Here is a 288358-nt window from a genome sequence, read left to right as displayed (position 1 = left end):
TGCACGAGGGAAAAAAAAATTTTGAGCGATTTTCAAAAAATATACGCGGAGGTTTGTGTAGGGGAGGAAAAAAAGCACCCAACGGGTTTTAGCTGTTTACGCTTTGCGAAGCTCAAAGTGTGCAGATTTAAACGAGCATTTCGGAAGGACAGAGAGGGACCTTTTTGCGCACAGTGGTTGTTTTCAAAACGTTACCACCTTTGAGTAAAAAAAACTCTTTGCCGCAAGGGTGTAGAGTTGCAAATGAGGAAAAATATAATCCTGTTTATCAAGTTTTCTCAAAAATATTATAACGGACAAGTGTTATGGCCTACCCATGACACTAAATGAACTTTAAGTAGAATGTAACCTTGATGCACCATTTGGCCGGTTTAGGTTTAAACTTAAGATGAGGAACTGATTTCTTTTTTTTTACTTTGCATGACCTGTCCTTCATATAGTGGAACCCATTTAAAAACAACATGTACGCGCCTACCCAAGGAAACTTTAGCGTGATGCATGTTGTGCACCAATTCCTTTTTCAATTTTTTTGGGGGGGGGGGGGGTGGTGCTTCTTCTGGGCTGCGTAGTGCCGTCCATTGGTTCCAAACCTATCCGTGTATGTCTCTACGCCTCTCCTCAAAATACAAACTTCGTGATGTTTTAGTCTTTCCTTGGCAATTGCGCATCTTAAAAGTAAATCGTAGGTGAGCAAAATGGGTGGGTGACGCCCGAGTGCGAACCTAATCTCCAGCAATGTTGTATAACGTCGCAAAGTAGAGCTTTGCTGCTTGTTGCTCACACCATGACTTCTGCATTTCTTGCGTCCAGACCTGTAGCCGATTACGGGGGTCGGGAGGGGGTAGTGGGGGGATGGGGGGAGGCGCACCACGTTACCATTTGAACCTTTACAAATTAAAGTACATCATGCGGTTAATTAAGCAGGATCCATTAGGTGGAAAGCTGACTGTGTCAATTTTACGTTCTGATGGTTTAAAGCTCCCCCCCTCCTCCCCGCTCCTGGCTTATGCATGGTCAGCACTGTGCAGCAGTTTCATGGCAGCCCTTTGAAGCCAGGTCCGTCGGGCGTGCACTGTGCATTTGCTAACGATGGGTACACACACACACGAGTGCATGCGTGCGCGAGAGACCCAGTCTCATTTTTCCAGTCTGACGCTTCGATAACCTTTAGAACAAATTAATTCAATTTTTGAAAGGAAAAAAAAACACTTTTCCCTGCTGTATAAATTTTTTTTGCCACCCCCCCACCCTCAATCCCCACCCTTTAAACGTAGATTCGTATCCCACATAGATGATGATGATGATGCAACCTCCAGTGATTTTACCATTTTGGATAGAAAATTATGAAAGCAACACCTGTTTTAAGTTCCAGACAACGGGAGAGTGCTTCACGGTCCATATACTTGTGGGCCTAAACGGGGTGCCAGCTTGTTTTGTGGTGGTGACACAACGCCGTGATAGTGACACAGCGCGCGGTGATGGTGACAATGAAGTCGGCTGGGCTTGTCCCGTGCGTGCCCGGGATTTTTGCCATTTCAGCAGCCCAACCCACTTCGTGTGTGCGTCCGTGGCTTGTGCTCGCTCGCGCTCAGGGTTTGGACTTCCTGGCCGTGCCGTTAGGGAGTTCCTGCCTCCTCGGTTCACAGCGGCTATCGCGTGACTCCGGTTTTTCCTGAAGAAAAAAAAATGATAATGACGTTAACAGCTAGAACAAAGCTAATGGCTTTTTTTTACTTTTTTTAAAATCCACATTCGGTTATTTATTTCAGGTTTTTTTTTGTTGAGCTTGTGTGAAAGTTTACTTTGTTGCTTCTTTATCTCGGATGGCTCGTATAGGGTTCATTTTGAAATCCACTGTTTAGTACCGTAAGCGTCTTCCACATCTTGAGGTTAGGTGCAAGCGACATTGTCCAGTTTTCCCCGGTTGGCTTTTCGAGGTTATTAGAAATTAAAAGTGTTTGCTTTTACAAAAATTGACAGCAAAAGTTTGCGATCGCAAGTGGCTCTATTGGGGTAGCTTTCAAGCTCACCGCTGAACAAAGTTGGCATTTTCTGCTTTTAAAAAATATGTACAAGCACCAGTGACTAGATTTTTTGAGTTGGATCGCAGGTCATCAACACAACTAAAACCCATGTTTCGCCGTTTAAAATGGACGGCAAAACTATTAATGATAAAGGTTTTTTTTGGTTGTATCGTGTAAAATATAACCGTCGTTAAACCCACCGCCACCAACCCGACGCAGCTAAATCAGTAAGGTTTGTCACGTAAACTAAGCGTGCCAATTAGTTACAACTTCAGCTTGTGTGTTGGAGAGTAAATTTTGAGTTCGACGTATACGCTGGTCATTACAACATCCAGCTTCATTGGGCAATTTTTCCAGAATTGTGTAAAAAGTATTTAAAAAAAACCTAAACTCAATACAAATAGAAAAGCACGTTGTTGTGGTGGTGGTGGTGGTGGTGCAGCTTCACGCGGCTGCTCACTGTACCGCACTGTGGCCGGGCCCTGTGCCCCGCAACACGTGAGCCAATCACGGAGGAGATGTCTGGTCGCGTTAACGCAGCAGCAGCACCCGTGGGCCCCGTCGTGGTGTGTTGGCGTTGGATGCCTACCAAGTTTTTTTGTTGTTGTAACAAGCAGGGGGGGTGAGGCGGGCGGGTGGGTGGGGGGGCTACGCGGGCGGGTGGGGGGGCGAGGCGGTTGAGGGGGGGGGGGCGAGGCGGGCGGGTGGGTTGGGGGGCGAGGCGGTTGAGGGGGTGGGTGAGGCGGTTGAGGGTGGGGTGCGAGACGGTTGGGGGGGGGGGGCGAGGCGGTTGAGGGGGGGGGGCGAGGCAGTTGAGGGGGGGGGGCGAGGCGGTTGAAGGAGGGGGGCGAGGCGGTTGAGGGGGGGGGGCGAGGCAGTTGAGGGGGGGGGGGCGAGGCAGTTGAGGGGGGGGGCGAGGCGGTTGAAGGAGGGGGGCGAGGCAGTTGAGGGGGGGGGGCGAGGCAGTTGAGGGGGGGGCGAGGCGGTTGAAGGAGGGGGGCGAGGCGGTTGAGGGGGGGGGCGAGGCAGTTGAGGGGGGGGGGGCGAGGCGGTTGAGGGGGGGCGATCTGTCCGAGTGGCTTTGCAGATCTCGCAAAGATTGATTACGGATTGGCTGCTCGTTAAAAGTCAGAGGCCGTGTTTTGTTAATTTGAACCTGAAAGTAACTTAGTCTTCCAATGAACAGCAGTTTTGTGTCTTCGCTTTTACATTTACAGCTTGATAATCTCCCTGTCACTAGCTTGCGAGCGGTGTTTGTTTTACATAAGCGATTGCCAACAGTTTAACGCAGGCTTATGGATTGCCAACAATTTGAGTATTTAATACATACCAAATGTTCGTGGTGTGTAGTTCTACTCTGTGTTAGAGATCTATTTTTTCTTTCATATCCAGTGGCTTTCTTTCCTGTACACTAAAAAAAATATTGAGAATGCAGCAATACCTTTTTTCAGCACAGTGGATGGATAACTACTTGGCTATCCCATAGATGTAATATAAATGTATCTGTAGGCATTAAGTGTTAACTCAAGTATGAACAGTGCATGATTCATGAGGCATATCACTTTCTCCACATTTTCATATTTGCACAGCTCTTCAGGAAAGCGAACAATAGCACGGCGACTTTAGCTCACGTTGACATTTGATAACCTTAGAATTATACGAATGCGTGAAATTGTCTAGAGTGTCTTTAAGAGGTATCTGAATTATTTTTTGCTGCGTATTGGAAATCATTGGCGAAGTCAAGCTTACGCGACGTAGTAACCGTGTTTGGTCGGGCAAAGTACATTCACGGCCATTTTTTTGTCAATCCACTGCTGGATGAGGGCCACCACCCCGTGCCATTTGGAAGGATGAGTGTTATTTGGCCATACTTCACCACAGCGGTCAGTGCAGGTCAGTGGCGCAGTGGTTAGTAGACCTAACCCCACCGCACCTCCGATTAGCACAGTTGGCTACGTACGGTGCGAAAGAAGTTCAACGTGCATCGTGCAATGCGCTTTCAACCCGGCAACCAGTTATGGATTCCCGGCCAAGGCCAACTTCGGCGCAGAGCGATATCTGAACCAGTCCTGAGCACGACGATCCCTTTCCCCAATCCGCTCTGTCTGGCGTGGTGAAGTATGGTTCAAACAACCCCAACGACAGATGCATCCATGATGGGGGGGGGGGAGGCCTTCGACCAGAATGATTAGATTTATAAATCTCTATACGTAATTTTTTTTGTCATTCTTTAATGCAATGCCTCGTCCCCTTTCTGTGTGTGTTTGTGCTGTGTAGGTACCAGAGGAGGATATCCAAAGCGTGGTATCCATGCTGCAGCTGACGCCGGCGGACAATAGATAGCGTTACAGCTGTCGTTATCCATTTGGGAGGTGTGGGGCAGCCCCCCTTTAGTTATGGGTGGGGGGGGGGCCCTTGGGTGGGATGTCTGACAATGTGTGTTTCTTGTGGGTGGGGGGTAAAGAGGTGGGGGTTGGGGGGGTGTGGGGAGAAAGAGGAGTTGTTAGAAAAGCAATGGAAAGGTCAACCAAGCCATATTGGCTTCATGGAGACACTAAAGGAAATGTAGGAAATTATGTTTTCCTTTCCAATGTGCCAACACGATAATTCTCCCGTAGGACTGGTTTTGGTGCCGTGTTATTCGTCAATGGGAAGCGTCGAGGGGCTGAGGGCAAGCGGCAGGGGGGAGCGGGAGCGGGTTGAAGAGGGGGGGGTGAGAGAGTAGGGAGGGTTTTGACCCATTGTGTGTAGCGTGCGTGTGTGTGCGCCACGGGGCATTTGCGCGTACACGTGATTGTCCCGTATGGAACGTATATAGAAGTTTTGAAGTACCTAAGCTACTAGGACATTGATGGCCTGCATTGAAGGTTTATTTATGAGACAGGTGCTCTGAAACACGTGGCGTCTTTATTCCCTCATCAAGGGAACGCGTAAGTATATCGTCAGGCCGTTGTACGAAGACCTTCAATACATTTCCAGGATGGTGAAAACTGTCAGCCCAATACGGTGGCCACATTCATCTATTTAGTTCCATCGGGATTGGATGGAGGGCATTCGATGAACGTATCCAGTACCGCGGTGGCGATTGAGAAAATATCAACCTCTGCTAACTAACTATAATTTTCTAGCGGCCTTGGTGTTATAATATCTCTTGAATGTCGATTCCGTACAGATTTAGAACCGCTTCCTTGTCACCAGTGCGCTTGCGGGGCTGCTCTTATCGCGTCGTCGAGTTGGGTTTATACGGTCATTGTGACAACGACAACAACAGCAGCAGCAGCAAACTAAACCATCCTATCTTAACACCGTACGCCCGTCCGTCGTGGAATCATCATTTTTTTGTTAACATCTCTACGAACGGTTAGGCGGTTGCTTTTTTTGTTTGGGGGACAGCCTTCCAAATAAAAATTGGCCTAAATGTTGCCGAGGGCTCTTTGCAGTTGGTGGAAGGGGGCGGTGGAGGCGGGAGGGGCAGTCTTTGTAGACTCTGATTAGCTAGCTGGGGTGGGGGGGGCTGGTGAGGCAGCTTTACGTCTGGACAACAAGCTGGGGAAGATGTTATTTTCCACTTTTTAGTTTGTATAAGCAAGCAAAAAATATTGAAGGGTACAAAGTGCAGAGAGAGGAGGGGGGGGGGCGCTGCTCGATTGTAGCATTTAACGCAAAGTCCCACGACTGTCGTTTAATTTTTTTTACTCTTGCCATTGTTCCCTAAGCACAAGAGAGCGCTGCTGCCACCGTCATCGGAGATGATGATGATGATGGAGCTTGAACTCTCTCCTCCTTTATTCAAAATGTGAGCAGCCCCAAGGGGGGGGGCGGTGGCTGGGCGGGCGGGCAGGTGACCAAAGTGGGGCAGTTGCTTCGTGAGTTTACGCGATGATTCTTGCTGCGTTTTTTTTCCCCGCATCTCATCGCCGGATGTGAGACAGCCATTCAGGCAGGTAGTGATCCGCTACGTTTACCGTGCTAGTTTACACTTTTTTTTCCATTTTGACGACGACGACAACAACAACAAACAACAAGAAAAAAAATCAAAAAAAGCCAACACTGTACATTTTGCTTATTGCTGTGATCAAAATTGACAGTTTTTAGTAGAAATGTTTAGAATTATATAAGGTCAACACGCAACATACATTTAAAGTATTACATGGCAAATAATGTGTACGTTTCATTTTCAATGGACGGGGGCGGGGGGGGGTAGGAATATTGTAAGCTTCTTGGTAAAGTGATGCTGCACTTTTTTAGTTTTTTCCCCAATGATTTTTCGAGCTATGCTGGCCACCAGATGCATAACGTACATGACAGTGACCGTTGTTGATGAGCGTTGATGGAACGGGGAGGAGCCCCACGTCGTGGCTGATGGGTTGTGTAATTGTGGCGGTGCAGGCCTTTTAAAACGGCTATTGCCGTGCGTAGTACAAAAGTAGCAGATGTGTTTCTGTGTGTGTGTGATGGCTACTCGTCAAAAGCCTAAGGCCAGCAACTGGACTTTCTCACCTAATGTCATTTAAACTGATAGCTTGTTTTACGTGTGTGTGTGCGCGCGCGCGATTATATAATACTGTATATGATGTGTTCCACTCTTTAAGGAACAGTTAGAGTTAAGAAAGTGCCATACAGGTTAGATCGACTTTCTCGTAAGGCGTAGTTGTAGTCGTTACATTTGGGTGTTTGAGCCATCGTGTGTGTGATTTGGCAGCGGGATGTTTTTTTTGGCTGGAAGTTGTGTCAAGCGGTTTAGACCAGGGGCTGAGAGTGCAGGGGGGGGGGGTGAACGATTACAACTTTAAGATACTGTACTATGAAGAAAATTGCACTGTTTCATCCAGATGATAACCATCTGGACTTTTTTCAGCCGAATGTATTACCAGTAAAGGTACACTATTGTCTAAATAGTTTCTCTTTATTTGTTTAGAGTCTAAACGCCCTGTTTATTTAATTTCCAAAGAACTGCAAATTGCTGGTAGTAGTGTGATTTCTCATCGTAATGGTGTGCTTTATGAGAGCGAGCGAGAGAGAGAGGCGCGGTGGCTTTGTTGAAATTGCGTTTGCAATTTTATAAGACACGATGCAGGGCAATGTGATTTGACAAAGTCGCAAAGCAACGTAGTAACGTCATCAGTCCACCCGGAATGTTTCGCATGAACGCGTGAACCGTTGGGCCACATCTGCCTCGTGCACTGTTTTCTCACCCCAAAAATGGCGTCTGTGTGCTGAACTAGCTTCTGTAATGCATACAAAAAAATAATCAATGTGTGTAAAAGTTTAGCATTAACTTTGCACTATGAACAATATATTGTTATTCACACGAGGCTTGTGTACATGTAATACATGTATATTTAAGCACATTTAACTAGAACCATCGTGGAACATATTTTGGCAGCTTTGGGGCAAACATTTTTGTGCTTTTCTTAAAAAGTAGGATAATGACTTTGCCTTGTAAAAAAATAAAGTATCGCGTCTGTAGGACATGCATAAAAGCGTTTCGTAGCGCGTTGATAACAAGATGCTTTTCAAGAGGTTTTTCTTTCTTATTCTCGTAAAAACTATATAATCGTGTAAAAAAAATCCTCACGAAATTCTTACCGCAATTGTGGTTTGCACAGTAGCACAGCCTATATAATACGTGCATCTCTGTGACCAAGTTTTGGTGACATCATTCTGAGAACGTGAGGTTCATGAAGCCTTGCACGCCCGCTATATTATTACCACACGCTCCTCCGTGTGTCGCTAACACGACTTTTTTTTTTGTCATCGAGTACGTTTTTTACCGAGACCCACAATTATGATGCTGGACCCACGGCTTTCCAACTCTCACCGGGCTGATGTGTGACCAAATTGTTGATGACCGTTGCTTTTGGTTTCACGTCGCGTTTTTTTGTGTTTGCTTGTGGCAGGGTTAAGATGCCCTATGGCTTGTGAACTGTGCACACAAAAGCTGACTTGGCCTTGCAGAAGGGAAACCTGGATGTTTCTAAAAAAAAATTATGTCGAGCGGAGCTCTCTTTAACCCCCCACAGCTGTAGGCATAAATCATCGGTGCCGGGAAAGGGAGAAAAAGGGGGGGCAGTGGTGGGGGTGGGAAGGCGGCAGCCTCAAGAGTTGAAAATATCGTGATCGTGGCCAATTACGCATCCACTAGCTCTCCGCAAGGTAACCGTGCACTCTTGGTTTCCTTTGCGGTGCACTCTGTTCGGAGAGTCCAGTGGTCAGAGGCTACCTGTGCCACCTCAACCCATCTCCCTCACCACCACTGCTGCTTGCAGCCTGGTGGGGTTCTGTCTTTAGCTGTTAAGTGAGCCGCCATCAACTCCCGACGCGTAATTCTAAAATGTCGCCGAAATCCAACGGTGGCTTGTTTGGTGGGAATGGGTAGCCACGGGGCGAGAGCGATGGTTAAAAAAAAAAATCGCTGCTGCGAGGAGAGTCATTTTCCGTACGCGATATAAAAAAAAATCCAGCGATCCCGAATTCCCACCATTTGTCGTTTTTGGCAAGCTACGCTTTGCGTTTCTCGGAGTCGGCATGCCTGTTGATTTCTAGTTGTGCGAGTGAGCATCGCTGACTTTTTGATTCGCCGCCGATTTTCCCATCCAAAAGTCCTTTGGATCGCGCGATTAGTAATTTCACGTACTAATTTAAATCGACGATCGCCTGCCGTCGTCTGACTCATGGAGGGATGAGATCAATTACGGCCGCGTTGCACTCCGACTATTCCATCCAGTCGCAACTAATGCATGCACCGCCTTCGTCTACTTTTAAACGTGTGAATTTATTTTCACTTGGCCACGTTCATTTTTGTTGTGTCCCTTGAGAATTTCACTTTGGGGGTCACATTTCCACACTTTTTTTTTAGCGTATCATCACCCTTATTCAGTACAATTGTCTTCGATGGGTGCTCTAAGTACTGTACACTACAAACAAACACTGGCTTCAGTTGCAATTTGCCCCTTTAAAAAAAATCAATTTGCATTAAACGGGGGGGGGGGGGGAGGAAAGAGACAATTCTGGGGATGCAATAGAAACTCTTCTTCGGTGCCGGCCACAGTTTGCTCGGCCGAACACGGTGCGCGCGATTCCCCAGGCCGACGAGGCTGGACACTTGCCCACGGCGTGCGCGGGGTGTAACCAGCCGGACGGGGCATTCGATTTTGGTGCTATTTAGTTTTGTTTTGTGTGTTGTGGAGCTCCTCCAAAACGGTTGTGGCCGAGTGACCGCGCGTCGTTTGTGCCGTTTTTCGTTACGACCTCGAACTGCCCCATCCGGACTTGAAATTACAGCTCCCCCCCCCATCCCCTCATCTGTACATCCTAGAACCCAAACCTTAAAAGCGTTTCAGAGTTGGGGGACGGGGGGAGGGGCAAAATGTGTCATCTTTTTTTCCTATCCCCCCCCCACCCCCCTTTTACATCCACTTTGTGTTTTTGGCCAGGCAATCCCTCTTTTACATCCACTTTGTGTTTTTGGCCAGGCAATCCACGCACAGCGGCGTTGCTGCACCTCGCCCAGTGCCCCAGTTACAAAATCGCTCGCGCGCGTGGCTTTTGTGCAACCCCTCCCGCCCTCTGGAATTGCGCTCGGCATCCTGGACGCGATGTCTTTGGCGAACGCCAATGGTTCTATTTCTTTTTTTTTTAGGACGTTCCCACAGCCCAACTCCGTTCGTGCGGGGACAATTGCCAGAGCCATCAGAACCCGACACTTTTTTTTCTGTGTGTCGGGGGAGGGCAAGCGAAGCATTGTTACACTCGTGTTCCCTTTTTACATGCGGGTGTCACGGTTTCATGGACATTGGGAACGTCTAAATATTTGATGCGCGGCGCAAGTCCTGGTTTGGTTCGGCGGGGAGTTGGCAGGGAGAGGTGGATGGATACTTCCCCTTCCTTAACCTGCAAGCCCGCTGTGTCTGGTTGCACAAAAAAACCACACGAAGCCAGTCTTTGTTGCATTTTTTTTGTTCTTTTTTTTTTGCGAAGCGGCACAAAGCCAATTGTTTGAAACACACGTGGCACACGTAACACGCGGGTGTTTGCTTCGAGGCGTTTTGTCACGTTCAGTGCGACGGCTGGCTGGTGAAGACTCGACTGAAACGTTGTAAAACCTATTCTGAAAGTGTTTTTTTTGGGGGGGGGGGGTGGATGAGGTGTGGGAAGTGAGAGCAGTCAGGACGTCGTTGAGGGGGGGGAGGATTTTGCAATACGATTTATATGAGGAAAAAACGTGGCTGATTTGTTTTTGAGTTCAACGTCGTCGGTTAAGAAGAAGATTTAAAAAAGGTACCGTGTGGGTTTACTGTGGCTGCACGCTGACTCTTTTGCTATAGCAGTAGTGGCATCACGGCTTTTTGTGTGTTAACATCGTTCAAACGAAAAGTTTATATTTTGTACCTATTATGTAGAGCTAAATGTTTAAAGAGAAAAATGAAAAGAAGTTTTAAAAAATATGGAAAAAAAAACCGTGTGATTTTTTTTTGACGTACACTGTGAAATTTCATCTTTGCTTATTAAGAGCCTGGTTCGTGTTTTCAATAAAGCTGTTAGGTTCAATAACACATTCTCGCCTCATGTGATTGAGTCCTGTAGCTTTCCGTTGATCAACATGTGTTGGGGTGCATGAACAGATATCAAATGTTAATATTTGTTTTTAATTTATCCATGGAAATGCCTTTTCAGGCTGGCCATTCCTTTTCAAATAAAATGTAAAAACAAGAATAGGCTTTATACTCTTTCCGGCAATAATGCAGCTGTCAAGATGTTTAGAAAAACAGACACCCCTATTGCAAGTGTGCATTAACAATATCCTCATGGTAAAACATGCTAACACGTGCTTTGATAATGTAATGCATTGTCTTTAAAACGTATTGGCCTACACCAGAGACGGATCTGTCCTCGTCTCTGCGCCAGTGTTAGACCAGAGGACGATGGCCAAAGGGCGAACGGCGCAAAGGGAATGCAAATATCAAAGCTTCAATAGCTCTGGTTGAGCCGTTCGGAAATATAATATTTACACTGGAGGAATCCGATGAGCTGTAAAGCTCTTCTTCAGATGTCCAGTCGGGGTGGGTAAGAACGTTTCAACAACAAACATTACAAAACACGATCTGGGTGCAAAGTGGAGATGTTCATAGATATGTTTAGATTATGTAGCTGCTGTGCACTGACACATGAACCACATCGTTCAGCATTGATTTGTGGCCAGGCCGCTTCTGATAAGAGCCATATGAACAAGTATCTTCTTGGTTCTTTCGGTAAAGTCACGTAGAAGGAAAATAATAAAATAATAAAAATAAAACAATAAATTAATTGTATTATGTTTTATTTTTGTTTATTTTATTATTTTCCTTCTACGTGACTTTTCCTGAAAGAACCAAGAAGATGAATCCCTGCAGTCACGAAAGCTTTAAATCGAAATATTAACAAGTAGTTAGTGTAAAAGTTCTCTCGTTTTCCCCGTGGTAGAAAAAAATAGTACGGGCAACTCCAAAGTTGTTTTCGTTTTGGAGACACTTTCACAGAAACACGACAACACACGCATCCCAAAAGCTCAATGGTGGCGATGTCCCTGGGACATGCCTGGGCATGTTCTCCACATCAGCAATTCTCATCTGACTGGGACATTGTTTTAAAATAAATAATTAACAACCTCGCCACACACACGGGTATTTAAAAGGTGGACCCCCCCCCACCCCTGTTTAAACAGGAAACATCTTATTCATAATAGCGGGGTTTTTTTGGGTTTGATAGCGTAAGTATAAATGTGTCCATATTTTTGGTTCTTTCGGTAAAGTCGAAACGTGAGATTTTTTTAAATATTTATATTATTTTATTATTTCCCTTCTACGTGACTTTACCGAAAGAACCAAGACTATGAATCCCTGCAGTCACGAAAGCTTTACATCAAAATTTATAAATGTGTCGTTAACCCGCCACCACCCGACACAGCCAACCAGTGAGGTTTGTCACGTGAACAAAAAACGTGGCAACGACTTCGGCCCACCGGTGTGTTGGAGAGTAAACCCACAACGTTTACAATTGGAGTGCGCTGACGTGTTTCGCTGGTTATTACAACCACCATCATCGGGATATTTGGCTGGAAGCGTCTCCCAAGCGGTCTCTCACCTGTGTTCCCAACCTTGTTCGGCTCATTCAATGCAATTTTTTAAAGATGACTGATGTAAAAGATGACTGACGTACAAACCCCCCTCCCACCCTTTGTTCCAGCAACGCGCTTTTTGTTGTCTTGGCCAAATTCATTTCTTTTTAAAAGTGTCCGTGAGTTTTTTTGTTACAGTCGTTATGACGTTCAGGAGAGTGGGAGTCGTGAGTTGAGTTGCTGTGGGTTTTTTTATTTGACCGTGTCCATTATAACGTCAACGCACTCGAGTAATGTTTTGCAATCGCCGAACTCGCAAAGTCGTTTTGCGTCTCGTCATTCCACGGGGGAGACAAATGGGCTTGGCGCCTGAAGAAGAATAAATCCCACACGCAAAGGGCAAAAACGAATGTTTGGGGATTTTTTATTTATTTAATTACATTTTAAAAGACCGTTCGTTGCCAGCAAAACCATATTGAGGACGTGGAATAATCACGGACCTCCACCCCCCAACTCCCATAGTCGATGTCTGTATTCCTTCGGCCCGATTTCAGCACTGGAGCATCTTGGGCTCGAAGCTCAGAGACAAGGAAGAAGAATACAGCACGTGCATGGACGGGGTCCATTCCCAAACCTTAGACCAGTCGAAAACCTCCACCCCATCCCGCAAATAAAATCCCTCCCCGTCTGCTCTGACGGGTCCACTGTTGCCTGATATTGTCGATGCCCCAGGTAATGCCGTGCAGAACGTGATGATGTTGCGAGGTATGATGCGAGGGAGGATGTGGAATACAGTTTGTTTTATGTACATATTTAATTTAGAACAAGTATAACCCGTAAAAACAACGTTTTTCACTATAAATCCTTTATATGCGTGGCGGCTAGAGTCCTCTCGTCCTCTGGCTTGAGATGGCTGCCACCTATGGGTCAGATGATTGCATGGCACCATTAAGCAATTGGTAATAAAATATAATATTTTTGTCCTAAAAAGTGTAAAATTTAGGTAACATTTTTTCACGAACATTAATTGTCACGCACAACGAGTCTGTGTGTAAAATGTCAGCTCGATTGGATCACGGGAAGTGGGTTAAAAAAACGACCGAAAGATTTGCACGGTTGTAAGCAAGCAAGCAAGCGCGCAAGTGAACTTAATATGAAGGATTAAAAAAAAAGGCCGTTGCCAACCATAGGGCCACGAAAACGCCAAGTTGCCAGCAACAAACCGCACCGTCAGAGACGTGTGTACGAGATTTAAGAAGAAAACAAAATACCGGTTTCCACGTTTCGTTGAGTCGAGCAAGGATATTTATTGCCACAAGAGCTTGGGGACAAGGAAGATTGTTTATTTGGCAGGGAATTCCAAAATTCGATGAGTGCGGTGTGGTGAGTGGGTGGGTGAGTAGTGGGTGAGTGGTGTCACCTGCGGTGTGGTGAGTGGGTGGGTGAGTGGGTGGGTGAGTAGTGTCACCTGCGGTGTGGTGAGTGGGTGGGTGAGTAGTGGGTGAGTGGTGTCACCTGCGGTGTGGTGAGTGGGTGGCTGAGTGGCATTACCTGCGATGTGGTGAGTGGGTGGGTGAGTAGTGGGTGAGTGGTGTCACCTGCGGTGTGGTGAGTGGGTGGCTGAGTGGTGTCACCTGCGGTGTGGTGAGTGGGTGGGTGAGGAGTGGGTGAGTGGTGTCACCTGCGGTGTGGTGAGTGGGTGGGTGAGTGGCATTACCTGCGATGTGGTGAGTGGCATTACCTGCGATGTGGTGAGTGGGTGGGTGAGTAGTGGGTGAGTGGTGTCACCTGCGGTGTGGTGAGTGGGTGGGTGAGTGGCATTACCTGCGATGTGGTGAGTGGGTGGGTGAGTAGTGGGTGAGTGGTGTCACCTGCGGTGTGGTGAGTGGGTGGCTGAGTGGCATTACCTGCGATGTGGTGAGTGGGTGGGTGAGTAGTGGGTGAGTGGTGTCACCTGCGGTGTGGTGAGTGGGTGGGTGAGTGGTGTGACTTGTATGTGGAGCGGTCGTGCAGTGCTTCGTGCACTGCGCTACAGAATATCAACCATAGACTCACACAGACTCATAGACTCGCACATAGATCCATAGACTCACACAGAGACCCATAGACTCACACAGAGACCCGTAGACACAAACAGAGACCCATCGTTGTCCTTCCCCCGCACATCCGATGAACACGATTTGGCTCCGTACGGTGCGAAAGAATTTCAACGTACTGTACATACACGCGGCGTGTCGGCTGACGAAGAGCTGTGAGGAGGTAAGACATTCTGAACGTGCATGGTGACGACGCCGGGTGATGTCGCTCATCACCGGCGGAGGGCATTTCCGAGGACTTCCAGGGGGGTCTGGTGTGACCCCCACGTGATAAAGGGGGACCTTCTGTCGGAGCTCACAGCGGTGTCATCTGATACCCAGAGGTGGCAGGGACAACACGGCGAGCTGACTGTGTGTGTGTGTTGGGGGGGGGGGTGCACGAGGTTTCTGTGTGGGGGGGTCCTGCTGAGTGTTGTTCGTGTGATGTAATGACGAGTGACGTGGCGTGTGATGCGAGTCGGCGGGTGATGGACGTGTGTGTGCGTGTGTGTGAATGCTGAACTTAAGTAACATGTAAAAACTCACCTTTTTAAAACTTGCTGTTACTCAAGATTATTTTATAGTGTTGTTTTTTTTACATGCCTTCGATAGTCATTTATTATCACGCAATTGTTTTGGAAGGAATTTGCTTTTATTCTTGTTGTGATTTTGTCTATTAACAATGTTTTTGTTTAATCTGTACAGCACTTTGAATGGCATCCTTTGCACGAAATAGTGATATAGAAATAGAGCCTTGATTGATTGAACTTCTTTCGCACCGTACGTAGCCAACTGTGGTAATCGGAGGTGTTGGGGGAAGGACAACAAACTATGGGTCTCTGTGTGAGTCTATGGGTCTCTGTGTGAGTCTATGGGTCTCTGTGTGAGACTACGTGTCTCTGTGTGAGTCTATGGGTCTCTGTGTGAGTCTCTGGGTCTCTGTGTGAGTCTATGGGTCTCTGTGTGAGTCTATGGGTCTCTGTGTGAGTCTATGGGTCTCTGTGTGAGTCTATGGGTCACTATGTGAGTCTATGGGTCTCTGTGTGAGTCTACGGGTCGTTATGTGAGTCTATGGGTCTCTGTGTGAGTCTACGGGTCTCTGTGTGAGTTTATGGGACACTATGTGAGTCTATGGGTCTCTGTGTGAGTCTATACGTCTGTGTGAGTCTACGGGTCTCTGTGTGAGTCTATGGGTCACTATGTGAGTCTATGGGTCTCTGTGTGAGTCTACGGGTCTCTGTGTGAGTCTACGGGTCTCTGTGTGAGTCTGTGGGTCTCTGTGTGAGTCTATGGGTCTCTGTGTGAGTCTACGGGTCTCTGTGTGAGTCTCTGGGTCTCTGTGTGAGTCTCTGGGTCTCTGTGTGAGTCTACGGGTCTCTGTGTGAGTCTCTGGGTCTCTGTGTGAGTCTCTGGGTCTCTGTTAGAGTCTATGTGTGTATGCATGTATGTTGACCTTCTTTCGCGCCGTACGTAGGCCTACCGTGCTGCGGGAAGTATCAGTGGTGTGTGTCTGCGTGTGTGTAGTGTTAGTTGGGGGGAGCGGTGGTGCAGCGGTTAGCGCATTGCGCTACGAACCTGGCCACCCGGGTTCCATTCCCGTTCACGGCCAACACCGGTGACGATTATCTGAACCGGTCCTGGACCTCCCCTAGGTCGACTCAGCCTCAAATGAGTACCTGGTGTGGTGAGACAAAGGCGGCCGGACATGGGGTGCTGGCCACCCACCCCCTCGTGTGCCGTACCCGCCTTCATAGGTGCTCTTCATCAAGCACTTGCCCCGACAGTCCGTGTAGGCTACACGGGGCATCTTTGCCTATATTTGTGTGACTCTGGTTGGGGGTGAACAGTTCGTGAGTCTATTCTGAGATTCGCAGCTGCAGCTCGTTGTTCAACACGCGCAGACAGCAGTGCGTGTGCGTGTGTACACGCGTGTGTCTGTATGTGCAGTGCAGTGTGTGACCGCTACAGTCCCTGTAAATCATTGGCTCGTTCTCAACTCCGTGCGCGTATCTACTTTTCTGTGTGTGTAGGGATAGAGTTTAGGGGTGTTAATGGCTTGCAACACACTGTGTGACGAACCCGGCGACCTGAATTCGATTCCCTGACCAGGGATAACAGGCATCAGTTGGCGAGCAATGTCCCCTAGGTCGACTCAGCCCTAAACGGGTCCCTGGCGCCCAATGTAAACAGCAGCGCGAGGGAAGAGGAACCCGCCCTGTGACCGACGCAGCGTGCGGAAAGGTCTTCATCCAGCAGTGGATTGAGCAAAGCGGCTGTAAAATGAAATGGGTGTGTGTGGCAGATACAACTGGGACACATGCGCCTAATCTGACCTTTTATTTCTTCTCATCTCGAGACTCGCACGAAAACTCGACGAGTGAGCACTGCACGTAGGCAGTGCCATCTTAATTAAGACACTGGGCGGAAGGCGGAGGGGAGGGGGTATGTGGGGTGGTGGTGGGGGGGAACGCGCGCGTTATAACGCAGGTTTTTTTTTGGTCGACGATGAACTACTTTCTTGGGCTGCGCGGCTAAACGTAGTGATTCCGATGTACACTCAGTTCTTTGCCCCGGCATCTCGCTGCGCGCGTGCCGCGGTTGTGCATCGCGTCTCGCCAAACTTTACCGCGGCATCATCGACGGGTGAGAATTTTTTTTTCGCTCGACGCGGCACTCTTCGGGAACGCGTCCGCCGCGAGCGCGTCAAAAGGAGGAATCGCCGCAAACAGACCGACGTTGGGCAATCAACGGTCGTCGCTCGAAACGAGTGACCTCTTTTGTTGCTTCAAAAGAGTGGAAGCGACTTGGGGGGGGCTCTTTTCCGAAAATTTGGTTGGGCTGCGTCCGCCACCCCCCCACCCCCCCCCCCCGGTGCGTGCACAGACACGCGGGTGTCGGTGCCACGGTGTGGGTCGCCAGTGTCTGCTTTGCGTCATGTGGCATCAATTTGATTGCGACCGCTTTCCAGAAATACGAATGAAAATATATCGAATGAAACACACACACAAAACGACAAAACTAACCCGCCACTCGCTCAACAACGCTTCTGGCGGCTTTCATTTAGGAAGGAGATTTGCGCATTGCCGGCCCATGAGATGTTCCGATGCGGTTGAATGCGTCGCAAAACCTCACCTCCACCCAACACGGCCAGTTAGTAAGGTTTCTGAACGAAACGTGCCAACCGGTGACCACTGCAGCACCGCGCCGGTTGTGTGTTGGGGAGAGCAAAACCCACAGCAACGTTTACAATTTGAGATCGCGTGCGACGTTTCGCTGGCGACTACAACAACCGGCATAGTCAGGCAATTGCCAGAATTGTGTCCTTATTCAGTTGTCACGCACCACGTGTCTTGATAAGTGAATTGTCCAGTTGCGGATTGTTGTGTTTCTTTTTTTGGTGTGTGTGTGTCAGAGGTCGCAACCGGGTACCCGATACCCGTACCCTACCTGATACCCGGCTACCCGTACCCGGTCGGGTACGGGTACCCGTTTGCGACCCTGGTGCGGCCGGGTACGGGTACGGGTAGGCCGTGAGTCACTGGTGAGTAACCGTTTGTCACTCATTTCCCAACGTCTTGTCTCTTCTCACAATTCAAGTTCCTAGAATCAACCCACCCGCACCTGCAACATGGCTTCATCCCAGAGGTCGCAATCTGGTACCCGATACCCGTACCCTACCCGTACCGGGCCGGGTACGGGTAGGGTACGGGTACGGCCGGGTACGGGTACCCGTTTGCGACCCTGGTGCGGCCGGGTACGGGTACGGGTAAGGAATCAAAACCCGTTTGATACCTCTGGTGTGTGTGTGTGTTGGTCGTGATTGTGCGTGGGATTTCACGAAGTGCGCTTGGCAAGGATGGAAGAGGTCCGGTTTGAGTTTTTGGACATTTCGAGGGAATCTCCGGCTCCGTGGCTCCCGACTCGATCATCTCGGTTGGGAGGGGGGGTGGTGGGAGGTTTCTCGTTGCTGCTGTTGTTGCTGGGCCATCCAAGTTCTTGGATTTCATCGCGTCCCGACTATTGATATCATCTGCGGTTGTCGGAATCGCCGCCAGTTCCAGGAACGGCCGGGATTGGGTGCATGTAACGGTAATAATAATTGTAATAAATATATAGCCGGGCACGACGATAAATACATAAACAAAATGCAGACTTCGACATACGGTCGGTGTTACAAAATGTGTTCTGGTTGAACGAAATAAAAAGGGCAAGCATTGTTAAACTCGTAAGTCGAGAAGACATTCTGGGCGTTTGCACGTACTGCTACTGTTTGGTGAATGAAACATGAAATAAAGTGACGTGGAAAGAAATAAAAGTTGCACTTTCACTGAGTCGAATGGTTCACTGTTGTCGCGCATCGAGCAGGATGCCCGGACTCGTCACATCTCGCGGACGATTCACTCCCCCGAACAAAGTAGTTCCGCGGCTCAGTTCGTAAGTGCGACCGATAACGTTCATAAGTCGGGTTTTCGTAAGTGGAGTGTTCGTAAATCGGGGACGTCTATTTTTGAGATCGGCGGAAGATGTTGTTATCTGTCGATACATTGATGCCTATTACACTTTAGCGTGCTATCTATACATGGATCGCCCTGTGTGTTTATAATCTATTAAGTGGGGTATCTATAAATTGATCACCCTGTGTGTATATCTTTCTCTTTTGTGTGGCATCTATAAATGAATCATCCTGTGTATCTCCTTAATGGGCCGTCTATAAATGGATCATCCTGTGTATACTGTATCTAAATCGGGATAAGTTTCCTGTAAATATTTGAAGTTCTTATCAAATGTTGCTTTTGGAGTTTAACCATGAACAAAAAACAATGTTGGGGTTCAGTCCAACAAAGCTCTAATCACATGCCTAACTACCCCTACCCCTAACACAATCTCTACCCCTAACACTACCCCTACACATAACACTACCCATACCCTAGCACTATCCCTACCCCTAACACTATCCCTACACATAACACTATCCCTACCCCTAGCATTACCCCTACCCCTAACACAATCTCCACCCATAACACTACCCCTACCCCTAACACAATCTCTACCCCTAACACAATCTCTACCCATAACACTACCCCTACCCCTAACACAATCTCTACCCCTAACACAATCTCTACCCATAACACTACCCCTAACACAATCTCTACCCCTAACACAATCTCTACCCATAACACTACCCCTACCCCTAACACAATATCTACCTATAACACTACCCCTACCCATAACACTACCCCTAACACTACCCCTACCTCTAACACAATCTCTACCCCTAACACAATCTCTACCCATAACACTACCCCTACCCTAACACTATCCCTACCCCTAACACTATCCCTACACATAACGCTATCCCTACCCCTAGCAATATCCATACCTCAAATACTATCCCTCATCCCTACCTAACACTCAAACCCTTCAATCTTAATTTTAGAACTTTTGTGACTGCAGGAATTATTATTTGGTTCTTTCGGTTAAGTCACGTCTAAAGATAAAATAATAAATTAAATTAAATAATAGAATACGACGTTTCGATTGCAACACAAGCAATCATCATCAGGTATAATGAAATAGCGACATAAAATCTAACCAGAAAACTATAGACAGACATATTAGCAGACAGATATCACCAAGATACATAGCGGGAGCAACACAGGTAACAGAGAGGGGTGATCGTCTCTGTGGGGTGGCCTTAAATCGACAGAGGGGGGGGGCGGAGGCAGAGAGAGGGAGGGGGGTTAGAGAAAAAATTAGCATATCAATGAGTGGTCAACAGACGTGGTGCTGCACGGCAAGCAAGCCTGAAAATCAGGAGGACACACTAAAATTAAATAACCTAGTAAAATATCGAAATGTAATGTAATACAACACAGAGGGTCGGTCAACACACAATTAACGCATAGCCTGGTTGATTACGTATTTCAAAGATTGCTAAGTTAGAATTTAAGTGTGAACCTGATGATGATTGCTTGTGTTGCAATCGAAACGTCGTATTTTATTATTTAATTTATTATTTTATCTTTAGACCTGACTTAACCGATAGAACCAAATAATAACTCAAACCCTTTTAACCGAACTATAATGTTGTTGCAGCCAGCCACGCTGTGAAACTCATTATGTATGAATCTCACTCATAGACTTTTGCGACCGTCCATAAATGACGTCACGCACCTAGGAGTGGGGGGGGGGGTCAGACCTTTGTGACGATGTGTAAATACAGATAGACAACACGTTCTACTTAATTAAATAGACTTTTTAATCAATGTTTTCTCCTACAACATCAGAGTGCAGCGCCACATTAAATACGCACTACAATGACAATAGTTTAAAGCGATTTGAAGCATGTTTTTTTTGTGAGGGGGTGGCGGGCAGAGCTTTGTGACGTCATATTTGAGGGGGGGGTCTGACTTTTTGTGACGCCGTGTGACTAAGGAAGGGAGGGGGGGGTCGAAAATCGTCCAAAATCGCGTGACGTCATTTATGGACGGCCCCTTATGTATGAATCTCACTCATGGACTTTTGAGGCTGAACTTTCTTTATTTACATATTCGACTCAAGAGCCGCGATTATTAATTACATAAGTTGAGGCTCCGCTAACTACGCACCGTTTAAAGGCACCACCGTGTCGCATGCTACCATGAAAAAGGGCAATTGCTCGGAACGTTGCCTCGTATTTATCCCCCCTCCCTCTCCATCTTCAAGACGATGTTGTTGACGATCGTGTTGAAATTTTGCAATTTCTGCTTAAACGTAAACCGGTCGAGGCCCAGTGTGGAAATGTATAATCTTACACTATCCACGCACGATTCCATCTCCCGCTGACTTCAGCCAATCCCTGGCGGGTTCTCTCTGAGTGCGTGACGTGAGGCTGCATTCGATGTGACTTGCATCGAAATCGGCTGCAAGTTGTTTTGCTGCTGGCAGCAATAAAAGTGGTTTCAAAAGTCAAAGTCTCTTGAGTTTGTGACTCTCGTCCACTCAGACAGCTCCATTGTCCTTAAAGTCTACAGTCCGCAAGCCGAGCACAGGCCTGGTTATTGAGTTACGTCTTCTAGGTCAGCTCTGGGGTAAAAATACCCGTAAAATTACCCGTAAAATCTGAACCACCCTGGAATCCATGATGAAGGTTTTTTTTTTGGGTAAGATCGCGTAAATATAAATGTGTCGTCAAACCCGCCACCACACGACACGGCCAATTAGTAAGGTTTGTCACGTAAACGAAACGTGCCAATTAGTTACTGGTACAGCACTAACCGGTTGCGTGTTGGAAAGTAAAACCCACAACAAGCCTACGTGTTCAACTGGGGTATCAGATTATTCCGTGATGATGCTGCTGCTGCTGCTAGGTTGGCAGTTGTGCCCAAGCACGGCCAACACAGAAACTGAACAACACATTCGTCAATAACACCGTGGCCTTAAAACAAGATAATAGGTGACATTTGGGGAAATGGCCCTTCTTCAGAGAGATGAGGTCAACAATAGGGCGCATGGGGTGGCAGCGGCAGTGCTGCCACCGCTCTTGGCTCACGACAATCAATATTCCATCAAGGTCCTGAATATCTTCTGAGCTCCAAATGCCAGAAAGGGTAAAACCTAGTACTTGTTTTATCATACAGATACATTGAAGTCTGCTTTGAAAACCCAACTCTTTAAAGTGGCCTTCCCTCTTTAGTTTGGCCGGTTGCCCCCTATTTCTGTTTTTGTTTCCTGATTTTCGTGCATTGCACATCGTGATCCTAGGATGGAATGCGCATTACACATTTGAATTATTATTAAGGGCCCTGGGTTCGATTCCCGACTTGGGTGCGTTCTGTGTGGAGTTTGCACGCTCTCCTCCTGTTGCTCATTGGATTTCCTCCGTGGTTTTGTCAATTTTCAATTCAGAGGTTAAAAAAATATAACAACCTGCAAAGTTACTGGTTTCGGCCAAATCACCCAAATTCTGAACCTGTTAACTACCTCGCTGGGTATACAGGAGGTCGTGGGTTCAATCCCGACCCTTGACGCCTGCTGCTGTATATTTGGAGTTTGCGTGTCTCTCTCATAATCATCACGGTGGCTGGGAGATGTTAACTACCTCGCTGGGTATACAGGAGGTCGTGGGTTCAATCCCGACCCTTGACGACTGCTGCTGTATATTTGGAGTTTGCGTGTCTCTCTCATAATCATCACGATGGCTAGGAGATGTTAACTACCTCGCTTGGTATACAGGAGGTCGTGGGTTCAATCCCGACCCTTGACGATTGCTGCTGTATATTTGGAGTTTGCGTGTCTCTCTCATAATCATCACGGTGGCTAGGAGATGTTAACTACCTCGCTTGGTATACAGGAGGTCGTGGGTTCAATCCCGACCCTTGACGATTGCTGCTGTATATTTGGAGTTTGCGTGTCTCTCTCCTGGTGGTCGCGTATATTTTTCTCCCGGTCGTCCGGTTTTTCCCTCCACATTTAGAATCAACGTCATGCGTTTAGAGTATTTGGCTGCTATGAATCTCCACGTGACGATAAGCCACTTCGTTGAGCTATAATTGTGGCCAGGTCGCTTCTGAAAAAGAGGGATTTAGCAGTTTAGTGGGGCCTTACCTGGTAAAAATAAAATAAAATAATTGTTTATTTATACTTGCAAATTACTCGATTGGGATTGCACGCTGCAGCATTAGCAACATCGCCCCTCCCGCAAAGAAAAAAACTTGGCAGGACCCTCTTGCACAATTGTCTTGAGACTCAGCGAGGCCCTTTCTGGGTAAAGAAGCGTAATACAAATACAAGTCGTTAGAGACTACACTACATAACGTCGGACATTGATATTTAAAAAAAAAATCCGTTGGTCAGGTTAGTTGATGGGAAGCAGTGGGAATATTTCACATGACCGTAAGATGGGGAACGCTAAATGCCAACGCATTGTCTTGAGCGGTGGATTATCATCATCGTTGTTGTTATTGTTACCGAACTGACAAAAGCCGGTGATTTTAAGGTTACGGGAAGACTAGACACGTTTCCCAGAAGCCCACCTGAACCGAGGGGAAACCTGGTGGGGAAAAAACAACCTGGGGTAGGTGTGGCAGTAACTCTAGAGCAGTGGTTCTCAAAAAATGTGCTTGCCTACTGTCGTTGAATGTTGTTTCAACCCGAGCACCCCCTTCATCCCTGAGAAATAAGTGTACGAAGATTGAACGTCAATATTGTAACCAATTGTCCCATTTTGTGAGGTAACCCTGAACTGGCTTGCCAGTAACTGCAAGCGGAAATGAGTAATATTTTGTAAAAACTTTAAAAAAAACAAGCTTTTATGAAATGTACCAGTAATGGCAGAACTGCACGACTCCAGGAAGTGGCCCCGAAGCTTGCCACAACGTAAGGGGACCGTGGTCAATTACAGCCAACGTCAGTTTACCGTGGACAATTAGACCCAAGCTGAAACATAACATATAAAAAAGAATGTTTAAAAATATTTATTTTTTATTTTTTATGATATAATATAGTATTGTCATCAGTATGACATAAGTATACCAAGTTTGCAGTCGAAACCACATTGGGAAGTGGGTTAAAATTGAGTTACAAGATTTGAGGATACAACAACAACAGACAGAGTGAGTTAAATGACAGCGTGTTATAACAATAATTAAAACGATTAAACGGACGTTCTGAGTGCGTAACGTAGTTTGTTTCGCGCTCTCCGTTTACTACTCCTGGAAACCCACAACTGGCTACGATGACATTCTTGGTTCTTTCGGTAAAGTCACGTAGAAGGGAAATAATAAAATGATATAAATATAAAACAATAAAAATTCTCACGACGTTTCGACTGCAACACAAGCAATCGTCATCAGGTGTGAAATCAAGTCAGGGAGAAGGGAAATAATAAAATATTAAAAATTAAAAACAATAAAAATTCTCACTACGTTTCGACTGCAACACAAGCAATCGTCTTCAGGTGTGAAATCAAGTCACGTAGAAGGGAAATAATAAAATAATAAAAATATAAAAAATACAATTTTCTCACGACGTTTCGACTGCAACACAAACAATCATCATCAGGTGTGAAATCCACAGCTTTAAATAAAAATTTGGCTACGATGAGTTTAGTAGAAAGCTCTTCCATCTCGTTCTGGGTCACCATATGGATTGCTTTTTTGGCAATTGCATCGCAGTCATTTTACATTGGCAGATTCATATCAGTGACTCTCACGTGCGGTCTAATTTCACGCACGTTTATAAACCACCTCACGTCCCCCCCCCCGCCCCCCCCTGGGACATTGCCCTCGTAAACCCCCTTAGGGAGTTTAGCGAACCCCTCCTGATTAAGAACTCACCGCTCCGGACACCCCCACGCCCTGCCCCGTGGCTCAAGACTCCATGAGAGAGAGAGATGCTATCGGTGAGGATGCCAACATCAGAGATGAAGGGGAGCCTTTGATGGCTAACGCCGCGGCCGATAGTAACCAAGGCGGTTTAATGACTTGGCCCAACGATTCGAGAGTTTTGCCGGTTGAAGGGACAATAAGAAAATGCCCTCCCGCCGCGGTTGGCCCCAGAATGTGATTTTGATTGCGGGGGATTGAATACACACGAGAGAGATTGTACCACGACGCCTCCTCCTCCACGTGTTTAGCTTTCCACGTACATAAAACATTTGTTTATGATGTTTTACACATCGTATTTGCCTTGTGGGAGGGCACACACCGAATGCTGTTGAATGATGGACTCACAGAAGGCCGTGGGATGTGTACAGAAACAACAACTAGTATGTGGAGGGACACTCACGGGAATGGTTGGCGTACTTTGTTATTTAAATTCTCCACTGCGATGCGAATTATTTTTGTTGTTGTTTTGCATTGGGAGTGATGACGGGCGGTGATGTACGCAGCATAAACAAATTGGTGATTTTTTCTGGAAGATTGTATTGCTTTTGTAGGGGATGTTTCAATTTGCGTACGGTACATTTTAAATGTATCTTGTAGTTGTATTGTTTGTTGCGGTTGCACCCGAATCAAGAGCCGAATGACTCACAGGGTTATTCCGAATAAATGAAACTGAAACTGTCGGTGCAGAAAATCGCTCGCCACCGATGTGGGCCGTGCCGCTGGGGATCGACAGACCTCGCGGGGTGCCAATTGCAGCGCCACCGCTCCCCCCCTGGTCTGACACGTGGTGGAGGTGCGTGCGTGCGTGCGATTCGTGAAAATAGAGATTTCTCGCGCTGTGCGAATTCTATTGAAACGATGGCATCAATTATGCATCTAGGCTAATCCGAGCGAACAAAAACAATTGTGGTGTTGCCAACGAGACGCACAACAATAACAGCAACGCAAATGTGGACAATGAGAAACGACACAGAGGGAGACGGGTGAGAAACAGCACAAACATTGAGCGTCGATCTTGATTTGAAGCTTTCGTGACTGCAGGAAAGTTTCAAAGCAATGGATTCACACCTGAGGACGATTGCTTCTGTGGCGATCGAAACGTCGTGATCTAACTTTTTTTCTACGTGACTTTACCGAAAGAACCAAAGATTATTTAAGCGTCGACTTTTGGATCAAATCACGGACACCAAGTGGCCGCAATGACGGCATTTTCCGGATTCTAAGACGCTCCCCAAATCTATGCCCCTTTGTTAGTGGGATTTTACGAATCTGGTCACCGACCTCGATTGTAAGACTCTTGATGCAGCCTCTTGGTGCCATCTCAGAAAATTACAGATATGTATCCACTTAGGCAGCTGGAACTAAACTGAACTGGTGGGCTTAAGGCCCCTGTATTTATACTGCTATCTATCTTACTGGAATGAGTTTCACGAAGGCATTGCGTGCATTGCGGTTCCGTGCACGTTTGCACGTTTTTCTACAAAGCACGTGTGGTTAATGCTGCCACACGATGGCTTGCAATAGGTGTGTGTGTGTGTCTATTTGGTGTTTGAACATCTTGACACCGCCTGTATTCTTGTCGGAAAGGGTGAATCATATTATTATTATTATTGTGTAAAAAAACACATTTTGATACCGGAAACAAGTGGGTCCCGCACAGATACCCTAAATGTTACTTTAAGCAATACAAGAGGATGGAAATGGTGGCGGGGTGGTGGGTAGATTCCCTCTCATAACCAGAGAGGGTAGAATAGGACAAATAAAATCGCCGACAGTGGCATTTAGGCGAGCGGTGTGTGTGTGGGGGGGGGGGGCGCTGCACTTGTTGAACTCATAGGGGGGGAGTGGGGGTATCATTGGGGACCTTAAAGCCCCCTCCCTGCCCCCACCCCGAGGAATGTGTTGTTGTGACGGATAGAGTTCCATCGCCACCGCGTGGCCACGCGCCCGCCACGTGGCGCTTAAAAAAGCCCCACGACTCTGCCCGCAAACCCCGCACGGCCGCATAAATGGTGAAGGGGTGGGGGGTGATTCCTCCTCCTCCTTCGCTCTAAGTGGAATGTCCTCGATGGGCTTGGGCGGCTTATAGAGCGGCACAGAGGTGGGGCAAAAACAAATTTTATTCCCCATCAAAAATGATGCGAACGATGCGGTGTCACCAGTGGTGTGGCTAGCAGCGAGGGGGGTGCCTTGACTCCCCCCCCCTCGTTCCCTCCCTTCCCCCCCTCCACCTGGTGGCCGAAGCTACGAGTTGGGGCCCCCCTTGACAATCACCGCGAGAGACAAATTTTTATTCAATATTTGGGGCCCCACCTTAACGATTGCCGGGAGCCCCCCCCCCCCCCCGCTTGAACTTAGAACGTCCTTGCTATGCGCACTGAGTGTAATGTACAGAGTGGTCCAGATGTCTTGTGACCCCCGCACCCCACCCCATTTAATTCTCTGAAACGTAATATATCGGGTTTTTTCTTCTTCAAAAGTAACGTTTATTTAAAAATAGAAACGAATATATAAAGGGGGGGGGGGGGGGAAATGTTAAAGGTCAAATAATTGGGGGGGAGAGGGGGGGAGTCACAAGAGATCTGGACCCAGGAGCGGAACGAGCGCGTGGGGCAGGGGGTGCCTTGCCCCCCCCCCCCCCGCCGCCTCGCCCCGGTGGCCAAAGCAACAAGTTGTTTTGGGAGGGAGGGTCCCTTGACAGCCACCATGAGATTTGTTTTCAACAACAGCGTAAAAGAAGAACAAGACGCATGCATGGTCTAGTTTTCGTGACTGCAAGGATTCATACTCTTTGGGTTGTTTCGGTAAAGTCACGTGGGTAGAAAGGTCGTGATTTAATTTTGTTGTTTTTCATTCATTTATTTTTTTTACCTACGTGACTTTACCGAAAAAAACAAAGAGCAAGACGCATGCAGCGAAGTGATGTGGGCAAAAGAGGAGCCGCGACATGCCTCCATGTGCGACCGTGCAAGACAAATCACAATATTGGGGGGGGGGCGGGCCCCCCGCTACCTGACCGATTGGCGCACCTCCCGGCGCCGACAATGTGGTGATTTGACTTGTCGGAGATGCAAATTGACCCATTAACACCCCCCCCACACCAATGTGGCTCTAACGCAGCATCAATGGGATCTGAGCTCGGAGCGAATCGATACGCCAGGCAGGGCTGGGCAAAACAACACTTTACAGCAGCACACTGACATGTATTCACGTGGGTATAAATGTAATAGATAACAAAATAGGGGCAATAATGACACTCGCATCAATTGTGTCGGCGTCCGCGCTGGGAGATCGGATCGAACGGACGAGCCCCCCCTCCCCCCCCTCTGGATTGCCAAGACCCAACTGGACATCTGTGGAAAGGAGCATTGTAGCTCATCGGATTCCTCCAGTAAAAATACAGATTCTCATGCTGATGCCACTAATCGTTACAAAAAGTTAGGCGAGCACGTAGTTGTAAAGTCCTCATGGTTCAGGAACGCATCTGCCGCCTTAAACGAGCGCTTACCGCATTGTTACACATTACTGCTATGTTTTCCAAACCGGTAACCGGTGTTTTTATGTGGTTACCGGTAATGTTAAAGCCCCCCGAGTGGTTTGTAACGACTCAGACTCATAGAGCAGTGCGCGACTGGGGTGCCATGTGGTTGGGCGGTTGTTGAGTAGTCGTGTGGTTGTGTGGTTGGTTTGTTTCAGTGGTTGAGTGAGTGGTTGTCTATGTGAGTAGTTGTGTATTTGAGTGGTTGTGTCGTTGTGTACGTGGGTGGTTGTGTGGTTGGTTTGTTTCAGTGGTTGAGTGAGTGGTTGTCTATGTGAGTAGTTGTGTATTTGAGTGGTTGTGTCGTTGTGTACGTGGGTGGTTGTGTGGTTGAGTGTTTGTTTATGTAAGTGGTTGTGTATGTGAGTGGTTGAGTGGTTTGATTCAGTGGTTGAGTGAGTGGTTGTGTATGTGAGTGATTGTGTATGTAAGTGGTTGTGTATGTGAGTGATTGTGTGGTTGAGTGTTTGTGTATGTAAGTGGTTGTGTATGTGAGTGGTTGAGTGGTTTGATTCAGTGGTTGAGTGAGTGGTTGTGTATGTGAGTGATTGTGTGGTTGAGTGTTTGTGTATGTAAGTGGTTGTGTATGTGGGTGGTTGTGTGTGTAAGTGGTTGTGTGGTTGAGTGTTTGTGTATGTAAGTGGTTGTGTGTGTAAGTGGTTGTGTGTGTAAGTGGTTGTGTATGTGGGTGGTTGTGTGGTTGAGTGGAGGCTATGGGAACGTGTAGCAGCAGCAGTATTATTATTACGAGATGAGTTCTTGGAAATGCCGGTTGCATGTTTCTATGCGTAAGGGCTCTCAACACGAGAATAGATCCGATGAAATGGGGGGGCGAGGGGGTGGGGACATGGGTGTGGGGAGTGGATGTGTCTACCATCGCAGCAAGATGCATCAGTGCACTTGGATGGCTGTGAGTCTGTATGTCCCTTGCGGGGAGCGGTGGCGCAGCGGTTAGCGCTACGCTGCGCTACGAACCTGGCGACCCGGGTTCGATTCCCGCTCACGGCCAACACCGGTGACGATTATATTGATCTGAACCGGTCCTGGGCCTCCCCTGTGTGTCTCTGTCTGTGTCTGTGTCTTTCTGTCTCTCTCTATGTGTGTGTCTCTGTGTGTGTCTCTGTGTGTGTCTCTGTGTGTGTCTCTGTGTGTGTCTCTCTGTGTCTCTGTCTGTCTGTCTCTGTCTCTCTGTCTTTGTCTCTCTGTCTTTGTCTCTCTGTCTTTGTCTCTCTGTGTCTCTGTCTGTGTCTCTGTCGGTGTCTCTGTCTCTCTCTGTCTCTCTGTCTTTGTCTCTCTCTGTGTCTCTCTCTGTGTCTATCTGCGCGTCTCTCTCTCTGTGTCTCTCTCTGTGTGTGCGTCTCTCTCTGTCTCTCTCTGTGTCTCTGCTGAAGCCCCCTCGTGGTGGCGAGCGGTAGTTCGCGACGTTGGGGTCTGGGGGGCGGAGGCGACGTTAAAGCCCCACCACACACTCCCGGCAGCTGTCAAACCCCTTGTCAGTGCCCTACCTTGTCTCAGACCTTGTTGATCACCCCATGCCCCTTATGAATCTCAACGTTCATCCTACAAAGTCCCATCGCAAGGGAGAAACACAAACAAATGGACATTTATTTGTATTTTATTCCTGTATTGAAACGGCTATACGCCGTATGGACCTGCAAGCTCAATTTCCCTGCACAAGTCTACGGGGTGAACCGTACGGGGTGAACCGTGTGGGTTGACAGCTCTCAGCTCCCTTAGCTGCTGCTGCTGCTGCTGTCCACGTGGCGGAACTCTCTCTGACGCCCCGCGGTGGCGGAGGTGCAACTCGCCGCGAGGTGGCGCAGTGGTCCGGGCGATGATTTTCTTTTGAGGGGGAGGGAGCTCCCTTTAATGTCGCTCAGAAATTCCTTCCCCCCCCCCCACGTTCGTCATGGGACCTCCCGTGCCAGTGTATCATCATGGGGCCTCACGTGCCAGAATCATCATGGGGCCTCACGTGCCAGAATCATCATGGGGCCTCACGTGCCAGAATCATCATGGGGCCTCACGTGCCAGTGTATCATCATGGGGCCTCACGTGCCAGTGTATCATCATGGGGCCTCCCGTGCCAGTGTATCATCATGGGGCCTCACGTGCCAGTGTATCATCATGGGGCCTCACGTGCCAGTGTATCATCATGGGGCCTCACGTGCCAGTGTATCATCATGGGGCCTCACGTGCCAGTGTATCATCATGGGGCCTCACGTGCCAGTGTATCATCATGGGGCCTCACGTGCCAGTGTATCATCATGGGGCCTCACGTGCCAGAATCATCATGGGGCCTCACGTGCCAGTGTATCATCATGGGGCCTCACGTGCCAGTGTATCATCATGGGGCCTCACGTGCCAGTGTATCATCATGGGGCCTCACGTGCCAGAATCATCATGGGGCCTGCCTTGACAGAATCATCATGGCGCATACAGTACCGGAGTATGTCTTTGTTTGCATGTTCACTGCAAGTGCGTGTGGTTAATGCAGACGTGATTCCTTGCAAACGGTTTCTGCTTGGTGCTTTTTTAAACATGTTAACACAACTGTTTTATTGCCAGAAAGGGTTAAAACCTCTTCTGAGATCACTCAAACTTTCCTCGGGCGCGTTGTCGACTGGGGAATCTCAGCGGCGCGCGTCTCGCTGGATAGCAATCATGATCACGGTGGAAACATAAAATTATGAGGTGGTTAATCCCTTTCTTGGCAATGAAACAGGAGTTGCGTCAAGATGTTCAAACCCTTTTGGCGAGGCATCGAGTCTGCACTAACCACTCGTACTCGCGGCGAAAAAATTCAAACAAACATTGTCCAACGCCAATCAGTTTTAAGTACGATCCCTCTGATTGTAATCGTCGTCGTATTTGACATCATCAATATCGTCGCCCTAGATTGACAGCTCATTTCTCGACCGACAAATTCATTTCTCTAGAACTTTAGTTTGGCCTCATTTTATCGCGCACCTCCGATTCGCGTGGTTGGCTACGTACGGTGCGAAAGAAGTCCAACATGCATGCAGCGAAATGACCAGCAGGAGCGTGAGCAAGCACGGGTTATTGTTCGTCTTCAAAGGCGCTATCATCAGCGGGAAGAGCAGTATTGACTACACTATGTAACACGATTTTTGTTCCTGGGTAGTACGTGTTATGTTCTAATTGCTTATGCCTCAAAAGTATAGAATACGGTTATTTCCCCCCACAAACTTTGCTTTTGTGACCAGGACTCTATGTGAAGGAATGACACAAATGCACACGTTTTCTAATTGAAAATCGGTAAAATTCAAAATATCGCTGTCCTCGTCACAAAAACAAAGTTTGTGGGGAATAATAGCCATTTTCTGCACTTTTGAGCCATAAGCAATGAGGAAATAACACTTGCTACCCAGGAACAAAATGTTTGTGTTTGTTACACAGTGTTATCATCGGCAGGGGTGACAGACACAATCGTCATCATCAGCTATAGAAGCATCAGCATTGGCATCAGCAGCAGCATTGGTAGGGCTAGTGAGATCACGGTCATCATCAGCAGCGTCAGCAGTAGCACCATCACCTGTGACATCATCATCGTCACTCATCTTTATTCGTAACAATGAGGGCCTTCGACGCGAATCGAGTTTGACCACTTGGTGATTGTTCTGTGTACAGACCGGTTCCGCAACAGGAATGTGGAATTTCCAACGAGCACGGCTCAACGTTCGTTAGAGTATAAATAATGATCAGCATGATAGTGATGTATTTACATTAACAAGGAACGCCTCAACGAGTCTCAAGACCCTTCTGCAGGAGGGTCTTGGGACTCGTTGAGATATTTGACCGTCAATTAAATTCGTGAGAGTTTGGCTTTGTGTGGCAGGAAACCGGAGAAAACTACGGTGACTATGAGATGGTAACTACCTCGCCTGTCATACAGGAGGTCGTGGGCTCGATGCCGACCCTGACGCCTGCTGCTGTATATTTGGAGTCTGCGTGTCTCCCTCTCTCTCATCATCATCACGGTGGCTAGGAGATGTTAACTACCTCGCCCGCTATACAGGAGGTCGTGTGTTCGATCCCGACCCTCCAAACTCCACACAGACGGATTTAAGAATCGTCTTGCTCTACTGCCGCCCACCTGACCACCTCGAAGTTCGAGATGTAAAACAAAATACACCTCGGATTCCTCGACCGTCTACATCCAAATACAAGACCAGGCTCGGACCGGCTTAGCTTGCGAGAGGTGATTTGGGGAAGGGAGAATGCTGCTGCTGCTGATGATGTTGCTGCTGATGGTGTGGATGTTGCTGATGCTGCTGCTTCTGATAATCACGATGTTGTTGATGCTCATGCTGCTCCTGATGATGCTTCGAATGATGCTTCGGATAATCATTATGCTGCTGCTAGCGATGATGACGCTGATGCTGCTGATAATCACAATGTTTCTGATGCTTCTGCTGCTGCTGCTGCTGTTGATGCTCATTGTGCCGGATGACGGTGTTTTTTGCCTGCACGGGCATAGCAACGTGTGCGCTTTCGGCGCTATGGGAACTCTTCTGTGGAGGAGCAGAGGTCTCCTCCGTGAGGTGTTGATGAAGAGCATTTCATTAGCGGGCTATGAATAGGCGCTCTGTGCTCTGCACTCTGCCAGCCAGAGTGGGGGCGGCGGCGGCGGCGGTGGTGGGGGGGGCAGCGGTGGTGGTGACTGTGGGGTGGATGGTGATGGGGAGGGAGGGTAGAGTGGTTGTGGATGGATGAGTGTGGGGGGTGGTGGGATGGATCGGGTGGTGATGGTGAGTACGGGGTGGAGGTGGCTTGTGGGGTGGATGGTGATGGGGAGAAGGGGGTGATGGTGGGGTAGAGTGGTTGTGGATTGTCGTTGTTGATGGATGGATTGGGTGGTGATTACGTGGTGGAGGTGATGATGATGGTGGTGGTGGTTGCTGTGGTGCAGAGCGGTCGTGGAGAGATTATGGCGCTGCACGACGGCAGCAGCAACAGTGACGATTGTCTGAACCGATCCTGGGCCTCTCCTAGGTCGACTCAGCGCCAAATGAGCACCTGGTGCGCTGTGTAAACATCGTCACTGAGGGCAGACGAAGGCAGCCGGGCGTGGTGCTGGCCACCCACCCCCTCGTGTGCCGTGCCGGCCTTCATAGGCGCTCGCTAACAGCACTTGCCACGACAGTCTGTCCAGGCTATAGGGGTGGTGGTGGTGGCTGTGGGGTGGATGGTGATGGCGGGGGATGGTGATGGGGGCGGGGGATGGTGATGGCGGGGGATGGTGATGGGGGGGGGTAGATGGTGATGGGGGGGTAGATGGTGATGGGGGGGATGGGGGGAGGGTGATGGTGGGGTAGCTTGGTTATGGGTGGTGGTTGTTGTTGTTGGTGATGGATTGATGAGTGTGGGGTGTGGGATGCAGTGGGTTTGTGATGGTGAGTACGGATTTCGGGGTGGAGGTGGTAATGGTGATGGGTGAAGGCAAATCGAATTGGTGGTGGGGGGTGGGTGATGCGTGCCAGATTCGGTGATGGAGAAATCGTGCCACGGTTTGTTTCCACTGCTTGGGGCGATGGAAAGGTGGGTGGGTGGGGGGTGGAGGGATTTACCTGGCCTCGTGCCTAAGATGATGATTACTGCATTTCCCGGATTATAAGACGCACTTTCCCCACTCCCCTGGAGTTTAAAAGTTGAAGTTGGGGACGTCCAGCCGGAACGCTGCTGTGCAGTCCACACCCCCTCGCCTGGACCTGTCCAAAGGAGCGCAGGAATATCGGGTCGATAATAGAGGCATTGTTGTGGATAGGCGGCACATTGTACTCTAGTGTTAGTGCCTTACGCCGGATAATCCCTACTCCAAGACAACCCGTTCACCTCCCACCCCCCTCGCGTTCAGCTCGAATGGTCTCGATGTGGCTAACCGATGCGGGGACCACGTACCAAAGCTGACGCTCAGAGCATAACATCATCACCGTCATCAGCAGCAGCAGCCACGATCTATCCACTGCTGGACGAATGCCTCCCAAATTCGACGCCCAATTCACCCAGGGCGCCGCGGTGGCGAGGAGATGTTGATTACCTCGCCTGGTGTGCAGGAGGTCGTGGGTTCGATCCCGACCCTGACGCCTGCTGCTGTATATTTGGAGTTTCCGTGTCTCTCTCTCATCATCATCACGGTGGCTAGGAGATGTTAACTACCTCGCCTGGTATACAGGAGGTCGTGGGTTCGATCCCGACCCTGACGCCTGCTGCTGTATATTTGGAGTTTGCGGTGTCTCTCTCTCTCTCTCCCCGTGGTGGCGTGGATTTTTCTCCGGGTCCTCCGGGTTTTTCCTCCACGTTTAGAATCAACATCACGCGTTCAGAGTATGTGGCTGCTATTCACCTCCACGTGACGATGACAAGCCACTTCGTTGTGCTGTCGTTTGTGGTCAGGTCGCTTCTGAAAAAGAGCTATAAAGCAGCTCAGTGGGCCTTACCTGGTTAAATAAAATAAAAATCCCTGATTTCATGGCCCCGTCTCGGCATTGGATGTCCTCTCTCGGGCGCGTTCTCTCCCTTCTACCCCCACTGTGGCTGCCATTCCGTAGCCAGTCTCGTCCTTCACCATCATCACCACCACCACCGCTGCTGATGTTGGCCGTCGGAGGGAATTGAGCTCGAATCGTAACCACAACACACACACAAAGATCCCCCGTGTAGCCTTAACAAACAGTTGGGGGCAAGTGCTGTTAGCGAGCACCTATGAAGGCCGGCACGACAGACACATACATAAAGATAAAAATCCCCCGTATAGCCTTAACAGACTGTAGGGGCAAGTGCTGTTAGCGAGCATCTATGAAGGCCGGAACGGTACACGAGGGGGTGGGTGGCCAGCACTACGCCCGACCGCCTTTGCCTCCCCAGTGGCGATGTTTACACACCGCACCAGGTACTCATTTAAGGCTGAGTCGACCTAGGGGAGGCCCAGGACCGGTTCAGATAATCGTCACTGGTATTAGCCGTGAGCGGGAATCGAACCCGGGTCGCCAGGTTCATAGCGCGGCGCGCTAACCGCTACACTACCGCTCCCCACAGACACATACATACACACAGACACACGCGCACACAGTCGAAACCAAGCACTTCACGTGTACGTCTATTGCACACCCCCCACACGCGGAGCCAGGAGTGAGCAGTCTCCCTCCCCCATCGACTCCCACCCAGTAGGGGGGGAGGGCAGCGTGGCAGCGAGTGAAGGACGAGGGAGTGATGGGGGGGGGATGCGGGGGGTTAGGGGACATGGGGTGGGGGGATGGGGGGGGGATGAGAGACGTGTCGGAAGGATGGGGGGTGGGTATGAGGGATGGGAGGAGGAGGAGGGATGCGTGGGGGAGGGACGGGGGAGTGGGGGAGGGACGGGGGGGGGTCGCGCAGTGGTAACGATCGTGGCCTCGCAGCCCGGGGACCTGGGTTCGATACCCGACTCGGGCGCCTTTCTGTGCGTACGTGTTGAACTTCTTTCGCACCGTACGTAGCCACACCGTGCTAATCGGAGGTGGGGTGCGGGGGGAGGATAACGTGGGGTTTTTTCGATGATTTTCCTCCTAAAACTTTAAATAAATAAATAAACTACGTAAGTGGTATTTGGCTAAAGCATCACCTGAAAATTACTCAGAGTGGAGTATGCACAGGGCAGCGACATCGATGCACAGGGCAGCGACATCGATGCACAGGGCAGCGAGATCGCCCCCCTTACTGCCAGAACTTGGCAGGACCTTCCCGAAATCCTTGGCAGGACCCTCCTGATTTCAGAACCCTCCTGAAATCGAGTCACGATGCTCAGCGGAGGCTTTCCGGAACACATTGCAATCACACGCCAGAAAATCGAATTGCTACCAATTCCACAATCATCGTCATCATCATCAACTCATCATCGCGCATTCGGCATGAGAGCACACCACAGTCATCATCATCACCACCCCATCATTATCATCGTCATAATCACGGCCACTCCATCATCATCATCACCACCACCCCTTCATTATCACCATCATCATCGTAATAATAACAATCAACACCATGCCATCATCATAATAATAATTTACACCATCCCATCATCAGCATCAATATCACCCCATCATTACCATGAAACTATTAACATAATTTTTGTTCCTGGGTAGTAAGTGTTATTTCGTAATTGCTTATGCCTAAAAAGTATAGAAAATGACTTTTATTCCCCACAAACTTTTATTTAGTGACCAGACCAGTGATATTTAGAAATTGACCTATTTTAAATGAGAAAACGGGAGAATTTGTATATTTTCGTTCACATAAAGTCAGAAAAAACAACATTTATACTAAAGTAATACAGAAATGACTACAAACATTTTACAAGTGAGTCGTTTTTCGAGATTTACGATTATACCGTAAATTACTTTCACGAATCAGTCCCCAAATGTAGTCTCCCATCATGTTCTCGTTATAGTGTCCTTGGTAGCGGCGTGCAAAGTCCAGTATTCCCTGGTGGAAGCGCTCGCCTTGCTCCTCCGAGTACGCTCCACGTTCTCCTTGAATTTATCAAGATGAGCATCAAAGATATGGACTTTGAAGGACATCCCACAGCCCATTATGCCGCGGTTCTTCACCAGTCTCAACCAACTCCACATCGTTTTCGACCTTGTGATTGCCCAGGAAGCCACAAACCACTGCGACAAAGCTGTTCCAAGCCGCTTTCTCCATACTCGTGAGCTTCTTGGGGAATTCTCTGTGGTCTGACGAAGACACCGGCTTTGACCTTTGCCTCAGACAGCTTAGGGAAGAAGTCTTGAAGGTACTTGAAGGCTGCCGACTCCTTACCTACAACTCTGACAAATTGTTTCATAAGGCCCAATTTGATGTGCAGTGGTGGCATCAGCACCTTCCGGGGGTCCACTAGTGGCTCCCACTTGACGTTGTTCCTCCGCACAGAGAACTCGGTCCGCTGTGGCCAGTCCCGCCTGTGGTAATGCTCCTTGGTGTCTACATCTTTTGGAGTAATTTTTGTATTACTTTAGTATAAATACATGGCAATTTTTATTCATATGTTGTTTTTTTCTGACTTTATGTGAACGAAAAGACACTAAATTCGCCCATTTTCTCATTGCAAATAGGTACATTTCAGAATATCACTGTCCTGGTCACAAAAGCAGAGTTCGTGGGGAACAATAGCCATTTTTTGTACTTCTGAGGCATAAGCAATTAGAAAATAACACTTACTATTCATATTGTTTGGGCCTTTCTGTAAAGCCACGTAGATGGCGGTCAAGATGTTCATGATGGGGTAGTAGTGACACTTACTACCCATGAACAAAAAAACAATTGGTACACAGTGTAATCATAATCACCACCACTCAGACATCATCATCATCATACTAATCACCCCCCACCGCATGATTATTATCATCACTACCCCATCATAAACATCATGACCGCCATCGCATCATCATGATGATCATCATCACCCCATCACCATGATCACGATCATCACGTAACATCTCTTTTGCCGTCCTCTCGGTTATTGGTTAATCGGCGATGGAGACAAAATCTCCGAGGTTTCCTCTTCACCAATCACGTTGCCCCTCCACCCTCCCCGCACCTCTCACCCCAACCCCTCCACCCCCCGTCACCCCCAAACACTCCATCCTCTACAAGGCGTCCGAGCGCCTTAAATCATCGTGACCCCAGCAGCAAGGGTCAATGACCTCTGGTCTCCGCGGGGGTGGGTGGGGGTAGGGAGGGGTTGGGGGGGTTGTGGATTTGTTTGGAGGGACCTCAATTCCCACCCCCCACCTCCACGCAACCCCTCCCCCACTTTGCCCTGCTCCCTCCCGCCCCTCCCCCACCTCGATCTCCCACCCCTCCCCCCACCACTATCTCCCACCCCTCCCCTCACCTCATCAAGCACTGACTGACGCCTTAGTGGACGTGTCGCTTCCATCTGACATCGTAGGATGATCACACAGCGCTGAGTCGGTTATCAGATGCGGGCTCGTCGCGATTCGATGCGAATATATATTTTAATATAACATATTTCTGTATACGGTATACGTATTTGGGAAAATGTTGATGTTAATATATTTTTGCACTTCTTTCGCGATGGGGAGATGTTAACTACCTCGCCTGGTATCCAGGAGGGCATGGGTTCGACTCTGACTCCGACGCCTGTACATTTGGAGTTTGCGTGTCTCTCTCTCCCCGTGGTTTCGTGGTGTTTTTTTCCCGAGTCCTCCGGTTTCCCCCTCCACATTTAAAAACATGCGTTGAGAGTATTTAACTGCTATAACATTTGCACACGATGAGCCACTTCACTGGACTATCATTTGTGGTCGGGTCGCTTCTGAAAAAAAAAACCTATACAGCTCAGGGCGCATTACCCGGTGAACTAAAAACTAGTTTTAGAAATAGAGGAACACGTGGATTGGAGAAGACACGCGGGTTAATGCCAGGTTAATGACATCAATTCAACAGGCTCGGAAAAAAAGTAACTTGGAAGGCAAGGATTGTCCGTCCGCGCTGCACTCTGTGAATATGGCACCATGTGGAAGAGTCATTGAGAGGTGGAGGGAGGTTCCCGCTTGGAATCTTACTCTTGGGAGACAGAGAAAGGAACACGTGGATTACTGAGCCATACGCAAGATAGAGACATCACATTGACTGTTAAGATCAATTCAACTGACCTCTTTTTTATCTTCTTGGTTCTTTCGGTAAAGTCACGTAGAAGGGAAGTAAAAAAATATTAAAAATAAAACATAATAAAATAATTCTCACGACAGCTGTCTCCCCGACAGACCTGGTTTTCACCTGAGGACGGCTGCTTGCGTTGTGGCCGAAACGTCGTGAGAATTATTTTATTATGTTTTATTTTTAATATTTTATTACTTCCCTTCTACGTGACTTTACCGAAAGAACCAAGAAGATGAATCCCTGCAGTCACGAAAGCTTTAAATCGGAATTTAACTCTTTTTTTTTATTTTACCAGGTAAGACCCACTGAGCTATGGAGCACGTTTTCAGAAGTGACCTGGCCACAAATGATAACTCAACAAAGTGGCTCATCGTCGTGTGGACATTTGAAGCAGCCAAACACTCTAAACGCGTGATCTCGACTCTAAATGTGAAGGGGGAAAACCCGGAGGACTCGGAGAAAAATCCACGCGACCACGGAGAGAGACACGCAAACTCCAAATATACAGCAGCAGGCGTCAGGGTCGGGATTAAACTCACGACCTCCTGTGTTCCAGGCGAGGTAGTTAACATCTCGCCATCACTTGATAGGCATCAGGTGGCCCCGACTGAACGCAACATAAATTGATGCCCGCGTTGATCCCCAGGTGGGAACTTTCCCCCCCTACTCCGCCCTCTAATACGCGATTATTGCGGCTTAGGGGGTGCAGTTTCTACGCGGTTGGTAGGCACCGTAGGTCTCATTTAAGGTCGCCTTAAATGAGCGGTTCTTAACCTTTGCTGCAGCCTTGCATCCCTTCGGTTCTCGACCGTAAAATGTTGTTATCAAGTGAATAAATACGTAGGGTTTGCATTTACACCATTAGAACCTCCTCTGCCAGTAACAAAATATAACTGTTTTTTTACCCTTTTATCTGGCAACAAAACTGAGAACTTTTTTTTGTTACAAGGAGTCATGTTTGCATTGACCACAATACCTGCGGTCGGAATGCAAACAAAAAACACAACTCTGATAATGTATGCACTGTCCTTGAAGTTGATTGGTCCACACCCGAGACAGTGTTGTCCAACACCATGTGAGACTAGGCTCTAAGAAAAGCTGTCTCGGGTGTGGACCAATCAATTTCAAGGCCAGTGCATACATTATCAGAGTTGTGTTTGCATTCCGACCGCAGGTATTGTGGTCAATGCAAACATGACTCCTTGTAAAAAAAAGGTGTCAGTTTTGTTGCCAGATAAAATGGTAAAAAAGGAATTATCATACGTAGGGTTTGATGAATACAAAGCAAGTTGTAATTCCGTGCCCGTGCTTAATTTGTCTTTTCCATTATTTGCCTTCTAAATAAAGACAAATCTGGCCATGTCTCGCACCTCCCAGAAAGAGCATCTCACACCCCCAGGAGGTGCAGCGTGCCCCCCCCCCCAGGTTTAAGAGCCACAGCCACCGCCTCTAATGAAGTCGCGGCTCGGGTGACCACGGGGAACGGGGATAAAGCGAATGGGATTATCGGAAACAACGTTATTGCAACGATGCTGTGTAGAGATGCACACGTGTTGTTATGTAATACACGGCAGCGCAAATTGACGGTCGCTATCGGAAGGAAAGAAAACCATGATCTCTATCCACTGCTGGACAAAGCCCTGCCAGGGTAGTACGGAGCAAGACGCGGTTCAGCTGCAGTGCAATTGGGGGGTGAGGAATAATCGTGACCATACTTCACCACGCTGGTCACTTCTGGTGGGTGGAGGTAGCAGTGCTGTCCGGGGGAGATGTTGGTGGTCAGAGCGACGGGGTAGAGGGGTGGGGGGGCACAGTTAGCGGTTCCGATTAGCACGGTTTGGCTACGTACGGTGCGAAAGAAGTTCAACATACGTACGTGCACGAGCCCATGATTTAAATTCCGCACTTCTCTTCACCAACCAGTTCTGACCAAAGCGGTGAAGTATGGTCAAACGACTCACTCACGTGACGGGCGTAGGGGAGCGAGGGAGGTGGGGGGGTGGGCAGGAAGGTTCCTCATCCAGCAGTAGATTTAACAAAGCGCTGGAATTTACTCGTTGCTCTGTGGACACGTGTGGTGGAAAAAATACCTCAAATATTTTCAACATTTTTATGCGCAATGTCTGGAAAAAGAATCCTTTTTGTTGGCGACGATTTCTGAAGCTGCTGCGTTTCCTCGAAACAGTGAGGCAGTCTGGACGTGTAGACTGTCTACACGTGTAGACTGTCACGTAGACTGCACGTGGACGTTAAAACCAGCGGCCGCGTTCTTTGTGACTGGCACGTGACGATGCGCACATCAGAGGCCACGAAGCAAACGTGGGGTGGTAGGGGGAGGTAGCAACTGGCAAGACCCGAAATGGAGCCGTCTCCAAAAAAATTCCCACTTCCCGCCGGAAAACTAAATCAAGTATTTAAACAAAACAACATTATTTTACAAGAAGAAAAGAAAAAAAAACCTAAGACGGACGCTCGCTCACGTTGAGTTATTTTTTGGCGTCTCGGAGAAAAGGGCGTTCTGAATGACGGCCTCGTGGTGGCTTTAGGAGGTTGTTTTTTTTTTCGGGGTGATGAAAAGAATTCCCGATCCTGTGCCTTGTTCGCCTGTTTGTTTGTGCGAGGCGCCAACGGGAGGAAAGTTCGGTGATGAGGGTGGGACGGGCGGCCGGGAGGTTGGTGGATGACGCGGAGACGTTGAGGTCATGGTCGTCAGTCGTGGATCCATCGCCGTCAGATGTCCACCATCGTGTCATCAGCACGGTACGATGGTGGCAAGCACATCTGTGGAAAAGAGCTTTATAGCTCAGCGGATTCCTCCAGTATAAATAAATATTCTGATTCTGATCGTCGTCATTGATTGTCATCATCCCTACAAGCAGCAGGATCATCCACACATATGCATCACAAGTTGTTTATTTTGTCAATATATTATCCTTGCATCATCATTATCGTACATTCAATCATCGTCCTTCATAAAAATCGATTAAGATGAGCATAATCTATACAATCATCATGACCATCATCATCCTCATCCATACAAAAAACATCAATCATCGATACAATCACCATCAATGATCCATACAAACAACATCAATCATCGATACAATCACCATCAATCATTCATACAAACAACATCAATCATCCGTACAATCACCATCAATCAGGGTTATCATCCTTCTGGCTATCGACAACCATCTATTATCAAACATAGAGCACACATCTTCTTGGTTCTTTCGGTAAAGTAACGTAGAAGGAAAATAATAAAATAATTAAAATAAAACATAATAAAATAATTCTCACGACATTTCGGCCACACCTCAAGCAGCCGTCTTCAGGTGGAGAACAGGTCTGTCGAGAAGCACACATCCAATAATTATCTTCAATGATCATAATAATTCATGCTATCATTCTTTAGCATTTCCACCCTTAAATATTACACGTAAAATCGTCAATAATCAAGGTTATAATTTTGTCCCCCATCATTAATCATTCTGTACCAATAAAGCATTATACGTCAATCGTCATCAATAATATACCATCATCATCCATGCAGTCTTCAGCATCATCCATCATCAGTCATTTATATCAACACACTCATAACTATTCAAATAAGCATGCATAATCCATAATCAGTAATGACCTCGTCTCAAATGAATTTTCTTTAACTCGGTAAGCACACCACAGAAGAGACTAGGATGAGGCTCGTGTTGTTGATATGCAAATTCCTTTGTCAAGGCGCTCTTCCTCCCCTATCCCAGCTTAAATATACGCTGCCAATCTTGGTGGTGTTCATTCAGACGCTGTCTTTCCGACAGACCTGTTCTTCACCTGAGGACGGCTGCTTGCGTTGTGGCCGAAACGTCGTGAGAATTGTATTTTATTATGTTTAATTTTTATTATTTTATTATTTCCATTCTACGTGACTTTACCGAAATAACCAAGAAGATGAATCCCTGCAGTCACGAAAGCTTTAAATCGACGATTTCTGCTGCGTGTGAGTGGATTATAATCCCCAGCTGAGCAACTTGCGCTGTCATTTTCAAATTCGGACCCAACAATTGGACCCGGCACACGATGGTCCAATTCTTGCGAATGACGCAGATGACGGGCTCGAATTTATCACGCCTATTCACACTTGCAGCAGTAATAATAATAACAACAACATATGCGCCCTTAGCCAAACTGTAAACACCGTGAAGTGACCAGCAGAGGGCGGTACAGCAACTAGGTTCTAGATTTGAAGCTTTCGTGACTGCAACGATTCATATTCTTAGGTTTTTTCGGTAAAGTCACGTAGGTAAAAAATTTAAATTCATAAAAGTAAAATAAAAATTAAATAAAAATCACGACGTTTCTGTATCAACTTGATACAGCAATCGTGCTGTGACGGTTCCACCTGAAGACGGAAGCTTGTGTTGCCTCCGAAACGTCGTGATTTTTATTTCATTTTTATTTTACTTTTATTAATTTTAATTTTTTACCTACGTGACTTTACCGAAAAACCCAAGAATAGTAACTAGGTTGTTTTCCTGAGCTGTGTACGCCTTCAAAGCGTGGGGTTTTCTCTGGGCGCTGTGCTTTCCTTACACCTAAAAAAAACGAATCTCACCTGAATATTCCTGGAACAGACTGCTGGGGCAAGTGCTGTTAGCGAGCACTTCTGAAGGCCGGCACGGCACACGGGGGGGTGGGTGACCAAATACCACGCCCGACCGCCTTTGTCTCCCAGGTTGCGATGTTTACGCATCCCAGGACCGGTTCAGATAACCGTCACTGGTGTTGACCGTGAGCAGGAATCGAACCCTGGTAGTCAGGTTCGTAGCGCAGTGCGCTAACCGCTGCGCCACCGCTCCCCTCCCCCCAAACACACGCGCACACACGCACACCGGGCATACTTTGATAAGGAATTGGTAAACATCGCAAGATGCAGGACTCTCTTGAATGATCTTGATACTCGATGAGCCACGATCATTACCTCCGGGCACTACCACGTGTCTCTCTCTCTCTCGCTGTGCTCCCAAGGGATGCGCATGGTCGGCCGCTATGAGTGGCATCGCCAGATTTAACAAGCAGCGAATGCTCCCGATTATAAGACGCACTCGAAAGTAAGATGCACCTCCAACCCCCCCCCCCCCCCCAATAATGTCATAGAAACCTGATCACGTACATACCAACAAGCCTACGACCTCCCACCCAAAGAGAAAGCGTCTTATAATCCTGAGTATATAGAGCAACTCCTTTACTTACGAACCAGTTCGTTTCCAGAGGTCTGTTTGCCAAGTCTCCTGTCGATTCCAAACATGTTGTACGGCATGTACACTAACAACGGGGAATAGATTTAAACGTTGTATAATCTCATGTAGATGCCACTGGTTCATCACGTTCTGCAGATGTAGATGCCACTGGTTCTTCACGTTCTGCAGGTGTAGATGCCACTGGTTCTTCACGTTCTGTAGATGTAGATGCCGCTGGTTCTTCACGTTCTGTAGATGTAGATGCCACTGGTTCTTCATGTTCTGCAGATGTAGATGCCACTGGTTCATCACGTTCTGCAGATGTAGATGCCACTGGTTCTTCACGTTCTGCAGGTGTAGATGCCACTGGTTCTTCACGTTCTGTAGATGTAGATGCCGCTGGTTCTTCACGTTCTGTAGATGTAGATGCCACTGGTTCTTCATGTTCTGCAGATGTAGATGCCACTGGTTCATCACGTTCTGCAGATGTAGATGCCACTGGTTCTTCACGTTCTGCAGGTGTAGATGCCACTGGTTCTTCACGTTCTGTAGATGTAGATGCCGCTGGTTCTTCACGTTCTGTAGATGTAGATGCCACTGGTTCTTCATGTTCTGCAGATGTAGATGCCACTGGTTCATCACGTTCTGCAGATGTAGATGCCACTGGTTCTTCACGTTCTGCAGATGTAGATGCCACTGGTTCTTCACGTTCTGCAGATGTAGATGCCACTGGTTCTTCACGTTCTGCAGATGTAGATGCCACTGGTTCTTCACGTTCTGCAGATGTAGATGCCACTGGTTCTTCACGTTCTGCAGATGTAGATGCCACTGGTTCTTCACGTTCTGCAGATGTAGATGCCACTGGTTCTTCACGTTCTGCAGATGTAGATGCCACTGGTTCTTCACGTTCTGTAGATGCCACCACCGCCATCTATTGCGCGGCGGTTAAAGTTAACGACTCTCAGTCCGAACAGACAACTGGACATATGGACAAGTTTGTTCGTATCTCTGAAGGTTCGTAAGTCGAATGTTCGTAAGTAGAGGAACCCCTGTAATACAAGTTTGATTTGTCATCAACAGCAGCATCAGCCCAAAGCATGGCAGATACGGATACCTGTGGTCATCCAGAACATGGAGTGCAACGTGTAACGACGCAAATGCCCCTATCCACAAATACGAAGGAGACGTCACAGCGATGAAACGCTCCTCCGCTACTACTCCCGATGCGGTTTGTCTCGCCTAACCACGTGAATGTAAAATTCTCGTTTCCTCTGCCGTCTACATCAGCCGTACGAGATGAGATCATCATCAGCATCATCATCATCATCAGAGTTCATTGTCCATCCACTGCTGTATTGTCTGTCCTTCCCCTCTGCCGTCTACATCAGCCGTACGAGATGAGATCATCATCATCATCATCAGCAGCAGAATTCATTGTCCATCCGCTGCTGTATTGTCTGTCCTTCCGCTCTGCCGTCGACGCACATTGTTGCCCGTCACGTGTCACAGACGAGGCAACGCGCGAGGTGGACACTGAGGTGGTTTGAATGTTGCTGCAGGATGAGGGCGCAAAGGGCCAAGGGAGGGTTAGGAGGGGGGGGGGACGTTATCTCTGCCCTTGAAATTCCACATCGAGAGACGCGGAGGAGGCGGAGGACATGGATTAGACATCCAAAAACTCAGCTGAGAAGGGACATCATATTGACCGCTAAGAAATATGAGTGGGGTGGGGGGGTTTGGAGCCGTCGTGTAATTCCGGAGATTACGGTAAATTGTAAATCCCAGCGCGTCTGTGTTTTGACTATAACAACAGCAACAAAAACAACTCCCCTTGCTGTTAGAATGGCGAAAACACCCGCATTGGATAGGGACCTTTTTATATTATGTATATATGTGTGTGAGAGAACAAATCCCTTATGGCAGAAGATTTGTTGGTGTGATCTGCGCTGCTCGTGTCTCCGTTCAGACTTTGCATGGAACTGGCGTCGCTGGTGTCGTTGCTGACTTTTTCGCTGCGTCTGAGGCCCCTTTAAAGAACTTCGTTCGCACCGTGCGTAGCTAACCGTGCTAATTGGAAGGTGCAGGGGCGAAAGGACGACAACAACACCACCTCGCTGGTTCGATCCCCATCAGGGGTGCCATGACTCCCAATTTATCTACGTGGCCAACATCAATAAATCGGTACGACTCGGGTTTTTTGTAACCTTAAGGTGGTAACCAATTTCTGCTCCGGCCCATGGACGCTTTGTCGGAAAAAACCGTTATAGCTCATCGGATTCATCCAGTACAGTGCCGAATTATCCTCGTAGCAAAAGTAGCGACATATGTAGTAGCTACTACACGTGTAGCAGCTGCTACACGTGTAGCAGCTACTACACGTGTAGCAGCTACTACACGTGTAGCAGCTACTAGCAGCTACTACACGTGTAGCAGCTACTACACGTGTAGCAGCTACTACACGTGTAGCAGCTGCTACACGTGTAGCAGCTGCTACACGTGTAGCAGCTACTACACGTGTAGCAGCTACGGGCCCCGCACTTTCAAGGGCCACGTGTTAAATGCTTTCAAGCGATCAATTCCGGTTCAGTGATTCTGCACTTGCTTTATTACTATAGTACTATACCGCCTTCAACTTTTATGAACGACTGGGTGTTTAAGGTTAACGATTTGTCGTATTATATTATCTGGCTGTATAGCAAATGAAAAAATGCAATTACTTTACTATGCAAGTAAAAATTTTGTTTTAATATTTATGTGTTTTTTTCATGTAGGGCCCCTTTATAACATATGCTACAGGCCCCGCACTAGCTTAATCCGGTACTGCTCAAGTATAAATAAATAAATAAAGATTCTGATTCTGTGTCCCAGCCACGCGCAATGACAGATCTTGGAAGCTAAGCAGCTTCGAGCCTGGACAGTGGCTGTGTATATGTAGTGCCTGCAAAGTGCTTGGATGGGTGAACACCATTCATCACCCACGCTGATCTCGGCTGTTGGAGGGCTTTGATCTCAGCAGAGGGCTGGTCCTGCAGAACCCAATGTTGTACCGTACTTCTATCATCACGCTCTATGGTCCCACGTCTATGCCTCCCCCCCATCCCACCGCCGCCGCCTCCACCAATCCGCACGGAGCCAGCGTGGTGAAGTATGGTCAAAAAACCCCCACGACCCGCACGGTAAGTGGGGGGAGCCCTTCATCCAGCAGTGGATTGACAGAAAAAAGTGATGTACTGTGCATCATTTTTTAAAAAATGTCTTTATCCGCTGACAATTCAGCCTGTACCGCCACCCTATCCCTCCCCAAACATAACCCTCTACAGCCCCCCCCCCTGCCCCCCTTCCTCAGATGAGCCAATTAATATCCATAAGCGACACGTCGGTGTGATGGTATAAAATGATTAAAAAAAAAACATTCAATGAATCATCAGCGGGATGTTTTTCTTCTTATATTTTTAAACCACGGCGGGATTGAGAAATATCCGCAGAAGCGGCAGTTTACATCGTGAGCCACATTTGAAGAGTTGATCATCGTCGTCGTCGTCGCACTGCGGGCGGATGACTCATCCACGTGGGGTGATGCGAAGCGAGGGGGGTGACGCTGCTGCTGGCCAGTTGGAAGGCATTTCGCCCGTCCAACAACAGCAGAGGGCAGAAGAAACGACGCTCGCGACAAACGAGCGGAGTAAAAACACAGCAAGTTGGCATAGTTGGGGATGGTGGGGGGAGCGGGGGAGGGGGGTGTACATATGGTGCCATCTGCCGGCCATCTCGAGTCAGTCAACCCATGGCACCTGGGTCCGTTCCGTGACCTCCTGCCAGCCAGCGTTCGACACTGCACGTGGCCTTCACGTGTGAATGGCGTCGCACAATCGCTGCGGTGACGTCACCGCAACTTGGTAGCCAATGGCGGCTGCTGTGCTGTATTCTATTCCTGCGTTCGATGTCAACGCAGCCTTGTTCGGCAGAGTTCGCGTGTGGTTCTGTTCGTTCTTATTCCTCCTCTTCCCCTCCGTCCAAGAGAGCGCGCAGACTGCAGAGTTGTGATGTGGCCGGTGAGCGGCAGCGTGGACTTGGCGAGCCACAGATCGCCTGTTCGACCTCCAGGCGCAGCAGTTGAAACAATGGACACGTTTTATTAGCCCCCCCCCTCAATCCCCTGTCTTAAGTGCACGCAGCAATGGGGCCGTCCATTAATGACGTCACGCGATTTTGGACTATTTTTGATCACCCCCCCCCCATCGTCACACGGCGTCACAAAAAGTCAGACCCTCCCTCAAATATGGAGGAGGAGTGGTGCAGAGATCGAAGTGGTGGATGAGGTGATGGTAGTGGAGAGAAGAGGTGGAGATGACGGTGGTGGTGGAGGTAGTGGAGAGGGAGGGGTAGAAGGAAGTGGTGAATGAGGTGGTGGTGATGGCTGCCTCGGCGGCGGATGGGTGGATGATTGGATGGATCGCACCGCAGGGAGATGAGATGTGAGACATTCTGGGAGGAATTCGTTCGAGCAGAGTGGCGAGTAATTTACATTCACACCATGACAATACACTGTACCCACACGCACAATGCCAAAATACAGCACGGCAGGTGTGTGTGTGTCTGTGTGTGGGACTCGCTCGGGATAAATGAAACTACGTTTTGTATTGTACCAGGAAAGGCCCACTGAGCTATGTAGCTTCTTTTCGGAAGCGACCTGGTATCACCAATGATAGCTCAACGAAGTGGCTTATCATCATCATGAGGAAACGTACAGCAGCCAAATACTCTAAACGCGTGACGTTGATTCTAAATGTGGAGGAAAAACCGGAGGACCCGGAGACAAATCCATGAGAGAGAGAGAGACATGCAGATTCGAAATATACAGCAGCAGGCGCCAGGGTCGGGATCGAACCCACGACCTCCTGCATACCAGGCGAGGTAGTTAACATCTCATAGCCACCGTGATGATGATGGTGAGAGAGACACGCGAACTCCAAATATACAGCAGCAGGCGCCAGGGTCGGGATCGAACCCACGACCTCCTGCATACCAGGCGAGGTAGTTAACATCTCATAGCCACCGTGATGATGATGGTGAGAGAGACACGCGAACTCCAAATATACAGCAGCAGGCGCCAGGGTCGGGATCGAACCCACGACCTCCTGCATACCAGGCGAGGTAGTTAACATCTCATAGCCACCGTGATGATGATGGTGAGAGAGACACGCGAACTCCAAATATACAGCAGCAGGCGTCAGGGTCGGGATCGAGCCCACGACCTTCTGCATACCAGGCGAGGTAGTTAACATCTCCTAGCCGCCGTGGGGATTCGGTATTCGCAGATTCACCGTCCGTGAGCCCAGACCAGACATTTCACTCCGTCGGTGCCACCTTGAGGTGACACAGCTTGAGCGGTTCCAATGTTTGTTTGCGGGGCCAATACCAAAGAATTATGAGAAAACGATTTGTAATGAGTCCGCGTTGTCAACCCATTCGGCCGTATTGGCCGTGTAGATGAATTCTGATTAAGCAATTTGTGGTTCTTGATTCGATTCAAGAGTCGATCCATTGTTTTAACAAATAAAAAAAAAATCAACACAAACGTCAATAACACTGTGGCCTTGACGAAAAATATATAGGCGACGTTTCGGGCAATGCCCCTTATTCATAGCACAATGATAATTTATAATTATATTATGCTATACTAACAGTTGACAGCCCTTTGTTTCCCATCCACTGTTGGATGAAGTCTTCCCCACTCCGTGTTGGTCATGGCGGCGGGGGGCGGGGGGGGGGCTGTTTGACCATACTTCACCACCGTGGTCAGTCAGTTCGGGGTCGGTAAAGATCGAGGGGAGGGCGGGGGGGATGGACCAGGAATGGTTCAGACACCACTCGCCACTGATGTCACCGTGGACGGAAGTATGCGAGTGAGATTGTATCTTATGTACCGTATGTGTGGAGGTACGTCCGTGTGTGTGTCTTTGAATGAGCGGTGGCGCAGCGGTTAGCGCTACGAATCCTGCGACCTGAGTTCGATTCCCGCTCACGGCCAACATCGGTGACGATGATTTGAATCGGTCCCGGGCTTCCACCTATGTCGACTAGGGCCTCAAGTGAATACCTGATACGGTGTGTAGTAAACATCGCTACTGGGGATACAAAGGCGTCCGGGCGTGGTGCTGGCCACCCACCCCCTCGCGTGCCGTACCGGCATTCATAGGTGCTCGCTAACAGCACTTGCCCCTACAGTGCGGTCAGGCTATACGGGGGATCTTTGTCTTGTCTTTGTACATGTGTGAGAATGCCTATGCGTGAGTGTATATATGCACATGTGTGTATGCGTGCCTGTCTGTGTACGTGTGTGATTGTGTCTTGTACATGTCTATACACATATGTACATGTTGTCTATGCACACGTGTATGTGTGTGTATCGTTGCACGTGTGTGTATCTTTGCACGTGTATGTTTAACACGCGTGTGTATAGCTTTGCACGTGTGTACTGTATCTTTAACACGCGTCTTTGCACGTGTGTGTATCTTTAACACGTATGTGTGTGTCTCTGCACGTGTGTGTGTGTGTGTATTTGCACGTGTGTGTGTGTGTCTATGTACATGTGATGAGATTGTGTGTGAGAGTATGCGCGTGTATGACATTGTTATCCAGGCATGCGTACGAGAGAGGCGCTGTCTTAGCATCGACGCGTGTGTGTGTGTGAGAGTGCATGTGCGTGCGTGTGTGGAGAGGATGACGGGGTGGGGGGGGAGGAGGCAATACGACCTTTACCCTACTGTCCACATGATGAACAGCGGCTGATCAGTTGTGTGCCAAAACAACAGGCGCGGCCAAGTCGATTATTTGGCTCGGGGGGGCGGGGGGGGGGATGCGGCGGTGGGGGTGGTGGAGTGTTTGGGTGATGGGTCGTTATGCAGAAGTACAAAAAAGCAATAATTTTAATTCGCGTCGTTGTGGAGAATGTAAATGTGAAGTAGACAATGTCTACATCGCATATCCGTCCACTGCACGTGGGATTTGTATTATTTTATATTACGCAAACCATCCCCCCCCCACCACACACCGCAGCCCCGAGTGCGTAATTTCGGCAGCATTGATTCAGGGACAAGCAAAAACCTCTGGACCGGGTTCGACACGGAGGGTCTCATCAGTAAAGTCCGGGTTTGGATGGGTGGGTGAGCTGTGTTGGGATGGGTGGGTGAGATGGGTCGGATGGGTGAGATGGGTTTGGATGGGTGGGTGAGCTGTGTTGGGATGTGTGGGTGAGATGGGTTGGGATGGGTGGGTTAAATGGGACGGATGGTTGAGATGGTTTGGGATGTGTGGGTGAGCCGTGTTGGAATGGGTGGGTGAGATGGGACGGATGGGTGAGATGGATTGGGATGGGTGGGTGGGTGAGATGTGTTGGGATGTGTGGGTGAGATGGGTTGGAATGGGTGGGTGAGATGGGACGGATGGGTGAGATGGGTTGGGATGTGTGGGTGAGCTGTGTTGGGATGTGTGGGTGAGATGTGTTGGGATGGGTGGGTGAGATGGGGTGAGCTGTGTTGGGATGTGTGGGTGAGATGTGTTGGGATGGGTGGGTGAGATGGGTGAGCTGTGTTGGGATGTGTGGGTGAGATGTGTTGGGATGGGTGGGTGAGATGGGTGAGATGTGTTGGGATGTGTGGGTGAGATGGGTTGGGATGTGTGGGTGAGATGGGTTGATAATTTCCTTCTAACCTTCACCTCCCCATCCCCCCCTTTTCGCAAAGCAATTCAACCGCCTCACTCACCCATTCCCACCCCCTCCTTCCACATGCGCGCGCACAGACACATCCACCCATACATGCACACAGATACAAACACAGATCCCCCTTATAGCCTTAGCAGACTGTTGTGGCAAGTGCTGTAAGCGAACACCTCCGCGCACACATACATACCGACACATACAGTACGTACATTAACAGATATATTTTCACACACACACATATACTCATAAACACCCATGCACACACCACCCGTACACACATATCCCCCCCAGACACACACGCATTTACCCACACACTCACTCCCTCTCGCCCTGCCAAGCTTTTTCCTCTGAAAAATCCCCGGCGGCTTTTTTGTGTTCATACGTGCGCGTCTCCCAGCGTCGTGCCCAGCCCCCACAACCCGGCCACACCACTACAACCACCACGGTCTCATCTCCCACCACCACCACCACGGTCTCATCTCCCACCACCACCACAGTCTCATCTCCCACCACCATCACGGCCTCATCTCCCACCACCACCACAGCCTCATCTCCCACCACCACAACCACCACCTCCTCTCCCACCACCACCACGGTCTCATCTCCCACCACCACCTCCTCCTCTCCCACCACCACCACGGTCTCATCTCCCACCACCACCACAGCCTCATCTCCCACCACCACCACGTTCTCATCTCCCACCACCACCACCACGGTCTCATCTCCCACCACCACCACCACCACGGTCTCATCTCCCACCACCACCACCACGGTCTCATCTCCCACCACCACCACCACGGTCTCATCTCCCACCACCACCGCCTCATCTCCCACCACCACCACCTCTTCCACCACCACCACGGCCTCATCTCCCACCACCACCACGGTCTCATCTCCCACCACCACCGCCTCATCTCCCACCACCACCACTGCCTCATCTCCCACCACCACCACTGCCTCATCTCCCACCACCACCACCACATCCTCATCTCCCACCACCACGGCCTCATCATATACAGTGTATATTCAATGCTGCAGCAAACGTATTGACACAAATATACACACTTCATTCATACAAAGACACCCCGTGTAGCCTTAACAGACTGTTGGGGCAAGTGCTGTTAGCGAGCACCTATGAAGGCCGACATGGAACACGACGTGGTGGTTGGCCAGCATCAGGCCCGGCCGCCTTTGTCTCCCCAGTAGCGATGTATTTTTAAAATCTAATACACACTGCTCCAGGTACCCATTTGACATACTGACACACACACATACATGCACACAGAGAATACAAACTCCACGAGTAACCACCCCCTATCAACAAGAGGGGAGATTCTAATCCCATCCATCCACCCCCCTCCACTATGGAAGCTTTGGGGGGGGGGGCGTCACGTCTCACTAAAGGGCCCCCCCTCCCGCCAACCCTGCGTCTCCCTCCCTCCCCCACCCCCCACCAGTCTCTGTTTACTTTTCCTCTACGGGGGGACACGGGGGAGGGGGGTGAATTGTGGGGGGAGGGGAAGGGGTGGGAGTGTTCGTGCAGGCCCCGTCTATGAAGGTCCCTGTGTCAAAATAAGAGTCCCTTACTTTACACCCCCCACCCCACCCCCGTATAAAATACAAAGAGTTAGAGGCGCAGCCCTGGCAATTGCCTACTTGTGTCATGGGGGGGGGGGGGGGATATTTTGGCCTGGCAATTCCATGCCGGCCGGAGCGTCTTGTAAGAAGAAGTGGGGTGACCCACGCTTTTCCCCACTCGCCCATCGACTCACCAGCGGGTGTTTACATCTGTCCAGGCGGGTTGACAACAGGGGCATGGTGAGACTTAAAAACTTCAACGTCAACTGCTTCAAAATCCATTGTCACGAATCCGGTCAAAGTGAGACGACCTTGACTCATCTCACAAAGACTAAAGGTCGTCCCCCCCCCCCACCCCCCCGTACAGTCTAAGCACACTTTGTAGGGCCATGAAGTGCTGTTAGCGAGGGTTGTGGGTGACTGGCCGGCACCGAAACCCGGCCGCCTTTGTCTCCCCAGTGTCTCTATGTTTCATATTATAAACATCATACACCAAACCGCGCAGGCTGGGGTAGAGTGCGGGTGGGGTGGGGGACTTTTATCGTGAAGTGGTTGTCGGGTGGGGTTGGGGGGGACTTTTATCGTCAAGTGAATGTCGGGTGGGGTTGGGGGGGGGACTTTTATCGTGAAGTGGATGTCGGGTGGGGTTGGGGAGGACTTTTATCGTGAAGTGGATGTCGGCGGCTCGGCACGCGGAAGGCGGTGGTGGGGGGGCGTGTGCCCGCGAGTAACCCCTCGGCTCCAGCAGGGCGGGGTGGGGGGGTGCCGGGGGGGATGGGGGGTGGGGGTGGGGTACGGTCGGGTGGGGTCACTGGGTGCGGGGTCCAGGTCCGGGATGTGGGGGAGGGGTGGTGGTGGTGGGGGGTGGTGGGGGTTGTCCGGCGAGCCGCCCGCTTGACGGGGCTCTGGGCGTGGTGTGATGATGGTGATGGTGTCGGTGATAGCGACGATAAGGGGCAGTGGGGGTGGTGGGGTGGTGGGGGGTATGACGATGGTGGCGTGATGATGATGGTGACGTTGCGTGATGGTGGTTGGGATGATTGTACAGGATGTGGTGATGTTGATGTCGTTGGGATTCATGATGATGGTGTTATCAATGATTGGTGATGATGATGATGATGTTGGGGTAGCGTGATGATGATGTTGGGATGATGGTGGGGATTATTGTACAGGATGTGGCGATGTTGATGTCGTTGGGATTCATGATGATGGTGTTATTAATATTGTTGATGGTGATGATGATGGGGTGCGTGGTGCTGATGGGTTTGATGGTGATGACGCTAACGGTGTGTTGCTGTGTTATGGTGTTGGGACAGTGTTTGTGTGATGGGGGTGATGATGATGATGTGTGACGATTGTGTGTTGGCTTTACAATGACAAAGTGTGCGCGTGTTGGGACAGTGTTTGTGTGATGGGGGTGATGATGATGTTGATGATTGTGCGTGTGGATTATGGTCTGCGCTTGGGAGGGGTGTGTGAGGATGACGACGACGACGATGTGTATGGATGTTTGTTGCTGCTTATCGCAAGGGGTTTTGTGTAAAGTGCGATGTCTTGTGTGCGTTGCTGATAACGAATTGACGTTGGCGTGCGTGCGCTATGAACCCGGCGACCCGAGTTCGATTCCCGCTCACGGCCACCACCAAGTGACGATTATCCGAACCGGGTCCCGGACCTCCCCTAGGTCGACTCGGCCTCAAATGAGCACCTGGCGCCAGGGGAGACAAAGGCGGCCGGGCGTGGTGATGGCCACCCACCCCACCCCCCTCGTGTGCCACAGTGCCGGCCTTCATCGGGCTGCTGCTCGCTAACAGCACTTGCCCCAAAACGTCTGTTGAGGCTACACGGGGGACCTTTGTCTCTGTTGTGTGCGACGTGGGCGTTTGACGTTGTGAGTGTGTCAATGGGCGTGCGTTACGTTGTCGGGAGCGGTGGCGCAGTGGTTAGCGCGCTGTGTTACGAATCCGGCGACCCGAGTTCGATTCCCGCTCACGGCCAACACCCAGTGACGATTATCGGAACCGATCCTGTGCCTCCAGCTAGGTCGACTCAGCCTCAAATGAGTACCTGGTTCGGTGTGTAGTAAACATCGCCACTGGGGAGACAAAGGCGGCCGGGCGCGTGGTGTTGGCCACCCCAACCCCCCTCGTGTGCCGTGCCGGCCTTTATAGGTGCTCGCTAACAGCAATTGCCCCTACAGTCTGTTCAGGCTACACGGGGGCTCTTTGTCTTTGTTGTGAGATTGGGGGTTGGTGGATGCTGTTATAGGTGTGTAGTGCCCCTAGCCTCTCGATGTGTAACCTTATCCGCCCCCACCACCACCGCCACACACACAACGCACCACGTGGCTCCTCCCCATACCCCATCTCATTTTCATCTCTCGCTCTCACTCAGCATCACTGGACCCAACCAAACACGCATCCCCACGTCTGGACCAACAACAACATCATCACCACCACTGCCAGCCACAACCACCACCAACCACCACCAACCACTCAACAACTATTTCACTCTCACAGTCTCGCAAATCCTTCACGCGTTCCATCACCACCCACCACCCTCCACCGCCCGTCGTCTCTGTTATGTTTTCACGGCAACAGTCTTGCCACACATACATTCGCGAGCGCGTGTGTTGGTGCTGCTGGTTGTCCGATTGTTGTGAGTCCTGCACGGGGCTTGGACACACACAACAGCCCCCAGCAGTACGCCGACACAAAGACGCACAAGGTAGGGAGGACGGAGTGTGACCAGAGCACCCATCACCACCCTCCAGCCCTCGGCGTTATCCACGGCGCGTCTTCTCTCTCGTTTTACTCCCTTGCCCATGTGGGGCGTCGTCGAGACCGCAGACAGTCGACACGGAACTCGTAACTACTCGACACACACATGGTACACACACGCACCACACACACTGCACATACACGCACCACACACACGACACACGAACCACACACTACACACACCACACACACACCACACACACTACACACACGACACACGAACCACACACTACACACGCACCACACACACGAACCACACACATTACACACGCACCACACACACACTACACACGCGCACGGCACACATACGCATCACACTACACACACGCATCACACACACTACACACACACGCATCACACACACTACACACACGCATCACACTACACACGCATCACACTACACACACACGCATCACACACTACACACACGCATCACACACTACACACACGCACCACACACACTACACACACACGCATCACACACTACACACACACTACACACACGCATCACACACTACACACACGCATCACACTACACGCACACATCACACTACACACACACTACACACACGCATCACACTACACACACACCACACACACACTACACACACTACACACACCACGCACACACGCGCGCGCACGCCGATCCGTGCGAACCCACAATGCGCCAACAATGGCTTTAATGAACAATAACAGCCAGAGCGACGATTGCCGTTTGTCGATCAAGGGTTCGTGACTTGTTTCGGTGCTGAGCTGCAATGTTGTTGTACACACTACCTGGTACACCGGGGGTGGGGGGTGGAGGGAGGGGAGCGGTGGCGCAGTGGTTAGCGCAGCACCACCGCGTCTCTCGAACTCCTCGCTACCTTCTTTGTGTCTGTGTCCGTGGCTGGCGAGACGCGGCTACAACATTCAGTGACGACGATGCCCCCCCCCCAAACTCGTTCCATGCTCACCAGCCGAGCTCACCACCCGACAAACAAAAAAAACTCACCCGCACAGTTCGCCAAACGCCTCCTTATTATACCAGCGTGGTGAAGTATGGTCAAACACACACACACACACCTGACCCACACACCGCCCCCATCGTAACCGACACTCCGTTAGCGATGGAGGGGAAGACTTTATCCAGCGGTGGATCGTGGGCACGGGAGTCGTCGGATACTGGCCAGAGGGGGTTGTTCTTCCGTGGATTAATTTTAAAAAACCACCCGCTCCATTGTTGCAGGAGGAGAAAGTTTACAATTCTTCACTAAATTGACGCAGGATTTTTAGTCCGCCAGGTGGCGTAGAACTCGCTGCTAACGAAGGCGTTTAAAAAAAAATAAACAGCGTTGGTTTACCTCCACGCAGCGATAATTCCTCAAAAGTCCAAACTCCTAAATAATTATAATTATCAATCACCGCCGAGTGTGGGGCACGAGGGGACGGAACGTAGGTGTCATCCTCCGGCTGAGGCTCCCCGGTTTCCAATGAGGTCACATCCTTGTCCCACGTTAACACGTGGTCGGAGGAGGAAGCTTGCGCCACCAATATTATCCACCGGAGGTTTGTTTTCTGCGTGCGTGCGTGTGGGCTAGATCGCGTTAAATATAAATTGTGAATGTTGTCGTGGGTTTACTCTCCAACACACCGGTGGTGCTGTACGAATAACGAATTGGCACGTTCTGTTTACGTGACAAACCTTACTAGTTGGCTGTGTCGGGTGGTGGCGGGTTTAACGACACATTTATATTTACGAGATCTAACCAAAAACCACCTCTATTATGGATCTTTGTTCCACACCTGCATTGTGAAAGTAGATGATTACACAATGACACAGGTTCCCCGTATAGCCTCGAGCAGACTGTTGGGGCAAGTGCTGTTAGTGAGCACCTATGAAGGTCGGGACGGCACACGAAGGGGGTTAGATAACACCACTCCCGGCCGCCTTTGTCTCCCCAGTGCTGATGTTTTTTACACACCACACGAGGTACTAATTTAAGGCTGAATAGACTTACAGGAGGCCCAGGACCGGTTCAGATACTCGCTGTCATTGATGATATTGGTCGTGAGCGGGAATCGAAGTCGGACCTCCGGGTTCGGAGTGCACTGCGCTAACTACTGCGCCACCACTCCCCATCAACACGGACATGATTACACTGACACACACTCGCTACACACACCCCGTTCTGCATATCCAACACAAACATACACAATGTACACACACACAATTACACAGGCAATCGTGCACACACAACAAACCAAACAACTCAAACACTACACGAAACACATAGACCAAACGCACACAGATTCACGCACACACACACAACACACATACCAGGCGTATGGAGTACGTGACATCGACATACGCCACTGCACACACGCCCACATTATCCGCCCAACTAACTCAAGGGCCCATAGCTCAAGGCGTGAGAGAGTTCCTTGCCTATAAACATTTGGCAGATCACCAGCATAGGTCCAAGCAAGCCTGCCTCTGCTGCTCATAAGACACTGAGTGTTGTCGAAACCGCTCCAGACGCTGCTTTGATCCGGTCTTGTGCAAGAAATGTGTTTTAATATATAAATACGGATATATGATGATGATGTTGAAGACATTGTCCGCTCATATTTTCCGAAAACGACGGCCGTGTGGTTGACGTGCGTGCGTGAAACGGACTTAAACTTGTTTTTTTTTTATGTCGAGGAATGGATATGGATGTTGAGAAGGCGCGCAGTACTGTTTGCGTACGGTGTGTTTATTTTTTTGTGTACGGGACTTTGTCTTCTCCACAACGATGGCTGTATTATGTAATAACAGCTCAGGCTCTTCATGCCAGGGGGTGGTTAAGTTGACGGTTCATCGGTGTCCCCACCTATGGGACCGCGGGTGGAGCGCTCTTCCGTCCAATATTAGGACGCCACTGGAGCTTTGCACTTTTAAATCATCTCGATTGAAAACTCATTTGTTTCGAACTGCTTTTTGTGTCTAGTTTGTTGACCTTCCCCCGCACCTTCGATTAGCACGGGTGGCTATGTACGGTGCGAAAGAAGTTCAACATATTGCAAGGGCCTTCAACCAGCAGTGGATGGATAATGGCTGATAGGAATGAAAATGAATTTGAATGAATCCTGATTCCAAGCCACGATTTCATTCGTGACTCACGATTCGTTGTCGTCGTGGTGGTGTGCGTGTTGTCGGATTTCTAGTGGGATCTATATACACAAACTTACAGGGGCAACTGTGGAATCTATATAGTTCTGTGAAGAGGAAGAATGGAGAGGTCCAACACATCTTTAGAAATTAGCGGTGTCAATTTATAGACCGCGGAATGTCAGTCAATCTGTAGCATCTGCAGCGGTGTGAATATTGTAGCAGACCAGAGCTGAGAATCGGTGGCATTGATCTCGGTCAATCTGTAGTGCTGTGAATCACGTTGGATCACGTGTCGACTACACCGAATTCATGGCACCATGGATTGGCAAAGGGACTTTAATTGCAAATGCTGTAGCAGTTGAAATAATGATTGCCGAAATTATAACCCCATGAGTATTTTCAAAGGAGACCTGGGTAAACTTTTTTCGAGATTAACTTTACTTTTCCAAAGGGTTGACTATCTATATCCAGATTTTTTTCACGTAATTACTAATTACTGTGGCCTCACTGAGTCTCTAGACTGTATTTAAGAGGGTCCTGCATCGCGATGTTTGGCCGGTTACTGTTGAAATAATGAGCGTAGGTTTATTTGCGGCTGTACCGTGGGAGCTCTCTGTTGTGTTTTAAGCTTGTACGGCGTGTTGTTCGGCACGATGTCCGACGTTTCGCTCCACGTGCCGTTCTCAGCCTATTCAGGAACTGTCTTTCTCTCGCGTAATCGGGGGAGAGAGAGCGAGCTCCCCGATCGAGTTCCTGAAGATGTCAGGACGTGGTAACGACCCGAAAACACATCGGACTGAGAGCCCTCGGCTCGAAAGAACTCAACTCCAAAACATATCGCGGAAATCATCAACGTTAGGTTTGGGAGCACGATTTCTCTCAGTTGCGATGAGTCTCCTTTACTCAAAATCTGCTGTAAAAATCCAGGTATATTTATCCTCTGGGTCAGGAGGGTAGAAATAAGTTCGTCCGTCATTCTTGGGTCAAAACGCTCCGTGACGTGACGGTTTTGAACCATTGTGCATCGTCGTCGTCGTCATTATCGTCAGCATCGTTCTCATCTTCACCAACCCCGAAGAGGCTAATTTGAAAAAAATGTCCCCAATTAAATTGTCCCAAAAAAAGGACTTCGTGTTTTTCAGGTAACCATGGCAACGCAGGTGCACTTTTCTTGAGAGGAGGCGATGAATCTCACCCCCGGCTAAGGAAAGAACGTACAATGAGAAGCAGCTGGGAGTGTTTTTTTTGCCGCGTGTTGTGAAGTGTTTGTGAAAGGGTATTATTTTTCTAGTTCATCTAAACTACTCAACTAAATTTCGATTTAAAGCTTTCGTGTCTGCAGGGATTCATCTTCTTGGTTCTTTCGGTGAAGTCACGTAGAAGGGAAATAATAAAATAATAAAAATAAAACATAATAAAATACAATTCTCACGACGTTTCGGCCACAACGCAAGCAGCCGTCCTCAGGTGAAGAACAGGTCTGTCGGAAAGACAGCGTCTGAATGAACACCACCAAGCTTGGCAGCGTATATTTAAGCTGGGTTTGACAAAGGAATTTGCATATCAAGAGGAATTTAGCATATTTATTGGAAATGCAGATATGGGATTAGTCACTACTTGTGGAATAAAACTAAACTTTAAAAAAAATTTTTACCACACACTGAGCTACACAGCTCTTTTTCAGAATCCACCTGGCCGCAAACGATAGCCCGACGAGAAGTGGCTTATCACGTGGAAATGTATAGCAGCCAAAAAAAAAACGATAAACGCACCGTTGAGTATAAATGCGGAGGGGAAAAAGCTTCGAAACCCGGAGAAAATCCACGTGGCCATGGTGAGATAACATGCAAACTCCAAATATACAGCAGCAGGCATCAGGGTCGGCGATAGAACCCACGACCTCCTGTATACCAGGCGAGGTAGTTAACATCTCCTAGCCACCCGGGCCGCCCCATCATCAGTCGTAGGGCCACGATGATAACACTGGTCAACACACTTTGTCTGGCATAAGGTATTCCAACGGTAATAAGGTAATTTTGGGGTGCTGATTCCAAATCTGGCATCAGTTTTTGTCTATCGCATCAGGTTTTTGAGATATCAAATATTGCATTTTCAATAAAAACTGCAGAAGAAAAATATGAAATAAATGTGGATATCTACATAAAATGATGTTATAAACACACTATCCTAAAAAAACAGCACAATATTTTAACACTAAAGCAGTCACTGACTCGCAACAACTTGCAATCATAAGTGACAGAGTTAATTTCGGGTAAAATCAATGAAAATGGGGTATGCCGGTAGCATAAAAATGAGATGTGATAGAGCAAATCTGAGATCACATTTGGAATCTGCACCCTGAAATGAGTCTAAAACAGCTGCAAAAGTCCAGGCCAGATTTGTTTTTTTTTGTTGACCAGTGTAATTGGCCCTCTGCGCATACCCATCAAATTGGTGGCGCACGGGCATTTGTCGTCAATCCACTGCTGGATAACAAGCCTCGCCATCAACTGCCCGTGCCGTGATAGTCCAGTAGTCGTGACGGTCGTTTGACCACGCTGCGTCAAGTGAATGGGAGAGACGGTGGGGGGGGGGGCTGCCCAGGACGAGGCCAGATATCGCTCGCCACCGATGTTCGGAAGTTCAGTCGTAGGCGGCAATGGAAATGGGGTCGCCCGGTTCGCTTAGGGGCCGTCCATAAATGACGTCACGCACCTAGGGGGGGGTGGGGGTGTCAGACATTTGTGACGATGTGTGACGACGGGGCGGGGGGGTTGAGAAATTTGACGTCACATCAAAGTGCGCAACTTTAAATAAATATAGACAACACGTTCTACTTAATTAAACAGACTTTTTAATAAATGTTTTCTCCTACAACATCAGAGTGCAGCGCCACATTAAATACGCACTACAATGACAATAGTTTAAAGCGATTTGAAGCATGTTTTATTTTTTGTGGGGGGGGGGGGGGCAGAGCTTTGTGACGTCATATTTGAGGGGGTGTCTGACTTTTTGTGACGCCGTGTGACGATGGGGGGGGGGGGGTCAAAAACCGTTTAAAATCGCGTGACGTCATTTATGGACGGCCCCTAACCACCGCTAACGCCGTCGTGAAATCTGCCCGTGGTGCCAGTGACTGGTACGATCGCACGTCACTCGCGACGCCGACGAGCGTGGTTGGACACGTACGGCGCGAAAAAAGTTCAACATACCTACAGGATCAGAATCTTTGTCAATGCCGGAGAAATCCGATGAGTTATGAAGCTGTCTTTCACAGGCGTCGTTTACATTTTGAAATCCTCGCAGGGAGCAAGTGGCAGAAGGTGACTTTACAGAAGTACCTCTGAATTTGACTTTGAATAATTCACGACCGTGGTCGGCACAGTTGATGCTTGTCGCGTTGTTGTCAAGTCAAAACCAAAATGTCGTAATCCTCCGAGCTGGAAGGGAGCCAAACGAATGCGGTCAGTTCGCGACCTGGGGAATTCAGTCGTGAAAGCTCAGCGCCGTGCGGTGTTTCAACACCGCCCGAGTTCCCGGTTTAAAAAGAAAAAAAGTTATATTTAAAAAAACTTTCTTTTAAAACCCACGCTTTTATGAAATGTACTAGTAATGGCAGAACTCCACGACTCCAGGAAGTGGTCCCGAAGCTTGCCACAACGTAAGGGGGCTGTGGTCATTTACAGCCAACGTCAGTTGACCGTGGACAATTAGACCCAAGCCGAAACATAACATATAAAACAGAATGTTTAAAGAAATAGCTTTTTTTAAATGATAGAATAGAGTATTGTCATCAGTGTGACACAAGGACACAATGTTTGCAGTCGATACCACATTGGGAAGTGGGTTCAAATTGAGTTACAAGATTTGAGGAGATAACCACGACAACAACAACAGACAGAGTGAGTTAAATAAAAGCTGTAATAAAATACCCCCCCCCCAAAAACCAAAACAGATTTCCTCGGTGGAGTCAAACGATGCCATGTCTTCTTCTTCTCTTCACAATAGCGATGCCCCCCCCCCCACACTTTTTGTTGTTGTATAAAAGAGATTCGTGTGTATTTTTATCAGCGAAATGTTATCGCGGCTGGTTAAGGAGCCCTCCATAAATGACGTCACGCACCTAGGGGGGGGGCAGACATTTGTGACGAGGGGGAGGGGAGAAATGTGACGTCACATCAAAATGCGCAACTTTAAATCAATATAGACAACACGTTCTACTGAATTAAATAGACTTTAAAAAAAATGTTTTCTCCTACAACATCAGAGTGCAGCGCCACATTAAATACGCACTACAATGACAATAGTTTAAAGCGATTTGAAGCATTTTTTTTTGGGGGGGGGGGGGCAGAGCTTTGTGACGTCATATTTGAGGGGGGTCTGACTTTTTGTGACGCCGTGTAACGAAGGGGGGGGGGGTCAAAAATCGTCCAAAATCGCGTGACGTCATTTATGGACGGCCCCTAACGATCCTATCCCCCTCGTACACGGAATCCACCGACGCGGCTACGACCTGAGCCTGAATTCCTTGGCCACGGTTGCTGTGTTGTGTTTTATTTTGTGTGTGTTTAGTTTGCTGTACCTCTACCCCCCCCGCACCACAACAATACCTACAACCTCCAATTAGCACGGTTGGCTACGTACGGTGCGAAAGAAGTTTCAACAGTACACGGTTGACAGCAGTTGCGAGGGATATCTGAAGCGTGTCCTGGAAACTTGTCCCCCACCATATCAGCATATCAGCCTTCAACAACCCACAGTGACCAGCGTGGTGAAGTATGGTCAAACATTCTTCACGCTCCTCAAGGTGTGGCGAAAGGCCCTCAGCTGGGGTGGTCCAGATGTCTTGTGACCCGCCCCCCCCCCCTCCCACCGCTGTATTTTTCTAAAAATATATATTTTTAAAAAAGTGAGGTTTTATTTTAAAACATACATGAATATGCACGAGGGGAAAAAAAATGTTTAGGGGTCAATTAATTGGGGGTCACGACATCTGGACCACGCTGTTGCATGGAGACCTGCAGTTGACGTACAGTACATATAAACAGCAGGCCAAAGGCGCGTAGGGCTCCTCGATCGAGACTCTCACAACCTCCACGGCACGGGGAGACCTTCATCCAGCAGTGGGTCGTGCATTTATTCTGTTGTCCACTGCCTGATGACACCCATGCAACACATCTAAGCTCCCATGCCCCTCCCCCCTCCACCAAGACATACGTGCTGTCGTTCCCCTCCCGCTGATATGAAAAAGAACAGGTTATTTTTACCCTTTCTGCCAATAAAACAGGCGTTGAGACGTTCACACACCAAACCTTTTGCAAATAATCGAGCCTGCATTAACCACACACGCTTACGGCAAAACATGCAAATAAATATGGCCCTGAAAATAGACGCATTGTCTTGTAAACTGATTGTCCTACACCAGAGGCAGCCTTGTTCTTCTTGATGGGCTAGTCTCACTACCAGTGTCACACCAGAGAACAGCGACAAAAGACGAACGGTACAAAGGCAATGCACGCATCAGATGATTTATAGCTCGAGGTAGAGCAGCTACATCACGGGATACATTTTTTCCTGACCCTATCCCAAGTGGCCTTCACTTGGGATAGGTTCAGCTCCTTGGTTGGCCTTTTAGTGGGGCCCCTCACGTGCACCCGTCAATACACAAACAGTGACCCCCTCCATCGTCATCATCGTCAACATCGTGCTGCTTTCACAAACCCCCCCGAATGGTTTCAAATGTGTGACGCCCCCCCCCCCCTCTCACGCACAACTGGTGATGTCTTATCGGCGAAAGTGCCACGGGCCTCCGAAAACTAGTGAAGAAACACTCCTCTTTGAATTATAATGTCCACAGATTCTGTCGATCGCGACTTGAGATGCGATCTCATTTAAAAACTACACGTGTACAGCACTTTGTTTTTTTCAATCCACTGCTGGATGACAGTCTTGGGGGCTACTTGGCCGTACTTATTTGACCAATTATCGACGCCAGAGTACAATAGAACAATGGATTGTGCCGCACTGCTCTGTGCTTATGCGAATTTAACATGGTTCTTGGATGGATGCACCACAGTTATGCCATCGATAGGTCACGTGTGGCGGGGTCAATTTGTGGGTACTTCATACCTGTAGCCAGCGTGGAAGAGTAGGCCAAGATGCGCCTTCAGAGGGGGTCTCTCTAGGCGTGAGCGAGCGATTGCAGAAAATAGTTCCGTACTCCCCGGCATACCACATCCAGTATACCTGTCAACGATGGCTTTGTATAGACTGCTCAGTCACGTCCAAACTACTCCGGTCTACCTGCGTTGCTTTGTGTTCACCCTCCATAAGGCTTTCCGCACCTCCGATTAGCACGGCTGGCTAAGTTACGTTGCGAAAGAAGTTCAACATGCATACTAACAACAATGGTTGAAGGCATGAACGCGTTTGCTTTGTCCGTCTGTAACGAGGGATGGAGGGGTAGGCGCGATAACTCTCGTAAACGCGATCCAGTGTGAACGAATCTTTGGCATGAACGCGTGTTGCTGTGAAGATCGGGCAATGAATCAATTTAGTTAAACGGTTGCACAAAAACTGAAAGAGACAAAAACCAGGCTGCCTGCCGATAGCCCTGGTGCTCACACGAGGGGGTGAGTGGCCAGAGAGAGAGAGACCGATAACTTCTCGAAAATTTTAGGAGCATCTGGCAGACATTGCGCGCGTGCGATAGTCGTGGATCCGGACGACATCATCATCGTCTTCTTGGTTCTTTCGGTAAAGTCACGTAGAATGGAAAAAAATAATAAAAAAATAATTCTCACGACGTTTCGGCCACAATGCAAGCAGCCGTCCTCAGGTGGAGAGCAGGTCTGTCGAGTGGACCAAGAAGATGAATCCCTGCAGTCACGAAAACTTTAAATCGAAATCATCATCGTCGCCCGCACAAATGTGACATTTCACGCGAAATCTTCCGGAACCGTTGTTACCCTAGCGAATATCGAGGGGAGGGGGGAGGAAACACTGCAAGCCGTGGCTGGGAAGGGAACGACTCGGGTGGCACGGGTTCACGGCGCGTCGGGGGCATCTGTGACCATCGAGCCAGGCGTGGTGCGTGGCCGCGGGAACGGCGACGTGCGGGTGACGAAACACTCTGGGACCTTCTTCTTGGTTCTTTCGGTAAAGTCACGTAGAAGGGAAGTAATAAAATAATAAAAATAAAACATAATAAAATAATTATGTAATGCTATTTTATCAGATTATTTTATTATTTTATTTAATTATGCTTTATTATTATTTTAATTATTTTATGACTTTCCTTCTACGTGACTTTACCGAAAGAACCAAGAAGATGAATTCCTGCAGTCACGAAAGCTTTAAATCGAAACTCCGGGACCAGTAAACCAACACTCGGTGCCATTCGCCACTAAGTTGACGGTGGCATCAACCACCACGGGGCGCCTGTGCCAGGCGAGGTGCACTTTGAGGCTCTCGCGTGAAGGGTCGAAAGGCTCGCTGCCGACAGGAGGAGGTCTCGGGGAAAGACCCAGCAAGGTGCCATGGCTTGGCCGACTGAGATGACCGGTCGATGCGCGCCAGCTGTGCGCCCCACTACTTCGCCGCAAAGGCAAAACGCTCGCCGTGGATTTTGGGTCAAACAGCCTGAGAGGCAGCGAACACCCTCTCATGAGCACGAGGGTCCTAGGAGGACTCTCTACTGGACATCGGTGAAGAACAGCTTTGTAGCTCATCGGATTCCTCCAGTATAAATCTATATTCTGATAATTATTCTTGGATCTTTTGGTAAAGTCACGTAGAAGGGAAATAATAAAATACGTGACTTTACCGAAAGATCCAAGAATATGAATCCCTGCAGTCACGAAAGCTTTAAATCGAAATTTATATTCTGATTCTGAGTAAAAACAAATGACATGGCCCAGCGGTTGCGTCGGCCCAGCGGTTGCGTCGCTGTTTATTACGTCGCTCCAGCTGATTTTGCCTGCCCATTCAAAGCCAAGAGATGACCGCTCAAACTTTCATCCCCTTGTCGCTGCGGATGGAGCTCGTGTAGAATGTGCTATGATGTTGCTGCTAATACCGTTGCAGTTTGTTGTTGCTGTTGCAGCTGCTGTGGCCGAGTCAGCTGCTGTCGTTGCCCCTGAGTAGCTACTGTTGATGCTGAATTTGCCACTGTTGCTAGTGCTCTGGCTGCTGCTGTTCCTGATTGTTCTGCTGCTTGCTGCTTGCTGCTCTTATGAATTTGCTGCCGCTGCAGCAGATATGACTTCTTCTTCTGCTACTGCTGAATGTCGCTGCTGTTGCTAATACTGCTGCTTCATAACAACTCAAAATAGAATCTGGTTCGCGACGTCACTGGTACAGTCGCTCGCCGTCGTGCGGTGATTGACTGCGGAGAAGAGAGCGATTTGGCCCCCCCCCCCTCTACCACAGTCCTACACCCCCAGGGGATTTGAATTCGGGGAAAAGTGGCACCCCGGGCATTCCGAGGTTAGGTGTTGCGTGTCGCTGATCCACACCCATGCCCGCCAGATCGTTTCCTTTTTCACTTTGGGCCACATATTTGTATCTCGCGGTGAACTCGGATGAGGTGGAGGCTGACTGTGGTGAGACGAGGCGATGGATATTGCTTTGATGGGGAGGGGGGCTCTTTGAACACTTGCACGAGCCATAGAACGCGTGACAACCGATTTGCTCCTCCGAGGTGAGTGTGAGGGGAAACAAGAACGATAAACACCCGAGCATCACGCTGATTTTATTTTATTTCCAGCCATCCGTGCTGTCGTCTCCCTGCTCAAGTCCAGACTATGAAAGACAATCGGTTTTCCCCTTTCTGGCAATACAACGGGTGTTAAGGTGTTCAAACACCAAATAGGAATCCAGTCTGCATTAATCACACACGTACTTGTGGTGAACATGCAAACAAACATGCTCTGATCATATTTGCATTGTCTTTGAAACTGATTGGCCTACACCAGAGCCAGCAGCCTTCTTTATCGCCTAGTCTCACCACCAGTGTCAGAGCAGAGATCGACGCCAAAAGGCGAACAGCACAATAACAATGCCACACGAATTGGAGCATTTATAGCTTCGGGTGAGCAGGCATACCACGGGATACATGTTTTTCGCACAATGCTGATTATGTTTTTGGGTTTTTTCGGTAAAGTCACGTAGGTAAAAAATTTAAATTAATAAAAATAAAATAAAATAAAAATAAAATAAAAATCACGACGTTTCGGAGGCAACACAAGCTTCCGTCTTCAGGTGGAACCGTCACAGCACGATAGCTGCATCAAGTAAGAGAAATTCCAAGAAAACAGTCCTTGTATATATTACTTGATGCAGCTATCGTGCTGTGACGGTTCCACCTGAAGACGGAAGCTTGTGTTGCCTCCGAAACGTCGTAATGTTATTTTTATTTTTTATTTTTTTAATTAATTTAATTTTTTTACCTACGTGACTTTACCGAAAAAAACCAAGAATATTTATCCTTGCCGTCACGAAAGCTTCAAATCTAGAAATGCTGATTATGTCTAGTCGGCGAAAGTGGGTGGCATCCACCCCCCTCGTCTTCCCCTCCTCCTCGTTCACATAGCCGTCAGCCCCTTATCAGTGCCCTACCTTATTACAGACCATTTCAGACCTTATTGGTCACCCCGTGCCCCCTTATAAATCTCAACGTTCGTCCGACAAACACAAACAAATAGACAAAATGTTTTTGCCCGGAATTGAAACGGCTGTATGCTATATGGACCGGAAAAATATATTTCCCTGTACAAGAATACAGGGTATACGGTATGGGTTGACAGATATGGGTTGACAGGTATGGGTTGACAGGTATGCGTTAATTTGCTCTTCCCCGGATCGTTGGGCCTTCTGTGGTAGGGGCAGTGAGTCCCAAGTGGCCCCTACAATCGGTCCATCATTCGAGGGAATATCGCTCGTGACATTTGTTTTGGGTATCTTGAATTTTTTTTATATTTAAACAAAAAATACATAGACTTTTATGAGATACACCTTCTCTGGACGCACAGAATGGTGATTGTTTAATTTATTGTACGTAGTCGTGTTAGAATTACCCAAGGAGAAATTTCGCTTGAGTCTCAAGATTAATGATTCAGGAGGGTCGTGCCAAGTCTTAGCAGTAACACATTCCTGCGGAGGGAGCTGGTAGGAACGTTGGGTTGCTCGGTCAATGGCCAGGGTCAACGGCGGCGTGGTGTATTCCGCAAATATGGCCGACTGTGAGGGCGGGCACAAGCCGGCGTGAGTAGGTTAAACGTTGCGTTTTATAAGGGCACCACGGGGTGACCAGCCCCTCCCCACCCAGCCCCACCCCTCCCACCCCCAACCCAGCCCCACCCTCCCCACCCAGCCCCTCCCCACCCTCCCTCCCCACCCAGCCCCTCCCCACCCTCTCCTCTCCACCCAGCCCCACCCCTCCCATTTTTGTATACACGACGGACGGACACAATAATCCCCTGTGGGCTGGTGTAACCAGGAGGTTCCTACCAGTATAATAGGTGTGTAGGGGGGGGGGCGATGTTACTGCTGCTGTGGGGAAGCCCGGTTCAGTCGCTTGCTGGGTATCCCTCCCCCCCCCATTGGGAAGTTTGGTCATTACCGGTGTACATCCGTGTATGGTTCTGTTAGCTACGGGGGAACCGAATCACCCGGAGGAAACTCATGCAGTGCAGGGGGGAGAAGACAATGACTCACACACACACAACAACAACAATAACCGCCAATAAGTGGCGGTGACGTCACCACGGCCCTTGTTCCAGGCCATGTGCACTTTAAGTGCCACACGCGCTCACCTATTCATTCACACAGAGCGGGGGCAAGCGCTGTTGGTGAGCACCTATGAAGGTCGCCACGGCACACGAGGGAGTAGGTGGCCAGCACCACGCTCGGCCGCCTTTGTCTCCCCAGTGTGGCGATGTTTTTACACATCGCACGGGTTACTCATTTGAGGCCGAGTCGACCCAGGGGAGGCCCAGCGCCGATTCAGATAATCGTCACCGGTGTTGGCCGTGAGCGAGAAATCGAACTCGTGCCGCGGGGCTCGTAACGCAGCGCTAACCGCTGCACCACCGCTCCCCCCCCCTCCCACAAGAGGACTGCCCACCCCCACACCCCACCACCAACCACCACTTCTCCCCGCCATCTCCCCCCCTCTCCCCTTATTACGTAATTTAATATCTGTATTAAATATCCTGTCTGCGGTGCTGGCAGGAATTTGTAATGATGCGCATTTTCTTATTAGGGCGGGCGTTTCTTAGGATTTGTAGGCGGGTGTTCATGGCTCTGATGGCCCCCCCACCCGCCTCCGCCTTGCCCCCCCCCCACTCCACCCCCCACTCTACCCCCCACTCCACCTCCCACAAGCCAAAACGGAGTCGAATTATGCGTGCAATTTTCTGGCAGAGCCTTGTGAATTGGTGAATGGTTTTGTGGGATTGTTTCGCTGGCGACGAGAGGCGCTGCGATCTGCCCTCTCTCGTGCGAGCACTGGCGGGTTGGCCGTCATCGTCGTGATCAGCCGTGCTCGGTCTACTGCTGGATGAGAGGTGCCTGCTGGGGATGGAGGGGGGGGGACACGTGGATTGGAGGAAGCTCGCGGGGTAATTAAGTAAAAAAATGTTTGCCCTGTTAGTAAAAGTCAGCCGGGCTCGGACATAATGTCCGGTAGGTCGAGACGAATCATGGAGTGGCAGCCCAAAGGAGGAAACATACGCCCGGGAAGATGTCCTCTGCGGAGACGGAGCGATGTAATCGGCTAATGCGCTATGAGCGGGTTGACAGGTATTTTGCATCTGGACGCCGTGAGAGATGACGACAGCTTGGGGGGTGCCGGGGGGGGGGGTAGCGGGGCTTTCATCCAGCAGTGGATTGATTGCGGATAACGCTGACGATGCCTCCTTCCTCACGTGAAGGGGGTGCCAGGGTAGCGAGATGTCAACTACCTCGCCTGGTACACAGAAGGTCGTGGGTTCGATCCCGACCCTGACGCCTGCTGCTGTATTTTTGGAGTCTGCGTGTCTCTCTCTCTCATCATCATCACGGTGGCGAGGAGATGTTAACTACCTCACTAGGTATACAGGAGGCCGTGGGTTCGATCCCGACCCTGACGCCTGCTGCTGTATATTTGGAGTTTGCTTGTTCTCTCTCCCCCCGTGGTCGCGGGGATTTTTCTCAGGGTCCTCATTTAGAAACCAGGTGCGTTTAGGAACCGGGGTCCTCATTTAGAAACCAGGTGCGTTTAAATGTCCACGTGATAAGCCATTTGGTCAAACTTTCATTTGTGGCCAGCACCACGCCCGGCCGCCTTTGTCTCCCCAGTGGCGATGTTATATAACACTCCGCACCGGGAACTCATTTGAGGCTCAGTCGTCCGGTTCATGTAATTGTCGACACACACACCACACGCACACACACCCACCACGCACACATACACCCCACGCACACGCACACCCCACGCACGCACACACCCCCAACACGCACAAACACACACCCCACGCACACACACACCCCACGCACACCACACGCACACCACACGCACACCACACGCACACCACACGCACACACACACCCCACGCACACACACACCCCACGCACACACACCCCACGCACACACACCCCACGCACACACACCCCACGAACACACACCCCACGCACACACACCCCACGCACACACACACACACGCACACCCCACGCACACTCTCACGCACACACACACACACCTCACGCACACTCACGCACACCCCACGCACACTCTCACGCACACCCCACGCACACACACACACCCCACACACACTCTCACGCACACCCCACGCACACTCTCACGCACACTCTCACGCACACACACACACCCCACGCACACCCCACGCACACTCTCACGCACACACACTCCACGCACACCCCACGCACACTCTCACGCACACACTCGCGCACCATAGGTTACGGGGCCAGTCAGGGCCGCCCACTGCTTCCTGCCCCAACCCACTCACCCGCCCGTCGCGGATCCTATGGAGCTCAAATTACCGCCAGCGTGGGTTACGGGGTTTGACCCTCCCCTCCAATACCACCACCATCTCCCACCCCTTCCCCTCCACGTCTGCCTGTTATTAATTCTCTGCGGCTGGATCACGTTACGGCTCATGGCCGGACTCCCCCTCCCTTCCACCGCCACACTTTGGCAAAGTGCCGTGGCCGCTGCCACCGCAATTGACTCTGATGCCCTCTGCCCCCATTCTCGCAGCAACCAAAACAGCGTTATAGCTCCTCGGCCCCTACGCCCGCCTGTCCGCCACTTACTCCTCCCCGACCCCCCCCCACCTCCCCCCCCACCTCCCCCCCCACCTCCCACCCCCACCTCCCCCCCCACCTCCCACCCCCACCTCCCACCCCCACCTCCCCCACCTCCCACCCCACCTCCCCCTCCACAACCCCCCCCCCCCTTCAAACCCGCTCGCCCGCCCGTGTGTGTGATGGGGTCACCTGCATTCAGGTCACGTGTTCGGAGCTTCGCAGCACGTGCGAATATTTGAACAGGTCCTGGGCCTCCCCTGGGTCGACTCGGCCTTAAATGAGTACCTGGTGCGGTGTGTTAACGTCGCCGCTGGGGAGACAAAGGCGGCCCCCGGGCGTGGTGTTGGCCACCCACCTTACCTCGTGTGCATCCCGGCCTTCATGGGTGCTCGCTAACAGCACTTGCCCCAAAAGTATGTTTAGGCTATATGGGGAATCTTTGTCTTTGTGGTGCACAGGCATTTTATTTCACTTACATATTGAATGCAGTAATTGTGTGGAGAATCATAGACACTGTAAGTAGTAAAATAGATATGCAGATAATAACACTTCGAATCTGTCCCTCAACATAACATGTGTTTACACATTCCATCAGCCACACGGCCTTGTGGGAAGCGCACAAACAACCGCAGCATCATTGCTTCAACGCAGGTGAAACTCCGGATCGGTTTCGACGTACGGTGTCTCATCAGCAGTGTCAAGCTTCGCTGAACCAATCTTGGTGACATGCCAAACGCTTAAAATGTAAAGGCCCCCTCTCTGTCATATTTGGTTTCTAGGTTTGTAGCCAAAACCACATCGTACCCAACGCAAAATTAACCGATAGCGTCATTGTGGGATCTATAAGTACCGCGACAAGATAAACGATTTTACGTGGAGGTACACACGTGTGTGTGTGTAAAGTTGGCATATTGCCTGCTTATTTATTTAGTACTTCGCCACGCTGGTCAGCAGTGCAGCAGCGTGGGTTGGTGAAGCGATGAAGTGAGTGGGGCCAGGACCAGAGGTCGCAAGCGGGTACCCGATACCTGTACCCTACTCGATACCCGGCTACCCGTACCCGCCCGTACCCGTTTGCGACCCTGGTGCGGCCGGGTACGGGTAGGCCGTGAGTCGCTGGTGAGTCACCGTTTGTCACTCATTTCCCAACGTCTTGTCTCTTCTCACAATTCAAGTTCCTAGAATCAACCCACCCGCGCCTGCAACATGGCTTCATCCCAGAGGTCGCAATCAGGTACCCGATACCCGTACCCTACCCGTACCCGGCCGGGTACGGGTAGGGTACGGGTACGGCCGGGTACGGGTACGGGTACCCGTTTGCGACCCTGGTGCGGCCGAGTATGGGTACGGGTAAGGAATCAAAACCTGTTTGCGACCTCTGGCCACGAGAGGTTTCGATTCGACTCGCCGCTAATGTGAGCCATGGCTAGGAATCAAACTCGGGCGGCACGGGTTCGATCACACATCGTGCTAACCACCGCACAGATGGAAGGGGCATAGAAGTACAGTGCAACGACGGATATTGCTGCACCACCCTCTGCGACCTCCTGCTTAGCACGCCGCAAGCCTCCGTGACAACTAGGTTTTAACGCTCGCATTTTATAATTTTACTTGCAATCTTCTTGTAAGATGAATTTGCTTCATCATTATGATAATAGGGGTTTCCCCTTTCTGGCAATAAAACAGGTTTTAAGATGTTAAATCACCAAACTGAAACCTTTGCAAGGAATCATGTCTGCGTTATCCACATATACTGGCAAAGGAGGTGTCATGATTCAGCTGCTCACCCCGAGCTCTCAATGTCCTGATGGTGGTGTTGTCTTTGTGCTGTTCGCCGATTGGCGTCCTCTGGTCTAACACCGTTTGACACGAGGCTCTAACGAAAGCTGTCTCTGGTGTGGGCCAATCAGTTTCAAAGACAATGCATCGTGTAATATCAGAGCATGTTTTTTTTCATGCTCACCACAAGTTTATGTGGTTAACGCAGACACGATTCCTTGCAAAGGTTTCAGTTTGGGGTTTTAACATCTTAACACAACTGTTTTATTGCCAGGAAGGGGAAAACCCAATTATCGTAAATTCGCTTTTCTAGACCTAATTACTAGTCGGTTAGCGAACGGTTTGTGATTGTTACTCCATAGCTACAATTGTGTAACTATTCATACGCCTATTTAAAATCTGGTCATCAGAATGTTTAAGAAAAAAACAATGTAATTCTCATCAGGTGCCATGGTGTAAACAATTAATCTCCAACTCGTATTGTTGTCCACTCTCTCTGTTCTCTCGGTGTGCTATACGAAAGGCTTTTGCTCGAAACGTCACCTGTTATATTACATTTCTCATTTAAGCCCACAGTGTTGTTGACGAATGTTTTGAGGAGCTGTGTTGCCAATGTGTGTTTGTGCACCACCGCCAACCCAGCAACAGCGTCACCGCTTATCATTTTATCATTTAAAATTACTATTTTAAACTTTTTTTAGCAGCAGCTAAGGCCCACTGAGCTGTGTAGTTCTTTCTCAGAAGCGACCTGTCCATCACAAATGACAGCTCAATGAAGCGGCTTATCACGAAGAAATTTGTAGCAGCCAAATACTCTAAACGCGTGGTGATATTGATTCTAAATGTGGCGGGAAAAAGTGGAGGACCTGGAGAAAAAAACACGTGACCACGGGGAGAGAGAGAGACACGCAAACTCAAAATATACAGGCGTCAGGGTCGGGATCGGGATCGAACCCAATACCTCCTGTATACCAGGCGAGGTAGTTAACATCTCCTAGCCACTGTGATGATGATGAGAGAGAGAGAGACACGCAAACTCCAAATATACAGCAGCAGGCGTCAGGGTCGGGATCGAACCCACGACCTCCGGTATACCAGGCGAGGTGTTTATGCTCAGTGGCTACCCACCCAAGCACTATCCACGCTTGACACCTGCTTAGCTTGAGCGATCTGACCAGCTCGGGTGCATTCCGGCGTGATGTCGTCATTGGGAAACCCGCAGGTTAATCCGGCGATAATTCCGCTGCAGCCCGAACGCGGGCGGTGTGTGACGGGTACAAGTTTATTTTGTTTAACAGGCTGAGAACTCAAGAGACAAGGATGGTCTCGCTTTGCGAGGGTGCCTGACCCGGGGTCAACCAAAATAGCACTGGGAAATCTGCAAAGTAAACACGCGTGAGTTTTTAGCCGTCTTTAGTTTTTTCCGTTCCAGCTAAAATTTGGAGAGCTCACTTTTTGGCGGACAACATAAAACCCCTTGAAGAATGGGGCCGTGAGACATTGTTCAAATTGTTGGCCGGGTGAGCCGGTGGTGAGCAACTGCATCCTTCTTTTAATTCTCAGTGCTGGAATTTGGCCAAAGAAAACGCAGAGCCAAATCTGAATATTACGGGCCTGGAGGGCGGGTGCAGTCATTAGACACGAAGGGTTACCAGTATCACTCTCAATCTTGATTTGAAGCTTACGTGACTGCAGGAATCCATACTCTTTGGTTCTTTCGGTAAAGTGACGTAGGTGTAAAATCAAATAAATCACGACGTTTCGATCGCAACACAAGCGGCCGTCCTCAGGCGGAACACATATAATCCAGCAGTGGAGCTGCTGAACCCTCACTACCCTTGAGAACACAGTTTCAGCCCAGGCACCTGGAGACCTGGGATTCAACCCACAACCTCAACGGTGCCAGCTCAGCCCTCTGACCTCTGAGCGACGCGGCCACCTCCGCGTGGCAGTACAGAACGGAACTGGGGACGAACACTTCGCAACGAACCTGGAGACCCGAGTTCGAATCCTGGCCGTGGCTACCTTTGGCGGCGAGCGAATGTCGGAATCGCTCCTGGGCCTCCTCTCACCCCACCACTTCACCAAACCCCGATGGAATAATAATAATAAGAAACAGAGTCGCTGCTTCAGGCGATATCGCACAATGACCGAAATAATAACTCGACACCGTTTGCCAATGACACCGTAGGCCTTGAAGAAGAACAACGCACGCATGGGGTGACGTTTTCGAGCAAGTTGGCCCTTCTTAGAAGGACAACGCGTGGCGGGCCGGAGGAAGGGGCTTTGACACCCCTGACAGACACGAATGTGTTGACCGCGCGCGAGAGAGAGAGAGGGGGAGAGACTGTAATTGTGATCGCACACGTCGTAACGCGGCTCGGCGAAGTTCCGTACTTTTTCTCGAACGGTGACAAAAAACTCCGTTCCCCCCCCAAAAAAAAAACTCCCCCCCGCCCCCCCCCCCACCGGAATCCCACACCATTGATCGCGCCGGCCCCACACGACTCGCGTTAACAAAGCAGGGCGGGCACTTCTTCTTGGTTCTTTCGGTAAAGTCACGTAGAAAGGTAATAATAAAATAATAATAATAAAACATAATAAATAATTCTCACGACGTTTCGGCCACAACGCAAGCAGCCGTCCACAGGTGAAGACCAAGTCTGTCGGGGAGACAGCGTTGTGGCCGAAACGTCGTGAGAATTATTTTATTATGTTTTATTTTTATTATTTTATTATGTTTTATTTTTATTATTTTATTATTACCCTTCTACGTGACTTTACCGAAAGAACCAAGAAGATGAATCCCTGCAGTCACGAAAGCTTTAAATCGAAAGTGCGGGCACTGCGAAGCCTGCGGACGCCATCGACGAGCGCGTCGCCGCGGTCAGAACCGCGCGTTCCTTCACGGCAGCGTTTCGTCGATCGTTCCTTCAGCACTTTCCAACTCCGTTGAAAGCTCCTTCAGTCTATCAGTCGAACGGGGGTGGGTGGGGGGGTGCACGATAACTCTCGTAATGACGACCCGCATTGAAACGAATCTTCGGAATGAACTTGCGTGGCCAAATTGATTCCTGTAAACGGTCGCCTAAAACTCAAGAGACACAATCGCCAGCTGTATAAGGACCTTTCTCGGCTGAGGCTCACCGTCCCCGGCTAGGGGCCGCCGTCCGTTCCCCGTTGACTCGCCGCGGCCTACGGACGTCCCGAAAGACAATCGCGCGTTGGGAAGCGGCGTCACAGTTCCACAACGAGCGATCTCTTTTCTCTTCGCGTGGAAAACTAATCCGCTGCACGCCACGTGCACCCAGCGGCGTAGCGCACGGCTGGCGTGCAGGGAGCGAAGGGGGGCCCACCCGGCCCACCCGGCCCACCCACCCTGACGTCGTCGACACCTACGAGCACTTCGTGCCCTCTTTTAGCTCCGCCCCCCCCCTCCCGATACGTTCCATTCATTGGCTACCACATTCTGATAAGCCCCCCCCACCTCTCCTCCCCCCTTAACTTGTATTTAAGAGCTTGCATCTTGAATCCCTCCCTCACTTGATGCAGCAAATCTGGCTGTGACGGTCCCACCTGATAACGGAGACTTGTGTTGCCTCCGAAACGTCGTGATTTTTATTTTATTTTTTTATTAATTTTAATTTCATTTTTTACCTACGTGACTTTACTGAAAGAACTAAGAGTATATTTCTCCTCCCCCCTTCATAGCGGAGCACCGGGGCCCTCTGTCCCGTGGGCCCCTCGCATCCCTTGGCTCTGGTGCAGCTGCACCGCCTGCACACTCCTCGATAGCTACGCCGCCGCGTGTACCGGGTACACGTCGCGGCGTGTGCCTGGCGGTTGGTTAGGCGAGGCATTATCCACCGCTCTTCGTCACACGCAGAGATCACCACGAGCACAAATATGATCACGCGGGCAGATTAATATAAAAAGCACAAACGGTAACAACAACAGCAACATTCATAACGTCCGGTCGACTGCCAATGCTTAATGGGCCTAGGTTTGAGTGATTATAAATCTGTACCGCCGTGGGGGGGGGGGGGGCGGGGAGTCTCAAGAAGCTAGAGTTGAGAAATGCCACGTTCCGTAATCCGTGGTTGGAAAAAGGTGACCGAAGCAATCTTGAAACGAGGCTGCGAAAAACCGGCGGCTAAAAATAAACGCGGGCACGTGTGACCCGACAATGCATGCATTGTACTGAACTTCTTTCGCGCCGTACGTAGCCAACCGTGCTAATCGGAGGTGCGGGCACAAGTCACGTGTGCATAGCCCCACTTCCCTTTAAGGCAGAGGGACGGGGGACGCACGCACGCGAGCATGCGTGCGTGCGTGCGCGTCTCAATGACCCTGCCACGCAAATTTCCGAGAAGTCGTGACGTTGATTTGAGTGAGCGAGAGCCGTTGACGAGCCGATTGCCACGGACGACGCGTGGTGGGTCGCGGCCAGGAATTGCGCGTTCGCTGAGAATGCGCTGCACGAAGCCGACCACGCGAGCAGGGAAATCCACCCCCTATAGTTACGCCCCGCGCTACGTGATTTATAACCAAACAAGAACCAATCAAAATGTTTAGTTTAGTTTGTTGTCCTTCCCTCGCATCTCTGATTAACAAGGTCGGCTACGTACGGCGCGAATGAAGATCAACGTACATACCCAGGTGGCCAGGTGGCTCAGAGGTCATGGGCTAGAACCCACCCCTAAGAGACTGGGTTCAAATCCAGACAGCCAACTAACAACTGCACCGCCCCCTACCCTCCTTGGCAAACACTCACACCCACCCAGCCACTCACACGGCAAACACGGGCGCATACCATTCATAAAACAGAGGACAACCCCTACAGCCAACCTCTCACCCACACAAACAAAGACAAAGATCCCCAGTGTAGCCTGAACAGACTGTTGAGGCAAGTGCTGTTAGCGAGCACCTATCAAGGCCGGAACAGCACACGAGAGGGTGGGTGACCAATACCACGGCCGTCCGCTTTTCTCTCCCCAGTGATGATGTTGTATACACACAGATTCAGGAACTTATTGGAGGCTGAGCCAACCTAGGGGAGGAGGCCCATGTCCAGCTCAGATAATCTTCACCGGTGTTGGCCGTGAGCGGGAATCGAATTCGGGTCACCAGGTTTCTAGCGCAGCACGCTAACTGTCACGCCACTGCTCCCCACAGCATACAATACAAAAGACAAATATCCCCCGTATAGCCTTAACAGACTGTTGGGGCAAGTGCTGTTAGCGAGCACCGTACGAAGGACGGCAACACGTACAAACACACAAAGCAGACAACCCTATATTTTGCACACCGACACACGAACACGCACCACACGCACGCGTGCATTCTCTCACGGCGCGAGCCGCCGTGCTCTGGCGGTGGTACCCGGCGTCGCCGGTTCACGGCGGTCGTTCGACCTCAGCCCCGGCGCGTCCCGGCGCGTCCCGGCGCGAGGCTGTCTGCTCGCCCCCCTCTGCCTCCCCGCGGTCGCCTGGACCCTGACCCCGAAGCTCGGCGTGCGCGATTCGAGCCCAGCCAGTGCACGAACGTACGGTGAACTTCCTTTGCGCCGTACGCAGCCAACCGCTCTAACCGGAGGAAAAACGAACTGAACACAAAAATCAGTTTGAAAGAAATTCGTTCGTCAATTCAGATGGTTTAAAAGCGCATCGCTCCGGTGGCTTCCTAATATCGGGAGGAAGAGCGTTCCGGACGGTTCGCAGAAGCGCGTCCGAGAACGCGCGGTGCCCGTGACCGTCTTCGTTCCAGGGCTGTCCAAAAGCCGCCGTTGCGGGGATGAGAGGCGTGCTCGGTCGGGGTCGACGCGATTTCCTCCTCGGATGGGGCACTGGAGGCGGTGCTCGCGGGCGGGCGTGCGAAGCGTTACGCGTTCGTCGCTTTGTTGTTGTTGTTGTTGCTGTGGCGGGTCACGGTTTGAATTTAGCGCCCGCCCTGGTTAATACCGAGGCGCGTTTAAACCGTACTGACTCTCCATGCCCGCCGTTTGCTTCAAGAGTGGGTCATAATGTGCGGGCGTCACGGCCCACGTTGAACACATTTTTGAAATTACCAACGGGGATATCTATATTTTCAACTATTTATTCATTTATTTGTCCCCAAGTAAGGCTCATTGAGCTACATAGCTCTTTTTCAGAAGCGACCTGGCTCCAAATTACAGCTCAACGAAGCGGCTTATCACGTGGATATTGATAGCAGCGCACTACACTACACGCACTTTGATTCTCAATGTGAAGGGAAAAACCGCAGGACCCGGAGAATAATCCACGGCACCACGGGTCGGAGAGACACGCAAACTCCAAATATACACAAGCGCCAGGGTTGGGATCGAACCCACGTCCTCCTGTAGACCAGGCGAGGTAGTTAACATCTCGCAACCGCCGACGAAAGATCTCTTTTGCAGGCCTGAGCCAGTGGTGGAAATTCCACATTCCTCCTTCGGGGGAGTGGGGGGGTGGCAAGTCCTCCCACTTGCCGTGGCCGATACGTGCCGGGCGTTCGTGGCGTGGAGCCGCACGCGGCGTCTAAGTGGCCCGTCCAGCGACGGGAGTTCGGTCCACGGAGAGATTTGATCCACTCGCCGGATTGGCACAGATGGACGCGACAAGGTCGCACAGGTGGCACGTGCGCATGTGGCAAGGGTGCGAGTGGCACGTGCGGTTGTGGCACGGCACTGCCTGGTGGCGCAGCATGTGCCACCGTGAAGAGCTACGGGCGAGGTCTGCTGTGGTGCTCACGCTTGTGCATTGTGCCCTCGGATGTACGCGTGTATTTATCTATGTTTGCATGAACTTCTTTCGCACCGTACGTAGCCAACCGCGCTTATCGGAGGTGGTGAGGTGGTGGGGGAGATAAGAGGACGGTGAGAGAGGGATGTGGGGCGGAGACAGAGGAGGGAGGAGGATGAATGTGTGGACGGAGGAAATGTTGGTGATGGGATCGGTTCTTGTAAACAACGCGGGCGGAACACTTACAGACCTCCTCCTAATTACCCCCTCGCTCGCACATCCTCATCACCCCCCCCTCCCCCCACCGGAACTCGGTGTCCTTGCTGCACTCGCTGCGCACGCTACGCGCTCGCACGCGGTGGGTGCCGTTGAGTGCTCGCGGATAGGAACGGCTCGCGAGCGAGCGTGCGGGCGCCCTGGGGTTTAACCCCTGCAGCCCAACGCGAAATGCCAGACGCGGAGAGATATTTTTCAATTTTTTTTGACACAAACGACGAGCAGAAGCTACGTGGAATCGTCAACGGAAGCCGTAACGAGGCAAAAAATGTAATGCAATTGTGAAGGTTTTACTTTAACGCCGTAGGCTTTCGCGAGCGATAATGTTCGTAATTAAATGTTTTTTTTGGGATAGATCGTGGAAACAGGAAGGCTTGTTCACAATTCTAACAAAATCGTCTGATGAAGCTGGTTTTAATTTCGAGCGATACGTTATGATCAAGGTTTTAAATGTTCTGGGTTTACTCTCCAACACACGGGTGTGCTGAAGTAGAAACTAATTGACAGGTTTTAGTTACGTAACAAACCTTACTAATTGGCTGTATCAAGTGGTGGTGGTGGTGGTGGGTTAACGACACATTTATATTTACGCGATCTAACCCAAAAACCTTTATTATGATTAAACGAAACTATTTACATTTTACTAGGCTATGTAACTCTTTTTCAGAAGCGACCTGGCTAGAAACAATAGCTCAGCCAAGTGGCTTATCACGTCAAAATGCATTGCAGCCAAATACTCTAAACGCATGATTTTGATTCTTAATGTGGAGGGAAAAAACTGGAGGACCCGGAGAAAAATCCACGCGACCACGGGGAGAGAGAGAGACACGCAAACTCCAAATATACAGCAGGCGTCAGGTTCGGGATTGAACCCACGATCTCCTGCATACCAGGCGAGCTAGTTAACATCTCCTAGCCACCGTGACGATGATTCCAGAGAGACACGCAAACTCCAAATATACAGCAGGCGTCAGGGGCGGGATCGAACCCACGACCTCCTGCATACCAGGCGAGGTAGTTAACATCTCCTAGCCACCGTGATGACGAGAGAGAGAGAGACACACGCAAACTCCAAATACACAGCACACGTCAGGGTCGGGATCGAACCCACGACCTCCTGCATACCAGGCGAGGTCGTTAACATCTGAACACTGAGATGTTGTGGAAACCGCTCGCTGGATGGGCGAGGCGAAGCGGGGGGTGTCGGACAAAATAATGACGAGCGGAGCGTGCGGAGAGAGCTGTCGCGGTGATCGTGAAACGGAACGAATAGGAATAGTCGAGCAGCGGGAGATCTCGGGGCAGGTAGAAATCTTGTCGTGCACGACGTGAAGCACGATCGATCGATTGATTGGTAACGGGAGGGGATTATTGTTACGTGTTTACAGGGTGGCCCAAAAATCAGGACACGTAGGGGTTATTCTATCCATTTCAGAAAATCACACGTAAGGGCTATTTATTCCTTTATTTGAGCAAAGCGTTCAAAACTGTCTCCCGTTAACGTGATGCATGGCTTCTCTTTTGAAATTGAACGAAGGACTCGTTGATTGTTTGAGAGAACAGCGGTGTCACCTTTGAACATTCATCCATCAATTAGGGTTTGACTGTCTCGATTTCCTCAGGGTCCCTTGGTCGGGCTTTGTAAACAACGACTTTTAGGTGACCCCCCCCACAGGAAGGAGAAGCAAATTTGATATTTAATGATGTATAAGATGTCAATTATTATCTTAAAGGTTCAGCAATGAAAACACGTTCATGCCCGTGTTCAAATAAATTCACTAAACCCTATGTGTCCTGACTTTTGGGCCACCCAGTATATATGAATATATATATATTTTTTGTCCTTGCCGAGAAGGATTAAGGGATGCGTCAGACTTCCTCGATAATCTACTCAGGGGGTGGGTGGTAGTGGGTGGGTGGTGGTGGTGGTGGTGGGGGGGCGATGGAATAATTGCACCGGGTAAAATGCAGCCACTCCGTAAATTCACAAGCACACCGAGTCTCCGCGCGCGTCACGTGGCTCGCTTCAGCAGCGCGCCACGGTTATTTATTCCGGCGGAGTCACCACGACTCCCTCCGGGTCACGCCGACCCCCGGCCCCGGGGGGGGGGGGTGCGGATGGAGCCGTTGCCTCCCTCCTGACCCCTCTTCGGGTTGTTGGTTTTTTTATTCACGAATGTTTAAAAAAAAAAATACCGACCCCCTCGCATTGCCAATCGATCGCTCGCTCGCCCCTTTTTGGCTGTTGGCCATCGAACGAAGACGCCGGTCACCGCATCGCGCGCTTTTGGATGCCCTTCTGCGGCTGTCTGGAACGCTCTTCCTTTCCGATGTTAGGAAGCCACTGGAGCTACGCACTTTTAAATGACCTCGATTGAAAACTCGTTTCTCGAGAACTGCTTTTTGTGCTTGATTTGCTGACCTTCCCTCCGCACCTCCGATTAGCGGCGGTTGGCTACGTACGGTGCGAAAGAAGTTCAACACACGTACGTGCAATCGCTCACTCGATCGATGGATGGGTCGATATTGATATCACTGAATATGAATCACTGTTGCCGGGGCAAAGGCCCCAAAGGAGCAGCCAGCAAAACGCCGTGCGGGGACTTCTACTTTTTTTCTTTTCCTAGGACGCCTGGCCAGCAGCAGTGTGGAAGAGTAGGCCAAATACCCTCTAGAGGGACTCGCTCGGAGCTCCCTTCGCGTGGCCCGAGGGGCACAGGTAATTGCAGGGCACCCGCCCGCCCGCTGCACCTTCTATCCTTGATCAACCCCGCGAAAGCTCGCCCCGCTCTAAACGGGAGATGGCTGCCCGATTGGGTTTGGCCGGTGCACCACCACCACCACCACACCTCTGTCCCGAGTGTGGGGCCGAGAGTGCGGGAGCGAACCTGGAGAGCGCGGAGAAAACCACGCGCGCGGGGGCTTCACGCGGGTAAAGTCGTGCGGACGCGCTCGTGGCAAGCATGCGTCATCAGCATCATCATCAGCAGCATTAGCAGCAGCATCATCATCAGCAGGTGTATTAAACAGCAGCCTGGTTGCGCACTGGAAAAGTGTCCCGGATAGTTTGAGGACCGTTCATGAATTTTAAGTCAAGAAAAGAGTACTATTTTTAATATCGTATGTTATTTTTAATGTTATGTAAGTAACAAATAGTCTGTGGTCTCCAGTTGCCTGGGTGAACAGTGTGCTGGGTTTTGCCCAATCCTGGCCTGTTGGCTCAGCAAACTTAATACATTAATGCACGGTTCCATCATCATTATCAATCCGCTGCAGCGGTAGCATCGGTCGTGTCAGCATCGTAAGATTAGCACAGTTGGCTACGTACGGTGCGAAAGAATTTCAACGTACATAACGTAAGCATCTGTAGTTGCTGCCTTGTCGTAATGTGCAGTTGTGTCATCATCATCATCAGCAGGAGCTACAGGAGTAGAATCAGTAGCAGTAGTGTCATGCGTATCAGCAGACGCATCATCTGTCAGCTGCAGCAGTTGCATCATCACAAGCATAAGCTGGATCCGTATCGACATTTGTATCATCATCATCAGCAGCGGAAGCAGTTGGAAGCAGCAGCAGTAGCAGCAGCAAACTCACGTGACCCTCGTGGTCACATTGCCACCGGTGGTCGATGATTTGGCACCAAACACAGACTTCATCGAAGCAAATACAAAGATCCCCCGCGATGTTGACACCCCCACCACGTACTCATTTGAGGCCAAGTCGACCTAGGGGGAGGCCCACGACCGGTTCAAATAATCGTCACCGGTGTTGGCAGTGAGCGGGAATCGAACTCGGTTCACCGGGTTCATAGCGCAGCGTAGCGCTAACCGCGACACTACCGCTCCCCACGTACACACACACATGTACACACACGCATTACATAAAAAATAGACACTCAACTCGTTATTATTATTACGGCTACACTTTTCTAGAAGACAACGTGTCCACGGACTGTTCCAAACATGTCACCGTGCCCCGAATACGATCATTGGCATTCTGACAACTATCGTTTGCTGCTGTGGTGGGGAGGGGAGGTGTATTGGGGCAATTGGCACCGCAGGTTGGATGCGTGTGTGTGGGTGCGTGTGTGTGTGTGCGTGTGTGTGTGCGCGTGTGTGAGTGGCTGCGCGTGTGTGAGTGCGCGTGTGTGGGTGCGCGTGTGTGTGCGCGTGTGTGTGGGTGCGCGTGTGTGAGTGGCTGCGCGTGTGTGGGTGCGCGTGTGTGTGCGCGTGTGTGTGGGTGCGCGTGTGTGTGTGTGAGTGGTTTAAGGGGAGCGGTGGTGTAGCGGTTAGCGCGCTGCGCTATGAACCTGGCAACCCGGGTTCGATTCCCGCTCACGGCCAACACCAGTGACGATTATCTGAACCGGTCCTGGGCCTCCCCTAGGTCGACTCAGCCTTAAATGAGTACCTGGTGCGGTGTGTAAACATCGCCACTGGGGAGACAAAGGCGGTCGGGCGTGGTGCTGGCCACCCACTCCCTCGTGTACCGTTCCGGCCTTCATAGGTGCTCGCTAACAGCACTTGCCCCTACAGTCTGTTAAGGCTATACAGGGGATCTTTATCTTTGTGAGTGGCTGCGGGAGAGTTTGCGTGTGTGTGCGGGGAGCGGTCGTGCAGCACTTAACGCGCTGCGCTACGAACCCGACGACCCGAGTTCGATTCCCGCTCATGGTCCCGGGCCTCCCCTAGGGAGTCTCAGCCTCAAATTAGTAGCTGGTGCTGTGTGTAAAAATCGCCACTAGGTGCTCACTAACAACACTTGACCCAAAAGTCTGTTAAGGCTCTACAGGGTTACAGAGTTTTTGTGTCTTTGTGTATTTGCGCAATGGGGAGAGGTGGCGCAATGGTTCGCGAACTGGGGCGTGAGTGGACCACGTGACACCAGTTCAGCTCCTGGCCATGGGGTAACACAAGTGGCATGAGATAATCCGAACGCCGTTTCGCACGGGCTTCGCCTAGATTGACTCAGCCTGAAATGTGGAGCTGTGCGTCGAAAAATATCAGTGGTGGCCAAGCAAAGACATTTTCATTTGTGGCTCTGACCACACACAACCGCCTCTCTCATTCATCGTTCCAGACTTAACGGGCACATCGCTAACAACACTTTGCCCCTCCGATAGTTTACAAGGCTCCGTGGGGAATCTTTATTTTTGTGTGTGTCCCGGATTTAATGTCAGCCAGGTCTGTCGGTGACCCAGATTTTTTCTATTAAACTATTTTTTTATTTTACGAGGTAAGTCCCACTGAGCTGCATGGCTATTTTTCAGAAGCGACCTGGCCACAAATGATAGCTCAAAGAAGTGGCTTATCATCGTGTGGAAATTTATAGCAGGAAAATATTCAAAAAAAGTGACGTTGATTATAAATGTGGGGGAAAAAATCGGAGGACCCGGAGAAAAATCAACGCAAGCATGGGGAGAACACGCAAACTCCAAATATACAGGAGGCGTCAGGGTCGGGATTGGGATTGAACCCACGACCTCTGGCATACGAGGCGAGGTAGTTAACATCTCGCCACCGTGGTGCCCTTAAAACAAGGTTGCTAAGCACAAACACGGATAGACTAAAAATATGATTATATTAAATTTCGATTTAAAGCTTTCGTGACTGAAGGGATTCACCTTCTTGGTTCTTTCGGTAAAGTCACGTAGAATGGAAATAATAAAATAATAAAAATAAAACAAAATAATTCTCACGACGTTTCGGCCACAACGTAAGCAGCCGTCCTCAGGTGAAGACGCTGTCTTTCTGACAGACCTGTTCTTCACCTGAGGACGGCTGCTTGCGTTGTGGCCGAAACGTCGTGAGAATTGTATTTTATTATGTTTTATTTTTATTATTTTATTATTTACATTCTACGTGACTTTACCGAAAGAACCAAGAAGATGATTATATTATCTATAAAATAGAATATGATTACATCTGCACTTGGCACACCCCCCCCCCCATCCAGTGCGTCTCCTCGGTCACGTACACCGATGGCAGTCTTCCATCAACTCGGGGGAAAGCAATTAGAGTGAGAAATTAATCCACGTGTGCGTCTGGTGTTATTTAGAGCGGCGGTCGGCTCAGTCGTCAGCGCTGGCCGCCGCTGCGCTACCAACCCCTTGACCCCCCCCCAGAAACTCGATTCTCGCTCACGACCAATTGACAGCGGCGAATGTTTGAACCGGTCCTGGGACTCCCCTAGGTCGACGCAGTCTTAAATGAGTACCTGGTAACATCAGCGCGCCGGGTAGACAAAGGTGGCCGGGTCTAGTGTTGATCACCTGCCCCCTCCTGTGCCGTGCCGGCATTCGTAGGCGCAGCTCACTGACGGCACTTGCCCCCAAAAGCCTGTTAGAGCCTACACGGGGGTTCTTTGTCTTTGGTGTAGAGGTCACCGCGTGGTTGCTGATGAGGCAGCAGAAGCAGTGTTGATGGGGGGGGGCATGGGGGTTTGGGGCTTGGTGAGCGTGGATGCCAAGCGAGGGAGAATTAGTGGTGGTGGCGGTGTGGGTAGGATGGGGAGGCGGGGAGGGCAAGTGGAGAGAGGGGTGCGGTGGAGGGGGGGGAGGCTTCAAGTTGATTTTGTTTTACCGGGCGAGACCTCCAGAGACCACGACAAGTCGCATTTGTAAAGGGCGACCCGGGACATTGGCCTGCCAGTAGGAAGGTGGGGGGTGATCACTGCTATGTTCATCCTCATTGAGCAATATGCGGTGTCGTTTTTCAAATTTGGCAAATCTTAGACCCCGGTGCCGGCACACGCGCGGGATGGGGTGGACTCTTGCGAACGACGTCACGGGATCCTGTCCCGTCGTCCGCTGCGAGCGAAGCGGGACGGCGCGTCGCCGGTGTCACGGTTATTGACACGCCGCGCGCAGCATTAACCAGGGCGGCCGCTGGTTTACCGAACCGTCAGCCCTCTGGGAACGGAGCGTTCGGCAAGCGGCGGCACGGATCGGGGCCGTGTCACCGAGGTCAGAATCGGAAATATTGATTTGCACCGGAGGAGGAATCCGATGAACTATGAAGCTCTTTTTTTTTTCTCTCACTGATGTCCAGTGGAGGCACGAAACGGTGTCAGAACGTAAACCGCAACAACCGATACAAAAAAAACCACGATCGCAGTGCAAAGTACAGGATAGACAAACGAATCGCTGCCCCCCCCCCACCACAAAAAAAAACCGCATACAAAAAAAATTCTACAAAAAAATTATACTAAGAACTAATATTGAAAACGAATACTAAGAAATAATACTAAACTATCGCCACATCTACCAGGTGGTGTCAGTGACTGGGCGGCGGGGGAGCCTGGGCACGGCAGAGGGTGAGGCTGGGGGTAGCAGAGACACAAGCGGCGTTTGTTTTCCGCCGTGCCGGGCGTCGTTGAATAGCACGGAACTGCGGGCGATGGACGCGTGGACCGGTGGGGGGGGGGGGGGTTGGCACGGGCCACATGCTCCGTTTTAATCAGCAGTCAGCGGCCGGCCGGCCCTGCCGACCCAGCCGGGCGCTGGCGGTGTTGGATTCCACTGGCAGGCTGAGCGCGGGGGCCGTCGCGTCCCAGTGTCGCGTTTTTTTGTTTGTTTGTCTACGTGCGCCCTGACCCCGTTCACGTTGTCTCGGCTGAACGGTCCCTGCTGTTCGTTGTCCTTCCACCACTCCACCCCCACCCCCCGCAACTCCGGTTGGCTACGTACGGTCAGGAAGAAGTTCAATGTACATTTGGTCGTGTGTTGTCAGCTGATCGGCCGGTGGCCCGTGTGGGGGCGGGGGGGGGGGCGGTCGTACCGAAATTCATAGCTTCATAGCTTAGATTTATAATAACGAAAACAAACATTCTGTGTATTTTTTCCGGTAAATGTTAATAAAATAACAGTTTTTTGGGGGTCTTAAAGGTGGGGGGAGGGGGTATGGGGGTACCATCACCCCCATTTACCCCTCCCCCACCATGTATACATAAGCAGAACTCCATGTTGTTGAGCCTTCACGTGTAAATACAATAAAGATTTAGTCCAATTGGCCTTTTGAACTTTCCAGAACAATGTTATCCGGCCGGTGGTGACGCGCGTTACATTTGCCACCACCACCGCTCGCCTGTGCTTTAGATGGCGGCTGCGGTGTGTGTAATGATTACCGCGCTGGACTTTAAATCTCGAGGTCACAGGTCTTCGATTTGACCTCCTGACTCAGCAGTTTGGAAGGAAAAAAAGTCTCTGCAAGTTTCTTAAACTCCCCCCCACGCCTTCCACTGCCCCCCCCCACCCCCGCCTATTTTTCAGCCCAGCTTTATAAATGGGTTCACCACAAATTTCGATTTAAAGCTTTCGTGACTGCGGGGATTCATATTCTTGGTTCTTTCGGTAAAGTCACGTAGAAGGGAAATAATAAAATGATAATAAAACCGCCACTTTTTTCAAATTTTCTTGCTGTGGTTTTCACACCTGATGACGATTGCTTGTGTTGCAATCGAAACGTCGTGAGAATTGTATGTTTTATGATTTTATTATTTCCCTTCTACGTGACTCTACCGAAAGAACCACGAATAGGGTTCACCACAATGAGTCGATCGATCAGCAGGGTGGTGGGGCAAAGCGTGGGTACGCCCACGACTGGGCCTGTGGTGGCTACGCTGTTGCACGTGGCCGCCTGTGACCCAGCACTACGCTGAAGGCGGCTATTCAGCAAATGTAGACTCCAGCTGCTCGGTCAGGCGGGAATAGAGTGTTGGCCCTGGCGTGCATGTGCTTTCTCGGGGCGCTCCGGTTTCCTCCCGCGCGTGAACACTAATGAATTACTATAGCCAAATAACACCGACATATATCGAGGACTGCAGAGCTTGGGAATCCGTTGGCAGCGCCGGATAACCGCGTGGCTGCCGCCTTCTCGCTCGGTCGCTTTCTTCGTGAGCGAACGGGCGAGTGAGTACCGTGGGGGAAGCTACGAGTGAAAGCCCGTTGTTAAACACCCTCCAAGGGTGCCGTCCAAACAGCTGCCCGAGTGAAAGCAATTCCCTGCGTGAGCTGGAAACTGCAGGGCTGCGCCTTTCCCCCCCCCCTCCGTTGCCAATGTTGGGAGGGACGTAGTTCGGCCTCTGCTGAAGTTGCGCAATTAAATTGGAGCACAAAGTATTTACGGCAGCGGGCTGCGGTGATGTGTGCGTCTGTGAGTCACACAGCGGTAGACACACAAAGTCCATTTACTCAGGAATTATTATCAGTTAGTCAGAGGAGGCTTGCGATTATTTTAAAGGTGGCACTGAGGTCACTGAGTGATAAAACAGAACGCTAAATAAACAGGCAATTTCGTCTCCTTCACGTAGACTTTTCTCCACTTAACGATAATAAAAAAAAACTTTCTTACATAACCCATCGGCCGCACGGCCTTCTGGGATTGCATAATGGGCCATAAATGACGTCACGCATCTGGGGGGGGGTCAGACATTTGTGACGATGTGTGACGAGGGGGGGTGGGGTGAGAAATGTGACGTCACATCAAAATGCGCCACTTTAAATAAATATAGACAACACGTTCTACTTAATTAAATAGACTTTTTAATAAATGTTTTCTCCTACAACATCAGAGTGCAGCGCCACATAAAATACGCACTACAGTGACAATAGTTTAAAGCGATTTGAAGCATGTTTGATATTTTTTGGGGGGGCAGAGCTTTGTGACGTCATATTTGAGGGGGGGTCTGACTTTTTGTGACGCCGTGTGACGAAGGGGTGGGGGGGTGGTCAAAAATCGTCCAAAATCGCGTGACGTAATTTATGGACGGCCCCTAATTTCAGCAGCATTCATCCGATTCAAGCACGAGCCAAACTCTGGACCGGCGTCTTGTTGGCAGAGTGGGATCCTTTCTTGAATGGATGCTGGCTGAATTGCCGATCTTGCCCTCTCTGGCCGATATGTGGGTGCTCGCTCGACGCGTAATTATGACAGCGATTCGCGACTCGAACCAACGGAACTTTCCCAGCTGTTTGGACCGCGATGCCGCGAGACCCAAAGCGCTGGCAGAGGAGGACTCGCCCTCATCAGAATCGGAAGAATGATTTTATACTGGAGGAGGAATCCGATGAGCGATGAAGCTCTTCTTCACGGATGTCCAGTCGGGGCCAACGGGGTCAGAGCGTGACAACAATGGGGGAACCCTTATCCGCGCGGATCCCTTTATCCGCAAATTTACACCACTCATCCAGGCGATGGGGGGGGGGGGGTAAATCGAGGCTAACCTCGAGGATAATTATCGAGGGGTTTTTGTATAGCGCAACTCCCCTTAACCGCAAAAAAATATCTCGGGCGAACGGGATTCCGTCTCAGAAACACTTGACGTGTCAATCTTTTTGAACGGGGCCCTACGGAAAATGGGTCTCATACACAAAACCGCCCAAAGTACCGCGCTCTCGGTGCTTTGAAATTTGCATTTTCCTTTGTGCCCTTCCGCCTCTTGGCGTTGTTCCTCCGCTCTAACGCCGGCGCAGACACGAGGCCACATGGACGAGGCTGTCTCCCGGTGGAGGCCGATCGGTTTCAGAGACAACGCATTCGTTACTTTCAAAGGCACGTTTGTTTGCATATTTTACCCACAAGCACGCGGAGTCAATGCTGACTCTTTGCCTGGCAATAGGTGTGCCTAATTTGGTGTTGTGTGTGAGGATCTTCCGTCGGGAGTGGTGCGAGTGAGAGCTTCATTTATATACCTGGCCCGTCTGATTTATTGCCATCGCCCGAGACGCTCGCCTTATTATAGATACCCCCCCTCCCCCCCCACTTTGAATGCCACGCACGGCTGAGTTATTGACGAGTTGCGCTGATTGTTTTATTGCCGACCGGACGTCGGTCGTGTCAAAGTGACCTCTGGGTAGAGACGGCGAGGGGCGCGCCAGGGAGTTAACGGGGACACGGAGGATTGGGTTCCTCCCTGCGCTGACGTCGCCTTTCGTGCGGAGCGGTTATCTGCTACGCGCGTGCGCCGAACTTCTTTCGCACCGTACGTACACAACCGTGCTCTTCGGAAACAACAAACGCATCGGCTGAACCTCCATTGGCTCAGTGGCCGCAGTGGTTGCGCGCACGGGTGCTTGCAGTTTTCTTCAGAGGTGCTCCTCGCGAGCAGCACTTGCCCCACAACAGTCTGTTAGAGGCTATACGGGGGACCTTTGTCTTGGTACGGTGGGGAGCGGTCGTGTGGTGGTTAGACGCATTTCCCTACGCACCCAGAAATCCGCGTTCGATTGTCGCTGACGGCGAATAGCAGTGTCAAAATGTCCGTATCAGTCCTGGGCCTTCCATAGGTTGACTCAGCCTTAAATGAGCACCCGGTGCGGTGTGTACTAAAAACGTCGGCACCGTCGTTGATGATTGCTGAGTGCATCCGACCAAAGAGCCTGGGTTCACACCCAGGTTTCGGTTTTAAAACGGGGTGGGGGGTTCCGCAAGTACAGCGCGAAGTTGACGGTCGGGTTCCGAGTCGATTTCCGTTTAGCCAGGCGGAGTACTCAAGAGTCCGGGGCAAGAGGTGACACCCCGGGAATCACCAGAGTGGCGGAGGCAAAGAAACGCGAACACCAAAGTACGACAGCGAAGGAAATGGAAATGGGAGGGTCACTGGCGACGCACATGAAAGCTCTTGCATGATAATTTTGTTTGACGCTCGTTTCAGCAAATCCGAGCTCCGACGAACGCTGCTACGAACGTCGCTCGCGTGGCCTAGACCAGGTGCATGCCCCCGAGGTTTGATGTGAATTAAGAGAGGCTGACTGAAGTGACTTCGGGAGGAGTTCTGTGCCATCATCCCCTGGGGGGCACTCAGGAGGAGTTCTGTGACATCAACTTCTGGGGGCACTCAGGAGTAGTTCTGTGACATCATCCCCTGAGGGCACTCAGAAGTAGTTCTGTGACATCATCCCCTGGGGGCATTCAGGAGGAGTTCTGTGATACCATCTTCTGGGGGCACTCAGAAGTAGTTCTGTGACATCATCCCCTGGGGGCATTCAGGAGGAGTTCTGTGACATCAACTTCTAGGTGCACTCAGGAGGAGTTTAGCGACATCGTTCAACTGCCACTCATGGCGGGAGCCCCGGATGGAATTATCTTCGTCTCACGAAACGACGTTCGTAGCGCGATTAGAATTTGCAGTTGGGAGAAAATGTTTGTTCCATAATTATTTAATATTTATATATATATATGTATCGCGTAAGGAATTAGCACTGTAGTTAATGAATTTTTACATTGGTTTGGCCATTCATCAGTCATCCACATGGGCGATCCTTTATTGAAACTGTAAACATTTTTTTTATTTTACCAGGTAAGGCCCACTGAGCTGTATAGCTCTTTTTCAGAAGCGACCTGGCCACAAATGATAACTCAACGAAGTGGCTTATCATCACGTGGACTTTTCATAGCAAAGAAATTCTTTAAAACACACGTTGATTGTAAATGTGAAGAGAAAACCCGGAGGATCCGGAGAAAAATCCACGCGACCACGCGGAGAGAGAGACACCGCAAACTGCAAATATACAGCAGCAGGAGTCTCAGGGTCGGGATTGAACCCATGACCCTCCTGCATACCAGGCGAGGTAGTTAACATCCCGCCACCGCGGCGCCTATTTAACCACGTGTAGCACGTTCAAGACGAGAGAGAGAGAGACGCCGCCATCAAGCGAGACGAGATATCACCGCCTATCTGTCGTGCCTCGACATTCGCGAGGAGAGAATTCTTTTGTTGTTTTCCCGCTTCGCTTGAGCTGTTGAGAATTCGTTTAAATACAATTTACGCCAAACAAAAGGCCGTGTTCAACAACAACAACAAAATGTGACGGAAGGAGAGACAGAGAGGGAGAGGTTGAAAAGAAAAAAGGAGGGCAGCTTTTTATGAGAAACGGTCAACTTTAGAATGCCAACTCTTTATTTATACCGGAGGAAGCTGATGAGCTATAATGCTCTTCTTCACAGATGTCCGGGCTTCCGCAGTCGTGTTTTTGCAGCTCTCCGATGTGGCTTGGCGCGAAATTGCTCCACGTTTTTCTCCACGTTCCCGTGGGAGCTTCTTCAGAATGTCAGCTCCTCCGCTCTGCTTCATGTGGGAGCATGTATGCACTGTACGTTGAACTTCTTCCGCACCGTACACAGCCAAACCGTGGTAATCGGAGGTGCGGGGGGAAGGACATCAAACTGAACGCTAAAGAAAAGAGTTTTCAATCTCGACGATTTAAAAGTGCAAAGCTCCCGGCGACTTCCGAATATCGGAAAGGAAGAGCGCTCCAGACGGCCTCAGAAGCGCATCCGAAAGCGCCGCGGGCGATGCCCGTGGCCGTCTTTGTTTCGGGAGGAAACCCCCCGACGCGCATGCGAGGGGACCACTGCCACTTTGAGGTGCTGTCGCGGACGGTCAAGTCGGAGGCGAGAGAATCGGTGAACGATTTTAAACGACATCTCAAAGCTTACCCTTCTTCGATTGGCCTTTAATTAGGATGGCCCAGATTGCGTGCTCATTATGCTTTTTGTTTTACTATACTTGTAGTACATTATAATGTGCCAAGCCGCTTTTAAGTTGTCTTGTAAAGCGCTTTGCATTGCGGTTCATGCACGAATTCTGCTGTATAAGTAAAGTTTTACTCGATTTGATGAAGCCCCCACGGCAGCGTGGGGCGAAACGCAACCGCTGCGGGACCTTTATTGATCCGAATTCGATCCACGCGTCGGCATGAATAAATAATAATAATATCTTTGCACACGCGACAATACTGTCGGGCGGTGGAGGGGTGAACGACAATAATTTTGCTGTAAAAAACTACAGCCACGTGCCTACGTGACCTAAACCCCGGCCAGCAAGCATGGGTCAAATTTCGATTGAAAGCTTTCGTGACTGCAGGGATTCATCTTCTTGGTTTTTTCGGTAAAGTCACGTAGAAGGGAAATAATAAAATAATAAAAAATAAAACATAATAAAATAATTCTCACGACGTTTCGGCCACAACGCAAGCAGCCGTCCTCAGGTGAAGAACGTCGTGAGAATTATTTTATTACTTCCCTTCTACGTGACTTTATCGAAAGAACCAAGAAGAAGCATGGGTCACTGGTGTGAACGGTGCGCTCCACAGTCGGGGCTCACACGAGCCTCCTGCCTGCCGCACCGCCGCCTCGTGAACCGCACCCCGCGTGCAGAGAATAGCGTTTGTCGTGCGCCACCTCGACTCGATTCACCCGCCTGCTCCGTGCCCCTGACCTCCGAACCACCCAGTGAGCTCACGGGATTAGAATTTTAAACACGAGGAGGTGGGGGGTGGTGGGGTATGTTCGGTGTCAGTGTGACACCCTCCCACCTCCCTCCCACGGTACTGACACTCCGGCAACACTCCACAGGCGAGCTGGCCGCTGTCACCGATGTGAGATTAGAGCTGCTGCTGCTGCCGCCGCTGCTGCTGCGGTCGAGGAGATGAGAATTTTTGGAACGGAGGAGGAGCGAGCGAGCGCTGTTGGCTGAATTTTTAATCGGTCGTCAGCTGATGCGATCGGCACGACGGGCGTGCTCTTGGCCAAAGCCAAGTTGGTTTGGCATCGGTGTCACACGCTGTACCAAGTATAGAGACAAAGACCGCCCCCCCCGCCCGCCCTCCGTATAGCCTATTCACAGACTGCTGGGCAAGTTTTAAGTTTCATTTATTAGGTATAGCCCTGTGAGCCATTCGGCTCTTGAATCGGGTGCAACCGCAACAAACAAAAAAACTAAAACATGAACAAGAAACATCTTAAGGTGACTATGTGCAAACAGAAAATGAGCAAGTGCTGTTAGCGAGCACCATGCCCGGCCGCTTTTGTCTCCTTAGTGCCGATGTTTACACACCGCACCAGGTACTAATTTGAGGTTAAGTCGACCTAGAGGAGGCCGAGGACCGGTTCAGGTAATCATCACCGGTGTTGGCCGTGAGCGCAGCGTACCAACCAGTACACTACCGCTCCCCACGGTCACTGCAGCACACTTCACGCACTCGCTCACTCGCCGACTCACTCACCACACTGCAGGTCACAACACTTCTTTCGCTGCTTCTTCCCCTCACGAATTCCGAGTGCAGCTCCTGCTCACAAGGTCGCCTCAACACACAATGCCCCCCAATGAACATACAGGCCCCTGCCGTAGGAACGTGGAATTTCCAGCACTGGCTCTGCAGCGGTGTAAACACGAGGAGACGACCGCCAATATCTCAAATGATAATTTGAGCAGGAAATCACTTGACTTTTTGACACCCTTAAATCTGTGCTGATTGTTGCTGGACGCTCAATGTTGGTGTCATCGGTTTGGCCTTTTCGGTTTGTGCAAAGCAACCTTTTTAGGAGGGTGCTGTAGTGGTGAGATGTTGACTACCTCGCCTGGTACGCAAGAGGTCGTGCGTACGATCCAGACCCCGACGCCTGCTGCTGCATATTTAGAGTTTGCGGTGTTTCTCTCCCCATGGTCACGTGGATTTTTCACCGGCTCTTCTGGTTTTTCCCTCCACATTTAGAATCAACGTCGTGCGTTTAGAGTGTTCGGCTGCAAAACATTTCCACACGATGATAAGCCACTTCGTCGAGCTATCATTTGTGGCCAGGTCACTTCTGAAAAAGAGCTATGCAGCTCAGTGGGACTTACCTAGTAAAATAAAAAATAGGTTTAAAAAAAGATCTGGGTCATTGACTCCCCGACAGACCCGGCTGACATTACATCCCGGACACACACAAAGATAAAGATTCCCCACGGAGCCTTGGAAACTATCGGGGGGGGGGGGGGCAAAGTGTTGTTAGCGATGTGCTCATTAAGGCTGGAACGATGAATGTGAGAGTCGGTTGTGTGTGATCAGAACCACAGATGAAACGCGTCGAGCAACAAAAGTACGACTGCGGAAGTCCGGACATCTGTGAAGAAGAGCGTTAGAGCTCATCAGCTTCCTCCAGTATAAATAAGGAGTCGGCATTCTAAAGGGAACCGTTTCTCATAAAAAGCTGCCCTACTATTGAAATCCTTTATATTAAGTTCACTTGCTTGCTTGCTTGCGTGCTTACGACCGTGCAAATCTTTCGGTCGTGTTTTAACCCACTTCCCGTGATCCAATCGAGCTGACATTTTGCACACAGACTTGTTGTGCGTGACAATTTATTTTCGTGAAATTTTTTTTCCATAACTTTACACTTTTTAGGAATTTTTATATATATTTAATTACCAATTGCTTAATGGTGGCAGGCAATCATCTGACCCATAGGTGGCAGCCATCTCAAGCCAGAGGACGAGAGGACTCTAGCCGCCACGCATATAAAGGATTTATAGTGAAAAACTTTGTTTTTACGGGTTAATTTTTTTCTTTTCAACCTCTCCCTCTCTGTCTCTCCTTCCGTCACATTTTGTTGTTGTTGAACACGGCCTCATGTTTGGCGTAAATTGTATTTAAACGAATTCTCAACAGCTCAAGCGAAGCGGGAAAACAACAAAAGAATTCTCTCCTCGCGAATGTCGAGGCACGACAGATAGGCGGTGATATCTCGTCTCGCTTGACGGCGGCGTCTCTCTCTCTGTCGTCTTGAACGTGCTACACGTGGTTAAATAGGCGCCGCGGTGGCGGGATGTTAACTACCTCGCCTGGTATGCAGGAGCTCGTGGGTTCGATCCCGACCCTGAGACTCCTGCTGCTGTATATTTGGAGTTTGCGGTGTCTCTCTCGCCGTGGTCGCATTTAAAATCAACGTGTGTTCAGAGTATTTGGCTGCTATGAATTTCCGCGTGATGACGAGCCACTGCACTGGGCTGTCGTTTGCGATGTCCAGGTGGCTTGTGAAGCAGTGCTACATGGCTCAGTGGGGCCTTACCTGGTAAAATAAAAAAGAAAATTATTGTTTAGATTATGAACGGAATAAAAAATGCAGAGGTGGTGGGTGGGGGGGAAACCTCGGCTGAGAGAGTTCAATGGGAAGTCTTCACGAGGTTGGGGGGGGGGTTGCTAGAGAGAGGACATTTTAAAGATTTTCCACCACAAAGTGCTTTCCACAAATGAACCACAGTCTGCGTTTGCTGATCTCGTCCGGGGGCAGAAATCATCGCTGCGGCTTTTGGCTGGGCACTCAAACGAAGACGGCGGTCGCCGCATCGCGCAGCGCTTTCACATGCGCTCCTACGGCCGTCTGGAACGCTCTCCTTCCGATATTAGGAAACCGCTGGAGCTACGCACTTTTAAAATCATCATCTAGATTGACGAACTAATTTCTTTAAAATAGCTTTTTTGCGTTTAGCTTGTTGTCCTCCAAACCCCACCCACCGGAGCAGCCGATTAGCGCCGTTGGCCACGTACGGTACGAAAGAAGTTCAACGTGCCGTTGGCAGCAGACCCCTCCGGCCCGTCTCGCGAGGAGAATTCACAGCCCGCCGAGGATCTGTGTGCCCTCTGCTCCACTTGGCCGCCGGTTTTGACGCCGCGGATCCAGAGGAGGCGAGGGGGGGGGAAGAGGTGGGAGGGCGGAGGGTGGGGAGGTGGGTGGGGGTGGAGGGAGGAGGGGGCGGAGGGAGGGGGAGTGGGGAGGTGGGGGGGCGGAAGGAGGGGGATGAGGAGGTGGGGGGGGGGCGGAGGGAGGGGGGGAAGGTGGATGGATCGGCGGAGGGATGGGGGGTGGGGAGGAGGGGGGCGGAGGGGGAGGTGGGGGGTGGGGAGGTTTGCCCGTGAAAGATGTGCAAGCGCGGTTCGGCGCAGACAAATACAACAGATCACTCGGGGGGGTGGGGGTGGGAGAGACAAAGGCGGCCGGGCGAGGTGGTGCCCCACTCCCCCCCCCCCCCTCGTACCGCTCCCGCAGCCTTGACCGGCGCTCGCAGCGAACAGCGCCGCCGAAGTCCAACGTTGGGCCAACGTTCATCCGACGTTGGCATATTTAATGGGTTGCCCAACACGATTTAAATTTCGATTTAAAGCTTTCGTGACTGCAGGGATTCATCTTCTTGGTTCTTTCGGTAAAGTCACGTAGAATGGAAATAATAAAATAATAAAAATGAAACATTATAAAAACGGAAACGTCGTGAGAATTATTTTATGATTTGGTATTTTTATTATTTTATTATTTCCATTCTACGTGGCTTTACCGAAAGAACCAAGAAGTTGCCCAACACGGTTCTGATGTAGGCAACACGGGGGGTTGGTGGGGGGTGGGGGAGGTGGGTGAGTTGGGGGGGGTTGTCTTTGCTTGCAAGCGGCGAGAGAAGAGTGTGAGGCCTCTTGTGCCTGGCGGTGCTAACAGCACAACCATCTGGGGGGGGGGGGGGGTGTCGTGGTGGGCGGTGGGGGGGGCCAGGCACCTCCGTGAGATTAAAACAAAGTCCTGGTGGTGGTGGTGATGATTCCGATTCCGCCTTCTGTCGCCCTTGATTTGACAAACATGCCGATTGCGATGCTGCTGCTACTGCTGCTACTGACATAATATTCGTATGGGGCTAATATAACTTACTGTGTACGTGTTGTTTCTTTATACTTAGTGACTTGCTTTAGCATTTCCAGATCGTTTTTTGTTCGTCGCATTGATTGCTGTTGTGACTTGCTGACTCGCCCACACTGGACGTTTGCGAAAAAGAGCTTCATTGCTCATCGGATTCCTCCAGCAGTCTAAATAAAGATTCTGACATAGGCCAGGGAAGTAAGAGTATGATAAGCTTCGGCTCATATAACGTTATTTAGCTTTGGGGTCTGATAAGAATTACATTACAGAAATGTTTCCTGAATTTTATACTATAACCATTTTAAAAATGTTACCAGGCAAAGCCCACTGAGCTCTGTTGCTCTTTTTCAGAAGCGACCTGGCCACAAATGATCCGCCAACGAAGTGGCTTGTCATCACGTAGACCCATTGATCGCAGCCAAATACTCTAAAACGCGTGATGTTGACTCATAATGTGGAGGGAAAAACCGGAGGACCCGGAGAAAAATCCACGCGACCACGGGGAGAGAGAGTTGCACCCAAACTACAAATCCACAGCAGCAGGCGTAGTCAAGTTCAAGTTCATTTTATTTCAAGTTAATTTATTAGGTATAGCCCTGTGAGCCATTCGGCTCTTGAATCGGGTGCAACCGCAACAAACAAAAAAACAAAAACATGAACAAGAAAACATCTTAAAGTGACTATGTGACTAAGTGCAAACAGAAAATCCAAGAAAAGACAGCAAAATATTTCAGAAAAAGCACCGTACACCAACACTGTGTGCAAAAATCCCAGTGGGATGCTAGTCAAACAACAACCACAAGACAACTTAGATTAAGGTCATTAGTCTAACTCTGTACTATAACAACAACCACAAGACAACTTAGATTAAGGTCATTAGTCTAACTCTGTACTATAACAAACAAATATGGCCAAACCATCGGCATTGAACCCACGACCTCCTGAATACCAGGCGAGGTAGTTAACATCTCCTAGCCGCCGCGGCGCCCACGAATTCATGGAGTAGACCCCCTCCCCGTGGCCCACATTGTGTTCGGCCGTTGTTGTTCACTCCGAAACTTGCCGGCCGTCATCATCATCATTATTATCATGACCACCGTCGACAGCCGACGAGCTGTCCACCGTCCGATAACGGCCTCCCCACGACGCCGTGCGAGACGTGGGGGGGGGGGGGTTGCTTTGACCATACTTCACCGCGCGGGGTTCAACGCGAGTTACAACAACCAACGATACAACAACAAACGCGATAGGAGTGCAAAGTGGAGGAGAAAGGTAAGCACGTCGCTAAAAATAGCTAAGCAGAAATTAAGTCGATAAGTACAAATTGCATAAGTGCGTACGTTCCTGCCGCATGTTTCAACACTCAACGCATGCTTGCCAATCGGCCGTAATCCCTTTGAGCGGTGCGGCCTTCCCCAAGCCGATTGGGGCGTTCACAGCAGCGAACGCCATGCCGCTGCATTTTCCACTTTGCGCCCTGATCCACGCGCTCCCCTCCATCCGTCTCCGTGTAATTCCGAGCACGCCTCATCCGCTCCGCGGTCCATTTTTTTCAGTCATCGTCCCCAAGTTCCTGATCCGCGCGATATTGCTGGCCAATGAGCACCGATTGAAAGGGGCCCTCTGTAGGCACATTAGTCACTTCTTTATAATAATAATTAAAAATTTTAATTCTGATTTCAAACCCTCCCCACACACCCCACCCCCTCCCAAAAAAAATAACCCCTCCGTCATCCGCTTTTTCTTGCATACAAAATACGTGTTACAAAAAAAGATACTACCCTTCATCAGTTCAACGCGTAGGCTTTCGTGACCAATATCATCTATCATACAGGCTTTTTGGGTTAAATCGCGTAAATATATAAATGTGTCGTCAAACCCACCACCACCCGACACAACCAATTAGTCATGTTTGTCACGTAAACAGAACATGCCAATTCGTTACTAGTACAGCACACCGGTGTGTTGGAGAGCCAAGCCACAACATTTACACTTTGAGTACGACGTTTCGCCGGTAATCACAACGCGAGAAGAGCGCACAAGTTTTGTCATCACATCTACCCCTTTATTTAAGGAACGAAACATGAGGACTTCTCCACAAATCTGGCTGTGGCCTGTTGAAGCTAGTCCATTATTGGTTGAAGGCCTCACTACGCCGCGTCAGTGATGGGGCTTATTTGACCATACTTCACCACGCTCGTTAGTGCAGGGTTGGTGAAGGGAGGGGGTGGGGGTCAGGAACGATTCAGAAATCACTCACTGCTGATGTTAGCGGTGTCTGGGAGTTGAACATCGGGTGGCCAGAATTATATCTCAGTGCCCTAACCGCTGCGCCACCACTCAACGCAGCACAATATATCTTTTTATTTTTAGGCACCGTGGTAGCTAGGAGATGTTAACTACCTCGCCTGGTATACAGGAGGTTTGTGGGTTCGATCCCGACTCTGGTACCTGTATATTTGGAGTTTGCGTGTTCTCCCCGTGGTCGCGTGGATTTTTCTCCGGGTCCTCCGGTTTTTCCCACCACATTTAGAATCAACAATGTGCGTTTAAAGTATTTGGCTGCTATAAATTTCCACATTGATAAGCCACTTAGTTGACCTTTCATTTATGGTCAAGTCGCTTCTGAAAAAGAGCTATATAGCTCAGTGGGCCTTACCTGCTAAAATTTAAATACTTAGTTAATACATTGTATAAAATGCAAATATGGCAGTAAAAGTTGTAGAAATGATAATTCCATATATTTTTGAAGGATTTTTTTTCAATTGCTTGTGATTATCGATGAATGCGAAAATCTCCCCCTCCCCTTGCGAAATTAACAAAGCGCACGTTTGGCAGCGGAGGACAAGTTATATTTTCGGGGCAATTAACCCGGCGGGAGCCGAATCTGTCCGATCTTGTAAATCTACAGGGTGCTTTTTGCAGGCACATGAAGCCGCGGTTATGGCTGGAGGTGATCTTCGACGCAGTGCGCTCGGTGTAGCGCGCGGCATTTAAAATACATCTGCAAGCCATTAGGCGGTCAAGTGGGAAGTAAAATTAACGATTCTGTGAGTAAACAGCAATTACACATTGCAGGTGTGTCACTTTGTGTACGGCCTGGTGAAAAATGTGTACGCGCGCATGTCAGAGAGGGGCAGAGAGGATGGGAGCGCGGTGGGTGTAGTGGTTCACGGGCGGCTAATATCACCGGCAAGTGGTCACGGCCCCCCCCCCCCACTTCTGCCCCTCCTTCACCAACCTGCACTGACCGGCACGGTGAAGTACGGTCAAAGTCAACTCCGATGATCGACACAGGCTTTGCCGAGGCCTTCATCTGGCAGTGGGGCTTGAAAAAAGTGCCGGAAATTTTTTGTTATTATTTAAATGTCAGCACGTCTCAAGGTGCCGTACGAATATCTGGCACAGGGATAATAGTCGCATGCACGTGCTCATAGCGACGGAACACAGATTAGTGGGCTGTGTTCTTGCTGCTGATACTGCGTTCCCATGGGCGACTCTGAGCCGTGCCTGGAACAGCCTGGCACAGCTGTGTGGGGTTGGTCGCGGTCCCCTCTATCCTCCTTCCCCTGACAGACTTCCCTCCACTAGCGGAGGAAAAGCCACCATAATTTAGAATTTTTTTTTAACGTGTGGTTAGATTTATGCTATCCCAAGGTAAAGAGATGTTATGTTTGTAATGTTATACCACGTGTTGTTAAAATATATATTTTTTTAAACAACTCCCTGAAGGTGACGTCCGTCTGGTCCGCGCCGACTCTCTGATGTCGTGACCATTTCACAGGGCGGCTGGGCTACCATGAACTCAAAACAATTTTTTTTTATTTTACCAGGTAAGGGCCACGAAGCTATATAGCTCTTTTTCAGAAGCGACCTGGCCACAAATTATAGCTCAACAAAGTGGCTTTCATATGGAAATGTTATAGCAGCTAAAAACTCTAAACGCATGACGTTGATTCTAAATACAGAGGGAAATTTGGAGGACCCCGAGAAAAATCCACGCGACCACGGGGAGAATGTGTAAACTCCAAATATACAGCAGCAGGCGTTAGGGTCTGGATTGAACCCACGACCTCCTGTATACCAGGCGAGGAAGTTAACATTTCCTAGCCACCGTGACACCTTTGGAGTGATCTTCTTGGTTCTTTCGGTAAAGTTACGTAGAATGAAAATAATAAAATAATAAAAATAAAACATAATAAAATAATTCTCACGACGTTTCGGCCACAACGCAAGCAGCCGTCCTCAGGTGGAGAACAGGTCTGTCGAGAAGACAGAGTCTGTCGCATGATGTCTGTCGAGAAGACAGAGTCTGTCTTCTCCACAGACCTGTTCTCCACCTGAGGACGGCTGCTTGCGTTGTGGCCGAAACGTCGTGAGAATTATTTTATAATGTTTTATTTTTATTATTTCATTATTTCCATTCTACGTGACTTTACCGAAAGAACCAAGAAGATGAATCCCTGCAGTCACGAAAGCTTTAAATCGAAACCTTCGGAGTGGTCTCCACGAGACCGGGCCAGATCGTGGAGGTCACTGTCACGTGTCTCTACCGCAGCTGCTGTGGAATCTGACGGGGGGGGGTGGGGTCGGGAGCCTTGGGCAGTGAGGTGCGTTAGTGGTAATCTTGAAAGACACATTCGTTATCTTCACAAGCTCGCTCCTAGTGGGTCATCTCGTCTGCCCTGTGCGATGGCCCACAGAGGCGAATTTTTAATGTCCATAACGACGCATTCATATCCCTGTGTAACCCGCCACCCCCCGCCCCCCATCTTCCCCACTTCCAACGGAGAGAGATATGAGATCTCAGTGTGGTTTACCGAAATGTGTTTTTACATGGTGAGCGCGCCTCTTTGATATTATATTGGCACGGCTGGCGAATTACTGATTAGATTAAGGTACAACTCCCCCCCCTACCCACCACCTACCCTCAAACGAGTTGGCACCGCATGATGTTCAAGAGATATTCAATAACACAGGAAATATACTGCTATGGTAGAAACATGAAGCTCCTATTTATAGTATTTAATTAAGGTTTGAAGTATAGGGTTTGCTTTATTTTTGACAAATATATGCATATGTAGTGGTGGTGCGGACGCGCGCCCGCAGTGAGAGATCACGGGGCGGCGCGGGGTGCGTGGTTGGGCACGCGATGTAGGCGTGGTGTTGACGCGCGCGCCGGGAGTGAGAGATTACGGGGCGGCGCGGGATGCGTGGTTGTGCGCGCTGACACAAGGTGGGAAAGAGGATCGTGGGCAGCGCGCAGTGATTGGTCAACTGGGGTGGGTGCTCTCAGCGACGTCCGCATGAAGGACTATAAAGGGGGACGCGCGGGAGCACTCGGGGAGTTGTTAACCAGTCGAAGACCGAAGACGGAGTTCAGAGGTAGGCCCTGAGACCCCTGGTCCCGCTGTCCTTGTGAGGGCCGGGGCCCTGTGTGGCTCGGAGGCGGGACTGTGGGACCCGTGGTCTGACGTCCCTGTGGACCGAGACTGTGGGACCCAGAGTCGAGACGGACACCCCGGCTGGGTGTGTTCCGAGAGGCTACTGGGCGTAAGAGCCCGTGTGGGTGTAGCCGGGGGAACCCTGTGGGTTAAGGCTGGAGTTAGCCACCCGTGTAATATAAGTTGGTGTTAATAAAAGAGTGTGCTACCCGTAAGGTCGTCTCCCGCCAAGTTCCTACATTACACATACATGCAGATACAAACATTACATGAGCTGTTCATATGCGAGCATTGATTTTTTTTCTTCCAATTCCAAAGCTTTCAAGGAACTATAATTTTACACAAAGTGGACTACCCGGTTGCCAATTAGTATTTTGTTCAAATAAGCGCCGTTTACGTGACCAAAAGTCATTCGTATAATCGATGACAGGACGAGTTAAAATGTGCACGTCCTTTCCGCGCAAAAAATAAAACCCGCATTCCATTTGTGGACGGAATGAAAATGTATACACGTCCCGTTAGATTGTCGATAAACTCTTAAACAACTTTTTTTTCACGTGAGAAATACGAATTATATATTTTTTAAAAAGAAAGTAACAAAACATCAAAGGTAACACTTACCACACATGAGGAACCGCAGTGCTTGCAGACGCTCAGCATTGATGTAGTTTGTTTGAAGGGTAGATGATGTTAGCGGGTGGAGGGAGCAGCAGGGGGGAGGGAATGCAAGGACCGCCGGCTCAAATATCACTCGCCATTGATGTTAGCCGTGGCTCGGAATCGAACCAGGGTCGCTGGGTTCATAGCCACGATGCGAGATGGAGCGAGACTGCCTGTCCTTGGGGTCTGCAATTAATTAGCGCCGCTTCCCCCCACCACCCACCCCTCCACCCACCCCTCCACCCACCCACCCATTATAGTGCCACCATGAGGCCCCCTCCCGACGAAACACGCGGGCACAGCACAGCTGGTAAACAAACAGCTTGGGGGCACCGGTCGCCCCCTGCCGCCACTGGGACGCATGCTTATCGATCGGTTTTCCGCTCGCTAAGCAAACATTTGCTCGTTTTGCGAACAAATGGGTCTAAACTCAAATCGGTCTACGAAGTGAATTCTCGTGGGTCGAAAGAACGCTCGTTAAGCGGGACACGTCTCTGTCCAGTCTGATAAAACATTAATATGTAGAGGACCGCAGAGATTGGACAATTGTTGGCGCTGACTCGCCGTGTGGCTGCTGCCTTTGTTCTTTGTCCGTGGTTCCTCCTCCAGTCTCCTGAGTCTTTCTCTGTCGTCGAGAGCTGTCAAAAACTGTGCGTGTTACACGTTGAAATTCTAAGTAACAATGCGATTCACCAGGCAACCCTCGCTGGGTCTCTAGACCGGTCGCTCGCTCTATAGCAGAGCGAGCGAAAAATGTGCGGCAGCGAGTAAACAGCTGAATCGGCCACCATCGTTACTATTCCAAATCGTACAAGGACGTAAGTAGGTTTTTGCGGTTGTGCCGCGTCGTTGTTGTTGTTTGGCGCGACGTCCGACGTTTCGCTGCACGTGCCGACGGGTAGGTTCCTCACCACGCCGGAGAGAAACAAACTCGAAAATGCACCAGAGTAGGCCATTTCGCGAATCTTATTTCCAATCCAATCCGCGTTGCCCTCTCCGCTTGAGTGAGAGGGTCGTTGTGCAGAATGTTATTTTCATGTTTTGCCGGTTTCAAGACAATGACTGACGGCGGTGATGGAAAAGTTTTTTTTTATCACGTCGCCCATGTACAGATGCAGCGATGCCAAATGCAGTCACAGCAATGTATTTGGAGCGACCCGGCTCAGTCTGGTTGGTAACAAAATAATAATTCACTACGACGACTACCCTCAAAGACCGTAGAGTGTGCAGAATGGAAAAAAAGTACGGCAATAAAATTGTTGTTGAGGAAAAGATTAGTAACGTTCCCCCAATCGACCAGCCTAAAAAAAGGCCCAACTTTGATGGGGAGGACGATTTACAGCCGAGAGTAGACAGATGAAAGGGAGCAAATCCAAGACTAAAATTAACTTCTAAACCCCCTCGCTAAATTTAATAGGGGATGGATTCCCACACGATGCTTTCCCTGAATGCTGCCGTACAAAAAAGATGCCCCCTCTTCCTTGAACAGACTGTTGGGGCAAGTGCTGTTAGCGAGCACCTATGAAGGCCGGCACGGCACACGAGGGCATAGGTGGCCAGCACCACGCCCGGCCGCCTTTGTCTCGCTAGTGACTATGTTTTACACACCAGGCACTCATTTGAGGCTGACTCGACCTAGAGGAGGCCCATGACCGGTTCAGATATTCATCACTGGTATTGACCTTGAGCGGGAATCTAACTCGGGTCGCCACATTCGCAGCGCAGTGCGTTCATTGCTAAATGCTGCTGCCTTACGCACACACATGTATCATACACATATAAGCCAAAGCTTTCCCCCCCCCCCTACCCCGTCTAGCCTTACGAGACTGTTGGGGCAAGTCCTGTTAGCGAGCTCCTGCCAAGGCACGAGGGGATAGTGCGGCCAGCACCACGCCAGGCTGAAACTCGGCTTGCTGGTGGTTTGTCGCGTGTTGTGCGAACCATTGCGCTCACCGTTCCACAACCCACGGCCGAACACAGTAACAATACAGTGCAATGTACTGCGTTGGGCTTTTAAGATTTAACCCACATTCACGTGGCCAGCCAATGTGGGCAAGCTCAGGTGAGTGACGGAGTGGGGGCATTGGTGGGTACAACGGGAAATATCATCATCATCATCATGTGGTTGTGATGTGGAAGTTGCTTGCTTTGTGTTTATGTGAGCAGACTCACAACTTGGCTTTACCATAAGCCAGGATGTTTCAATTAATATTGCACTTCAATTGTCTGTGTGCGGTGGGCACACGCACGCGCACACACACCTGCCTGCGCTCACCTGCATATGTCCACGCTTAAACTCGGCAACAACGACGATGCCAACGCAGCGCTTGTGCCAGGCTAGGTGGCTACACTTGAAGGCTATCGTGGAAAGCAGCGGTTCTTCTTCTTAACCCGGGGGTTGTGAGATGCCCGTTCTGGGGGTGCGAGACATGGTCAGATTTTTTAGTTTTAGACGGTAAATCAGGACGAACACAAATTAAGCACGGGCACGGAAGTACAACTTACTTTGTTTCATCAAACCCTATGTATTTATTAACTTTATATACATTTTAGTTTGTTACGATTGAGAACCAAAGGGGGGCGGTGCAGCAAGGCTGCAGCAATAAAAGGTCATAAGAAGCACCGGTGTAGAGTGGGGGAGACTTCTCGCCGCTGGTGCGCAGGGGGTCACGGGACCGGACTCCCCCAAGGTGTTTATGGGTCGACGGTGACCGAGACAATCGACAGGTGACAGCCACCTGAGCTTGGCTCGGCATGCCGCCTCGCTGCGTTTTATCCGCCCGGCGCCTCTCGTTCGTTGTTGTGAGCGTCGCTCCTCGGATGTTGCTGGGGAGGGCAACTTGCCTTCGAGCAGCCCAGTTGTGTCCATCACCCCCCCCCCACTCCGTTCTAAAAAAAAATGAGAAGTTATTTTTACTTTAGCAGGTGAGACCCACTGGGCTCTTCTTCACGAGTGGCCTGGCCATCACCGCCGCGAAATGGCAGTGATGCCAACGCAGCACAAATGAAAGCTCAATGAAGGTGGCTCATCGTCACGTGGACATTAATAAATACTCGGAAGCGCACGCGGTTTCTGAATGTGATGGCAAAAAGCGGAGGACCCGGAGAAAAATCCACGCGACCACGGGCAGAGTGAGCATGGAAACTCCACAAATAGACAACAGCAGCAGGCGTCAGGGTCGGGATCGGACCCAAACGACCTCTTGTATACCAGGCGAGGTAGTTAACATCTCCTAGCCATCGTTGTCATTGTCGTTAACAGCGAATACGTGCTCTGATTTATAGTTGAGTGTGTGTGCATGTCACTGGGTGTGATTATGTTGAGGAAGTGGAAGGTATGACTTTGCTCAATCCGGCATGATGTTTTAATTATAGCTGCACTGCAACCATTGTGTGTGTGTGTGTACGTGTGTGTGGTATGCAAACAAAGGCAAATATCCCCGATATAGTATAGCCTTTAACAGACTCGGGACAAGTGCTCGCTACTAGTTGAACACCGCGCACACCTGCATACGCTGACACGTGCACTTGTGTTACCAGCACACATGCACACACACATACACACACGTACTCTGACACACACAATGGCATTCACACCCACCCCCACCCATACAAGTACACCTATAAATACGAACAAAGACAAAGGTCCCCCGTATAGCCTACAGTAGAATGTTGGGGGCAATTGCTGTCAGCGACCATCCCATGCAGGCCGGCACGGCACACGAGGGGGTGGGTGGCCAGCACCCTATGTCCGGCCGCCTTTTGTCTCCCTAGTCGCGATGATTACACACTGCACCAGCTACTTCATTTGAGGCTGAGTCGACCTAGGGGAGCTGGTTCAGATAATCGTCACTGGTGTTGGCCGTGAGCGGGAATCGATATCGGGTGGCCGGGTTCATAGCACAGCGCACTTACCGCCACACACACACTGACACACAGACACACACGCTGACGTACACACACACACCCACGTACACACACAACAACCGCCATTCGCCACTAAGTGGCGGTGACGTCACCACGACGCTTGTGCCAGGCCATGTGCACCTTGAGGCCACGTGAAGTGTCGAACGCCCGCTGGCAGGAGGTCACGGGGCAGACCCAGGTGCCACGGGTCGACTGACCGAGATGACCGAGATGACTGGCTGATGCACCACCTGTGCCCCCTACTGTGCCAACTTGCTGTGCTTTAGCCACCCGGCGCTCCGCTCGTTGTTGTGAGCGTCGCTCCTCCGCCCTCCGTTGTTGTTGGAGGGCGACTGCCTCCAACTGCCCAGTAGCGTCCTTCACGAGCCTCCTCCACTGAGGCCGATCTTGACACCGCTGGTACCAGTCATCGGCAAGTCCACTCAGCTCCACGTCCTCCTGTACCACATCACTCCATCTCTTCTCTACACACACACACCCACGTACACACACACACCCCCCTGATGGTAAGGCCCCACCTCTTAGTGGCAAGCTCCAGGTTCAGCAGCAGCGCCTCCAACTCCTGAGCAATAGGGAGCCATCCCTTGACTGCACCCGGGCATCGATCAGCCTCCCATTGTATCTGTACCAGATGGAAATTCCTCCGGTACAGCTATGTGAAGGCTTCACAAACTACATGGTCGAAATATATATTAAATAATGTGGGAGCCAGAGGACATCCCTGTCGCACCCCAAGGTGAATAGGGAATGACTCTGACTCCCGGCCACGTAGTTTTACCTGGGCCCGCTCACCATCATGAATGTCCTTAATAATCATGAGCAGTGGGTCAGGGACTCCGAAAGCACGAAGAACAACCCAGAGCCCAGGCCTACTGATGGTATAATAGGCCTTGACCAGGTCAATAAAGCAGAGATGTAGGTCTTGTTGGAATTCCCTACACCTCTGCTGTAGTAGATAGACAGAAAATATGGCATCTGTGCAGGACCGCCCTTTCCTGAAACCACATTGGGGCTCAGCAAGCCTCTCGTAGCGTGCCTGGCAAGGCGATGTTGAATAATCCTTGCCAGGACCTTTCCCGGCACACTGAGGAGTGAAATTCCAGGCTGAGGGATTTCCCCTCCTCCAGGACCTCACAGAAATGCTCAGCAAATCTGCAAACCTCTTACTAGGGGTCGGAGATTGGATCACCGTTCTTTCCCCTAATGATGGAAATAGGTGTGTCGCTACAGGTTGCTTTTTTGATGGAGTTAAAGAGCCATTTGTGATCACGGGCCATTGAGGCAGACTCCATCTCCTCACCAACCCGCGACCACCACCCATCCTTGCAGCGCCTCACGGCTCCCCGAACCTCCGAGCGAACGCTCCGGTAGGCCTCCTCATTATCTTACGTGGGATGTTGTAGACGATGAGAGTGGGCCTGTCGCTTTTCCTCAGCCAATCTGAACACCTCCTCTGTCAGCCAGGGTCTCTGGGGAGGTCTGGACCGTGCACCCAAAGCAGCCATTGCAGCTGCGTGAGTCACAGTCCTAAACCTCGCCCATTTCCCCTCGACATCAGGAGGAGTGGGGGACAATTCCAACCCCAGCCGCAAGCGATGATTAAATTATCTCTTGCAACTTTCATCAGCTTGCTGAGACCATGCCACTATGGGTTTGAATGGGGTCCTGTGTGTACACCCACCACCGGAGCGGAAGAATGGCAGGCGCATCTTACAGATGACAAGTCGATGGTCAGTGGACAGATTAGCTCCACGGTAGGTCCTGGTGTCAAGGACATGGGCCCGCATCTGCTGTTCCGTCACTATGTAGTCCAGCAGATGTTTTTGCTTGGACCCGGCATGCATGTTCTGTGATAGGAGGTCATGGAAGGCATCTGACTCATTGGCCTTGCCTGCATCCCTCCACGGATGTTCGTCTTCGGTGGGGGCATAAGTAACCACGACCACCACTCCTCGCCTCACTCCCACGCCCCCTTCATTCTTTTGTTCAGAAGAAGAGCCACTCCCTGTTGTTTGGCAGTCTTTTGCCCCGAGCAGAGGACTGTCCACCCCTCATGGTGGCAGGAGCCAGAGCTGGTCCACCTGAATACCACAGAGATCCAGGCGGTACCAGTCTAGCTCCCGACAGAAGAGTAGCAGCCTCTCCTCCGCAGTGAGCATTCGACGTGGCAATCCGTAGCGGCTTTTTGTTGTTTCTGGAGGAGGCCCGAGGGTAAGGATTCAGTCTCTTGGCTCCACCAAATGGGGTTTGGCCAGGAGACGTCATAGACGCCTGTCTCCCCGGGGCCTCCGGCACAAGCTTAATATTTTTTTAAACTCGTAGTTTGGTGGTAGTTATTTGAAGGTGGAGGGGTTACCAGCCCCTCGCACCCGTCCAGAGCCCCCATTTGGCCGCTATGGTGGTTACAAACGCCATGAAAGGGAAAGGCCAATCTAAATTCCCCCCCCCCACGGAACTGCCCACCACAGCGTTGCCGTCCGGCACCACGAGGAGGTAGGGGATTGTTTTTGCCGGACACAGAAACACACACACCAACGTACACACCGACACACACTGACACACACTGACGTACAAGACAAAGACCCCCCATATAGCCTTAACAGACGATTGGGGCAAGTGCTGTTAGCGAGTACCTATGAAGGCCAGAACGGCATACGAGGGAGTGGGTGGCCAGCACCACGCCCGGCCGCCTTTGTCTCCTAGTTGCGAAGTTTATTACGCACCACACCAGGTACGCATTTGAGGCTGAGTCGACCTAGGGGAGGCCCAGGACCGGTTCAGATCATCGTCACCGATGTTGGCCATGAGCGGGAATCGAACTCGGGTAGCTGGGTTTGTAGTGCAGCGCGCCAACCGCTACTCTACCGCTCCCCACACACTGATGTACACACACTGACACACATACACTGACACACACTAACATACACACATACACACAGACTGACGTACATACACTGACATACACACACACTGACATACACACACTGACACACACAAACTGACATACACACACACTGACATACACACACCCTGACGTACACACACTGACACACACAAACTGACATACACACACTGACATACACACAGACTGACGTGCACACAGACTGACGTACACACAGACTGACGTACACACACTGACATACACACACACTGACGTACACACACTGACGTACACACACTGATACACACAAACTGACATACACACACACACTAACATACACAACAACAACAACCGCCATTCGCCACTAAGTGGCGGTGACGTCACCACGACGCTTGTGCCAGGCCATGTGCACCTTGAGGCCACGTGAAGTGTCGAACGCCCGCTGGCAGGAGGTCACGGGGCAGACCCAGGTGCCACGGGTCGACTGACCGAGATGACCGAGATGACTGGCTGATGCACCACCTGTGCCCCCTACTGTGCCAACTTGCTGTGCTTTAGCCACCCGGCGCTCCGCTCGTTGTTGTGAGCGTCGCTCCTCCGCCCTCCGTTGTTGTTGGAGGGCGACTGCCTCCAACTGCCCAGTAGCGTCCTTCACGAGCCTCCTCCACTGAGGCCGATCTTGACACCGCTGGTACCAGTCATCGGCAAGTCCACTCAGCTCCACGTCCTCCTGTACCACATCACTCCATCTCTTCTCTAGCCCGTGCCGCGCCCGTTTAGCCCCCTCGATCCGGCCGAACAAAAGCTGTTTAGGCATGCGGTGGCTGGGCATGCGGGCTACATGACCCAGCCAACGCAGCCTTGCCTGCCGGAGGAGCTCACTGATGGGACTTTGCCCAGATCTTTCAAGGACTTGTGAGCTCCTCACACAATCCAGCCTGGTCAAACCCAGGATGGATCGTAGGCAGGCCAGCCTAAATGTTTCCAACCGGCGAAGATGCTCCACTAGGGGGGTCCACGTTTCGCAAGCGTAGAGAAGGGAGGGAATGACCGTGGCCGAGAAGACCTGAAGCTTCGTGCGGAGCGACAGACCAGGTAGCTTCCACACAGCGTTACGCAACCGATGAAAAGATATTGCCGCTCGACTGATTCGGAGTGAGACCTCTGCTGATAAACTGGAGCTGGTCATGAGCACACTGCCCAGGTATGGGAAACTCTCTACTCTCTCCACAACTGCCCCATCACCGATTGGGAGTTGTGGGGGCGGAGTGCCCGATGGTACAAAATACCCAGGCAGGTGCTTAGTTTTGGTGGGGCTGATGGTAAGGCCCCACCTCTTAGTGGCACACTCCAGCCTCAGCAGCAGCGTCTCCAACTCCTCTTCTGAATGAGCAGCTATTACCAAATCATCGGCATACATAACGTGGTTGACCAATAGGGAGCCATCCCTTGATCGCACCCGGGCGTCGATCAGCCTCCCATTATATCTGTACCAAATGGTAATTCCCCCGGTACAGCTATTGAAGGCTTCACGAACTACGCAGTCGAAATAGATGTTAAATAATGTGGGAGCCAGAGGACATCCCTGTCGCACCCCAAGGTGTACAGGGAAAGGCTCCGACTCCCGGCCACGTAGTTTTACCCGGGCCCGCTCACCATCATGAAGGTCCTTAATGATCGTGAGCAGAGGGTCAGGGACTCCGAAAGCACGAAGAACAACCCAGAGCCCAGTCCTACTGATGGTATCATAGGCCTTGACCAGGTCAATAAAGCAGAGATGTAGGTCTTTTTGGAATTCCCTACACCTCTGCTGTAGCAGACGGACAGAAAATATGGCATCTGTGCAGGACCGCCCTTTCCTGAAACCACATTGGGGCTCCGCAAGCCTCTCCTCAGCATGCCTAGCAAGGCGATGTTGAATAATCCTTGCCAGGACCTTACCCGGCACACTGAGGAGTGAGATGCCCCTGTAGTTGTTACAGTCTGTGCGGTCCCCCTTCTTAAAGAGGGGGACCACCAGGGCATCCTTCCAGTCCTGCGGAACCCGTCCAGTGGTCCAGACTGTTGTTATGATGTCATATAGGGCAGTCTGTGCACAAACGCCACCCTCCCTCAGCATTTCGCCTGGGAGATCATCTCTGCCCGGTGCCTTCCCTGGTCTCAGACTCCGGATCGCCCTCAGTACTTCCTCAACAGCCGGTACCTCAGCCAGCCACTCACAGGGGGTGACCTCTTCCAATATTTGAGGCACCGCAGCCTCAGCAGGGTTATCCCCACTTTGTGCCATGATGTTTTCCTGGCTGAGAGATTTTCCCTCCCCCAGGACCTCACAGAAATGCTCAGCAAATCTGCAAACCTGTTCCTGGGGGTCGGAGATTGGATCACCGTTTTTTCCTCTAATGATGGTAATAGGTGTGGCGCTGCAGGTTACTTTTTTGATGGAGTTAAATAGTGATTTGTGATCGCGGGCCACTGAGGCAGACTCCATCTCCTCAGCAACCCGCGACCACCACCCATCCTTACAGCGCCTTACGGCTCTCCGAACCTCCGAGCGAAGGCTGCGGTAAACCTCCTCATTCTCTGACGTGGGATGCTGTAGGCGATGAGAGTGGGCCTGTCGCTTTTTCTCAATTAACCTGAACACCTCCTCCGTCAGCCAGGGTTCCCGGGGAGGTCTGGACCGCGTACCCAAAGCAGCCATTGCAGCTGCATGAGTCACAGTCTTAAACATACACACACCCTGACGTACACACACTGACACATGTTCTGATGTACAAAGACAAAGATCCCCCGTATAGCCTTAACAGACTGTAGGGGCAAGTGCTGTTAGCGAGCACCTTGATGTACACACACACACTGACATACACACACATTGACGTACACTGACATACACACACATACTGACATTCACCGACATACATACACATTGACACACACCCACACAACGAATGCCCTAACCACGCCCCCCAGACCCCCCTCCCCTTAGTTCAAAATGGCGTCGCGCCCCGCGCGGGGGAGCGGAGCTTGAGGCGCGTCAACAACAACAACAACTGGCGACGTGAAAACAACCACAACTCACGAGATAAAACTCTCAAAAATACGACACGAATACCACCCGACGCGGCGAAACTTCGCCGGTCGGAGGGTGCTGTCGCTGCAGAGGTGAAGAAAAATACGAGCGGGATAAAAAAAATAAAGTCACAGTTGGGTTGCGGCGATAATCAGAGGGCTCCGTCGTCGGTCGGGGCAGGCTTGGGCCTGCTCGCTCCTTTGAATGCATTAATTACCAGTAAGTTTCCACCAAATAATCGGCGAGTCGTACTCATTTGGCGGCGTTAATTGACGACTCTAGTGTCGAGCCCCTCGTGTTGTGTTGTGTTTCTTTCAGGGGGGGGGTTAAAGTTAACGTAGGCCGCGTGCGCGTTGTTGGTACGTGACCTAGATCGGTTGGCGCGAGGCCTTCGTCTTTTCCGTGCTTCGTGGCGACACTTTTGAGGTCGTTCGCACTTTGTGCTCATCTCTGTGTACGCCGGCGTTTGTCGTAGCGATGACCAGCAGCGTTGAGGCGATTCGAGTGTTGTTTTTAAAAGATGTGTAAAATGATGCAAGAATTCGCTGCTCGTCGCGGCCCGGTGGTGAGGGATCTGTGGAGGTTGTTTTTATGTCTACGCGAGCGTTAAACACTTGGCGATATGAAATAATAATTATTAACGGCATTGTCATTTCGTGTGTGCCTCGTGGTGTTTTTTGTTTATAAAGCTCGTCGTGTGCGAGATGCGAAGTGTAGATTTAATTACGATTAAAGGTTTTGACGTGACGCATTGATGCGGGTCTCGCGGGCGTTGTTATTACGCGCTCCGTTTCCTTGCAGCGTGACATTAGTTGTCACTTACGAGGTGCTAGAGTTTACTACAACTGTATTCTGTGTGTTGAGTTGTTTGTGTGTGTGTGTGTGTTATTATCTGTGGACGATTGCAGTCCCGAGGCGACCCCGAGTCGCAAGTTGAACCTAACCTGGCATTATTAACGCGAACTTCAAGGCAGATGTTGATGATCGTTCTAACGGATGTGTAGTAACATTACCTCATTTTAATTCCAATTGGCAGTCCGCTGCTGGATGAGTGCGTGCACCCCCCTGAAACTTGCAGGTCGCGATGTTTACTTGACCATAACTTCATGGTCAGTGTAGGTTGGTGAAGGCGGGGGCAGGCATAGCTGTACGTGGGAGCATAGAAGTATGGTGCAACATGCAGTTTGCTGCACTGCGCTCAGTGCTGCCCGCAACGTAACCACGCAGCGGCATGTGACAACCTTGTGGATATAGATAAAGAGTGGTCACCCATTCAAACTGTCCAGGCTCTCAAACCTATAGCTTCGGTTCCTAAATCTGACGCGGTGGGGTGAATTCTGGGTGGTCTGGTCATAGGCAGTGATAGTTATGTAACCAAGAAGACACGATTGAATGTGAAATCGGTGATTTTTTACGGGGTGGTGGTGGGGGCAAGCCGGAGTATCAGGAGAGTAGGGGATGATATGGGTTCTACGAACCCATTTGCTGTACTGCCGTGCCCTGGCCACCGCATAGCCCTGACATCATACCTGCCCCCATCCATACGGGTAACCCGTATTTCTTGTACAGGGAAATTGAGTAGAAATATTGTTTGTGTTTTTCCCTTGTGATGGTACTTTTGTCGGATGAACGTTGGGATTTATAAGGGCCATGGGGTGACCAATATGTCTGATTTGGTCTCTAATAAGGTAGGACACTGATGTGGGGTTGACAGGTTTGCGACACGTTTGGGAGTTTCACAAATCTCTCCGCGATTTAAATAGCTCTTGCCAACACAGTGCTGAATCACAGGTTTAGCAGTAATATATTGTTTTTTTTCCCTCCTTCCTTACTGTATGCGCGCGTACTTTATAACCAGGTGAAGGTCCATTGAGACTGAGTTGAAGGTGATTCGCGATATGATCGAACACGTGTCATCATTTGCCATTGTTAAACGACAGTGGTAAAGCCGAGTCGATTATTGGACACTTTGGCAATCGATGTTGAGTGTCAACTTGCGAGTCTGGTGGGTGTGAATACATTCCTGACGACTTGCCAAGGGGCAGGCGGTCTCCTCTCTTGATCTGGAAGGTGTGTAAGGAAATCCCTAAGCCTAAAGTGCCCACGGGGAAGCACTTCGTAAAGGGAGTGTTGGTGATGGTGGTTACAGAGGACTTCGAGTACAGTGTGAGCTGTTGTTTCATTCGTTTCTGTTCAGGGCAGTCGTGCACTTTTCTAAAGAGAAAAAAAATAATCTATTTTGTTTGCACAAGGATTGTATTATCGGCGGTGTTTCTCGCGATGCGACAAGATTAACATCTAAAGAATCGCCAATTGCTAGTACAGTATTAGCTCATAAGTGCATTATTCTTTGGAAACGTTTCAAAGGGTTACTTCCGTCAGCTTTCGTGAGGGTACTAACTCGTGCACGCTGTGCCTTTTCATGGCCTGCTGTAATTGTGAATGTTGCGCCCTTCGGAGGCAAAGCCGGTTACATAATATATGTTAACACCCGGCAGTTCTTTTGAGAGGACTGTCCTCTCTTGTAATAATGGCTAAATTAATTTGGCTGTTACGTGATCGTCACCCACCCGCGCAGTTGTCGCCACGACGCAAGCACATTCGGCCGTCAATGTTTATGTTAAAGCTTGTCAATGCGCATCACCACCACCACCACGGGGCCAGTGGTCATCCATTTGAGTACGTACGCAAACATCTGTCAACTTGACCCCCCCCCCCACCACCTATAGAACGGCCGATATTTAATCCACGCAGAAAGGATCAAGGATTAATAATATTAAAGTGTTTAAGCAAACAGTCCACCGTCGGCTGCATTATTATCCATCCCCCTCCGTTTCCTATGCGTACGTACATTGTCAGTAGACCTCCCACCCATACGCAAGCGTACGCATTTGGGTTAACCCCCCCCCCTCCATGCGTACGTACTAAATGGATGGCCCCTCAGGTTGTTGTTGGCAGTCGCGAATTAAGATGACGAATGTGTTAACCGCCTCGCATTGTGTCTTTTTGGCCAAGGCAAAACAGCATCACCGTGCCCGCTAAGCGTCGTCTTATAATGGATGGGGTTTGCCACCTCGCGAGAAAACTCGACATCTTTGCACACCTGTTGGGAACGGAAAGTAGAAGGAAGAAGTTAATAAAGCATCGGTATATAATATTACATGCAAATTAAAAATTGTTCATATTGATGCCTCTGAACAATGCAGTGCCGAATGTATATTGTTTCCCCCCCTACTTTAGCTGCACATAGACTTAAAGACTTTTCATCTGGGCTCTTTATGGAGGGATATTTTGTATAAGATTAATGTTGCAATTGGAACTTTATTAAAACGCCCACCTCCGAACGTGTGCAACAATGGCATTGTGAGAGTTGAATAGGGCTTCCAAAGTGTTGCGTGTTAACCCAGGGAAATTGGCCTGCGTCTAAATTAACCAACACGCCTTTTTGGTCAACCTGTGCGGGCAGCTGCCTTGGCTGCTTTGTGCAGAGTTCACTCCAGTGCATCGTCCATTCCCTCGCAGAACCATGTAAACATCGGGCCCCAGGGATGTGGTAAAGTCATCGCTAAAGTGTTGGAATCGTTGAATTGTATGAGTTGACAGTAATTCACAGCAAAAACAAAGCTGACATTTTATGTGTGTATTTCGTCAATGACGTTTCATATTTCAAATTTAATGCTCATGACTTGTAGTGTTGTGCTGATTTATCCGTCTGCTCTGAACTTTGTATGCTTTTGATGTATATATGAGTAAATAAGTCGTTTTTATTTTGTAACCTATGGTGGATATCTTATGGGGATTTGTGCTTTGATTACTTTGTTTTTCATAATGTATCACCTGGGCTGGCGGGGTAGAGCGACGGCACAGTGGTGTGAGCCTGCTCTTACCCGAGTTCGATTCCTGACCAAGGCCAAAATGAGTCATAAGTGATATCCGAACTGGTTCTAGGTGCCCCTCACCCACTTCTCACCAACCTGCATTGACCATGGTGACGTCTGGTCAAACAGCCGACATGACCATACGGTGTTTTGGAGGCTGTTCAAACGGCAGTTTATTTGCAGTGTTTTAAATTATGAATATTACGTACATGGAAGATCAAATGATCTTGGCGTTTTTCTTGAAAATTGCAAGGCTGCACTCGCTGATAAAAGTGTGCTTTATTTTCAGGTTATATGATAATGTGTGTAAACATGGCCTCATTTGAGAGATCAAAATGCTGAAAAAAGTGCAAAGAAACCCAGTTAAAAGGGAGGTGACATTTGATTGTTTTTAAAGGGCATTGCACTAGAGATTAAAGCACTGTGGGAAGGTAGGGGGCAGAGGAGGTTCCAGAGTTTGTGAAAAGTTGATCGTTTATAAAAGCTTATAGATTTGGTTGAAATGTCATGGTTTAAGTAAATTAGTCTTATGTTGTACTTTGTTTTTTTGGGAACCCACAGAAGTTCTATGGCAGCTGTGTTTGTGGTGGGCTAAATACCGCATGGGTTTTGCCCATTTTTAAAACTGTAATTCGAATGAAACTATAACCACATGTAGATTTTGTGGCTTAATACGAACAGGACTGTCGAATTTTTTTACATTTTAATTATGGCAGTGGCGCTTTATTATTCTTTAACTGTGTTACACTCTGTCCCTTGCTAAGTAATCACACTTTGGCCGCTTGCCATTTTTATTGAGCCAAGATAGGAGAGCGAGAGAGAAGATTGGAATAGCGGGTACTTTGTAATCTCTGCATCAGTGTTTCTTAACATTTGGTGGAAAAAAAAACACGTTCGTCATCAAGGATTTTTTTTGGCAAAATGTTTAGTAACCGGCAGTGTTGAAAAAAGAAGTTGATTATTAATTCTCTTGTAGGTTAATTACATAGAAAGGTGGCACAAGAATAATGGCAAAAAAAATTGTCCCATTGGATTTTTAGTGATAGCATATTTTTCAAAAGCCCCGCCTGTAGTTTTATTTTCAGTGTGTGTAAGGGCACCGATAATTGTGTTCTTATAATTAACTTGCATACAAATTTTAAAGCAGAACTTGGTTTTAAACGGTGTAAAATTATAAAGTAAGCGACGATGATAAAAAAAAGTGTTAATTTTCCCTTGCTTCCGTTTGCACCGGTGAGGTTATTGGCGATAATAGCCTCTTCCTTTTGTTTAGCTCGGCGGTCGTAGGTGTGTTAGAGTGTTACTCAATCGATGGGTGGGCGACTTCAACGGATCCTTTCGAATTGTATTCCACTCTGCTGCAAGTGCAACATTTTTACTCCCACGTGCACGCACCCACCCACGGACCCACACACACCCCCGCTTCGTTGCCTGTCGGAACTCATGAACTTACCCCGGGAGCAGTAGACTGTAAAAGGTTACTAGGACCTTGAGATCCTGGCACGTTTACTTAAGTGAAAGGGGAGCAGTTTCTCTCGTGTCTCGGGGTGCGACTGCCGGGCACTCTGGCGGGCATTGACTGCCTCCTGCAGGATTCCTTCTTGTGCACGCTTGGCCACTTCCCCATGTGTGCCTTCATAGCCGAGTTAATTAGGCGTGAAGGCTTTCGGTCTATTCTGACGGACGAACGAAAATCGGGGCAAAACCTTGGGAGTTGTGCGTGTGCGCCGCGCAAGCGCATCCGGGGCGAGCACGCGCGGACTTTGTCACTTTTTCGTTTTGTTTGCTCGGGTGTGAGGGGAACGCCTCCATGACACGTGTTCGTGTTGCCCGCTTAGATGGGCCTTTGTTCAGGTTTTATGACACAAATATACGTAGGGCTGTACGTATGTTTTGCTTATTTAGAAGGGAGGGTAATAATGGTGTTGATAAAATTTAGCAAAACAAAATATCAGCTGCATGAGTTTTTAATCGGGCTAATATTACGATGTTACAGAGAAGGGGGTTATTGGCCCTTCTTATGCTTGCAGATCAAATTTTAAGGTCATGACTTTATGAGAAGAGCACTTCTGCGCTGTCGTAATCCAATTGCTCGCGTGCATAATACAAAATCGTTTTCATTAGTTCCTTGCTCGAGTCTGCGCACTTCTTCCACAGTGACAATTGCAAAAATGACATTTGGCTAACAGGTGCTACAGGATAGGCGGTCAATAAGTTAATTGCAACTTCAGAGAATTCTCCACAGGCCATTGTTAACGAGCTACTTTATCTTCCCCCTCCCCTATTCCCAGGAAGGCGTTCGCAGACGGCGCTGAAGCCATGAGGCAGCTTGCGCCCCGGAGGTGGTAGCGTTCCACGGAGGACATCGCCTACGAACGCCCCTCCCGCCCGTCCCGCTCCCCCCTCCCCTCTACCCCACGTCCCCCTTCACGCCCAACACCCGGACCCGATAAATAAATGTCCGTACCGGGCGGTGTGACGACGGGAGCCGCCAGCGCCGCCGCGCCGTCACCCGGGGTTGATGTCCGGCGCTTGCCGCCGACGCAGCCCAAGCCGGCACTGACGTACGCCGGTGCCCACCAACCTGTGGTGCGTAGGACGCCCCCCCCCCCCCCCCCCCCATGTACTGCCCTCTTCTCTACAGCGCCACCGTCGTTTTTCTTGTTGTTGTGGTGGTCCGACGGGAATTAAAATCGTTTATGCGTTAGCTCTGTCCGGCTGTCCATCCATAGAGGGGGGGCGGGCAATATATTTACGCGATCTAACCCAAAAAAACTTTGGCGTGGATGATATTCGTCGCAAAAGCCTACGCGTTAGGCAGGCAAGATAACTCTTGGAGAATGACCCCATATGGATGAAGCTGTAGTGTAAAGTTGTGTTGCTTTTGAAAACAAGCCAAATTGATCAAAGGGTTGCCCAAAACTTAGACAGCATAACAAAAATAAATGCCTGAAAATATGCAAGCGTGATCTGCCTTAACAGCTCACCAACTGGTAATGACATTTTTCGAGGCCAAACACGTATTGGAAAGCGTTACATAATTATCCATGCATACGTATTTTTTTTTACCTGTCTGATTTGTTATTGTAAGCTGAGAAGCGGGTAAATATTTCTAAAGGTGCACATGCTTAGAATTCCATTACAAGACAGGAACACGAGAGATTCCAAACGCAGGTTAGAGATGTCGTATTGACTGTTAAGAATATTAAGTAGGCTTGGACATGACACGTCGCTCGGACGTATGATGGCCGGTGTTTGAGAGTTTACGAGCGAGTGGTGAGGAGGGAACACGCTCGAGAGGATGGCCACCGCAGATATGGCGTTGATGAAATAAGCTTGGGTGTGGATGGCTCGGAGGATAATTATAACTCCCAATTTATTACGTGCAATAAATGTGTGCAGCGCATCACGAATACAAGTCCAAGACATGGACACAAATCCGAGGATTGTTAGTTCCCAAGACTAATAGATGACTGGCTAATGATGATATTTCACCTCTTACTCAATTTCTAGCTTGTGTCACGAATTTTGGTGGGCATGATTCGATCTAAGAATATATTTTTTGTACTTTTGCGGTTGCATGTTTTTTTTTCTAACTCATTTGTACATTTCCTTTTGTTACCTCCCATGGCCTAATTGTAGCATCATAACATTGGCATGTAGTTTTCACCAATTGTAAATCCAGTAAAACCTATTAACTCGCGGATATTTATTTCGCGAAATTCCGTCGTACTTGAGATTTTTTTTGACATTTGCATACCAGTTTAGGTTTTTGCACCTTTTCCTCCTTCGACTATTCGTGATTTGGCAACATCGCGTGGGTGCGTGCACCTGAGCCTTGGTGTATCAGTCGTGCCGCGATCCACACGCTTGAAGCTTTTACCGTTCAAGTGCCCGTTGCCTTTTGTGCAATTTTTGCCTCATTTGGTGGTGGTGTTTTTGTTGTTTAATTTTGACCATGGGGTCAAGGCGTCGAGCGAGGTGGAGGAAGTGAGGGCAAGAGTAAGAGGCAGAAAGGAGTGATTAGTTTAGCTCAGAAAGTAGAGTTGTTTGAGGGGCTTGGAGAGACTTGTAGAGACTCGGAGAGACTTGCTCTCCAACACCACCCTCATCATTTACACCCTGATCATCATCCAAGGTAAATAAAACTTCCACATTTACAGTAATTTAATGACGTGTTTAATTTTCTTTTTCTTATGTTTCGTTGTATTATTTGTATATTTCTATTATACAATTTTTATTAAGTATATGGATGTTGTTGACGTGTACAGTACAAGATTAACGTTATGAAACATTTTCATTTTTATGTTCAGTCGGACACGATGCCATTTTTTCCCCAAAATACATACATAGTTTCTACGAATTCTACTTTTGCGCTGATCTTCAAGAACAGAAACCTCGTGGAGGCCCCTCCGTAATTGATTAGTGTATGATTGAATGCATGGGCCCAGGAATTGAATTTGATGTTTCCATCGTTACATGCCCAGCACTCGGTGTTCAGGCACGCTGCATGTGAGATGGGTCTATTGCGCATTGGCCACCAATGAGAAAAAAAAGCAACAGTGATACTGTCGGCTTGCAGGAATGCATTTCTCGCCATTATAGAAAACCATACATCTTAACCCATCAGTTTATTTTTGCTGTAAAATAGAATTGAAAATAAGAACAGCAACGAGATATTTTCCCAAGGTAACCATATGCTGAACAAAATGAACTAAACCTTAGCACAACCCACACAGCGGTGGAGGTATTTTTGTACAATTCAATATAATTTGTTGGACAACCAACTGTGGCGTCGCAGCTAATTTCTGAGGAGCGGGAAAAACACCCACAGCATTTATCACAATCTTTAAATTATTGACAACCATGACTCAATACCCTGGCAGTTATCCAATCCAGCAGTGGATTGACTTGGGGGCTATAAATTGGATGTCGAGCAGTGCTGCAATAGTTAAACTATCGCAATGAACCTGGTGACCCGAGTTTAATTCCCTGGCCAGTGGTTGCGGGATCTCTGAAACGGGCCTTGGGGGCATGCCCTTTACCGGCACAGATAATCTCCACGACCCTCAAAAAGTAGGGAGGTGTCCAATTCAGCAGTGGATCGACGATTGGTTGTGAATTAAATGAAATAAAAAGAATGACTGCTGAGAATGAAGCTGTGCAGTTATAAAAAAAGTAAGACTGAACTACGGCATCAAATAATACAATATAGCAGTAATTCTAGATTTGAAGCTTTCGTGACTGCAAGGATTCATATTCTTAGGTTTTTTAGGTAAAGTCACGTAGGTAAAAAATTACTTGATACAGCAATCGTGCTGTGACGGTTCCACCTGAAGACGGAAGCTTGTGTTGCCTCCGAAACGTCGTGATTTTTATTTTAATTTTACTTTATTTATTAATTTAAATTTTTTTACCTACGTGACTTTACCGACAAAAAACCTAAGAATATAGCAGTAATATTAACACGTATAAAAAGGTAAAAATAAAAATTGGAGCTGCTGTGCGGAAACGAGTAAGGGTCCTCGACTTACTGAGTCCAGACCTCATTCTGGGAAAACGCCGCTGTCGGCGCTTTGGCCCGTCAGGAACGGCAGGCGTTGACATGCCTTAGCTCCCAGGGACTTGGCTCAAAACTCCGCCTCGAGGCGGCGGAACAAAATAGTTTTTTTTTTCGGGAGCGCACAAGGGCAGGGAGGGGCAGCAAAGTGGTGGGGGCAGGGGGGGGATGCGTTGAAGTTGCTGGGGCTGTGCTGTAGGCTGCTGGTATCACGCGGCACTCCATGTGTCTTTTGTAGTTCTACAGACCGCTCGTCTCCTTCGTCTCTACGCGCTGTTATCACTACAGGCTGTTGGTTTTTGTGTGTATGCTACGTGCTGTTATCACTACTGGCGCTGTTATCACTACTGCCCGTAAATGCCGCCTCCGTAAGTCGACGTGCCATTATCGCGACGGACTGCAAGAATCTGGTTGCCGAGCACTGGCCCAAAACGGCATGCAGCCAGCAACAATCGATCATTTTCCTCTCTTCAATATTGGATTGAGGGAGGTTATAAGTGCGAGGGGAAAGTGACCATGGGAGGAAATTCCTCAGTGGAGTTAGTCCCGGGGAAAGAAGCAAGAGAGAGAAGTGCAGTTTTCCTGTTGAACGTAGCGTGGATGAGGCGAAACGGTCTGGTAGGTTGAATGCTCCACATGGGCTGAGGAATCGAGGAGTAAGGTTCATAGGAACAGTAACCATGGTAGCAGCGATCGTAAAACGATCATCAGACGTCTGCAAACGAGTTTTACCCACAGACTTGCATTTTTCTGTAGCATTCGTGCTGGTATCTTGAGAGAAACGTGTACATTGGAATTTATATTGACCCGTGTGTTTCCATATTATACTTGTGGGTGTCATTACAGACTGTGTAAAGTTCACACTGGTATCACGATAGACCATATTCTACGCAACATTTTTAGCTGCAGAGCATGTTTCACGCACTTAAAAGTAATATGGCTGTGCAGTACCGGCTTGTGATCCACAGTTCTCTGCACAGCCGTTTTCCGTTCATCATTTACTTTTGATTTGATGGAGTCTTTTGACCAAGCTTAGACATTTGACCATACTTTCACCAGGCTGATCGGAGCAGGCTGGCGAAGGCGTGCGTGCCACGGGATCGGCTCATTATCATCACTTGTTGGGGATTTCAGCTCGGGTCGCCGATTTTATCGATGCAGTTCCTGAACCACTTTGCCACAGTTCTGCCTTGGGTGTAATAAAACAGGAGCAATTATATGCAATCCTTTGTTGGGCCTTAACGGAGTGAGGGCAAGATCAACAAAAACACACAGTCACAAGTGGACACGAAAATCAATTGAATCTGCTCATTTTTTTTACCGCAGCTCACTGGCATTTGCAAATCAATAGCTGCTGTTATTTCTGTCATGAATTGATTTTGATATGAGGCGTTCTTGGAAGCAACTGGTGCTTGAAATATAATAAAAACAATTATTTATTTAGGAAACACCGAAGCTGAACACTTATGCAGCTGGGTCCTGCATTGGGACATTTGATAATTTCTTTATAATAATAAATGCGTTGTGGTGGGGGCAGGGGCGGGCGATGGGGAGGCCTACACTCAGCAGTTGCGTGACAAAGAGCTGAACATTTTTATTATTTTCAAGTATCAGTGTTTATACGTTGCACTTGAAATAGTGGAATGTGCATTTGTAATTTCATAATACTTGCTTAAATCAAGGCAAGAACTCGCCACGTCTCTGGACCTTTTTCGGAGGTTCCTACAATATTGGGCTGTTTGACTAGTTCCTTTGTAACATTATTTTGCATGACAGAGGAAACTTGAGTACCTGGACAACAAAAAAAACTCGGTGCATACCAGAGCCTAAGATGTTTAAATGGTATAATTCGTCAGTTTTTTTCAGTAGTTTTCGTGCAACAGTGCAGTGGTTTAATTGCCAGCCTCGCCTGTGGCTTCTTTTTGAAATCTTTAACCAACAATTAGGCACTAATTTACAAATTGGCGCTCTGTATGGAAACCCTATTTGTGGTTTCATGGGGTATATATATTTTTGGTGCGTTTTTTTACATTATAGTTGAGTTTATGGTTGGCACTATATAACACAGTCCTTAACTCACTGCCGCTATGGTTTAAATTGCTGGCGAATTCTATCTTTAACTGCTGCTGGGCTGCCCCTTTAACAATCCTCGTTGACCGGATTGATAAAGTATGATAAAAAACAACCCCCATATGGCTGATAGGGTGTGGGGGGGGGCCTTTGTTCAGTGCTGGAAGGGACCAAGGGCCATTAAGTATTCTTTTCGATAATTGATTAAGCTTGGCCTGAGAATAAATGTGCGTCGGCGTTATGTTTTTTATATATAAAAAAGCAGTTTAGATGGCTTAAGTAGCATTTTTTGCTGAAGTGTTCTCCAAATCTCACCCATTGTGCAGCGCGCGTATTTAGATATACCTGTAGGCATAATCAAACACTAAACACACAATTTATGTAAAGGAACGTTTCTCATTACTTACAGGCGCATGCTTTACTCTGGGGGGCGGGGGTTCCAATTAGCCTGAATAACCACGGCACTGTGTGCACGCGGCAACATTCAGCATCTGTAACATTACGCAGCGTGACGTGATTACAGTACACAAGTCCCCTCATTGTTTTTCGTAGGTGGTAAAACAGGTTGACTTGCACAGGTGAGACGCTGACACACAGCGCGCACAATTTCCTGAGCCGTTTTAGAAGAGCCGTGTAAAGGGCCTGGGGGGGGGGCTTTGTGAGGACAAAGTGTCATTTCTATATTTAGTTCCTTGCTTCGGTGACTTGACAGTAACCTTATCCACTGTGGAGCGCTCGTGTTGAGATTAAACGCTTCTCTCAGAGAGCTCCATGAGTTACTATGACCAGTGGCGCTGCCTGAAATAGCAAATCTGTGTCCGTTTTCGATTTTTTTTATACAGTTTGTGAATTTCCCAGAGTGATTTGTTTTCGTGGCCTGATTCGGCAGAGAGGTTCTCTGTTGGTCATTGGTAAAAGTCGACTCCCAAGAATTCCGTCGGGCGTGATGTCATCTTTGGGTTTGGCACAGCAGATACACCTGCCTTGTCTGTATTAGGGGAATGATCGAACCATAAACTATTATTATACTTACGACGTGTACAATAAATTGTATTATTTTCGAGTTATTCATCTTCTTTGAAAATCGATTAAGTAGCAATCGAAATGGGTGAGATGAAATGAGAGACAATGCAAACGGCACAAATGAGACAGGACGTAGAGACAGTGCAAACGAGACAGAAATTAACAGCGATTCTTGAATCAAATCACGATCTCGGATTGTGACGGTGCATCACACATCTCTGGTTGGAATGTGAGGGAAACTATAAATCATTACTGGTTTGAATACACGCTTTCACACGTGGGTTCTTTTGACGTCTTTGCCGAGCATTTCTGCAATTCTTTAGCTTTGAGTCGAAGGATATTATTGCGTTGAGGTCTTTGACCTGGGAGGTATTTGCCCACCACCGCTCTGGCTATAAAAGCACTGCTGCGAGCGCCATGCCGTCATCTTAATCTTGCGGAGCTGCGCACATCTGGCCTTGCGGTAACGCGGCACAGAGGCATGTGCGCGAGCGGTAAAAGTGAGGCGAAAGGTCATTGCCCCCTGTCTCCCGCAACCACTTGCACCCCCCCCCTTGCCTCGGATCTCCACCCCACCCCGTCAGTGGCTGCCAAAACTCTGGTTTCCTGTTTGCTGGCAAGGGCGTCTAGCTGTGTGGCCCTCTCTCTCTCTGCTCGGCTTGCAGGGCCAACTGCCAAGCCTCGGCTGTGTCAGATTTCACAGCCAACTCCGGCGCTCACGAAAAGAACCCCTAAAATTACAGGCACCCGTATAATGTACGTCTGTGACCAAAAGCAGCACTCTATCTCATCAGACTTGCGGAGGCTAATCAGGGATGGGACTGGAGAGTGCTCAGATTGCCGATCGCCGTGCATTTTTATGTGTCTATGTATGTTGAACTTCTTTCGCACTGTATGTAGCTAACCGTGCTAATCGGAGGTGTGGGGGAAGGACAACAAACTAAAAACAAGCAGTTCTAAACAAATGAGTTTTCAATCTAGATTTAAAAGTGCATACTTTCAGGGGCTTCCTTATATCGGAAGGAAGAGCCTTTCCAGACGGGTAGCCAAAAGCCGCTGCGAGGATGACCGGTGTTCGGTTTTTGTCGTCTGCGCTGCAGGGATTCATTGTGGGCTGCAGAGGGCAGCGCAGAAAATTCCATTGTTGTGCTGTACTTCTATGCTCCCATGCCCGACACTTCTCGCCTTCGAAATCCTGCACTGGGTGGGGAGGGGCTGGGTGGGGAGGGGCTGGGTAGGGAGGGTGGGGCTGGGTGGGGGGTGGGGCTGGGTGGGGGGGAGGGGCTGGTCACCCCGTGGTGCCCTTATAAAACTCAATGTTTAACTTACTCACGCCGGCTTGTGCCCGCCCTCAGTCGGGCATATTTGCGGAATACACCACGCCGCCGTTGACCCTGGCCATTGACCGAGCAACCCAACGTTCCTACCAGCTCCCTCTGCAGGAATGTGTTTTCAAAACCATGAGAGATATCCGATGCCTTGGGGAGTGGGGGGTGCCTTCATCCAACAGTGGAATGATCATGGCTGATGATCTTAATTGTAAATGATAAAACAAATCTTTATGTGGAATTAAGAGATTCACATTTTAATCACGTGCATTTGTCTTAATGTGCACAGTAAACATTAAAAGCCATTCGTTCTTGCTAATTGGTTTCAGAACTTGTTACAGCAGGGTAATTGAAAGTTATTATACATGGTAGCTTTAATTAGGTGATTTTAGCGCTTCATATAGATAGATGTATCGCTCCGTTCATTATATAGCACCGAGCCATCAATCCAGGAAGCAGAGTTTGATTCCTGGCCACAGCTAACATCAGTGCTGTGTTTATATCTGATATTGTCCAGTTCCCACTTTAACCATCCTGCATTGACTAGCCAGCGTGGTGAAATAGGGGCAAACAAAAGGCCCATGATCAAAATAGCAAGGGGGGAGGCCTTCATCCAGCAGTGGATTGGCAAAGGCCTGTAAGAAATGTTATTGAGGGATGAACAGCGGCGTTTGCAGAAACTGGCTGTTATTTTTAGGGGACACTCGCGTGTGTGAGTGCCTTGTCTCTAAATATACCCACATCAATGAAGTGCTTAGCTTGGGCTGGAATACCGTGCTTGGCCGGTGGTGGACCTTCAAAATGCTCTACATATCTCAAATGACGGAAGCGTAGAGAGTGAAAACTTTAATGGGGGGGATTTTTTTCGTCCGTGCAGAGAATAGAAATGTCAACACATTTGCGTTATAGTTGTAACTATAATAATTGGGTACATTTGGTTTTCATGTCGGTCTTTTTGGGCAGGGTTATCGGGCAGGTGCTGGGGGTAAGGTCTACCTGTGGGGGAGTGATGTGGCTTATGGAATTGAGTAATTTGTGGGTAATTTTTCTAATTCTTGCAAATTTAGACCATTTTTTTGTTGCAAATTGGGTACATTTTGACCTCGACGCGGCACACGGTGGCCTCGTTTTGAGTTACGTTAATAACAATTAATCAATTGATTGTTAAAACTATTCATTGTTGTTCATTGATACCTCGAAAGATATTTTTCAGTAAGACTTAATCCTGATACACGGCAGGGTTTTTGAGAGTGGGCGGTGAGAGGATTGACGGCAGGAATCCAGCTCAACGCTGTCGGATTCAGGTGACGTCATCACGCAGGTGTGCGTGGTGACATCACCTGTGCGCTAACCAGCCAGGAAGCCAGCCAGTAAGCCAGCCAGTAAGACTTCTAAAATTATAATCGCGTGAAAACAACAACATTTTAGGCTCTTGATCTTTGTTACCAACATTAATAATGATAACGACGTCCTTCATTTGCTCAGGGAAGCCTCGCTAATTTTGAACACTTACAGGATGGTTCTTCATTGGAAATGTTTGTCCAGGTCCATAATGAATGCTTTGTATGTGTGAGGAATCTATAATACCCAGAGAAATCACATACCCATAGAGGAATAACATTCAAATAAACTTACATAAGCCTTTAACCCAAATAACGTGAAAGCCCCCGATTGCGCCAGAGCTCAGGCTCGTGCTTAGATGGGCAGCCACCTTGGAATAACAGGTATTATTATAGGGTAACTGGGTTATGTTGTCGGCGGTAGAGCGCAGTGCAGCAACATCTATTGCATCACTGTACTTCAATGTTTCTCACCATAAATTTTTTTTATGCCCTAGTGGTGAATATAGAAATGTCTCATGGCTGCGTGAATCTGCACGGTGTTGAATAACCACTCGACCAATCTCGTGCAACATAAGCGACTCTTGTGTGCAACAAATTGTTGAAAGTATCACCGACGTGAAGTCTCAGTTTTAATCGATGAATCAATGAATCGTTAACAATCGCGACGATCGCAGTTGCGCAACGCCAGTCTAGGAATACACAAACTTGAGTGAGGTGACGGCTGCTTGTCCGAGCGGTTGCGATTAACCGGTGCGGTTTCTGTGGCGTGTGTGTGTGTGGCGGTGTCGTCACAGAAGGTTGAAGTGGCCGACTACCGCGTACCGCAGCACCAGGACTTTGGCGCTTTCCACGCCGGGATGGCGCGCCCCCAACCCGGGCGCCGGAGACCGTCCCTGCTACCAGAGTTCCACCTCAACCTCGACTGGTATTAGCCATGTCTCCCTCTCTTCATTGCGCTCACGAGCAACGCAAAACATCGGCTGTCTTGTGTCCCTCTCTTCTTCACTGTGGGCGTTGACGTGGTACAGCCGTTGCACGTCAGCTGCTTGTTGCAGAGGTTCGTGGTTTGAATCCAGTGGCCACCCTAATTAATGCGGTGGGTATAATAACTGTAATAATACACACCTTATGCTTGACTGGAGGTTAAAGGGATCCCCTGAGGTCATTCGAAAGAGGTGGCCATTGTGTGTTTGCTTCTGGATCCAAATTTGTCAAATTAGAAAATTAAGAAGTTTCAGGTTTATTTTGTTTAGGCTGCTGATAACTCAGAGACCGGGGTAGACTCTTCTGCAGGGATAATTTTCGATATTTGGAAAATTTGCCTCTGCGAGGCGCTGCGATATTGGCGGAATTTTACCAGCGCTGTGGTGACGTCATAAAAGAAACGAAGTTGCTGCTTCTGTGTTGGAGCTATTCATGTGTCTCTTACCCATTACCCTCCCCCCAACCTGCCTGGCCATCCCCACAGATGCTATTCTTTATACCTAATTGAAATGAGAGTATAGAACTACAATGTTGGCTATTTCACTTATTTCAGTGTGTCCCTGTGTGTGTTTTCTAATGTAATGTTTTGACAAATTGCATTGCAACAGAACACTCAATCGGATTTCTTTTGAAGTCTAATATTACATTCCCTCTTAACGTGTGAATCTTTTACGAACCTAGCATTGTTGACATTTAAAGGACTACGCCATTGGTCGCTAAAAACCTAACATTTGAAAAGCTTTCATGCAGGTTAATTTTCAACATTTTCAGGTTTTATTCCATTTTCTTTGTTTTCCACATTCCGAGAATTACACTGAGAGACAGACCAACGCTTGGATATGACAACAAACGCGAGTTAGCGACGTCTTGTTGATTGCCCATGAAAGTGAGTGGCATTGGGCAGGAGACATTGACAGAAGGGATGAATGGTGAGTCATGGTGAACAACTGAGTGGCAGCCAAAGGAGGAGAACACCTTGCCTGAGAGGAGATGACCACCAGGCAGATGGAGCAATGAGATGAGCGAATGTGCTGGATTGCTGTATCTTGAGAACGCGAGAGACGGTGACAACCAGCCATGGATAGAGCATGTCCGATGATGGACCTCCGTTCTTGTGCACAGGTCGCCGGATCAAAGGGGCCGGTTCGAAGAGCCGCCCTATTTTTCTCCGGTGGAGGGAGACCTCGGAGTGAAGCGGCCACGCATAGACATGGGGCTGGAGGCTTGTTACCCCTGCCCTGAGCCTTTCCACGGCCGCTCGGAGCATCCCGCGCGCCAGGTGGAGGTGAAAGAGGTACGATCGACACAGTTCGAGGCACGATTTCTCCCTTCCACTAACCCCATCACACCCCGTCCCCCAGCGATTCGAGAACTTGCCAAGGTTCAGGATTATAAATCAATAAGTGATTCTTTTTAGCACCAACGTGAGTGCAGTGATATTGTAGGAGTGCTATGGTGGGGCTCACCACGTTAAAGGCACTCCCATGTTTTTTTCGTACAGCTCACGATCATCAAGGGTAATGATGGGGGGGGGGTTAGGGGTGGGAAGATTGATTGTCCAAGGAGTGGGCAGGATTGGTTGGCCAAGATGAAACGTACATGTCCTAGGCGATAAAAACATGTAGTGTTTACCTATGTAGAATGAGGGTGAAGATAAAGAATCTGCCATCTGGTTTATTGCGTCTTAAAGCAATCCGTCTACCTGACAACATTTGCAGTCACCTGAGTTCCTGAGCCACTGGCCCCCTATGGGTGGGGAGCAGCTAATAATATAACCAGTGTATTATTGTGAGCACAATTCCACAAATCGGCTTTATTGTAACTCTTCATTCTTGATTTAAGCTACAAATGTATGTAGGCCAACCTGGGACACACAGCCTTGGTATTTATCTACAAGATAAGAGCTGTTTTATCTTGGTACCAAAAACAAATCGGTCTATTGGTAGTGCATTAGTGCGAAATTGCTGCTGTTGATATTTTAAAACAACTGATTTACCTCCGAAACCTGGTCCGATTGCCCCCAAGGTCCAGGCTTAACCAGGCTTCTAATTTTCCCAGTGCATGCTAAGCCCCTCTTTTTCTTTGTCCTAATGCTGCCCAGCCCACGGTCCAACGGCACGAAAAACGTTGACAGCGACGCGCTTGCTTGCCTGACCTAGCGGCCGTCACTCGGTACGCGCGCTGCCGCTTTAGACATCCGATCAAATGATCAGCCCCGTCTGACAAAACGAGCACTCCAACGGCACCGATTCCCACCCACGGGCCAGATGAGCTGATGTGGTCTACGCGACTGAATCACCACCCACACAGTGCATGGTGGAAGGCGGCCGTGTCAACTCTTCGGGGCTGACCCCCCTATGGGGTGGACCAAATGTCATTCGGAAGGGATTTCCGGGATGGTAGATCTGTGATATCCATTTCCGTGGGCGCATGCTCTTTTAACACGAAGAGGGGGGTGCACGGCTCTGTGAGAGATCCGAATTGATCCTCTTGTTTCATGACGGGATGCCGATAACACAATCGGAGCAAAATTGGCAAATAGATAATTATATATTTGTATATAAATAACACAGGACCAGTGGTTGGCAGTATGGACGAGATAAACAAGGTTACAAATAGTGGGTGACACTTTTTTTTCTAAAACATAAATACATTTATCTTTTGTAATTTTTGGCAACCATCTTGGTAATTATTTCCAAAATAAGATCCCTGGTGTTTTGGGTTGCACTTTCTGTTTTTGTTGCAACTGGCTTGGTTAGAGGCTGTCGTCTTCATTAATGAGGTGAAAGTTGTCTTGTCACGGAAAATTCCGAGATCTTTGGAGTAATACAAAATATGGAGCTGCTATATGTGCAAAGATGTATCCTTTCACGTCACGGTTAGATGTATTGTAAGGATTCAAGGCCCTGATTTGACAAGATAATTGATCCTTTTTTGTCACATGGTTAATGTGGAATCTATAGTGGCTGCAGGGTTCGTGAACAAACTACAAACAATGGAAAACAATCCGTTCCTATACAGACGATTAGATGCACGTGTAACAATCGATTTTAATAGCAGAATCGATGCATACGCGCGTAAAGAATAATTAGTAAACATTACAATTACGCAATATTTATCAATGCAGCCATGTTTATAACAAATATTTTTCCTGTCGCTGTCCGCCAAGTTATCTCTGGCCGAGCAGGGTCGTTGCCGTCGTAGCTCCCGTTTGTTTCGGCGAGCTGATAATTTGATCGGATGTCTGAAGTGGCAACGTGTGTAACCGGGCGCTAGGGCAAGCGAGGGCGTCACGTTAATCGTGTCCGACGTGGCTTGGCCCGTCTCTCCGCCCTCGATTGTCCGCGGGGGGGGCCTTTCATGGGTCAAGAGGGGTCACGGCCGGGTCTGTATCTCTAAACCGCTTCCCGTTTCCGCCGCACGACACACACGTGTTGCAACAAACGGAATGCTGAGAAGTGTTGGCGCTTGTTCGGATTTATTTGAAGGTGGGACTGGCAGGGGAGATAAAGCGTTGTGGCTTTTTGATGTTTTGTAATTGCCGATGCCCTTTCATGTGGTCGCTTTCAGTTATTTCTGAAAAACAGACGGGATAATTGCATATAGGCTAATCCTTCGCATTGCAGATATACTGCAGCCTAATTAGGCTACTGGCTGATGCCAGTGAATGAAGATTTGACAGGGTGTTTCATAACTAACCTTCAAATGTTCGTTTAATAATTTTTATTTACTCTCCCTTAGCAAAGGAGGAGTTTTATTTAAAAAAAAATTTACGTTTGCAAAATAAATTACATAAATGCCTTGGCGGTCTCGATGCAATTAAGTAGGGGATAAAAAAAAATCAACAATTGCAGAGCAAAATTGGTACGTGTTTAAAATAATTCTCTCTGTGGTACAATAGAGCTCAAAGATTAACAGCAGCCCTCTTGGGAGTTACTTTCCACGTGAACTGGTATGTCAGCAATTGCAACATCATGGCCCCTGCAGATCCGAACAGCATTGCCACATTTCAACGATGATGCATGTTTTTTTTTTCAACATGAAAGAATTGGAAAAGAGAAACTGTGTGTGGTGTCATAGTTAACTTTGTGTTTTTAACCCTTTCCTGACCCACTGTCCTTCCTGATTGTCTCGTGGCTTGGCACTCTCTGGCCATGGGGGAGGGGGATAGGGAAGAAAAGGTTCAGAACGCATTGCCCTGACCCCTGTCTCTCCAATAAGGGCATCTTGTTCACGCACAGGAGGAAAGAGATCGCCCCAGAACTCAAGATGTTATTGCTGTTTCCTCTATTCTTTGTTGTCATGGATGAAGTCCTTTTGAATTTTAGGGATGTGGCGATGAACTGTCACAGTTATTAGTCACGATTAATGATATATAGATATAAATACTTTTTATTGAAAGGCATGCGAAAATACGTGGTGGTGCAGATAAATCTATAACAGTTTAAGTTTTAAATCTTGACTTAAAGCTTTCGTGACTGCAGGAATACATATTCTATGGGTATTTCGGTAAAGCCACGTAGATATAAAAATAATAAAAATATCACGACGTTTCGATCGCAACATAAGCAATTGCTTGTGTTTCAGTTTGCTATAAAAAAAAATCGGATTTTGGCTCTTGGGATGTTTTTAGGGAAATGTAGGATTTTTTCTATTTTCTGATTATAAAAAAAATGATTGCAATAAAAAAAATGTAGTTGATTATACCTTAGATTATAATCTGTATGAATCAGGATAATTTTTTATAAAAAAAATTGAAAATATTCTAAATCACTCTGACATAATTGTCAATCCATCCTCATGGGAATTATTAGACCATAATTTCACCACACTTACTCATTGTGAATATTTGAAGGGGTGACCCAGGAAGACTTTAGATATCACTCCTTGCTGATGTAAACCGTGGTCCAGAATTTAACTCGTGTTCGCCAGGTTCATTGTACAATGCGGTTCTGCGAACCCCTGTTTATTTATTTTATTTATGTGTCTGCGTTACACATGAGCAAATGTAGAGGGTTATTCTCATCCACAACTCTGTTGTAATGGACGCCTGTGTAATACAGTAAGCATTGTACGCTATGCGCAGCATTGTCCAAAAAATGAAATCGTAAGCTCTTTTTGCTATTTGATAGCCAGTGCGCGGTGCATTTGGGTTCCCAGGATTACAAACCACGAATGCGATATGTTTTCGGGCTTGTTAATGTCAAGTCACATTGATAACAGCTCTTTGTGGGGTGTGGCGTTGATGGACTTTGTGATATTTATTTAAAGACTTGAACACTAAATATTTGCATGGTGGAGCACCGCGTGTATTGTCCCTCGTTACTTTTTACACGTATTTAAAAAAAAAAACCCCGGTATTTAAGAAAAGCAAATTTTGTGGTGGCAGCTGTTGTATGTCGGCAGGTAGAGGTAATGCTAATGTCATCTAATGTGCTCAAGTACACGGATTAACAAAAAATGGGATTCTCGGAATTGGCGTGACTGCAGCCAGCGAGTAGAATTTAGTCACCTCAAAAAATGTTCCCCGTCTGATTTATTTTTAAAGGGTTTTGAGTTAATGGACCTTTTGTGTGTCTCACCCCTGTGAGCCTTGCCACGGAGGGTAATATTTTTAGAGACCTACATTTAAAAATGCATTATATTTAAGTGATCGCTGTGGTCATTAATTTGTTATTTGTGCAAGGGCCCCTCCTTTTGAGAAATCCCTGTTATGAAATGGCACGGTTTGTGCTCATTGTTGAATAATTATTATTGTGCTCCTGGGGTATGAAGCAAAAAAAAAACCTGTGGTGTTAAGTGGCTTTGACATTGAACGTAGCTGATTAAACTGTGTAATAAAATATTGAGCAGTGTTATGCCAGTTCTACTGCTAACCTGATTTATTTTCACAGATGAATTTTAGCAAAGCATAGAAACGTGAATCAGACAGTGTTGTTTTAAAAGTGTTTATTTTTTGCATTAATTTCCATGCACAAATTCAACACGTACCGTTTTAATTCAATCTCTTTGTTTTTTGGTGTGTACATATGGCTGAACTCCCCTTGCGTTTGCTTTGCAGGGCAATGCCCCTCAGGTGTTTTCCCCAGGAATACGTTAAGCCACGACTGCTAGAAGTATAATTTGTAAAAAATATGCATCGTTTGTAATTTGATTTTTTTTGGAGGTTAAACCATTAAATGATTTGGCCAAATTTTGTGTCGTTGAAGACCCCTCTACCACCTGACACAGGCAAACAGGTTCAATTATCACTGTCAACAAGCGTTTTAACACGCCGATTATTACTATTTCAGCTCACCGCTAAGGTAAAAGAACAATTCTCACAACCAAATTCAGCAATTGTGCACGTGATAATTACATTTATTCGTCTGTGTTTGGTGATATAGGTTGTCTTAATTACACAAATTTGGCCAGATTGTTTCGTGGCCTAACACAAAAAATTATTGTGGATCATGACGTCGACTGCAAAAACCTGCACGTTGAAGAAAACTCGGCTAAAATAACGCAGACATTTTCTTACTAATTTGGGTGAACCTATGTTTCGATAGCATATAAATGTGTCATATAAACAAACCATGCCAATTAATTACTAGTTTACACCGGTGTGTTGGAGAGTAAACCCACAACATTTACAATTCGAATTTGCATGTTTTATTTACATGACAAACCTTACTAATTGGCTGTGTCGGGTGGTGGCTGGTTCGCCAACACATTTATATTTGCGCGATCTAACCCAAAAAACCTCTATGGTGAAGTATGACCAGCTGACCCCCATGGCCTGCATGGTTATGGGGGAGGCCCTCATCCAACAATGAACTTACAAAGAGCTGTAGATGCACATAATGCGTTTTGATTACCAATGTGCTTATTTGATTATTACCCCAACAAAGAATTCTGGAGGGTATTTTTAAGAGGGTGGTTTCCCCAGACAAAGAGTTTGTCGGAAGTCAAACAAAATATTCACTACGTGTTTGAGGTGCACTTAATGTACGCAATACGGAAGTGAGGTTAAAGGAAGATGCAACTCATAGAGCAAACAGGCTCTTCTGTTGTAGATACGTACATAAGCCGTGTCCCAGGTGGCCTGACACGAGTTTGAGGTTTCATCAGTGAGATAAAACGAGACTTTTAACATCAGTCAGTTACTCCGTTGTAGCATATTTACTGCATTGACGTATGAAACATTATTTGAGTGACTCTCCGATGTGTTTTTGGGTTGTATCTGCGCATACGGTCCAAACACACTCGCACAGCACAGCCGAGAATACTGAGCCAATAGTTTTCGATTAACAAGCTTCAGGTTAAGGTTGAGTCCCTGAAATTGCTTGTGCACGCACCTGCTGTAGGATGAGCGTCCTATAGAGAGCCCTGCGAGAAGGTATTTTGACCTACCGTTCCACGCTGGCCGGACGACTCGGAAGAGGTGGAGGGTACCTATATTTTACCCCACCACACGCGACTTGCCGATCGTCCTGTGGTACAACCATTGCTACTGCTTAAGTGGACAGAGCACGGCAGATTTAAGAAACTTGTCCATTCTGGAATCGAGCCGGTGACCTCTGGATTTGAAGTCCGGTGTGCTAGCCATTTACGACATCCCACCTTTGTGACAACATGAGGTCAGGAGGAGAGTTCGACTTGTTGAGGGGAGAGTCAGGTCAAGGTCAATAGATCCAGAGGTCAACCAGAGTGCCGTAAAAACACACTTGGGTTGGCTGGGGGGGGGTGGAGCTAAATTGTGGATTATTAATTGGCGCTGCGCTGTAAACTCCGACCTGTCCTGATGGCCTGCGCGCTTTTTTTTTTTGCTGGCCGCTCATGCCTGCGCAGAACGTAGCGGCGCTCAGCCTGAAGGTGGAGCCGGTGTCTCCGGCGGAGGAGCCTCCGGACGACACGGACGCTCCGCCCAGCCGCCTGACCAAGGAGGACCTACTGCACAACATGGAGCGCGTGGATCGCGAGATCAGCAAGGTGGAGCAGCAGATCGCCAAGCTCCGCCAGAAGCAGGTGCGGGAGAGCACAGCTGAGCTTTGCTCAAGCGCGCACGGCCAGGTTCAGTTCGAGTGAGGCCCAGGGCTGTTGTAGATTTTGGAGAGGGCCCCCCCCCCCCCCTCTTTGAATATATACATGCAATTGTTTCTGGCATATATAGACTGAGTGGCATAATAATTGGACGCTAAGCTCGATTGTAATTTTGGTATCCACGTGCCAGGTTTCAGGCCTTATACCGGCTTGTAAAAAGTTAATGCTTTCGTCAAACGACGCGCTGCCTTGACGAATACGCTCAGATGATTGTTTCCTGTGTTTGTGCTTGCACCCCAACTTTTTGTGTTAAAATACGGTGATCACGATGAGCACGCCTTGAGAAGCTGCTTCAGTGAACACTTAACGAGCAAAGCGCTTACTCTCGCGTGTCGCTCCGGGCCGGATTAGGTTGGTATGCGAAGTTGTTATAGTTTATCCGGGCGGGCCCTCTTCTTGGTGTGTGAATATATATGTGTATATGTGTACATTCACACATGGGGGAGCGGTAGTGTAGTGGCTAGCGTGCTAAAAACCTGGCGACCTGAGTTCAATTCCCGCTCACGGCCAACACCAGTGACGATTAACTGAACTGGTCCTCGGCCTCCCCTAGGTCGACTCAGCCTCAACTGAGTACCTGGTGCTGGGTAAACATTGCCACGAGGGAGACTAATGTAGTCGGGCGTAGTCCTGGCCACCCACCCCGCTCGTGTGCCGTTGCTGCCTTCATCGGTGCTCGCACTTGCCCCAACAGTCTGTTAAGGCTATACGGGGGATCTTTGTCTTTGTGAATATATATGAAATTCTTTCCCATTACTGTTCAATGCCACCCATGCACGGTGCCAAACACCCCATTGTTACCTACGCGTGAGCTATTTCAGTTCCGTTTCTTTTCATGCGACATAAAAATTGTAAATTCCACATTCCTATGGCAGGGGTGAGTCTCTCCATAAAACAACCATTGTTGACTTCCCCACAAGGTTGAAGTTTTTTTTATCCACCCTAGAAGGATGATGGGCGACGTCAACCCCAAACCAGGATTTGAATTTATAATCTTCCAATCACAAGCCGCTCGCTCTACTGCTAAGCCACTGGACCAGTTCAAATTACCTATAGGATTTATTTAAAGTGCTATATAGTATTGCGTTTCGATCATGACGTAGTTTATATCAAATTATGAGACCCGCTAAGCCACCTGCATTAATACGGCCATTCGCGCAGTAAGCGGTGTGGTGCAGTGAGACGTCTTAGCCAGTTAACGTTTTATCGTCAGCATCATGATTTTCGTTTATTATTGGTGACTTTGCATGACCGTGACAAGTCGCACTGTTGAGGGCTGCCCCTTAGGGCAGTTGCTAGAAGTTGGAATGAACAGGTTGATTTAACTCTGATGGTGGTTTGCGGTCGCAGTGGTTGAGCGATTTGGAATGTCCGATGTGTGATGGTAACCATGTAAGGGAGTGCGCTAAGCGTGTGGCTCACTACGCGTCAATTAAAATTGATTTTTACACTCGCAACAAGTGCATGGAATTGCACGTGTGAAAATGTATTACTTACGATCATCTCTGCAAATTACGTGCTAATGATTCGCCGATGTTACAGTTAGTTTCCAGTTTATTTTGTTGATAACCAGGTGAGAACTGAAAGACTACAGGATTATAGTGTCATTTGTGAGAGCGACACGGGTCACTAAAATTAAAAGAATAATTCACGTAAAAATTTAGTTCACCAATGAAGCAATTAGAAATCGCAGCAAAAACAACCGTTGTCACAGAATGAGTTGAAAACGGTGCACAAACACAATGTTGCATGGTGTTTGTGGCTAATATTTAGGCCAATAGTGCAAATACATCTTTACAAATGAGACAAACTAAATTTAAATACAAATGAGAAGGTATTAAATGAGAAGACAAAATATTTACTTATGATTGTGACGATAAATATTATCCCTGGGAGGGGATGGCAGTGAATCACTAAATTCCAACTACTCTATAGGCCCATTTCAGGTTAAGTGAGTTTGTTTGTATGACTACATCTGAAGCAGTGTAATTATGTTATAAATTGGATATATTGCATGTATATATAAAAAAAATACTTTTGATGCCAGGCAAGTCACGATGTATGAATTCAATTGATGTGGAGATGAAAATTGATTTTTTTTGTTGCACAAAAACGAAATAAACATCAAATTGTATGTGTAAGAATTGATGATGTCCAATTTGTATACTTTGTGCGTGTGTGTTGTGCGATTGTTTCGTTGAAACCACCCTGCAGGTTCATAGAAGACCTGCAGCCGCTATGGAGTCTACGTGTGCCACAATGGTAAAGACGACACATCACTCATTCATCATCACCCGATTCTCGCTCTTAATTTGTGACAATTCATTGACACAAGGAGGGGCAGAATCCTTGCAAGCCTATTGCTTAAGCACGCCGAGTTTTTTCAACCCTCTTTCATTGTTTGAGACGTTATGATTTAAAGATCTCGCGTGCAACACGTACAGCCCTTTTTGGCTCAATCCACTGCTGGATGAAGGCCACTCCATGCTGTGCTGGTTGTGGGAGTCGTTTGATAATGTCGTCACCGCATTGGTCAGTACGCGTTGGTGAGGACAGGGAGCATAGAAGTGCAGTACAACAATAGATTTTGCTGTACTGCAAATGCACTATCCACACGCATTCTTGGCTTAGCTTCTTCTGAGATCAGGTGCATTCTGGCCGATTTGGTCTTGTATAAATAGCTCCCACTTGACTTCAAATATATTTAAGGTGTAATTAATATTAGTGTAACTTAAACGTGTTGAAATCTATGGCAACTAAATTCTGAGAATTGTTTCAGCCATTTAAAAAAAAGTTTGAGATCTAACCGGTATTTAAGGTGTATGCACAATTGTGAAATATTTAGCTTGAAAGTGTTTGTGTATTAATAAGATGATGTGTAACACTTTTCTTCTGTCGTCTGGCAGTGGCTTACTAATTAATCCTGACATCTTAAAAAAAACATTCCTATTGAAGGTGTGAGGTGTGTAAACAGTTCATTAGAGTAACGAAACAGCTGTCTGGTTAACGTTTAGTTTTATTTTCACGATAATTGTCAGAAATATTGGCACGGTGCTTCACGTTGTGTTAAACCAAGGCCGCCTGTCGTGAAATATAAATTGACATCGCGCATGAGCGATGCCATTGTTTTTTTTCTCCTGTCAGGCTCAATGAATTCCCGTTCTTGGTAAAATACTGACAGAGAATTCTTACATCCTCTTGGAGCTGGTTTGAGTGATCTACAAACAGAAGTCTATCGGCTGTCTGTTGTGAAACGATCACGCGCTGCAGCGATTATTACATAGTTTGCGCACGTGTGTGTGTGTGTCCACGTGCGAAAACTCCGATCTTCATATTACCGGGTCAAGCTCAATATAACTGGTTTGCGCACCTCCGATTAGCACTGTTGGCTACGTACGGTGCGAGAGAAGTTCAACATACATGCAGCCAACTCGCGTGCAAATGACAGGGTGAATATGAATGCGTGTCACGTTAAATATGCATCGCTATGTTAAGGCAGCTCTCGCGTATTTATGTTGACGCTCTAATGATATGTTGCATAATGATTGTACGCCTTCTATCGCTTCATGGAGCAATGTCGGTCCAGTCTGTAATTTAAGAGCTACGCCATAAGTTGCTTTTAAGTTTGCAAATTTTTCTTGTGGTTTTATTCTGAAATTTGTATCCCTCATCTTTACTTGCTGTGCCACGGATTAGAAACATTACCGTTGACAAAGGAATGTTGAACAACAGCTGAAACGTTCGCAAAGAGACAGACACTTTTAAGAGGTGCACTCCAGAGGTACAAAGAGGAACACAGGGATAAGAGAGAACCTCTACTCAGCTTCGAGACATTTTATTGACTGTTAAGAGCAGCAAGTGGGCCTGGGCAGGTCAGTTCGCGACAGCGTTGATCGAAACTAATGACGGAATGGCAATCCAAGTGTGTGCCAACTTACGGAGATGGAGTGATGCAAACATCCAAGCGAGCGCTTTTCTTGTCTATACACGCCTCGACTGAATGCCCTGGACCGTCAGGTATGGTGTTGGAAGATTTGCTTCATTAGAATTATCATTTTAACTGATGCTGGGTGGGAATGGCGCAAAATCTTGATGAACAAAAAACCTCAACGCATTCGTCAAAAGCACCGTGGCCTTAAAAGAAAATATATAACGGGCAACGTTTTGGGTAATGGCCCTTATTTGCATGTTGCTCCAAATGTCGTATATTGTATATATTGTTTACGGTAGTGTTATTGATGAATGTGTTTGTCAGTCCCCTGCTGGAAGAGAGGGCCTTCTCCCACCATGCAGGTAGTGGGGGTTATAAGATCCTGCAGGCTGGTGAAAGCGTGGAGTATGTCGTCGCACAGAAGCACAGTATAACTATGAATTTTGTTTCCCTGCCCTCTGCTGGCCACATCTGTAGGTCTACAACAGCCACTGAAACATCTGTTTTATGTATACTGGTCACCCATCCTGGCACTATCCATGCTCAGCCCTTGCTTGGCTTCCATTTGTATCACAAGATTGGTAGCATTCTGGGTAATCTTTTTCATCGACCGAAATAGAATCAGAATCGGAATCTTTATCCAGGAGAAATCCGATGAGCTATTAAGCTCTTTTACAGATGTCCTGCAGGAAACCTATTGTAGGGTCATGTTAAATAGCACAGAAATGGCACTGCAGTCGCTGGAACATTACAGTGGTGCAAATGAATCGCTTTAAAGTGTTTTTTTCTAATGATTTAAGCCGCAAACCCTTGCTGAATAGCCTGGGGCACATCACTTGGGTGTGTGTACTGTGTGAAAAACTGGCCGCATGTTTTTTTGGGTTGCATCGTGGATCACGAAGTAAAGGCTACATATACGTGTAAGAGGCATGGAGTGGTGGCGCAGTGTTTATCGCATCGCGGCGAGATCCCAGCGACCTCTAAGTGCGATTACCAGCCGTGGCTTAACATCAGTGGTGAGTGATAACTGAGCATGTCCTGGGCCCTGGTACTTCACCGAGCAGCATGGTGACGTATGGTCAAATGAGGCCTTCATGACCGAGAGGTATCGGGAGGCCTTCATCCAAGAAGTGGATAGACTTGATGTGTTGTGAATTAGGTTATTTTAATAGGATTTCCCATCAAATAGGGTCATGCAGAGCACATAAAATATGTAAAATGTTGAAGTATGTACTTAACATCCGAAGCAGGAGGGTCTTCCCTGAAAATGAGTCTTTTGAAGCTCAGTTGAGCATTGTTACCATGACAATACTTGGTAATGGTATGTGAAATTAGGTTGTTGCATGGGGGAGTCTCTTATCCAGCAGTGGATTGGCAAACGGGCTCTACATGTCCGTTTACGCACGCACGTGTCCGGTGTAAAAATAGAGAAGCGCAGCTTACGCACTGTGCTGATATTGCAGGCGATCTCGCCCCACTGGTTTGATGTTGGGGGTGGGGGGGCATATGCGCTCAATACATAATGGCGTGTTTTTATCCTTTCTCCATTTCCTTCTGATGCCCCCCCCCTACTCCCCAACCCTCAACCCATGTCCACCCTTCCTCCGCTGCCCTCAGCATGAGATGGTGGAGGAGGCAGCAGCAGCAGCAGCCAAACCCCCTAAGCCAGAACAAAACATCTCCCCGGTGCCCTCGGAAGCCAAACATCGCAGCATCGTGCAGATCATATACGAAGAGAACAGAGTAAGTTCAATCGCGTACCCAAAGATTAACGACCGGGACAATTTGCAGCCGTGGGCACTCTGCTTTTCCGCATGGCTTGTGCGCGCGCATGGAAGGCACAATTTTAGCGCCGCACAGGCTTTCAAATGGATGCGGTATCTACAAAATAGTTCGTTTCTCAGTTAAATTGTTCCACCCTTTTACGTTGCACACAAGTTGTTTTCCAGCCGGAAAATAGCCAGAAGAGTTGTCGACTGTGGATTTATTTTAAACGCGAATACATTCCGCACCTCCGTCCTAAACCCCGTTGACTTTGCGCCGGCTTGGCTCGCGCGCTAATGCCGCCAAGGGCTCCCCGTGATTGATGATGATAAGCTGTGGATGAGTCCGTTGCACTGCATTTAATCTGTCCGGTGAACTCTAACCTCCTTTACAGCCTTAGAGGGAAAAAAAAAGGGAACAAAGCTTTTGCCTGAGGTGTCCCACTGCCCTGGGTCTCCTGAGGCCCATAATTGATGCCCCTAACAGGGGGTTCCCTTGCCAAGACTGCGAGGGCTGTCCATTAGTCTGCATTGGATGTGTTGTGCAGCTGGCACTTGGCGGTGTTACGGGTGATTTAAGCTGCGGATATATATTTGATTGTTGGGGAGCGATTGCCGCTACCATTTTGCTTGCTCGCTCACATCTGACCCGGAGAGCGTTTCATCTCCGTGGTGCAGGCGCTGCGAAGGTCATCCGTGCAAGCGTTGTCTTTAACGTAGGGCATGAACTTAACATGTGGCTTTTAAAAAACATAAAAAAGCTCTGTAAAAAGAAAGATGCCCCCGCGGAATTTTCTAATCTCTTGGCATTCTCCAGAATTTGTCTCGTCAAAGAAAGCATTATTTGAGAGAATGTGTGTTTCTCTAGGATTCTGAATGATAGGTCACGGTGTCTATAAAATTTGACTTGAAATTAGACTAAGTGGAGTGCCGCTTTGGTGGTCAAGCATGCGAGATACTTTCTCGGCAGTCGGCCACTGCATTGTGTAACTCCTGAGAAGCCTTGACGGTGCTTTTTCTGCAAGTTGCAAAGTTTTTACATCCTTGATACTCATCTGAGCCACTGCAATTTTGAAACAAAAAAAAAAATTTGTTCCGAGGCCCCATGCAAAATTAGGTACATCTGCCAATACATTAAATGTTTGCTTTGAGTTTGGCGGTGGTGGTGGGGGCTAGGGAGAGGGTTTTTTTTCTTTTCAAGGGGGGTGCGGTGTCACGGCACGGGGTGGGGCGTCCAACTGGGATCTCTCAATCACTCCCTGTCTGGCCGCTCCTGACTCTACGCGTAATTTAGAAGACAAATTGTTCTCTCCTCCTGCCGGTCTTGGTGGGGGGGGGGTGGAAAGGGCGTTGGGGGAGGTGGTCATCTGTTGGGCCGGCGGGTGGAGGGGTGGGCGGGTGCCCGGATGGGCTTGTGGCGGACGGGCGATTGTGTGCGTCCGCTCGGGTCCTTTTTGGGTTGCTTACGCACCGCTTGGGCAGGTGCCTGCGACAGTGGCCTCCGCTTGGTGCACTGCGCGGCCTTGAGGTGCCTCGCTCGTGATGCATCGCCCTAGCCCAGAGCCGCTGGTCCCAAGGTGTTTTCTGTTGTGCAAGCCGAGGGCACCCAGAGAAAGGGCCGTGGTGGTGGTGGATGAGGGGGGGGGGTGCGGAGGGGTTCTGTGGGAGATGAGTGATGGAGTGTTTGGGAATGGCATTTTTTTTTAGAGCGCAGTGTGCCTGGTTGTCCTCGAGTCCGCTGTACTTGCTCTGTTTTGCACACTTGAAGACGATAAGTAGGTCACGTGCTCCATCGAGAAGGAATACTTTCCAGCCGTGCAAATGCTGCAGTATTATTATGGCATTTGAAAAAACGTTAAGCTTTTGTTGCTACGGAACTGTTTTAACGGAACTGATGCCAGTGAAGCGCAGGGTTTGATGGAAAATAATCACTTAGGAAATAATACTGCATTTATCTTCGTTCTCAGCGTGATCACACCGCAGTTCATTCTTTGTCATCCTAATCATCGCAGTTGTCCCCTCGAATTATCCTGCGCGTTGTGCGCCGCATCTTGCCGAGCAACGGCGTATTTTTTCAAATTTAACGCCTACAATGCGCGTCATTGAAAGCAAGCCGTGCTCCATATTGCCATTGTCGCCGTGTGCGCCGCTGCATTATTGGAGGAAAATAATTGAGCTCCTAATTGAAAAAGGACCCAAAGGGAGGCAAACAATAGCGCAATTAATTATATAAGTGTGGCGACAAAATGCCCTCGTCATCTGTTCGATAATTTACTGCGTGGCAGTGTGCTATTTCGTGTAAAGGTGGTTACGTAAGGGAGCTTTTAATTTGGACGGTGAAGAATGAGGTTCAGAGGCCTACGGTTTATTTCAATGTTCCTTTGTAAATAAGAAAATTGGGTTTGTTTAGATTTTCCATTACACGAGGAACACATTAACCACGGCAACATTGGCGAAAGGGACCTGCATTTGTGCTTTAATGCTCTGCTTTGAAATCTGACTCGTGTCGAGGAGGAAGGCTCCCAATCCACTAAACCCACATGCTAATGCTAACCCCAACTCTGACCTTGTCCATTAATGCCCAGAATAAATTCCGTCTTAAACTCTAACCCTTAACCCGCACCGTGACCAGTTAGGTGATTGCCGCTTCCCTGTTATGCTGTGAATGACGGATATTGTTCGGCTCATTATCAATAAACTCTTAAAAAAGGACATGCCAGGAAGCCAAATGTTTACAATTCTGTGGCTGTTGATACATTTTCCCCCATTGTGTATTTAATAATAATAAAAATAATTATTTTAAAGTTTTATGTTGTGAATCCTTTCAAAATTAAATGATTTCACAGCCTGCCCGCCTTGTCTATTTTATTTTCTTAAACATTGCGCAACAGAGATGGAGATCAGAATTCCTTGTTTTGTGTCCACTGGCGCATTTTACAACCACATTTAACGCCCCTGGTGACGTCCTTTCCTCGTGTGCAGATGAGAGCCGAATCTGCACACAAGATCCTGGAGAGACTGGGACCCAAAGTGGAGCTGGTGAATTTGCACGCGCACACACAAGACAAAAAAATATCCAACTGATTGTGAACACGCTGAATGCAATGCACTTGACGTGAAAACTTAATTTGGAGCTTTCGTGACTGCAGGAATCACTTTTTGGTTCTTTCGGTAAAGTCACGTATAAGGAGAAAATAATAAATTAAGTAATAGCATACGACGTTTCGATTTCAACACAAGCAACCATCATCAGGTATAAATTAAATATCTAACAAACCTAGTATACTTAGAAATATAATGCAATACACCACAGAGTTGGCTAGCCTTAGGTAGGGTGTTGACTGTTATGTTAGCCGACTCTCTGGTGTATTGCATTATATTTCTAAGTATACTAGGTTTGTTTTCTATTTTATTTATACCTGATGATGGTTGCTTGTGTTGCAATCGAAACGTCGTATGCTCTATTATTTAATTTATTATTTTCTCTTTATACTTGACTTTACCGAAAGAACCAAAGAGTACTTGACGTTCTTGCCTTGGCAAGGTGAGACCCGTGTATGAAGGGGTAACATAGGTCAGCGGGCGCAGACAAAGCTGTGCAGTGCTCGACAGAAATTCTTTCGGACTGTGCAAATAGTGATGCTGGTGATGAAACTTGTGCTCTTCATTGCTCTGTAAGAAAAGCTTTATGACCAACTGAGAACCCCCATTGAAGCCACACAGAATATGTCTTTCAAGGTGGAACCTGGATACATTACCCTCCAAAACCACGTGCATTAGCACGTCCTTGGGTGGTGTTGCCAAGCTGTTGTGTGAAAACGATCGAGGCTGTTCTACCGCGTTTCCATGACCGCCGGCTTGGTTTGTGAATCGGGCAAGTTTGCTTGTCCCCGGATTCCCTTGGTAGTCTTACCTGGTCAAATGAGGACCAAGTGGGGCCACACGGCTCGGTTTAGCCGGGCTGTGTGGATTTATTTCATGAGGGCGCTGCATGCTTTTTTTTTTTAACTCTGAGCACCCTCAGAAACGGTCGAAACTGTCACGGGGTCAGCGTTGAAAAGATGCGCATGGCCTTTGGTGTGTCTCGCTTTGTTTAACTTCAGAGACCTGGTCTTCCTTAAAATATATATATATTTATATATTTATATATATATATTTTAACCCAAATTGAGGTATGTTGGGGTGGGATAGTGTTAACTCATCCAAAGAGATGTATCCATCCGTACGTTGGCCACCGACAATGCTGCGCTTATGAATTTTTGGCGAGGTGTTAGTTTTCAGAGTTGTTTGCTTGTTTTTGCCCCCAAAGTAATTTAAAATGTGTTGCAGATTTCGGATTGCATGTTAATTTGTACAGACGCTTAAATTACTTTAAAAGCTTGGCAACAGCATGCGTTGTTCTTATAAATTATTTTTCTGTGAATTTTGTGTGTGTGTTTATTTATTTATTTTAACAGCCGCTGTATAAGCAGCCGTCTGACACAAACCAGTACCATGAGAACATCCAAACGTAAGTTTATGATTAATTATTATGCTCAAAATATGCACTCATGTAACAATGGATCATTTCCAATACACACTGGTGTTTTTCAATGATTAGTTTGTGGAAAGCCTACAATTACTATTGATTTAAAATGCACCACAATGAGGAGCAGCTAATTGATTCTTGAATTATACTGTGACCCTGCAGAGTGACTATTCAACCAATTTACGTAGGGAGGGCATCTTAAAAACAACCCTGTTCATTAGAATAACTTGCGTCTCGGATATTTTTAATTGCAAGGTGAGGAGGAGGTGGAATTCTAGCAAATGATTTTTGAATCCACCTCTGTGAAGCTTTTGGAGGGTTCTGGGGGTGGGTTATCGGGAATGGCCAATGTAGCAAACTTCCCCGAAAATATATCAAGGGGAATTATTATTGAGGAAATCATCTTTCCATTTATGAAATATTGCAATTGGTCCACCATGTGTCACATGGTGGAATGTTTCTCCCGTTTGCATATTCGTGTTTTCTCCATGCATTACATTTTTCTCCCATACAAGAAAAGATAATTCAATAAATGCGTGGACAATACCGATCGTTTATTCCAGAACAAACTCTCACGTTCTTTTCTCGGAGTGATGCTGCATTGAGATTTTGGGCCATTTCCTTAAATGAGTGTTTGGCTTCTTACGAGTGGGAACCAAGAATGCTGGGAGGATGTCCCCCCTGCAAGATGGATTCATTCATCTTTTGCAAAAGCATGTTCTCGTTAGGAGATTTGAGACTCTAGGTGCTCCAGATGTTTGTGGATGCGGAATTATTCTACGCACGTGATGATGCTTTTCATTTACCGCACCCTGCGACCCGAGTGATGTGAGCCCTGCTAAAATCACTGGCGATTGAGATCTAAAACCCAGTCATTCACCAAACCCCACTGACCAGTACGGTCAAAAACCCATGAGCGGCACGTGTGGGGAGGAGGGAGGCCTTCGTACAGAAGGAGATGTTCCACAAAGGGCTGCGTGTGGCCGAGCGGTAGAGTTGCGTTCGCCGCTTGTTGCAGAGGTTGACGATTCAAATCCATCGATCGCCCCGATTTAATACTGCGGATATATTAACCTCTAAAATACACGCTGTCTGTTTGCAAGTGGACTTTGGAGAGCACGCGCTGTAATTCGAAGAAGATTAGGCCATTCGTTTGTTGCCAGCATCATCGGCTGAATAGAAACAAATATACTCGCACATTACTTAATTGGGAAGAGCATATAGCCGCAATCTTCTGGAAAAGAGTCATGAGGCTGAATGAGGTTTTCATGGGTAAACAAATGTAATAATAATACATAGCACCTTTTTGATGTGAACTTTTTCCTGATCCTTCTCTACTAGAAACCTCACCATGAGGAGCAAGCTCATCATGTATTTCAAGAGACGAAATCAGCAGCGCAAGGTGAAGGTGAGGACTTGGAGTCTTGAGTGGTGCATGCCCCCTTCCCGTCGAATGAACCACTGGCAACTGCCACCCCATTCTGAGAGCGCGCTGCAGGGCATTTAAATCCTACTGAAGACTCCTTGACATTGCCTCCGACTACCCAAACTCATCAGATCTAAGAAAGTAAACGGGATTTGAAAGTGCTTGGATGGGCGACAGATGTTATAGGCTGTGGGCCTATGTGGTCGACAGCAGAAGCCAGTGTAGAAATAACCAATGATTGTACTGTACTTCTGTGTCCTCGCATCTACGCGACGACTAGTGTGCTGAAGTATACAACTAAACTACATTATTTTCCAGGTAAAGCCCACTGAGCTATTAACTCTCTTCTGAAGCAAAATTATAGCTCATTGAAGCAGCTTATCAAAGGTGGGAATGTATAGTAGCTGAATAATCTCAACGCACATTTCCAAATGCAGAGGGAAAAACCAGAGTACCCGTAGAAATATCCACGCGACCACGGGGAGAACATGCAAGCTCTATACATATAGGCTATCGCGACGAGATAAACCCCCGCAGCCGACACGGTGTGGGGGGATGTCTTCATTCGGTAGTACATTGCCAAAAACATGTACACCTGTGCAAAGTCAAGTTGGAACCCCGTTGAGATTCATTATTCCTTTCGTAGCAGAGACCTGAGTAACCATGGCTACCTATGGACAATCTGTAACGACTGCAGGTTGCACCCTGCATGTGGGCGTGTTACCGTCTCGTACGTTTCTCATAGGTACATCGGCAAAAAGGACATAGATGATGATGTGGGGTGGGGGTGGAGGGGGGGGTGGTTGGTGCGTGGTTATTATTTCTTTCGTTTTAACACGTTACGTAATGCAGTGGTGGGAAATAAAAAATATCATTTTGACAAATTGCTCTCGTTTTACGATGGAAAATGTGGTTTAGCATGAAAAGTGAAACGAAAGAAAAAACCGCCATGGTTTGTCAACTGGAAATGCATAATTTCCCACGGCCTTTGGAAGTCGCATTAAATGAGCATGTGATTTTTATAAACATGTAAAAGCAAATGGGTTAAGCGAACCGAACAAAATAAAAGCCTGCAGTCAGTTTGTACCCTTGCGATTAATTAACCAGCGAGAAAGTCTTCTGGAAAAAAAAGATAAATTGCGCCCATATTGAACGAGTGTTGAATGGTTCGCGTTCTCCAACGGTGAACCCTGAGCCAGGCGTTTAACGTTTTACAATTCGCACATCCTCCCCCCCCCGCGCTCGTTCTAAACACGGTGCGAAGTGCCCCTAACGATAGGCTACGTACGGTGCGAAAGAAGTTAAACATGCATACGTACGGGGGTTGGGGGGTGGCGGGCAGGTGGGGGGGGGGGGCGCTTTGTGGAGGAGAGGGCACTTTGGGCTGATGCTGTTCCCCATGAAAGTAAGTGCCATATCCGAGGAGGATGAAGGTCCATTCAAGGATTAATTTTCCACCACATTTTGCGCGACTCCTTTTTTCCACGCTGAGATGCGGTTAATAAAATGAATTCATTCCTTCCGGGGAGGTCTGAGATCCCGTGCCATTTTAAGCCGTTAATGAATGCAGATCCTTATCCTTACCACATCCTGATGCTTCTCAACAACAGATAAAGGGATACAATTGCAATCACTTCTGGGCAACTCTCTTAATCATCGAATAGATGTGGATAATAGGATTCAGTTATAACTTTCAGTTGACTACTTGTCGGTGACCCATCATCGGGAAGTAAATGGATTAATTGTTTGCTACTCGCGGGTGACTGCAATTATCCGCTAAAAGACACGTGCGATTGTCCTAAAAAACGATCGGCGGGGGGCATGGACAAACAGTATTTGCTTATACGGAACTGTTGTCGTGCTCACTGGCTCTCTCCCGCAGGAGCAGTTCCTGTCGGAGCGCTACGGGCAGCTGCTGCAGGCGTGGGAGAAGCGCGTGGAGCGCATCGAGAGCAACCCGCGGCGACGCGCCAAGGACGTCCGCACGCGCGACTACTATGAGAAGCAGTTCCCCGAGATCCGCAAGCAGCGCGAGCAGAAGGAGAAGGGGCAGAGGTGAGCTCGGGGTCGCTGACGTCGCCGCCACCGCGGCACCTTGGATGCCCACGTGGCTTTAGAAGCGTTCTACGGAGTAAAACAAAAAACAATGGTGCTTTTCGTTGTGTTTATTCTCGAACTTTTACCCTGATTGCGCAATCGGCTTCGCGTAACGAGACGAAATCGCAGAGCTCTGCGACACTGCGCGGTTGGGTGGCGGAGAAACGGCCCCCGGAAGCGGATATCACGGAGTACCTTGACGGGAACTCGTGCATAGCATCTGGCGCACACAGTAGATGGCAGCACTTATCCTCCCGCTCTGTCGTCAGGAAATATTTATCGTATGGCGAGTCGAACGGATATTTTTTTTAAATTTCAGACCGTAAATTTTGCTTATTGAAGTGCAGAACTAAATTTATGTAATTAGCTTTTTGTTGAGTATTTGGTTACTGGGTGTGAGTCCGTGAAATCAGACAGCTGAAGCAGTACTGCTCAGGTTGTAGGTTTGAATTCAGGCAGCTGCCTGTGGTAAAACTGGATTCATACATTTAGTGAATGAGTGTACAGTAAAATTTGGTTCCCTGCTCAATCTGGCTAAATTCCAGCCCTGAGAAGGAAAAACGTGGGTTTGATTGCCATGTGACCAACATTCATGTCGATAGCAGAGCAGATGAGAAAGTGATGCCGAACTACTGTAGTGGACCAGAGGTCACTTGAAAGGATTTCCAAGGTAGCTCTGTAACATCTGCGTCCGTGGGCCATTCTTTTGTTGTTTGGTTTATTTTATTTCGTTTAACCAGATGACAAATGAGACCAGGATACATACTCTTTGGTTATTTCGGTAAAGTCACGTAGATAAAAGATAAAATAGAATAAGAATAAGAGATAAAAATTTAAATAAAAATGAATGAAAGTAAATTAAATCACGACGTTTCGATTGCAATGCAAGCAATCATCAGGTGTGAAAATCACAGCTAGAATTTTTTTTAGTAAATCACAGCTAGAGAATTTTTAGTAAAAATTTTCTAGCTGTGATTTTCACACCTGATGATGATTGATTGTGTTGCAATCAAAACGTCGTGATGTAATGTTGTTTTATTTTAAGTTTTTTTTCTATTTTTATCTGTTATTCTAATTTTTATTTTATTTTTTACCTACGTGACTTTATCAAAAGAACCAAAGAGTATGGATCCTTGCAGTGACGAAAACTTCAAATCTAGAATGAGACCAGGATAGTCTAATTTACAAGAGTGACCTGGGGCATTATTTGCGTACCAGTTGTGGGCGATGATTGCTATATATAATTTCATTTGAGTAATGTGCGGTTAATCTTTTGTGAGAGATCCAAATTGATGTCTTGTCTTGTAAAATAAAGACGATAGTGCAATTGGAATTAAATTGGAGAAAAGAAAAAAAGTTTTAGCGACGTGAAAAACAGCGTGGCACGGAAAAGGAAAAAAAACTCTAGAAAATCTGCGACATTTTAAAAATGTTTTTTAATTCATATTGCGGACAAATGGCCCGTTTCTGGGCCAGCTATATTTGGGTGTGAGATGGTCACTGGTTAAACAACATTTTGACAGCATTTTAGTCGATGGGGATTTACGTGCGATTGAACACTTTGAATGTAATCACCTGTCCGCAAATACATGCACGCACGCATGTACGTGCGCTTGGAGCTAAAACCTTTTCAGGGCTTGTGTCCTCATGGCAGGTTTTTATTCATACGAAACGAATCTTTTCACACGTCTGCTTTTAAAATTGTAAATTCAAATCACACTTGCCCAGTGGAGTTTTGTTGTGTGGGGAGCATTGGCCTCATTTGAGGCATGGTTTTCACTGCCAAAGAGATGATTATTTAAATGTGGCTGGGTGGCACTAGGCCTAGTGCCCTTGTAGAATATCTGATGAGAGCTTCGAATGTCACTTGTAGGTTTTTTTTCTTTGCCTAGGAGATGTGTGCGTCTGCTGTGGCGTGGTTACAGAATGGAAAAGTAGATGTACAATGTGACTTTTGAAGTGTTTTATTCTTCCGCATCAAGTCGACTATGTAATGTCGATCACACAATACATCATCCCTCTGGGGGTCGCTAAAATAAGTAGCAATTTGTGGAGAAGTCAATAGTGGTTGTCCTATGGGGAGACTTGTCTCCGCCATAGAATTGTGGACATACCGCCGGCTCTTGGCAGTAAGCAGGAGTTGAGCAATCTCTTAATGCATTTTTTGAGCAGTAAATCACTTGGCCTTTTTTTGCTCATTGGGTACAAATTATTTAACTGAAGGATAGCGTAACCGACTTGGAAGCTTGAAATAGAACATGATATGAAAACGTTCTAGATGTAATCGGCAAGGGGAGGTTGTGTTAAGTGGGGCACACGTGCAGGATGGAGGAGGACAGGTGACTGAAACATGCGATGGAGAGATTGGCTGAAACCTGAAGCCAGATGATGTTAATAGACTAAGTGGTTTGTGAAAGACTTGTTTAACTGGTGGTGATTAGAATGATGGAGTTGTCCTTGGTCCTTGAAGGACATTTTGGCTGTTTAACAAGTGGAAGACCTAAAGGCAGGTAAGCGATTGTAATTGCAGACCTTGGAGGTCAGCTGTCAACTTCGCCACAAACACACAATTGAGCAGAAGAAGAAAGCGATGGTCAGTTGTGGCCATGATAACCTCTGACGTCTGGACCCTGGCCTACTCGTGTGTTCCAGGCGCAACCAAAAGGGAAACGGATCGGCTGACGGCAGCGACGAGGAGGCTGCTGACACCGGCGACGACCTGTCTGACCAAGAGGTACCACAAGCCGACCCCCGTTGGTCATATTTTATTTACCAATTCAAGTACCGGAGCACGCCAGTTTAAATATAGTCGCCATATCCACGACGTCCCCGGGTACGCTGTACGACGCTTGGTGCCGTGGGCACAGTTATCAAACGCGCTTACGAATGAAAACGCACAAATCCTCAAATTAAGCGCAAGGTTCTGGATGCTAATGCCTTGGCATGAAAGAAAAAACAATACGACAGAGAGGTGTCAATCAGTGCCCAGAGAATGCAAAGAGGAGATAACGACCATCGGTGAATGCTGTTCCACTTTTGATCTCCCTGGGTCAGCTCTTTCAAAGTAACGACGGCTATAATTATTGTCGTGAAAGCTCTCCGGGGTTGTGCGAGCCCCCCCCCCACCCGCCGTACCTTTAAAAAAAAGTTTGATGACCTTTTAATCGAGAGCCGTTGTTGTGATGAGAAGTTGAAATGACCCGAGGATTTCTGCTGGGAACGAGCATTTGCTTTTAATGGGTGTGCTGTAATTTGTCTTAAACAAGCATCGTTTCTTAACAAACAAACAAGCAGGGCTTCTACAATTAGTTTCCCATTCATGTGTCTCGAGCGCCGACCCAGTAGCCGTGTGAGTCAGGCGTGTTCGTGGGTAGAGCTTATTAGCGCAAGGGCATTTTTTTAAATTTCGGCGCTCTTCGCTTGTTCATCAGTCTTTTATGTTAAATCGTGTACACGCCGCTCGCAATGTTAAACAAAGAAATATAGACGATTGCTGTGTTTTTGTCGTCGCAGTCAGTGAAACGGGTTCAGTGTTATTTAACTCGCTCAATCTTGCTGTGAATTATCTACAAAACGTGGCCGTTGAAGACGTGGCTGTGACAGCCATCGGCGTGCCATCCCAGTTTTAATTCATTGCGTCGTCGATTCAGAAGCCTCGGCGAAGCAAATAAAACCGGATCGCTAAATATACTTCGTTAGCATGCTCACACGTCCACCGTTGCCACGCGCGCAACAATCCCCCCCTAGTTCCTGCGTTCAACCTCTGCACGCTCGTTTTTGGTTTGCAGCAAGTGTATTTTTACATATACGTTCGTCACTGAATTTTTGCACGATGCAGAAACACACTTTACAGAATGCTGAAATTAGATTATCACTGCAATTTTTTGCAAATATAACAAATATATACACAGTCCTATATAAACAATTCAACCCTTTTGTCAATCCACTGCCAGATGAGAGTTTCCCCACCACTGTCCGGGTTGTGTTAATTCACCATACTTCACCACACTGGTCGCCCGTCCAAAACAATCGCCGAGCCTCCTCAGCCCCCCACGTGGCTTTCCGAGATCTGACAAAACTTGCGCTTTCTGGGTGATCTGACCGCGGCCGTCGGGCTCGTTGTCCACAATACGAAGACTGCGTCGTTATCGCCGCCGGGGTTGGGGGGTTCTCTCGAGGTCACCTTGAGCATCGCCCCCCGTTGGCGTTGCGCTCTTGACCCCCCAGGGCAGCGAGAAGCAGATGCGCGACCTGGCGGCCGTGCCTCCGAGGCTGTTCGACGTCGACCAGCGACACGTGCGCTTCATCGACAAGAACGGTCTCCTGGGCGACCCCGTGCGCGTGCACCGCGAGCGGCAGCTGCTCAACGTGTGGACCGAGCACGAGAAGGAGATCTTCCGAGACAAGTAGGTTTGCTGGATTGACCAGTATTATTCTTAATAAAGGTTTTTTTTTGGGTTAGATCGGTTGGCTTCGTATGGCACGAAAGAAGTTCAACATGCGTACATACTTTGTATTGAATGTTAAGAAGAGTAAACAGGCTTGGGCAAAACACGTTGCTATAAAGAGGCGATGGCTGGTGGTCGAGACTAACGACAGAGTGGCAGCCGAAGGATGGGACACCCGTGGGACTGACGTTCACCGCGGAGATGGGGCGATCAACTCGCATGTAGGAGCTAGGTGGATTGTTGCGTGGATTGGTGAGGGAGGGCGAGGGTTTGTGGAAGTCTTCATCCAGCAGTGGATAGATAATGGGTGATGACGATGTCCTCACTGTGGCATTCGCAGTCAGTGAAAGCAATTACGGCGTGTCAAAAAAAAAGTTAAAATCATCTCCAAATTGTATTGTCGGCCTTTTACGTTGCTAACAGATTTTTTTGTTAAGTCACAATAGACCCTAAAACGACAAGAATTTACGTAATTGAGATAATCAAGCGGTCGCCTGTTACGCGAGGCTGCGCGCGCCGTTGTCAGCCTGGATTGCGTTATGCGCTGGTAATGTATCTGGCAAGAGGTGACCATCTGCTCGTTGTCCGCGAGGCGCTGGGAGGGTGTATCATGTGTCCTGTGTCGTTGGCCCCCTCTCTCGGCTTTCACACCGGCATCAGATAAAGCGGCAAAACAAATATTGAAATATTATTATTTGGTTCTTTTGGTTAAGTCACGTCTAAAGATAAAATAATAAATTAAATTAAATAATAGAATACGACGTTTCGATTGCAACACAAGCAATCATCATCAGGTATAATGAAATAGCGACATAATATCTAACCAGAAAACTATAGATAGACATATTAGCAGACAGATATCACCAAGATACATACATAGCGAGAGCAACACAGGTAACAGAGAGGGGTGATCGTCTCTGTGGGGTGGCCTTAAATAGACAGAGGGGGGGGCGGAGGCAGAGAGAGGGAGGGGGGTTAGAGAAAAAAATTAGCATATCAATGAGTGGTCAACAAAACGTGGTGCTGCAAGTACGATGACACGGCAAGCAAGCCTGAAAATCAGGAGAAAGACACACTAAAATTAAATAACCTCGTAAAATATCGAAATGTAATGTAATACAACACAGAGGGTCGGTCAACACACAATTAACGCATAGCCTGGTTGATTACGTGTTTCAAAGATTGCTAAGTTAGAATTTAAGTGTGAACATTCTAAAGAGGACACAGGCAGAGAAAACAAGTCGCCAGAGAGAGAGAAAAAAGATAAGCTTAAAACTTCCCCGTAGAAGTGGTTCAATCTTAATTAAGATTGATAAAGATAAGCTTAAAACTTCCCCGTAGAAGTGGTTCAATCTCTCTCTGGCGACTTGTTTTCTCTGCCTGTGTCCTCTTTAGAATGTTCACACTTAAATTCTAACTTAGCAATCTTTGAAATACGTAATCAACCAGGCTATGCGTTAATTGTGTGTTGACCGTCCCTCTGTGTTGTATTACATTACATTTCGATATTTTACTAGGTTATTTAATTATAGTGTGTCTTTCTCCTGATTTTCAGGCTTGCTTGCCGTGTCATCGTACTTGCAGCACCACGTTTTGTTGACCACTCATTGATATGCTAATTTTTTCTCTAACCCCCCTCCCTCTCTCTGCCTCCGCCCCCCCCCTCTGTCTATTTAAGGCCACCCCACAGAGACGATCACCCCTCTCTGTTACCTGTGTTGCTCCCGCTATGTATCTTGGTGATATCTGTCTGCTAATATGTCTGTCTATAGTTTTCTGGTTAGATATTATGTCGCTATTTCATTATACCTGATGATGATTGCTTGTGTTGCAATCGAAACGTCGTATTCTATTATTTAATTTAATTTATTATTTTATCTTTAGATGTGACTTAACCGAAAGAACCAAATAATAATTCCTGCAGTCACGAAAGTTCTAAAATTCAAATATTGAAATAACCCACGGGGGGTTTCATTATAATCAATGTCCCCTTAAATACATAGCGTTTTATAATCTCCTGTAGGTCTGTGAACTTTCACCGCCAGGGCCGCCAAAAACCCATCGCTTAGCGGTTAATGTCTTTTAACATGTTTTTAATTTGGAAATTGGTGTGCACGTACATCCATCTGGACTGTTCCCCACGTGTGGCGATGTTTTTAATGTGAACTAATCCCCGGCTCTGCTTTTTTCAGATTTGTTTTGCATCCAAAGAATTTTTCGTTGATTGCTTCCTACCTGGAAAAGAAGGTAAAGAGAGCTAAATTTTGTTTGTGTTCTTTACATTGTGTTCTTTGGCATATTGGACGTAGTTTTATGCAGGCTATTTTGGTAGTAAAATTAACATTTTTGTAGAAAGCATTATTACGTAAAACAGCATAAAAAATTGGCGCTTTATATACGAAAAACAATTGCTGTTTGTAACCATGCCTCCTGTACGAACAGAAAAAAAAATCTGTTTTGTGTGTTTTGCCAGAGAATTTGCTGCCTTGTTCACAGCTTATCCGCGCAACAAGCAGTCCGTCTCTGAATTCACACAGTGCTTTCTTGCCAAGATTCTACTGCCTTGCTGGGTTGTTATGATACCCCGTCCCCTCCACTGCATGCTTCAGTTTATTGTCACGATTCTGCAGCATCAGTCAAATTCACAAACTGTGGGTTTTGTCGTCTTAACCCATTTTCCGAGTGCTGTTTTGAATTTCGTGAACAATGGAGACTTTATTGTCAACGTGCATGTTTAAAAAAAAAAAATTCGACGCACAATTTCCACGCGTTTATTTTGAGCTTGAGAATAGAAACGGCTGTATGTTTGTTTGAGCTCAAGCGTAATCATAATAAACTCGACTTGTCGTAGGTAGGTGACTCTTTCCTTGAAAGCCGGAACCACAAAAAACGAAATCGCTTCTTGTTCATCAGTCTTAGCGTTCACTTCGTCTCATACTCACAACTCTTAATATTCCTCATGGCACCAACTTCCTTTGCAGAAGAGAGTCCACGGATATATAAACAACAACAAAAATCGCTACCAGAAAATGGTAGTAGTTACATGGCTACCCAAATACTTCACTTATTCGGACAGATGTACATTTGTATTAAATGTTTCATAATCTTTATTTATAAAGAGAATGTTTTCATTTTGGAGCATGCCCTTGCTCACTCGTGGGCAATACCTTGTTGGAAGATGCAACCTGAAAAACAGTCAAAAAACAATCAGGAGATGCCATGTCCCAGACTATATAGCATGAGTTTTACATTTTGTTCATGACTAATATTTAGGAATAACATCACTTACCATTCACATATTTGCCCATGAAAGCCTCCCCGACTCTCAGGATGGTTGCAGTAGGGTCCAGATAGGCTTTTGCAGGAGGAGTTGAGGATTGCTATCTTCATCCTAATTTAGTTAATTAGCGAGTAAATTGGCAAATTTGGAACATGATGCCGGCACAATGAATAGCCTACTCTTAGAATTTCTGCACGTAATCTCTCAACGTCCACCGTGAAACAGATGGCGCGTAATATTTTTGGATAATGCACCTGCAGTATTAACCAGGGTAGCTTCCTGGATTCGAATCGCGAACGCGCTACCGCTGGGCCATGTTCGTGTAGTGAGTTCAACTGAGTCGCAGACTTAGACTTGGAAGGCAACACATTTATTTAACTCCAACACATGGGGTCACTTCCCCTGAACAGAATAACAACATATGGTGGTGACCACCAGGCTAACTACACTAGTTACAACGTTACTGCTACTACAGACCGGGACCAACAGCTCGGGCCCAGGTCCACGTGTTGGAGACTCGTTGAACGGAGAACGTAGACGAAGGTTTCTTCAGGATGAACAACAACAACAAACCTGGTTCTCTGCGGCGTGGCTGGCTCCGCCCTTGGCCACGACCACCTTCCAGAATTCTCGGGAAGGATCTGGATCCCAACCACGTGACCCCCTTAGCTCCCACTTGGGGCCCCTTTGTCGACTTAACTGGTCACGTGTCCACTCGGGTCAAGCAGAGTGCCATGGCCTTTAGCAACCTTACTCCTACGGCTGGCACTCCCACACCCTGTCCTGTAGGGTTGGCACTGCACGCCAAGCGTGGTGCCATCCAGCGCAATCAATCAGCGCACGCTGTGCCTATCTAGGGCCCGCACTGCACAGTGGCATCCCGCGATGTCACTACATTAGTAACAATCGCTGCATTGCTATACTCGCGTGTTTTTAACACAATGCCAATGCAATGATGCCACGACATCCTTGGTTGTAACATCCTTGGTTGTAACTTTAACTTACTTTTTTTTTCCCTCTGTTGAGCCCTCAACCTGATCTATAGAACAGGCGTGCATGCACAGCTTGTGTACATAATATCAAGACAATATCCATTTGTCTTCACACTTTGCAATGTCTTTAAATGAATTCACATAATCTTCTGCGGGATAGTTATGGATGTTCTGCGCACTCACGCAACCCGGGTTAAATTGTTGGCATCGGTAAACGCTGCGCGTTTGCGGAGAGCGGCTCTTTGTCAAACCTTTGTGCGTTCATGCAAATAGATTTGTGCTTTTGTTTCATCGTGCCATGCATAAACATGTGGACACATCTTGCAATAACCCCTGCAAAAAACCCCCCGCTGATCGTTGTTAATGACCGAGAGACTAATTACTCAAGGATCTCTTGTTTTAATTGGGTATGCCAGAGATAACCCTCCATTCTACGTGGTTGCACTTAACTGTAAGATCTGTAGGTCAGGGCAGTATTGCATAGTAATGTATGCTTGCTTTCCCCCCATTTATCCACCTGCGATTTAGAATTTTGATTGCATGTGCCCGTTAATTAGCAATTATTACATCACCACCACAGTTGTAGATTGGCGAATAAGCTGCTTTCCTTTTGTTTTAATTCGCGGGGTAGTGGTGCGGGCCGGGGGTAGTCGTGGGGGTGGAAATTTGGACAGGGCGGGGGGGACCCCATTTTATTGTTTGCGCCGTGGGGGTTGATGCCAACCGTGCTGCGCCACTGCCTTCTGTAGCGCGCCGTATCCGAGCTGCCGTGTTCGCATGTGGTTTCGAATTTGAAACACATTTTTTGGATAAGAAATGGGATTGTTATTCTACTCTCCATTCAGCTGCAAACCAATGGGCCACCTCGCGCTGCGGCCAGAGTGGAGCGCCAGCAGACTTCGCTGCAGTTTAGTGTGCCCCAAATTTATATTTTTAAATATCGGTTAAATGATCCTTACGGCGGTACCCCGTGGTACCAAATAATACAAAATGGCCGCGGAAATTAAATATTTTATTTTGGGGACACTATTTTTTCCAGGGGTGTACTTCACTCCGCGACTGAGGTACCAATCAATCTGAAATCATTGCTACTCGGCGATGTCGAAACGCAGCGAGGACGATTGCACTGAAACCCTGAACGCTCGCAACGCACCGTAGTGGTGCATCGTGTCCAGCTCGTAGAGATGAGTCGATTGCCGCATCGCCGACCATCAACAGACTAAAAATGACTGCATCACGGACATTATGCGAGAGCCGGGGTACTATGGTACCCCGGGTACCGCCATAAGGTAAAAATATTAACTTATCTGGGAAAACTGGCATACCAGCCCTGTGTGTATCCCCCCCCCTCTCGTTCTCTGCCGCATGTCTCTGTGACTCAATTTATGACCGTTCGAAAATAAAAAAAATCCACGCTTGGAAAGTTTAAATCTGCTGACCGCCGTGTAATTTAACATTGCTCTTCGCAGACCGTCTCCGACTGTGTCCTGTACTACTACTTGACCAAGAAAAATGAGAACTACAAGGGGCTGGTGAAGAAGAGTTACGGGCGCCGGAGGGGAAGGAATACGGTAAGCGATATCCCTCCGATGCCACGCCACGACGCCACCCCCCTTCCCTCAATTTTGAGAAGCCCGTCAGAAAATCACGAACCCGCAGTGGTGGCAGCGCAGAGGCAGCAACGTAAATGTGTCGGTAAACTCCAGCAAAAGCTCAGTCCCCCCTCCTGACCCCCCAAGAGGCTCAAAGGACTCGGGGATGTAAAAGAGAACATTGTTGCGTGTCAAATATCAGAAATATTAGCTCGCATTCAAATACGAATGAACAAAGCCAACTAAATAAATACACCAATGACTGTAACCTCTGCCCTCTATCTTGACTGCATTTTCTCATCTCACCACATCACTTTTTTTGGCCGATATTTCTCTTATTTCACTCCACATATTTATTTTGTCGATGTCTCTTTTGTCATATCACTGGGATTTTGTTAATTGAAAGGGGGTGCCCTCACCACTGATATTTTCTCTGTGTATACTGAGGGGGGGGCCCCCTTTGGGTCAGTATCGCCACTCCGCCTTTGTCACGCTTGTGCTGCTGCTGTCCATTACCCCAATTCTTTTTATTCACAACTCAGAAATTTTGGCCCAGTTAATAAAAAAAAACATCGGGATGTTTTTATCATTTCCTGATGTCCAACAATGAATTTTCATCCAACCCACCCCAGAACCTCCGCCCCTCTACACCCACCACCCCCAATCCCCCAACCGCTCCCTCAATAACGGAATCGTGTGTGGAAATAACGCCGCTGCTGCTGACGTGATTTGCAGGGAAATCCATCCTCGTTTTGGCACGAGCATATTTCTCTCCATGTGAACATGAATCCCCTGAAAGCAGCGGATGTATCTGAAGCTCTATTAATAGGGAATGAATAATATGGGCGGTGTATGTCGCGCACGGACAGACCGCATCTCTTCGCACCAATGCCAGGGGGCTCTTTCGTAAAGAGTCAACGACATGATCCCCCTTTTTTGGCGAATAGTTGAATGTTCATCCCGTGACGACGCTGGAAAATCGCATTTGTGTGCCAGAGGGCAAACTAACACTTCAAGGTTGGTCGCCGATAAAAGTTTTGCGCACGAATAAACACGTGTGTTGTGTATTATTTTACAAACGTCACGTTCATGTCATGTTTTTACATACAAGCTGCCGATAATTTGGTTGGTTACTTTCTGCAAGAGGAGATGACCTGCAGCGCTGCGGGGAAGACAAAACCTTTGCAGGTAGTCAGCCTTGCGAGTCCTGTGATTTTCGACCTGCGGAAGGTTGCGTCTGCATTTGCGATCTTGGATAGAGTAGGTAGGCCGTCAGCAGGCTTTGAGGAACACTGTTAGACCTACGTTTTTGTTCTTATCCTATTGGTATTTTATTATGCGTTTGAGTAAGGGAGGCGCGCTTAGCAGTTATATTTACAGTATACTGCTGCATTTATTTTTTGTCGATTTAAAAAGGTCTGCTTTTGGCGTCTAGAAAATGAATGTATCCCAGCGTTTCAAGCTCTGCTTGTCCTATTCCGTGTTGTTACATAAGGGGTTGCCCTAGTTATAACCGGCTATTTCCAGCGAATGCTGTGAACCACGTAAAAACCCTCGGTCGTGGGCTAGGGAGCGGGATATAAGGATAAAGATGTGCGCTTATTGTTCCTCGTCTTTCCGCGTAGCCGCAGCCGTCGGGTGCTGGAGAGCGTTCTAGAGATGGGAGAGAGAACTGGGGGGGGGGAGGGGAGAGAACCGGGGGGCGGTTGGGGGGGAGAGGGGGTGGTCGCCTTTGTGAACGTAACCGGATCTGGCACAGATGCTGCCGTACGTACGAGTACCTGACCTTGTGGTCTTTGACAGATAAGGCCAAACGGTGGCCCTGCGCACGAACACCTGCATGGCTTAGCCGCTCCGTGTGAATTTGTAAAAACGCGGAGGACTGTTTTGCTGGCAAAGTTACCGTTGTTATCGAACAACAGCCACGTCACAACGTCGCTCTGCTTAAAAATAACAGAGGCGTGCACAAACACACTGAAGAGGTCTGTTTAGTGCATTGCGGTGCAGCGGATGGCGCTGTTTAGACTGGGTACAATTATATTGTCAAGGTAGCTGCAGCAGTAATGCTTATATATTCTTGTATGGTTGTACCGGGTATCGTAATACAGGGAGTTGACTCGGCCCATCATCCCGTTGGGAAGACAACAGTGGTTTTGTTGTGGACAGACTAGACATCCTGGATAGGAATGTGGAATCTCCACAATTGGCTCAGGCCTGTAAGCTGGTCATGAGCACCACCTCAATGCTCATTTGAGCAGGAAATCGCAGTATTAAGTACAACGTAGAAAAAAAACGCAACATACGTTATATTCGTCACAATGTTGCCGCTAATGAGTTAGCCCCCCCCCCCCCCCCCCGATAGTTTTCAGACGACCGCGTCCGATATACCTTGCGTTTTTCGCCGTGCAATTGATTTTTTTTTACAAATGGCACACAGTCGTGTGGCTTGGACCGTCCGTTGTTTTGTAAAGCAGTTTCGGGGTTAAAATTGAACGCCCGTAGGCGGCCCTTGTGTACGCGCTGTTGGGGATGTGGCAATCTCTTTGTCGAGAGAATGATGGCGGGAATGGCGGTTATGTTCGGCGAGATGGCCGGGCTGCCAAGGCTGTCGAGACACAATCGTCCCTGAAGACTGCATACCTGTCCATTTCACGGTTCGAGAAAATCGTCGTACTTATGTCTGACACAAACGTTTCAATAGACGGAGATGGAAAAGTTGTTTACCTCCTGCCCCCCCCCCCACACAGGCTCCGTAGAGTTGTGAAAAACAACCCAAGGCCTTTGTGAGATCATCCTCGCTGCTCTAGCAGACGTGTTAATTAACGTATATATTTTTTTACAAATAAGTGCATTTCTGTGGGGTCAATGGATTTATCTTTAAGGCTCAACATCTGACATTCAACGCATGACATGATAATCCAACTCCTGCGCAATTAATCTTTTCACCGAAACCTTTTTCACACCATTGGAATTGCTTTGAGGATTATTGATTAATTGTTTAGCATGATGTAATAATGTAAAACTATGTAACTTTCTAAACGTCACAGCCCTTTGTCACTGTTCGGTGAAGGCCTCCCCGTGGTGGGGGTAGGGGGCGTGTGTATGACCATACTTCACCACGCCGGTCAGTTTGTTTTGGTGAAAGGTGGGGCGGGGACCGTTTAAAATATCACTCGTCACTGATGTTTGCCATGGCCAGGACTCGGAACTCACCAGTTACATATCGCCATTGCACTTAGTACAGCGCCACCACCCCGCCGCCTAATTTATTTTGAAGTCCTTTACCCTCTTCGCATTGACAGCAGACTCCTTGTTCAGCGAGATTAGCCGGGTTTGGTGAGTGACGCTCGGTATGCAGTTCCTCCACAGCCAAGAGCAACATTTTTTTAATAGTGGCAAAATGAGGGCAAGAAATTGGTGCGGTTCCCACGCACTAAAATAAACCCAACTCACCGCAACATTATCTGGCACATTTAATCGGCCAGTTACCAGTCTCATTCACTCTGACCAGATTCGCGTGGATTGTGTTAACGTACGTTCAACTTATTTTGCACCGTACGTAGCCATCCGCGCGAATCGCAGGGATGCGGGGGAAGGACAACAATAATCTAAACGCCAAAAGCAGTTCTAAGGAAGTGTCTTCAATCTGGATTTAAAAGTGCGTGGTAGCCCGTCATTCCATTGATCAAGGATCTAGGTGGTTATCCTCTGCGTGTGACCATTCCTTTCACAGGCCCGCTAATTGACTCCCTCGAGGCCCGCCCGTCGGCCGGCTCGCCTGGCCCACCCGGCCACTTCACTGGTTCTTGCCTGCTGGGCGCAGTCTTAACTCGGGTGTCTTTACCGCCCCGATTATGGACTTAATTGATAGGTTGCAGCCGTAAAGGGAGGCACAGCCATTGATCTGCTAAACACCTCCCCTGGTTACTGCATTGTGAGCGTGGCGGCTGCGACGGTGGAGGCGGCGGTGCTGTTGTGTGAAAACGGCGTAATGTATATTGTTTTGGGCCAAACACGTCGGCCCTTTGAGGCACGCATTTACGTGTTTGCATTTTTGAGCGCATGGTGCCAAGTGTTTTTCTTCGAAGTGGTCACCGCCGTGTGTCCTTAGTCACCCCTGATTGTGATGCACTTATTTGTTTTTGTATGTCTGTTGCGGGGACGGCGGGCTGCAGTGGTGGAGGAGGGGGAGAGCTCCTTTAGCCCTCCTGCGGCGGTGTTTACAAGCAGGGCCCTGTTTGTTTTCGGTGGAGGCAATACTTAATCGTTGCAGGCGGTTAATTTTGCGTGACATGAGCACGCCCCCGCTGGAGAGAGTGTTCTTGGGACTCGTAACGCCTGACGCTTGCGAGCAGAGTAGATGCACTGCAGACACCCCCCCCCGCCCAGCACTTTCAATGCAGAGGGTTGGTGGTTCTTTCCTGCCGGTATCCACAGAACGTATTATGTGTATTTGGTGCGGCCAAGCTAAACAATCCCAGGACCGTCTCTCGTATTTTTTTTCGGTGCTTATATAAAAAGTCAAGAGCCACGCTGAATATTTTTTTGCCCGCCTCTGAGTTACGGGGGTTTGACCTCGGTCGGAATGGCGGATAAACAGCACTCTCCACGCAGCATTGCGCCGTGTTTTGCTTGAAAATAAATATACACTCATTAAATGGCAATAAGGAAGCCTTGACAGACTTTGCAAATCATGTGATAAAATATTTGTCTGCGATGCACGCGTACACATTAGCGGTTTCGGCAGTTGCTGTGAGGTTTTGATTAATATTTTTTGCCCGTCACTGTTGTGGTGTTTCATCCTTACGGGGCGAGCGATTTCACGACTACATTGTTTCTCTCGTCCACTTTAATAATAAAGACGCACTCTTTAAATTTATTTTAGGCGCGGAAAAGTTTTTCACCAAACTCCAGATATTCGGCAAATAATTTTGGTTGACTCGTTGGCAGTACTTGGCATGCTGTGCAATTAAACCTGGTGATCCAATTTTGATTCCAGGACACGGCTAACATCGTTTGGCGAGATTCCGAAGCCTTTTACAAATTCGCATTTACCAGTGTGGTGAAGTATGGATAAATAATCCAATGATGGACATGGCATGGGGAGGCCTTAATCCAGCAGTTAATGGTCAAAGGGCTGTTTATTATTCTTACTATATAGTGATGCTGTATTTATACATAGTATGAGCTTGCCATACAATTTGTTATTTTCACAAAGGGCACTTCAGATTCTCCATGTAGGGTGGAGTTCAGATCGCACCACATGGAAATATTTGTTTTTACATTTCCCGTTTTACATGACTATAGGCATCATAGTTATGTAGAGATACAATAAACGTGGCCTAATGCTCTTATTGTCCTGAATAAAATCATTCCAATCCCACCAGCTTCAATGTCTTCGGTGAAATCGAATTGAAAGTGTAGAAGACCTAATTTCTATTTTTTTTGCATCGGATTATGTGCAGTTTACCTTTGACACAGTGAGGCAGGCTCGAACAGGAAAGGGTTTACATCACATGGGCAGGTCACGTGGAATATTGGCAGCATACCAGCGTGCTCTGGCAAGGCACTCCGCTGTGGGTAGCGGGCAGGCGGCGTGGGAGGGGGGAGGGAGAGGAGGGAGGAGAGAGAGCGAGAGAGAGCTGGAGTATAAAACATTGGCAGAATCGTTGGAAAAGCTGCCTCCGTGCCACGTGACTCGGGACCGCTTTGTTGGCTGCTGCCTTTTTTCCTGCGCTTGTCCGCACCGCCAGTCTCCTCGGCAGCCTGCCTCTCGTGCTTTGTTCCACCACAGAAGGTTGGGGGGGGGAGGCTTCTTCCTCTCGCTTCGTTTAAGCATTCGGATTGAGCGGCGAGCCGGGGCGCGCGTGCGCGCGTTCCTGCGTGCTTCTCGCCGCGCGGCGGCGCGTGCAAGCTCGCGGATTGAGCAAGGCTGCTGCTGGGTCGAGCTGCGGGTAAACAAGAGAGGGTTCAGCGCGCCCCCGCTCCCCTCCACCGCAACCCCACCGCCCCGAACCACGCGATGATCGCTCCTGGCTGTCTCCGAACGAGAGGGGCCAGATGACGTGTCCACCCCGCCGGCACCTTTTCTGACCACCAGATTCCCAGCAGAGAGCCCCACAGCGGCAGATGAACACACAGGTACACGGGCGATCTGGAAAGATTATTTTTTTGGTCTTTATTGTGCTTGATATTTTTTTTACCCCCCCCCCCTTGCTGTCTACTCTCTTTGTATGTCGAGCTTGTTTCTCACTCGTTCTGTCCTAGCCGTCAGCCCTCCTCCTGCCATTGCGCGCGGGAGCAGGCCGTTGTATTTTTCTATTTGCTTTTGGCTGAGTGCTGTGCCTGGCTGTTTGCCTGGTGTGGTGTAGGGGTGGGAGTGGGTCCTGACTTCTCTCTGTTTTTCAAGGCTTGCGCTCTTCTATGCTCTCGCTCTCTGCTGCTCACGCAGTCGCTCGGGGTGTGTTTAGTCGAGACTGCCGCCGTCCGTGCACTGTACACCCAGACTTTGTGTCAACACTGTTTTGTCTGCCGTCTCATTGTTAAGGGGGTGGCTTCAGAATTTGTTTCGCGGTTTGAAGGTTTTCTTCTCAGAACACTTAAAAAAAATAGGCATGAGTGGTTTCACCAGTGTGTTGTGCCCCCCCCCCGCCGCCATTATTTCTCGTGAATTTTACCCCCTTTGCGCGTCATTGTTTACGCAGCCAGATTAAAGCAGAGCGATATAAAGCCACGGTTTGTTTTATGAAGTCTTTCATTGGGGCGTAAAAAAAATGTGCGAAGCCTTCCTTGTACCTCGTGTTCAGCCGATCGACGCGCACTACAGGTGAATCTTTAAAAAAAAATCACATTACATCTGTAGTGCCCTTCTCGCTTGACAACGTTGGGCCGCTCTCTAAAAAAGGTTGACCACTGCCTTGTCGGGTTGTCGGTTGTGCGCGCGTGCCGTTTGAAACGAGAGCACATTTGTCAGACCGTCCAAAGCTTGTTGAAAGCTGCCACTTCTCGACGCGCGCCTTCGACTAAGAAGGCGGCAGCTTTAATTTACGTCGGCCCTGCTTTTTTGTTGGATGGCTTTAACGTAAATAACGGTGATTGGAGCCGCTGTACCTCGTTTGTTTTTTTTATCTCCGCGGGCGGAGTGGCAGCGGAGATGTGTCATCGCGTTTTTCGGGGAGTCTACTCGTTTGTCAGTCCCTTGCCCCGCGTGTGCATCGACGGTTTTGTGAGAACCCCCCCCACCTCCTCCCGCTGCCTTGGCACAGCTGGTCCCGATGATGATCACGGCAAGGACACTTTAAACAAATAGCTGCCGTTTATTTTGGGTCGGATGTTGAGCAAAGTATTGTATATGTGACTGTTTAATGTCGTGTGCATTTACAATAAATTAGGTCCGACTGCCGAGCGAGCGGGTGCGGGAGAATCAGGGCTGATTTTATAACTCTTGCAGCCGGTTGTGTAACTGCAGCGGCGGCAATTATTTGTGAACAATTTAACCGTTTCCGTTCATTTTAAAACACATTTCAGGTTAACTAATGACCACACGGTTTTGGTTAAGTGAGATTGAATGAATCGTTGAGGCAACTTCCGATTGTTAAAGCGGTGATGGGGCTGATGATTCCGGAGGAGACTTAGTTAGGGGCGGGGGGGGGCACGTACCCCCTTAAAACTGAAGTTCAATTTTTTCAGATGATTAATTCACATTGGTGGCTTATTTGACCACGGTATTATACGTTTCTGAATTAAAGGACTCTCCATTAGTCAAAACTTGAGTAGTCTTGGGCTTGTTTTTCATCAAAAATCCTCCATGTGGGCATGTATGTATGTTTAATTCCTTTCGCACCGCACGTAGCCAACCGTGCTGATCGAGAGGTGGCCTTTGAGTAGATGCACATTGCAGTGGATAGGGAAAGCAGTTGTCACGTTCAGTGTACGAAGTGCCAATAAACTTATTGTAGATGTTATCGTGAAGTGGAGGAGGGTATGTGTGTCATGGGTGGGGCAGGTGTGCAGCGTGGAGGAAGGTGGGTTACCTTGTGGCACCAAGAGGTCAGTGACCTAAGGGAAGACGTACATCCAGATGGTAGCGATGATGAAAGTCTTTAAGAGCGGTACTTGAAGAATGCGTAGAACGTGTGCCATCGTGAGACTTAAGAGCGAGCCTTAGATTATGTCTTAACTGTAAGAAGGGGAAAACATAAATCCAGATGGCGGTGGTGGTGACACTGTCAAAGCTGTCATTGCAGGACGTGTCAACTCTCTGTAACAAGGAGACATCCTAAATTCAGATTCTGGTGAGAACGAGACGTGCCGAGTGTAACCAGGGGGGTGGGGGGGATGCTTTACAACCAGTTGGTGACAGTGGCGGTTATGAGACTCAAGTGGTATCGTTGGAGGGTCCGGGCGTCGACTGGGTGAGCGGCTGCGTTGAGCCGTGGGTGAGGTGTGTGTGGTGGCATCACCGGCGGTGATGACATTTTGACTGACACCCAGAAGCACGCGGCGTATTGGCACATGGCGTCAGGTTGCCACACCTGGCTCTTCCCTCGACACTGCCAGTGGCTCTTCTTAGCCAACGACAATCGGTGACCATGTGGTTGTTTGACCATATTTCCTCGCGCTGGTTTTATTCGACGTGGGGGAAGGACCGGTTTTTAGATATCGCGCGCCACCTATGGTGGCCGTGATAGGGAATTGAACCTCGGCCGCCTGGCTCGTAACACTATAGGCTCGCTCAAACAGGTCGGGATGTGAGCATGTTTTGAGTGTTAATGACAAGAGTGGTTGTGTATCCCCTTTTGGGAGCCCCGGGGGGGGGGGGGGGTGTGCGTTTCGTGAGACTGCACCGGAGCCACGTTGTGCGTATCCCTCTCCCCGTTGGGATGCCATGCGTGCGTAATCGTGAAAGTGAAAGACATGGGCCATTTGGAATTTATTGTCAAAAATATATGTTCAATTAAGGTTAAATTAAGTCGAATCATGCCGCTGCTTGTAATCCCACAGCAACTTAGTGCGTATCGCCAGTTTATTTTTTTCCTTTGTCTTCTTAAGGATCTTGTGTGAATCATTACGTAATGCGAGTTAACACTTTAGCTGGTGTGTGAGACGTGTGGCAATTTAAGTGTGAGCTCGACAATTATTGCTTTATCGCCTTCAATTGGAAATGCAATTGCTCTGTCTCTGACGGTCTCACTCTCAGGTGGTGACATCATCGTTTTATGGCAATACCTCGTGGTGGGGCGGGGGGGGGGCTTTATCCAGCAGTGGATAAACCGTGGCTCCTCATGACAATGATCGATCGTGAGCTGAGAAACGTGGTCTCCAGCGTGATATATTTGTTTGTTGGACGCGATTATGGGTAATCATTGGACTTGAGACTCGCAATCGCATCACCGAAATAAATAATGCCAGCAGAAAAAAGCTCCGATGGGCACATTGGTGCGTTATTTTTTTTTAAGCGTACGTAGGGCTGTTTAGAGACTGGAGAAATAGCCAAAACAGAATTCCAATCGACGAAAACACTCTCTCCGCCGATGTTTTTAACTTTCCAGGCCATTTTTTTTCTCCTTCTCTGCCAAGAAGAGCGAGAGAGAGAGGGGGCCGTGGGGGAGGGATGAGAGGGGAGAAAAAAGCAGTTTAGAGTGCCTTGACTGTGGCCTTGCAGCCGCGGACACTTCTGCATGTATTCACATTTACACAGAGTGGGGGGGCCGCTCCTGGGGGTAAATTATGGCGCTCGCTCCGAGCCCCTGATGCAATTAATTGCCCCATTGATTTGGGGCCGCGTTTGCAAATCTGCAGTCCACGCTTTTGTGCTCGGCGTCTCAAGGCCTTGAGTGCGGCCAGTGAATTGATTGGCCAGGGCGTGCACCTTGAGACCAACGCGCGCAATAATATATATCCGTGTGTGCGCGGGGGTTTGGGGAACGCGGGGGGGTTGACGGTGGGAAGGGGTTGTGCGGCCGACCCTCCCCGGTGTTATCGGCCGCCGACAAGACCGATCATTAAGTGGAAAGCTTTTCGAAAACTCTCCCGCGTTGTTTAACTTCCGGCGCCTTCCATCGTGAATTTTAACCACGCTTGGCGGGAGCACAAATTAATTTGCAAATTACCTTTTTTTTTGGCTGTTGTAGCGAGCCAAATTATGCGAGGAATTCAACACATCGGGCTTTGAATTAAACGGCTGTTCTATTTTAGCCGACCGCATTGTTAGCTGGCCGCGGGTGGCGTTTGTCAACATGTCTGTTTAATAGGAACGTCGCCCTACAAATGTATCTGCTCCACTTACTTCCATTGCACACTTGTTGCGACGCGCATATTTATTACGAAGCTGTTTCTGCACGACGTCCTCAGATATGGCCGCAGTTAGACAGCTGTGTTAATGCACATGTTTATTCACATGTTTTTTTGTATTGTATAGACTCGCAGAAAGACCCACGCACTCGCACGGACACCTGTAGACTCGCATAGATACTCAAAAGACTTGCATAGAGACCCATGTATTCGTTCAAAGCTGTAAAGTCACACCACGACCCTTGGGCTATGTCCGACTGCTTCAGCAATAAATGCTCTCACTGTGTTCAGCGTCTTGTGATGGGGGTCGCATGTAGTTGCTATATATTTCCAAATTCTATTGTTTTGCATTGCATTTCTTGCACATGCAAAGAAGCGCTGGCATGCTTGATGTTCCAACACATTTTTACAAAGAGGCCAGGTGACAAACACCACTCATTTTAGGACGAGTCAACCTAGTGGATGGGGGAAGTCTTCACAAAGTGTGGCAGAAGCCATTTGGAATTATTGGAAAGTTTGGCCAATGGATGTTGGAAACCCCACCGCATCCATTTTGCTCGTGTTGGAATAAATAAATATATAAGCAAGCGAGAAGCTCCACGGTTGCACAGTTGGCAGCGGCTTCCACGGCAGTCAGAGGCTTGGCTTTGTGCGCTGCCTATTTGTCCTCTTCCCCGGCGGAGGTTATTTATGGCACTCCGCGGATGACTCTTGGCCAGCGAAAACGACCATTTTGCAACCCCACGTGACGACTCCCCCGCAGAAATGGGCGTGCTTTTTCAGGGCAACGACGTCCCCCCCCCCCCCCTTAAGGCTTTTCGGCCGAGCCACGTTACCAATCGATGTATGTACATGACTGTACCTATATGTACGTATATTTTAACTCCTTTCGCATCGTACGTAGCCAACCGTAATAATCGGAGGCGCACGGGGGGGGAAGGACAACAAACTAAACACAAGAAGCAGTTGTAAATTAAATGAGTTTTCAATCTAGATTTAAAACCGCATAGCTCCCAGTGGATTCTTAATATCGGAAGGAAGAGCATTCCAGACGGCCGCAGAAGCGCATCTGAAAGCACGCGATGCAGTGACCATCTTTGTTCGATGGGTGACGGGTGGGGGGAGAGCGCAAAAGCCACAAAGAATGAAGCCGTCGGCCGACAGCTCCTGCTTGGTAATAATAATAAAAAAGCAAATAAAGTATTCCTTCGTTTCAGGGAGGGACGGTAACTCCTCCTCTGCTGCCCGCATTGTCTGGAATTCCCTTCCTTCAGCCATCCGTGCTGTCGTCTCCCCGCCCCTGTTCCAAGTCGAGGCTGAATACCTCTCCCCCCCCCTCTGCCCATAAATAAATACGCGCGTACTATCTCCTAATTTGCCCACGCCTCATCATTGTTTTGACAGCCGTCTTGAGAAGGAGGTTGAATTTCGCCACTATGTAAATCGACATGCTGTTTGCATTTCATTGTATCTCGGATTATATAAAACAAAATACAAATGAAACGAGATGACGGTGGAGCACAGATGGGGGGGTGATGTGGCTACCCAGGTCACGCTGGCCACCGCTGTTTGATTGGAACGCGTGACGTTAAGTCTGGTGACCCACGCAACGCCTCGTGGCTGTCGTGATCGCAGCCTCACGTGGCAGAGGGTGGAGGCTTTGTGGGTGGGGGGCGGCGTGGGGGGGTGCGGTTTGGAAACAAAATGGGGAGGGTGGCGGTGGGGATAACGTTTGCGTTGCGGCCTTGTGATAACCCATTACATGCCAGCATGGCACTGAAAGACCGTTTGAAATTGTGGCATTGCGTGGGTGTCTGAGATTGTGCGATTGCCAAGGCGTCTTGAGATTATGGCAGTGCAAGACCGTCAGTGCAGGGTTGTGGGATTGCAAGGTCTGTCTGTAAGATGGTGGGATTGTGAGGCCATCTGCGAGATTGAGATTGCGAGGGTTTCTGACGGAGATTGTGACAAGGCAAGGCCGTTTGTGGAATTATGGAATTGCAGTGTCGTCTGTGAGATTGTGGGATTGTGCAGCCGTCTTTATCGTGTCGTGGCGTTGCGAGTCATTTAGTGAGATCGCGTGGCTGTCTGTGGGATTGCAAGGCGGCAGTCTTTGGGATTATGGAATGCCTGTTGTTGGCAGTCCATGTCCAGGTTAAGTGAGGGAGTATTTGGCGATTTGTGTTTTTTCTTGTCGACAAACAAGATTTTATTTTGGTGCTGTGATCGGGACAATAAGTTATTTGTGGTAAAGCCGTTTACATTGCCAAGTTGGTCTTCTTAATTTTTTAATGGTAAATAAGTATTTTGCGATGGTAAAATCTGCCGATATGTAAGCTAAATTAAAGTTGACCCAAGGGTGCCGATGTGTCTGGCTTGATGAATTAATCAAACTTTTGTAAGAAGAGATGTTTTCAATAATTACTTAATCAACTTGTATTACTGACGTGCCCAGGAGTGCCTGGTGCGTTTTAAAGATTAATTTGTTCGCTGATGCATTGCTGGACGGTGTTCATCCGTCTCGCAATTACTTGCTCTGAAACATTACCGAATATTATACCTGCCATAGTGGATTATTATTTTCCTTCTCGCCAAGGGGATCGCGCAATGTGCGTGTGTGCGGGCGCGCGTGCTTGCGTTATCAGCCGGGGTTATTTCAGGTCATTGTCAAGGTAATGTATTATTGAAGGGGTGGGTTTCTTTCACTACTCATTGCCAGAGGCTTGCGTTTTCGAGTGTGTGTGTGCGTGCGCGCGCGCGCATGTTACGCAGCGGGGAGCGGTGGTGCAGTGGCTCGCACGCTGCGCAATGAACCCGGTGACCCGAGTTAGATTCCGGCTCACGGCTACCAACACCAGTGGCGAATATCTGGTACTGATGCTGGGCTTTCCCTAGGTTGATTCGGCCTAAAATGAGTACCTGATACGATGTGTAAACATTGTCACTGGGGAGACAAAGGCGGTGGGGCGTTGTGCTGGTCACCCACCTCCCCTCGTGTGCCTTGCCGGCCTTCATAGGTGCTCACTACTAACAGCACTTGCTGTTAAGGCTTTATGGGGGATCTTTGCCTGTGTATGTAGTGCAGAGAGCTGTACACTTGTGTCTTTCAACGGTACGCTTAATAGCGTGGAAAACGAGACTTCACTTCATGCGACCTTGGCTTTCTTTTCTTGAGCCCTGGGCACCTAATGTTGTTCTGCTGAAAGTTCGTAATAGCACATGTCAAAGCTCAGAAAATGTTCTTAATGTTCCTATTGTGAACCTACCAATGTCTTGCTATGCTACCTCTTCTACCAACATAGTCTTCCTTTAATGATAGATGCTTGGACTCATGAGTGTCAGAAAATTAATTGTTTACGCTATTGTTACGTTTAGGCTGATAGGGGGAACAAATTAGATGGAGTACAATGTAGACGCAATATAGAAAAGAAGTGATTTCCTGCTCCTGTTTACATTCTTCAGCCTGTGGTTTAAATTCCACGTTCCTATGATGACGGTGGCCCAGTATATTCATAGGACAACCGCTGTTGACTTTCCGGCAAAGTGGTGCCAATTTTATCCACCACGGAGGGATATGATGGGCTAGGTAAGATGCCAACGAAGATTCAAATGAGCAACCTTCCGACTGCAGGCAGTTCGCCCTGCTGCTGAGCCACATGTTTGGTTGAAACAATGCAAACAGGATAAACTAGAAACGATTATTCAATATAATTTCGACCTAGAATCGTAAACAATGCATCAAATCGCTACCGGGGTGTGTCGGAAAGTGGTGGCGGCGGGGGGGGGACATCTGTGAAAAAGAGCTTCCATAGCTCATCGGATCTCTCCGGTCTAACTAATGATTCTGATTCTGATGTTACTGGCAAAATTTACTCGACTCACTAATGTGAAATAATTATAAAAAATTGCTAATAGTGCCCTTAGATATTGGACCTGGTCCACTGTCATCGGATGCTACCATGTGATTGGCCCATAGGTGTCACTGTGAACAACATTGATGACGTAGTTTATTTGCCCCCCCCCCGTCACCGTTTTTTCTTTTCGCTTCTTTAATTTACCCCGCGTCCTTCCCCGCGGCTCTCAGTAAGTATGGCTTTAGAGCTTTGGGTATTGACGAGGAGTTGGTGATTAACGCACTGTCTCACTCGCACTGCACACACTGGGGTCGGGGGGGGGGGCTGGCTTGAGTTGTGTGCGCGCGCGTCTGTCTGTGCTGCCGCATTCCCCCCTGTCCCTTCCGTCAGTGTCAGTGTCAGCGCTGTCGAGTTGAAGCATTCGGAGGTGCGTCGGTTGCTGTGACCGCCGATCGAAAAGAGAAACCCCTCGCATATTTATCGGCAGAGTCGCTGCGGCAGCTGCCGCCAGGGTATTTGAGAAAATCTTTGAGAGAGTTGACACGCGCGTGCTGCTGTTGTGGATGCCGGTGATGACGAGCTATATTGTATATATTTATTCAGGAATATGAAGACCCCTTTAAATTGTTTTTTATTTATTCCGAGAGTCTTGCAATTCGGTCAGCAGGGTGGCGTAAGTGGTAACGCTAGTACCTTAAAGCAAGAATCCCCTGGGTTTGATTCCCGGCGAGGGCATTTTGCTGTGTGGAGTTCGTTCTGAGCCTGTTAAGCATGGAAGTTATCTGGTTTTCCTACCATATCTAAAAAAAATATGCAGTCGAGTTGGTATTTGCCAAAATATCCCAACGCTGAAATATTACCTGCAAATTATTATTTTGAGATAACACAACTACTACGCTCGCTGCCAGTGAAAAAACCTTAGCTAGATAAACAAGCGTAAATAAAATAAATAAATGCACGCATTTTGGATGCATGCCCAAATTGCTTTCAAGGGAGTGTTTTTGCTTTGTGTGGGAGGAAACTGGAATACCTCGGAGAAATCCCGCAAAAGTTAAGGAGATAACGCTCAAAGCCTCTGATGCACGCTGGTTTACAAACCTGGTCGCTGTGATGTCGTGTTCTGGTTAGCTCGCAGCCCATCATTGGGTTTGGGATTTTCACAAATTTACGTCATCCACCAAAACCTTGCTGTGACAAGTGCTGGATCACAGACCCTGCAACCACCGTTCAAAGCCAACGTCCCGCAGCGAATGTTGTATTTAAGTTGTCTAGAATTACAGTAATCCTCTGCTGGATTCTTAGTAATGTTTTTTGTTGCAACCTAATTGAGCGATGTTTAAATCGTTGGACTTCTCAACAGGAAAAAATGGCCGACTCCTGTGAGTGGTGTCGCTTAATCTTTAATTTTTGCTTTGGTGCGCGTGGTGCGCTCCGGTTAAAAATAACACCTTCCTCGCGTAACTAGGCGACTCGTTGGCGATTGGAACCGGCGTAGGCTGGCCTGACGTTGTGTTTATCCAGCATGTTGGCGATTGGTGGGAAAAAAAAGAAAAGGTCGTAAAATGATAATGACGATGGTTACGATTAAAATCCAACGCTTGGTTGTAAAATGACGAGCAAGCCCACATGACCGTCTGTCTGTTCCGACTGCAGGCAGTGTCGCCGTGCTGCTGAGCCACTTGTCTTTTGCAAAACGAAGACGATGACAGTTGCGATTAAAATCCAACGCTTGGTTGATAAAATCACGAGCAGCCCACATGACCGTCTGTCTGTCCCTCCCCCTGCAGCCATTTACAGTTTTTTTTCTTCCAAGAAGATAGCATAAAAGTACCCATCGTTGAATGACAGTCCCTACATCCTCAACGTCCCAACCACGCCACATCCCACCCATGCTTCCCCTCAGTGCCTCCACCACCTCCACCACGTGCTCACCACCCTGCACGGCTCCCCTCACCTCTACGTGCTTGGTGGCACATGACCTCGATTCATTCAGAATGCACGCTGGGCAGCAAGTGGCCAGCCAGCAAAACTGAAAAAAGTCTTTAATGTAGTATGTAGATAAAATCCATCAAAACAGTAAAATGGATGCTGACTGGAAACACACGGGACTTAACGACGCACATGAGAGTTGAAAGTGTTGGCCGCCCCTTCAATCTCTTTGAGTAGGTGGTTTAAATAATACTGCTACACCATCAGCTCTCTTGATTTGTTGGTCTAGACAAGGCTGACAGCACTGTACATACAATGTGGTGGTCCCATTATATGCACGAAAGGAGCGATTGGAGTCGTGCTTTCCTGCTGCTTGTGAGCAGCACACTTTTGCGTGTTGTTATTTGGAGACGGTGGTTTTTGGTTGAGCAAATTTGGCATTTTTCGACCTTGAGGTGCTGTGTCGGTGCCGTGCCAAAACCATTTGTGCCATTGTCTTCCGGACACCAGCGACGGACGCAGAAAGCTCCGAGCTTCTCACCAGCCCCCCCCCCTCCCCGTGTGTTTAGTAGACAGTCGATGCACCAAAGCTTTTAAATTTTCTGTTAATAGAAACTTGTTTTCCCATGACTTTATGCAACTGGTCGTGTCGGGTTTTCGAGCCTTGCCGATATCGACCTTTTCCTATTCCGCCAGCCCAAAGGTTTCCCGACAGATTCCACCACCTCTGTGCCTCCCTACGGTTTTGGCTGTAATCTGGCTGGGTTAGGCTGGGGGTCGGGGTGGGGGGTAATGCTGCGTGGGTTGTGGAGAATGGGTTAGAGGGGAGTGGTATTTTAAAAATTAATCTCTTGCCAGACACGACATTCCGAAGTTCCGTAAGCTGGCCGGTTGTGTAATGTTGTGACCATACCACACATTTGGAGCCGTTAAAACAATAAATTAATGATCATTTTGCCAAACTCGCCGTCGGTCTGGAGGCAGGATGTGGTTTTATTGGCACGTGCGCATTGGGCAGGCTGGTCACGATGTGCGTTGATCCTTCTGTCGAAATGGGTAATTTTTTGCTCACGATGTTTGCGTCTAAATTTAACGTGTACAAATAATATATTATGAACGATTAGTGCATAAAAAAAAATCTAATTATATGCTGATACGTTTTATGCTTTAAAACGCCGGCACAGGCTTTTCAACAATCCTCCCACCTCTGCCCCACCCACCATTGGTATAAATGGGCACGCCACAGTGAGACAATCGACGGGCGTGTGTGGCGGGGTAAAGTGTGGGTACGCCAACCTCTTCCACCATGTCTGAACCATGGCCTATCCCATCCCCCTTGGTCCTGTCATGCCACAATCCATCTCGTGATCTCACCGCACGTTCCCTGTGGTGGTCTATCTCCTCTGGTGGGTTCTGTGCTTTGTCCTTCCATCACCAGACTTGTCCAGCGGCTATAATCCTTTCTTGCTATGTGCCCTGCTCAAGCCCACTTATTTTAATATTATATAAATATTATTATTGTTGTTTGAAATATATTGTTTTACGTCGCACACTTTTGCTCGGTATTGAATGTACCATGTGATGTTTTTTTTTCAAATTGCAAAGAAAGATTTTTTGTTTAATACAAAACGAAAAAAAGGAGCTAAATAATTCCAGTTTCAAGCATTTCCTCCGATGTTGTCGACGGCATAATCAAACGGCGGTCAGATTTAAGTATTTATTGCGGATGGAGCTTAACGCATTTTTGCAGCGCGTAACGTAAAGTCAGCGATTTCCTGCTGAAATGAGCATTGAGACATTGCTCATCTCCTGTTTACAGCCCTGAGCCAGTGGCAGAACTTTTTACATTTCTGTGGTGGGGACGAGTCTCCCCATAGGACATCCGCTGTTCTCCGTTAAGTGGTACTTATTTTATTGGCCATGAAGTCCCCCATCTCCCAACCAGGATTTGAACTCTCCACCTTCGGATGACTGCGAGCAGCTCACTGAGCTGCCTAGCTGGTTGTTATTATTATTAAGGCAGTGACATTAACCTTAGTGCAACGCAAACATTTGTTAGTTTCCTCCGAACACTGAAAGCAATTCTAGTCGTCGGGTGCGTTTCGTTTGGCACGCTGCATACATTGCCTCGTGTTGTTTTCCCAACAAATGTTAGCGGAAATCAATCGATCCTGCTGGCTTCGATTGGCACCACAGTCCAATCGCCAATCACTTCATCAAGGAAATGCAGATTAAGTCAGCCCTTTAGAGAGAAGAGTACGTATCAATCAAGTGACATTGATGTGCTAATGAATTAAAACAGTCTGGCTTTTGCACAATGCAAGAGGTTGTTGGTCAGCAGAGGGCAGCGCATTTGAAATCTTTTAGACCTCAACTCTTATGTTTGCAGAAAAAAGAGGCAAATAATTCTTATAAAACGGTTCCAGTAGAACCTAATTATAAAAACATTTTTATTTTTACTATGAGTCTGATGAGGCCTCTTTGCTTATTATGATCCAACCACCCCAAATGCAACCCATTTCATCAGACCTCAGGCTATGCAGGGTTGAAGTCTGGACAACGCTAAGATTGGCGACCGTCATGAATTAAACGGCTGTTTGTAGACTCTGGTGCTCGGTTTTGGGCGGCAGAGGGCAGTGCAGCATATAATACATTGTTCCACCGTACTTCTATGCTCCCCACTTTACCAACTGGCACTGGACCAGCGTGGTGAAATACGGTCACATAATCGCCATGACTCACAATGCGTGGGGTGGCCATCATCCAGCAGTGGATTGACCAAGGGCTGTATGTGTACGAGTAGACACAGCGCAAGACGTGCTGTGTGAGGTTACATTTTGGGCCGAGCGGTGGATTGTGCTCCACGAAATTAACTGGGACTGTGTACCTAAGCTGTGTGATGCCCAAGGTTTTCTTTACCTTGTCGAGCGTTGTCATTGTTGAGTGAGTATACAAAGCACCTAACTCTTAAAAGAGCCTAAATGCAGACTCGATTTGCAAGTTGCCGAATGCGTTTGTCAATTTTAAATGTTAGAAGTTCCTTCGAAAAGTATCTCCTTAAGTCTTCATTAAATAGGCCGCGTCGTATTGATGTCTGCGTCCGTGTCCCTTTTAGATTCCCCGCTCACACCCAGAAGAGCGCGATGACAAGGAAGAGCTGAAGCTGGAAAAGGAGGAAAAGGATGACAAGGAGGCCGGCAAGGATTCTAAGGAAGACCCAAAAAGGTGGCGGGGGGGGGGGGCACGTTCACCGATTCACTCGTCGTCGATTTAAACACTTTCGTTGACCACAGTTATTCTCGATACGGTTGTGCCCTTGCTCGATGCATATCTATCAATTTACTCAATTTGCGATTACGCGTAACGGCAACGTCTCTCCCTTGGAGGAATTGTTACGTTCCCATTGTTCGACGTGGTAGCCACATTGGCACTTGTACGGCGTGCTGGTGCGCGTTTTCTTTTTCCATCTCCGCATGTCGGAGAAGGCGGGTGCTCCAGTCCGAAAGTGCACTCCGATTTCCCCGGAATGCAAATCCAGTGAGAGGGTTCTGTGGCTTGGTGACGTGGGTGCCGAGTCAATGACATCTGTGTCACCGGGCCATGATAGTACGGTCGGTTTATTAAGTAACGAAGGCCGTTAGGGTCACCGGTGGCATAAAACTCTCTGGGGGCAGTTTTTTTTTTAGCACGGAGTATTAAGGCCCTCGCTGGGTTGTTTGTGAAGGTTTACTCTGTCGGGTTCATGTCCTGAAGTGCAACCCACTGGCGGCACAATGACCATTATTTATATTCGCAGTGGCGTCGTGCGATTGACAGTGTTTTACAATTCCACGATGGTGAACACCCGTAAAGCTTACATTTATGTAAACAGTGGTTATTTGGCAGGCCGTGTGTTCTGTGGCTGTCGTATGGCACGTACGCGCGCACACGTACACACACGCACGCACACGCACGAGTTGGAATCTTCATAATGGAGAAACAAAAGGACTTTAAAGTGACCTAAAGGAGCATGCTGGTGATGTCGCCGCTGTCGCCGATTTTAAAAGTTTTTCCTTTTTTTATCAAGAATGAAACTTGAAGCTGATGATCTCACAGCCTTGGCAATTGTGCAGTATGAGCTCTTAGTTTTTTTGGGCCCTGTGTTTGGGCAGTGGCTTTTTAAATAACTACCAGTGGACAGTAGCATCGACTAGAATTTTTTTTTTTTTTTACCAAGGTACAAAACCTTATTTGTCTTGCGGATGGACTTGCCCCCATCGCGTGAATGTGGAATCTAGGACATCACTTGGCCTTTTGCTCTACCTGGGTTTTTATTTTTACACAAATATTTTATTCCACATCCTCCCTCGCATCATACATTGCAACATCCTGATGTTCGGGATGGCATTACCAGGGGCATCGACGGTAGCAAGCACGCCGGACTCATCAGAGCAGGTGGTGGGGGGAGAGATGCTCTACCTCTTTTTAAAGATTAGTGAGAAAATAAGAGCCTTTAAAATGTAAACGTCCCCCGCTTACACCATTAACATGGAATGTTCAATGTCATTGCCATTGTGTACAATGCATCACTTGTTTGTTGGGGAGTCCAACCAGCGCTTACTAGCATTATTAATTCAATCAGTCTTTTGTTGGCTAGAGATGATAATAATCATAACAGTAATTTATTCAGGAAAGGCTTAGTTTGCAAAATGGTGATTAATAAAAGTAAATAATAACAGGGACAAGATGTTACGTAATAATGGCCTTTTTATTTACTCAGAAGAGCCTTTCACCGAGTCTTACATATTTTTCTGGAGGACACTGCATGGCATGCTAAGCCAATTCCACAAACGTTTGACGTCTGTGGCGGGGTGGGTGTTGGCACTCAAAGCCATGCACAGATGGATTTTAGGACGTGTTGCCGTCCTGACATCTCTTGGTCAACCTTGCAGCCAAAGCCTACAACACTCGGTGTACCCCCGCACGGCTTCACCATCCGTGTACTTAAACAGGGTTCGCCCCTTGCTCGCCTTTCCGAGGTGCATGACGAAATCCGGGGCGCGCGATTTCGTTGTAAGCGGCGCGCGTTGTCTAAAGTCCCTTAGCTGTGAGCGGGGTCACGGCTAAGGGATCAACACGACGACACGCCTGAGCAATGGAACCCAATAGGGGAAGTGGAAATGAAGCGTAATTGGGCTTCAGGTCAGTTGTTGCGAGCATTTACTCAAGGGCACCACAATTTTGCTTATTAGTTTTTAAGTCAGGATTGGGCGGGCGAGCGTGGGGGGGGGGGTGCAGTAACTCAAGACCACATTGTTAGGTGCAGAAGTTACATTGTTGTGCTTTGGGAATGCCTGTTGTTTAAAGTGACGAGCAGGTCTTGAACCAAATTACCTTTGGGGGCCCCCCCGTTCAGAAAGGAGTTACCTCTTGGATACTTGTGTGAGATTATGCTTGTCGGAAGATGATCAGCTATTGCTCCGGGTAAAGAAGGGAGTAAGCGAAGCGAGGCTCGCAGGACGCGTGCAATGTTCCTCCGTCTCGGTTGGTTGCCGGGGGCGCTGGGCGGGGGACATCGGGGCAAGCCGCTCTCTCGTTGGCCGCCAAGTTTTTGCCATCATTGTGCCGTCATCGATGTCCTAATGTCCTGCGGTTGGCTAAAGTTGACCACTTTGGCACGGGGTCCGGAGGGCTTGTGGGACGTGAAAGCCAATGTCGAAGTGAGCGCGCTCAGCCAATGAAAATAACCGCGCTCGTGTCGCTAAGCTCGAACGAATAGTTGCAGTTTGCGCCACGCCCTGTGTCACTGCCACCGCCACCCTACCCCACCAATTAACCACTCAGTTGATATTAATCCCAACATCCACACCTGCGAATGTTTTTTTACTGCCCTCCACCACGACCTTTCGCAGCCGTCACACGTTACAATCGAACCCTCGTGTTAACGAACGTCCCGTTGGCACTTGTCGGTAACCACGTCATTGCCACACGCACCGCGTCGATCCCTGCCTCGAATGATAATTTAGAGAGCGACAGTGGGGTCAGCCGCCCCCACCATCGCCCCTGTCTGGATCTCATCAGCGAGCAGTAATAAAGGCCAGACAACGACAAAAAAACATTAGCATCACATCCTGTTTGGTTATTGGAGTCGAGGCCCTTTGGATTGGAATCCCTAGATCGCGCTGTTGTTGCCATGCGTGGGGCGATTTACAAACTGAATTGCTGAAATGCCTTTAATGCCATGTCAAAATCCAGTTCTCTTCCCTGCAATGTGTGCTCCGCCGAAAAGGTTAGCCGTCTGCCAAGTAAAAACCAAAATAGGAACTGCAAAACCGGGGTTGTGTGTAATCGTCATTGGGGGGGTACCAGAAAACAGCCCAAGTTGGTGGGTGCGCAAGTGACTTAGTGCTCACGGGACACTTTAAAATGTTTTGCGAAATATATTTCAAAATCGCACGTCTGTTGCACATTAGAGCCTCTGCCAAGCACGCCCGTGTTTGAAGTACCGGTGCCACGTTACGGATCATGTTCTAAAATGCCTACCTCCTACAGGCATTGCGCGTGGTTTTAAATTTGGTCCACGATGAAAATTTGATGTCGCGTTTTGCGCGCGCAGGGCAGCAGCGGTGACCCGTGCACAAGCAGCGTCCACCCTCGCTGTGTAAATAATGTCACATCAGATATTGCGACGGCAGTGGCGGGGGGGGGATTGTTTGGGTATCGGCCTGAGCCCAAGGGAATCGCTGGCAGCTCCCAAGTTGGCGTAAATACATGGGGACGCAAGTGGCAGATTATAATCGCGCGCACAGGAAGCAGCTGCCCACATCGCTCGCCGCACCACCTCCCCGCCCCCCCCCCACAAACCGCCACACCAACGCCTGCCCATGCCTACCCCGTCTGCTTCACCTCCTCCCAATCTGCTCCTTACTGCCCCCGCTTGCCCCTGACCTAGGTCCACCTCCCCGCACCGCAGCAGCTCCGTCCACCGCAGGACGGCTGTGGCGTGGGAAAAGCTTAGCATTGCAAGAGTGGATGCATCAATAGCTCAGAATAACATTAATATGCGTATAACTCCTGTGTGTGTGTGTACGGTATAATGAGTGACTTACAAATGTTGTACAATTAGAATCACTCATGGTATGGCTAGTGATTTAACTGGGTTGTTAAGTGAGTTGATGGTTTCAGCCCAGTCACCAATGACTGCAGCGAAATAAAACCCCCATTGCATTAAATGTGAAGTAATATGTAGGCTTTCACGACCAGTATTATGATGTTACATGGTCTAACCGAAATTGAACTGATTATGAATTATATTAACTTGAGTTTTTGCACTTTAGTCTGGCTATATTCCAGCTCCGAGAATAAAAGATGTTACATTTTACTCACGAGATGAACATTACACTCGGTAGCAGAGTGGGTGGGAAACAGCTGCCCCCTGCTGCGTAAAGTGGATACAATCGGTCGCTCTCCAGTATCCACTTCAGTGGGCCGTTAATCTTACACGAAGAGTGGCACTGGATGCTTTGTCTCGTGACATGAGAAAGTTAACACAATTAGTGTAGATTTGGGAACAATACAATCTATAGTGATATTATGAATCATTTGTATGAATTAAAAATGTTCGATTTCTCTTAATCAGAAAGTCTATGCATTTAAAGTAAGCATAAGCGTAGACTTCCATTGTTGAATCATTACATCTTAGGCTCGGAATATTTTCAATCTGGCACTCAGAAATAATAATCTCTTGGAATAATTTATACCGCTTTTGGGGCTGTTCACTTAATAAAAATCATTTATGAACCTTCACAGTTTGCTGATTGACAGCCATCGCTTTTTTTGTTTGTTAGCAATGCAATGTCAGGCAAGGTGACCGTTGCTGCATTTGCACAAACCTGGGAAATATATGGCTTGAAATGATCCGCTTTGCACTCCGGTTGGCGTGCGTGGCGAGGCGGGAATGGCTTATCTCTGAGGGTTTGGTCCTGATAAACACCTTGCCCTCTTTATGTGGAGCCAGCCGCCCGGTGGAAATTGGCTGCGAAATTACACGGTTTCTGTTTTAAGTGATTGAGCAAAGGTTGGTAAAAGTTGTCGGTGAACAGATTTAAATTTAAAACTAGTTGAGACCGATAAAAAAAAAACTTCTGATGATTTTGCACCCTATGCCCTGTGACACGTGACGAGGAGGGTCCTGATTCCAAACCAAGAGGCATTTTTTGCCTAATAATATCTCCGAGACTTGAATAGAAAATACAATTTGCGCGGGACACCTGCGACGGACCTAGACGGACCTAGCACGCTCCGCACGTCTGCCACGGCGACTTTTATCGTCCTGTTTGTCTGTTTTCGCTTACTTCACGTATCGGGTTTCCTTTCCACCCCTCCCCACACTCCCACCCACCCACACGCCCCCACCCCCGCTACCACCACCGCTTAGCAGCATCAGAGAGCGGGAGGAAGGTGGGGAGGAGGCCGGGGAGGAGCGAGAAGCCGCGCCGTCCCGCCGACGCAAGACCGCCAATAGCCAGGGTCGCCGGAAAGGGCGAGTGACGCGCTCGACGGCCAATGAACAGAGTGGGGAGGAGTCTCCCGTGAGCAGCAGCGGCGGCGGTGGTGGTGGAGTCGTTCAGCCAGCAAGCGAGCTCAGCACCCAGTCAGGTACGGCTGCGCCGGCATGCATGGTCGTGTCGTCGTCGTCGACAGCAACAGCGTCGGCGGTAGCAGCAGGAGCGCACGCATGTGCTGATTCCCCCACTGCCCGCCGCCGGGGAGGGGGTGGGGGCGAGCTACAGGCGGAGGAGGTAAACGTCGGGACGACGCGGTGGCCGCATGGGAGTGGGCGGAGGAGAGAGTAACGTTGAGCTGCGTGGTGGTGTTTCGTGCGGGGGGGATGAGTAATGTTTGCGTGAAGGCGGCCTGCGGGCTGCGGGTGGGGCGGCTGGCTCTCTGGAGGTTGCTCGAGCTGTTTGGCTTGGATGTTGACCTTGTTGTTAGGAGACCCGGCGTGTGCGCACGCCAGTTCTCTAACTGCGAATATAACGCGCGCTTAACTCGCCAGTGACCTCATCAGTTCAGCCGCAGCATTGGTCATGGCTGCAAAATCCTCTGACTCAAGATTTGTTCAATGTGCCCGCACAAATACAACCGTAACTGTCTCTCCTATTTGACTTGTTGCTTGCGAGAATCCCGCACATTTTTATTCTGCATATATATGAATGCAATTCATTTATATGATATTTATAAACAATGTATTTGCTATGTATGTACGTATATGGTTTCTGAAATGGGATAATGCTTATGCCCTTGTCACACCAAAACTCACATTCGATTTTCAGTGTGGCATCCTCTGTTGACAGCGCACCTTTCCCGTGATTAGCCTCCAGAATTGCGACTTTAACATTGGACTATAGCACCGTTTGCTGTCTGCCACCTTAAGTTGAATATATTTGATTTAAAAAAAAGAAAAAAAAAAGAAACCAACTTTCAAGCAGACGCAGAAGTTAAAGTTACAATGTAAAGTTCGCGAATGCCACATCTCAGAATTAATTGAGGAACGAGTCTCTCGTGTTTGTGACCGCCTCAAGTTTTCTACCATTTCTCTTGTATGTACACACACGCGTGTGTGTACATACAAGCGTGTGTACTTGTGTGTGTGTACATGCGGGGGGGGGTGTCGTGGCAAACAGAGTTCAGTTCCTGCTCGTGGCTAGCACCAGTCCTGGGCCTCCTGTAGGTCCAACTCAGCCTCAAATGAGTAGCTAGTGCGGTGTGTAAAACAACACCATTGGGGGAGACATAGGTAATCGGGTGTGGTGCTGGCCACCCACCCCCTCGTTTACTGTGCCGGCCTTCGTAGGTGCTCAATAACAGTAATTACCCCAAAAGTCTGTGAATGCTATACCTTTGTCTTTGTACACGTGTGTGTATGTGTGTGGTCATGTTTGGGGAGCAGCTGCGCATTGGTTAGCGCACTGCGCTACGTAGCCGGCAGCACGAGGTTGATTCCTGCTCGCTCCTAACATCAATGACATTTATCCGGGCTGCTCTTGGGCCACCCCAAGCTAGACTAGGCCTTAAATGAGTACTTAGTGCGGTTTGTAAATATCCTTGGGGAGACAAAGGTGGCCAAGCATGGTGCTGGCCATACCATCCCGTCTTGCGCAGCTGAGCTCGCCTTCTTAGCCACTTGCTTGACAGCACTTGCCCCAACAGCCTGTGTAGGCTTCACGGCGGAGGATCTTTGCCTTTGGCCAGGGTAGGGCGGCATAATAAATCTGTCCTTGTAAACCAGTGAGTTATTTTCACCACGACGGGTGCGGCGAGCACTTCCCTTGCACCCCCCTCCCCTTTCCGTTGTTTGGGGTTGTGTGGACTTTTGGACTCGGATGATGTTGGGCAGCAGGTGCCCGCCTGGCAGCAGGCCCCGCGCGCGCTTTATGCCGTTCGCTGTCGTCGGGCAGACGTGAGCACCGAGTGGGCATGGGGCCAGCTGGGGCGAGGCTACGGCGATGTCGCGTTACGCAAGCCTGCGGTGTGTTTACCGTGAAAAGGGGACACATAAACGACAGGGCAAACGGTTGTCTCGAACGAACTGTTGATTTTCCCTTCACTTCCTCACCACCACCACGCCACCCCCCTTCCCCATGCCTATTCCAGACCCAGCCGCCCACTCCTCCACCCCTTTATTGTCTAATATCAATGTTGTGTTGTGGTTGGCCCGGCATTAATACCGACATTCTGAGAAACGCTTGGGTTTATTTGTTTAGAGCTGGTTCTATGCCAGGTGAATGTAATTGAAATAATACATTAACTTGTTTTGAGTCCTTTGGGTTAAATTGTACCTATTGTCAAATGTAAACACTGGCATGCATTTAAGCTGCATGCACCGTAGCACCGCTGGCATCAGTCCACTTTTTATTTGACAGGGATCATAAAAAATGTGTCACCACGTGTAACAAGTGTGCGGTATATATGGGTGTGCGTACGAAGCGCGCATTCTTTTTCTTCTTTCCGCTCGCTCAAGGGTTCATAATGGCCCGCACGGACAGTGCATTTACCCCGGCTTGATGAGCGCGCAGCCTTGAAACGTCGTGGAGGGGTTACGTTGGCGTAAAGCGGATCACGTGGGCTGCGGTTGGCCCTTTCCCGACAGAACCGTGGGGGAAGGGGAGGGGTTTAAGCGGTTCTGCCAGTGCGATACCACGCGAGCCTTGCTCGGTTTCTCAGAACTGAAATTCTAGAGCAGGAAGTGTCCGGCGTTAATCATCTCCGCGTCTCTCTCCCTCCTGCCCCTGCCCTCCCTCTCCATCCCTAGCTGCTGTCTCGGAAGCTGCAGAAGTTTGCCGTTGGACCGAAGAAGAGATGGAAGTTGCCAAAAAAGGTATTAAGTTAACTACGTGTGCCACCCTTTCACCTTGTGATTAGATAATAATGGGGTCGCCTCGGTCAGGGTTGATGGTCTGAGAGAGGAGCGCTACTCTCGGGGGGTGGGGTTGGTGGGGGAGGTGGGGCGCACGGACGCTGAAACGTGTCCGTAAAAGACAATCGTGCGTCTGGCTCGCGTGACGCTTTATGAAGACGTACAAATCAAACAGCGCCGCTTTGCAGGGTTTTGACAGGTTTTGGCTGCGAGGGAGGTTGGCCCTGTGACTTCAAACACCTGCGCTAAAAGCCCCTTACACACTGATTGTACCATCAGGTGTGTTCATTCGTTGGGGCCTCGGTGACAGCATAAGTGGATGTAGGGGGGCGCTGGGGGCGGTGATTTGTAAAGCAGTGGTCAATTCTGGAACAGTTTTTTGTCAGCTTCTGATTTACAATACAGTTCAAGTTTACATTGTGTCGAAATGCAAATTCATTTCCTGGCACTGTACAAAAAGCCGTGGGGACTGCATCATGAGAAAAAATGTTGTCGTGTATATATATATTTTTGTTTTAAAGGATGTATGAATGTATGTTGAACTTCTTTCGCAGGCAGAGGAGAGAACAGTTCGGGTCTTAAGCTTGGACTTGATTAGGGCCGGGGAATTTTCAAGTGCCAATGACTCTTTGACAGCAGAAAGTGCGTGGAGTGGAGAAGTGTGCATGGAGAGGGGGGGCAGGTGGGCAGGGGTGAATCCTCGAAGGATCTTGGAGTTTATCCTGGATTAGACTGGGAATCCGTGGAAGTGTTGGGGTGATGTGGTCACATATATGGGTAAGGGCGAGGAGTGTGGGGGGAGCAGTGGTGTAGCAGTTAGCGTGCGCGCTGTGCTACGAATCCGGCAACCTGAGTTCGATTACCACTCACGGCCACCAGCACCAGTGATGATGATATGAACCGGTCCTGGGCCTCCCCTAGGTCGACTCAGCCTCAAATAAGTACTTGGTTCGGTGTCTAAACATTGCCACGAGGGAGACAAAGGCGGCCAGGTGTGGTGATGGCCCCTCACCCACCCTGTCGTGTGCCGTTCCGGCCTTAATAGGTGCTCGCAAACAGCACTTGCCCCAACAGTCTGTTAAGGCTTTGTGGGGGATATTTGCTTTTGGAGTTTCTAAGTCAGGGACTTGGGGGAGGGAGTTGCACTGTGATGTGATGGATGCATACATGGAGGGTGTCAGCATCATCTGGGGTGAGGGAGCGGCAGATACGTTACGCTAGTGGAGGTACGAGGCCCTGTAGAATAGAGCGCTGTGATAAAATAATGAGAGCTCGCGATCAATGACAACTCCAAGGTTACACACACTCTTTGCCACGCTCGACTTAACCTGATCACTGAGGCCATGGTCTCACCCCCGTAATCTCTTTAATCTCTTGAGCTGTCGGTTATAACGTTTTTTCCAGCTGGTTCACTGTGTTTGCGATAAAGCGTTTTATGTAACCGTTGTTGGGTTAGCGTCTTTGTAAAATAGAAAAAAAGCGAACACCACCCTTTGCTTAAGAATTAGGACTGTGGGGGGAACCATTCAGAGAGCCTTGCTTGAATGCACATTGTGGCTGGCGTGGGGGGGGCTGTACATGTCGCGCGCTGTCTTTTATTGCAGGTTTTTTCGGTGTGTTGTGAAAATGTCTGACATTTACTCTGTAATTGCAGTTTATGTAGTCAAATCAAGATGAGTTTTAACGTCCGGCAAGCCCACGGCGCATTTATTGCACTTGCAGTATTTGACTGGCAGAGCTTATAAATGGAAGCTCTATGTCTGTGTGTGTGCCGTGTGTAATTATACGATGCTTGTGCAACGTTTATTCCCACTTTAGTGCTGTTCTTTTTTTTACTCTTTCCCTCCGCTTGAAGTGCTGACGTGAATGAACGCATCTGGCCCCCTGTACTTAAATTGCCCAACGAACAAAAAATAATTTGCGGGGTGCTTCCTTCATTGTTCTCACAGGCAGGATGATTCCTTGTCAATATGGGGACGGGTCAGGGTTTAGGGCTTTGGCAAAGACACTTTTTTATTTTTGGAAACTTTTAAGTCAATGTTTTCCAATGAACGTCGCATTTTTGTTAACTATAATTGTGCCAAAAAAACCGTCTGCCGCCGGAATGCACGTGCGGATCGATCTCTGTGGTTGGTGGCATAAGTCGACTGTGGTCCTGCTGCTGTTGCTGATCCCTTCGTTGCCTGTTCAGCAAGACAAGCCTCATTTGTAACCGCCCGTGCCTCCAAATGTCAACAACGTGCTGCACCGTACTGTTGACTTTGTGTAGGCTATAAATGGGAAGGATAGGGGTGGTATTCTTATCATCTGGCCTCCCGAGAGGGTCCAAGTTCCCTCGGTGTTGCAAAGTTCACAGAGGCAAAATAAAGGAGGAAATGGGCCCTATTTGTCAGTTAGTGTTTACTGCTGACTGTGCCTAAAAGGCCTTTATGGCTCCATTGGTATACTTGGACGACTAGCTGGTGTACAACTGGCCATTACAAGGGGAGCTTTGGAGTACTTAATCATTCGTGAAGGCCTTCATTAGCGCCCAGTGTAAGCATTGAACCGATGTTTGCTTTCAATTGGGTCAACAGATTGCAGGAGTGGTGATTGGAATTTTTTCTCACATTGCAATCTCTGATGACTGGTAACAATGTAGGTTTTCTCTCCCTGTTGTAGACTGCACATCATGTCGGTTCTTATTGTTGCTGGTAGCGTTTCCCCCCTCCCCCCAACTCCGTGGACGCCACCCGGTATTTTGTAGCGCGCATCGTAAACTCATGATTGCCATTTTCCTTCTCCCTACCATTGCCTTTCGGTGTCGTGAAAAGTCTCCGAAGCCCGCAACGTTTGCTCCGACTCGATTTGTCCACAACGCACCCTCCAGTTGGGGTAGCCGTGTGTGTGCATGTTGCGCGTGTCATCTGGACAAGGTTTTTTTTTGCCAACGTCATTGTGCGCGCGGTGTCGGCTGGGCAGGGCTGCTGGAGCATGGACGCAGCTGGCCCGCAATCGCACGCATGGTCGGCACCAAGACGGAAGCGCAGTGCAAGAACTTTTACTTCAACAACAAGCGGAGATACAACCTGGACGACTTGGTTGAGCAGCACCGCTTGCAGACGGTAACTGCACTCTCGACTTTCGCGCGGCCTGCAATTTTGAAAGCGAAATTATATTTTCTTGCTCGGGAACAAGCTGTTTTTCTTTGATGAGCGAGCGGGGGGGGGGAAAGTGTGGGTTTGATAGAAGGAGCAGCCGAAATGTCACCTTGGCCATGAGTGTCCTGCTGGGAGTTGAGAGTGGGAAGCTTTGGCACGGTGGGGGGTTGGGGCGGTTTTAACGGGTGCTGCTTGGCTGAACTTCTACACCGCTTCGCCCGCCCTAAGTGCTTCTCGATATTAAAACTCAAAAGCAAAGGGGACACGTAACGCATTTTGCAGAGTGCACATCCACCCGCTGCCGCCGCCTGCTGCCGCCGCCCACGCGGGCAATTACTCCGCCACGAACAGTGGAAATTGTCCAATTCCGAAGGAAATTATTTTGAAGAATTTTTTTCGCGCAAAGCAGGAATAATAAATGCATCCAAGCTTCTTATGCCCGCCCGCACCCTTTTGTTGGCTGTGCGGTTTGTGTGCGCGCGTGTTGTCTGTCCAGTGGTCTAACCCTCCCCACCGTCCCACCGCGTGTGTTTTTTGTCGGCGGCGCCAGTCGGACGGGTCCCAGGATCGCGAGGCGTCGTGCGTGGGAGGCGAGAGTGGCTCCTCCAGCACCTCCGGGGCTCACGAGCAGGAGCACGACGGCGAGAGCGATGGTAACGGCTTCCCGCCGAACGGCACGCAGGGAAAAAGGAAACCCGTGGCGGCCGTTTGCCCGTTTAGCCACCGCGGTTTAGCTTCACGCCGCCACATCTTTAGGTCATTTGTTCAAAACCAAATTCATAAAAAAAAATTGTACTTTTTATTATACCAGGTAAGGCCCCACTCAGCTATATAGCTCTTTTTCAGAAGGGACCGGGCCATAAATGGTAGCTCAACGAAGTGGCTTATCATGTGGAAATTTACAGCAGCAACCAAATACTGTAAATGTACTTCGGTTCTAAATGTGGAGGGTAAAACTGGAGAAAAATCCATGGGATCATGGTGAGAGAGACAATCTTGAAATATATAGGTGTTGGGGATGGGATCTCCATGAAAACCAGGCGAGGTAGTTAACAGCTTACCACAGTGGCGCATTAAATCCCCTCCACCTCTGCACCCAGCAGCTTTATAAATCGTGGCACCACAGTCTGACGGATCGCCAGGTCGTGTGAGGTGTTTAGATGAAGTGTGGGGTATTTCCCACGTCTTCACAGACGCCTTGCCAGCGTGGAAGAAGATTCAGTGCCCTCGAGTTTGCCCTTGTGCCAGATTTGGCTTGTGAGCAAAACTGTGCAGGGCTGCGCATTTACCTTTTACCTGGTCGCGACATTACGTTCCTTTTGTGAAACTGCACGCGATGTTAGGTGTCTTGTGCGTGACAGCTTCTTGCATTCCTCGCCTGAAACGAAATCAACCCGTGCGACTCCAGTACCAACAACTCACACACGGACGCATTTGAATTGTACAGAAAAATGTGAAAGGCTCCGCAAACTGTGGAAAGAGGTTTAACGTTTTTATTTGCTTTTTTTCTCGTCAGGCGCCGGCAACCAGAGCTCGGACACTGAGAGCGCTCCGTCGCCACGACCTCCTGGTGGCGGCTCCGCCAAACCCACTTCTCAAGCCGGCCCGTCGGCAGAATGGGCCCCCGGCGCTGCGACCCCGGGCGACGTGCCGTCTCTGGCCGTGAAGTCGGAGAAGGACGGCACCGGCGAGGACGTGGGACCTCGCGACGAGCGCCGCCGTGTCAAGGTGGAGGAGGAGGAGGACGATGATGAGGAGGAGGAGGCCGGGGAAGGTGGTGGCGACGCCAAGAAAGACGCTTCCAAAGAGGCGGTGCTGGCGGCGGCGGCGGCGGGGCACCGCGAGGGCGAGGTGAAGCCCGAGGGCAGCGCCCGGGCCGAGCGCAAGAAGGGCGAGCGCAGGAGAGGCCGCGACAGGGACAGGCAGAGGGGGGCCGAGGGCGCCTCGGAGGACGATTCCAGCGCCACCTGCAGCGCCGACGAGATGGATGTCGATGGCGACGAGTCGAGGTGCGGCAGATTCACCACCGAGGAATAGGCGACTGTGGGACTAGAGCTCTTAAGAGATGTGACGTAACCGAGTATGTTATTAACCAGCCCGAGATCCGCGATTATTTACGACGGCCTACTTGCCTGTACGTAAACAAGTAAGCGATAAGTTAATTTGGGAAATCATTGTTTTTTAAATAATATTTTCCAACTAAAGTTAAAAGCTTTTATGCATTATTGGATTTCTCTGTGTAATACAAGGGCCATGATGACTCTTTAAAGTGTTCCAATATTAACGAAATTTTCATTTAAAATGAAGCGCTCCTTTTAGAAACTTACCCCATTGAAATCTGACCTTATTGACCAAACCGTTGTCTAAAAGTTGGGGGAGACAAACCAGCACAAAAAAGGATTCGTTGCAAATATGCCAACGTGCTTTGCCCTGACGGTTTTGCCCATCTTATGCCGTGCTGCAAGCTAAATAATGAACTATTTCTTTCCGAAGACATCCGCGTGACAAGAACGCGTTGTGTAAGTTGTTATCTTATGTATTATGGAGGTTTTGTTTTCCCTTCTAACTTTTGTTATTGCAACGTTTCATGTTCTTGTACGCAGGGATAATTGTTTGTCCTGGAAATATGGGGAGGCGTTCATCCAGCAGTGGATTGATTAAGGGCTTAAATACTAACAAACGTATTAATTGATTGCAATCTTTGGACCGAAAAATCTATTGTACGGGTGTTCAGGGAAGTCCAGTTGCGCGTACGTAGCAGGCACATTAAAACACGTGTACAAACATTTTAGCATCTACAACCTCATACGGTGTACGTTTATCCAATTTTAATTACATCTCCATGGCGTCAAGAACAGGAAGAAAATACACAGGATGGGTAGCGAATGCTCAGTCACGAGTGTAAGCAAATGGTGCGCGCTGTGCCGGTTCGTATTGAGAACGGTCGATATTTGTGGTGAAAATGAAACGAGTTGTTTGGTGATTCTGCGTTGAGCAGAGTGGGGTGCACAAGCATGAATAACAAAACGAAAGAAAACTCCTCATTCATGGCCTTAAAGGGGGGAAAAAAATATATTTAAGAAGGCAACGTTTTGGGCTGTGGCCGCCGCCCCCTTGGAAGCACGTAAATAGAGAGGCCGGAGATTTGGTGGACAAAGAGTTGGAGACTGAAATTGTACACCCTGGGGCCTGATGAGATTTTAATTAAATTAGTGTTCTTCTCTTGACATACGAGTAGCTATTTAATGTATTAAATCATCTAAATATACATATGCCAAAAAAAAAGCTGCAACCGGCTTTATTTCTTTATCATCAAGCCCCATGGTGTAAAATGCAGTCCCGAACCCTAATCTCACTTTCTCTCTGGCTGTCCGGGAAGGGCCTTCGCCCGAAACGTCATGCAATAAAATATGTTTTAGTTTCTTGTTCAGGCCGTAGCGTTCATGACCAATGCGTTTGTGTTTTGTTATTTGCGCTTTCGCACCGCCGACATAAGGCACAGTGCATCACCGACTGAGAGTCGTCGTGGTTGTGCTCGAATCCGCTGTTTAGTTTGAGCACCGCCGCTTGGCTGCTGTCTAAACGAAAGTCAATTATGCACAAATAAGTCAAAGGCACTTTTACAACCCAAGCGATAATGAAATGTGCAAAATCTCTTTCTAAAAACTAATAGATATAACAGTGTTAATAGATCCTTGAGTGCATGATTAATCACTGGCTTAACTGCTGGTAGTAATAAATAGCTGTTTCATCAAATGGGAACATGAGCATAATCAGCTCAAGAAGTCATAACATTATTTCATTTTGTAACTACAGGAAAAGCATTGCTAAATAATTTTGATATTTTATTTTTCGGTTGATTTCTTTCATCAAAACAGGCGTCGTATGGCACTTGAAGACAGAATGTATTTTCTTCACATAAACTTTGGTTATTTAATCCCTTGTAGATTTCAGCGCAGCTGAATTTCAGAGGGTTTTTCTTTCCTTCATGTAAAGCAGACCAAGCCGATAGAGAATGTGCGGCTTCCGTGATGAACTCTTCTCTGTGTGCGTGCGTGTGTTTGTCTGCTGAGTACTGATCACTCGCGTTTCTCGTATCATCGTGGCATCTCCACGCAGTAGAATAGTAATTGTCCGTATTGCTGACAGGTATCCTGAGCCTTTCATTATTTTTTTTACTTTTATTAAAAGTGACCTCGACCGGTACAATAAGCTGCGCGTTTGCGCACGGGGAACAGAGTGTTCTTGCCTCGGCGTCTCATTAAACGAGTCGGCACGAGTAGGCGTTGGAGCGAGCGTGCTCGCGCATACGCATGCGCACGCAAGCGCGTGTGCCGCGCGCTGTTGAATTTAATTTTCTCTAATTTGTTGCTCTGAGCGCCGGCACATTCGGCAAAACGCCTCTCCTGCCATCGCCACAGCCGGACCCGTTGACTTCCTCGCACACTCTGCAACGTCTCCCCCACCCCCCCGCTCGTAAGAGCACGGTATTATTGCGCCGCAGTAGCGTTGCGCAAACACTTGTCATTGCCACGCGCGATGACCTGCGTGGTCGGTCGATAGGTCGGACAGTCAGTCATTCGTGATGGTAGGTCCAGTTAATGTTTGAATGACATCATCGGTGAAGCGGGGGGTGTGGGGGGAGGAATGAATGACAAGCCGACATGCCAGTCAATTAAGTGAGGATCCGGCCCATATGTCGACGCCGATACAAAACCAAATGGTCAAAGTGCGTCGTTTGTTTGTGTTACTCCTTAATGGAATTTGGAGTGGAGCTTCTATTGACGTGTGTGGCTGGTTCGCTGTAAAGCTCTCTCCTACCTCTACAATGGCTCTACGTGAAGTGTTATACATTTATTGCCGTGCCATTGGCCAATCGTACGCAGTGGCTTTTTTGCCGTTGGCCAATCGGAGAACGCTCGGATCAAATTTGTATTCTGCTTAAGGTTGGAATTGTATACTTGTTGGCGTGCAGAAAGACATCGACTGAGGATGTAACGATTCAACTCCTTCCTCGATTTGACAAATTGCCGCGAAATCCAATCGCAAAGAATAATTGGTGAAGAAGAAATATTTGATTTTTAATGCACTACTAGATATGTGTTTTGAGAGTCGAATAAATGGATCTAAATCGTCCGAACCCTGCCAGTCATTACATAAAAGGCGGATAGACGGAGCAAGAGTGAAAGTGTTATCTTTCAAAGTACGGCTTAACAAATGTTTGTCCTACCTCCCACATGCCCCATGCCTCCCCCCCCCCATTCTTCCCCCCTCCCCTCTTCTCCCACCGATTCTCATCGTTCAGGCAAAGGCTGCTTGGCCCCAGCGCGAAGTCCGGCGTTGCGTCGCCGAATAAATCGGCGTTGAGCGGAGTGGGCGGCGTGGCGCAGGACCTGCAGCACATGGTGCAGAGAGCGGCGGAGATCCCGGCCATGGTAATAGATCGCACGCGGCGGCGCAGCTCGCTGTGCTGTTCCACCCCACAGGGTGCCGCGGTGGCCAGGAGTTGTTAACCTCACCTGGTATACAGGAGGTCGTGAGTTCGTTACCGACCCTGACACCTGTATATTTTGAGTTTTAGGAACATGCGTATAGAGTAGAAATTTCCACACAATATGCCACTTTTGTTGGGCTGTCATTTGTGTCCAGAAAAAGAGCTATCCAGCTCAGTGGGCCTTACCTGGGAAAATAAAATGTTTTATTGTTTACTGTGGAAACGGTTGTGTGACTTTTTAATTGGCATTACATTTTTAGGGGGTCACGATTTTATAACAGCATTGGCTCCGATATTTATCTTGTTCGTAATGTCTCATCCCATACCGTCCGTCTTGTTGTACTGTGTGTTTGCTGTCTCTGTCGTCTGTACGTGCCGTGGTTTTTTGTGCTATCTGATCGAATTGGGGGTCATCTGGTACCGTGTGTGCTGTGCTGTCTCTCGTCTGTACTTCTGTCTCATTTGTACCGTCCGCTTGATCTCTGCACGCTGTCTCGTGTGTAACGCTGTCTTGTCTGTACCATCTTTATTTACTGTCATCGCCATCTCCTTGACACTCATTCATTTGTATTGCAAAATTCTCGATATAGAACGACTTGGCGTGGAGCGTTTAGCAAATCACGTAACAAATCTGGACCGGCTGCCAAGCCACCCAGGGACAGCATTGGCAAAGCAGCGGGTGTTAGAGCCTAGCCCTGGCTTTCTCCCGAGTCCTCTCAGCCTTAATCGAGTACCTGGCGAGGTGCTGTGTGAACATCGGCACGTCGCAAAGGCGGCTGGGCTCGGGTCACGCGCTGTGTGGCCTCTTCGTAAAAAGTGCTCGCTGTAGAATCACTTGCCTTTTCGGGTCAATGAATTTGTGTTTTTGTGTGTGCGGTATTGTTTAATTATTTTGTTTAAGTTTAGCCACTTCTCCAATTCGTCATTCTTTGTGTTGTGAGTAATGGATCTGTTACTCAAACGGGTTCCCGGACAGCATTGCAAATGTTTCAAAATCTCCCTGGAAAGGGATCCAAATCAATGTGGTAACCGGTGATGTGCGTTGACATAATCGGCAGAGACTTTAATTTTAATGTTTCAAAATCTCAATGGTGGTAAGGCGTCGCATTCATCGTCATCTTCATCATCATCATCAGCTATGATCCCCTTTCCGTGGCCGGCTCTCACGGTCTTGCGATGCAGCAATCCATCCGGCTGCTTGCACAACAAGTTGATTCCACTGCTACTGTGTCCATTGTCGATGGCCTCTCAGGCGCTTTTCCCTCTTTGAAGCTGCAACTGTCACGAGTCTTAAGTACGGTATCATGGTATTGGCGGTGAAATCCAGCAGCCGCCACGATTAATACTGCCGGTGTAAATAACCGTAATAATACTTCGGCACACCGTTTGTTTCACTCACAGTGGACCTTAAAGATCATCCGATGTCTTTTCGCAAGATTAGGGAGTTGGCCATTGTTGTGCTGGTGTGTGGAGTTCAAATCTGCATAATTCGAAAATTACACCACGAATTACTCAGTTGAGATTATAAATCGCAATCATTACCCCCGACTGGTAGACTAATGCCCCCCAAGGTTATCTTGCAAACGAGACGGTCCTCATCTCTTCAGTTGCTCATCTGGTTTAACAAAATAATTTTAAAACACGCATCTGTACCACCAGACATCATCCCTGCACGCAACCTACCCTGCCTAAGCCCACTTTGCGTAACCTTAATAATGTCTTCTTGGTTCTTTCGGTAAAGTCACGTGGAATTGAAATAATAAAGTAATAAAAATAAAACGTAAAATAATTCTCACGACGTTTCGGCCACAACGAAAGAACCAAGAAGACGAATCCCTGCAGTCACGAAAGCTTTAAATCGAAACTTAATAATGTCCCCAATGCGAGAGTTTCTCTTCCCGTCTCTCCGCGTAATTCCCTTTTCTGCCTCTGTGCACTTCCTCTTCCTGTCTCTCCGCGTAATTCCAAGCGTGCACGTGTCGCGCGCGCATGTGCGCTTGTTTCTCTGGGTACTCTGGCTTTACTCCCTGCACGAAGCCATGCATTTGCCCGTGGGATTCGACACATTTCCCCAATGCAGGAGCCTCGTCAAAAGCGAGTCTTTCGAATCGGTGAGTTTCCGCCGGACGGTACATTTTTGCTCGCCTCAAAACGAGTGCCCTTGGGGCACTGTTGAGCAACATGCCCATTGATTGCACTCTGTTAAAAAAACGGTCCAGCCAAAAGGCAGATTGGTGTGCTACGGAGTTCAGACTCATAAAGAACATCTGTTTGGCTTATGTGCATAAAAGCCGGGCTATCTGTGTCTCGGGTGGGAACAAACAAAACGCACAATGGAGCCTCGCGAGTGGGAGATCAGGTATCCCGCTGTTTACTACCACCCTATTGCGCTCAGTGTACATATGAGTTAAAAAAAAATAATAATACTGCTTAAAATCAAGATTAATACTGATTCTTTTACAGCGTGCCTCTCCTTCCGAACAGGGTTGGAAAATGTAAGACGGTTGCTCTTTAAGATTCTCTATAAGTTCCGAAAGTTACATTATTTACGGCCATGGTGGGACTCGGGGTGCTGTAAGAGGGCTGGCTGCCACTTGAGTTCAAATAACAACCATTGTCACATGGGCTCAGAATCATCATCTCTTGTGCTCATCGTGTATTGCCCAATGAGCACCTTTCATTATGAGGTCAGCAGTGGCTCTGCAATGGGCAGATTATCCTCCTGTCATAGGAATGTGGAGTTCTGCAAGGAACTCCGGCTTGCCAAATACAGAGGATCGCTGACAAATCCTCGTTTGGGCATTCAGGCCTTTTCTTTTAGATTGTTAATCATGAATGACTTATTGTGATTAAACAAAACAATTCGACATTGTGTAAGAACCTGAATTTGATTGAATTCCCAGAAGGAAATTCCCTCTCGGCACGTTGAACTATCCGAGTTCCTGAACCCAAGACGAGATGTTTCGCTAGACGGTACCACCTGTGAGGTGGCAACACTTTAGCGGTTCCTATTTCTACGTGGCCAGCAACGATGAATGATGATAGAATCATTTGCAATTAGTGGTTTGTCAAAGAAGTCAGTTCAGGCTCATGGACTACCCGGAGAAAAAGTATTTTATTCAGGCGCTGAAGCGAGGCATCCAGGGCAGCTCCCCCGTACCAAGAGATCCCTTCTCTTTCCGCACACTTTGAGCCACAGATAAGTTTCGTTGGGTTTACGTGAATTCAGCTGAAGTCACTCGTCACGTCGGATATTTTCTTTTGCTTGTCCCAAGCTGGTCACGAGCGTTTTGCATTTCTTTTTTTTTCTTCGACAGCTCCCGATATCGTACCTGCCCGGAGCAATGGGGGCAGGCGGCAGCCAGGATGCCTGGGCGCTGTACCAGCAGAAAATCATCAACGAATACAAAGGTGAGATGTGCGCCCCATCCCCTCGAAAAAAACCCAGTGTGTATGGTGTTGGATCCTTTGGTGGATAATTAATACATAACGAGCTGTCTGGTAGGAGGCCGTTTAGCAAGTAACATTCTCTAACCGGCAGGACTATATATATATAAAAACGTAGCTTCCGCTCGTTCGTGTGGATTTCCCTTGGGTACTCTGGTTTCCTCTTACCCGCAAAAAAATATATATTGCAAAAATGTATATCAGCCAGACTTCCCACCCTCTTAACGGTTGCTTTGGTAAAAAAAAGTAAAATAATAAATTGTTATCACAAATGAACAAGGAGGGAACGTTAGAAAAATAACACGCGGTGTTCACTTTCGCCGGTGATGCTCTCCAGCCTTCATCTCCCCTTCCCCCCCGTCGATGGCCGTGCCCTGTTCTGCCGTTGTAATGTGGTGATTTTTATCGTGCCACGTTGGTTTTATTTACGCCGTCGCCCTGGTTACCGGCACAGAAACGAGATTAGCAGGTGCGTGCGGCCAGCCGTCCTCTTGCGGTGTCGTCTAAAAAAATAAAATGTTTCCTCCGTTTCATCCCCCAGATCCGAGCAAAGCGGGACCCAAGGACCTCACGAAACCCAGCCCTCAGGCGTCGTCGCCGCACATCCCGCATTCCAGCGTCCCACCAGGTGAGATCGCGGCCAGTTTTATGCATCTCCTCAAAGTAACAGTACGCGTTCGTCGTAGCAGACAGTACCTTGGCGACATTTTTGTTTATTTAATGGCAACTTTAAATATAGGCTTAATCGTCTAATGCAATTCGCTGAACGTGGCGATAAATCAAAACGGTCGCAAAGCAGCATGCTGCTCGGTTGTAACGAGATCTGCGCTTTCACGTAAACCTCTAGAGAAGGGCTCCGTGAAAGCAAAATTTTTGTGTTGCTTGGATACCGACAAGAGGTCTTGTTTGATTTGTAAGCGTTTTGCACCGAGGCGTTGAAGCAATTTGCTACGACGGTCGTTTGAGAATTAATGGTGAATGAAAATGTATTACTTTGCAAAAATGGTAATCACTAACGGGAATGCATAATATAAATAATAAAACAAAATTGTTACGTAATTTTCCCCGTTATTTACTCGGAAAAGCCTCATCGAGTCTGAAGATTCGTTGGAGGAAATTTGGGTGAGGAAATTTGGCCAATTCCCTTTTTCGTGTTTGGCTTTGTGTGGGAGAAAACCCGAGTAACCCTGAGGGTAACCCACACGAATGGGGTGGCAACTCACCCCACATCTGCACAGTTAGAGCTTACGAAATCCATTTCTGTAAAAACCTTGGTATTCCCAGATGGTTGCCCATCATAGTCCCAACCAGGCCGAGTCTTTGCTGAGCTTTCAAGATCTGACGAAATTGACTACGTTGGCGGGACTTTGTGGTTTGTGCACGTGGTTGTGCGTGTGCTTGTGTCAACGTTCTCATGTGTATGTGCGTGCGTGTTTGCGGGAGGAAGTGAGGCTTTGGTGGTTTTCGCTGCAAATTCGTTCGCCCTCACTGTAATTTCTGGCCGCAGTAACCCAACACCATAGTAGTCGGCCTTTTGCCACCTTGAACTGGGCCTGGTCTTTCTCGACATCGGCTACATAGATTGCGTAGACTAAAAAGATTTGCCTACTGCTGAAGTGGTCATCATCTCCACTGCATTACTAAAACGTTGGGGTGTGTAAGTAGCACGTTTTTAATTCTGCCCACTTATTTTATTGTAACTGTGGGATTCTGCTGCCATGACATGATAGTCTGCACTGGACTAATAGCCAGCACTGGAGTTCGAACCTCTGGCACAGCAATTGTTATAATTGGCAAAAATGATAATTGATGCTTATGGCGGTACCCCGGGGTACCAAATAATACAAAATGGCCGAGGCAATTAAATATTTTATTTCCGGGGCACTATTTTTTCTTTCCAGGGGTGTACTTAACTCCGCGACTGGGGTACCAATCAATATAAAATCGGTGCTAATCCGCGATGTTGTAACACAGCAAGGACGATTGTGCTGAAACCCTGAACGCTCTTACGCACCATAGTGGTGCATCGTGTCCAGCTCGTCGAGATGAGTCGATTGCCGCATCGCCGACCATCAACAGACTAAAAATGACTATATCACGGACATTATGCGAGAGCCGGGGTACCGCCATGAGGTTCAATTTTCATAAACCTTTGTCAATCCACTGTTTGGTCATACTGCACCATGTTGGTAAGTGAAGGGGTGGGGGGGGGGGCTTCAGGACTGTGCGGAATCAAACTCAGGTCCCCGGGCTCACATTGCGGTGCACCAACCACTGCGCCACCGATCCACGGTCCCGTCAGGACACTAACGACCGGTATGATCTTCTTGGTTCTTTCGGTAAAGTCACGTAGAAGGGAAATAATAAAATAATAATGATAATAAAACATTAAATAATACAATTCTCACGACGTTTCGGCCACAACGCAAGCAGCCGTCCTCAGGTGAAGAACAGGTCTGTCGGAAAGACAGCGTCCGTGACTTTACTGAAAGAACCAAGAAGATGAATCCCTGCAGTCACGAAAGCTTCGAATCGAAATTTTACCGTTATGATGTCTGCGCATGTGCGTAGGGTTGCAGCCGGTGCCTCAGCAGGCGTCGCCAACCGGCATGGAGCCTCCGAGACCCACGCTGTGGAGGCCTCCCCGTGCCTCCAACATCCCCTCGCCGCCCCCGCTCATCCCCTCGTCCAAGCCGCACGGTGTGGCCGGCTCCATCACACAGGTACGGTTTTCCTCCATTGCAGTTGCACATTTCGCATCCGCTGCAGCTTCGTGTGCATTGACGTCTGCGGTTGAACGGGGTTCAAGGGCAACTCGTGGCCCAAAATGTTTTTTTGCAACTGGGTATTTGCTCTCTTCCATGTTTACCTCACGCACGTGTGTGTACATGCATGTGTGTGTTCGGTTTTGGGGAACGATAGTGTAGCAGTTGGCACGCTGTGCTACGAACCCAGCGACCAAAGTTTCGTTCCTACTTACGGCCCAACAGCAGTGACGATTTTCTGAAGCGGTCCTGGGCATCCCCTAGGTTGACGCAGCCTCAAAAAACGAGTACCTAGTGCGGTGTGTAAACATCGCCACTCGGGAGACGAAGGCGGTCGGGCGTGGTGCTGGCCGAACCCCCACCCCTTTGTGTGCCGTGCCGGCCTTCACAAGTGCTACTCGCTAACGGCACTTGCCACAACAGTCTGTTAAGTTTAACACGTAGGCTTTCGCGACCAATATCCATAATAGAGGTTTTTGGGTTAGATCGCGTCTGTGAAGGCTGAGATCGCGTCTGTGAAGGCTACAACGCGGGATCTTTGTCTTTTGTGACGTAACTCAGGGCACGCCAGTGAACTACCCACCACCGGTGCCCGGGCTGCTGGCGCCTTACCAAGCGGCCGGCGGCGGAGGTCCCGGCGGCCCCAGCCCCAAAGGCTCCATCTCCATGGGGTTACCGCGGCACGCCGAGCCGGTCAAGCATGGTGAGAGCCCCCGAACGGTGGCGTCCGCCCGTGAGATGCCCGTTTTAACCACCCCCCGCCTCCCCCTGTGTGCTGTCATCAACTGAATAATAATAGTAATGTTTACCACGTGGGGTTTTTTTGGTTTCCTGGTTTCTCATCTGACAATGCTGGATGCAATGTCAAGCGAAACGTGATATCCGATTGCTATTTTTTGTTTGTGGAGAAGTTGTTCTTCCACTTATCTGTGAGCCTGAAATAATAATAAGAAAAATAATATGCACGTTAAATGCGTGACTATTTCATATGATTACCTACGTTGGGTGTTGGAGGGCTACATGACAAATATTAGGCTAGATCATTGTGGCCTAATCCAAAAATCTATAATAATTTAATAATTATTACTTACTTGCCCAGGGAAGCCACTCAAAATAAAGACTCTCCTTCCGGAGGGTTCTGCTACATTTGGATGCTTGGGAAAACCAATCACATTGCGTGTGTGTGTGTGTTTAGCTATGGAAACCCATGCCGGATGAGGGGAGAGCATACATACAGACTCGCTCGCTCACACACACACACCCTCGTACAGACACTAGCACACACACACTCTCACACACGTACTCAAGCACTCAAACAACACTCGCACTTGACAGAACTGGGAGAAAATACAAACTGCAGGATTGGAACAGAGGTCCTTGTTGCTTTTTGGCCACCAGTGTTACCACCGAGCGTGCCGCCCATGAAGACCGTGATGTGGCTGTTTACTGCGACGTTAATGATTCCACACGTTCCAGAGGGCAGCTGTGATGTTGCTCAATAGTCCTCAATCGTAGTTCTCCTAACCCACCACCACCACGACGTTTCAGCCCGCCACCACCATTGAGTCATCGCAAATCTTTCTATTTGTATGCAACTGCAGCTGCCGTTCATTGCACGGACCCGACGGTTGGTTGGTAATTGCGGATCGGTTGGCAGTTGTGGAAAGCTGTACCTTGGAGGTGGGGGGGTGGTGTGTGGGGTACGATGACTCCAGTTGACTTAATGATAAAGAGCGCGCCAGTGCCTCGCATAACATAACGCCCGCACACCCGCCTCTCCGGTTTATTTGTGTTCAGCGACCCCGGACAGGAGTATCTCAAAGGGGACGTCTGGACCAAAGGTCCTCCCAGACTCCAACTACAGAGGGTCCATAACTCAGGTAGAGACACATTCTGCCCTGATCACGTCATCGCGTTCATGAGTCCATCCAAGCCGCCACCTACCGCTTCTCTCTCACCTTTGTATCTCACCGCTCGCCCACCCACCACCTCGTTTTCACTTAACAAGGTAACGACGATGTGATGTTCCAACAGGGCATCCCCGCAGATGCGCTCTACAGGATTCACCATCCCAACTTGCGGGGCGACGACGATGTCATATATTCCGGTGAGCCACTTGAAGGGAAGATGAGCTCTTATCTTGTGGCTACCGCACGCCGCGATAACGGTTTGCCTCGCGGTGTGCGACGCGCGACCGCAGCTTCGTTCGTGAGAAAAATAGATTTCCAAGATTATGGCCACGTGTGTTATTATTCAGTTTGCTGACATCGTCGTGACTCCACTCTCATTCGATCTCACATCGTCCGTGCAGCTACGTCACTCGGGGAGTGCTCCGATGGAATGTCTTCAACGTGATTTCACACAACCTAGGTACATGAGAAGTTAAAATATTTATTTCGACTGCTGGAGGAATCCGATAAGCTCTGAAGCTTCTTTTTCACACGTCCAGTGTGGGCAAGTTAGCGGGTTACAGGAGAAAACAATGCAAACAACGATTGGAGTACAAAAATAGAGAAAATGGTAAAGCAAGTCACTAAATATAAGTCCAATTTATCAAGATTGATCAAGGCAGCAGTAACAGCAACAAAACAGTTCCAGACCACACCAAGATGACACCCAGTCCCGCAATGCATAGTTTTTGTTGTTGCATCCTTTGTTATTGCCCTGTTTAAAACAGATCGGGCATGGGAAAGGATTGAAATTTAAAAACAATGCACGTGATGTCTTGTTTTTCTTTATTCAATGGGTGACTGCTCCTCTTCTGCTGCTACCCCCACAGTCTGAAATTCCCTTCCGATGGCTGTCCTTCTTATCTCGTTCAATTCCAGACTTTACACTTTCCTTTTCTGCCCATGACTGAACCGTGTGTGTCTCTCTCTTTTTCCTTTTGAAGTGTCTTCATTTGCCCATCAATCATTACATTTTCTCTAACACTCTCTCTCCCTGCTCAACTAATAAAAACATCGTTTAACAGATGGATGTGCATGTTTCACCCCCCCCACTCCCCCCCCCCCTCCCCCCCTGCTTGTACAGAATCTTGAGATGCAGTCACATTTAGGCGAATCACAAAACTAAATCGTACACATTTTACACTCCGCTGCAACTAGCTCGCTCTTCAGAGTGCAGCGATGTAGTTGCAGCGTGTTTAATTAGTGAGAAACGAAATACCGAGTACCCCGTATAAACGCGCTTTCTCTGTCAGTTTTCACATTTGACACCCACTCCCGTTGAATGTAGTTATTTAATTATTATGCCTATAATAATAATATAATAATGAAATAACTTCCCCTGTATATTAAGCGCCGCCCCCCCCCCCCTCCCAACCGCCTATCATTCCTCTCTTACAACCGCACGTCTTCTCCATCGCCCATTCTCGTCCCTTTCTTTCCCCTCGCCCCTCCACCCCTTCCTGTCCCTCCCCTAGCCTTCGTGATCCCTAAGTAACCCCCTCTATCGCGGTCGCCAATTCCTGAGCCCTGCCATCTAAATCGTTCTCTTACTCCACCGTTTTTGAACTAGGTGGTTCCAGCGCCTTGAGGCAAAGGCGCTCTGTAAATACCCGCCTTGTTTTCTCCCCATTCCACAGGTGTCGTGCAGAAGGCTCCCGAGGTGTCCAAACCGCCCTCGGGTTACCTGGAGGTGTCCGCCGGAGCCAAGCGCTCCTATGACATGATGGAGGGTCGCTCATCGGCTGCCACCCAGTACGAAGGTCAGTGCGGAAGGTTAAGCGAGTGTGTCGCTCGGAGAGAAAGAAAATTATTTACCGATGGAGTGGCAGGGTTCATGGTACTGAGATGCGTGACTCTTGTCCCGCAAGGTTAGGCATTAGCACAACCTCAAGCGGAGATGACCGGTTCACGTCTTGAGCGTTCACGCATTTCTTTGCTGGAATCTATTTAAGTCCGACACGGGTCATGGAGGGCTCGTGTTGTGCGACTCTTTCACCCCGATGCTGATGTTTACGCATCGCAACGTGTACTAATTTAAGGGAGAGTCAAACTACAGGAATGTTATCAGTTTCGGATATCACTCGCCACTGATGTTATCCACAGCCAGGAATCGAACACTAGCTGCTGGGTTGGTAACACATTGTGCCAATCTACTGCATCGCCTTTCAGGCAAAGGTTATCTGTTCAGCTATATAGACTTTTTGGGACACGTGTTGATCGCGAGCTCCTAGCTCCTATTTAGTCCAGCGTGGTGGGGCCATGCCAGGGCACCATTGCGTCCACATTGTTGACGTGGATCACATCAGAGCTCGGAAGCTAAGCAGGTTAAGTGGATAGTGCTTGGATAGGCGACCACCTGGCATGCCGGCTTGTCAAAGGGCAGCTGCGGGACTGAACTATGTGGTGTTTAGCAGAGGGCAGGGCAGCAGCTGCATCATTTATTTTCTCCCCTGCTTTACCAACCTGTACCGACCAGCGTGGTGAAGTCGGTTCAAATAGCCCCCATGACACGCTCGACATGGGGAGGCCATCATCCATGAGTTGATTGACAAAAGGGGGGTGGCTGTACGTGTACAATTTAGCATGAGCATTTGTGCTTTACACAAACACTGTCATGCGTAATTTATTAAATCAATGCTCTTGTTCATGATGTTATACGTCAGGATGCGCAACCGAAGGCGGCGCGCGCTTGCTTGTGCGTTAATGAACACAGCACGCACGCCATTCAGACGTCTAATCCAAAATATACGTCGCGCGATGCTGACGAATCCTTTTGCGTTGTTTTTGGCTTTCATCTTGCTTGCTGTGGGCCCGGCAGGTTTGATAAGTCGCGCTGCGATGAAGGACGAGAGCGGCCTGCGTCCCGCTAAGGACCGGCCGACTGCGCACGGATCCATCATTCAAGGTAAACGGTCGTGTTGCGCACCCACCGCACGCACACAGCCTGGCTTGCGGTCGAATCGATCATCGCGCATGGATTCATTTTATCAGCAGTTTGGCACCAGACTTTCTGCAACAAAATTAATCAACCTCATCGTCGCGTCAAATCGCCAAAAATACGGAGCGCCGCTCGTAATTTTAATTCGTAAGTTATGTTTCTTTCATAATCCGCTGCTGAATGAAGGCCTCCCAGAGCTGTATCGGTCATAGAGGTTGTTTGACCATACTTCACCAAGCCGGTTACGAGGACGATCGCGTGGCGCGTTTAAACAATTTTTTTATTTTACCAAGCAAGGCCTACTGAGCTATGTGGCTCAACGAAGTGGCTTATCACGTGGAAATGTATAGCACCCAAATACTCTAAACACATGTTGATTCTAAATGTGGAGGGAAAAAACCGGAGGAACCGGAGAAAATTCCACGCGTGAGCCCGCCACCCTGCCTCTTGAGAAATCTGAAACGAAAAAAATGAGCGGCGGTTAATTGCCTTCGCCGAGCAGGCAAAATTAACCGCGACGACTGCGTGCGAGCAGGCACCCCACGGAGCGTGATGGACGCTCAAGAGGAGTACGCCCAAAGGGAGGGCAGGCCGGTGGATGTGAGGACTCAGTGGGCGACGTCCATGGAGGTGCCGGGCACCAGGGAGCGGAACCAGGAGGCCGCGAGGGCTCTGCACGAGAGCCAAGCGTCGATGCACGTCAGGAGAACGCACTACGACGGTTCCATCTCGCAGGTTTGTGCGCGCCTCTTCTTTGCCATCGTGTTTCCCACGCGGGTCCCGTTTTTTCGTGTTTAAACAAACGCTCGAGCGTTGGAACGGTCAACACGGTTAATTTTCGCCGTTGCTCGATTGATGATGTAGTGGTGACCAGCCGAGCAGATTTACACGCGAATCTCTTAGCAATTATGTATAATTCAGCCTCCCGGGATATATGTGGACATTTGAAAAACCTCATGGGCAGAGAAAATTGGCTTAAATACAGGAATGAACCAGATGGGCTTTAATGGCTTTTCCTGCTCTGAAATCTTCCATGTAAACCTGCATTTTGTCTCTGTTTGCGATCTCGTTTTTTTGCAAGGCAACAATTTGTCGCGTGATTTAATTCCAAAGTTAAATTTCTACGCACAATTCCCCCGTCGTTATGAGGGAGCGTAACAAAAGACCGTGCTGGTAAAGGAGACACAAAGATAGGAAGGGAATTCAAGTGTGGGCTTTTGGGTTAGGTTGCTTGTTGAGCTTTCAGCTGCACCACTAATGTGGGCATTTTCATTTCCCACGCCGCTTAAGATGCCTGCAGTAGTCCGTGGCGAAAGCTCCAGTAGGAGAATTGCTCAACACGTGGCTTAACCCCGGAAGAGCACACTCGGATGACGAGTGGCCGCAAAAAAAAACACCTCCACGCGCAACGGAGGGAATTGATTCGGCGCCATTTAACTCTTTCGAGCCCACTGGAGAGAAAAGGAAAAAATGTGGGCTTACGGTTATTGTTGCGCGCCTCAATAAAGAATCATTCCGTCCGTCCCTGTTTGCTGCGCTTCCCACAATAACTTGCCGATCTCGTCAAGGAACATAAACCATCACGCACTCAGGTCATCCTCGCAGTGGCTTTTTGCTAGCCATCGAACAAAGACGGGTGCTGCATCGTGCGCGTTCAGATGCGTTCCTGTGGCCGTCTGGAACGCTCTTCTTTCCGAAATTGGGAAGCCACTGGAGCTAGGCACTTTTAAATCTAGACTGTAAACTCATTTCTTTTGAACTACTTTTTTTGTTTTTGTTTATCTTGGTGTCCTTCCCCCGCACCTTTCATTATTACTGTTGGCTACATCGGGTGCGAAAGAAGTTCAACATGCATATATACATCCTGTGACGTCCCGCAGGGCACGCCGATGAGAATGGACGCGGGCGAGCTGAGGCACGACGTTCGCTCACTCATCGCGAGCCCGGCCCGGGCCGCCCGGCCCGACCCCGCCGCCGACTCGCGCTCAGAGAGACACCGCGAGCAGCCCGACTCCCGCCGGCAGGATGACAACCGCAGGCCGTACGACCTGAGCCGGCACCGCCCCGCCGACACTGGCGCGCAGTCGTCTCGTCGGACGCCCGTCAGCGGCTACCCGGGTTCCATTTCCCACACGAGCCCAAGCGGCGGCACGCACGCCGAGAGCGGCGCGCAGGCATCCGGGAGGACACCCGTCAGCGGCTACCCGGGGTCCATCGCTCACGCGAGCCCCGGCAGCTCTCACGCGGAGAACCTACAGGCATCCGCAAGGGCGGCTATGGGCTACCCCGGGTCCATCTCGAGGGGCTCACCGGTCATCGTTCGCGACTCCTCGTCCGCCAAACACTCAGAAGGTAAATGGACACACCGGTCGCTCGTGCATTCACCGCACTTTGGGTTTTTGTCGCTCAATACGACGGCAACGATTTTTTTGGCGGTCAGACTCGTCACGAGCGGCGGTGCCGCCCACCACATTTTTCTCCCCTCTTGCAGCCGGGCAGTCGGCAGGCCGTCCGTCGCCGCACGAGAGGAAGCAGAACTCGACGCCGCGCGAGAAATCCCAAACGCCGACGCCGGAGAGGCAGTCGGTGGCACAGAACCCGTACGAGTACCCTGTGATCCGAGGCCCCACCCCGGAGCTCCACCGTGGGGCGCTGTCCCTGAGCCTGGAGCAGGCCCTGCACAGCGGGCTGCTCATCGACCCCAGTACGTTGGACGGCGGAAGGAAGGGCGTCGCGCAAAATAAACGTTTGGTTCTTTCGGTAATGTCACGTTGGTGAAAAAATAAGTAAAAAATTTAATAAAAAATTAGAAGAACATTTTAAAATGAAACATTTGTTTAGTTATTTCTATTTTTTTGTCACCTACGTGACTTTACCGAAGAAACCAAAGAGTATGGATTCTTGCAGTCACGAAAACTTCAAATCTAGAATGAAATGAACGTTGCGTCCAATTTTGCGGTATACCACCACACGCGTGGCAAGGGAGCCCTTTAAAAAAAAAGTTAATTATATTTCAGTCGGTGCCCGGTACAGAGCAATAAACCGTGACGTAGTGGAGGCGGGGGCGGTACAGAAACTCCTTTGACGTTATTCTGGAAGGTGTGCTGTTAATGATCCTTTATATGTTGCATACCATTTTGTTCCTAGTAAATAAACAGTGCCACTGTGGAAAAACAACGAATTTATTATTTAAATGAATCGTGACTGATTTATGACAGGTTTTCAAATGGCATACCCAGTGCCAAAGCCTCCCCGTGTCCTTGGCTGTGTTGCTGATACAGAGACCTTGTTAATGCGAGACATCGCTTGATCGTCACAATTGGCAATAGCACTCTGAATATCACTCCCGTAAATTAAATTCCAGCGCCACGGCATTGACATTACGAGAGCACTCTTACCTGTGTCGGACAGGCTCTGGGGACATAGCCTGGGTACACGGATCTTGCAAGATAAAGGCAGTTTGTTATTTCCCAGTCGTGTTTTGTCGCACTGACTTACACCGTTAAGCGATTTTGTTTTGTTTTATATTATACCTCAGAGCACAGGATTCTTGTGAACGTCTTCGTTAGTGTAAGATTAAATTTTAAATAGGTTTCTTCTCTTGACCTACGCAAAGATCTAAACGTCGCCAGATGCTTGAATGTCACACGCACTTAACATCTCAGCTGGGCTTGCGAATAAGTCGACATACATATTTAAAACACTACACGTGTATTGCTTAACATCTCGTCTTGTTTTCGACGTAATTTAAAAACTCTGCTCTCTCTTTTTTTCTCCGCACGGACACACACAGCAGCTTATTACCTGCACCGGCAAATGCAGGGCGCATACTTCCTGCCACGGCACATGGCCCCCGTTCCCGGGTACCCGTCCTACCCGTTCTTTCACCTGCCCGGCTACCCGGAGAACCCTGCGTTGGACAACACGCGGCAGACGATCCTCAACGACTACATCACGTCGCAGCAGATGGGCTTGCCGCGCGGCATGGCGCAGCGCGACCAGACCCTGCCCCCGCACTTCTCGCCCTTCATGAGGAGTACGTTCGCAAACATTCAGGTCGTGCTTATGAATCGGCGGTTGAAGCTACCGGGCAAGGTTTCCAAAATCTTTCCCCTCCCAAGATTTTCGAAATCTGCCCCCCCCTCCCCCGCACGCAGCAGTGTAAGTTGGGCACGCACAAGGGAAGCGCCACGGATGGTTTCCACTCGCGACTACGGACCGAAACTTTTAAACGGTGGAGCCAATGGCCAACCGCTGCCTATCCAAATCCCCCCCTCCCCTGTCCCCACCAGCGGCAGCACCGAAGCGATCCATCTACTCGCAAAGCGACGCCGTCCAATGGCCCAAGGACTTCGACATCGATATCTTACATTTGTTTGCTTTTCCAAAAGCCAGTTGCTTATTTGTGCAACGTGCCATACGAAAGAAGACATTGGTATTTCCACAATTGCTCTTTGACAGTTGGCATCCGTTCCGTGAAGCGTAATGTAACAGGCGAATTTATAGTAACCCAATTTCTTTTGGTTTTTTGTCACTGAGATGGTGGCATGGCCGAGCGATTTGCACGTTTACCCGCATGCCGCGGACGCTGAAGTTTCGAGCCCCCGTGTCCTCCCTGGGCAATACTGTGGAGGGCCTATTCAGCGCAACACACTGACTCACAGTGGATGGTTCAACATTCCCTGACGGAATTCCAAAGAGAGAGCAGTGCCCGACATGCGTGCTGTCAAATTTGACCAAATTTACCCTCAAGTGACCTAAAGTGGTAGAGAATACAAAGTTATCATCATCGCCACCTACCGTGAAACTGCTGCAGGTTGAGCGAAACATAGTGCCGATTATCAAGTAAATTTTGCACAATTTTATTTGACTAATAAGGAAAGATCCCGACGCGTCAACCTGACTCTACTGATGCAGCAATCGGTGAAAATTTGGCAATTGTCACCCCCCCCCCTCCCTCCATCACACGTTAATTCTGACCCCCGCCGCCACCGGTGTTTTTGCAGCAGGCATCATCGACCTGTCGCAGATGCCGGCGCACCCCATGCTGGTGGGGACCCTGGGGGCAGCCGCGGCAGGAGCCTCGGGCCTCGAACGCTTGGCCTACATCCCCGGCGGGCCGATGCCCTTCGACTCGCGGGCCTACGCCGTCTCCGCCACGCAAGGTGAGGAGGTTGTCAGTGGGGCCGTGGGCCTCTCTGCCTTGATGTAGTAGCATCTCTCGAGACGAATGGGGGGGTGGGTTGTCCTGGAAAAAAGTTGGTAAACCCACAAAGTGTCGCTGTCCACAGAGTAATAAAGGCTTTTGTTGAGAGTACGGGATGAAGGGCGATTAGAAACGGTGAACGATTGAGTTTGTTGCGCGGCCGTCTGTGGGGAGATGATGGTGTAAAATGATGAAAAGTGGATTTTCCTGCGTCTCACAGAAGCCAACGTGGGGAATTAAAAAAATATCTTACGTGGCTTGTCAAATTTTCCAGGAAAACCCCAAACAACGTGGTGTGAATTTTTTATCGTCTTGTTCATCCCAATTGAAATTCATTTGTCACTGCCAGCGCGGGGTTGTCACTGGGCAAATAATCTTAGAATCCTTGCAGTAAAACCAGTATTGCATTGGAGCCTCACCCAGCGACAAACGACAGCCGCGCGCAATGATGCCGCGGAGCTTGCTGTGAAATCCTTTCCGTGGTCTTCTTTCTCAACGTTTGTGTGGCTCTCATACAAAGCTATTGTTTGTGGCCTTGAAAATAGAACTTAGTCGTCGATGGGACATTTTTCCGACACAGCCATGTTTCCCTGCATCCAATCTATTTCTCGTAAACGTCCTCCCGTCATGAAGCAGAGCCACTCGAGGATTTGCATGTGCACAGTGAAATCAACTTGGATTTGTTTGGGACGAGCCGCTTGACTCCCCGTCATTAACTGAAACAAATAACGACCCAACGTGCTTCATACTCAAGTGTGTGAGTGCTATAAAACTATAAAAAAAAATTCATTTTACCAGGTAAGGCCCCACTGAGCTGCTATAGAGTGACCTGGCCACAAACGATAGCTCAAAGAAGTGGCGTATTGTGTGGAAATTTATATCAGCCAAATACTTTGGACGCACATTGATTCTAAATGTGGAGGGAAAAACCGGAGGAGCCGTAGAAAAATCCACGCAACCACATGGAGAGAGAGAGACACGCAAACTCAAAATATACAGGCGTTGTCGGGATCGGGATCGAACCCACGACCTCCTGTATACCAGGCGCGGTTGTTAAAATCTCACCACCGTGGCGCCCAAGTGCATGCTTATTATCCTCCCTGAGCTAGGCTACCGGCAGCAGCATGCACGGCACACCGATCAAGTGTATCGTTTTAGTGTCGCTGTTGCCATGGCGTCTAACACCACCCCCCTCACCCCCCCCCCATCCCCAGGCTCATTGCCTCACATGGTCCAGCCTTCGGCCCGGGGCGACGAGAGGGAGAAGGAGAGGGAGCGAGACAGGGAGAGGGAAAGCAGAGCTCAGCCGGTGCAGGAGCGCTCCCCGTCTCGCAAACAACAGGGTACGTGCGTCCGCACGAACGCTCGCGTGCGCGGGTGTGGAATTTTCGACCTGGCAACAACAAGCCGCCCCTCACCCCTGGACTCTGCTGGCCGAGCTTTTGTTTATTTAAAAACCGAGCCAAAAAAAACAACAACCCATGGCTCCGTTTTGAATTGTAAACACGGAGCGGTCGGCGTCACACGTGCGTACATTCTCAATATAATACGGGGGCAATGTACGGTGGGTGCAAATATTTAGCTCTGAATATTTATGTGACGGGATTGACTTTTAGAGTTGTTTGTGTTACGTGATACGCATTTGACCCGACCGTACGCCTCCCAGCAGTGCAGCGTTCAACCCCCACCCATCTTCCAAAAAAAGCCTTCCGACACCCACGTGTTACAATTTTGATGTGTGTTTTTAACAGGTTTGTGCATCATCTTGTGGCTAGTTCTGTGTGGGTGTGTGTATAGAAACCGCCTACCCATAATAAGAATGTCATTCGTTTATGTAGGAAAGCTGCAATTAATCTTCAGATTAATTTTCACGATGTCCTTAATTGGAAAATGTTGCCAATTGTCTTTAAAGGACGATTGCATGTGGTAGGAAAACCAGGTGCCTATCGAATATAAAACCCAGTGAATTTGACGGGTTGGCACTCAGCGTTTCCGCAGACATTCACCAACCCACTTTCTCTACTGCCACCTCCTGGCTGCCTCTCATCCCAGCAGGTTTGTGAGTTTCACGAATCTCCACGTGATCCACCGACCATTGCATCCATTACAGGCATGTGCCCGTCCATGCCCTGGTCTGTTCCGTGATCCTCCTACCATTCTCATGACCTTCGCTACCCCACAGCGCCCTGTTCGGAACCAAGCCTGGCGCAGGCAGGAGGTTGCGAAGGGCGCTGCTCCTGGTGGTTAATTGTGGTCGGGTCACGCTGCGCCTTTCTCATTTTTCTACATTAAATGTCAGCACCCACGTAACGGAGTTGGCCAAGCATCAAATTTTAGGACCGCAGTGCATGGGCAATTGTTGGCGCCCGTTCTGGCTGCCTTCCCACGTGCCTTATAGTTTTCAGTACCTCTAAATTATTACGTCTCTGTGAGAGTGAACAGAAACTATGCACTTGGCAAATTGAAAAAATATTATTTCATCATTATAATTATTACGTCGCCATTTTATCTCCGGCACCTGGCCACCGCACATACCCACACAGAGATTCCACGCAGAAAAGTTTAGTAGGAGGACACTTCTCCGGGCTCCTCCTCGGGGCAGGCATCCCAGACAGGGTCGCTGTGAGGACCCCGTTCTAATAAGCTGCGCACCACACGGCCGTTTGTGCGTTTTTGCTGATGGCAGCGTCGGAGGCGGCCCGGCCGATCGGTGGGGTGCAGCCGTCGATCCGGACGTCGGCGTCGCCGCCCCCATCCCCGAGGCAGAGGGGCAACGTGATCCAGTCTCCCTCGGCGCACGGCCAGGGCGGGAAGAGCGTCATCACGCTCGCCGAGACTCACGCCGCCGCGTACTCGCGGCAGAGGTATGCTTTTGTTTGTGTTTGTGCGTGTGTGTCCCGATCACGGCCTCCAACACCCGTGACGATTATCTGAATCGGTTCTGGGCCTCCCCTCGGTGTGTGCGTGCGTGGGGTACTCAAATGAGTAAACTGATGCAGTGTATAAACATCACCACTGGGGACACAAAGGTGGCCAGGCGTGGTGCTGGTCACTCACCCCCTTGTGTGCCATACCAGCCTTCATAGGTGCTCTCTTAAAGCACTTACCCCAATGGCCTATTAAGGCTATATGGGGTACCTTTGTCTTTTGCGCGTGCCTGTGCGGAAGTGCATCTACCAGTCGGCAACCCATAACAGGTGGGGCTGTCCCACGACCTACTTGCCAGCGCGCCTTCCACACCTCTTACGTGGCCTCAAGAGTGCATCTATTTTGGCACAAGCATCGGGGGTGATGTCGCTGCTGCCACTTAGTGGCGAATGGTGGCTGTTACTGTTGTTGCTGTTTTTGCTGCTGTTTTTGCTGCTGTTGTTTGCTGCTTGTGTGCGGTAGTGTACTGATGAGCACACTGCACTTGATGACCTAAATTCGATTCCTGCTCACTTGCTCACATTGACACATTTTCTGATTGCACAAAGATAGTAGTGGCGCCTTATCGTTTTGCTCACTCAACTATAATCTCGGTGGTCCAGGTTAAATTCCTGACCGTGCATAAACATTTACCAGTGGCAAAAACAAAACAATTACGGATCTGGTTGAGTTACTCAGTGGAAGGGGAAAGAATTAAGTGGAAGTGGGAGGGACTAGGCAGAATGGGGAGGAGCTAAGTTGAAACCAGACCTCTACCACCTCTGTATGGCCACTCGTCCAATGTCATCTTATATTACATTTTATTTTTAAACATTTTACAAAAAAAATCTCTCTGCAGGTCACCGTCCACCGGGAGCTACGCGAATTACCCCGTCGCCTCCAGCACGCAGCGGCACGGTGACATCATGAGCGGCGTTGCCAGCGGCGTGGGAGATCCCGGGGCGCATAAACACACGGCCGGAGGCTTCGCGCCGCGGCAGTCCGACGTGGACGGGATGGGCTTCAGGCCCCCGCACGACGTGCACCGGCATCGCGACCGCAGGACCGCGGCCGACGAGGGCAGGAGAGACCCGGGCCTTTACGGGAAACAGCAGCAGCACCAGCAGCAGCAGCACCAGCAGCAGCAGCAACACCAGCAGCAGCAGCACCAGCAGCAGCAGCACCAGCAGCACCACCAGCAGCAGCACCAGCAGCAGCATCAGCAGCAGCAGGCGAGCATAGACCTCACAAAGCATGCGGAAGGCACGAGGCAAGTCGATGCCGGCCTGCCATTCTCCGATCAGAAATCGCGCTCCATCATCAGCTCCCCGGTGGCAAAATCCGCCGCACAGCACCACCAGCAGCACCAGCAGCACCACCACCAGCATCAGTCGCATGCTCCCAAGCAGCCGCAGCTCACGAACGTTTCGCCGCATCAGTACGGCACTAGTGGACCGCAGCACTTCCCGCCGTTGAGCCAGGCAGCGGTGCCACCGCAGCTGGTGTCCAGCGCCCAGCCCGTCGTTTCGGCAAGCCCGCCGCACTTCAAAGTGGCCGGTGGCGGCAGTGGTGGCGGTGCGGGCAACGACACGTCCAAGCCGGTGAACCACCAGGCGGTGGCGGCAGCTGCGGTGGTGGCAGCGGCTGCAGCGGCCACGGCGGAGAGGGAGGAGGCGCCAGAGAACCCGCTGTTCCTCCTGAGCCGAGAGCTGAAGACGCGAGGGCGGGCGACGATGACGGCCGCCAACTTCATCCACGCCATCATCACGCACCAGATCTCGGGGGACAAGGACCGACAGGAGGGCAGCAGCCCCCTCAACCTCGACTCCACCAGCACCGGTGAAGGCCTCGATCAGTGCGGCTCCGCATCGCCGGGCTTGCCGAGCCCCCCCCCATGTATGGGAGGGTGCTTGTCCTACAAAAACATGATAACCCACGTAGAAATGTGGGTGTCACGATGGCGAGATGTTAACTACATTCGCCTGGTATTCAAAAGGTCGTGGATTTGATCCCGACGCTTGACGCCTGCTTTATACTTGGAGTTTGCATGCTCTCCCTGTAGTCACGTGGATTTTTCTCTGGGTCCTCCAGTTTTTCCCTCCACATTTAGAATCGATATGCCTTTAAGAGTATTTGACCGCTATAAATTTCCACGCGATGTTAAGCCACTTCGTTGAGCTATCATTTGTGGCCAGGTCGCTCCTGAAAAACAGCTATATAGCTCAATTGGCCTTTCCTGGTAAAATAAAAATTGCTTAGCTGTAAGCATGTTTTGTTGAGATAACGTGGCAGCTTTATTGGAACACATGATGATCCAACTTTTGATGCTTTTTATTGTATCATCTCCCCCACAGATGGCTGTGTTATGGGAGCGTAATCAATTACTCGTTTCCTCCCCATAATATGCCAAATGTTAACACGACCATTCTCTGTGAAGGTTAACTTTTGTGGGTTATTGCATTGCATAGTACACACCCGTCATTAAAACGGGTAACAATTTTTGTTAATCTGGCCGTAAAGCTGATATTTTCAAATGCCATCTAAATGATAGGTAACAGGTTTTTTTTTACGTCTTAAGAGGGAAAGAAAGTTATTGGTATTTTGACCCGGTGGCTTTTGTGAAGTTTCCTGATGTGTTTTGTTCAACTGGCCTTTTTCCTAAAGAAAAAAGGCGAATTATTCAATACCACAAAGTTTTAAATACCATAATTAAATGTTAACATCTTAAGATCATTCTTTCCTGTCGGTAACCGTAAACAATGCTTTATTATATATTTTCATTTGACATTTTACTCATCGTATAAATCCCAACTTTATAGCCATCGTACAAAATACAACGCAGACGTTAATTAATGATGTTATCTGCAGGAGGATGCCAAACGTGGATGGTTAATCGGACTTTGTGCCACATGCCACCCCCCACCCCTTCTATTCTCGAAGGTCGTTCGTTGCCCGTTGAAGGACATTGATCGAACGACATTTGTGCAAAAATAGCGCCGTCGCCTTCGAGCCCACGCCCGCAAACCTTTGTAAAAGGGCGGCAACTCTGCTGACAGCCGTCTTGTTTGGCAGAATTTGGCCGTGGCGGGTTCTGTCGGAGAGTAGTCTTTAGAGTCGAGACCTTAACGTAAACTTATCCTTTAGTCCCCCGGCATGCGACAAGGAATGCTCCACCTGGCTTGAATGTTCGTGGGATTTTTTATTCTTCTTCTTCTTCCGTTTGGCTTAGGTGCCACCTAGTGTTGAATATCATTCCATCGGCAAACTACGCCAGAATGGCTTTTCCACTGTTTTTTGAGGTGGGTGGGGGGGGCAGCCAACATTACGTGTGCAACGAACGTAAAAACGAAAATTCCGCGGCACCCCACGAGAGCTGTGGTGTGCTCGCTCTTTAAGTGTTACAGCCGTGATGTTGTGGCGCGGCCACGCCTGTGATCCAGCGCTTCGTACGCGGTGACGAGATGTTAACTCCCTTGCCCGGTATGCACGAGGTCATGGGTTGGATCTCGACCCTGACGCCTGTGCATTTGGCGTTTGCGTGTTCTTCACGTGGTCGCGTGGATTTTTCTCTGGATCCTTCGGTTTAGAGTATTTGGCTGCTTGAAATGTCCACTTCGTTGAGCTCTCATTTGTGGCCAGGTCGCTTCTGAACAGGAGCTATATAGCTCAGTGGGCCTGACTTGGTAAAACACAAATAGTCGAGTTACGTTATTGGTTCACGCAGATATTTGGGAAACTTCCAAACACTGGGATGTGAGGTATCCCGGACATGGGCATTACACCGAGTGGGTTGTGAACCTGTCTTGAAAGACCTTTGTGTTTCTCCGGGCACTCCGGTTCTCCTCCCACATCTCGTAGAGATTTGTGAAACTCACAATCCCGCTGGACTGAGATGTGACCCGGAGGTGGCAGTACAGCAAATAGGTTGGTGAACCCGTCGGCGCCTAGCTCTGGGGGTCACCCCCTCATATGTAATGGAGGGTTCTCTCCGGTGTTCTCCGGTGCCAAAGGAAACCGTCGTTTTAAAGATGTATGGACGTATTCTCTCCATATGTAAAGTAATGCAATGCAATTTGGATTCGTGTAACACGTGAAGATGACCGCGTCTCGAGGCGCCGCACGGAGATAATGGGAATCATTTGAACAAGGCTTCACGGTGTTACTCTGTTTAACAATGGCCGTATTTATTAAAGATGATTGCATTGAGCGGTAGAGCGCGGGCCTCGCAGTCGGAAGGCTTGCCGGTTCTAATCCAGGTGTGGGCGTTTTGACTCGGACCATCATCCCTCAGCGGTCAATAAAATAAGTGGGTGAAGTCAACGGTGGTTGTCCTCCGGAGAGACTCCTCGCACCCCTCCCCCGCCATGGGACTGTGGAGTTTCCTCCACGGGCTCAGGGCCGTAAAGCATGAGACGAGCACCGTTAACGTGCCTGACCATTTCCAAATCGCTCTCTTGACTCTCCCGATGTTTTTTTTGCGTGTTGCCCGATTGCAGAGTCGGCTCCGTCGAGCGGATCAGAGCGCAGTATGACCAACAGCCCAGGCGCCTCTCCCTCGCAAGCTCACGAGAAGGCGGGCGGACGCAAGGCGCATGCCTCTGCCCAGGGTAAGGTTGCTCCGCCGCCTTGGTTTTTCTCGGGAGCTTTGGAGTTGGTGCCAGGGGGCCCAAGCAAACCGAGCGTTTCGCCACTGGTGGGGAAAAGAAACAACCCAATGAATTATTAAACAAACGCGATGCTTTCTGCTCGCCGCACTGGCAAGTAAGCGGTCATCAATAATCGTGGCTTTTGTTAACGTACATAATTATCTGACGTATCTGCACTGAGAGAAATGAAGAGGAATACACAGATTAGAGAAGGGGATGCACATGTGTGACGTCGTATTGACCGCTAAGAATACTTAGTAGGCTTTTGCGCGGTAATGTGGGCACCACGGTGGCGAGATGTTACCTACCTCGCCTGGTCTGCAGGAGGTCGTGGGTTCAATCCCGACTGACGCCAGCTGTATATTTGGAGTTTGCATGTTCTCCCCGTGGTCGCATGGATTTTTCTCCGGGTCCTCCGGTTTTTCCTTCCACATTTAGAATCAACATGCGTTTAGATTATTTAGCTATTATCAATATCCACATTCGTGGCGCTATCATTTGTGGCCAGGTCACTTCTGAAAAAGAAGCTTCATAGCTCGGTGGGCCTTACATGCTAAAATAAAAATAGTTGTTTTTTATAGTTTTAAGTGGGTTGCGCGTTTGCCACCCTTTGCAGAGGTTCGCGGTTCGAATCTGACCCCGGTTATCGCTGCTATGAAGCCTGCTTCATAGCAGACCTTAAAGATCCCCTGACGTTCTTCGAAAAGAGCAGACCGTTACGTGCCAGCGTATTGGGCCAAATCTGTCAAATTTGAAAGATTCCTTGCAAATGACTTGGGATTATACAAAACAATCGTCGCTCTCCCCGACTGGCAGATTAATACCCGCTTGCGGTCGCGGGGTGCCGAGGCACACTTGTGCCACACAGGGACACCTGCGATTGATGGTGCCCTTTCAAATGCGCGTGGCGCGACGCAAGTCGCTTATCTGCGTGTAAAAGTGCGCCGAGCCGCCCTGACGTAGGGGGAGGGGGGGGTGGCTCTAATCAAAAACAAATCGTGCTGACTGGCCATGTGTTCGTATGCTCTTGTGGCTCAGCCGAGAAGAGTCAATTTGCCGCGGACGAGCGGAGAGAGCCGACATCGCAAGCCGAGAGCAACCCCAGCGCCAACGCGACGAGCAAGCCTCACACGTCGACGCACCGCGTCATCACCTTGGCCGACCACATCCACGTACGAACAAACACACAGCAGGTCCCCCTCTTAGCCTGAGCGGGCTGTTGGGGGTAGATGCTGTGCTGAGGCCACAACAGAGCACACGAGAGGTTATGGGGGGCGGGGGGGAGAGGAGGTTATTGACCACACGGGCAGCAGTGGAGAAAGAGCAAACGTCCGTCCCATGAAGCGAAGGTTGACTGTGGGGGTCTTTGACAAAGAGGTTTGATTGCTGGGGGTAGTGGGTTCGATCCCGACCCTGACGCCTGCTGTGTACTTGGAGTTTGCGTGTCTCTCTCCCCGTGGTCGCGTGGATTTTTCTCTGGGTCCTCCGGTTTTTCCCTCCACATTTAGAAACACGTGTTTAGGGTATTTGGCTGCTACTACAAATTTCCACGTGATATGCCACTTCGTTGAGCTATCATTTGTGGCCCGGGTCGCTTCTGAACAAGAGCTGTATAGCTCAGTGGGCCTTGCCTGGTGAAATACATTTTTTTTTAGTTTTTAGGATAGCACACTGGCAAGCAAGCAGTGAGATGAGAGGGTAGCGTTCGGCTTTTTTCCACCTGTAGTCATGTCCAACCATCGTATTTTTGGGTTTTTAACCCCCAAAATGAAATCCAACTTAAAAAAGATATATCTGAAGTTATTCACGTAAGAACGAGTTCCTCTATTCGGATGTCATCGGCGTCTCTGCTGTTTGCGTCTCAAAAATTGGATGAATTTTTAATAAGGCGAAAACATTTCCATCGATTGAAATATTTGAGTCGTATTGACGCTTGAAAAATGTCACTTCCAAATTGTGGTTATTGCAGGGTGTTCTAATAAAGTCAGGTGGAAGCAGATTGATTGATCTTTTGTTGGAAAATGTTACCCGTGTCGAGGTGGTTATTGAACATTAAATACTCCAGAAAACCAATGCCAAAGGGAGGACGTTATACATCGGGCAATTACCGCAAGGGATTTATAAACAGCTGACATCGCCATTTGATATGAAAAAAAATACATTACGGGCAGTGTAGCATTAACAAGTCAAAACAATTCACCACCATCATCAGACAAACTTACAACTGGGGGAAAAAAAATAAACAATATGGATACGTCAAGTCATTGTTACTGACGGATGTAGTGAGTTTTTGTTTGTGTTTGCGCTTCACTGCATTGCCAATGGGATTTGTATTTAGTATTTTTGGTTTTGCAGCCTATTTTATATGTTTCCGCTTGTAAGGCAGGGTTAGGTTAGAGCGGTAGTACAATGGTGTTATTGCACTGCGCTATGAACCCGGCGACCCCATTTCAATTCCTGGCCACCGCTATCGTTGGTCGCAAGTGATATCTGAACCGGTCTTGGACCACACCTCTCTTCACCCCAATCCGCACCGCCCAGCATGGTGAAGTATGGTCAAATAACGCCCATGACTGAAACGGTGTAGGCAGTCCTTTATCCAGCATTCGGTTAATCAAGGGCTGTAAATAATGTCAGAATCAGAATATGTATTTATCCTGGATGACAACCGAGCTTTTGCGCGTCCGCTTGGCACAGGAGATCATAACTCTGGACTACACAAGGAACGTGGGCCCCTACCCTCTGCACGCATCTCAGCGTAGCCCTCGGCAGTCGCCCCCAGAGGCCCACAGCACTGGCGGCGCCAGCGGGGGGCCACCCCCGCTCGCCAGGGGACAGGATTCACTGCCGGTGCCGCCCCCGAAACCGAGGGCAGGGGAGCCCAGCCCCCCGGAGTTGACGGCGGAGCAGCTGCCCTCGTCGCTGCCCTCGTCGCTGCCCTCGTCGCTGCCCCTGCGAGCCGTGCCCAAGCTCGCCGACGACTCGTCGCCGAAACCGTCCTCCCGGTATGGGCCGTGGCTTTTTTGCCGCGATTTATTTTTCAGGGTTCGAGTGGCGTTGTGGTGGCGTGGGGGTCGCGCGGCGTAACAGGTGCCCGTGATCCGGTACTTCAGAAGCCCTGCTTGCTAGGCTGTTAAGTGGCCATGAGATGACGGCATAGCAAGCGGATTATAATGAAACTCATACTCTTAGTTCTTTCGGTAAAGTCACGTAGATAAAAAATGAAAAAAAAATTATTTTATTTTATTTTTATTTCATTTTTTACCTACGTGACTTAACCGAAAGAACTAAGAGTATGAATCCTTGCAGTCACGAAAGCTTCAAATCTAGAAATATAATGAAACTCATCTTTGCTAGGTGATGTACCACTGCTTTTTCTGCGAGAGTTGCAAATGGATAATTGTTATGCGTCTTGGGATGTGACGCCCACAGCGCTGTTGAATATAATTTGGAGGACAAACTGCCGAAGATATCTTGCATAGTGCCGACTTTTTCATATCCCCGACTGCCTGTGCCTGCCTTAAGAGCTGCTCGCTAACATAGTCTTCAACCAGCAGCGTATTGATTCTGGCTGATTATGCATATCAATTCTATAAATTGTAAATAATCCATGCTCACGTGCCCCATTCTATGTGTGTGTCACGAGCGCTTAAACTTACACTCGGCGTTTATTAGGCGCGTCGCTACGTTGCCTATAAATGATCCAATCACGGGGGTGGGGCTTGTTTAGAGCGAACCGTTAGCTGTGGCCCATTACCCTCATCTCTGCACAGAGTAGGGACATTTCCTGGTGGGGATATCGTGGCCTGTGGTAAGAATCAAGGTGGGGGGGGGAGGGTAGGTTAGGGTGGGTAGGGTATATGGGGGGGGGGGGGGGATGTGAGGTAGGTGGGAAGGGGGCGAGTGATTTTCAGCCGTGGGGTCATGGTTGCCCTCGTCCTCTGTGCAGGATGAGGAAGTCCCCGGACGAGAGCCAGGACTCCCCGTCGGGCTCGGAGGGCGGCCTGGAGCCGGCGTCTCCGCCCACAAGCGCCAGCAGCGGTTCGGAGCAGCACGACAAGCCGCCTCCCGCCGGCAACGCAGCGGCGCCGGCGCACAAGGAGCCGGTGCCCGAACACAGGTGCGAGGAGAGAGGGAACTTGTGCTGCGAGCGTGCGAGCGTGTGTGCGTGCGTGCGTGGCGTACTCAAATGAGTACTTGGTGCGGTGTAATTAACATTGCCACTGGGGAGACGAAGGCGGTCGGGCATCGTTGTGCTCGCCACGCACACTCCCTTGTGCGTTGTGCCGGCCTTCATTGGTACTCGCTAACAGCACTTGCCCCAACAGTATGTTAAGGCTATACGGGGGATCTTTGTCTTTCTGTGTGGGGAGTGGTGGTGCAGTGGGCAGCGAGCTGCGCTACGAACCCGGCGACACCAAGTTCGATGCCCGCTCTTGGCCACCAGCACCAGTGACTATTATCTGAACTGGTCTTGGGCTTCCCCTAGGTCGAATTGGCCTCAAATGAGTACCTGATACGGTGTGTAAACATCGCCACTGCGGGGAGACAAAGGCGGTCGGGTGTGGTGCTGGCCACCCACCCGTTCGTGTACCGTACATGCCTTTATCGGTGCTCGCTAAATAAACACTTGCCCCCCAAAAGTCTGTTACGAGTGCATGGCATTTGCAGGGGGTGTCTAGTTATGTGTGCGTGGCGGTGTGCTGTCTGGTAAGGGAGCAGCAATACTGGGCAGTGGGGTAACCCCTCTGATTCAGTGCTGCTCGGACCTCTTCCTCTGCGCGTGGCGCGAGCAGGCCCGACCCCCGAGGGCTGGCCTACTCTCCCGCCTTCTTCAGCAAGCTGACGGAGAACACGTCGGCGATGGTGAAGTCGAAGAAGCAGGAGATCTACCTCAAGTCCACGTCGACGCGCGACGTCGGTGAGGGTCGCGCGCCTCAGCCGCTGACACGACAACAGTGGAGGACCACAGAGCTTGGGCGATTGTTGACACCGGTTTTTGGGCTGTCTTCTCCCCTCCCCCGCTTGTCTGCAGTTAACCCGTTACTCCAAAACGCTCTCTCTGTTGTGTCTCTCTTGAGAGTTCAGCTGATTTGGTCGTGTCAGACGGGTCAGTAATGATGGCTCTGAGAATGAAAAGCGAAATATTAATTATTAGTGAAAGACTTTTATCAACACGTGATGCTTAATAAAAAACATAGAAGCATTTTAACTTATTTAAAAACACACTGGGTTTAACCTCTCTGACCGTGCATCTTGTAGCGATTCATGTTGACACTGCACACTTTGCTAATACATCCCTATATTCGTTCCACCATTGTCGTTTTTCAAGCAATTCTCATCATCGCCCACTCCCGTTGCTTCACAAACGTCCGGATATTTTCTCGCTTTGTAAAAACTTGTGGCCGTCGGGGCTGCTCGTGTCACCGCCTCTCGCCACGCCCTCCGCAAATGACGTATCGAGCGATGGGTTCCTTTGTGCGCGCGTCTGCGATGACGGCTGCGATCCTGCTCTAGTCTAAACGTCTACGAAGTAAAGTACACCGGCTGTCATCAGACACGTACACACACTACCAGCTGCACCGCACTTACTGCACATTACACGCGGTTTATTACGTTCGTTGTCGCTGGAAAACGTCTTCACGCTTTGTGCCGTTGCTCCTGCTGCTGTCCGTGTGTCTCTTTAGGAGCCGGGCAGCCCGGCACAGAAATATTTCAGATGCCCGCAACCCCCGTGTCAGGTACAGCGCTACCCCTACAGAGCATCGTAACTTTTCTTTTGCTATCCTCACACGCACGCCCTCTATATTCTGTTTACAAAGAGAAAATTTAATCTTGGGCGAATCTGCGCCACATTGATTTCGCGGCTGTGCGCGACCATGCCTGGCCTCCGTGTAATTTTGCACCCAACGTATCCCTGCCTCTCTGACAAGCCAAGCGTTGCCTCGCCCCGGCAGTCAATAGTCCCCGCCGTATTTAATATCGGTGTAATCAAGCCATGCAGACGTCTCGTTGATGCCCAATCCATTTCCCTGCACGCGCGCGCCGCGTGTTTAACTTTTTTTTTTTGCCGCGCAAGAAAAAAGCTGCCGCGCCGCCGCAAAAATTTCATCCCCCATTGATCCCCGGATTTTTCTCGTGCCTCCTAAACATAACTCGAAATTTACAAAATCGATATCCACTCTGAACTTGAAACGTCCGCAATTTTTTTTTATTTTTTACTACCCTTGAAATAATCTTTACCAAAAATAATCTGTGAAAACACAAAAAAACACAATCGATCCCTGCCAAAATAACAATTAAAATCCATAGAAAGTAATTAGAACCATGGCAGTTGTTACACTGAAGGGTTTAATTTGTGTGACACTAGTCCTGTTGTGCACACGCACCACTGTTGGAGGTACGCAGACACTTGTTTTTCCTCCCGTGGACACACGGATGTCGCTGGTGTCGAGCGGAAGCCTCCGAAGTTGTTGTGAGGGAGCCGTGGAGCAACTCCACCCCCAACCCATCCCTCCTTGTCCTCCTCCTCATCCAGATCCGACCAACAACCTGGGCCTTGAGGACATCATCAGGAAGGCGTTGATGGGAAGCTTCGAGGACTCGAGCACAGGCAGCAAGGGGATGGGCCCCCACATGTCCCCCGTGCCACCCGGACCACCCGCCCCCCCCACCCTGGAGCCCCGTCAGGACTCCGACAGCCGAGCGTCGCCCCTCTCTGGTGTGTTGACTTGCCGGTCTCCGGCCCCCCCTCCCTCCCTCCTTGCCAACCCTCCCCCCTTCATTCCCTGTCTCCTCCGTCTACCCTGCCTCAGCGATCGATTTTTTTTATATTTGAGAAACAAATTGGCACAGACTGGATTAAAAACTCGCCACCACCTTCGTCCGTATCGCTGCCCTGTAACAGAAAATGTCGTAGTAGTAGTATGAATTACGTTTTTATTTAAAAGCAGGAGAGAGCCTCTTGTGATGTAAAGTATTGTTTTCCAGGGCGAGCAGCGTAGTAAAAGCAACAAGGGGGTACACGTGCGATAAAAGGTCAAAAGCAGCAGGAGTGGCCGACCATGATCAATCCACTGCTGATTGAAGGCCTGCCCACGTCATTGTCATCTTTTGCGATCCTTCGATGCTACAATAATTAAACATCAGCGGACAAAGCTAAAATAGGAGGCCGATCGAAATGTCTCTGTGCAGTGGAATAATTACAACGCAGATTCGCAGCAGCTGCTAAGAGTGGTGGGGGGGGGGACATTTAACATCCAACACGAGCTGACAGGTCGACACGCGTCCTGAGACGCACGATCCCATCCCTCTGGCTGCAAGTCCCTCATTGCACTGGCTCTCGCCATCTTCCTTTCATTCACGCTGTTTGAAGGTCGTTTGCATCCACCGGACAGACTTTTTCATCACCTTGTCTCGAGCAATGCAGAGAGAGAAAAGAACAAGCAGAATGCTAAACAATAATAACGAACAATTGAGCAGCACGATGTTATAAATAGAACTCCAGAAATTATTTAGAATAATCAGCGCCGCCTGGCTTTTTTTGTTTTTCGATCGCATCTTCTGTTGCGCAGCGGCGTCTTCAGTTTATTATATTTCTTCCATTCCGCACCTCACCGCGACCGGTCCGACGTCTCTCGCCCGTGGCAGGCTCGGGCCGACAGAAGCCCGGCGGCGCCAAACCGTCGGCGCGCAGCAAGGCATCCCGCTCGCCGGCCTACACAGAGCGGCCCCCGTCGGCGCCGTCGGAGGGACGCGGGCCCGCGGCCTCGCCCGCCCGCTCCGAGACGACGCCCGTGGGGCCGCCGCCGCCGGAGCAGCAGCAGCAGGACAAGAGGCGGGCGCCGTCGGCGTCACCTGCGAGGGGCGACGGCGTCGAGCGGCGCACGCCCGGCGCTCAGCCTCCGGCCTGGGACGACAAGGTGACCGGCGCGGCCGCGACCACCACGGCGGCGTCGGCGGCGTCGACGACGGCGTCCGCCTTGTCCTCTGCCGGTGAGTCGAGAGACGTGCGGCGACGTGCTTTTGCGTTGCGGTTTGTGCGCGCCGGCGAGATTGGTGGGCGGTAATGTCTTAGACGGTGGGTTTGTCGAAGGGGATTTGCGACTCGCCGACGCCCTCTTTGGATAAATTGTTCGTCGTCGTTTAACGTTTGTGTCGCTCGTCGCATGCGGTACGTCTCGAGGGCCCAGGACAATTTGGGTGTTGAAGATAATTGCTCAGTAAGGACTTTTTTTGCAGACTAAATACAATGTTTTAAAACTGTGGTACAGACAGCGTACAAAATATTGTATGACCTCGTTGTTGTTTTACAAAAGAATCCTTTTCCTGATCAATGTCCCTTCCTCCCCCAAGTCATAAGCCACACATCGCCGCCTCTCATCATCATCAGCCATGATCAATCCACTACTGGATGAAGGCCTTCCCCAAGCCGTCGCCATCTATCAAGGTCCTGAGATGTAGCAATCCATCTAGCACCTCCACACAAGCTGATTTCATTGCTACCTCTCTCTAGCGGGCGTCCACCTCTGGCGCGTCCGCTTCTTTGGCTTCCAATCGACGCGACTCTTCACCGATGATACCTCCTCCTCTCTCTCGATGTGTTTACACATCCGCGCCGCGTCGCGTTCGCACCGAGGCTGCTTTGCCGCGAGAATTCTGCTCGGCTTTTGCCACAAATCCAAACGTCGTCGCGCGTCTCCTTTTGTTCTCGACACGGGCACCTGCTACCGCCCCCGCACGGTTGAGCACGAGACGTTCGCTGGGTCTTCTTCCGCTCGGGTTTTCGTTTGCAAACACACGGAATCTTCGCCGCGACGACGAGTGGTTGCGACACATCGCTAATTTTCTTTCACCTTCTCTCCCGCGCGTCTTCCTCGCTCACCGTTGCCGACTGCGCGCCCTCTTCCTCCCCCCCCCCCTTCCGTTTTATTTTTCCAGCGGCGGCGCAATTTCCCTTCAACCCCTTGATGCTCATGATGGGCGGCGGCGGCGGCGGCGGCGGTGCAGGTGCGGCAGGCGCTGGTGGTGGCGGCAACGGCGGCGGCGGCAACGGCAGTGGTGGAAACGGCGCGGGGGCCAGCCCCCCCTCGATGCAGACTCCCGCACAAGCCGTGCCGTCCCCTGCCACTGGGGGTGCCGCGTCTCCGGCCTCCCAACAGCAGCGCTCGTGGGACCGCGAGAAGCCGACGCCGCTGCTGTCCTCCCAGTACGAGACTCTGTCCGATAGCGACGGCTGAGCGGGGAAGAACGCGGCGTTACCGAGAGGAGCCGCCGGTGACTTGAATTTGAGCGACGAGGGCTGCCGCTCTGTTCCCGCCTCACCCTCCCCGCCCCCCGCTACCCACCTGCCCGCTCCCCCCCCTTCTTTCATATGCTCCCACCTCTCGCCGCAGCCCCGCGCGCCCGCGCCGTGTACGGTGGTCTCCTCCGGCTTCAAGTTTTTGACCCCATGACGAAAAAAAAGCTATCGTTTGTGCAGCGTTTACAGCCATTAATTATCATCAGCCTTTAACCACGTCGTTTTATTGGAAGATGAAAAAGCAGTGTCTTATGGAGGCGGAGACCGAATGGTGGGGAACCTCTGCCACGCGTTTGCGCGCAAAAAAAAAATTAATAAACTAGTCGACGATGGGACTGAGAGGAGGACGTTGGGCATCGGATGGAAAATAATTCTTGTTGGCGGCCGTGCTGGAGAGAGAGAGAGAGAGACGAGAGTGAGAAAGAGAGACGGCTCGTTTTGCATGAAAGTAACGAGCCCGAGAGCTTGCGAGGGTTGAAAAAGGGAAAAAAAATGTTGGAAAAAAATCTTAAAAAAGGATGGAGAGAAAAAAAGTGTTTATCGTAAGCAAACGTTTGTAAAGGCATCGTGAATACAAGCAGAAGAGAGAGTGTGAGAGTGTGTCATGCAGGACTCGAATCAACGGGTTGGCAGTTGTTTGAGCCCTGGGGAGGTTTGTGCACTGGGTGAATAGACAAAGATTGACTTAAACAAACAAAAAAAAACAAAGCTTCCCCACTCCCCCATTTTTATAAAGTTTTACGTTTTTAAGAGTTTAAAATATGAGCAGAATAATTTTAAAACACTGAACTCTTGTAAATATGTTGATACCACTCCCTGTGATCATAAAGGTTAATTGTAATAAAATCTAATGCTATGTGTTTGTATTTTTAGTTGTTCTGCAAGCTGTGGAAGGCTTACTCGCCTTTACTTTGTTGCAGTCACTTTTTTGGATCTGATTACTCGATGCTGCAAGGGGGTTTAAGCTGGTAATGTTTTTTTGTACGCTTACCGTTGCACGCTGTAGGATAGACCAAAGCAAACCCACAACGTCGCGATCGCAAAGTTCTTGCAACGACAGTAACAGCGGCAAAAACGGATATATACCTTTGGCTTTCAGCTGGCATCGTCGGCACAGACCCTGAGTTCGTACGATTTTCTTCATTTAGTGACTACTGATGTTACCAGCAGTCTGCTTGGCATTAATACGACCGACGTACAACTGGCAAAAAGTTGCCTCTCTTCCCGTGATAGTGCAGACTCCAACCCCGCCAACCCCCCCATCGGAGGATGAAACGCGCGCTTCGATGGCCGTGGTAACCGCGCTAAGACGTAGGCGCGCGCTAATTAAGCGCTCGTTAAGCCAAATGTGAGTTTGAGTGAGGTCGATTAGTGCAGAGGTGTAATTTGAGTGATGGGGGTTTGTGTATCCCCGTGGGGTTCAAGCTTAAGGGGTTGGTGGTGGGGAGAGAGAGAGGGAGGGAGAGGGAATTGGTTGTGGCAAGGAGGTATCGTTGGGAATTGGAGTCTGGGGAGGAGGAGGTGGCTCCTTCACGTGGTCCCCGCCGACTGGAGGAGAGGGGTTTTGTGTCGGGGTTTGTGAAGGACGATCGATGCGTTTAGATACCGGCCCTGGCAGAGCAGCAGGGCCACCGCGGGTGGATGCAGCCTTAATGCCCCTCTCGAATATCACGGTTGGCTACGTACGGTGCGAAAGAAAGTTCAAAATGCACGTACATGCAACGCCGCACTTCGCTGGGACGTGACAGCAAGCGCGCGCGCGTGCGTGCGTGCACACCTTGGGAACACACTCGGCTCATCACGCATGCATCAACAAACACACAGACACACGCGGCGTCATGATTTGTTTGGGCCTTGTTTAAAATCTGCGATCATATTGTTAAGAGAATATATAATCATATGCCGTCGGTCAAAGTCTGAATTCTAACTTTCACTCAACGCCTGGTGTTTTCTTTAGCAGGGGCGCGTCGGCAGAGTTTTAATGAGAAACATTTACAGATGCCATTCCCCTTTTGCGGAGTTTTTTTTTGGTTGGGCGGGGGGGGGTTCCTACTGGCGGCAGGCGACCGAATGGATGATCACGCGTGTAACTTTGAGCCGCTTAAACGGCAAAATGCATCAAGCAGCAGCAGCAGCATCAGCAGCAAGACATTTCGCGTTGACAAATTTCCGAGCGTACCCTTTTTTTCGTCCGTGCCATACTGTATTTGCTTCATATTTTGAATATTCGTTTGCACATTGAAGTGTACCCGACGAACCATCGCGCCTCGAGACGACACTTTATTTTACAACGCAGTGACCCCCCCCCCCCGCAAGCCCCCTCCCCTCTCCACCATGAGAAACAGCAAAAAAATACGAAAAATTAACCCTCATTTTGGCTCCTTGACCTGACGGACTGTGGACACGAAGCAGTGTTGTACGTGATGAAAGCCTGTTTGTACAGTGTATCCGCGCGCGTGTGTGTGTATATAGTGAATGTGTGTTTACAATTCTCTAATTATCTTAAAAAGACACGTTGAACTCAAACACTTTATTGTTTGAAGAGACAATCAGTTTTTTGCAGATGTTTTCTTTCGACTGTACATCTGATTGTATACTCTTGGCCAAATATGCTTCGACGAATAGAGTGCTTAACATCATTAACACCCCCCCCCCACCCACCACCTTCTCTTCGGTTTTCATTCACACACACACTTGCCTGCATGTGTTGAGATGGGGGGGTGGGGGTGGTGGTGGATGCGGGGGGGGGGTTGTTGTACCGCTTTCATGTTTTACCCCCCCCCTCCTTGCTGTCCACGCAGTAAGGTGCATACGCGTGCGCCTCTCAGATAAAAAAACAACACTCTGCTATTACAGTTGGTCACCAAATGAGGAAAATTAAAATAAGTATCTATGTATCGTTCCGGATGTACATTTTGTTACTCGGGCTGCTACGCACTTCACAACAGCAATTGTTCGTCATTTACAAGCCGCAGCCTTTGGATGAAAGCCTCCTCCGTACAGCGTGTTGATTGTGGGGGGTGGTGAGGATTGTTTGACCATACTTCACCACACTGGTCAGTGCGCGATGTGTGAAAGTTGGGGGGTGGGGGGGTGTTGAGAGTTTCGGGGAGATTTCACTCGGCACTTATTGATGCTGTTGTGGTCGCGGCCAGGGATCAAACTCGGGGTCACCGCGTTCGCGGCGCAGTCCGCTGACGACGTGGTCTGTCAGGGGGGGGGGGTGCGGTGGTGTTTGTCCATTCGTCACCCCGACGGAGGGGTGAGCTTCGCAACCGATTCGGCTGTCTCGCCCGCACCGATGTTCAACCACGTGCGCGGGGCGCTCACCGCTGGGCCCAAGGCTCCCCCCCCCCCCAGCTTTAATACTACACCATATTTAAATATTGGGAGGTTTCGCTCGCGTTAGCTTTGAGAAGAAGACGAAAAAAAATATCGCCCGGCCCTACACTAAATTATTTATAGGCTCGCGGCACAGAAATTTGGGGGGGGGGGGGGGTATGAGGATATTTTATATTGGCTGGGTGGGGAGGAGGGGTCGTGACCTTTCCGCGACGAAATCCCGCAAATTTGAATTATTGTTCAGACGTTAAGAAAGAGGAAAGCGGGGGGGGGGGTACACATGTCATTGTACTGTACAATAGAGGTGATTCTATAATTGTATGTTGGGAAATGCTTTAATTCTGGTAATTGCCCTTAGGCGAGGCGCCCAGGGAACATCAAACGCTCCCTGATTTCCCCGGGGTTTGCGCAGAGATTGCCTGAAAGCGCGGCGAACCCTCAGCCCGCATACCAAGAAGTCTCCCTCCACGGGCGAGATGGCGTCAACATGAAAAACCAATCTCATTTGCCTGCAAATGAGTTCTGGGAGAGAGCTTTGCCCGGCTCTTTCGTCAAATAGGGTTAATGCCCAAGAGGGTGAACCCTCCCCCCCCCTCCACTCGTCTCCTCCCCCCCCTCGTCTCCCCCCCCCCCGCACCTCTCTCCCATCCCCCACTCCACGTGTAATATTTAGGAACAAGCCCTAACCACTGGGCAGAAGCCACGGATAACTTGTGCGGTCTTTCCTACCAAGGAAATGCGTCGTAGAAATAATGAGAATAATAATGGCGGCATTGATATATATATAAAATGTTGAAGTGGTTTTGTGCTAGACAACAAAAACATCCACATAGCATAATGTTGGGGCAAGCGCTGTCTGCGAGCACATGTGAAGGCCGGCACGGTGTCAAGAACGGGTGGATGGCCAGAACCACACTCCACGCGCTCTACCGCCTTTGCCTCCCCAGTGGCTGAGTCGACCTAGGGGAGTCCCAGAACCAGTTCAAATAATCGTCACTGCTGTTGGCCCTGAGCGGGAATCGAACTCGGGTTCGCCGGGTTCGAAGCGCGGCGTGCTAACCGCTACACTACCGCGTCCCAGATAACGCGCGTGCACACGCATCATATATGTCTAGTTTATATGCGGGATCAGGGAATACGCTCGCATTCATGCGTTAAATTACAACACAGAAACGCGTAGAGTCGTGCCTGAGTAACGAGTCGATTATCCGTAAGCGGCCCGTGGCTTTTTTTTTTACCGTCACTCAGGCAATCGAAAATAAATACACAGTGTGTAACGATTATATCGCGAACAGCCTTCAATGCAACGGGATCATTTTCCCCAGCGAACTTCGTCGGACTTTCGCTGGAAACGATGCCAAAAGTGATGCTGCTGTTGGAGTGCGGCACGCAGGGAGTGACGTGGTGAGTCACAGGAGGGAGCCGCGTGGAGAGAGATCGAGAGAGAGATCCGTCTCTGATCATTTGTTCACACGCGTGTCACACGATGGGGGCGTCACTTTAATTTCTTAACTTTATTACTGCTGTCAAGGCCCCGCATTCTGGTTTGTACATCCCCCTCCCTCCCCCCCGTTAAACCGAGGCCACTGCGAGTTTGATCTGGTGTGTGTGTGTGATCCAGTGTGTGTGTGATTCAGTGTGTGTGTGTGATCAAGTTGTGTGTGTGATCAAGTTGTGTGTGTGTGTGATCCTGGGTCTGCCCCGTGACCTGCCAGCGAGCGTTCGACACTTCACGTGGCCTCAAGGTGCACATGGCCTGGCACAAGCGTCGTGGTGACGTCACCGTCACTTAGTGGCGAATGGCGGTTGTTGTGTGATCCAGTGTGTGGGTGTGATTTAGTGTGCGTGTGATCCAGTGTGTGGGGACTGGATCGGACACCCACCCCCTCGGTAGTGTAGCGGTTAGCGCTACAACCTGGCGACCCGGGTTCGATTCCCGCTCACGGCCAACACCAGTGACGATTATCTGAACCGGTCCTGGGCCTCCCCTAGGTCGACTCGGCCTCAAATAAATACTTGGTGCGGTGTGTAAACATCGCCACTGGGGTGCTGGTCACCCAGCCCCTCGTGTACCGTTCCGGGCCTTCATAGGTGCTCGCTAACAGCACTTGCCCCTTCAGTCTGTTAAGGCTATACGGGGGAATCTTTGTCTTTGTAATCGAGTCGCGTTACGAGCGTGGGGCGGTCAGGGAGTGCCTTGCCCCCCCCACTCCCCCGTTGCCAAATCTTCGAGTTGGCGCCCCCCCCCCCCCCCCCTTTGACAGCCACCATGAGATCTGTTTTCAGTGTAAACGAATGAAACAACACGAATGTAACGATGGTGATTCAGGCACGAAGGACCCGCGATATATGCAATAGCATCTAGGCGCCACCTAATCGAGACTAATCACAATATTGGGGGGCCCCCCACCTGATCGATTGCCGCAACCCCCCCTCCCCCCCCCCCCGAGCTGATAATGGCACTGGCGTCATCCGACGAAACGTCACTTTTCCAAGTGACTATTGAATCATTGAGTGGACGTAGACAAAGCCCCCCCCCCACCCTGTCAAACTCCACCTGGACTCGGGGCCTCTTCACGCCGTGGGAGTGGCGTTATTGGAGCAGTCTACGCGGTTATTTCACGTTGGTGAATCCAGGGCAGCATAGAATACAGTACAACTCTCACATTTCGCCTCCTGCAATGACCGTCAGTGACGTGTGGCTCTGGCAGCATGGCACTGCGGGCTCGTTCGGGGTACACCGCCCCAGCCCCAAGGGCTGCTGAGCTGCGATTAGCACGTTCGGCTACGTACGGTGCGAAAGAAGTGCAACGTAGGTGCGCATCGCTGCCGAGAGCTGATGGATGTCGCGCGCACTGTGAGTGGTTTGGCCATAGGCCACGCCGCGCGTGTGTGGAAGGTGTCTCGGAGTGCAAAGCACGCGTTGAAGTGCTGCTCCTGCTGCTGCGTGTGTGTTGTTCTTGGCAACACGTTGGTAGCCACACATCGATTGGCGGTTCTAACATTCACCGCCGAAAGGGCGGCTCCCTCGTGATATGGGGTGGCGGCGGGTGGGGATCAATATCGCGGATCGTACTGGGGCCGTCCATAAATGACGTCGTCACGCACCTGGGGCGGGGGGGGGGTAGACATTTGTGACGATGTGTGACGAGGGGGGAGGTTGAGAAATGTGACGTCACATCAAAATGCGCCACTTTAAATATCGGCAACACGTTCTACTTAGTTAAATAGACTTTTTGATAAATGTTTTCTCCTACAACATCAGAGTGCAGCGGCACATTAAATACGCACTACAGTGACAATAGTTTAAAGCGATTTGAAGCATGTTTTATTTTTTTGGGGGGTGGGGGGGGGCAGAGCTTTGTGACGTCATATTTGAGGGGGGGTCTGACTTTTTGTGATGCCGTGTGACGAAGGGGGGAGGGGGGTCAAAAATCGACCAAAATCGCGTGACGTCATTTATGGACGGCCCCTTACCTACTAGAATGCGCCAAGAATGCCAATGTGCACGCTCGTGACGTAACTCCACATCGAACAGCCCCCCTCATTAATCATCATTATAAGGTGACGTCCTCCAAATGGACATCCCCCCCTCATTAATAATAATTAGCGGGTGACGTCACTCCACATGGGGGGGGGGCGAGGCGCCTCCTCCCCCCTCCTCGGTGTCAACTGACAACCCTCACTACAAAGGCAGAACCCTCGCGTCACGTGATCTCCGTGACGCTGTTGAGACATCAAAGTAAAAAGGACGTCGTGATGAACAAGGGATTATAACTTGTAAATGAAATAAATCTGTGTCACCGCGCCCTTACAAACTGCACACGCATTAATGCAATGAATATCACGTCGCGTTCTGCTTTTTGCTTGCAAGTTTCAGATTTACTGCAATACACCCCGTCCTTGGACGGGCAAAAGGCGAGTGTGTTATAAAGGGGCCCTAAAAAACACATAAATATTAAAACACACATTTTTAACCCGCATAGTAAAGTTATTGTATTTTTTCATTTGCTGTACAGTGAGATAATACGACAAATCGCTAACCTTAAACACCCGGTCGTTCATAAAAGTTGAAGGCGGTCTAGTACTATAGTAATAGAACAAGTGCAGAATCACTAAACTAGAATTGATATCTTGAAAGCATTTAGCGCGGGGCCCTTGGAAGTGCGGGGCCCGTAGCATGTGTAGCTACTTGTGCTACTGGGATAATCCGGCACTGAACAAAGTGAGTTCCTACAATGGGGGCAATGATGGGGGATGGGGTTTACAGTTTCCCTGGGCTGTGACGAGCCACGTTTAAGTAGCGAATGCAAATTTTCAACTTTGACGGACCTTTTTTTTTGTAACCCACTTTAATCGTTTTCTTTCGCGCAATCGTTTGATCGCGGCACTGCCGCTTGAGGTCACCGTTAAAGGGAAACGAGACACTCGGGATTGGAAATCGTGAATTGAGTTGGGTTTTTTGTTTTTAACATATTTTTTTGTAACAATTCCCACTTGACCACGAGGTGTGCGTCGGAATTGTTGGTCTGACTTGGCAGGGAGGGGTTTGTACGGTCTCTGGGAAACACGGGGAGCCAGAATGTGAATTCGCAATTTGATTCCGCAACATCTGATGTGACCTGCCCGAGCCACGCTTTCCAGTGACCGTGATGCCTCATCAATTCTGGCGAACCGCCTGACGAAGCTGGTTGTAATCTACCTATGAGGACATTTTTGCCAGTGTCTAAGATGATGAGATAAAAAAAGAATAGGCCCTTTTTGCCAATAAAACAGGAGGCGTAAAGATGTTAAAACACCAACATTGATACTTTTGGCAAGGCATCAAGTCTGCATTAACCACACATACGTGTGGCAGAACATGTAAACAAACATGCTGTGATAATCTACGTATTGTCTTTGAATCTAATTGGCCTACACCAGACACGACAGCCTTCTTTGTGGCTTTGTCTCACCACCAGTGTTCGACAAGAGAAACCCAAAAGGCGAACAGCACAAAGACAATGCACGTATCAGAAGACCGACAGCTCGGGTCGAGCAGCTATAAACTCGGGGACCTTTGGTTGTAACCGCCAGCGAAACGTCACGATGGTATCGTCATCCAGAATCGTCAACATGGAGAAGTCAGTTCCCAGTTGGCGTTCTCGGTGAAGTTGTCGCCTCCACGTGACCCAGGTCCGGCTGGACGGGGCGCCGCCACCGCGGGGGTTTGATGGCGATGCTGATGACATTCCGTGTCAACCCGGGGAAATTGAGTTTTCAGGTCCACACGGCGTACAGCCGTTTCAATACGGGCAACATTTTTTTTCTCTGTGTGTGTTTCTCCCGTGTGATGGGACCTCGTAGGCTGAAACGTTGAGATTTATAAGGGCACCGGGTTGACCAATAACATCTGAATTGGTCTGTAATAAGGTAGGGCACTTCTTCTTGGTTCTTTCGGTAAAGTCACGTAGAAGGGAAGTAATAAAATAATACAAATAAAACATAATAAAATACAATAATTCTCACGACGTTTCGGCTACAACGCAAGCAGCCGTCTTCAGGTGAAGAATGAGACACTACCAAGCTAGGAGCTTATATATAAGCTGGGTTGGAGGTGGAAGAGCGCCTTAACAACCCAGCTTATATATAAGCTCCTAGCTTGGTAGTGTCTCATTCTTCACCTGAAGACGGCTGCTTGCGTTGTAGCCGAAACGTCGTGATAATTATTTTATTTTATTATGTTTTATTTTTATTATTTTATTACTTCCCTTCTACGTGACTTTACCGAAAGAACCAAGAAGATGAATCCCTGCAGTCACGAAAGCTTTAAATCGAAAGGTAGGGCACTGATAAGGGGTTGACAGCTGTGCTGATGATATAATGTTATTACGACGTCCACGATGACGAGGTTAAGATTGATTGCACCGCGTTAATGCCAGGGTGGATTTTGTTTAACTTCACACTTTGCTACTCGACAAAACTGGTGGCTCCAAGCTGTCCGCAGCAGCTGAATGGCCGTGGCAAAAGAGGAATGCAATTTTGGATTACTGAAACGCGTCCATGTGGAGCAATGAAATCAACTTTCGCGTGCCGATGCTGGATGGGATTGCTCCATCGCCGTCCTGCGATCGAGTTCGAGACAGCCTGGGGGGAGGCCTTTCGTCCAGCGGGGGATTGATCACTGCTAATTGATTGATAATGACGACGAAGATGAGATGAATGCACAGCCCTGGAGAGAGGTCTCACAACGCCTTCATGCTGGCTCCGGCAAGTGAATGACTTGGTTAATAGGAACGGATGATGGTCAAGTGCAGTGGATCCGTTTTTCAATAATCCGTCCTGAGAAGATCGATAGGCAGAGGGCTGGGCTTCTTTTGATCTCCACTTTGATCCCTCCCCCCCTCCCTCCTCGCCCCCTCTTCCCCATCGCCTCTCGTCTCCTGGCCAGCGGAGCGTGATTAGGGTGATTAAAGTGTCAGGATAATTTATCCGGATGCGTGACTCGAGGTGGCCTTGATGGCGTTACAGTACTTGCCTTTATACCTGAACCACGCGCACAGAGCCCTTGTAGAGATGTGAGATGCGCATTACATTTCTATTATATCCGAATTTAATGAGAAAAAAAATATCAAATCAAATTCGCGCAGGTTTGGGAATCCAAATTGAAAATTAGGAGACTGCAAGCAGTGGTACAAAAGGATACATTAAACTAAAAACTAAACGATTTTTACTCACTAGGTAAGGCTCCAACCGAGCTATGTAGTTCTTTTTCAGAAGCGACACGGTTATCACAAATGATAGCTCAACGAAGTGGCTGATCATCGTGTGGGAAGTTATAGCAGCCGTATACTCCAAACACGTGATGTTGATTCTGAATGTGGAGGGAAAAACTGGATGACCCGGAGAAAAATCCACGCGACCACGGGGAGAGAGAGACACGCAAACTCCAAATATACAGTAGCAGGCGTCAGGGTCGGGATCGAAACCACGACCTCCTGTATACCAGGCGAGGAATTTGACATCTCGTCACCACGGAACGCAGTAAATTCTGCACTATCACCATTAACATTGCCTTATAGAGAACGCGCGATCTCGACAGAGCTCAGAAGCGAACGTGTTTGTCCGATTAGCGAGGCTTTCGCGTTGCGCTGTGCATCGGATTGAGAACCGATGGGTTGAAATTCTCGCACCTCTGGAAATTGTCCACACGGGGGCGCCTTCAGCGCGTGTGTGGCGTCCACGTCAGGTTCAAAACGTCACGCGAATAATGATGCGGTCCTGTTACCCAGGTGGGTGGGTGGGGGGAAACGTCACTGAATCTCAATTCTCATTTTTCGGGAGGTTGCTGCAACATTGGGACGTTTGGCCAATTAATTGAGCGTGGGAGGACACTGGCGTCATCTTGAATCATAATCGGCCACGATCCGTCCGCTGCTGAATGAAGGCCTCCCGCCCAAGTGGTCTCCATCTCTCTCGCTTTCGTGTGGTCGGCAACCGGAGGACCGCAGAGAAGACCCTCCGTGCATACCAGAGGTGGTGGGGGCGTGTGAGAAGGGCCGTCCCTAAGGAAAGTGTCGGATTCTCCTGGTAGCAAAAGTAGCTACACATGCTACGGGCCCCGCACGTTCAAGGGCCCCGCGCTAAATGCTTTCAAGCTATTAATTCCGGTTCAGTGATTCTACACTTGCTCTATTACTATAGTACTATACCGCCTTTAACTTTACGAACGACTGGGTGTTTAAGGTTAGCGATTTGTCGTATTATCTTGCTGTATAGCAAATGAAAAAATACGATTACTTTACTATGCAAGTGAAAAATGTGTTATTTCATTTGAACCTATCTACGTGACTTTACCGAAAGACCCAAAGAATATGAAAAATGTGTGTTTTAATATTTATGTTTTTTAAAATCTAGGGCCCCTTTATAACATATCCTATATGCCCCGCACGAGCTTCATCCGGCACTGCCTAAGGGGGAGGGTGACGGGGTTCGGGGTAAATCGTCCCCCAAACTAAACCATAAGTCTTCTTGGTTCTTTCGGTAAAGTCACGTAGAAGGGAAATAAGAAAATAATACAAATAAAACATAATAAAATGTTTTTTAATTATTGTATTATTTCCCTTCTACGTGACTTTACCGAAAGAACCAAGAAAATGAATCCCTGCAGTCACGAAAGCTTTAAATCGAAAACTAAACCATAAGTATTACATCTCACACCGTGAAGTCGAAGCGCGCACCCCCCCCCCCCCCCCCCACAGCGCGGGGCCCGGGGCGGTCGCGACAAATTCGCCTTCGCCGAGGTTACGGCTCTGGTTGCTGGAGTGGAGAGTGCGGCTCTGGAGGGGAGTCGACCCCCGCTCAGTGCAGTACAGCAACGTGGTGCAAAGAGCAGATGCGCCCGGAGGATCGCGAAAATAATTATTCGCATTTTTATTATTTTTGTAATTGGAATGAAAAGCGCTGTGGTCTTACGTCATTGTGTGTTTAGTCATCTGTGCCCAATGCTCATATAAAGGAGTGGCTGATGACCGTGGGCTTCCTCGGTAGTGCCGTAGCACCCATGTCCGACGTTTCGCTCCCCGTGGTGGGAGCCTCTCCAGGACCTGATGGAACAACACGAAAAGAAGGTATGGCGTTGAGGCCACCCTGCATTTTTCGCCATTAAAAAAATAAGAATCCAAAAATCTCTCGTTCTCAGCTCGGGAGTGGCCAACGGCGCTTTGCCTCGGAGGTTTTGTCTTGGAGGTTGAGATGTCCCAGGCGTCCGTCAGATGTTTCCTTATCTCTCGCCGGTACAAGGGGAGATGGGGATGCCTTCGGAACCTGGCGCTGAGAAGCAGAGGAGAGGAGGAAGAGCGATGGTGGGCCGAGGGAATGTGTGTGGGCGTGTGGCAAGGAACAAAGCGGAGCTGTGCGTGCGAAACCCCTTCAGTTTGACCACACACAGTGAGGAGTTTCGTGTCCTGTCGGTCAACCCCGTCGCACTGCACTACGTATGTATGCTGAACTTCTTTCGCACCATACGTAGGCAACCGTGCTAATAATGGGGGTGGTGGCGGGGTCAGGACAACAAACGAAAACACAAACAGCAGTTCTAAAAAAAAAATCGTTTTCAATTTCGATTTGAAAGTTCAGATATTTCGTCACCGATGTTGGTGGCCGTGCGAGAGAATCGAACTCGGGTGGCTGAGTTCGATTAGCATGGTTGGCTACGTATGGTGCGAAAGCAGTTCATACATACAAACAAAGTGCAGTGCGCTAACCCCTATGCCACCGCTCCACACACATAAAGATCCCCCGTGTAAACTTAACAGACTGTTGGGGCAAGTGCTGTTAGCGAGTAGCACCGATGAAGGCCGGCACCGCACACGAAGGGGTGGGTGGCCAACACCACGCATGGCCGCCTTTGTCTTCCCCCAGTGGGTGATGTTTACACACCGCACCAGGTTATTTATTTGAGGCTGAGTCGACCGTGCGGGAGAACCAGGACTGGTTGAGATAATCGTCACCGGTGTTGGCTGTGTGCGGGGAATCGAACTTGGGTCCGCCCGGTTCGTAGCGCAGCGCGCTAACGGCTGTGCCACCGCTCCCCACACAGAGACATCGGTCATGGTCACAGCCACCAATGTAACAACAACAACAACGAGACACAACCATTTTCTCAAACAAAACCAGCGGGGTGTCCTCTATTTTATAGCACAGCATTTTCAAATCTCGTCATGGTTATTTCACGCGTTCGTGTTGTTGTTGTAACAAATATCGTGGGTATAGTTACGACAACAACAAAAAGTCACGACCGCGGGTGTTGGAGAAGATGATGATGGTGGTGGTGGTGGGAGGGCGCCTTGACATCCACGCACGGCGCTTGCTCACTGCTTGATCAAAGACAGCAGTGGCAAGACAAGGAGGTGTGGGGCAGGAGTAAGCGGTTGTCATTGGCAGGGAGGGGGGAGGCTAAGTATAAGCAAACTGAGCAACGTCTTGAGTCCATAAACACAATAGCTCATGAGGTCTCCCATAATATATTATTGGGCGCACACGGTGGCGAGATGTTATCTCCCTCGCCTGGTATGCAGGAGGTCGTGGCTTCCATCCCGACCCTGACGCCTGCTCTATATTTGAAGTTCGCATGCTTTCTCTCTCTCCCCGCGGTCCCGTGGATTTTTCTCCGGGTCCTCTGGTTTTTCCCTCCACATATACAAACACGCGATTAAATTATTTGGCTGCTACTGGAAATGTCCACGTGACAATAAGCCACTTCGTTTAGCTATCACTTGTGGCCAGGTCGTTTCTGAAAAAGAGCTACATAGCTATGTGCGCCTTATTTGGTAAAGTAAAAAATAGTTTAGTTTACGGAACCATAGTGTTTTTTTTTGGGCTCAGCCATGTGCAGGGGTGGCCTAGACTAGCTGCCTGCAATTGGCAGAGCCCGAGGCCAACCATTGCAATCCGAGTCCCCTCCCCAAAACTCCAAGGGCAGATCTAGGCTGAGGTTTTTGGTAAATTGGGAAACATTTTGCCCCTATGTTCCGTTCAACGTGTTTTAAGCGTATTTATTTTTAAACAGACACAAGAGACACAATTATTCGGTTTGTCCGTCCATCCGTCTGTCCAACCAATGTTTCTGAGATCAGATAACATAGATACACGACATTTTCAGCATAGATTTGTACACGACAGCTAGGCAATATTTCAGTCCGATGTATGGTATTTACTTTTGCAGTAAATACAATATTTTACGTGAATAAATTCTCAGAAATGTTGAGAAATGAATCATGATTCTTATTTCCTCTGTATGCGCACGGGAATTCAAATGACACCCAACAACTACCACCACGTGACCCAACCCAAAAACTAACACCACGTGACCCAACCCAACAACTACCACCACGTGACCCAACCCAAAAACTAACACCACGTGACCCAACCCAAAAACTAACACCACGTGACCCAACCCAAAAACTAACACCACGTGACCCAACCCAAAAACTACCACCACGTGACCCAACCCAAAAACTAACACCACATGGGCCAACCCAAAAACTAACACCACGTGACCCAACCCAAAAACTAACACCACGTGACCCAACCCAAAAACTAACACCACGTGACCCAACCCAAAAACTACCACTACGTGACCCAACCCAACAACTAACACCACGTGACCCAACCCAAAAACTAACACCACGTGACCCAACCCAAAAACTAACACCACGTGACCCAACCCAAAAACTACCACCACGTGACCCAACCCAAAAACTAACACCACATGGGCCAACCCAAAAACTAACACCACGTGACCCAACCCAAAAACTAACACCACGTGACCCAATGCAAAAACTAACACCACATGGGCCAACCCAAAAACTAACACCACGTGACCCAACCCAAAAACTAACACCACGTGACCCAACCCAACAACTAATACCACGTGACCCAACCCAACAACTAACACCACGTGACCCAACCCAAAAACTAACACCACGTGACCCAACCCAAAAACTAACACCACATGGGCCAACCCAAAAACTAATACCACGTGACCAAACCCAACAACTAACACCACGTGACCCAACCCAAAAACTAATACCACGTGACCCAACCCAAAAACTAACACCACATGGGCCAACCCAAAAACTAACACCACGTGACCCAACCCAAAAACTAACACCACGTGACCCAACCCAAAAACAAACACCACGTGACCCAACCCAACAACTACCACCACGTGACCCAACCCAAAAACTACCACCACGTGACCCAACCCAACAACTACCACCACGTGACCCAACCCAACAACTACCACCACGTGACCCAACCCAACAACTACCACCACGTGACCCAACCCAACAACTACCACCACGTGACCCAACCCAACAACTACCACCACGTGACCCAACCCAACAACTAACACCACGTGGCCCAACCCAAAAACTAACACCATGTGACCCAACCCAAAAACTACCACCACGTGACCCAACCCAAAAACTAACACCACGTGACCCAACCCAAAAACTAACACCACGTGACCCAACCCAAAAACTAACACCACGTGGCCCAACCCAACAACTACCACCACGTGACCCAACCCAAAAACTACCACCACGTGGCCCAACCCAAAAACTACCATCACGTGACCCAACCCAAAAACTACCACCACGTGACCCAACCCAAAAACTAATACCACGTGACCCAACCCAAAAACTAACACCACATGGGCCAACCCAAAAACTAACACCACGTGACCCAACCCAAAAACTAACACCACGTGACCCAACCCAAAAACTAACACCACGTGACCCAACCCAACAACTACCACCACGTGACCCAACCCAAAAACTACCACCACGTGACCCAACCCAACAACTACCACCACGTGACCCAACCCAACAACTACCACCACGTGACCCAACCCAACAACTACCACCACGTGACCCAACCCAACAACTACCACCACGTGACCCAACCCAACAACTACCACCACGTGACCCAACCCAACAACTAACACCACGTGGCCCAACCCAAAAACTAACACCACGTGACCCAACCCAAAAACTACCACCACGTGACCCAACCCAAAAACTAACACCACGTGGCCCAACCCAACAACTAACACCACGTGGCCCAACCCAAAAACTAACACCACGTGACCCAACCCAAAAACTACCACCACGTGACCCAACCCAAAAACTAACACCACGTGACCCAACCCAAAAACTAACACCACGTGACCCAACCCAAAAACTAACACCACGTGGCCCAACCCAACAACTACCACCACGTGACCCAACCCAAAAACTACCACCACGTGACCCAACCCAAAAACTACCACCACGTGGCCCAACCCAAAAACTACCATCACGTGACCCAACCCAAAAACTACCACCACGTGACCCAACCCAAAAACTTACACCACGTGGCCCAACCCAAAAACTACCACCACGCGACCTAACCCAACAACTACCACCACGTGACCCAACCCAACAACTACCACCACGTGGCCCAACCCAAAAACTACCATCACGTGACCCAACCCAAAAACTACCACCACGTGACCCAACCCAAAAACTAATACCATGTGACCCAACCCAAAAACTAACACCACATGGGCCAACCCAAAAACTAACACCACGTGACCCAATCCAAAAACTAACACCACGTGACCCAACCCAAAAACTAACACCACGTGACCCAACCCAACAACTACCACCACGTGACCCAACCCAAAAACTACCACCACGTGACCCAACCCAACAACTACCACCACGTGACCCAACCCAACAACTAACACCACGTGACCCAACCCAACAACTACCACCACGTGACCCAACCCAACAACTAACACCACGTGACCCAACCCAACAACTACCACCACGTGACCCAACCCAACAACTAACACCACGTGACCCAACCCAACAACTACCACCACGTGACCCAACCCTAAAACTACCACCACGTGACCCAACCCAACAACTACCACCACGTGACCCAACCCAAAAACTACCACCACGTGACCCAACCCAAAAACTACCACCACGTGACCCAACCCAACAACTACCACCACGTGACCCAACCCAACAACTACCACCACGTGACCCAACCCAACAACTACCACCACGTGACCCAACCCAAAAACTACCACCACGTGACCCAACCCAACAACTACCACCACGTGACCCAACCCAAAAACTAGTATTGATCATTATAGTGGCTACAAAAACCTACATTCTAAAGGGGAAAAAACGGTGTGCGAAAATTCAGCTCTATTTAAAAGCTTAACAAACATTAAAAAGCCTCAGTTAATTAATCTCTCTCATCCCGGTCATGCCTGTATCTCTCTTTCATGTTAACGTCTTCTGTCATTCTCCTTTCACTTACACCTCTCTCATCTGTACAATCTCAATTCTCTAGACATCTCTGTGTCTTGTCATCTCCCTTGCCTAAACAGAAAGCCCCCCCCCCACCGACAAAATAAAACATCATTAATACTTCGGCTCCCCAGTGCTTCTGTTTTCAAGAACTTCACTCATTGATTCCTCCGACCCACGTTGAGGACTCGGTTTATTAGACTCGTAGCGGTGGAGGGGGGACGAGGGGTGGGGGGAGGGGGGGCGAGGGGGGGCGAGGGGTGGGGGGCGAGGGGTGGGGGGAGGGGGGGCGAGTGGTGGGGGGAGGGGGGGCGAGGGGTGGGAGGAGGAGGGGGGGGGCGAGGGGTGGGAGGAGGGAGGAGGGGGGCAAGGGGTGGGAGGAGGGGGGGCGAGGGGTGGGTGGAGGGGGGGCGTGGGGTGGGGGGCCAGGGGTGGGGGGAGGGGGGGCTAGGGGGGGGGGCGAGGGGTGGGGGGAGGGGGGGCGAGGGGGCGGAGGAGGGGGAAGGAGGGGGGGCGAGGGGTGGAAGGAGAGGGGGCGAGGGGTGGGAGGAGGGGGGGCGAGGGGGGGCGAGGGATGGGGGGGGGGCTTCGGTCCTGGGTTGGCCACGGGCAATAATTGAAAATAAATGAATACAGGGTTTAAAAAATGTAAACATTGAAAATCAATAATTATAAAACTAATTATTACACGACTCATTTGGTGATGCTGCATTTTATATATACATTCATATTTTTTGTTATTTTAAGGCCGCAGTGTTATTAACGAATGTTTAGATTTGGGGGGAGGGCGAAATATGACATGCAATCATGATAACATTTCTATTATTATTATTAAATATCACATTATCACAAAGCGCCGGGACTTGGATTCGAACCCGCAGACGCGCAGCCCCCTCATCTCCCGCCAACTCCCCAACCACGCGGGCCCGAGCGACCAGCCCCGTTGAGATTCCACACCCCGCCCCCTCCGCAAGTTGCAACCAATGAGCGGCCAAAGATCGCGACCGACCTCACGGTCCAATCGGGAAGGGCCTTCAGTTCTCCGCGCGAGCGCCCGCGCTCTGTAGGCCCCCCCATCTCGACTAGAAAATATAATCGCGTTGTCGAGCACGGGGAGAAAAAAACACAATTTAAACACAATTTGTTGCGTTTTTTGTTCGTTCCCGCTGGTGTGGCGGTGTCGGAAAGGGACCCCCCCTCACCCCGCCCGCCCGCCTTCCTCCGCCGCTCATGGCAAAGGCGATGGCAACGCCGGGCAGCGTCAAGGACGAGCTCCTGGTGTTCGGTTACGCGTGCAAAGTGTTTCGCGACGACGAGAGAGCGCGATCGCTCGATAGAGGAGTCCACCTCATTCCGTGGATGGGCGACGAGTCCATCCGGATGGATAGGTCTGTCAACAACCCCCCCTCACCACCCCCTCTCCTTTCCTGCCCCGGAACGAGCGAACGAACATTTCGCACACACATATACATACATAAAAAAACCCGCCACTCGCAAACAAAACTGCCGATAAAACGCGACTCGCATCGCGGACTTTCTCTCTTCGCCGCTGCGGTTGTAAATGTTTTTGTTGTTTTTATACGCCAAGTTCGTTGCTGCTGATGATGATGTTTTTAGTTTCGCATTTTGGACCTACCCACGTCTCCCGTAAATGTGTCGCGACCACCGGTCTTGCCTGGTTCCCCCTGCCCGTAGGCCCGCGCCTCGCGCCCGCAGGGATGGCTCAGGCGAGACCGTAGGCTCGTGCTCCGGTGCCGACAATTGTTTTCGTGAGGGGAATTCCGTGGGAAAGTTCGGGTTCGTGGGGTTTTTCTTTAAATTTAAACCTTTGTTGCAAAGTAAAACGCGGCTTCTGCTGCTGCTAAAAAAAACACCAACACAAATATATCTTCATGTTGTAGATACCTGCCTGAGATTGTGTGTCTGGCAATGCGTAAAGTAATAGCACTTGCGGTTGTGTTAAAATCGCGGCAGTGCCCACATTACCCCCTCCGATATAAACCGAAGTCTTATTTTTACCCATTCACCGATTATCTCCCAGAAACCGAAGTCTTCTATTACCAATTATATTCGTTAATCCACTGCTGGATGAACGAAGGCGGTCTTCCTGCGGTCGTTTGGACCTCGCTGGTCAGGTGCGGGATTTGGTGAACTTTGAGTGGCCCCCTGAACCGGTTCGGCTTTCGCTCGCCACTGATGTTAGCCGCGCACGGGAATCTTAACACCTCGCCAGAGGGTGAACAATGCAATGCCATTAAAGCATTGTGCCAACCACGCCACATTTCCCTCCCTGCCCGCGCCATGCATTGTAAAGTCCTTTTCATCAGAATATCTCAATCAGCCCCGAGACACACAAACTCGCGGTCGGTAGCTACAAGATTAAAAGAGATGTTTGTAAAAAAACAAACAACAACAAGAAATTCGATTGCGTCTTTAATGACAACAACAACAATAACAAAATAAGATAAGGTAACTATAATCGGATGGGTACAAAGTTTCTGTAACTTTCTCGACTTACAATGTGTTTGAGTTTTGGTTTAACGCAGGTGGTCGAGGCATTGCAGTGATTGTGTGACAGGTTCACTGGTCAAACGAGCGGTAACGGTAAGAAACATCTAAACATGGCATAACAATATATCTCTACAAACTACAGTATGTATTACAGCATATATACCATGATGAAACACTGCCCAGATTATATAGTTGTTTGCATTATTGCCATCAGTTAATTGTAATGCCTAACCGAGCTAGAATTGTATGACTACATGTTGGTTACAACAGCATTTTAATGTTTTTTCCCACGTACTAAAAACACTGCTGTACATACGATGTTGATATGCTTTTCATGTTAGGACACAACTGACCTCACCCCCTGAAAGTTAAATATACTCGCCAATAGCGAGAGTTAAATTTGATGGTGGCTTCGTAATGTCATAATTACCTAGACGTGACACGATGTGTTAGCCCCGAGATGCCTTAATAAGCGTCGGTGTTTTTTCATTTAGCGTTGGAGTGATGCACAAGTTGGTACGATTTCCAGTGTACAGAGCTGCCCGCTGCAGTAGCAATTTTTCCCCGTTTGTCGTTTTCTCTCCGGTTTTCCTGGCGCGCTTCGAGGTGCCGCAGGGAGTGGGTGGGGGGGTAAGTATCGACGTGAACCGGACCGACCGGTCCCTGAGGCCCCCTAGCACCGCTAACTCCCTCTCCCCTGGCCCCCCCCCGATCCCCGCCTCTGCCGCCGGCAGGTACGACGGGAGGGGTCACCTGCACGACCTCTCCGAGTACGACGCGGAGTACACGTGGAACCGCAGCTACGACCTCTCGGAGGAGGAGGTTCGCATCGAGGCGCTGTGCGACGTCGAGCGCTACCTGGCGCTGACCACCAACCTGCTGGACGAGGAGGCGCGGCATGGTGTGATCCCCACCCTTGCCTGCCACCTACCCCACTTACCCACACACCGCCCCTTGGTGTAGTCATTAGATGCCCACTAAATTAAATCCGCAGACCACCTTGGCTTAAAGTTCTACGGGTTGTCGTTGACTCGTCTTAAGATAAACTAGATTGAAAACTAATTTCTTAGATTGCAGACTCATTTCTATAGAACTGCTTTTTGTGTTTAGTTTGGTGTCCTTCCCCCGGCGCCTCTGATTAGCACGGTTGGCTACGTACGGTGCAAAAGAATTTGAACATGCATACAAACTAAATATTTTTACGATAAACATTATTTTTTGCCAAGTAAGGCCCACTGAGCTATTTAGATTTTTTTTAGAAGTGACCTGGCCACAAATTATATCTCAACGAGGTGGCTTATCACGTGGAAACATAAATACTAGCGTAGCATATAATTACAATAACACACATTACAACTGATTACTAATCTACAACTCACATCGTAACAATTGCCTGATTACCAATCTAGTATATAATTACAATAACCCCCCCTCCGCCTCAAATCGTTGCACCTGATGAGTTAAATTATGACGTCACCCTGCTGCAGCTCTATTTAAGACCGGGAGCAAGAGCAGAGCCTAACCATTCTGGCGAATTGCCCGATGATGCTGGATGCAATTACCAGCGAAACGTACTCAAAAATTGTAAATGTTGTAGTTTCACTCTTCAACATACCGGTGGGCTAAAGTAGTGAACTATTTGTCTTTTGTCAACGTGACACTTTTTTGCTGATTGGCCGTGTCGGGTGATGGAGGGTTACGACACATTTATAAATAACGCGATCTAACCCAAAAATATTATTATGAATTATTATGGATGAGATGTAGTTGTAGGCTTAGTTCATCTGGGGCTCATCTGGAGTAGATGAGCGTAGACCTAATTTGTGTTCTGGTCGTGGTCAAGATAGTATTCGGGATCACGATTCGGTTAAATAATTGATTCCTCTTCATCACATTGCTATTTTGCGTCGTTTTCCCATCTATTTCTCGCTCTTACAGTTTTGTTAGGTCCCTCGGCTTAAATTTAAGAGGAGTGGATCGCCTTTTATATGCTGTATAAATGTAATTAATGCGTCAAATTATGAATTGATGCATCGCGACATACCTTAAAATTGGATGTAATGTTTGCAATGGTCGTGGGATCTAGCATCAGGAAAGTAGTGACAGCTCGGAGGCCGACATCAACGGCATTGACTCCCATGACCTCTGTATGTTAACGTTGTTAAGATTCGTGCGGCGAAATTAGTCAGTGGAGAGTTGATTAAGCAAAATTTTGGGCTCTTCTCGTTTTAGGCTTGGCTCATGAACAAGGCTGAATAAATTAAACATCTCTCTTGCCATTCCAGAGAGGGTAGTATGCAATGAATATATTTGACATTTTAAATACCATCAGACCTGGCCACGAGTCAACGATTGGGGTGATCTGGCATAAATAACCCTGAGTTTCCCAAAACGCTGACCAACAATCTGTTAAGTGGACATTATGATAATTTTATATATTTAGAATTTCCAAATATATTATTCTAACAATATCAGCGTCAGACAAAGTCCGTTCTTAAGTCTCACGGAGACGGTGAATCCGGTCTAACCCACGCAAGCAATTATTCGCATGTTTTCTTGAAAACCTTCAATAGCCTCTTTTTTTAGCCTCTCCACAAGAGGGGGGGAGGGCACTGTTCCTCCGTGCTCTGCGATGAGATTGCTAGATCACAGTCAAACCGATAGCGTTCTATTAATTCTCAGAGCTATAAATTGGCCGAATAAAGTACGAAACCAGATGCATTAAAATGACGTTCGCTCTTTGAGCGGTCATCGGTGACCAGACTGAGTACCGTGAACTCGCTTCCGAGATCCGCGCTTAATCAACAGCAGCCGAAACCTGGCCTCGAACCCAGAACCTCGGCAGCACCGGCTTCGGCTCCTCGCCCTCGATGCTGTTTAATATTTCAAGTCCCCAAGATAACATTTAAAAATTTTAGTACCCCAAAGTTGCTGTGGTAGACCAATAAATCCCTGCCCCAGTGTTCTGCTTGCGGCATTGTAAAGGGCCGCAGCAGACCTCCGTGATATCTCATTAATGCCGTTGGTCTCGCATGGCTGCGAAGTTATTGTCTTTATTGTCGCTGTCCTCGCCGCGTTCGCGTAAAACGACGACGCTTTTGTTGACTCTCGTTTCGGCGGTAGTGTGCGCGCGTGCGGTTTCTCCGTTTTTTTTTGTTTCATCGCATTAAATGCCGATGCAGCGTTTACTGGCGGCGCTTTCCACGGGCTTGCCGAGGGTCACATTCCCCTTGCGCGCGTTGGACCGTGGCAAATTTTTCCCCCCACCGACCCACCCCTCGCGCACGTTCCTTCGCTCTCGCAGAGGAGGAGTACAAACGGCTGCATCAGGAGCTGGCGGAGGACGGCGCCTATCGAGCCGTGGGCTTCTCCTACGGCGATGAGTACTACGACCCCACGCAGCCCACGGAGGAGGAGGACGCGCACCCCAAAACCCAGCCGCCGCCAGCACCTGCCGGTAACGGCGGCCAGAGAGAAACCACGTTGCCGTTTTTGCTTCCTTGTCGGCCCTTTTTTATCGCCACTACCGCTGCTGCTACGGTCACGGATGTCACCGTGCTGTAATGGCCAGCGCACCCGGGCATGCACAACAGATGCAGTTAAACGACCGGTGCAAGGATATTAATATCACTGCATCCCCACCCCCCACCCACGCCACCCTGCCTCTGGCCACCCAGCAGTATGAATGAGTACATCGCGGTTAGTCGATCGGCAGGTTGCGTGTGGTGAGATGAAGTGTGGGTACGCCCGCCTCTTCCAAGACGACCGGCAATCGTGGAAGAGTAGGCCAAATTACCATCGTGCTGTGTTCAACCACCTTGGTCAAGAACTCGGCATTTCTCTTGCTCCTGCTGTCCTCGCACTGCTCGACCTTTGAACTGCCGTTGTCTTGTTTCTCTAGTTCCTATGTACACCTGAACAACCATGTGGCCAATGCACTGCCGGATAACGACCTCGCTACGCCATGCAGGGCATGGGCATTCTCGGAGCACACCTCGCTGCACGCCGGTCGGTGTGGGTTGATGAAGGCAGGGGCCATCGGCACAAGAGCAGTACAGTACAACAATAGCTTTGCTTTGCACTTCACCCCCAAAGCCTCGGCGCACTGCAGCCTGCAACGTTGACGGTGGTCGCCAAGCCAAGCGCGATCCAGGCTGCACGCTTTCTCGTCTTTTTGCGACGGCATCAACGGTGCCGTCTGTCGCTGGCTCTGATTGGCGTTACGGGCTTCTGGGTCTGTGCCCAGCAACTGTTGTTTAAAGAATGAGATGCCCGCGAGCTGCGTTCATGCCAGGGTGCCGCTTCGAGAAAACTTGGGGTCGTGTTTTATACGTCGCAACGCAATTGGAAGTTATTAAGCGTCTAAAAAATGCGACCTCAGCCCCCCACATGCTATATAAATAGACGACCCTGCGCACCATAGTTGCTTTTATTTTGAGCAGAGGGGAAGAAGGAATAGAAATTCTGCAGGCCCGTGAGGAAGGAAATGCCAGGCGACGTTATTGTCCAAAGTGCAAGCGAGGACGTGTCATTTTGATTCGTCCTTCGAATTCTTGAAGCTGAAACTTAAATTTTTTTTATTTTACCAGCTAAGGCCCACTGAAGCGACATGGCCACGAATGATAGCTCAACGAAGTGGATTATCGCATGGAAACTTATAGTAGCCAAATACTCTGAACGCATGGTGATTTTTAATGTGGAGGGAAAATCCAGAGGACCCGGAGGAAAATCCATGCGACCACGTGGAGAGCACGCAAACTCCAAATATACAGGTGTCAGGGTTGGTATCGAACTCATGACCTCCTGTATACCAGGCTAGGTAGTAAATATTTTTACACCATGGCGCCCGTCCTTCACCAACCCGCACTGATCAGCACGGTGAGGTATGGTCAAACAACCCCCATTGCTGACACTGCGTTTGGGGAGGCCTTCATCCGCTGGTGGATTGACAAAGCAGCTGTGTAAGTTATTATTTTCAATAAGCTGCAATTTGGTTTACGATTGTACTTCTGTTCTGTTTTCTGTATGCATTACAGGCCAATTGTAGTTTATAATGCACCGTTGCAGCTCCGATTCTCATTAACCTTGCGTTTTCTTCCCCGCACAAAATAACCCATGACCGTACTTTTTTCAAAGAGTCTTGACATTTTCGTCGCTACGTTCTTGCGTGCGCAGCCTCAATAAAGAACGATGCTCCCTCTGTGCCGTGGCGTGTGGTGCGCCCACCGCCATCAACAACAAGCACGCCGCTCCCTTGTAAACGCCCCGCAAGCCTATTGACTGCGGTCCCCTTCGTGATTGTGGCCGCCACTGTGGCTTGGAGATGTTAACCACCTCGCCTGGTATACAGGAGGTTGTGGGTTCGATCACAACCCTGATGCCTGCTGTAAATTTGGAGTTTGCATGTCTTCCCATGGTCGCGTCAATTATTTTAATCCTAGAGTCCTCCGATGATTCCTTCCACATTTAGAATCAACGTGCGTTTGTAGTAATTGGCTGCTATAAATTTCCGCATGGTCAATGATCCACTTCGTTGAGCTATCATTTGTGGCCAGGTCGCTTCTGAAAAAGAGCTATACAGCTCAGTGGGCCTTACCTGAAATAACCATAGTTTATAGATTGCCTTGACGGAGTTTTATCGTATGCGATGTGTGTTTTTTCTTCTCATCTGTCGGGAATTTTGTGCCAGTTTTTCCTGCAGTCGAGAAAAATCCCGAGCCGGAGGTGAACGAAGAGCCGTTCATTGCCCCAGAAGAGCTTAAATTACCCTCGGGCATGGAAGTGGTGAGTGCAAATATGTCGAATCGCTTTAAGCACGCCGACCATTGTGGCCATTGATGCTTGCCGGTTACGTTATATATTCGGAGTGAAGTTAAGTGGGTCATTTTCAAATCTCTGACCTTGGGTTGGCATTTACTTTCACCGTCATGGTGGCTGGGCCCCCTTTGCTTTGATCGCAAGTCTGGCCGGTCTCCCCAGCCCCCCCACCCCCTGTAGATTCACACTGATAAAATTGATGGGCTTCAGAGGGAGACGGTAGGGTTTGGTGGGGGAGGGGTGTGGAGGGGGGCACAGGAAGGATTGGGGGTGGGGGGGAGGCTGCTGCGCGGGGAGGAAAGTGAAAATAGATGAAAGGAAGTGGCTCCCTGGTTATCAGTGTGAGGTGACCTTTACAACGGCCGAGCGTGGCTCTCGCGGTGCCAGAACAGATTGATGGAAGCAGGGGTTAATGACGGGGTCGCTGCACATGGCGGGCCTGTGATGAGGTAATTTCCCGCGGCATTTAAAATTCCACCCGGCCGCCCGCAGCACAGCGCAATAAAATGTTTGGGCCGAGGGCCTGGGTCGCCGCCAAGTTTGTGTGTGCCGCCGTGACTGCTCGGTGTTAAAACTAATTTTAAACATTGGGGTGTTTGGTGGTGGTGTGGGGTGGGGGGGGGTTGTAGGGCTTGCAGCAGAGAGAGAGAGGATAGTGGCGGTGGTGGTGGTGGTGTATGGGTGGACCTGGAAGTGGGAATCTAGTTTGGAGAGATTGAAAAAAGATCGTGTATAGGTGTGTGTGGCTCATATCAACATTTAATCTTTGAAGTGGCGGCGGCGCTCGCTGTAAATGCAGAATCGGTTGTGGGTTTAATGCTGCTCGAGGACAGCACCTTGCCGAGCGCTTAAATTTCCAGACGTGTCCAGAAAGTGTTTATTAAAATTACACATTCGGCTGCGAAGGGAGCGTTGTTTTACATTAACATGAAACTGCATCCATTCCGTTGATTTAAACAAATTGGGTAGCTCCCGCGTGTGAAGGGAGCTTGCAGCAGCCACCTGCACGTAATTGGAAATATGCTTTGAAATAATGCCCCCCGCTGGATTGCTACTGGAAAGAACTTCATTGTTATCCACTTCTCCCTTCGGTTTGCAAGATTCATCGTTGTGATCTGCAACGCTTCGCTTTTAAAAGTTTCGCCTCGGGAACGTCTTCTTTTTCCGGGTTTAAAATAAATATAAAAGAAATGTTAAACAAAAAGGCGTGGCGACCCCTTGCAACTCCATGCTCATGCCACTTCTGGCACAATGTGACACCTCCCCACACTGGAGGAGAGGTCTGAAGAACTCCTCGAGGGAGCCTTCGGCCTGCTCGTCGGCCGCTGGTTAGACATCTTAGAAGGGCTGGAGATGCCCACGTTTCACACCACCGCACGTGACCCGCCGATGGATTAGCTGCGGCTTGAACCCTTTTATGCCGCTGGGTGGAGATCGAATCCAACCGGCGGCCTCTGGTTTGCAAGTTGAGTGCGCGCCAACTATTGTGGCACCGCATCGTCCCCTCCAAAAAAGAAATCAATCCCCCGTATTTTTTCTATTCTGTACATATTTGCACATTCCCACTGTTATAAAGGGGAACCTATTTTCAAACAACAACATAATTTCACGTCTCAATAAATAGCGCAAAATAAAGTTACTTTTTCGCTTGCCATAATGGCTCGCACATTTACAGTTTGTGATTTATATGCGGGAGAGTTTAGCTGCTCGCCGAGACCTCTGCGGTTTGTCCCGACAGACCATGACTGTCCGCCAGCGACGCAAAAAAAGTGAAAGCGCGGGTCACCTATTTGGTGGTTTCTTTGTTGAAGCCTTCAATTGCTTCTTTTCTTTGCGGCTGCCTGAGAAATCTCCATCCTCAAAGTACAAAGCGGCGCTTTGTACTCGGGTTGTTGTAATATTCGCGGAATTCTGGCGCCCGGACCGTGGATTGCGGAGCTTCTCCTCCGCGGTCCGTAGCCGCGATTCACGATGGTCGATAGAGAGGTTACGTGTTCGTCGCCGAGCGAGCGAGCGAGCAGACGGGCCGGAAGGGGTCGAGCGGTCACAAAGATGGCTTTTGTGCGAAATATTAGCTCTCCAGGCCACTTGCTGATTTTTTTTCTCCTCTATCCTACTTTTAACTTCACGGGGGAAAACAGTGATGCTGTGGGCGGACGTACGCAGAGGCTCCATTTACAGCGAGAGTTACGGATTTTATCTCGCGCTCTGTAATCGCTCTCTCCTGATTGAATTGACGGCATTGGCGGCCTAAAGACGGCACGGCTGCAGAGGTGACACGGGAAAATCAATGTTGCTGCGGTTGTTCCCTGTGAGAAAAATGTAAAACTCGAGCGGAGAAAGTGGGAGAAAACATGCGCATCGTTTGAAGATTTACAGTGGGCCCCGTGATATAAATTGTCACTTGGTTAGAAGGGTTATGTATTCATGGGTATAATTACAACATTTATATACATACGTGCCACATTTTAGTCGGGTAGTATTCCACTTCTTGTGATTCATTGTATGCAAGCACACTTTGTATTCATTCATTCATGTCTATTATACGCGGTATATTTATACATTTTGGCTGTGATATTATTTGTGCTTGGTATTTTAGCACTTAAATATGTTCAGTGCTGCGGTTGTGAAAATATGTGGTGTAAGAATATGGCTTTGTTGTCGTGCCCTTGTTGTGAATAATTAATTTGAAATAATTTGCTCATTATGTAGTTAAACTCGCTGTTTTTTTTCCTGCACATTACGAGCGGAGGGAATGACTCCTATTCTGTCAATAACTCTGAGCTGAGCCAGTGGTGCAAATTCCATATTCCCATAACAGGGGAATTGGTTGTCCATAGGACAACTATTGTTGACTTTCACAAAGTATTACTTATTTTACCAACCTTCGGAATTGACTCTTCACTGGGATTTGAGAACCCATGATTTACCGATTGTGAACTACGGCGCTCTTATCCACCAAGCCACCCAGCCAGCCAGATTCATTACACAATACTGAATTAAATAGACCATGTAATGTAGCCATGTTCACGATCGACTTTATACAAATAATAATAATAACAATAATTACGGACTTAAAAAAATTCTAATCCGGTGATGGGTGAAAGCCCTCCTTTACGCCGTATCGATCGTGGTGGATGTTAGAACATACTTCACCGTACTTGTCGGCGTCGGTTTGTGAAAGGGGCAACCTTGGAGGACCGGATCGGATAGCGCTCCGTTGCTGATGTCAACTGTAGCCTGGAATCCAACTCGTAGGGAATTGCGCCGGACAGAGATGTTGCAATTCCCAGCGATTTGTTCCAATCACTGCGCCACCACTGCGTTAGATGTACGCCACTTTACGCGCAAATCGTGTGTACGTTATGCGCCAGATTCGCTCCTCGGCAAAACGGACAAAACACAATGGCTTAGTAATTTGCCTGTCTCTTGGCAGCTGCCCCTGTCTGTAGTTGCCTCCCCTGGCCGCCTGTATTACAGAGTCTTCTCTCGAAGTCCAGGCTAACGACCCTCCTCTTATTTCCCCTGCTTGTTTATTGACTGAATCTTAATGCCTCTGTTCTTACATTACAGTGCCATCACCCCGTTTCCCGCTCACCCGCAACCGTTAAATGAGACCACATCACCTTGATGTTCCAATCCCTTCGCTGACTCCCAATCCAATCTCAGATCAATTTTAAGATCGCACTCTCCCCTCTTCAAGATCCTCCATGGACTTGCCCCTGCCTCTACCTCTCCCCTTTCATCTCACTCTACTCCCTTCCACACACTCTCCCACCTCTCATCTCTCTCTACTCCCCTCCGCACGCACTCTCCCACCTCTCATCTCGTCTCTCCCCCACGCACTCTCCCACCTCTCCCACCTCATCTCTCTACTCCCCTCCGCACACTCTCCCACCTCTCATCTCATCTCTACTCCCCTCCACACACTCTCCCACCTCTCATCTCATCTCTACTCCCCTCCACGCACTCTCCGCTCCAGCAACCGAGGCTTTCCATGAGAGCCCCCAGTCGACCTGCGCTCGGCGGGGAGACACCACTCATTCTCCTCGGCTGCTCCCATAGAATGGCTCAAGAATGGCTCAACACTCTCCTTGTCACCTTCACCCTTGGCTGACTGCCTCTCTCCACAAAATAAATATTCCCACAGTTTTTTGTACAGTGTGTTGAAAAAGCGGGGACCCGCATTTAGATTCCGTGTTTTACCCCCATGCTGTGTTGCATTGCGGCCTCTCTCCATCCCCCCCCCTTCTCTCCAAAAAAAGAGCACAATTAAAATGCCTACTTTCTTCCTGGGCCTTGATGTTGTCACATCTTCACGATGTGTTGCGTCAAAAAACCACGTTGTGTCATAATTTAACTATGCGATGGAATTGTCGGAAAATGTTTTGCTAAAATCGTCCGAATAAGGGGAAAGCGGCCAGGGCGTGCGGCAGTACTGCTTCTGTGCGTGCCGACTGTGGGCCGTGACTTGTGCCAGCCAGGTAGCGCCCTTGCCCTCTTCGTTGGCGGTTCGAATCAGGCAGGCTCCCCTGGTTATTTTTGCGGGGGTATTCACTGTAAGATGTATACTCCGTCTACTCCCCAGTGGGACGTTTAATGATCCCCATGCGCCATTCGGAATGAGTAGGCCATCGCGTGCCGGCTTGTTGGTTCCGAGCTTGGCCAATTTGACAAGAAAAAAATTGCTCGTTTGGGATTACACAGAACAATAATTGCCCCCCCCCCGTTCTGGCAGACAAATTCCCATTTGCAGGACGGATGCCAAGTCGCCATGTGTCGTACAAGGACAGCTGCCACTGGGCGTGAGGCGAGAGGGGAGGGGTGTGTGGGGGTGTTGGTTGCGGAGGGGTATGGGGGGGTGTCGGGGTGGTGTCCTTACGAATGCTTGAGACGGGATGCAATGCAAGGGGTCGTGTAAAGCGCCCTTACGAGGCCCCCCCCCCTCTCCCCCCCCGACGTACAGGCGGAGACGCTGTCGTCAACTAATCGTTGCAACAATTCCTCGTTTAATGCGGTGGTAGGTCAATGCGTTCACCGCAAAGTGCCGCGTTCAGCAAAAAATGCGTCAAACGTAAAACAGTTTCCCCCGCAAAATGAAATGATGGGAAATTTTGACGAGATGCGGCGTACCGTGGCACACACGCGGTGAGATGGTGGGACGATTTAACTGAGGGTAACGCCGCCGCGTTACTGGGTTATTCTGCTTAACAGTACCATTCCGCTCAGCCGTGCAGCTCAAGAAAGTAGTTTGTCGTTGACCGCTCAGAAACTGTCTTACAACGGGCACTTTTCCGCATTATACCGTACGTATGTACGTATGTACGCTGAACTTTTTTTGTACCGTATGTAGCCAACCGTGCTAATCGGAAGTGCGAGGGAAGGATGAAAAACTAAACACAAAAGCAGTCCTAAAAAAAATATTTTTCAATTTAACTATGTAGGCGTTATATCTGTGCGCGGTCCGCGTTCCCTCGTGAGAGAACCTCGTTAAATCGGAAAACGCGTCGTACGAAGGCCACGCGCTAAACGAGGACTTGCCGCACCGTTATTATTACCGCACGTGACCAGCGCACGTTGCGTCGGTCACGCCACAGCGACGCCATTGACGCTTGCGACGCCCTCCCCCCCTCCCTTGCGACTCCGCAGCCGGCCACGTTCAAGACACACGCGATCGTGGAGCGCACCGCGGGCTTCGTGTGCAAGCAGGGCACGCAGTTCGAGATCATGCTGAAGACGAAGCAGGCGCGCAACTCCCAGTTCGACTTCCTGCGCTTCGACCACTACCTCAACCCCTACTACAAGCACATCCTGAAGCGCATGAAGGACGGGAAGTACACGCACATCCCCGATCCCAAGCAGCAGCAGCACAAGGCGAAGGGTGAGCGGCGGGGGGACATCGCTTCTCGTTCGCGGATGGGCGGGCGGGAGTGGACGGGCGGGCAGGCGTGTTTTGACTGCGGCGGGTCATCGTGTGGCACGTTTGGTCTTCGCGTCGTCGTTCGTTACGGGTGTGCAAGGCTTATCGCGATTACGCTCCGTGCAGCGCAGGCAATAGCGGTAGTTTCACAGCAGGGGGCGGTGTTGCGATGTGGTTTTGCCCATTTATAGGTAGCTTGTGAGTAATTGCCTTAACTTCCATAATAGAGGTTTTTTTGGGTTAGATCGGGTAAATATATAAATGTTCGTTAAACCCGGCACCACCCAACACAGCAAACTAGTAAGGGTTGTCACGTAAACAGAACGTGCCAATTTGTCACTAGTACAGCACACCGGTGTGTTGGAGAGCCAAGCCTCAACATTTACTTGCACCGTAACGCCGAAACATACGTGGCCTACATCACGGAAGCCTCGTTTTTTAATTAACCGCAAAAAAAGTGCTATTTCTGGCAAAAATCGCGAATTTTTGGGATTTGGGCCCGACCTTCATATTTCAGGATTATTCGGGAATAATCCGAAAATGGGGGAAACACATCCCCAATACATGCGTGTATCAATCAGAGCCCTCGTTCATCCGGGCTGTACGGTCTCGTTTTTTTGGGTTAGATCGGGTAAATATATAAATGTTCGTTAAAACCGGCACCACCCAACACAGCAAACTAGTAAGGGTTGTCACGTAAACAGAACGTGCCAATTTGTCACTAGTACAGCACACCGGTGTGTTGGAGAGCCAAGCCTCAACATTTACTTGCACCGTAACGCCGAAACATACGTGGCCTACATCACGGAAGCCTCGTTTTTTTAATTAACCGCAAAAAAAGTGCTATTTCTGGCAAAAATCGCGAATTTTTGGGATTTGGGCCCGACCTTCATATTTCAGGATTATTCGGGAATAATCCGAAAATGGGGGAAACACATCCCCAATACATGCGTGTATCAATCAGAGCCCTCGTTCATCCGGGCTGTACGGTCTCGTTGGACGCTCCAGCTCGATCTGCGCCGAGCGCAGGCGACAATTTCTCTCGATTACACGGGGGAAGTGTTACAGCCGGGGGCGGGGGTGGGGGTTGGAATGAGCTGGATTAAACAAGGGGTTCGACTTTATTTTGTCCAACCGGGTGAGCACTCCAGGGACTGCAGGACACAGTGTCTCTTTTGCAGAAGTGACCTAGGTCACCACAATGACAAGAAGCAGGGGGTGATTCAAACCACGTCAATTAGGATGTGGAGCGCATTGTTTTCCAGCATTGTGGGTGTGAAGGCGCGTAAGATCGTGTCGCCTGTTTACGGGCGTCTCTTTAAAGTAATTGGTTTTCTTGCCGACTCTTGAGGTCACGTTGGCACACGAGGCGCCTTTCTTGGCACTCATAAAATAATGTTTTCAGCTCGCTGGATGCCCTGTGGTCTATGCGGTTCTTCTTTTTGTCTCGCAGTGGAATTCCATCCCCTCTGCACTTTTTCAGTTTTTTTTTGCTTTTTATTGTCAATGTTTCTGATCCGTGTGTCATAGCGGAAGCGATACGCACACTGACGAAACACATTTCTTCTCCCGGACGCGTTCGTTTGACAACCATTCGTATTAAAACTAAACTTGTTTATAGGAGATATAAAAAACAACTAAAACTGAAAAAAATTAACAAGTGAGTTATGAGAAATTTTCACATCGAGCCCACTCACTTGACGACTTCGCCCCCGCCCCCCCCTTTGCGGGAATGTTTCTCTCCCGCCAGCATCCAGAGCGAACTCCGCGGACGAGGAGGAGGAGGACGATGACGACGATAACGAGGGCGGGTACCTCCACCCGAGCTTGTTCGCGTCCAAGGCGCAGTCCAACAGTCGCCTCGAGGAGCTCGTCAAGGTACGCGCGGCGCGAGGCGTGAGCGGTGCCGCGGCCCGTCGACCCGCTAGCGCGAGCGTCCGATTGGAGGCGGACGTCGCCCAATCAAAACAAGCGGCTCTCGCGTTGTTTGCCGTGTACCAACGCCCGGCGATCCGGTACGAGTTTGAAGCTTTGTTCACGATGACAAGCTCAAAAGACAAAGATCCCCCTTATAGCCTCATCAGACTGTTGGGGCAACTGCTGTTAGCGAGCACCTGTGAAGGGCTCTTTGGTACACGAACGAGCGGGTGGCCAGAACCACACCCAACCGCCTTTGCCTCCCCAGTGGTGATGTTTACTCATAGCGCCAGGTACTCATTTGAGGTTGAGCCGACCTAGGGAAAGCCCAGGACCGGTGCAGAAAATCGTCACTAGTGTTGGACGTGAGCGGAAATTGAGTTCGGGTCGCGGGGTTTGTAGCGCAGCACGCTAACCACACACTACTCCCACCACCACCACACCCTCTACTTGCCGAATTCCCACAGCAATTTTCTCTCCCCCCCGCCCCCCCCCCCCCAGTTTATTCCCATTGTGCTCTCGGTGTCGTGTCACGAGACGTACAATCCACTTATGTCCCATGCCTACAATGGCAGTGTTGTAGAGCGGGATCGAACTTGGGTTCATGATGCCTGCATATTTGGAGTTTGCGTGTCTCTCTCTCCCCGTGGTTGCGTGGATTTTTCTCCGGATACTCCGGTTTTTCTCTCCACGTTTAGAATTTGTCGTGTGTTTTAGCGTATTTGGCTGCTATAAATTTCCACTCGATAACATGCCACTTTGTTGCGCGATCATTTGTGATGGCCAGGTTGCTTCTGACAAAGCTACACAGCTCAGTGGGCCATACCTGGTAAAATGGATGCTTGTGTTGCGCCTGAAACGTCGTGATTTATTTTATTTTATTTTATACCTACGTGACTTTAAAAAATAGTTAAAATAGTAAAAAATTGGGTGAGAGCTGCCATTAAGATCTCTTCACACACTCGGGGGCAGCACTTTCCCATCCACCCTGCCGCTGGGAGCAATGTCCTTCGTGCGACTGCCGAACCGATGTTTTATATTTCATCGCGCGGAGACCCACATTTAACGCCATGGTGGCTTTTTCGTGCAATTGTTGGCGACCGGGCTGAGACCGTCAACCCGCTGCGCTTGAGAACCCGAGTTTGCCCCCATAGGCAACTGCCCCCAAATTCAAACCCAGGAGTTTGGCGGCGCCAGCTCCGGCATGCTCTGACCGTCGGCGCCACCCGGCCAACCTCTCCGAGTCGATCACAAATGCACGGAAGTGACGACGCACGTTACTCCGATGTCACTGGTGCAATAGCGACGCGGTGGCTAACTTCCACGTTTGTTTTCTCGTCAACGAGACTTCGCACTTGGGCGTTGGACTGCTGGGAACTTACGGGCCGGGTAGATGTGTGCGGGAAAAGAGATTATATATATTTTTTGGCTTCCCTCTTCCTCGAAGCCCACTTCCCCCCCCCACGCTGCTTCGTTCGGGGAAGGGAAAGAAAGAGAAAAAAAATGAAGTGAAACGTGCGGGGAATTGGTTGTTTTGTTCTTCCCTTTAGCTCGTTAGATCTCAATTGCCCGCGCACAGCCTAACTGCGTGCGTAGACTTGACTTAATGAGGGGCAAAGGGAGCGCAGTCTTGGAATAAATCGAGTGCGCCTGTTCATCGCGCGGCCAACTTTGCGACGTCTCTCGACTCAATTGTGTTTGGACACTTTGCAAATTGAAATTGTAATTGTGTTCCGCGCTCTTAATGCGCGATGCAGCGCGAGCAACCGACAGCGATTGCTTCGTTGTACAGTGCCACGTGGCCGCACGCGGCTCGCCTGACAAAATGCATCTCAACACTTACCTCGGCCTCCGTGTTTAGGCTATTGATTTGAACAAGTGTTGGCACAGCAGATTTGGAGCGGCTAATGTTTGCATTATTAAAGCCTGGTTAGCAAATGACCGCGTTCAGCTTTTTTTTTTTTACGGGGGTTCCACCTTCACGATTGCCGTTGCGCCAAAAAAGACCGTTCTAATTATCTGAAAATTACCATTTTTATTTCCCATTCTATGCTCGCTGACGGGCAGAACCATTAAGCATCCCACGGCACCGGTCGAGCGTTATCGGCCCAGCCAAAGCCACGCTCAGCGCCCCCCCCCCCACCTTCTCCGCTTGCACGTTTCTTAATTTGTCAGGGACAGCTTTGGCCAAACTGACACGCTCTCCGCGCGATTCTTAATTAAAGTCTTTGTTTACAAATGCGTTTCAGCCGTCGGCCGGTGCAATCCAGTTCTGTGCATATATATGTATGTTTATGAAAGAAACTTTTTTATGTATGTTGAACTTCTTTCGCACCATACGTAGCCCACCGTGCTAATTAGTAATGCATTCAAATGCCATTTATTTGTGTTTATGAATCGTGACATAACTTAATTTTATAAAACATGTTCTTTTGTGGGTTGGAACGGTGGTGCCGTAGTTGGCAGATTTTTGCATCAATGCCTCGTGCTTGGAGAGCCGGTGGTCCTGTCCCCCTCCTTCTTCGCTAAGCCAGCTCTCACCACCATTGTGAAGTATGGTTAAACAACCCCCACGACTGACAAGGGTATTGGAAGGCCTTCATCCAGCAGTGGATTGACGAAGGGCAGCAAATGTGAAGAAATTTCTTTTAAATTATTCCGAAAAGCTCAGCGACTTTGAAGACTGCTGCAGAACTGTTCTACGTGAGGGTGATTTGTCAACCTATGCCTTTCTGATGATGACGACGACGATGATGATGATTGGCAGCTGCTGTCGCATGGCCTAACGCGTGCGTGTGTGAACTGGTCGGCCTGCCGCCGTCGACGCGCAGCCCCTGACGACGGTGGATCCCAACCACCCGCTCATGGCCATGGCGCTGCGAGCACGCATGATCGCCGCCGAACCCGCGGACGCCCTGGCGCAGCCCGACAAGAAAGTCAAAGCTTCCCCGGCGGTGAGAAGAACTGTCCTCTCTTCGCCCGACACCCGTGAACCCACTTTCGCTGTGCAGTGGACCTCTCTTCTTTGCGCTCTCTTTTTCTGTCCAGTGATCTTCTCTCCCTTTCTCCTCTTTCCACGATGAAAATGATCTCTTAAAGTTAAATACTCTCCGATGCGCTTTGCTCTGTGCATAGAGGGGAAAATTCATAACCTCAAAGGTTTTTCGTGGCATTTTCCTGCGAGGTTAGAAAATAAACACGTGTATCGTCTCATGGTTTATAATTAACTCCTTAAGGCTCACGATTGATGCATCTTACAAGGTGTTTGCATGTGCAAGCCCTTATCCTTCCACTGCTGGAACGGGGCCCTGTCCCCAAGCCATGCAGGCCGTGGGGGTCATTTGGCCGAACCATACTTCACCACGCTGGTCAATGCAGGTTGGCGATGGTGCGGGGAGCATAGATATGGGGACATAAAGTATAGTACAACAACGGATTTTTTTTTTTTCCCCGTACTGCAACTCGACTGTCCATGACCTGGCGGGGCTGTCAGTTACTGCATTCCACACAACGTAAGAGTCGATTTCTCTCCGTTCACACAGCTGCAGATTATTCACCAACCACAAAGGGTTAAAACGCAACGAAATCGTTTCCGCCTTTCCCCGCTCCCCCACACGCGAATCGAGACGAGCGATCGGATCGTGGAGTTGGGCGAACGGATCATTGGTTAACCCCTCGGGGGCGACTGTCACTCGATCAACACCCAGGAACCGACAACCCCTCCCCCGCTCGGCGTCGACCCTCCAGTCCCAGCTGGTGCGCCGAGCGACACGGGCCCCACCACGTTCGACGCGGACGAGGAGCGGACGGCTGAACATGCACCGGAGCAGGAGGAGGAGGAGACGCCGCACACCAAAGCGTCCGCTGCAGGTGAGGCTCTCTCACCTGGTCGAGTGTTGACCCCCCCCCCCATACTGCCCTGTGACTGGCAACCCTTGACCTTTCGATTTAAAGCATTCGTGACTGCAGGGATTCATCTTCTTGGTTCTTTCGGTAAAGTCACGTAGAAGTGAAGAACAGGTCCCCGACAGACCTGGTCTTCACCTGAGGACGGCTGCTTGCGTTGTGGCCGAAACGTCGTGAGAATTATTTTATTATGTTTTATTTGTATTATTTTATTACTTCCCTTCTACGTGATGACTTTACCGAAAGAACCAAGAAGATGAAACCCTTGACCTATGAAATGTCACCACGATGGCGCTAGCGACAAGGCATCTGAGGATCCATCCTGTCCGTGCCCCCCTACCCGCCCCCCCTCTAGCTACCTCGCCTTGTTTGCAGGAGTCGTGGGTTCGATCCCGACCCTGACGCCTGTAATATTTGGAGTTTGCATGTTCTCCCTGTGGTCGTGTGGATTTTTCTCCGGGTCCTCCGATTTTTGCTGCACATTTAAAAACGTGTGTTTAACAGTATATGGCTGCTATAAAGTTCCACATAATGATAAGCCACTTCATTGAGATATCTTTTGTGGCCAGGTCTCTTCTGAAAAAAGAGCTATTATAGCTCAGTGGGCCTTACCTGGTAAAATGAAAAGTTTCGTTTTAAGTTTAGAGTCGATGATTTTGAAGTTTATTACATCGCAGGATCGATGAGAGCGTCTTTGGTGGGGGGGGGGGGGATTGGAGGTCTTTAATCCAGCAGTGGATCGACCACGGCTGATGATAATGGTGTTTTGGGAGTTGCGATTCGACGATCTGTCGAACGCTTGGTGAAGGAAGTTGGTGAACGCATTAAAACGGCGGCGCGGGCCGGTGCTCGACGCGTCCTGCCACTGCAGGTTCAGACCGCTGTCGTTTCGTGCACCGTTTGACATATTCCACCTTCCGGAACCGCGGATTGCGCAACCGAGCGAACGATACGGAAGCGGCCAGCATTGTGATCCATCGATGGGCTGGCTGTAAAGAAAACCTCGCTCCTAAAGGACATACCTGTCTTGTGTTGCGCAGATACGCGCCGCCAATCATACACTTTCTTTTGATACGCCATGTTTTGTAAGTTTTGCCGTGTGCAAGCAGGTTTATAAGCCTCTTTGAAATCTCTGAGCGATAGTTGTGTTGTTACGTTGGCGTGTGTTTGCCTTATCACTGCTGCCCAGTGGCTTTCTTTGGGTTTGGCCAATTTTTTATATCTTGACGCTACTGGAAGTTAGACATTCCCCCAAAATCATAATGTTTCGCGCGTCCGAAATGTGTCCGTCCAGTGGCTCATAATGTATTTCTGTCAAATATTTAGGGGAGTTGGGGCAGGTTTTAACGATGTCATTTATTTTCATGAAATATTATTGACCTGCTTGAACCCATTGGCTGCAGGGTTACGCCACAGTTTCAAATTTCATTAATAAGAAAATGACTAATTCTCTTCCGAGCCGACATAATTTATAAGCAGTATATTGCGCCTAGCGGTGTGCATCTGTTGAAGATGTTCTTTTAATCGGAGCACATTAAGCATTTTTCGTCCCACTTGATGAACACCGCCATTTACGTTATTTGTTAATTCGAACTGGTAATGTGTGTGGGGAGATGTTACTCCCTCGCCTGGTATGTGGGAGGTCGTGGGTTCGATCCCGACCCTGACGCCTGCTGCTGTATACATGGGGGTTTGCATGCTCTCTCTCCCCGTGGTCGCGTGAATTTTTCTCCACGTCCCTCCATTTTTTCCCCTCCACATTTACAATTAATATGCATTGGGACTATTTTGGCCTGCTATACATTTTCACGTGGTAATGATAAGCCACTTCGTTGAGTTGTCATTTGTGGCCAGGTCACTTCTGAAAAAGAGCTGTATAGCTTAGTGGGCCTTACCTTGTAAAATAAATATAGTTAAGATATCTTTTTCAAAAGTCTTTTATTGAACAAATGCTTCAGGTACACACAGAGGGCATGTAGGGGAATTGACATCAGAATAGACACAATCCGAAGTACAAAGACCTCTCCACAAATCTGGCTGTCGCCTGATGAAGCAGGTTGTAATTCATCTTCTTGGTTCTTTCGGTAAAGTCACGTAGAAGGGAAGTAATAAAATAATAAAAAAAACAGCCTGAATGAAACAGCACACGAGCTTGGAGCATATATATAAGCTGGGCGCCTTGACAAAGGAATTTGCATATCAAGAGGAATTTTGCATATTTATGGGAAATGCAGGAATGTGATTAGTACTACATATGCATGTGCATTATGCAGGATTAACAGCATCAAAGGGAGTTGCAGCTGCTGCTGCAGTTTCTGCTGCTGCAGTTTCTGCTGCTGCTGCAGTTTCTGCTCCTGCTGCAGTTGCTGCTGCTGCTGCAGCAGCAGCAGCAACTGCAGCAGCAGCAACTGCAGCAGCAGCTGCAACTGCAGCTCCCTTTGATGCTGTTAATCCTGCATAATGCATATGCATATGTAGTACTAATCACATTCCTGCATTTCCCATAAATATGCTAAATTCCTCTTGATATGCAAATTCCTTTGTCAAGGCGCCCAGCTTATATATATGCTCCAAGCTCGTGTGCTGTTTCATTCAGACTCTGTCGCCTCGACGGACCTGGTTTTCACCTGAGGACGGCTGCTTGCGTTGTGGCCGAAACGTCGTGAGAATAATTTTATTATGTTTTATTTTTATTATTTTATTACTTCCCTTCTACGTGACTTTACCGAAAGAACCAAGAAGATGAATCCCTGCAGTCACGAAAGCTTTAAATCAAAATTCAAGTTGTAATTAATAGTGAAACGTCGTACTGAGATTGTAAATGTTGTGACTTGGCTCTCATGTTCTCAAAGCAGCGTTTGTTTGTTTCAACAAACACGGACATATATAGCCTCCTGTCACAGCAGCCCTTTTGCCCACTTCAGCAATTGTTTCTTGCTGTGGTTGTCCCACCTGATGACGGACGCTTGTGTTGCTCCCGAAACGTCATGATTTAATTAATTTTATTTTATACCTACGTGACTTTACCGAAAGAACCAAAGAGTAAACACGGACCGTTTCGACCTTGGGTCTCATCGGCAGCTTGTTACGCTGAGCCTGCTGGGTTGGCCAAGTTGTTGAGCCTGTTTGGTCCGCCACTACTTTTGTCCGGTGAGCGTGTGGCACAACTTAACACGTTAAAAAAGAAATTGGCATGTCAGCTATTTCAAATATTACTTTGCCCGGGACAGTTTTGTCAGTTGCTATTTCCAGGAGTAATTCCCACAGTTATTTTCTCAACCACATTTCACCCGCTCGTTGACAAGCACCTTGAAAACGTTGTTGATTTTTTGACGGTTGGTTGACAACGTTTCAACTTCAGTTTTACTTCCAGATATATTTCGGCCTTTCTGAGAATCTCACCTGCCATTGTCGTTGATAATAAATTCGCCGTTGCCTTCAATTTACACTAGATGTACGTTCAACCACAGTCAGTTAACGTTTGAAAGTTCAGATGCTAGTCAGGGGGTGGGGGGGGGGTGTATGTTGAACTTGTTCTGCACCGTACGTAGCCAACCGTGCTAATCGGAGGTGCTGGGGGGAGGCAAACTAAACACAAAAAGCAGTTCTCAAGAAATGAGTTTTCAATCTGTATGATTTAAAATTGCATAGCTCCAGTGGCTTCCTAATGTTGTAAGGAAGAGCGTTCCAGACGACCGCAGAATCGCAGTGACCGTCTTTGTTCGATGGCGAGCCAGAAGCCTCTGCTGCGAGGATGACCCGAGTTCACATGATGGTTAGTTTCACTTAGCCAATCATCCCTGCCGGCTTGACAAGTGGTTATCCTCGACGTTGACTCGCCGCCGTCATAGAAACGTGGAATTTTTCACCATGGGCTCAGGCCTGTAAACGGGGGAAGAGCAACCGCTTCGATGCTCGTTTGAGCCCGGGCATCGTGACATCCGCTTAAACGCATTTCGCATTCTAAGCAAGGGCCCTGTACGACGCGCCTATCACGTGCCCGCACCACTTCAACGCAACTTGCTCGATTGGTTTGCGGAGGAAGAGAGCCGTTGTTCATCAAGTGGTTGCCTTCTCATCGTTTTGGGGGGGCGGGTGTTGGGGGGGGGGATATTGCGAATTGCTCTTGAGTGGCATCGGGGTAATTTTAAAGCTTCTTAGTTTCGCCGAGTGGACAAGGAGGACGCTTTTAATGAAATAAAAAATGCGCTTCGAAATCCCTCCGGCGTCCCACTTGATATCCAACGTTAAATTGTCTAATAAAAATGTTTCATTTTGCTCATTAATATTTTATTAGCGATTTTTTTTTTGTTGCTTGAGAAACGTAATGGCTTTTGCAGATTGTTATCTTAAAAACGTAGGACTCTGCGCTAATGTTTGTGGGAAGCATTTGCCGAAACAAGGCGACATCGGACCGCATTGGCAGTGGCATCAGTGTAATGAGCCGCTCCGCCATTGACGAGGCTCAGTGAAGTTGAAACCGGTACAAGGTTGTTGTGTGAATCTGAAACATCTTTGATGGTCACAAGCCGTGAGGCTATCCACTGCTGGATGAGGCTTTCCCCCCCCCTCCCCCGAAGCCGTCGCCATCTCTCGCACCCTCGCGATGCGACGATCCGCAAAATAGTTCCTGCGCACGAGCTAATCTCATCGCTCCATCTCCGCGGTCGGCGTGCCGTTTTGTGGCGCCTAACTTTATTTGGTCACGACCACGTCTCGCGATGCACAGTGCTTAATAAAATATAAAAGAGGCAATGATGTGGTGGGGAAACATGGGATAGAGGACTCAACGATAACCCGGCAGGGAGTGCGAGAAGCACCCACGGAGAAGGAGGTGTTGGGGGTCCAAAATTAGAAAACTCACACGTCGCGAATGACTCAATTTGGTTTATTACACGGTAATTCCTCGCTTAACCGAATCAGAATCTTTATTTATCCTGGAGAATTCCGCTGAACTCCGAAGTTATTTTTTAACAGATGTTCGGGCCAGACAGTAACAACAGCAAAACAATACAACAACAAAAATCAACAAACAATACGAAAGTCCACAAACTATACAAAAATAAAAGAACCTTTTCACATGAACACGCTTTCGCTGTAACGCGGTTTCTGAGCGGTCGGACGACAACCAACTACTTTCTTGAGCTGCGTGTCTGAGTGGCACAGCGATACGGTACGCGGAATGATACGGTACGCGGAATGATACGGTACGCGGAATGATACGGTACGCGGAATGATACGGTACGCGGAATGATACGGTACGCGGAATGATACGGTACGCGGAATGATACGGTACGCGGAATGATACGGTACGCGGAATGATACGGTACGCGGAATGATACGGTACGCGGAATGATACGGTACGCGGAATGATACTGTACGCGGAATGATACGGTACGTGGCGGCGGTTTACCCCCATCTCAGTTCCCGCCATGGGACGGCCGTTACAGTGCAAATGTGATTGAGTAAAACGGCGATTCCTCGCTTAAGGCGCGGCACTTTTCAGGAACGCAACTACTGCTACTTGCGTGAAACATGGAAATACTGTTCACAGCATCTGTGTGAGATCGCGTAAATATAAATGCGTCGTTAAACCCTCCACCACCCGACACAGCCAATTAGTAAGGTTTGTAACGTTAACAGAACATGCCATTTCATTACCCGTACAGCACACCGATGTGTTGGAGAGCACATCCACAACATTTACAATCTTGAGGATGATGTTTTGCCAGTAATTACAACCGGCATCATCAGGCAGCAGCCAGATTTGTGTTGGCGCGTTCTGTTTACGTGACAAGCCTTTACTAGTTGGCTGTGTCGGGTGGCGGCGGGTTTAACGACACATTTATATATTTACGCGATCCAACCCAAAAAACCTCTATTATGGATGATGTTGGTCACGAAAGCCTCCGACGTGTTAAACTGTTTACGGCAATCGTCGCCCCCTTTTACAGGTAAACTAATGCCCTCATGTCGATCTTACAACTAACATTAATCCTTGTCTCACCTGGTTAAACAAAACAAATGTCATTTGAAGCTTGACTTTTCCCCCGACGGAGGTTGTGTTGACAGTAGGTTAACTCACGATTTATCCGGGGCAATGGTGGAGAGGTATGGCCGGGCTGTAAAACTAAAAGACGAATCTTGTACGAAACAATATGCAACGTTAGGATATGCCGGCATGTTGATATCGTTTACCCGCGCAGAATGCGTCGCCTGTTTTAGTATTGAATTAGAAAATTAATCGGTCACCGAGTGACAAGTGAGGGAGTGATTAATAATAGAACCGGCGCACGAATGAGCGGGAAATATTCCGTACCGTGATTTTTTCCCCCCGTTTTTTTTTTCACTCATGCGGTTAATCCGCAACCCGGGTACTCGGCACGCGGATAATTATTATTACAAGTCAGTCAACATTCTGGACACTTTCGCAAACGAAATGTTCCATCTCAAACGATTTGTCTGGAGAAAGATTCCAATAAATGTATTAGTAAATGTGAATGCACCTCTTCATTATGTGTGTGTGTACATGTATTGTGGTCGCGCACACACACACATGTAATGTGGGGAGCGGTAATGTAGCAGTTATTGGGTTGCGCTACGAACCCGGCGAACCGAGTTCGATTCCCGGTGATGGACACCCACACCAGCGACGATTATTTGAACTGGTTCTGGGTTTCCCTTCAGTGGACTCGGTCACAAATGACTATTTTGTGCGGTGTGTAAACATCGCCACTCGGGAGACAAAGGCGTCCGGGCGTGGTGCTAGCCAACCACCCCCTCGTGCGCTGTTCCGGCCTTCATAGGTGCTACTCACTAACAGCACTTGCCTGTACAGTTTGTTGAGGCTATACCTGGAGGGAGGGGGGAGGATTGATCTTTGTCTTTGTGTCGTGCGTGGACAGCGGCCGTGGCGATGTACTACGGCTACTACGTGATGCCGGACGGCACGTACATCCAGGGGCCGCCGCCGCCGGCACCGGCGGCCGACAAGATGTCTGAGTACGCGTACGGTGCTCACGCCACCACGCTGCTTGCCCCTCCGCCACCGCCGGGGCTGGCGCCGCCGCCACTGTCGTCGTCGTCATACCTTTCGCTCCCGTCAGACGCAACCCAGGGGACGGACACGACTACCACCGCCAACAATGCTGACACCGCCGACACCGCCAACACTGCCAACACCGCCAACACCGCCAACACCGCCAACACCGCCTCCGCCGCCGGCACGATTGTCGTGACTGCCGCCAGCTCCGTTGGTGCCAGGAACTCGGCGCAACCGATCGTGACCCCTACGGCTGACGCCTTGGCCACGAGGTACCCGGGGTCGAACTGGCGATGTGCCGCTTTGTGGCTATAGTGGAAAGTTTACATTGTTTATTGTTCGTCAGAACGGTATAAGGGATCGTTATTTATCCAGGATATCATCGCTGAGCCTCGACCACAAATCTAAACAAAAAAAAATGATTGCCGAGAAAATCCCTGACTCGTACGGGGGTGGTAACGCGTTGACGTATCTTGCGCAGATCGATAAAAAAATTAATTTATCGCGCTGCTTTTCTCCTGGTCGCCTTGCAGCCCAGCCTGATGGGTTTTGTAAACGATCCGCCAAATCTTTCCTCCCCAACGTTCTTGATCCACAGGCATTGCGTCCCCACACCCAGCTTCCGGCATGCGCGTTTTACGGCGCTTCCGAGCTACATCCCTAATTTTAGCGTGGTGCGAGTGAATGTTTGCGTGGGGGCCACGCGAGATGTTAACTACCTTGCCTGGTATACAGGAGGTCGTGGGTTCGATCCCGACCCTGACGACTTGTCGTGTAGATTTTTCTCCGGGTCTTCCGGTTTTTCCCACCACATTTAGAATCAACATCACGCCAGGCCGCTTCTGAAAAAGAGCTATACAGCTCAGTAGGCCTTACCTGGTGAAATAAAAATAGTTTTTTGTAAAATGTCACCATTACCCTCCCACTCCCTACCTCGCCCCCCCCCCAGTGCAGCCATCCCAGCATGATCCCCCTGCTGCCCCAACGTGCAAGCCCGTCATCGACAAACTCATCGACAAACTAATTTTAGCGTCGTGCGGGTGAATATTGTGTGTCACCCCCGAACCCCCTCCACCGGCCCCCCCTGCAGCCACACGGCGGCGATCCCCAGCGTGATCCCTCCGCCGCCCGACGTGCAGCCCGTCATCGACAAACTGGCGCAGTACGTCGCCAAGAACGGGCTCGAGTTCGAGGACGGAGTCCGCTCTAAGAACGATCCCAGGTATGCGAAACGGTCCAGACCCCTTGGGCCGCTCGTCCGTCGCCAGCCGCCGTGGCGTTAACGATTTTTTTCCCCGCTCGGTGCGGAAGCGCATAACGCAGAGCTACCTCCGAGATCCCTTCAATGTGACCTGGTTGACACCGTGAGGGGGAGAGGGGGGCGTGGGTGGGCATGTGTGTGGGGGGGGGGCAGCGTTTGTCCATCCGTTCTGCCACTGGGAGAGTGACGTTTGTCTTGTGAGAAGTCAAGCCGATGGGTTTTTTTTTTACTCACCAAGCCGGACTTTCGCCAAATTAAGTGCAGAGCCGAATTTGATGCGATGGCAATTTCTGGTGATTGAGTTGAGACCATCGGTGCGACGGTTGCCTTGCTCACAGGGGTCAATGAGGAGTGGCTGTCATCTCTGTTCTAAGGCCTGAGTCGGTTGTGGAAAGTCACAGTCCCGTGGCGAGGGAAAAAAAACTAAAGCAGTTCAACGAGACTCGCGTTAAACGGTTCATGAGACACTTCCCCCCGCCCCAACACATTAATACGAAAACGTGGAGCACAGTGTACCAGATAACACATTCTTGGTAAGCGATAGACCAATAACGGGAGACCGAATGTTTTGTGTTACACGCGGGAAAGCTGGGCGTCCCAACGAAAACATCCGGCTGAAAAGTGTTTTGTTTTTCGTAAAATATTTAGGGGATTTTTTTTTTATCTCGTCGTAATCATGACTGCGCGTTTCTAATAACGTTTGCGATAAAATATTAACGACGGCCTCGGCAGCAGCGGCAAATGGCCGGTCCGTCAACGCATTCTTAATTTAACAAGAAATAAACGGCACGCGGCGTTCACACTTCGCGGCACAGCGTGCCCTGGCGACGAGCGGGGAAAAAGAATAACAAAAAATAATCCGCCTCGTGTTATGGAAAAAGGTGGATAAACCCTCCCCCCCCCCCTTTGAATGCGATCGACTAAATGTATCGGGTCTATTCTTAAATCTCGCCACTGCAAATCCTATTTGAGTGCTCCATGGAGTGCTCCGTGTGCCGCAGATGTGTAAGTGCCGCCGTGGAGAACATGTTTTATTGATGCGCGCGGAAGGCGATGGGAATGGATGGGGGAGTCTTTGAAAGGGAAGCGAGCGCGCGCCCGCCTCATCTTTCCGTTGTCCCAGGTGGAATCATTCGGCTGTGAGTCCACGCGCAGCTTCTAACCCGGAGCTTCAGAGATGTTACTCGCTGACAGCAGCGGTGACGTTTGTTGACGACAATTGCTACCTAGTTCTCTGTGAGATTCCCTCGTTTTATTGCTGAACTTCCCCCGCTGCCCAGAAAATATTGATGCGGCGGAAGGTTATATTTGCAGGACGATTGACGCTCGGGCGCTGTCTCGTTCACAAAAGTAACTGGAAAAAAAATACTTTTTTGTTTGCGCGGTGTAAATTGCGGCTAAGAGCATGACGTGGTTTTTCACGGAAATCTTAACAATGATCTCGTCAGCTTTGGCGGTGTCAGTAACTCAATGCCCACACAGAAATTATGCCGTGGCTTGCAAATAAATGCATTTCTACACCCATGTAAGGGCACATAGTTAAATTCTTGTACAGCCTTGGCCAGAAGGAATCGAACTCTGGGACCTCATCGAAGAGCACTAAATACCACACCACATTTTTGCCTATTCGCCCTATTATCGTTGCTTCCTTACACGCGACACCTTGTCCCAACACGTGACTTGTAACGCTCATCATCATCAACAACAAGCAAGTCGCCTTTATTCACGTGTGCACGCGTTCTAGTGAATGCGTTCTAGTGATCGCGTGCAGCTCTGGCGAGGGCTTCATCACGCCGTGCGAGTGCTCGTGGGGGTTATTCGACCATGCTGTGCTACGTTGGCCTTTGCAGGTAGCATAGAAGTACGGTGCATATTTTCTGCAGGGGAGTCTGTCGCGTAGCCACGCCTCCCCAGGGGCTTCCCGTGTTGTGAATTTCAGCAGGGCCGGTGTAAAGAGGGCTGTTGGGGGGTGGACACTGCACCACCAAATGCCCATTCGGCACCCCACCCCACCCAAGTTCACGCTTTCGTGGTGAATCATTGTTACAGTGCCCCCCCCACCACAAATTGCGGTAATGAGATGTTAACTACCTCGCCTTGTATATATAGGAGGTTGTGGGTTTCGTCCCATATCTCTGTCCCCGTGGTCGCATGGATTTTTCTCCGGGTCCTTTGGTTTTTCCCTCCACATTTAGAAACATGCTATTAAAGTATTTGGCTAAAATCAAATTGCACATCATAAGCCACTTTGTTGAGCTATCATTTGTGGGCAGGTCACGTCTGAAAAAGAGCTAGACAGCTCAGTGGGCCTTACCCTGTAAGATACAATATAGTTTATAGCTCTATTAGCCCCCACCATCTGTGAGGAGCTGGAGCCGGTTCTGAAAGTTGGGCACCGACCGGTCTGACCACTATCCCTAGCCCAACCCTGCTTATTGTCTTTCAAAATCGGGACGTGATTGGGCCACTTTCCGAGCAATTATCTCAAAGGCCGGAATCCCGTTCACGTTTTGGAAGTGTTATTTTTCTCTGTTCGTCCGGTTGGGGGCAAAGGGCCAAGTGTTCTGTGAATTCGGCCCAGCGTCGAGCGAGACTGAATGTCGTAATGTTGGGGGAAGTAGGATATCTCTCAAAATAATCATAATAATCATCCGTTGTCTGAAACCACCCCCTCTGCATTAACGTGGCATCAAATGATGTTAGATGCCGTTTATTGGCAGCTGAGCCGATAGTTAAGTGCTGGCTGATTCCCCCTGTAAACTGCGTGTAAATCAGGATACCTGGCAGCTTGCCTGTGTAACAGACTGATGAGAGTCAGAGATGTCTTAACCAGTCGGGAGTATTGCCACTTGCTCCGAATGCACTCGGATATTCGAAGGGAACGTATTATCCGCTTGTCTGCTTTGTGATATATATTCTCCGCAACTACGCGAGTGATTATGTTGAGCCCTGGTTGTTATTTCGTTCGTTTGATGAATCGCAGCACCTGGTGCATTGCCAATATGAAACCGGCATGTAGACCAGGGGTAGCATCGTCAACTACACCGCTACAAATGTGGCCTGCAGGCGTCGTCGATTTGCTCGCGACAACTACGCAGCGATACGATATGTAACAACACCAACGATGTGTAACGCAACACCCACCCCCTTGCTCTCGCAATTGTGTCTGCTTCTCCCACTAAAATGATTTTTGTTGTTCCGCCACCTCTCGTTTTGTGTGCGTGTTCGTGCGCTTCACTGGCAGCAATTGTCAAATGTATTATTTAGACCATTATCTTGGTCTCGAGATGGCTCGGGAGGAAGCCGGCACAAAGCGGCGCAGCGATTCCCGGGAGGGGAGGCGTCGTCGTTTGGCAGATGTGTGGTGTCTCGCACTCACCCCCTCCACCGCCCCCCCGACCGCCCCCCCCCCCACCGCCCCCCCCTACAGCCCCCCTGAGCGATGTTTTGGCCACACGGGGGCCCTGTGGATTTACTTTTATGTTACGAGCATGCGGCGTTAGTGGCGACGGCGGCGTGTCTCACCGGTGCAATTCTTCCCTCCTGCTGCAGGTTTGACTTCTTGCAGTCCTGGCACTCATACAACGCGTATTACGAGTTCAAGAAGAACTTCTTTGTGGAGAAACATGGCCTCCCGCCTCTCACGGTACGTGCGTTGCGACGAGCGTGGCGTTTTTTTTTTTTCCCGCTCGCCCGCCGGGCATTTTGCAACAAGGTTCATAAATCTGTTTTGCGGTCCACCGTCAGGCGTCACCACCGCATCAATAGCTTTAGTCATTATATCCAGTCTCGTCAAAATCATCATCGGCAGTTGTAGTCAATCCCCACTGCCGGATGAAGGCCTCCTTAGCAGCCGTCGCCATCTTGCACGGTGCCGTGGCGTAGTGTATCCGTCGGGCACCTGTACACCAGATGTTTTTTTTATTCGCGCGCCCCCTTGGATGTATTCTTGGGTGAGTTCCGTCCTTTGGCTGCCACTCCATCATTAGCCTTGATCACCGGCTATCACCCCGATGTGTCCTGCCCAAATCCATTTGGTTTAAAATAAGCACATGATAAATAAACAAAGAAATTTCAGTTCGGCCCAATAGTATTATGGGAGAAGCCCACTGCACTTTGCACGGTAGCTATGTGCACAGCACTGCGTAGGATTTTGTGATTTAACTTTTCATGATTATTCGACGTCTTTCACACCGTATGCAGCCAACTGTTCTAATCAGAGGTGTGTGCGATCGCTGTGCTCTCGGGTCGTGCGTTCTTTCGGCACGATGTCCGACGTTTCGATCCGCGTGCCGAGAGCTTCTTCTGTTCCTGAAGCTTCCGGCGCGTGCGAATAATCTCTCGGCGCGCGGGGTTGAACCCCGAGCGGTGCGACGAACATCACGCGGTACAACCTGAAAAACACACCAACGAGTTAGTTGTGTGTGGCCGTCTCCTGGAGTGAATAAGTAAATTTATAAACGCGCAGCTCTTACAACTTAGGTGATCACGAGTGCGCAGATTATACACATTTGTTCGTTGATCCGAATCAGAATAAGATGTTCAAACGCCAAATAATAGACGCCTTTTGCAAGGTATCAAGTCTGCATTAACTGCGTTAACCCCACGTACTTGTGGTGAAATGCAAACAATGTCTGATAATATATGCCTTGTCTTTGAAACTGATTAACCTACCTACACCAGAGAAGCCTTCTTTATGGCCGAGTCCCACCAGTGTCAGGCCAGAGAACAACGCCAAAAGACAAACGGGACAAAGACAATGCCACGCGTATCAGAGCATTTATAGCTCGGGGTGAGCAGCTATATCATGGGACCTTTTGCCAATATCAAAGTATGAAAAATAAGAATAGGTTTGACCCTTTCTGGAAATAAAACTCTGATGTTAAGATGTTCAAACACCAAATAGAAACCTTTTTCAAGGAATCAAGTCTGCATTAACGTGGTGAACATGCAAACAAACTTTGATAATATATGCATACATATCTTTACTACCCGGCTTCGCCCGAGACTTGGATTCTTGTCTTGGATTAATAGACACCCTACGCGGAGGGTTGGGGGGGGCGATGCGTGATGTCAGCAGGCACACTGCGTGACGCTGCCGCATGCGGGTGACATCACAGACGTGACGTCACCGCTCACTTGCCGTGCAAAATATATCCATTATTGCGCCCCCCCCCCCCCAAATACAAAAGTCTATTTTTATACTTTTTGCATCATGTACAGATGTACAGTCTGGAAGCTACCCACATGCCAAATTTCAAGTTTGTTGCATGTCGGGAAGTGGATAGAGCATGGCCGCTACTGATGACTCAATCACAAGTTGCTGCATACTCGTAATCTGAGATCGCCCCAACTCAGACCTAGTTCTTATCCTTCTCCATGTGTTCATAAGGGCAGCCCCCCCCCCACTCCACCCTCTTCCTCCACCACCCCCACGACCACATCCATCCTCCTGTAACCACCCTCCCCTCCCCTCCCTGCTCACGCCCCACTCCTGACCAGGCTCCCGCTCTGCGCCAAAACTCCTCTTATCCCTCCGGGCGATGAGCGCCTCATGTTGACATCCCGGCAACAGGTCACAGGCTCGCTTCATCTCTCGCGCACACACTCGCACAAAAGACAAAGGTCTCCCTCGTGTAGCCTTGTCCAAAGACCGCTGGGGCAAGTGCCGTTCGTGAGTGCCTATTTACGGTCAGCACGGCACGCAGCAATAGTGTCACGGTCGGCGGTATGCCGGGCCAAACCTTTTGTCCTCCCACATTGGCGATGTTTACATACCACGCCAAATACTCCTTTGAGGCTGAGTTGGCCAAAGGGAAGGCCCAGCGCTGGTTATGATAATCGCCACTGATGTTGGTTGCGGGCGGGAATCAAACTGGCACGCAACCGAAGACGTGCACACACCGTATAGCCATGTGGACTGCGTGACACATAAAGAGGTTTGTGTGGTCAGCAGTATAGCCAGCCACCTCTTGTCTACTTCACGCCGGTATGTACACACTGCATCGATGACTAATTTGAGGCAGAGTCGAACTAGGGGAGGCACAGACTAGGTTCTGATACCACTTGTAACTGACGATGCGGATCAGTAGAAACATCGAATTCCCATATTGCCACACCTGCACACACCACTCTGCACCGCATTGCCCGTGCACACACTCGCACACGCTCGCACACGCTCGCACACACCACTCTGCAGTGAAGAGTTTTTTTTGTTCCTGCTGGCGGCAGATGGGAGTCAAGTGTGTCTGGGCTCTTCCAGCATCCGCTAACGGAGGCATTGAATGCCACGTGAACTCCCCTCTCTCTCTCGTCTGCAAATTCTCTGGCGCAGTTTGTCCCAACCGGCAGGACCATCGGTTATAGGAATCTGCCCGCGACGGTGCCCTGCTCATTGCCTTTGTGACACGGTGTTTGATAGAGGATGATTAATACGCCTTAACCTTTAGCCCTCGCATATCTGTGTTTATTTCAGTGTAGGAGGTGTTATCAAATTTCCGTTGTGTGGGTGTGTGGTAATGTCACTTGAACCAGCGAAAGCTACATGCGAACTGACACAATTGTACCCTTTCACTTTTTTTCATACGATACACAGCCGATTGCATTGTGTTAGTTTAGGGATAAACTTTTGCATGCACAGTGAACGTATCAACACCATAACACTCTGATAAGCGTTGACATTTGTGTTCCCCCCCATCCACTCACACCCCGAGTTGTCCTAAGCAATATGATGAGCTCCCCCCGCCCCCCCCCCAAACGTGCTGTGCCCTTTTTACCCATGCGTTTGTGTCTTCCGCTTTGTTTACCATCGTCAGAAAAGCCCTTGATTGCTTCAGACAAGCGGCATTTGAATAATAAAAACACGCATCGTTTTTTGACGTGCGAGTTTAACGCGCGCACACACACAAAAAAAGGATCGCAGATTAAATTACCAAATCCAGCGGCGTTGTTATTGAAATTCTTTTCACAGGAAGGCAGTGGGGCGGGTCTTGGGCTGCCTGACAGCTGCTTAGTGATGAGCCTGCTGCAAAATTGTAATGCTCGCAGGATAAAACAAGCCCCCGTGCGCGCGCCGAGGTAGGGGAGGTTGTGGGGTTTTTACTCGTCAAAGATAAAAAAAAAGTCTTGCGTTGGGTGTTTTTTTTTAAGTTGAATTGCTGCAAAGCATCGTCTGTTGTACACGGACCCCCCCACTCCCCCCCTCCCCCCCCAGAGGCTACGTGATTGACGGACATGGCACCACGCTGCCTCTCTCTCTCTAGCACTCGGGGAGAAAAAATTCTTTCGTGTTTTAATGAGAAGTAATGATCGCTGGCGTAGAGGAGTTTTTAGGAATCCAAGCAGATCTGGTCTCGGTATGAAATCTCAGTCACGGCTAGTTCTCGCAGAGAGGTATTTATTTTAGTTCTATTCATCTTTCAAGATATTCCTGCTTTTGCTGTGCAGTCGCGTGCTGTGTCTTTATGCGCGCGTGTGTGTTTATCTGTTGGAGCGACAGTGCGTGCCGTGATACGAAGCCGGCGACCCGAGTTCGATTCCCGTTCGCGGCCAACATCAGTGACGATTATTTGAATCGGTCTCGGGCCTCCCTCTAGGTCGAATATGTAAACATCGGCACCAGTGAGACGAAGGCGATTGGGCGTGGTGCTGGCCACCCAGCCACTCCTGTGCCGTGCCGACTTCCATAGGCGCTACTCACGAACAGTACTTGCCCCAACAGTCTGTTCAGGCTATACGGGGGATCTTTGTCTTTGTAGGTTACGTGCAGCAAATCGTTTTGCGGTGGGTTGCACGCTGCGCATTGACGGCCAACATCAGTAGCAAGTGAAATCGGACACAATTTTCTCTGGCCTACCGCAGAGGTTGACTCGGCCATGAATTAGTACCCGGTGCGGTGTGTAATCATCAGCTCTCGCGAGGCAAACGTGTGACGGGGCCTCGTGTTGTACACACAACCCTATCGTGTGCCATGCTTGCATTCATAGTTGCTCAATGGCAGCATTTGCCCCGACAGGCTTTAAGGTTATCGCGGGGGGGGGAATTGTTGACCGTATATGCGCGTGTGCCAGCATTTAAAAGTACGGACGTTTTTTGTTATTGTACCGTACTCTCTATGTTCTCGCTTGTATACAATCCCGCTCTTCACCAACCCGCACTGATCGTTGTGGTGACGTATGGCCTAACAACCACCATGACTCACATTGCATGGGGAAGACCTCTTCCAGTAGTGAACTGACAAAGGGCTTTACATGTACTGTACGTGTGTGTGTGTGCGCGCGCTTATGCTGGTGTGATGACTGTGTGTGCGTGCGTGCATAACTTGGTTTTGCCTACAGAGAGCACCAGTGGCGCAAGCGACCAATGGGACGGAACAGCAGGGCAGCGTCACTTCCACGGAGCCTCCGAGCGCCACCTCCGCCGCTGCCAAAGCCCCTAAAGCCCAAAAGAGTGAGCCCACGATGCCGTCGCGAATCAGACTAAAACACGGTTTCGTGCGGCGCTGCTGGGTGGCTCGGAGGGCAAAGCTCTGAGCTGGAACCGTGGAGAGCCCGCGTCCAAAACTGCTTTTTTATTATTTCAACCGTTGGCGCAGTAGGGGGCACAGCTGGTGCATCCACCAGTCATCTTAGTCAGTCAACCCATGGCACCTTGGTCTGTCCCGTGACCTTCTGCCAGCACCGAGCCCTTCGACATTTCATGTGAGTGCACCTGGCCTGGCACAGGCACCATGGTGACGTCACCGTCACTTCGTGACGAATGGCGGGTATTGGTCTCAAGTCATGTTCCTCAGTTGGGTAACCGTGGCATATTCCTCAACTGAATCGTGACCCTGAATTGTGATAATGTGTCGAATCGTGCAAGGAGTGGGTTCAGAATCCGAATCTTTATTTTTGGAATGAAGGAGGAATCCAATGAGCGTTGAAACTCTTTTTCACACATGTCCAGCAGGGGCGGGGTCAGCAAGTTACAACAACCAATGATACAACAACACGATAGGAGTGTAAAATAGGTAAAAGGTAAGCAACTCACGAAAAATAAATAAATGTAACGATCAGCTGCTCCGTACCCTACCGCGCAGAACCTCTTAACCGCCGCCGCCCTCTCCGTGTCCTCCCCAACGCAGTCACCATCGCCCCCATAAGCTTCGCGATTCGTGCCAAAGAGCCCGAGGCTCTTCCCCTCGAGAAGAAGAACGCTCTGCTCGGCGACGACAGCGATGATGACGACGAGGACTTTCCGGACCCGGGCGGAGGCGGTGGCAGCGGCGACGTCGGCAGGGCAGCCGCCGCCTCCTCCCCCTTCTCCGCGTCCGCCTCCAAACCCAACGGCGAGGGCGGCCACGGGCGGCCCCCGGCGGCCGGCAGGGTCGGGCCGCCCCACGGGGCGACGGCCGCGACAGCCGCGACGGAGGAACGCAGACCGCAGCTGAGCCA

General features: G+C 49.2%; 3 protein-coding genes across 17 annotated transcripts in view; all 3 read left to right on the top strand.

The window, feature by feature from the left end:
• The window catches only part of LOC144933048 (cytosolic arginine sensor for mTORC1 subunit 2-like), a 21662-nt gene extending 17172 nt beyond the window's left edge, over positions 1 to 4490 (top strand). The window contains exon 10 of the mRNA XM_078857522.1: positions 4302 to 4490. Within this exon, the coding sequence (XP_078713648.1) occupies positions 4302 to 4367 (66 nt within the window). The 3' untranslated portion in view covers positions 4368 to 4490. The remainder of the gene's footprint in view (positions 1 to 4301) is intronic.
• A 51293-nt stretch (positions 4491 to 55783) lies between these two features.
• LOC144933042 (nuclear receptor corepressor 1-like) lies at positions 55784 to 236253 on the top strand. 15 transcript variants are annotated; one of them, XM_078857514.1, is made up of 49 exons: positions 115689 to 115985; positions 121936 to 122233; positions 131763 to 131893; positions 133075 to 133246; positions 139783 to 139959; positions 142249 to 142296; positions 145583 to 145708; positions 148711 to 148767; positions 150186 to 150238; positions 151598 to 151664; positions 153565 to 153737; positions 156432 to 156513; positions 158007 to 158185; positions 160420 to 160474; positions 163969 to 164070; positions 183283 to 183392; positions 188584 to 188804; positions 191461 to 191526; positions 194527 to 194669; positions 195256 to 195358; positions 196222 to 196714; positions 200011 to 200140; positions 203517 to 203610; positions 204188 to 204274; positions 206218 to 206369; positions 206973 to 207114; positions 208209 to 208291; positions 208446 to 208518; positions 209998 to 210120; positions 211179 to 211265; positions 211834 to 212033; positions 213179 to 213650; positions 213790 to 214002; positions 215092 to 215334; positions 216305 to 216463; positions 217719 to 217847; positions 219191 to 219368; positions 220271 to 221250; positions 223270 to 223335; positions 223908 to 224018; positions 225096 to 225229; positions 226755 to 227062; positions 228007 to 228177; positions 228815 to 228978; positions 229745 to 229798; positions 230596 to 230778; positions 231708 to 232052; positions 232413 to 232506; positions 232998 to 233138. In XM_078857514.1, the coding sequence occupies exons 2-48, from the start codon at positions 122102 to 122104 to the stop codon at positions 232472 to 232474; spliced, it is 7833 nt and encodes a 2610-aa protein (XP_078713640.1). In that variant the 5' UTR covers positions 115689 to 115985; positions 121936 to 122101; the 3' UTR covers positions 232475 to 232506; positions 232998 to 233138. The 15 variants fall into 15 exon arrangements, with proteins under 15 accessions (XP_078713630.1, XP_078713640.1, XP_078713631.1 ...); XM_078857504.1 differs by lacking the exons at positions 115689 to 115985; positions 232413 to 232506 and adding an exon at positions 55784 to 56048 and having other exon boundaries at positions 232998 to 236253; XM_078857505.1 differs by lacking the exon at positions 232413 to 232506 and having other exon boundaries at positions 115689 to 115858; positions 121940 to 122233; positions 232998 to 236253.
• Positions 236254 to 252151: 15898 nt separating this feature from the next.
• Positions 252152 to 288358, top strand: part of SFSWAP (splicing factor SWAP) — a 52131-nt gene continuing 15924 nt past the window's right edge. The window contains exons 1-12 of the mRNA XM_078857500.1: positions 252152 to 253962; positions 256366 to 256518; positions 258751 to 258845; positions 264528 to 264759; positions 266549 to 266676; positions 269547 to 269669; positions 270423 to 270585; positions 277527 to 277935; positions 278754 to 278885; positions 282477 to 282570; positions 287261 to 287372; positions 288049 to 288358. The exon at positions 288049 to 288358 is cut by the window's right edge and continues 23 nt beyond it. Of these exons, the coding sequence (XP_078713626.1) occupies positions 253566 to 253962; positions 256366 to 256518; positions 258751 to 258845; positions 264528 to 264759; positions 266549 to 266676; positions 269547 to 269669; positions 270423 to 270585; positions 277527 to 277935; positions 278754 to 278885; positions 282477 to 282570; positions 287261 to 287372; positions 288049 to 288358 (2348 nt within the window). The 5' untranslated portion in view covers positions 252152 to 253565. The remainder of the gene's footprint in view (positions 253963 to 256365; positions 256519 to 258750; positions 258846 to 264527; positions 264760 to 266548; positions 266677 to 269546; positions 269670 to 270422; positions 270586 to 277526; positions 277936 to 278753; positions 278886 to 282476; positions 282571 to 287260; positions 287373 to 288048) is intronic.

The sequence above is a fragment of the Lampetra fluviatilis genome, chromosome 6 (assembly GCF_964198595.1).
Source record: "Lampetra fluviatilis chromosome 6, kcLamFluv1.1, whole genome shotgun sequence".
NCBI lineage: Eukaryota > Metazoa > Chordata > Hyperoartia > Petromyzontiformes > Petromyzontidae > Lampetra > Lampetra fluviatilis.
Note: the sequence above shows the minus strand (reverse complement) of the source record. Positions and strands in the feature narration are given on the sequence as shown.

What these genes read in the sequence shown, in the direction of transcription:
- LOC144933042 (XM_078857504.1), top strand. Translation starts at nt 122,102, where the DNA reads ATGTCCGTACCGGGCGGTGTGACGACGGGAGCCGCCAGCGCCGCCGCG. An exon ending in CCAAGCTCCGCCAGAAGCAG is followed by an intron (nt 139,960 to 142,248) that starts GTGCGGGAGAGC and finishes ACCACCCTGCAG; the next exon opens with GTTCATAGAAGACCTGCAGC. An exon ending in CAGAAGGAGAAGGGGCAGAG is followed by an intron (nt 153,738 to 156,431) that starts GTGAGCTCGGGG and finishes CGTGTGTTCCAG; the next exon opens with GCGCAACCAAAAGGGAAACG.